We start from the raw sequence: 288,358 nt of genomic DNA, 5'->3' as shown, positions 1-288,358 counted from the left end.
ACAAATTTTCTAGATTTCTAACTATTTTAGCTCATTCAAACAAGTTTGCAATAGGCCGACCTGTTGTCCAGTGACAATTTTAGAGTACAATTTGATCAACATCACAAAAAAGTGCTTTTAAGGCTCGTAAGTAGTATCATACATGCCATGTTGGCAAAAATCTAATGTGTCACATCAATTATCAGGTGAGAGATGAGAGTAGTATTATAACACATAAACCTAGAAAACTTAGAAAACTTCATGACAAATACATCATGTACACACATTTGCATTGAGATTCTACAAAACTTTAAATATGACATAAGTATGAACCATATTATGATACTATGCATTGTGGAGGTAGTATCACAAACTAGTAGTGTATGATACTACGTACTACGTACTTCCCATTGTGACTAGTCTTAATCACTCTGACCTCGCCGTCTCGCCGTCTTACTATAGTACATACTACACCCCCACTCCGTCTCTCATACATCGCCCCACTCGTTTCCCACTCCGTCTCTCATACAGCGGCTGCGCCTGTAGATATCTTCGAGGATCTGGGCGATTTTGACCCTCTTTTCGGCGCTCGCCGTTTCAAGTTGAAGACCCCAATCTTAGCATGCATGTTGGACCAATTAGGAGTACAAAATTATGTTCTAAATGTTGCTCAAACTTTCCATACAACTAATATATAACTTATACTACGTAGGTTACACCATCGAAAAAGGTATGACCAGTTGAGAAATGGGAACAATAACTTGGAACCTTTCTTACTATCGAGTGGGACGTGTGATATTGGTGTGACCCTGCTTTTTTCTTCTTCTACATAATGGCTACATGATGGTTCTAGAAAGAAGTGTATGTTGTTGTGGTATCTCTTGACGCGAATCCCTCTAATCACAAGCGTTAGATTTTGGAAACCAACGGTTAGTACTGCTGTTACATGTCTAGTTCAAAACTGGTGCATTTTGTATGTTGTTGTAGTAGTCTAGTAGGTAGATTCAGATGCATGGTCAGGAGTGCAAACATTTCGCAACTAGTTGATCCCTCATCTTATTGTCGGATGTCACATTTCGAGTTTGTAAAAAAATGTAAATTCAAATCATAGTCACGGGTTATGTTGTATCTTGCGCACATCTAAACATTTGTTTCAAAAAGTGACCATATGTGAGCTGTGGAAAAAAGAAGAGACCAAAGTGAATAATATTCCTTAACTATTCACATATCATTTGTCTTTTTTGTGCAAGCTAGATTTTTTTTTTACATACTCATCTCGTGACTCTGTGGAGCAATACACAACATAATATGTGTCCCGCTTTGTTTTTCTTCATATTTTTTAAAAGTGCGAAGTGTGATATCCGATAATAGGATGCGAGTGCAACTAGTTGCAAATGAGATGCTAATGCATGCTGATATGATACTACCTCTGTCCATAATTAGATGTATGTCTTTTGTCGTGGCCCCATCCTACTTCTGCATTTTCTTTACGGCCATTTTTGAGTAGTTGGGACCTGGACGTGATCGGACTAGTCGATACTCGATAGTAGTCGTAGTACCGTACAACTTCTCGCATGTGGCGTCGGCCTCTAGAGTAGTAGTACTAGCTAACGGATAGATTATATCTGGAGAAACCGACATGTCCATTGATATGACAAGACTATACCCGGATTCGGACGCATTGTAGTGACTCCATCAATGTTCCGCTATGATGGTGTATTTTATCGCTACACCGCATTGTCGACGCAGAGGATTCCTTGGCTTCCGCGCAAGACCCTTCCCAAAGAAGGCATCCGCTCGGCCCGTTGATTCTATGTGGACGGTTCCAGATTGCTTTATGTGTTTTTGTACGTGTATCAGATACTAGGTTTTCCTTCCCTCCATATTAGGGGTTGTTTGGTTTAGGAGATAGGTTTATGGGGTGAGAGTATCCCCAACCACCTGGCTAGGGATAGCCAATTTTTGTTGTTTGGTTGTGTAGGAATTGAGTGTAGGATGAGAGGTGGGTAGTGGTATAGATTTTTTTTTTGCTCGAAATGTTAGGGGTGGCTATAAGATGGTGAGATTATCTCTACACACATCAAATATACCACACCTCCTATTTTTATAGCCCAAAAAAATACATAACCGGTGGTATGTGAATTGATCTGGGTAGAAATATTACACAACCGTACAAATATTCAAATCCTATAGTCAAATCCTACATAACTCCTATAGTCAAATCCTACATACAGTAACTCCTATACAAATTGTACGAATCAAAGGATATGATTTCCCCCCTATATAGCTTGTTTGATTTGAAGAATTGAATCCTCCAAAATTTCTATGTATTGTTTTCTTATACTAGTACAACCCTATGGGATTTCTAATAAGAGGTTAGACCTCTTGGAAAAATTCATATGCATCTGTGACAACTATGCTATGCACTCTCAATCTATATAGAAATTTCCTTTATCTTTCCTATGATACCATCACGCACCTAGCTCTACCAATTCCCATAGATTTCTTTCCCGTAGGATTCAAGGAGGCATATGTCATAGCGATTCTCCATTATTCTATCATATGAATCTAACATGCACTCTCAGTTTGAGTGATGCAAAGTGGCCACTATAAGATTTATTTAGTCAGATTAATTGGTCATGCATACACTAGTTGTTTTCTATCTTTCCTACACATGTCAATTAGCGAAATTTATAAGTAAAATCCTAAAATTCAAATAAATTGCTGAAAATTGGAAATAATATTACAGTTGTAGCAAATTACTAAATCGATCCAGAAAATATGTACATGGCTTCAAGAATCTTTTTGCCGAACTGAGTAGTCCGTAAATGATGTCCTTGGAGTAGTTTGTGAGTTAAAGAACGTCCATTTCGTCAAACTGACAAGGCCTTTGATTTGACAATAGAACACTAATATTTTGGACCTGAATCAGAGTGGTAAAGGCGTACAGCTCGATCAATGCAATGGTATGATGGCTATGCAGCTATACCTATATAGGAGTAGACTACTAGTAGACTTTGGGACACAGAGATTTGGCTTCCGCGGCCGACCCCGAACAAGATTCTTTTACTCCGCTTTGTGGCGGGACCAACTGTCAATGGCCCAAAGTCTTATGTGCTCCCGCCCTTTGATTTTGGATGGACGGACAAGATTGCCCAGTCCCATCCCTGTCCCGTTCGTTCCAGTTTTCATCCTCCTCCCCGGAACCCTCCCAGAGAGCTCTACACCGACCCCTTCGATCCCCACCTGCTGTACCCTTCCTTCTTCCTCCAGCGATTCATCCATCGTTCAACAAGTTGTCTAAGAAGAACATGAAGAAGTGTAAGAAGAGGAAGGAGGCGTTGTTGTCCGAGACTAAATCCGCGGTGAAATCCATCCCGCTGAAAGTCCTGCAAACTCCGACTTTGAAAGTGTACCAGCGGCGCCGGCGGACAGGCATGTTTGCGCTTCCATCGCAAGCTCAGTCTGCGCTTCCATCGCAAGCTCAGTCTGCGCTTCCATCGCATAGCTCGATGCACTTCGGGCTTGTTGGGTCGGGGCGAAGTAATCCAAGCAAGAGTCCTGGTAGGTTTTTATCGCCATGTGCTTTCTTTGCCCCCATGAACGCAGATTACAGCAAGGCAAACAGATCCAACTATTTTTTTTACCCGGGAGAACCAGCTATTTGACCGTCTTTCTTCCAGGGCCGCCCGTTCAAGTGTCGCCCTTCCTACCGATGCCGAGAAATCGACCGTGTTTCGCCAAGATGGTGGGTACGTAGCTCCCCGGTATGTTTCCATGCCGAAGTTTCTCTCGCCTTACGGCTGGCTAGCGGATCAAACAATTTAACCGTCTTTCTTCCATGGCGGCTGGTTTCAGCGCCATTCCTACCCAAGTTGAGAAATCGCTCGTTTCTCGCCAACCTGGTGGGTACGAAGCTCCTGGGTATGTTTCCATCGCCAGGCCGGATTTTCGTTGAGTCCTTGCTGGCAGGCGGTGCCAACTAAACCGGCTATCATCTTCCAGGGACGACGGTTCCAGGCTCGTGCTTTCTACCGCAGGATCCACTTCGTACTTAGCTATCGAGGACCCGTTGTTTGATGAGCACTTGTTAGCTCTCAAGAGCATTAATAATGTATGCACTATAATATACGAAGTATATCCATTGCTTTTTTCTTCCTCTTCATCTCCGTATCGCATGAGGGCTTCTTTAATTCGTAGGACTTCTATAAGAATTGTGTAGCATTTAGATCCTATGGGTTCTTCCCTACATTAGTTGTTTGATTTATAGAAATATATCCTATGTTTGTTCCTTTTTCGAAATGGGGGACATATCACAGCCTCTCGCATCAAAATGATGTATATGGCTGCTTTATTGCTTTCTTCGGTTCATACACAAATTATGACAACTTCTCACGGATCAGCTAGAGTCGACACAAAGATCCACCAACGAAACATAGAAAACAAAGAGGTGCCAAAAAGGCAAAAACACATCAAGAAGTAATTCTATGAGGAAACCGCCAGCCACCCTGGCTGTAAAAATCCCGTGCGGCTGTCTCTAGTCGGTTGCACCCAGACTCTGATATCCTGCTGATCCTCGGGCTGGAGATAAGAAACATACGGATCTAGTGAATAATCATAGGGATAACCTGCAAGAAGGGATGAGATTTGGGTTTATTAAACACGACTTCATTTTGTACATTCCAAAATAGCCCATAAAATAGCGCATACACCCTCTCTAATGTATACAAAATCCTATGCTTTTCCTAATCTTATGATTTTCATATCCTGTGAATGAAAAAGGATCCCCGATTCGTTATCGGTGAATTTTTCCATGCAGAAGGGATTATGAGATTAAAGGGCCACAACACCACCCTTGAGCAGAAACCTCAAACTCTTGCATAGGTTTGGTATCCTGAATGCGTAATCGAGACGAATGCTCGGTCTCCGGGAGAGGAGCAGCCGGTGCACGTGTGTGCATCTTCGGCCGTGTATGTTTCCATTGCCGTGCCGCAGCTTTCATCGCCTCCTTGCTGGCTGCCAGATCCAACTACTTAACTATCTTTCTTCCAGGGATGGCGGTTCCATAGTTGAAGAGGTTCCTATGGACAAGGACTTTGCAGCTCTCAGGCATATTGAAGAGGTTGGCACTCCATTTGTTTATTTCTCCCCCCTCATCTGCACTCTGCATACTTCATTGCTGCTGAATTTGCAATGCAGGATGTGATAACACGATTCTCCGCGAAACTGGACCAGATCAAGGGCCACAACACCATCCTTCATAAGAAAATCCGCCACCTCGTAAGGTGGGCATTTTAAATCGTGCCATATCGGCGGAGAATGCCCGTTCCGAGCAATCTTCTTTTGATAAACGGTACTCGGATGTTCTCGCGGAGTGTAAGAAGTTGAAGAAGGAAGTCGAGGAACTACGCGCCCAGCCACCGATGAGTGTGGTCAGCGACAAGGCTGGTCGGTGTGATTGCAACCGTGGACTGTGAAAGTTTTCAACAGGAAGTGGAGTTGCATGCTGAACATGCGCAATATTTCGAGACGAAGTACTTGAAAGTTCGCACAGAGTGCGATAAGTTGAAGAAGGAAGTCGAGTGTCTCCGCTCCCAGCAGCCAACTATTGCGACATCAGGAGACCAGGGTGTGCTAATTGCAGCCAGAATTTTGGAATCGATGAAAAGTTGAATTTGGCTTTGTTGTGCAATATAGCAAGACCTGTTCCTCCTCTGACTTCGTCTTTTGGCATAATTGCTTTGTCTTCGATATTGACTCCTGAATGATTCGTATATTTACGACGGTTTCTGAATTATGTACAACTTTTGTAATATTGGTCAAACTAGTTTTGACCAGGGTTTGTGTAGGGTGGTTGAATTTTTTTGGTTGGTCCAAATTGTGTTGTGTGGTCCAAATGTGATGTATCATCACACCACCATGTGCCCCGCCACCCCCAGGTTTTGGTAATGCCATTCTGATACATGCTTCATAGAGGGAACATACATTTTTTCCGTTAGGGCATGACAATTTTGAAAAATTCAAACAAAAATGGGAAGAGAGAATGGTAACATCATTTTCCATGTGATGCCCCTGTGCCAAATTTTGGTTCATTTTAAGAATGTAAGGTGACAAATTACTCGAGGAAGCTAGTTGGAGTAGACGGGCATGACCGGATTGGCATAGGGGATTTATTTTTTGAAGGGTGTTATTTTTCATGGACAATATCTGACACAAACAATAAAATGTTAAGGTCTCATATTATTTTGAATGATTGTGAATTACTTATGACGTTTGGAAGTATTGGTATACGTGAGAATCGAGTACATGCCCGACTTCACGCGTCCACAACTAATCGGCCTCATCGTCTGTCGCGTCCACAACTAATGCCATTCTGATACAGAGAGTCAGAGACTATAAAATAATCGGCCTCATCGTCTCTCGCGAGCTCGTCCTCTCCCCTCCCATCAACTCACCGCACCTCCGAGGCATCGACTTCCTCGTTTCCAACCGCAGCAGCATGAAGACAGGTCTTGCGTACGAGGCGGAGCAATCGGCGGCCGCTCGCGGCGAGGCTGCCTCTGCGGTAGTGGCCGTCGCGGCGGGTGAGGCTTCACCGGGCACCCAGGCCGCTCGTCTCCTCTCGCTTGTCCGATTCTTCGACCTCGGTCGAAACGGGCGTCCCGGCCGTCGAGGAGAAGGTGGATAGCAACGCCGTTGCTCCCGCCGAAGATCCGCAAGGCGTTGCGAGGCCACCACGGCGAGGTCTTCCTAGACCCGGTCTTTGGACGCGGACCTCGACCCCTTCGACGATTTCGGCCCAAACGTTCGGTTCCGTGGAGGATGTCGAGGGTGACGACGAGGAGGTACTGCTCTTTTACCGAAACTGTCCTGATCCTTTTTGTGTCATATTACTGTTCGCGTGGTTTGCACGAACCTGGTTCTTGATTGATTTGATCCCCTACCTTGTCTTGTAGATTTACTTGATTCTACGGTTCGTACGGTTAGATTCTAGTTTAATTTCGACTAATCTGCCATGTAGTTGGCTTGATTTGTCATATAATTAATTTATGTGTTCATACTTAGTGGACTTGCAATTGTTGTGGCTTATGTTCATTGCTGTTCATAGGGTTTTCTCGTGATTTAGTATGATTTCTTCTGCCATTTACTTGTTCTACACATTTAATTTTAGGGTTTCTAAGGTTTGCTTATAATAGTGCAGTATTTATTCGATCTTTCATTAAGCACCTGATTATTATGTACTTTATAATTCACAGGAATATTACGATGACATGGACGACAACAAGGAGCGCGAGGGGACGAGAAGAGCCGCTACGTTAAGCGGTGAAGGGTGGTGAAATTGCTTTCCGCATGCGCGGGAGCTATTTTGCCCATTACGTGGCAAAATCCTCCCGTAAGGACATCCGCAGCCTGATCCGACATGCGACGGGTGTAGGCCTAAGTACATCGGGGAAGCACCGCCCTGCAACCAAGGCCAAGCACGCAGCATATGGCCTCTTCCTCCAGAATTACGTCTTGCCTGGCTTGTTCCCAGTCAACGCCCCTACTGCTGGCCCTCATGCTCCTGGTCCTGTTTAAAGTTCATATGTGTAATCTTATTCCCTTTGGAAGTTCAGTATTAAACTCTACTAGTACAACCGTGGTGGTCTTGTGATGGTAGTACTCTTTTGATGCATTTGTGATGTAGTAGTACGAAGTACTAGTATTTTTTTTTTTGAAATGGTATAGTACTATCTAAGAAAAGTACTCCCTTCGATTCACATTCATTTTACACCAAGAAATATGGATCGGAGTGAGGGAGTAAATTAAACATGGCATCTCGTGCATGAAGCTTGACATATCGACCAGGTTGGCTAGAATGGCAATACAATGCTGCTCATTAGGCAAATGCATGCCATGTAAAGAAGTCTATACTGACATAAAAAAAAGACTACATTGGGGATTAGAGTCAATTGGGGCATCTACAATAGAGAAAATCTTGCTTGTAGCTGATTTTGGCTAAGAGGGTTTTACTCACATTACACGTGCCACTTTCCTTGTCTGCAAAACAAGTTCCAATAAAGGAAGAGGAAAGAAAAGGACATTGTGGGCGAGATTGAACACCTTTTTTATGTGTTAAGCTGAGGCCTCGTTTAGCTGAGGATTTCGACTTAGGCCTAACAGCTCAAAGACACCCACAAATAAATCTCCTTGCGCGCACCACTATCAAGAAAAATAACAAAATTAGCACGCAAGATTAAGAACGAAGTGAATTTAATTAACTTGGTTAGCTTTTCAAGCAATATATTCAGAGAAAGAGCACACATGATCGGCTCGAAATAATCGTAAGAGAAGAACAATAAATCTAAGGCACCCCACTTCATCGGAAGAAGGGGCGCGACAACGCATGGATTCATACCTTGAGTCGACGCTGGCTCGTAGAAGGGCGGCCGCGCCTCGAGGATGCCGGCGACGTCTCCACCTCGGTATCACATGTGACTGCTTCTCGACGGGCGGTGCGCCGCGCCATGTAGAAGATCTATCAAAAGAGGAGAGCCCGATGACGCTACTAACGCCTCAACCTTGATAGCACCGGCCTGTTGCTCCGCACTGAGATGCGCCACATGCAAGATTTAGCGGATGCGCCAATTTCAGAGATATGGCATGATCGTTGTAACAAATTTCACCGTGATGATGATTTGATCCTGCACTCGGCCTTGAACACAAGTACTAGTACAGTCTCACAATTTTTTTATCATTATACTTTGCGAGATTTAGCGGATGCGCCAATTTTAGATATATGTCATGATCGTTGTAACAAATTTCAACGTGATGATGATTTGATCCTGCACTCGGCCTTGAACATAAGTACTAGTACATTCTCACAATTTTTTTATCATTGTACTTTGCGAGATTTAGCGGATGCGCCAAATTCAGAGATAGATCATGATCATGGTAACACACTTTTCAATGTAATGATGATTTGATGTTGCACTCGACCTTGAACATAAGTCCTAGTACGGTCTCACAATTTTTTTATCATTATACTTTGCAAGTTTTAGCGGATGCGCCCATTTTCAGAGGTAGATCATGATCATGGTAACAAATTTTAAACGTGATGATGATTTGATGTTGCACTAGACCTTGAACGAGAAGTACTACTGTCTCACAATTTCTTTATCATTATACTTTGCCAGATTTAGCGGATTCGCCAAATTTAGAGATAGATCATGATCATGGTAACAAATTTTCAACGTGATGATGATTTGATGTTGCACTCGGGCTTGAACATAAGTACTAGTACGGTCACTCAAAATTTTAGCATTATACTTTGCAACGGATGCACCAATTTCAGGTGCATGTCACCAGATCTGTGTCCGATGATGATCATGGTAGTAACCGATGTTCAACTTGATGATGATTTCATTTTACAGTCGGCCTTGAACAGAGGTACTAGTACGGTCTCACAATTTTTTATCATTATACTTGGACCTTAGCGAAATTCAAAATCTCATAGCGGCAAAACTTCCCGCCCACAAAATACAAAAATTTCACACGCTTCCAAATTCCGATTCTACCCCTGTGGAGATGACAGCAAAGTCGGTTGGTGGGGGGTCTGGCCGTCATTTTTTGGATCACCACCTCCCTAGCCCCGGATACCCTCCCAAAAAAATTCATTTCCCCCAGTCTCTCATCTGAGACCACCCACCGGAACTTCTCAAGTCCCTCTCTCTACCACCTCCACGACCACCGCACCGGAACATCCCCGCCGGACTTCCCTGGCCTACCCGAGCCCTCGCGATCCTCGTCATCCGGCTGCCTGCCGGAGCCGCTTCATCGACGCCATCATCAACCGGACCGGATCATCCCCGCCGAACCTCGAAACCATATGCTCATCCAGCAGTCTACCGCAGTCGCTTCAGCTGCGGTATCGTCCACCCCACCGGAGCCGCTTCGCCGGATCCGTCGTCCACCGCATCGGATCTTGCTCACCGACACCGCTGTGCATGAACCGGATCTACTTCACCCGCGCCGTGCATGATCTAAACTCTTCTACTGTCGCTTTTCTATTGCTTGCCTGCAAGTTCTTGTTTAATCTTGGGGGAACGAGTTTGTGCTAACGATGCGCCGTTACGTTTTTGCAGATGAGATAGGTAATCATGAAGTGTAATGGCCGTCTCTCCAACCCCAAGTAGCACATGTAGCGTACTTCATCACCGGATCTATCAACCCCAGGAAGATCTGCTGTGACTCCCACAGAGTGCTTCTCCTAATGTAAGTCCCTTGTTTTAGCGCCATGTTCTGGGTTCAGATGCTTGTTTGTCTGAAGCTCTTTTAGTTCATTCCTAGCTATGACCTTAACACGTTGCTATTTTCTACTTCATTGCTAACTTTAAGCGATTGAACATTTTGGTTTGCATTCCCTGCTCTGTAGATGTAGCCATCATAACTTCTATCTTGCTCAGTCGTTGTTACAAAAATTATAGGTATTATAGTAACATCCTGCTATTATTTAGTTCACGGCCAATTTTAAGTAATTGCACATGTTGGTTCGCATTCCCTGCTCTATAGCTTTTGGCATCGTAACTTCTATATTTGGTTTACATTCCCTGCTCTGTAGATCTAGCCATCATAACTTTATCTTACTCAGTCGTTGTTACAAAAATTATGGCCTGCTACTATGTTGTTTGTGCCAATTTTTTACTCCATGAACATGTTGGCTTGCATTCCCTGTACTACAGGTGATGCCATTGTTTTGTATCTAGTTCATTGTAAGCTAACAAAGTAAGGACTTAGTTTGGCATGCTATCACTCTGCTATCTAGCCTGTAGTACAAATAAACTTGTCATACTACTAGATAATAATTTTGCGTGCCATCTTGTTCTTCAAAAGCTGCATTATTGACTTGTTTCTCTGACTTGGCATGACGCTCACATATGGAAAGCTGAACATATTGGTTTGCATTCCCTCTTATACAAGTTCACGAGTGATCCCACTATATTCGTATCTGGTCCATCCTAAGCTCCAAAGCATTAACTATCCTCTATGTGTTGCTCATTACAAGTTTATATCCCGAAACATCTTGATTTGCATCCCCTTCACTATAAGTTCAGGAGTATTATTTTGTTCACGGCCAAAATGAAGTAATTGCACTTGGCACATGTTGGTTCACATTCCCTCCTCTTTAGCTTTTGCCATCGTAACTTCTATTTTTGGTTTACATTCCCTGCTCTGTAGATGTAGCCATCATAACTTCATCTTGCTCAGTCGTTGTTACAAAATTTATAGCCTGCTACTATGTTGTTCATGCCAATTTTGTACTACATGAACATGATGGTTTTCATGGGACTCGGCGTTAGTAAGTCTGCTGTTTCATTCTAACATGCTCTGTTATATTGGCTGTTGGTATGCGGCATGCACTCTTTGTTTGCTTATTGTGCGCATTACAATGATCTTGTTATAATGATGAAATGATGAGTTCCAAATTCTTTGGCAAACAATATTGCAGTGTCTTTGCGTTTCCATTGTTGCTGTCTTAACTTGTAATGTCTTTGTTTCAGATATAGGTGCTGCATGGACAACTTAAAAGATTGCTGGATCGCTTCATTGTATTATAGGTTTAATTACCATTCAATTTCTCTGGGTTCTGTAATATTTTTTCAAAGCCTTGCAGCTGATGTAATATTTAGTTAGTTTTTATAGTTCTTTCGCGCATTTTTTCTTTGGTGCTTGTGGTAAGTGAGGCTATCCGACAGAAATCAATGCTGCGTAAATATTCTCAGTATCTAAATCACGAATTCCCATCCCTTAAACGGCCCAATTAAGCGAAATCACATATGTGCCGGCTCGCAAAATCCTAAAGCGCCTATTACGCCGGCATATAAACAGCAACTAAACGGGCTGGCCCACTTACTTATTGGGCCAGCCCACTTGATTTACTGTGGACCCCACACTCTAAGTGGGCCGGCCCACTTGCTTTAAGGTGGACCCCACCCACTGCTGGGCCGGCCCACTAACTAGTTGGGCCAGCCCAGTTGCTTTTGTGGTGGTCCCCACATACTAAACGGGCCGGCCCTTTAAGACGAAAGTGGGACCCACCTGTGTTTTTGGCCCGGCCCACTAGCGTGTTGGGCCGGCCCACTTGCTATATGGTGGACCCCACATACTAAATGGGCCGGCCCTTTAATAGGAAAGTGGGACCCACCTGTGTTTTTGGCCCGGCCCACTAGCGTGTTGGGCCGGCCCACTTGCTATACGGTGGACCCGACATATTAAATGGGCCGGCCCTTTAACAGGAAAGTGGGACCCGCCAGTGTTTTGGCCCGGCCCACTATCTTGTTGGGCCGGCCCACTTGCTATATGGTGGACCCCACATACTAAATGGGCCAGCCCTTTAAGTGGAAAGTGGGACCCACCTGTGTTTTTGGCCCAGCCCACTATCTTGTTGGGCCGGCCCACTTGCTATATGGTGGACCCCACATACTAAATGGGCTGGCCCTTTAACAGGAAAGTGGGACCCACCGGTGCTTTTGGCCCGGCCCACTGGCTTGTTGGGCCAGCCCATTTGATCAAATGTGGACCCCACGTACTAAATGGGCCGGCCCGATAGCAGGAAAGTGGGACCCACATGCTAATTGGGCCGGCCCAATAACTTCTTGGGCCGGTCCAGTTGCCTTAATGTGGACCCCACTTTGTAAATGGGCCGGCCCGATACCAGGAAAGTGGGTCCCACATGTCTTGTGGGCCGGCCCTTTTGCCTGTTGACCGGTCAAACGAGTGCATTCGGCCCGGCCCACATGCTTAGTGGGCCGGCCCATTAAAGTTTTGACCAGTCAACTTTAGAGGTTAGGCCCGGCCCACGTAACTAATGGACCAGCCCAGCTATATAGTTGACCGGTCAAACTAAGTCAGCTGGCCCGGCCCGTAAACTTAATGGGCCGGCCCGCTTAAGACGTGGCAGGCCTCGTGTGGGCCTACCATCTACCACGGGGTTTCAGCCGGTTAACGCCGTTAATCGCGATTAACGGCGTCTCGCCACGTGTCGGTTGCATGACGTCAGCAGTCAACGGGCTCCCGGAAACACTTGGGCAACGGTCCGATTTTCCGTGGCGGAAGGGCGCCCAAGCGCGACGGACCGAAAAAATCGTCGTAGGACTTTGCCTGACGCAGTTTCCACAACAGAACCCATATCGTCGGGTTAGGCCCATAGGCGACGAAAAATACCCCTTAGCGGACGATTTTGAGACGTTGTCTATCAGAACTTTTCTTGTAGTGTTGAGAGGGATATCTTTGACCTCTACCTCCCTGAGTTCGATAAACCTTGGGTGATTCACTTAAGGGAAACTTGCTGCTGTTCTACAAACCTCTGCTCTTGGAGGCCCAACACTGTCTACAGGAATAGAAGCGTGCGTAGACATCAAGCTGTCGGCCAAGGGCACGGCGATGATCCGCTACACCGGGGGAAGGCCAGTGCATCACACCAGCCTCCTCCGGTCGGAGGTATGTGTCACACCCCAACTTTTGCAACCATTTTTAATTGTCCTTAGTGCAAAAATCAGGGGGAATAAAAAAACTTTTTCTTAGATGAATAAGATGAATTGCCTTGATCTGTTTGTTGAAATGAATTGCTTTGATCTGTTGATAGATGAATTGTCTTGATTTGCTTGTTGAGTTTTGTCTTGAGCTACACCAAAGAACAACACCCCTAGAGGTGAAACAAGCAACTCACCTAATTCAACACATGTGTGGTTTAGGAAAAATTGTTTTCCTTCTTACTACATCCTTCTCTCATACCCTAGTCAAAAACCCTCAACCATCACAAATTTTGGCTAAGTCCTAAACCTATTTCCAGGTTCCATTTTGGAGCCCCTGGATTAAGCTGCCCCTTGCCATCTAAAGCAATGCACTTGGCCTTAGACCTACCTTATCAGGAGCACTTCCCCAACCGTGTATTTTCTTTGAAACAGATCAATCTTGTACCCACTTATCCTTGTTGGTTTTGAGGCCAAGTCAACAATCTGCTTTGGCAGGCTTAAAATGTTAAAACTTTGGCAGTTGATCTCTAAGCACCTGTTATCACCAGAATTTGACCGAGTCAGAGGTGGGCCGCGATCAAGATGGACTTGAAGAATATACATGGAAGAAATACGTGAATCGGCCTGTTATGCAAAGTTTGGGCTAGTTTGCCCGTGTATCTGTAATATAGGAGGATACGTGTCGGTTAGTTAGAGTTTGTCTCGTGCACGGTGGGGATTATTCCCACGTTAGAAAGTCTACGGACTATAAATATGTATCTAGGGTTTATGAAATAAACAACAATCACGTTCATCACAAATCAATCTAGGCGCATCGCCAACTCCCTTGTCTCGAGGGTTTCTTCCGGGTAAGCATCATGCTGCCTAGATCGCATCTTGCGATCTAGGCAGTACAAGTTTATTCGTCGTTCATGCGTTTCCCGTACTGAAGCCTTTTTGATGGCGAGCAACATAGTTATCTTAGATGTGTTAGGGTTAGCATTGTTCTTCGTATCATATGCTGTCGTAGTGCAACCCTTAGACATCTAGCCGCCCTTACACCTATCTTAGGTGTAGGGGCGGCACCCCGCTTGATCGTTATTTAGTAGATCCGATCCGTTATGGTTGCTCCTTGTTCTTCAAGGATTAGTTTAATATCTGCATAGTTAGGCCTTACAAAGGGTTGGAGGATCCAGCGACACGTAGGGTGTAGTTTGCTAGCCCTAGACAGGATGTTCCGGGGATCAACCTCGTGTTGGTTTTTAGGCCTTGTCTAGGATCGGCTTACGATCACCGTGCGTGACCGCGAGGCCCAATCACGAGTAGGATGATCCGATTATGCGGTGAAAACCCCAAATCGTCGTAGATCGTTTTAGCTTTATCTTGATCAAGCAGGACCACCATATATTCGTACACCTCGTGCGAATCATGGGTGGATCGGCTCCTTGAGCCGATTCACAGGACAACCTGAGAGCCGATCGAGGTCGTATTTAATGTTTACGTGTATGCCATGCAGGAAACTAAGCGAGGCATCTCCATCACCTTCCTGACCAGGTATAGGTCAGGTGGCACGCCCTTGCACCAGCATCGGACGTGCGTGCCGGAGTTCTTTGCGGGCCGTCGCTCGGAGGGACCAGGGCCAGCCGCAGCCCTAAGTTGCTCCCGGCTCTCCTGTGTTGCCCGTCGCTGCCCGCCGGTGGGTTTCTGACCGCAACACATTCTGGCACGCCCGGTGGGACAATCTTCTACATCAACCACATCGCCATCTACATCTGAGATGGCGGACGGCACCCCAGTCACGTACGAGGACCTGACCGAGGAGCTCAAGAAGAAGTATGACGAGGTCAAAGCGATCCTCGAAGCCGACCTCATCGGCTCCTTTCACAGAACCCGCTCACATGGCATCAGGTGGAAAGGGTTCTCGCCTGGAGGTGCGCTCGATGGAGTGGACCTGTCCGCCCCGTCAGAAGAACGCACCAGGTCCCTGCGTCAGGAGATAAACTTCATGGTAGCTCATTCGCTACACCGCCACTCTGAGAACCTGGTGAACACTTTGGAGCGAGTTGCTCTTCGAGTGATCCAGGAAATCATGAGTCGTCAATACTCTCCGTCAGGACCAGCTCTCGGGACTTTCCAAGGAGAGATGCCACTCCAGTCCCGTCCACCGTTGCCATTCGCGTTGGCAGCACCAGAAGTGCCGAATTCACCGGCATTCATCGTCTACAAGATCGGTGGTGACCCTAGCGACTACCAGTTCTTGTACGAGGCGCCTAAGGAGATCCCTCACGGATACACGTGCACATACGTGCCAGACTGCAGTAACTGGGCACTCACAAACCAGACTACAACAGCAGGGACTTCTGGAAAAGCAGGAGGAACGTCAGCGACAGATCTTGAGAAGCAGACGTGGCTAGCTAAATATGCCACTCCGACAAACCTCCAGAGCTCAGCTCCTGCAGTTGGCTCAGAGCTGGAAAAGCAAGCATGGCTGGCTAAGTATGCCACTCCGGCAAATCTTCAGAGTTCGACTCCTGCAGCCAGTACCGCGGATCAAATCGATGCGATCGAGAGACCAGTTCGGCATGGTGCCGAAAAGGAGGACAATCGGCTATTCCAAGCCGTACCCAAACGAGTACGAGTTGATCCCTCTACCACCCAAATATCGGCTCCCTGATTTCTCCAAGTTCAATGGATCAGATGGTTCCAGCTCCATCGAGCATGTGAGCCGATATTTGGCACAGCTGGGCACGATCTCGGCGGCGAGATGAGCTACGTGTGAGGTTCTTCGCACGGTCCCTCACGGGATCGGCTTTCGGGTGGTACACTTCGTTTGCCACCGGACTCGATCCGGACTTGGAAGCAGTTGGAAGAACAGTTCCACATGCGAGTATCACTCGAGGCTTCCGAGGCTGGCCTTGCCGATCTAGCACAAATACGTCGAAGCGTGGAGAAGCGTGGCGAGAATACGTCCGGCGCTTGAAATCTTAGGAACCGATGTTATTCGGCTCGTGTGACTGAAAAAGAAGCGATCGAGTTGGCGGTGGTGGGCCTTGCATCACAAATCAAGGATATGGCCTCCCAAAGCAGACTACCCTTCAACGGCGCACATGGTTCGAGAACTGTCGTTATATGAACAGGCGCCACCGGACTTGTACCAGGACAAATTCAAGCGTGCGGTAGTCCTGGTTGAGGCAGATGAAGACGAAGGCTCTGCGGGAGATCAAGAGGTAGCAGTGGCTGAATGGACTCGGGGGGCAACCCCCGTGTCCTGCAAATGGGTTAAGCCACCAGGTCCGCCCAGAGGGTTTGATTTTGACGTGACTAAAACCGAGCAAATCTTCGACCTCCTACTCAAGGAGAAGCAGTTGAAGTTACCCGAAGGCCTCAAAATCCCCACGGTACAGGAGCTGAATGGAAAGCCATACTGCAAATGGCATAACTCGTTCTCCCATGCCACCAACGACTGCAGGGTGTGGCGTCAGCAGATCCAAATGGCGATAGAACAAGGACGTCTGATTTTCAACCAGTACGCCATGAAGGTCGACACCCACCCCTTCCCCGCCGTTAACATGGTGGAGTGCACTTACCCTGAAGGTTGCCAGCCAGGATTCTCGTTCAACATCAACATGGTAGGACCTGGACACCACTCTGGCAAGGATGGAGACGAGGGCAGCTGCTCTCGTAGCAAGGACACAGAGGAGGCCGCTCCACGCGATCGGCTCCGGCACGATGGCAAGCGCTACATCACAGAGGGAGAAGTAAGGAACGTAAGATATCAGCGACCTCTCTCTGATCACCTCCTCAACAAGTACGTGAGTCAATATAGCCAACGCCGACGATCCAGCGACGATGATGATAGAGACCGTCTGGCTAGGGACGCCAGGAGACATCGTCGGCATGATCGCGACGAGGAGGAATACGAGCGCCGTGCCAAGGAAAAATCGAGGGAGCAAGACGACGAGGATAGGCACTGGGACTGCCCCTTCTTCAGACACTGCTGGGATTCAGGAATGAGCCGATTGCCTACAATCGGCAACTGCCCAGAATGTAAACAGAAGAGGAAGGATGCAGCTAACGTGTCTGTGTTCAAACGTCTAGGGCCTCTCCCACCTCGAAGCAAACACGCTGAGTCCCCTCGGATGGAAGATCTCGAGGATTTGGAAGACGAGGAAGAAGAAGAAGAAGAAGACAGGTACCACCGGCCAAGGTGGTGCCCTGATGGACTCAGCCATTCCCAAAAGCGTAGGGTTCAGCGATTGCGCGGCTTGGAGGAAGCCGAAAGGTTATACCTGCACACGCTAAGGAAGGCGCGGCCTGATCTGGCCGTGAAAATTCAGCGAACCCTGGATGAAGAGGGTCGACCACAAAAAATGGAGTGGCGCCCCAAGCAAAGGAAAGCCGATGATGAAACATCGGCTGGCACCAACATGGTGTTCATCCTTCCTACGGAGTTCAGTGCTCCAGGATTAGACGAGGCACCTGTGGCACAACTTGACTGCGGCCCACGGCCGGTTATCTTTGAGAAGCCACGAGAAAGAAGCTACAGACATCTGAAGGCCCTGTACTTGTGAGGTTATATCGATGGGAGGCCTGTCAACAAGATGCTGGTAGACACCGGAGCGGCAGTCAACATTATGCCATACTCTATGCTACGTCGGTTGGGACGCTCTAGCTCGGATCTGATCAAGACCAACGTGACATTGAGCGATTTCAACGGCCAAGCGTCTGATGCACAAGGTGTTCTGAACGTGGATCTGACCGTAGGAAGGAAAACCATCCCTACGACGTTCTTCATCGTTGATAGCAAGAGCACCTATGCTGTTCTGCTAGGAAGAGATTGGATCCACGCCAACTGTTGCATTCCCTCCACGATGCACCAATGCGTGATACAGTGGGATGGAGATGAGGTAGAAGTCGTCCAGGCCGATGACTCAGCCGAGATTTCAACGGCTGGCATGAACGCTTGGGAAACAGCAGGCCAAGAGCCACTCTCAGGTATCAATTTGGACGACTGCGAGCGCATCGACGTGACGAAGGGCAAGGTTAGGCTGGTCTTATCCACCGGCCTGACCGTGTAGCAAGGACAAACCGATGAGCAAACGTGGCGAGGCCGATCCTTGGGATCGGCCCCAAAGATCTATGAAGGAACATTACAAAACCTTCATTGAACGCTTCGATCAATATGGAGGCCGATTCCAGCAATCGGCCAAAATTTTCCTCACCACATGTTCTGCTTGTGTTCAACATCGATCTACTAGGCAGCGGTTTTACGTCGGCTGATGAATTAGGAAAAATCAACATTGGTCCTACCGGAGCCGACGTGCAAATACATGTGCCTTGGTTAACTACAGAGCCGATATCTGCAGTTTCTTGACAGATTCGGCTCGGGGGGCACCTAATCAGAGGAACATGTGCAGATGAACAGGTGTGCAGTGAAATATTGGGGGCCGATAGGAAAAATCGGCCAGTAAAAAAAAATGGTATACAGCCGATGCAAGGACATCGACTTTAGAACTAAGAAACGAAGCCGATGCACAGCCATCGACTCTAGTACAATTACACAGGATCTACAGTAAGAGCTTCCTCAGCTGCAATGAGCCGATTGCAGCAGGACTTTCAGAAGACAGTTTTGGCGTACAAGGCGGCCTTTTGCTCGTTAAGCCGTTGGTGTTTCGTCTGCAATATCGGTTTTCAACGGAGGAAGAGGCAATCGATGGGGTCAAGGGCGGCTAAATCGGCAGGGTGGCCGTCTCGGGATTACCTGAGTTCAAAGCCTTTTGTCTGATCTGTGCATCCTCACCAGTATTCTCGCCTTGGCTGAGGCTCGGGGGGCAGCTGGCCCGGTAGATGCTCTGCTTTAGAAGCCGATTGGGGCGTCATCGGCTGATCCTTCATTGCAACCTTCTTCAAAAATGGTGAGTTCTTGCAGAAGAAGATCATTGGGCCCGGTGGGAAGAATTTAAAGGCTCTCTTGAAGACTCCGCATTATCCACCAGATCTCAAGGTCATCAGTTGAAGAATTGAAGGATGGATTGTAAAGGACCGATGCGTTGCTATCGGCTCATTAAGCATTGGCTAAGTGGACGAATCGGTAAAATCAGTATGAGGGGAAATCGGCTAAATTGGCTCAAGGGAAATCGGCAAAATCAAATTGGGGGAATTCTTCATTGATAAGCAAGATTTCTTACATAAAGAGCTGATTGCTCCCAAAAGGAAGTACTAGGGGATACATTGCCCCGTCTACTACTACTGATTCTATGCTAATGGTCCTATCTATGGGCCGTCGCTGCCCTCGTCGTCGCCGTCGTCGCCGCTGTCGGTGCTACTCCCGGCGGGCTCGTCATCGCTGCTCCAGCGGCCGCCGGCCGGGCCCTCATTGTCCTCATCCTCCTCGTCAGCGTCGTCGTCGTCGCTGTCGAAGTCGCTGAGGTTCCCCGGCCAGGGACAGAAGCGTTTGGCCGGCGGCTCGTCGAAGGAGGTGTCGTCCTCCTCCTCCTCCTCCTCCTTCTCCTCCTCCTCCTCCTCGGGAGAGGTGAAGTCGTCGCAGGAGAAGCGATCGTCATCGCTCTCCTCCTCCGTTTCCCTGTTGGCAAGGAAGCGGAGGTCACTTTCTCCGTCGGTCAAGGACTTGTCGTCCTCAGACCAGACGGAGAAGTCATGGCTGGATTCCTCCCCGGCCTCGATGGCACGGCGGGTGTTGGCCGCATGGACCTCCTCCGGGTTCTGCTCCGGCGTCGGTTCGCGGGAAGAGGAGGACTGGGTGGAAAGATCCGATGAGGTAGAGGAGGAAGAAGACATGGAGGCGCAGGAGGGCTTTTGGAGTGCTAATGCGAAGGGGATGCGGAAGCAAACCGTTTGGAGCGGTTAAATAAAAGGGGATATAGTGGAAATTCAATGCCACAGCAGTTTCCGAGGAAGTGGTGCCTAAAAAAAAAACTGCCAGGTCACGCGGAGAAGTTGAGAAGGCAAGGCATCATGATGAAGGATACTGCGACGGTTCTGCCACGACATGACCCGACAAAGAAAAAGCAGAGTGATTTTGGAATTATCAATTCCAAAACCAGGGGGGCATGTGTTATCACCAGAATTTGACCGAGTCAGAGGTGGGCCGCGATCAAGATGGACTTGAAGAATATACATGGAAGAAATACGTGAATCGGCCTGTTATGCAAAGTTTGGGCTAGTTTGCCCGTGTATCTGTAATATAGGAGGATACGTGTCGGTTAGTTAGAGTTTGTCTCGTGCACGGTGGGGATTATTCCCACGTTAGAAAGTCTACGGACTATAAATATGTATCTAGGGTTTATGAAATAAACAACAATCACGTTCATCACAAATCAATCTAGGCGCATCGCCAACTCCCTTGTCTCGAGGGTTTCTTCCGGGTAAGCATCATGCTGCCTAGATCGCATCTTGCGATCTAGGCAGTACAAGTTTATTCGTCGTTCATGCGTTTCCCGTACTGAAGCCTTTTTGATGGCGAGCAACATAGTTATCTTAGATGTGTTAGGGTTAGCATTGTTCTTCGTATCATATGCTGTCGTAGTGCAACCCTTAGACATCTAGCCGCCCTTACACCTATCTTAGGTGTAGGGGCGGCACCCCGCTTGATCGTTATTTAGTAGATCCGATCCGTTATGGTTGCTCCTTGTTCTTCAAGGATTAGTTTAATATCTGCATAGTTAGGCCTTACAAAGGGTTGGAGGATCCAGCGACACGTAGGGTGTAGTTTGCTAGCCCTAGACAGGATGTTCCGGGGATCAACCTCGTGTTGGTTTTTAGGCCTTGTCTAGGATCGGCTTACGATCACCGTGCGTGACCGCGAGGCCCAATCACGAGTAGGATGATCCGATTATGCGGTGAAAACCCCAAATCGTCGTAGATCGTTTTAGCTTTATCTTGATCAAGAAGGACCACCATATATTCGTACACCTCGTGCGAATCATGGGTGGATCGGCTCCTTGAGCCGATTCACAGGACAACCTGAGAGCCGATTGAGGCTCGTATTTAATGTTTACGTGTATGCCATGCAGGAAACTAAGCGAGGCATCTCCATCACCTTCCTGACCAGGTATAGGTCAGGTGGCACGCCCTTGCACCAGCATCGGACGTGCGTGCCGGAGTTCTTTGCGGGCCGTCGCTCGGAGGGACCAGGGCCAGCCGCAGCCCTAAGTTGCTCCCGGCTCTCCTGTGTTGCCCGTCGCTGCCCGCCGGTGGGTTTCTGACCGCAACAGCACCCACAACTGTTATTGGTGACCTCAATGCATGGATATCATCTATGCAGCACCTTTTACAACTCCCACGTCTTGCATGTACCTTAACGCCTTTGCACCTTATATTTTTCACTTGATCTTACACCCTTCTCACTGTTTCAGCACTAGATCACTTCTCCTTCTTTTACCACTTGTCTTTATTTTAAATCCATGTTAAATCTCCTCAAAACCAAGAGTGAAGATGGTAGTTACATTATGTAGCCACCCTCTACCCTTGAGATCACTTCTCCCAAAATACTTTATTTGCCAAAAATCCTCTTTAGGATTCTTCCCTAATTTTCACCATAAAGCCACTTCTAGTTTTATTTTGCCTTTCAATTTATTTTCTCGAAGAAAATGGGAGATGTGTGTGGTATTCTATATCACCTTATTTCCACCCAAAAATAATCCCTATTTATTTAATCTCTTGTTTCTATTTAAGAAAATCTACCTTGTTTAATAAAGTGAGTAGAGCTTTTTGAAGACCTATTTTTCTATCTTGCTCCTCTTTATTTTTTTAAAAATTAAATTCCTTCCCAATTGTCCCTCGACAATTGAGGTGTTGAAATACCTTGCAAATAAATCTCTAATTCAAATGGCACCTTCTATGCATCCATCACACCCCTTTTATCTACCTCCTACCATTACTAGTTTTTGAGAGCACAACTTTGTGAATGAATTTTGTTCATCAACCGTTTTCATCTCTTTTTCAATATCTTCCTATAATTTTTTTTAACCATATCAAAGATTTATTTGGGACATGGCCATCAACTTCAACCCTACCTATCCACCCCCTTGACCCATTCTAGCAATATGCATGTCACCTAGGCAATGCAAAAAGTGGCCGGCCATGCCCATGCTTTATTTCTTTTGACCACCCTCTCTTGGCACCAACCCTTGCACCACCTCTTGGCCCAACCCTAAACTCTCCCCTGGACCATCTTACCTCTTCCCAACCGAAGCCCAACCCGAACCAGGCCACCAGCAGACCGCACCAAGAAGTGCTCTAAGCCAGCCCGAGTCCCACATGCCCAAACCCTCGTGCACACGCACAGACCCCTCCTCCCGCTCGATCCCTGCCCTCTCCCGCTCGTTTTTCTCTAGTCACGCACGTCTGCTGACGTCCTCCTGCGGACGTCACCGCCCCTACGTCACCCATGACCTCCGCCCTCGCCACCCATTGGGCAACGCCACCGCCGGCTCCCCCTCCCGTAGCCTCCCTCGCCTATAAAAGGGACTGCCCCAGCCCTCCTCTCCTAACACCACCTATCCTCTCCCTTCACAGAACTCTCGCAGAGAGGCGCCAGGGCGTTCCCTGCTCCCAACTCGCCGGAGAAGGGATCACCGACGTGATCACCGCGACGGTGGCGAGCAAGGACGAGCTCGCCCCCGACATCCTCGTCCCTCCCTCTCTGCTCCATCCTGCTCGCCATCCTCCTCTCCTTCTAATGCGCCGTTTTTTCTCTGGCCAGAACCACCTGTAGCAGCCGCCGCCGTCAGCACCTGCCCGGAAAGCTCGTCGGAGATGGCAGCGTGGCGGAACTGCTGTGGAAAGGGAGGACACGGCCGGACGCCCTCGACCCTCGCCGCCGCCCCGCACCGTCGGAGCTCCGTCGCCGTCGACCAGCGCACCACGCTGGTGAGTCCCCGGCCGCCGCTCTCTCTTTTCCGCCCGTATCCACGCCTGCATAGTCACGAGGAGAGCGACGACCTGATCGTCGCGAGTGTGTGCGCTGCGTGGCCTGCATGGCCACGTCAGCCCATGCAACGGCCTGGCCCGCCCGGGCCCCTCTCCTCTCCTTTTTTTTCGTTTTTCTTCCACCTCCACCTGGAATTGTTCCTGGGCCGGCCCAAGTTCAAACCTCGCATGGCCCAGCTTTTCCCGCCCTCTTCTATTCTTTTGAATATTGACAAAAATTGCTGTTAAAACTTGATAGAAACCAGAGAGATTAAAATGTGAATATCTCGAGATCTACCAACCCAAATACAGTGAAACCAATTGCATTAGATCAGAAATTTCAGTATCTTTCCATTGCCACTGACCTCATATTTTTAGGATTTTTGTACGATTTTTAGTACATTAAACATGATCACTGCATCCTGTTTAGTGTTTATAATTTTAAAAATTGTAGGATTAATATTTTTGGGTGAATCCAATTGGGTTAGTCTTGTTTTAGTACTGGCCATCTAGGAAAAATATTGTTTGTCTCTATTCATGCTTATTTGTTACTTTTAGTAATATGTGTGTGTCACATGAAATGTTGTACCAAAACTTTTGTTTATTTAAAATCTTTGACCAACTCTTTTTAGTGAAAATGGTCAACCTATGTTTTGGAAAACGAAACCTCTGCCTCTTAAACTCAGATTCTCTCAATTTTTCCAAAGGTGTGGTATATGGTCTACTTCCCATTTTTGGTGTAGTGTTTTGCTAACAAAATAAAAGAAGGAAATATTTTCTACTTATTCAAAATTGTTTGAAAATATAAGATGTTTGTTTTTAAGGCCAAAGCATTGCACTTGTCTTATTCATGGTGTTATCTACCAGGGGGTACTTCATCTATGCCATGGTGATACCCAAGGAAACAATTGCTAATTGGTGAGGCTCTCATGTTTTCATTAAGTGAAATAAATTGGTTTCTCTTTTAAAGTTGTTTTGTAGTTACTGTAAGACCTTAGTATGTTAGCCCTTAGTAGAGTGATTAGCTACTGATTGTTGATTTTTGAATGTTGTTTTGTTGGTGCAATGTGATTGATTGTGTTCCTTTTATATTTTCCGGCGATAGATGCGAATGTTCAGAGAGAAGAAGTGGAAATCGGACGAGGATTTTATTTATATTGTTGGAATTCTTATTTGAATGGAGTTGAAGAAGTCCAGGGACAAATAAGCCAACCAAGGCAAGCCATCTTTTGATCTCTTGCTATTTATCCTTCTTGTTGTGTTCATTGTTCCATTATATACTTGGTTCCTTGTATGTTGTGTTATGATTGGTCCTCTACACTATGCATACTTGCTCCCAAGTATGTTGAACACCTTGTTGCTGTTATGCATGCTTACCCCTAAACATGTATGCCCCCTTGACCACCTATAATTATCACCTTCCTAGTGGTACGATGATAACCCTTGTCGAATCATCTTACTTATGTTGTCCCTATGCATGCTTATCCTAAGTATGTATGACCCCTTGGCACCTCAATCATCATCCCCTTAGTGGTATGATGGTTAGCATCATGTCATTGTGACTCTTAGTTCCTACACAAAACTATAGGTTGGGAACCCCTTGGAAAAATACCTTGTTGAAAAGAATTTTGAAAACCTTGGGTGAGTTGGACTTACCTAAGTGTGTGTTTATGAAAGGAAAGGACTTTGGCAAAGGTGATTGGAAGGAGAAATCTTGTTTATGAAAACTTTGGCGCCTAAGTACTCACCCATGACAATTAACTAGCGCAACCACACTACTCCAACGTGGGCACGGGGCTTAGCTTGACGTTTGTTCTTCTTAGCATGAGGCACCGCACAACTATACAAGGGTACGGTTACCCCCGAGTCCGGGTTGTCATCGTTGGGACAATAGTATAACGGGAGGCCTTCGGGGCTGACCCGTCCGGAAGACACTATGGGTCTCCTGGCTTGGCGGTGGAGCCACGCTCAAAGTGAGGTGAGCTGCCACGGTGCCGGGGAGGTACATACTCCATAGGGTAGGACCTCTTGCTAAGTTGAATGGGCGAAAGGCTTCGACTGATTATCCGAGACTCGCATACTTTCGTATGACGAACCGGGGATGATCCCGGCGGATTTATCAGATCTTGTGGGGAAAGTGCGCACACTATGCAGAGTTAAATCTATTCGAATAGCCGCGTCCGCGGTCATGGACGGTTGGAATGGCTGTTGCTTAGCCTGATGTGTTTTGGTTTACGAAAGTGTTTTGAACAAAGAAAGAAAAGGACTTTGTTTTGGAGTACCAGGATGGTACTGGAAAATTGTGGTGACCATATGGAGATGGTCGGAAAGGAAACAAAAATGGGTTTACCCCTCCTAGTGTTTTATGTTGTAGTTTCCTCTTTTGAAGTATCTTCTTCTATAGAAATGTAGAGATGTCTCAGATGAATTCCTAAGTGTCCCCTCCGACCGTGGAGTCAGGATGCTTTCTCCACCAAAGAAAACTTCTTCTCTTCCCATTTTCTTACCCACAAGAGAAACTACTTCTCTTTCTCATGCTATATCCACAAGAGAAACTATTTCTCTTTCACATGCTATTTCCACTTGAGAAATTAGATCTTCCCTCTTGTCATCTTAGATTAGCACTTGTTATCTTGCACTCTTGCAAAGTGCCTTCGTGATGGTTTGCGAGTACAATTCCAAATGTACTCACGGCTTTGTCCCTGGCTATTTACTTGGCCAGACTTGAAGGAGTACGACAAGTGAAGAAAGATTTGGCGACGTCTATGCGAGCTAGGAACGTCTTCCCAGTCAGTTGCCTGTAGGGTTATGGCAGATGATTTGGGCTCCGCGTTGTGGAAGTGATGATGCTGCTCTGATGTTTAGATAGGCCCTTCGAGGCTATTATGTAAGTATTGGTCATGTGACCTGATTGTAATTTTCTTATTTTGCTTTGTAATGGATGGTGTAATTTGATATCAGTTCAGTTATGTGTTCACGATGCACTGATCATGGGATCGTGAACTGTATACATAACAGGGATTTTGGACAGCTAGTCCGGGGTCCCCACAGAGCTGGTATCAGAGCCATCCTGACTGTAGGAGACCTTAGTTAGCATGGACGTTAGTTAGGAAACAAGTACTTGAGAAAAACTATTTACAAAACAAATTCTTTTTTTTTAACCGGAAGCATAGCTTCTACTCCTCTTATTCCTTCAAAACTTCTACATTCTTATCTCTCCGCTTTATAAATGTTTGAAAATTCTTACTCTATTGTCTCATCCACTTCAAACTTACATATTGGACGATGTCGCCAACTGAGACCGGAGACTCGAACTCAAAGATATCTCAATCCCTCGGGAAGACTCGTGTATCTCCAACAACAGCTATTAAAGAGTGGAAGTCGACTTAGCCGTGCACACATAGGGATGATAACATCATATCTTTGGTTATCACCAAAGTCTGTCAAGGAGCTGACCTTGTTCCTCCATGGACTTGCACCTTTTGCAGTCGTCAGGGATCAAGTCCTCAATTCTTGACTAGTAATTTTTAGGCCAGCCACGAGAAGTTGTCGGCTTTGGGAGTACCTCAACAACTACCCCTTCAAAGACCTTACGTCCCCAGGAGGTTGAACAAGAAGACTACACAGTTTTAGCCTCTGCCTCAATATCGACGACTCAACACCAGGCCGCATCACCACCAACTGCTTCGAGAATCCTTGTTGAAGTTGATATCAACAAGAAGAAGACATCAGCATATGTGACCAACCCCCAAACCAATAGGATGGATAGGACAAACTCAATCGCTTCAATTGAGCTACCCCCACGTATTAGGTATCCCTAGATACTTAGAGTGCCTTGTTTGGTGTGCTGATTGCTTGTAGTTCCCTAGTGTGTTGCCTTGAGTGTTTTTATCTGTTTGTTGTTTGTATGATTGTCTTGGTCTCTGGGTATGAAAATCCCTCTTGGTGTGAAAACCTAGATTAGAAAGCCTCCCTAGGATATTTTCACCCTCATCTACCTCATTGTTAGAGTGTTAACTGCTAGTTAGTTGGATAGGTTAACAAAAGACTCTAACTATAAAACCGTTAACAATTGTTTTTGAACCCTCGGAAAACTAATCCAGACCCCTATCTACGTTGACTACTTTTAAGATATGCTGAAGCGACTCTACTACGCCAAGAAAGCAGAAGCCCCTACCTTCAAGAGTGAATGCACCTCGGCGAGAAGGCATACTAACTTGGTCTAACCTTGGAATATAATCGCGCTAACCTCGAGGATAACTTCTTGGAATCACCCTCTAACCCCACCGTCAAACCAGATGAGAAACAATAGCGTCAAAGCCAAGCTACATCACATGGTTCATCTGGTCCTCATCAAGTGAAGCTCATGAAGATACCTCATGGCTCAAGATTAGGTGTAGTTTACCTGCTCACTTCTTAGCTAGTATAAGTTAGCACCGACCCTCAAGCTGAAGATTGTCTTCGACGACCTTTGTTGCTACTTCATATGGATACCAACCAGGCGTTTTATCAACTTACTAACTTACCGCGCGTTCTATGGTTTAGTAAACACCGTGTTTATCTATTGAAGCTGTGGTCTACACACGCCTCCCCTGAAGATTCTTCAACTGAATGAGGCAGATCGATGCCTTCTTCGGACGCCCCAGACAGAACTACAAGGCAAAAGCTCTGAGTTTTTCCAAGAGCCCGACGAAAAATCTTAAGGGTGGAAGACTTCGTCTTCCACTAAAAATTGGAGCTAACCCAAAAATCTTCAACCTTTCTAAAACACCGCTGGAAACTTGGGATGCGTTAACTCTCCTTGAAGCGGTGGATTATACATCGCCCCCTGAAGATGTTTTCAACACAAGACAGGAGATCAATGACTTCTTCGAAAGCACCAACAAGACCTGTGGCCGAAGCTTGGAGTTTTCAAACCCCTCCCCCGATAATCAATTTTAAGGGTGGAAGACTTCGTCTTCCACTAAATTTAAGCTAACTCTAAAAAGTTTTCAACCCTACTCAAGCACCATTGGGGCGCACTAACTCTCCTAGAATCATGAACCCCGCTAGGATCGTTAAGAATCTTCAGATCTAACACTTGCATGGAGTAGTCAACCTCTTCACAACGCTTTTCCTCGATAGAAATCTACCGTGTCTCTCAGAAGCTGAAGCTATAACATTATCAGCGACTTCGCGTCTACGAGAACATGAGTCTAACATAAGTCAACCTATCCAGTCCTACGCTTTGTAATCTCGGGACGAGATTATTTTAAGGGTGGAAGATCTGTCACACCCCAACTTTTGCAACCATTTTTAATTGTCCTTAGTACAAAAATCAGGGGGAACAAAAAAACTTTTTCTTAGATGAATTAGATGAATTTCCTTGATCTGTTTGTTGAAATGAATTGCTTTGATCTGTTGATAGATGAATTGTCTTGATTTGCTTGTTGAGTTTTGTCTTGAGCTACACCAAAGAACAACACCCCTAGAGGTGAAACAAGCAACTCACCTAATTCAACACATGTGTGGTTTAGGAAAAATTGTTTTCCTTCTTACTACATCCTTCTCTCATACCCTAGTCAAAAACCCTCAACCATCACAAATTTTGGCTAAGTCCTAAACCTATTTCCAGGTTCCATTTTGGAGCCCCTGGATTAAGCTACCCCTTGCCATCTAAAGCAATGCACTTGGCCTTAGACCTACCTTATCAGGAGCACTTCCCCAACCGTGTATTTTCTTTGAAACAGATCAATCTTGTACCCACTTATCCTTGTTGGTTTTGACGCCAAGTCAACAATCTGCTTTGGCAGGCTTAAAATGTTCAAACTTTGGCAGTTGATCTCTAAGCACCCACAACTGTTATTGGTGACCTCAATGCATGGATCTCATCTATGCAGCACCTTTTACAACTCCCACGTCTTGCATGTACCTTAACGCCTTTGCACCCTATATTTTTCACTTGATCTTACACCCTTCTCACTGTTTCAGCACTAGATCACTTCTCCTTCTTTTACCGCTTGTCTTTATTTTAAATCCATGTTAAATCTCCTCAAAACCAAGAGTGAAGATGGTAGTTACATTATGTAGCCACCCTCTACCCTTGAGATCACTTCTCCCAAAATACTTTATTTGCCAAAAATCCTCTTTAGGATTCTTCCCTAATTTTCACCATAAAGCCACTTCTAGTTTTATTTTGCCTTTCAATTTATTTTCTCGAAGAAAATGGGAGATGTGTGTGGTATTCTATATCACCTTATTTCCACCCAAAAATAATCCCTATTTATTTAATCTCTTGTTTCTATTTAAGAAAATCTACCTTGTTTAATAAAGTGAGTAGAGCTTTTTGAAGACCTATTTTTCTATCTTGCTCCTCTTTATTTTTTTTAAAATTAAATTCCTTCCCAATTGTCCCTCGACAATTGAGGTGTTGAAATACCTTGCAAATAAATCTCTAATTCAAATGGCACCTTCTATGCATCCATCACACCCCTTTTATCTACCTCCTACCATTACTAGTTTTTGAGAGCACAACTTTGTGAATGAATTTTGTTCATCAACCGTTTTCATCTCTTTTTCAATCTCTTCCTATAATTTTTTTTAACCATATCAAAGATTTATTTGGGACATGGCCATCAACTTCAACCCTACCTATCCACCCCCTTGACCCATTCTAGCAATATGCATGTCACCTAGGCAATGCAAAAAGTGGCCGGCCATGCCCATGCTTTATTTCTTTTGACCACCCTCTCTTGGCACCAACCCTTGCACCACCTCTTGGCCCAACCCTAAACTCTCCCCTGGACCATCTTACCGCTTCCCAACCGAAGCCCAACCCGAACCAGGCCACCAGCAGACCGCACCAAGAACTGCTCTAAGCCAGCCCGAGTCCCACATGCCCAAACCCTCGTGCACACGCACATACCCCTCCTCCCGCTCGATCCCTGCCCTCTCCCGCTCGTTTTTCTCTTGTCACGCACGTCTGCTGATGTCCTCCTGCGGACGTCACCGCCCCTACGTCACCCCTGACCTCCGCCCTCGCCACCCATTGGGCAACGCCACCGCCGGCTCCCCCTCCCGTAGCCTCCCTCGCCTATAAAAGGGACTGCCCCAGCCCTCCTCTCCTAACACCACCTATCCTCTCCCTTCACAGAACTCTCGCAAAGAGGCGCCAGGGCGTTCCCTGCTCCCAACTCGCCGGAGAAGGGATCACCGACGTGATCACCGCGAGGGTGGCGAGCAAGGACGAGCTCGCCCCCGACATCCTCCTCCCTCCCTCTCTGCTCCATCCTGCTCGCCATCCTCCTCTCCTTCTAATGCGTCGTTTTTTCTCTGCCAGAACCACCTGTAGCAGCCGCCGCCGTCAGCACCTGCCCGGAAAGCTCGTCGGAGATGGCAGCGTGGCGGAACTGCTGTGGAAAGGGAGGACACGGCCGGACGCCCTCGACCCTCGCCGCTGCCCCGCACCGCCGAAACTCCGTCGCCGTCGACCAGCGCACCACGCGAGTCCCCGGCCGCCGCTCTCTCTTTTCCGCCCGTATCCGCGCCTGCATAGTCACGAGGAGAGCGACGACCTGATCATCGCGAGTGTGTGCGCTGTGTGGCCTGCATGGCCACGTCAGCCCATGCAACGGCCTGGCCCGCCCGGGCCCCTCTCCTCTCCTTTTTTTTTGTTTTTCTTCCACCTCCACCTGGAATTGTTCCTGGGCCGGCCCAAGTTCAAACCTCGCATGGCCCAGCTTTTCCCGCCCTCTTCTATTCTTTTGAATATTGACAAAAATTGCTGTTAAAACTTGATAGAAACCAGAGAGATTAAAATGTGAATATCTCGAGATCTACCAACCCAAATACAGTGAAACTAATTGCATTAGATCAGAAATTTCAATATCTTTCCATTGCCACTGACCTCATATTTTTAGGATTTTTGTACGATTTTTAGTACATTAAACATGATCACTGCATCCTATTTAGTGTTTATAATTGTAAAAATTGTAGGATTAATATTTTTGGATGAATCCAATTGGGTTAGTCTTGTTTTAGTACTGGCCATCTAGGAAAAATATTGTTTGTCTCTATTCATGCGTATTTGTTACTTTTAGTAATATGTGTGTGTCACATGAAATGTTGTACCAAAACTTTTGTTTATTTAAAATCTTTGACCAACTCTTTTTAGTAAAAATGGTCAACCTATGTTTTGGAAAACGAAATCTCTGCCTCTTAAACTCAGATTCTCTCAATTTTTCCAAAGGTGTGGTATATGGTCTACTTCCCATTTTTGGTGTAGTGTTTTGCTAACAAAATAAAAGAAGGAAATATTTTCTACTTATTCAAAATTGTTTGAAAATATAAGATGTTTGTTTTTAAGGCCAAAGCATTGCACTTGTCTTATTCATGGTGTTATCTACCAGGGGGTACTTCATCTATGCCATGGTGATACCCAAGGAAACAATTGCTAATTGGTGAGGCTCTCATATTTTCATTAAGTGAAATAAATTGGTTTCTCTTTTAAAGTTGTTTTGTAGTTACTGTCAGACCTTAGTATGTTAGCCCTTAGTAGAGTGATTAGCTACTGATTGTTGATTTTTGAATGTTGTTTTGTTGGTGCAATGTGATTGATTGTGTTCCTTTTATATTTTCCGGCGATAGATGCGAATGTTCAGAGAGAAGAAGTGGAAATCGGACGAGGATTTTATTTATATTGTTGGAATTCTTATTTGAATGGAGTTGAAGAAGTCCAGGGACAAATAAGCCAACCAAGGCAAGCCATCTTTTGATCTCTTGCTATTTATCCTTCTTGTTGTGTTCATTGTTCCATTATATACTTGGTTCCTTGTATGTTGTGTTATGATTGGTCCTCTACACTATGCATACTTGCTCCCAAGTATGTTGAACACCTTGTTGATGTTATGCATGCTTACCCCTAAACATGTATGCCCCCTTGACCACCTATAATTATCACCTTCCTAGTGGTACGATGATAACCCTTGTCGAATCATCTTACTTATGTTGTCCCTATGCATGCTTATCCTAAGTATGTATGACCCCTTGGCACCTCAATCATCATCCCCTTAGTGGTATGATGGTTAGCATCATGTCATTGTGACTCTTAGTTCCTACACAAAACTATAGGTTGGGAACCCCTTGGAAAAATACCTTGTTGAAAAGAATTTTGAAAACCTTGGGTGAGTTGGACTTACCTAAGTGTGTGTTTATGAAAGGAAAGGACTTTGGCAAAGGTGATTGGAAGGAGAAATCTTGTTTATGAAAACTTTGGCGCCTAAGTACTCACCCATGACAATTAACTAGCGCAACCACACTACTCCAACGTGGGCACGGGGCTTAGCTTGACGTTTGTTCTTCTTAGCATGAGGCACCGCACAACTATACAAGGGTACGGTTACCCCCGAGTCCGGGTTGTCATCGTTGGGACAATAGTATAACGGGAGGCCTTCGGGGCTGACCCGTCCGGAAGACACTATGGGTCTCCTGGCTTGGCGGTGGAGCCACGCTCAAAGTGAGGTGAGCTGCCACGGTGCCGGGGAGGTACATACTCCATAGGGTAGGACCTCTTGCTAAGTTGAATGGGCGAAAGGCTTCGACTGATTATCCGAGACTCGCATACTTTCGTATGACGAACCGGGGATGATCCCGGCGGATTTATCAGATCTTGTGGGGAAAGTGCGCACACTATGCAGAGTTAAATCTATTCGAATAGCCGCGTCCGCGGTCATGGACGGTTGGAATGGCTGTTGCTTAGCCTGATGTGTTTTGGTTTACGAAAGTGTTTTGAACAAAGAAAGAAAAGGACTTTGTTTTGGAGTACCAGGATGGTACTGGAAAATTGTGGTGACCATATGGAGATGGTCGGAAAGGAAACAAAAATGGGTTTACCCCTCCTAGTGTTTTATGTTGTAGTTTCCTCTTTTGAAGTATCTTCTTCTATAGAAATGTAGAGATGTCTCAGATGAATTCCTAAGTGTCCCCTCCGACCGTGGAGTCAGGATGCTTTCTCCACCAAAGAAAACTTCTTCTCTTCCCATTTTCTTACCCACAAGAGAAACTACTTCTCTTTCTCATGCTATATCCACAAGAGAAACTATTTCTCTTTCACATGCTATTTCCACTTGAGAAATTAGATCTTCCCTCTTGTCATCTTAGATTAGCACTTGTTATCTTGCACTCTTGCAAAGTGCCTTCGTGATGGTTTGCGAGTACAATTCCAAATGTACTCACGGCTTTGTCCCTGGCTATTTACTTGGCCAGACTTGAAGGAGTTCGACAAGTGAAGAAAGATTTGGCGACGTCTATGCGAGATAGGAACGTCTTCCCAGTCAGTTGCCTGTAGGGTTATGGCAGATGATTTGGGCTCCGCGCTGTGGAAGTGATGATGCTGCTCTGATGTTTAGATAGGCCCTTTGAGGCTATTATGTAAGTATTGGTCATGTGACCTGATTGTAATTTTCTTATTTCGCTTTGTAATGGATGGTGTAATTTGATATCAGTTCGGTTATGTGTTCACGACGCACTGATCATGGGATCGTGAACTGTATACATAACAGGGATTTTGGACAGCTAGTCCGGGGTCCCCACAGTATGCACTCCGGCCAGATCTCGTCTCTCCGTACGCTTTCCAGTACTGGACCTCTCTATTCTGATGTCGTTGCATCGGCCCCGCGTGTCGAATTGCCACAATTCGACGGAGCGAACTCCAAATTGTGGCAACGGCGATGCGGGGAGTATTTTCACAGATGGGGAACTCCAGAGACCATGTGGATTTCTTATTCGTCGTCGCTATTTACTGGAGCTGCTGCGACCTGGTTGGAGGCGTTTCTGAACAAATTTCCTGATGCGGGTTGGTCTGAGTTTGTCCAAGGAGTTCATGCTCGTTTCCAGCGGAATCAACACCAGCTCCTGCTTCACCGATTGTTCCATGTCTCTCAGACCGGCAGCGTTGAAGAGTATGTGCAGAAATTCTCTGACCTGGTGGATCAAATTTTGGCATATGAGGTACAGCCAAATACATTACACTACATCACTCGTTTCTGATAGCGTGTATACACACGTCCGTTGGGAACCCCAAGAGGAAGGTGTGATGCGTACAGCAGCAAGTTTTCCCTCAGTAAGAAACCAAGGTTTATCGAACCAGTAGGAGCCAAGAAGCACGTTGAAGGTTGATGGTGGTGAGATGTAGTGCGGCGCAACACCAGGGATTCCGGCGCCAACGTGGAACCTGCACAACACAACCAAAGTACTTTGCCCCAACGAAACAGTGAGGTTGTCAATCTCACCGGCTTGCTGTAACAAAGGATTAGATGTATAGTGTGGATGATGATTGTTTGCAGAGAACAGTAAAACAAGTATTGCAGTAGATTGTATTCGATGTAAAAGAATGGACCGGGGTCCACAGTTCACTAGAGGTGTCTCTCCCATAAGATAAATAGCATGTTGGGTGAACAAATTACAGTTGGGCAATTGACAAATAGAGAGGGCATGACAATGCACATACATGACATGATGAATATTGTGAGATTCAATTGGGCATTAAGACAAAGTACATAGACCGCTATCCAGCATGCATCTATGCCTAAAAAGTCCACTTTCAGGTTATCATCCGAACCCCTTCCGGTATTAAGTTGCAAGCAACAGACAATTGCATTAAATATGGTGCGTAATGTAATCAATAACTATATCCTCGAACATAGCATCAATGTTTTATCCCTAGTGGCAATAGCACATCCACAACCTTAGAACTTTCTGTCACTGTCCCAGATTTAATGGAGGCATGAACCCACTATCGAGCATAAATACTCCCTCTTGGAGTTACTAGCAAAAACTTGGCCAGAGCCTCTACTAACAACGGAGAGCATGCAAGATCATAAACAACACATAGGTAATAGATTGATAATCAACATAACATAGTATTCTCCCAACAAACACAACATATAGCATTACAGATAGATGATCTTGATCATGTTAGGCAGCTCACAAGATCCGACAATGAAGCACATGAGGAGAAGACAGCCATCTAGCTACTGCTATGGACCCATAGTCCAGGGGTGAACTACTCACTCATCAATCCGGAGGCGACCATGGCGGTGTAGAGTCCTCCGGGAGATGATTCCCCTCTCCGGCAGGGTGCCGAAGGCGATCTCCTGAATCCCCCGAGATGGGATTGGCGGCGGTGGCGTCTCAGTAAGGTTTTCCGTATCGTGGCTCTCGGTACTGGGGGTTTTGCGACGGAGACCTTAAGTAGGCGGAAGGGCAGCCTCGGAGGGGGCCTGGTGGGCCCACACACTAGGGGGGCGCCCCCCCTCTGGCCACGCCAGGGTGGCGTGTGGGGCCCCCAGGGCTCCTCTCCGGTACTTCTTCGATGCTCTGGAAGCTTCCGGGAAAAATAGGGATCTGGGCGTTGATTTCGTCCAATTCCGAGAATATTTCCTTACTAGGATTTCTGAAACCAAAAACAGCAGAAAACAGGAACTGGCCCTTCGGCATCTCGTCAATAGGTTAGTTCCGGAAAACGCATAATAATGACATAAAGTATGCATAAAACATGTAGATATCATCAATAATGTGGCATGGAACATAAGAAATTATCGATACGTCGGAGACGTATCAGCATCCCCAAGCTTAGTTTCTGCTCGTCCGGCAGTGCTAAACGATAACAAAGATAATTTCTGGAGTGACATGCCATCATAACCTTGATCATACTATTGTAAGCATATGTAATGAATGCAGCGATCAAAACAATGGTAATGACATGAGTAAACAAATGAATCATAAAGCAAAGACTTTTCATGAATAGTACTTTCAAGACAAGCATCAATAAGTCTTGCATAAGAGTTAACTCATAAAGCAATAATTCGAAGTAAAGGTATTGAAGCAACACAAAGGAAGATGAAGTTTCAGCGGTTGCTTTCAACTTGTAACATGTATATCTCATGGATATTGTCAACATAGAGTAATATAACAAATGCAATATGCAAGTATGTAGGAATCAATGCACAATTCACACAAGTGTTTGCTTCTTGAGGTGGAGAGAAATAGGTGAACTGACTCAACATAAAAGTAAAAGAAAGGCCCTTCGCAGAGGGAAGCAGGGATTAAATCATGTGCTAGAGCTTTTCAAGTTTTGAAATCATATAGAAAGCATAAAAGTAAAATTTTGAGAGGTGTTTGTTGTTGTCAACGAATGGTAATGGGTACTCTAACTACCTCGCCAACCAGACTTTCAAGAGCGGCTCCCATGAAGGACGTTATCTCTACCAGCAAGGTAGATCATCCCTCTTCTCTTTTGTTTACACATGTACTTTAGTTTTTATTTATTTATGGGTGACACTCCTCCCAACCTTTGCTTACACAAGCCATGGCTAACCGAATCCTCGGGTGCCTACCATCAATCTCATACCATGGAGGAGTGTCTATTTGCAAAATTAAGTTGCTTACTGATGAATCAGAGCAAAACATGTGAAGAGAATTATTAATGAAGTTTGATTAATCGGAGCTGGGAACCCCATTGCCAGCTCTTTTTGCAAAATTATTGGATAAGCGGATGTGCCACTAGTCCATTATGAAAGTCTGTCAAGAGTAAATGACAAGGTTGAAAGATAAACACCACATACTTCCTCATGAGCTATAAAACATTAACACAAATTGAGAAGCATTTTGAAGGTTTAAAGGTAGCACATGAAGCAATTTACTTGGAATGGCAGGAAATACCATGTAGTAGGTAGGTATGGTGGACACAAATGGCATAGTGGTTGGCTCAAGGATTTTGGATGCATGAGAAGTATTCCCTCTCGATACAAGGTTTAGGCTAGCAAGGTTATTTGAAACAAACACAAGGATGAACTGGTGCAGCAAAACTCACATAAAAGACATATTGTAAACATTATAAGACTCTACACCGTCTTCCTTGTTGTTCAAACTCAATACTAGAAATTATCTAGACCTTAGAGAGACCAATTATGCAAACCAAATTTTAGCATGCTCTGTGTATTTCTTCATTAATAGGTGCAAAGTATATGATGCAAGAGCTTAAACATGAGCACAACAATTGCCAAGTATCAAATTATTCAAGACATTCTACCAATTACTACATGTAGCATTTCCCGTTTCCAACCATATAACAATTAACGAAGCAGTTTCAACCTTCGCCATGAAAATTAAAAGCTAAGAACACATGTGTTCATACGAACCAGCGGAGCGTGTCTCTCTCCCACACAAGCATTTATTCAAACAAAAACAAAAACAAGAAACATACAGACGCTCCAAGTAAAGCACATAAGATGTGACCGAATAAAAATATAGTTTCAGGGGAGGAACCTGATAATTTGTCGATGAAGAAGGGGATGCCTTGGGAATCCCCAAGCTTAGATGCTTGAGTCTTCTTGAAATATGCAGGGATGAACCACCGGGGCATCCCCAAGCTTAGAGCTTTCACTCTTCTTGATCATAGTATATCATCCTCCTCTCTTGACCCTTGAAAACTTCCTTCACACCAAACTCGAAACAAACTCATTAGAGGGTTAGTGCATAATCAAAAACTCACATGTTTAGAGGTGACACAATCATTCTTAACACTTCTGGACATTGCTCAAAGCTACTGGAAGTCAATGGAACAAAGAAATCCATCCCACATAGCAAAAGAAGCAATGCGAAATAAAAGGCAGAATCTGTCAAAACAGAACAGTCCGTAAAGACGAATTTTATTGAGGCACCAGACTTGCTCAGATGAAAATGCTCAAATTGAATGAAAGTTGCGTACATATCTGAGGATCACTCACGTAAATCGGCATAATTTTCTGAGTTACCTACAGAGAATTTTGCCCAGATTCGTGACAGCAAAGAAAACTGTTTCTGTGCAGTAATCCAAATCTAGTATCAACCTTGCTATCAAAGACTTTACTTGGCACAACAAAACACAAAACTAAGATAAGGAGAGGTTGCTACAGTAGTAAACAACTTCCAAGACACAAATATAAAATAAAGTACTGTAGCAAAATAACACATGGGTTATCTCCCAAGAAGTTCTTTCTTTATAGCCATTTAAGATGGGCTCAGCAGTTTTAATGATGCACTCATAAGAAATAGTATTTGAAGCAAAAGAGAGCATCAAGAGGCAAATTCAAAACAAATTTAAGTCTAACATGCTTCCTATGCATAGGAATCTTGTAAATAAACAAGTTCATGAATAGCAAAGTAACAAGCATAGGAAGATAGAACAAGTGTAGCTTCAAAAACTTCAGCACATAGAGAGGTGTTTTAGTAACATGAAAATTTCTACAACCATATTTTCCTCTCTCATAATAATGTCCAGTGGCATCATGAGCAAACTCAACAATATAACTATCAAATGAAACATTCTTATCATGAGTCTCATGCATAAAATTATTACTCTCCACATAAGCATAGTCAATTTTATTAGTTGTAGTGGGAGCAAATTCAACAAAGTAGCTATCATCATTATTCTCATTATCAAATATAGGGGGCATATTGTATTCATAATCAAATTTATCCTCCATAACAGGTGGAACCAAAAGACTACTATCATTATAATCATCATAAATAGGAGGCAAAGTATCATCAAAGTAAATTTTCTCCTCAATGCTTGCGGGACTAAAAAGATCATGCTCATCAAAACCAGCTTCCCCAAGCTTAGAATTTTCCATATCATTAGCAACAATAGTGTTCAATGTGTTCATGCTAATATGTTCCATGGGTTTTTTAATTTTCGGATCAAACCATCCATGTTTTAAATCAGGAAATAGAATAAGAAGCTCATTGTTGTCCATTATGCCAAACTAGTGTAAACAAGAAACAAAAAGATGCAATTGCAGGATCTAAAGGAAATAGCTTCGAGCACGCACACAATGGCGCCAGAAAAGTACTGTTACCTGGAACCGGAGTATGAGTGCCTTTTACCTTTCCTCCTCGGCAACGGCGCCAGAAAAGTGCTTGGCGCGTAGTTGACGAGGGAGGAAATGGTGTAGCTTTCCTTCGTTCCCCGGCAACGGCGCCAGAAAATATGCTTGATAGCGTGTATACACACGTCCGTTGGGAACCCCAAGAGGAAGGTGTGATGCGTACAGCAGCAAGTTTTCCCTCAGTAAGAAACCAAGGTTTATCGAACCAGTAGGAGCCAAGAAGCACGTTGAAGGTTGATGGCGGCGAGATGTAGTGCGGCGCAACACCAGGGATTCCGGCGCCAACATGGAACCTGCACAACACAACCAAAGTACTTTGCCCCAACGAAACAGTGAGGTTGTCAATCTCACCGGCTTGCTGTAACAAAGGATTAGATGTATAGTGTGGATGATGATTGTTTGCAGAGAATAGTAAAACAAGTATTGCGATGGGATTGTATTCGATGTAAAAGAATGGACCGGGGTCCACAGTTCACTAGAGGTGTCTCTCCCATAAGATAAATAGCATGTTGGGTGAACAAATTACAGTTGGGCAATTGACAAATAGAGAGGGCATGACAATGCACATACATGACATGATGAATATTGTGAGATTCAATTGGGCATTACGACAAAGTATATAGACCGCTATCCAGCATGCATCTATGCCTAAAAAGTCCACTTTCAGGTTATCATCCGAACCCCTTCCGGTATTAAGTTGCAAGCAACAGACAATTGCATTAAGTATGGTGTGTAATGTAATCAATAACTATATCCTCGAACATAGCATCAATGTTTTATCCCTAGTGGCAACAGCACATCCACAACCTTAGAACTTTCTGTCACGTCCTGCATTTAATGGAGGCATGAACCCACTATCGAGCATAAATACTCCCTCTTGGAGTTACTAGCGAAAACTTGGCCAGAGCCTCTACTAACAACGGAGAGCATGCAAGATCATAAACAACACATAGGTAATAGATTGATAATCAACATAACATAGTATTCTCTATCCATCGGATCCCAACAAACACAACATATAGCATTACAGATAGATGATCTTGATCATGTTAGGTAGCTCACAAGATCCAACAATGAAGCACATGAGGAGAAGACAACCATCTAGCTACTGCTATGGACCCATAGTCCAGGGGTGAACTACTCACTCATCAATCCGGAGGCGACCATGGCGGTGTAGAGTCCTCCGGGAGATGATTCCCCTCTCCGGCAGGGTGCCGGAGGCGATCTCCTGAATCCCCCGAGATGGGATTGGCGGCGGCGGCGTCTCAGTAAGGTTTTCCGTATCGTGGGTCTCGGTACTGGGGGTTTCGCGACGGAGACCTTAAGTAGGCGGAAGGGCAGCCTCGGAGGGGGCCTGGTGGGCCCACACACTAGGGGGGCGCCCCCCCTCTGGCCGCGCCAGGGTGGCGCGTGGGGCCCCCAGGGCTCCTCTCCGGTACTTCTTCGATGCTCTGGAAGCTTCCGGAAAAAATAAGGATCTGCGCGTTGATTTCGTCCAATTCCGAGAATATTTCCTTACTAGGATTTCTGAAACCAAAAACAGCAGAAAACAGGAACTGGCCCTTCGGCATCTCGTCAATAGGTTAGTTCCGGAAAACGCATAATAATGACATAAAGTATGCATAACACATGTAGATATCATCAATAATGTGGCATGGAACATAAGAAATTATCGATACGTCGGAGAAATATCAGTTTCCTTGATGGATTGCAACCTGCTGTGAGAGTGTTGGTGGCAATACAACAACCTGTTGATCTGGATACTTCATATACACTAGCCTTGTTGTATGAGGAATTAGCTGATGGTGTTGCACCGGCCAGCAGCCATTTTGGTGCTCATGGGCATTCCACCAGGCGTCCACAAGCTCATCCGTTACCTCCTCCTCCACCTGTGCCGCCAGCTAAGTGGACTACTAAGCCCATTGAAGAAAAAACGTATGACAGAGAGCGGCCAAACGGGTGCTTAGGACAAGTGGGCTAGCTTGAAGGCTTATCGTCGCTCCAAGGGCCTCTGTTTTGTTTGTGGAGAGAAATGGGGAAGAGACCACCAGTGTAAAGCAGCTATCCAACTTCATGTTGTCCAAGAAATGATCGATTATATGAGGATAGCTGAGAACGACTCTCAATCAGAAAACTCTGAAGGGCAATCGTCTGAACAGCTGATGATGCTATCTGCTGCGTAGTGTCCTCCGATTCCGCAGCTAAGTCGATGAAAATCATGGTAGAAATTCAGGGTCACAACTTGTCTTTCTTAATTTATTCCGGCAGTTCTTCGTGTTTCGTTGATCAGCACGCTGCCTAGTTGCTCTCTGGAAAGAAATAGCTCAGTAGTACAGTCAAAGTCCAAGTGGCTGGTGGGAAGATTTTGCATTGTGACGAAGGGTTCTCTGAATTGCAGTGGTCGTCGCAAGGATATCAGTTTTGTGACTCCTTCCGTATCCTTAATTTGCAAAACTATGATGGTATATTGGGACTTGATTGGCTGGCAAAGCATAGCCCTATGTTATCTCACTGGGCTCAACACTGGATAGCGTTCCAAGCTGCTGACCAGTTAGTGGTGTTATATGGTGAAGATAACCCTGGACAGACTTATGCTATGTTGGAATTGCATATTGTGTGAGAAGCTCCTGATGATGCAGTACAGAAACTCCGACCAGATTTGCAGTCCTTGCTGAATCAGTTTGCTTTAGTGTTTGACGCTCCCACTGGCCTTCCTCCTAGAAGACAATACGATCACCAGATACCACTCATTCCAGGAGCTCGCCCTGTGTCTATGCGGCCCTACAGAGTAGCTCCTGAGTTGAAATCTGAGATTGAGCAATGATAGCGTGTATACACACGTCCGTTGGGAACCCCAAGAGGAAGGTGTGATGCGTATAGAAGCAAGTTTTCCCTCAGTAAGAAACCAAGGTTTATCGAACCAGTAGGAGCCAAGAAGCACGTTCAATGTTGATGGCGGCGAGATGTAGTGCGGCGCAACACCAGGGATTCCAGCGCCAACGTGGAACCTGCACAACACAACCAAAGTACTTTGCCCCAACAAAACAGTGAGGTTGTCAATCTCACCGGCTTGCTATTACAAAGGATTAGATGTATAGTGTGGATGATGATTGTTTGCAGAGAACAGTAAAACAAGTATTGCAGTAGATTGTATTCGATGTAAAAGAATGGACCGGGGTCCACAGTTCACTAGAGGTGTCTCTCCCATAAGATAAATAGCATGTTGGGTGAACAAATTACAGTTGGGCAATTGACAAATAGAGAGGGCATGACAATGCACATACATGACATGATGAATATTGTGAGATTCAATTGGGCATTACGACAAAGTACATAGACCGCTATCCAGCATGCATCTATGCCTAAAAAGTCCACTTTCAGGTTATCATCCGAACCCCTTCCGGTATTAAGTTGCAAGCAACAGACAATTGCATTAAGTATGGTGCGTAATGTAATCAATAACTATATCCTCGAACATAGCATCAATGTTTTATCCCTAGTGGCAATAGCACATCCAAACCTTAGAACTTTCTATCACTGTCCCAGATTTAATGGAGGCATGAACCCACTATCGAGCATAAATACTCCCTCTTGGAGTTACAAGTAATGACTTGGCCAGAGCCTCTACTAGCAACGGAGAGCATGCAAGATCATAAACAACACATAGGTAGTAGATTGATAATCAACATAACATAGTATTCTCTATCCATCGGATCCCAACAAACACAACATATAGCATTACAGATAGATGATCTTGATCATGTTAAGCAGCTCACAAGATCCGAGAATGAAGCACATGAGGAGAAGACAACCATCTAGCTACTGCTATGGACCCATAGTCCAGGGGTGAACTACTCACTCATCAATCCGGAGGCGACCATGGCGGTGTAGAGTCCTCCGGGAGATGAATCCCCTCTCCGGCAGGGTGCCGGAGGCGATCTCTTGAATCCCCCGAGATGGGATTGGCGGCGGCGGCGTCTCAGTAAGGTTTTCCGTATCGTGGCTCTCGGTACTGTGGGGTTTCGCGACGGAGGCTTTAAGTAGGCGGAAGGGCAGGTAAAGGGGCGTCACGAGGGGCCCACACCACAGGCCGGCGCGGCCAGGGCCTGGGCCGCGCCGCCCTGGTGTGTCGCCACCTCGTGGCCCCACTTCGTCTTCCCTTCGGTCTTCTGGAAGCTTCGTGCAAAAATAGGACCCTGGGCGTTGATTTCGTCCAATTCCGAGAATATTTCCTTACTAGGATTTGTGAAACCAAAAACAGCAGAAAACAGCAACTGGCTCTTCGGCATCTCGTTAATAGGTTAGTGCAGGAAAATGCATAATAATGACATATAATGTGTATAAAACATGTGAGTATCATCATAAAAGTAGCATGGAACATAAGAAATTATAGATACGTTTGAGACGTATCAAGCATCCCCAAGCTTAGTTCCTACTCGTCCCGAGTAGGTAAACGATAACAAAGATAATTTCTTAAGTGACAATGCTACCAACATAATCTTGATCAATACTATTGTAAGCACATGTAATGAATGCAGCGATCAAAGCAATGGTAAATGACATGAGTAAACAATTGAATCATAAAGCAAAGACTTTTCATGAATAGTACTTAAAGACAAGCATCAATAAGTCTTGCATAAGAGTTAACTCATAAAGCAATAATTCAAAGTAAAGGTATTGAAGCAACACAAAGGAAGATAAAGTTTCAGCGGTTGCTTTCAACTTGTAACATGTATATCTCATGGATATTGTCAATGTAAAGTAATATAACAAATGCAATATGCAAGTATGTAGGAATCAATGCACAGTTCACGCAAGTGTTTGCTTCTTGAGATAGAAGGAAATGGGTAAACTGACTCAACAATAAAAGTAGAAGAAAGGCCCTTCGTAGAGGGAAGCATGGATTTCTATCTACAGGGAAGGTGTAAGCGAACTAAAGCTCATGCACAACAGATTTGTACACAGCAATGGTTCGCTGAACCCTCCCTGTAAAAATTTGTGCCCAACCATTCATCATAGGCAAAGAAACAGATTCTAGATCTGAACTAGATCTGAACTTGAACACATTCGAGATTATTTGCAAAATTAAACGGTTGATATCTTTTGATTAGTGCATAAAATAACTGATTGAGATCCCATGATTACTTGCATAAATTAACTGATTGAGATCCAATATTACTTGCATAAATTAACCGAACAGCCGAACCCCAAATCTTAAAGGAAATCAAGAAGTGATCAAAACAAAATGGAATAAAATCGGCGCAAATATTAGCCCAATACTCATCCATCTACAGATCCATCTACACCAGCAAAAATAGGGTTCAAAAAGGAATGGGGAACAAAAAAGGAAGCAAACCGTAGTTACCTCGTTCCATGGGTCCTCCAGGGAGGTGTCGTAGGGGTTCGGGGGCGGGACGTACGGCACGGGGTCGTAGGGGTCCCATCCCGCCGGGATCTGACTGCCACCGGCGGCAGCAGCCTCCGATGCACCGGCGACGGCGGCGACGTCCGTAGATGGGACGGCGCCGAAGATGGAGGCGTCGCGCTTCGAGCCTACCTCGACGATGGGATTGGCATTCTCCTTGTCCATCTCTCCGGCGGAGGAAGAGGGAGAGGGTTTTTTGCTTTGGAGAAGATGATGGGACGTGAGAGAGTTGGCGATGCGTGAGCGAGTGAGAGCGACAGAGAGAGTGCGAGGAGGCGTCTATAAAGGCGAGGGGTGGTTAATGCGACCCGCGTCCTACGCGTGCACAGGTGCACGTCTGCACGTCTTGGACTTCTGCAACGCGACACGCGTCCACGATTGCACGTCTAGACTTCTCCACCGCGACCCGCGTCTACGCGTCAACAATTGCACATGTCCTCGAGTCTAACCCTGGAAATTTAGATATACTCAGGTATACCCTCGAGTCTTATACTAGCATTTTTTGTGTGCTCAATTTTCCCCTCGAGTGCTAATACTGGCTAGTGCAATATACTCAGTTTTACCCTCAAGTGGCTGGTCAATAGAGAGTCAACAAATGGGATTAACTAGTTAAATGAGTCATTTAATGTGCAAAAAAATCCGAAAAAGAGTGGCACTTACTCATGGAGTCTTTACCACAAATTGCCACTTCTCAAATCATAGATAAATCGTAGATAAATCAAGTTTTACCACAAATTGCCACTTCTCAAATCACCTAGTAGCTATGAAGGTGCATGGTTTTCCACAATAAGCCCTTCCCAAAACAGCTTCCCCCAAATCATACTTTGTCTAAATGAGGCCACAATTCTCACACTGATGTATATTGGTATTGCAAATAGTTTGAGGTAGGCCAAGATGGGTTTCATTGTACAAAACACGCATTTTCCATTTTTAAAATCTCATATTTGAATCCCTTAGTCTATTTACTACTCAGGTGCCCTTGGTTTCTTGATAGTACTCAGTTTTGCCCTCTCTCTTCACAAATTCTCGCAGACGTGCAACATCGCCCTGATTGGTCTATCCCATGTCACGCGGATCGTGCCCGCCGACCGTTGATCGTATGATATAGGGAACGGGCAGGATAACCCCTCTCTCTCTGTTGGCGGTTAATTAGCTTCCACCCTCTAAGTATGCTGAAGGGCGGTTTTCTGTATTATTTTTCACGCGCTAAAAATTATAAACTCTTTTAGGCGTTATTTTTCACGCAAAAAATGATAAACCATCACCGATTTGTTGTTGCCATTACTTTTCACGCAAAAAAATGATAAACCATCACCGATTTGTTGTAGCCATTACTTTTCACGCAAAAAATCATAAACCATCAACAATTTGTTGTAGCCATTACTTTTCACGCAAAAAAATGATAAACCATCACCGATTTGTTGTTGCCATTACTTTTCACGCAAAAAAATGATAAACCATCACCGATTTGTTGTTGCCATTACTTTTCACGCAAAAAATCATAAACCATCAATAATTTGTTGTAGCCATTACTTTTCACGCAAAAAAAAATGATAAACCATCACCGATTTGTTGTTGCCATTACTTTTCACGCAAAAAAATGATAAACCATCACCGATTTGTTGTTGCCATTACTTTTCACGCAAAAAATCATAAACCATCAACAATTTGTTGTAGCCATTACTTTTCACGCAAAAAAAAATAAACCATCACCGATTTGTTGTTGCCATTACTTTTCACGCAAAAAAATGATAAACCATCACCGATTTGTTGTTGCCGTTACTTTTCACGCAAAAAATGATAAACCATCACCGATTTGTTGTTGCCATTACTTTTCACGCAAAAAATGATAAACCATCAACAATTTGTTGTAACCATTACTTTTCACGCAAAAAATCATAAACCATCTATCTTTGTATAGAATGATAAACCTATCACGTACGATTTTTGAGGTCATTTAGAGAAGGCAGAAAAAACCTAATTTGTTACAAAAGTTTGGCATACATGATGGCATACCTATAACAACAAGGAATATCTAAAAGGGAAAGTTTCAGAAAATTTGAAATTTAGGGTGAAAATGATGCCATACATGATGCTGTTTTTCGAGGTTTTGACCTGAAAATCAATTGGGTATTATAAAGGGAAATAAAAAGTTCGAAAAATGTAAAAACGAAACAATCTATCTATCTATGTATAGAAGATCAGCTGTATGAAATTTGAGGTTATTTAGAGAAGGTAGAAATAATCACCTTGTTAGAAAAGCTGGTTTCAGCGAGACGAAACGGCATGCGCTTAAGCAAAGTGATTTTTTCGAACATCTCCAAATTACCCCAAATTTTCCATACATGATGCCATACGTGTAACAACAAGGAACCCTATCTAAAAAGTGTCAAAAAAGTTTGCCCAACCGTATAGCTCTATCAAAAAGAACCTCACCATGGCGCTAGTATAATTTTGGGATAGTTACAAACTTTCGTTACCTAACCTTCAACATGAAACTTGTTTCAAATTCATTTTGGCCTACAAGAAACAAATCCCAACTTGATTCGAGCACCACAGCCTCCAAACGATGCCGATGCCGATATCGGCATGGTCAGAATGGCTATGCTCGCCGCCACTGCTAGGTCAACGTCGGGATGCACCCTCAATCCCGTCCCCTCATTCGATCACTGACACACCAGAGATACCGCCGAGGCCAATGCCGAACGTACATGTTGATGCCAATGCCGAACATGCATGCACACCGCTGTGGGCACGGCCACGCCGACCCGCTATGCTGGACGCCACAGACCGCCGCGAGGTCTTTCCCTTCGCCACCACACTCTCCTAGCACCCACCTATACACGCCAGAAAGGAGAGACACTAGTTTTCTCTACATTGCTCGCGTTCGTGTCCGACACGGTCAGTCAAAGTTTTGAGGTGGTCGTCGATGTCGTCGACCATTTCTTCTCTTCTTTGCATGGTTAAACGTGTCTAGTTCATATCTATCTAATGCGTCTGGTCTCGCCTCATGCAGTTCTTTGTGGAGGTCGATCTCATCTCGGCACCCCGCATGCCACCTCCTCCGTGCCATCGCTGTAGAGCTCCGTTTAAAAATCTAATCCTACCCGTGTATTGCCCCTTGTATCAGCGTCATGGCCCCACTTGTCATTTGATATACCGAAGCCCCACTCGTTCGCGTTTTGGTCAGGGATACAGCGATGCTTACGGTCAAACAAAGATGGATGGTCTGACGTGTCTTTGCATGCTCTACGTGGCCCCACTAGTCAGAATATAACGGTCAACCGTCGGGCAACCGGCCGTTACATCACGTGTGATGGTTTCAGACAAACGCTTGGGTAAAACTGAGGAAAAACTAAGGAGCTGGGGAAAACTGAGCACAACTAAGGACCCGAGGGCACGAAAATAGAAATCCCTATTTGCAAATGGGAGAATTTGTGATTCGCACGTATCACAAGAGCTTTACTCATCTGGATGATCAGCGTCTCCACACTGGTTGGCAGCAAAAGGCTTTAACAAAACTGATGGGATTACAGTACAAGGTCGTGTACAAGAAAGGCAACCTGAATGGTGCAGCTGATGCCCTGTCTCGCAAGCCAGTGCATTCTTCTGAAGTGTATGCAGCTACGATAGTCCAGCCGACTTGGCTCAATAAGGTTGTTGGCAGTTGACGTGGGCATAACCTTTCGGGTACTCGACATTGCCATACCTGGTGCAAACTATGAAGCTGGACCAGCACAAGGACTCAACAAGCTGAACCTGCACGCGCCTCAACTTGGACTACAAGGAAAGAAGGCTCCAATACGAATCCTAGTAGGACTCTTGTAACCCCTAGCTTGGCTGATATATAAAGCCAGGTAGAGGCACCCCTTAGACACACAATCAGAAACATAGATCACGGAAGCGACACGCCTAGACACCGCAACCCGCGGATTAGAACTAGACTAGATCCAACAACTCCGTCTATGGCGGCCCCCTGTACTCATATTTACATATACTTGATTGCTAGCAGGACGTAGCGATCCTCCACCGCGGGGACGTGAACCTAGGTACATCGTGTACCGCCTCGCTCCCGAAACTTCCGTCGTCACCTTTCTCTAAAACCCAAGCCCCTCATGGTGGGCATTGTCGAGGAACCGCCTCGTTAATTGGCGCCGTCTGTGAGAAGAGCGACGACTGGATTTCGTTATCCGGGCGGGATCCATCATCATCATCATCGTCAGCGTTTAGATCGCATCTAAAAAAAAGGAACAGATCGCTGAGCCGGCAAAATCGTTATACTCTGCATCGCCGCCGGTCGTCGAAACTAGCGCTTTACGCGCGGTGAGTCTACGTGAATATATCGGCTCATCAATTGAAGCAACTGCCAAGGACAACCAGACTACCGCAACCATTGTACGCGTGGAGGACTAGCAGCAATCAAAAGGCCATGGAAAGCTAAAAGAAGTCACGCGACGACAACCGGACGCGAACGACTGCAGCCAAACGCACACACACGCAAGGATCGTCGAGTTCAGACAAAAGGGAAGAGCGAATGTTCGTGGATTATTCGTGGACCAGAATCTCCACTAATCTGATCGGATCAAGCTTTGACTACCTTCGGTCGGGCGTCGCGCGACTGCATCGGGAGCTTACCCGTTACGGATCAGCCACATCGGCTGCGCTTTCTTCAGCGATGTTCACCACCCTACATGGATCAAGCCAACCAAGTTCATCAGCGACGAACATCCGATACAAGACTACCAGATTGAAACAAAGCTTCGACCGCTCTGCCTGGTCGACTGCGCCCCGCCACTGCGCCAGCTGTTGTGCACTTGCGCGCTCGGGGGCTCGCCTGTTATGGACCCGATATTACGGACTCGATATATTCGGATGCTAACCCGCCGCGGGTCCGCTACATCGACTGCGTCCTCTTCATCGACCACGTTTGCCTGGCGCCCGCCGCATGGACTATCTCTGGCCGCGGAACTATTTCGACTGCGCCTTCCACATGGATTATCTTTGGTGGCATTTCAACTGCGCCCGCCACGTCAACTATTTTGGACGGATGATTACTTCGACTGCGCCCGCAGTGCGACCTGCTTCCATATTGGCCTCGTCGCAGCCGGACTACTGAATTTGTCTTCTTCAACTCTGGATATATCTTCTCCCGATGCACTCTCGGGTCAGTGGATTCATCATCTGGAATATTCAATGAATATCATATTATATTAACCCGATGTGCTCTTGTCGGGAGCGCTGGAATTACTCGGGAGCTCTTGGAGTATTTTCAAACTATTACGTTTACTCCCATCGGGAGCATTGGAACTCAAGAAGACATGAAGATCTCCGACTATTTCGCTGGTTCGCTGGAATTCAAGCAAGATTTGAAGACTCTTTATACCTGAAATTGCCATCTAAAAGCCTTTGAAAATACGAGTGCCTTGAAGATTCGACTGTGCTCACAGTCCCTTGAAGATTCGACTGTGCTCACGGTCCATTGAAGATTCGACTGTGCTCACGGTCCCTTGAAGATTTTGACTGGGCTCACGGTCCCTTGAAGATTCGACTGTGCTCACGGTCCATTGAAGATTCGACTGTGCTCACGGTCCCTTGAAGATTCGACTGTGCTCACGGTCCCTTGAAGATTCGACTGTGCTCATGATCCCTTGAAGATTCGACTGTGCTCACGGTCCCATGAAGATTTGACTGTGCTCACGGTCCCTTGAAGATTTGACTGTGTGACTGTGCTCACAGTCCCTTGAAGATTCGACTGTGCTCACGGTCCCTTAAAGATTCGACTGTGCTCACGGTCCCTTAAAGATTCGACTGTGCTCACGGTCCCTTAAAGATTCGACTGTGCTCACGGTCCCTTGAAGATTCGACTGTGCTCACGGTCCCTTAATGATTCGACTGTGCTCACGGTATCGACTGTGCTCACAGTCCCTTGAAGATTCGACTGTGCTCACAGTCCCTTGAAGATTTGACTGTGCTCACAGTCCCTTGAAGATTTGACTGGGCTCACGGTCCCTTGAAGATTTGACTGTGCTCACAGTCTCTTGAAGATTTGACTGTGCTCACGGTCCCCTGAAGATTATTTCGGGGACCTTGCTCTTTTCCTTTGCTATAGATGCCTCAAAGAGTGCCGCAGATAGCAAGGATCATGAAACAACGGGGACCTTGCTCTTTTCCTTCGCTATAGATGCCTCAAAGAGTGCCGCAGATAGCAAGGATCATGAAACAACGGGGACCTTGCTCTTTTCCTTCGCTATAGATGCCTCAAAGAGTGCCGCAGATAGCAAGGATCATGAAACACGTACGAAAACGACCCACGCTCGATACTTTACATTGCAGAAGTATCAAAGAGTGACGGAGTCATCGACAGATTTAGTGCCACCGATCTATTCGGGAGCTGCTGTCAAGACATGCATCGGTTGAAAGCAAAGTTGCACACACAACAAGTTTAGCAAAACCTGCAACACGAGCTGATCACTCAAATAATTTGCTGCCGATAAACTTACAAACAATGGCATCAACGATGCTCAAGGTGCATTAAGGATTGCCCCTTGAAATATACAACAATGTGTCAATGGCACCTGACGAAAACTATATACATCGAGTTGCTCAACTTGAGTCTACTCACGTTTGCAAGCATCAGTGCCCAGACTCGGGGGCTACTCCCATCGGGAGCACTGGACGCGCACCCGATAAAATCATCGGCTCCTCTGGGCCATCATCCAAATCATCGGCTCCTCTGGGCCATCATCCAAATCATCGGCTCCTCTGGGCCATCATCGGAATCATCGGCTCCTCCTGGATATCATCTGAATTATCGGCTCCTCCAGGATATCGCCCGAATTATCGGCTCCTCCAGGATATCACCCAAATCATCGGGTCCTCCTGGATATCATCCAAATCATCAGCTCCTCCTGGATATCATCTGAATTATCAACTCCTCTGGGATATCATCCGAATCATCGGTTCCTCTGTGACATCATCCAAATCGTCAACTCCTCTATCTATGACATCATCAGAGTCATCAACATCATGTTCTCGGAACTCGAAGACATGTACGGTATTCGACTCAACATTTTACACTCTATACATAACTATTTCATATTCATTTACAGGCTCGGGGGTTACTCCCATCGGGAGCGCTGGTCGCGCACCCGAGGAAAAGATGGCAACCTCGCCAACAAAGAAGAATAAACTTGAAGACGTCGGTATCAACAATCAAGATCTTCGAGTAGTACAGCTTGAGTCTATGCGTGGCTGCAAGCACCCGCCCATAGACTCGGGGGCTACTCCCATCGGGAGCGCTTCGCGCACCCGACAGAAAGCAACTTCGAATCTACATCAAGCACAAGATTCAATAGATGATCAAGACATTAGGCGAAGACAACTTTAGTCCCTGCCCGAAGCTTCACTTCGGCCAGACACTCGGGGGCTACTGACGTGGGCATAACCCTTCGGGTACTCGACATTGCCATACCTGGTGCAAACTATGAAGCTAGACCAGCACAAGGACTCAACAAGCTGATCCTGCACGCGCCTCAACTTGAACTACAAGGAAAGAAGGCTCCAATACGAATCCTACTAGGACTCTTGTAACCCCTAGCTTGGCTGATATATAAAGCCAGGCAGAGGCACCCCTTAGACACACAATCAGAAACATAGATCACGGAAGCGACGCCTAGACACCGCAACCCGCGGATTAGAACTAGACTAGATCCAACAACTCCGCCTATGGCGGCCCCCTGTACTCATATTTACATATACTGGATGTTGATTCAACAATTATAGTCAAGATTCGTTTGTCCAAGAAAAGCTTCAGCAATTGGATGTTGATCCATCTTTTGCCAGTGATTACTCCTTCTCGGATGGCTTACTTCGTTACCAGAAGCGAATTTGGGTGGGTGCAGGCGCATGATACGTCTCCAACGTATCCATAATTTCTGATGTTCCATGCTTGTTTTATGACAATACTTACATGTTTTGCTCGCACTTTATAATGTTTTTATGCATTTTCCGGAACTAACCTATTAACAAGATGCCACAGTGCCAGTTCCTGTTTTCTGTTGTTTTTGGTTCCAGAAAGGCTGTTCGGGCAATATTCTCGGAATCGGACGAAATCAACGCCCGGAACCTTCACTAGTAGGAAAAGCCTCATCAGTGGCGCACCAAAAATGGATTCTGTGGCGCATGGGAGGTGCGCCACAGAAACTTCGCCACAAAAATAAGGTTTCTGTGGCGCACCTGCCCATGCGCCACAGAATTAAGGTTTCTATGGCGCACGTGTTCTTAGGTGCGCCACAGAAAAGCGTGCGCCACAGAATTGGTTTTCAGTGCGCCACGGAATTTGCTTGTATTATACACGATTTTGTGCTGCCTGCTATACACATGCAGTTTATAGACAGCAATATACAGATATACAGGTTATATACAGCAACATTCAGATATAATATAAATATCATGTACATTGCACAGATATAACATAGACATCATCATCACATTACTTAGAGCCCGATCGAGATACATATATAGTGGCAAGTGTCAAATGTTTTGCATACAACTCTTAATTCATACAAAATTCACAATTTCGAGATACAAAGTAGTCTTCATCCGGTTCCTCCTTTGCTCCCTCATCTCTACCCACCAGGCTCGCTTGCATCGGGGTCCTTCATCCAGTTCCTACTATGATGAAAATGGAAGAAAGTGAGACCAACAAGTCCGATGCACAAGAGAAATGGAATAAATGCCTCATACATTGTTGGTCAACACAAATATTAACATTCAGGGACGGTGTAAGTGAGACCAAGTCCGATGCACAAGAGATTGATATTTGTGCTATCCTACCAGGCTCACTTACGCCGCCCCCGAGTGTACGGTGACCAAACATTTTAATCATTGGCATTTTGAAAATCTCAAAGCAAATGGAATGACAAAATGGAATAAGTGCCTCATACATTGTTGGTCAACACAAATACTATGGTCAGAAACCATAGTTGTAGTATACACCGCAGTATACTTTGCAGAAGGGCCCCTTTCCCCGGCCGCCGTTCCGTGAACGGGTGCTTGACGACACAACGACGCCGATCTGCCTCTCCGGTGCAGAACCACGGCAGTCCCTCGCCGTCCAGTGAACGAGTCCTTGATGCAAAGACCGTGCCGGCCTGCCCAGCATTATGCCGGGCCGTGTTGCCGTGCTTCAGGCCGTGTGTCCCGCGCCCTGCACTATTCGCCTTCTTGCCCGGTGAACCAATAGACTGATCGTTGGAATAAGGAAACCGATGACGACCGGTCGCAAGATTAAATTGCGATCGGCCGTCATCGGCTTCCTTATTCCAACGATTAGTCTATTCGTTCACCGGGCAAAAAGGCGAAGAGTGCAGGGTGCCTGAGACACGGCCTGAAGCATGGCAACAGGGGTCGGCATGATGCTAGGGAGGCTGACACCGTCTTTGCATTAAGGACTCGCTCACGTACTGGACGGCGAGAGAAGAAAAGTGGTGATGCACCGGAGAGGCAGGTCGGCGTTGTTGTCTCGTCAAAGACTCGTTCACGGAACGGCGGCCGGGGAAAGGGGGGCCCGTCTACAAAGTATATTGCGGCGTATAGGTGACCAAACATTCTAATCATCGGCACTAAAATAGAAGAAAGGCCAATGCAATTAAGAAGTAGCTAGTATGAACTAAATGGAATGCCTCATACTTTGTTGGTCGAAACAAATATTAACATCCAGGGATGGAGTAAGTGAGGCCAGGTAGGATGCACAAAATATTGATATTTGTGCCATCACACCAGGCTCACTTGCTCCACCCCCGAGTGTACGAGTGATCGACCAACCATCTAATCATCGGCAAGTACAAAAACACCAACAAACCAGCAACCATGGTGACATAAGTCAAGATGCTCAAACACACATAGCATGCATGGAGCAGATGCTCCAAAGGGATTATTCATCACTTGGTATATAGACCAAGTGATGCTGGCAAAAGAGAGGCCAATCAAGAACCAGTAAATCCAGTAAGTGATAGATATGCCTAAACAAGCAACAACACATAGCATATCCCAGCTAACCAGATGAGACAAGTCTTGGTAGCCAACTGAATCAGCTAGCACCACCTAGCCTTTTAAAACCATCAGAAACAGTCCTTTTTCTTCAAAGGATACCACAGTGGCATTCATTTACATGATCCCCTACTGTGGATATCTCTATTTTCATCAAAGCCAACAAGAAAAGGATACCACAGTGGCATTCATTTACATGATTCCCTAATGTGAATATCTCTATTTTAGTATACCATCATAAGCATTCCATTTAAATCACACATTTTAGTATCTGTTCTTATCCAAGTTTTTGCCTCAGCCTTTGCATCATTGGCTGAGCCAAGACATCAAGCATCTGGCCAGGGAGCATTCTTTCTTTTTAGGGAACTATATGAACTATATGCACATGATCCAGTAAGCATCCCCACTAATCAGAGCATTATAAGCATAGTAGCATACCATAAGCTCACAAGAATCCATCAAGTAAATCTTCACAAGGATACCACAGTAGCATAGTAGCATACCATAAGCTCACAAGAATCCATCATTTTCTTCACAAGGATACCACAGTTGCATACCATAGTAGCATTTCATGCATTTAAATGAACTAGTAGCATCAAAACCAACCAAATGTCCAACTAGCAAGCAATACCAAGTGAGCAAGTCTTCATTACCTTGTACAGGTTCAGACATGGATTTATTTCCTGGAAATCAAATTAACATCATTGAATTAAATTGAATCATTACCATCACATGGTTCATCAATAACAAGTGGCAGTAAACCTCCACAAACAACAGGTACATATGATCCAGTAAGCCACACAGGCATAGCAAGTGATATAAGTTGACAATAACCAACACCAATATGTAGTAGCAGCATAGAAGTGTCACTGATATAGAACACTCCAATAAGCATCACTAGCTCACCAGTTAATGGTAAGCAAGTACAGAGAGGCATAGACAATTTCTATTGCTTAAGACAAGCAACAACAAGGATTAGCAGCATAACAATATACTAACCACTAGCAATCCAGGCTCCAAATGGAACCTTTGGAGCAGATATATATAGAGCCAATATAGCATGTAACTCCAAATGAAACTATCCATATGCAGGCAACAAAGTAATTTATTCAGATACTGCACATGAGCAGCATCACTGAATCAAAGAAACTAGCAGCAATGCATCCAGAGCAACAACATCAATGCATCCAGAGCAACAGCAATGCATCCAGAGCAGCAGCAGCACAACCTAGAAGCACGAGCATTTCGTCGAGCACTTTGTGCTCGCGCGGGAGAGGAAGAGGGAGGGGAGGGGAGAGAGTTCACCGACGACAGGGGTGGAGGAGGAGGTTGACTACGACGGCAGCGGTGGAGGAGGAGGAGGACGCGGCGGCTCCTCCACCTTCACGCGACAGCGGCCCCTCCTCGCGGCGGCCCCTCCTCGCCGTAGCGGCAGCTTGTGCTACAGGTGTCGGGGATGGGAGGACCGTGGCGGCATGCGGCCCTCACGGAGGAAGGCGGCGGCGATGGCGATGGCGACGATCATGGCGGCGCGCGGCGGATCGGAGGAGAGGGGAGAGGGGAGGGGAGAGGGGAGAGGGGAGAGGTGAACAGGCGGGGGAGGGCACGGGCGAGATGATATAAGTTACCTTAATTCTGTGGCGCACCCGAGCAAGTGCGCCACAGAATCAACTACTTCTGTGGCACACCGAAGCACGTGCGCCACAGAAAGAGTTATTTCTGTGGCGCAGCACACCATGTGCGCCATAGAAATACCTACACTAATAATTGGTGGTGGCAGGATGTGGGCCCCATACAATTTCTGTGACGCAATGTTCAGCAGTGCGCCACAAAATTAAGCTATTTCTGTGGCGCACCTAGCATGGTGCGCCACAAAATAAAATTCTATGGCGCATTTTCACTGGTGCGCCACAGAACTAAGCTCTGCCTATAAGGGCTTTCCTACTAGTGCTTATTTTTTCCGGAAGACCCCAGAACACCGAAGGAGAGTCGGAGGCGGGCCAGGGGGCCACCACACGCTAGGGCTGCGCGGGCTCCACCCTGGTCGCGCCGGCCTAGTGTGGGGCCACCCTGTTGCCCCTCCTGCGCTGCCTCTTCGCCTATATAAGCCCTTTCGACCTAAAAACTCGATACCAATTGACGAAACTCCAGAAAGACTCCAGGGGCGCAGCCGCCATCGCTAAACTCCAATTCGGGGGATAGAAGTCTCTGTTCCGGCACCCTGCCGGGACGGGGAAGTGCCCCCGGAAGCCATCTCCATCAACGCCATCGCCTCCATCATGCTCCGTGAGTAGTTCCCCCATGGACTACGGGTTCTAGCTGTAGCTAGTTGGTATTCACTCCCCCATGTACTTCAATACAATGATCTCATGAGCTGCCTTACATGATTGAGATTCATCTGATGTAATCGGTGTTGTGTTTGTTGGGATCCGATGGATGATACATTATGATTAGTCTATCTATAAAGTTTGTGAAGTTATTGTTGCTGCAACCTTGTTGTGATTAATGCTTGTCACTAGGGCCCGAGTGGCATGATCTTAGATTTAAGCTCTATAATTATTGCTTAGATTGTATCTACAAGTTGTATGCACATGTCTATGTCCGGAACCAAAGGCCCCAAAGTGACAGAAATTGGGACAACTGGAGGGAAAGGCTTAGGTATGAGGATCACATGTTTTCACAGAGTGTTAATGCTTTGCTCCGGTGCTCTATTAAAAGGAGTACCTTAATTTCCAGTAGATTCCCTAGAGGCCCGGCTGCCATTTGGTAGGACAAAAGATGTTGTACAAGTTTCTCATTGCGAGCACGTATGACTATATATGGAAAACATGCCTACATGATTAATAATCTTGATGTTCTGTCTTAATGCTATTTCAATCCTATCAATTGCCCAACTGTAATTTATTCACCCAACACTTGTTATTGGAGAGTTACCACTAGTGTAGATAGCTGGGAACCCCGGTCGAATACTCGTCATCATATACTCGTTCTACATGTCACTGGAAGTAGTATCAACTATTTTCTGGTGCCATTGCCACTGTGTTACTATTACTGCTGCTGTGTTACTGTTACTATTGCTCTCATATCACTGCTACTTTCACATCACCCCTGTTACTAGTGCTTTTCCAGGTGCAGCTGAATTGACAACTTAGTTGTTAAGGCTTATAAGTATTCTTTACCTCCCCTTGTGTCAAATCAATAAATTTGGGTTTTACTTCCCTCGAAGACAGTTGCGATCCCCTATACTTGTGGGTTATCAGCGCACAGTTGACGTGGGAGTTAGAAATCTCTGTGGTGTAATTTTCCTTCACGTCCCCGGCAACGGCGCCAGAAAAAGAGCTTGATACGCGTACAGCACGCGTCCGTTGGGAACCCCAAGAGGAAGGTGTGATGCGTACAGCAGTAAGTTTTCCCTCAGTAAGAAACCAAGGTTATCGAACCAGTAGGAGCCAAGAAGCACGTTGAAGGTTGATGGCGGCGGAGTGTAGTGCGGCGCAACACCAGGGATTCCGGTGCCAACGTGGAACCTGTACAACACAACCAAATTACTTTGCCCCAACGTGACAGTGAGGTTGTCAATCTCACCGGCTTGCTGTAACAAAGGATTAGATGTATAGTGTGGAAGATGATTGTTTGCAGAGAACAATAAAGCGAGTATTGCAGTAGATTGTATTCGTTGTAAAAGAATGGATCGGGGTCCACAGTTCACTAGTGGTGTCTCTCCCATAAGATAAATAGCATGTTGGGTGAACAAATTACAGTTGGGCAATTGACAAATAAAGAGAGCATAACAATGCACATACATGTTATGATGAGTAGTGTGAGATTTAATTGGGCATTACGACAAAGTACATAGACCGCTATCCAGCATGCATCTATGCCTAAAAAGTCCACCTTCAGGTTATCATCCGAACCCCCTCCAGTATTAAGTTGCAAACAACAGAAAATTGCATTAAGTATGGTGCGTAATGTAATCAATAAATACATCCTTAGATATAGCATTGATTTTTTATCCCTAGTGGCAACAGCACATCCACAACCTTAGAGGTTGCGGTCACTCCCCCAGATTTAATGGAGGCATGAACCCACTATCGAGCATAAGTACTCCCTCTTGGAGTTACAAGCAATGACTTGGCCAGAGCCTCTACTAGCAACGGAGAGCATGCAAGATCATAAACAACACATAGATAATAGATTGATAATCAACATAGCATAGTATTCCATATTCATCAGATCCCAACAAACGCAACATGTAGCATTACAGATAGATGATCTTGATCATGTTAGGCAGCTCACAAGATCCAACAATGATAGCACAATGAGGAGAAGACGACCATCTAGCTACTGCTATGGACCCATAGTCCAGGGGTGAACTACTCACACATCAATCCGGAGGCGACCATGGCGGTGTAGAGTCCTCCGGGAGATGATTCCCCTCTCCGGCAGGGTGCCGGAGGCGATCTCCTGAATCCCCCGAGATGGGATTGGCGGCGGCGGCGTCTCTGGAAGGTTTTCCGTATCGTGGCTCTCGGTACTGGAACTATCATCGACGAAGGCTTAAGTAGGCGGAAGGGTAGGTCAGGGGGCCTCACGGGGGCCCCACACCAAGGCCGGCGCGGCCAGGGCCCAGGCCGCGCCGCCCTGGTGTCTGGCCACCTCGTGGCCCCACTTCGTCTCTCCCCCGGTCTTCTGGAAGCTTCGTGGAAAATAGGACCCTGGGCGTTGGTTTCGTCCAATTCCGAGAATATTTCCTTACTAGGATTTCTGAAACCAAAAACAGCAGAAAACAGCAACTGGCTCTTCGGCATCTCGTTAATAGGTTAGTGCCGGAAAATGCATAATAATGACATATAATGTGTATAAAACATGTGAGTATCATCATAAAAGTAGCATGGAACATAAGAAATTACAGATACGTTTGAGATGTATCAAGCATCCCCAAGCTTAGTTCCTACTCGTCCCGAGTAGGTAAACGATAACAAAGATAATTTCTTAAGTGACATGCTATCATAATCTTGATCAATACTATTGTAAGAACATGTAATGAATGCAGCGATTCGAAGCAATGGCAAATACAATGAGTAAACAATTGAACCATATAGCAAAGACTTTTCATGAATAGTACTTTCAAGACAAGCATCAATAAGTCTTGCATAAGAGTTAACTCATAAAGCAATAGATTCAAAGTAAAGGCATTGAAGCAACACAAAGGAAGATTAAGTTTCAGAGGTTGCTTTCAACTTATAACATGTATATCTCATGGATATTGTCAACATAAAGTAATATAATAAGTGCAATATGCAAGTATGTAAGAATCAATGCACAGTTAACACAAGTGTTTGCTTCTTGAGATAGAAGGAAATGGGTAAACTGACTCAACAATAAAAGTAGAAGAAAGGCCCTTCGCAGAGGGAAGCATGGATTGCTATCTTTGTGCTAGAGCTTTTTATTTTGAAAACAAGAAACAATTTTGTCAACGGTAGTAATAAAGCATATGTATCATGTAAATTATATCCTACAAGTTGCAAGCCTCATGCATAGTATAGCAATAGTGCCCGCACCTTGTCCTAATTAGCTCGGATTACCTGGATTATCATCACAATACATATGTTTTAACCAAGTGTCACAATGGGGTACCTCTATGCCGCCTGTACAAAGGTCTAAGAAGAAAGTTCGCATTGGATTTCTCGCTTTTGATTATTCTCAACTTAGACACCCATACCGGGACAACATAGACAGCAGATAATGGACTCCTCTTTAATGCATAAGCATTTAGCAACAAATAATATTCTCATATGAGGTTGAGGATATTTGTCCAAAACTGAAACTTCCACCATGAATCATGGCTTTAGTTAGCGGCCCATTGTTCTTCTCTAACAATATGCATACTCAAACCATTCAACTCATGGTAAATCGCCCTTACTTCAGACAAGACGAACATGCATAGCAACTCACATGATATTCAACAAAGTGATAGTTGATGGCGTCCCCAGGAACATGGTTATCGCTCAACAAGCAACTTAATAAGAAATAAGATGCATAAGTACATATTCAATACTGATACGTCTCCGACGTATCGATAATTTCTTATGTTCCATGCCACATTATTGATGATACCTACATGTTTTATGCATACTTTATGTCATATTTATGCATTTTCCGGCACTAACCTATTAACGAGATGCCGAAGAGCCAGTTGCTGTTTTCTGCTGTTTTTGGTTTCAGAAATCCTAGTAAGGAAATATTCTCGGAATTGGACGAAATCAACGCCCAGGGGCCTATTTTCACACGAAGCTTCGAGAAGACCGAAGAAGAGACGAAGTGGGGCCACGGGGCGCTGCCACACTAGGGCGGCGCGGCCCAGGGGGGGCCACGCCGGCCTAGCGTGTGGGGCCCCCGTCAGCCCTCCGACTCCGCCCTTCCGCCTACTTAAGGTCTTCGTCGCGAAACCCCCAGTACCAAGAACCACGATACGAAAAACCTTCCAGAGACGCCGCCGCCGCCAATCCCATCTCGGGGGATTCAGGAGATCGCCTCCGGCACCCTGCCGGAGAGGGGAATCATCTCCCGGAGGACTCTTCACCGCCATGGTCGCCTCCGGAGTGATGAGTGAGTAGTTCACCCCTGGACTATGGGTCCATAGAAGTAGCTAGATGGTTGTCTTCTCCTTATGTGCTTCATTGTCGGGTCTTGTGAGCTGCCTAACATGATCAAGATCATCTATCTGTAATGCTATATGTTGTGTTTGTTGGGATCCGATGGATAGAGAATACTATGTTATGTTGATTATCAATCTATTACCTATGCGTTGTTTATGATCTTGCATGCTCTCCTTTATTAGTAGAGGCTCTGGCCAAGTTTTTACTCTTAACTCCAAGAGGGAGTATTTATGCTCGATAGTGGGTTCATGCCTCCATTAAATGCAGGACGATGTGAGAAAGTTCTAAGGTTGTGGATGTCTTGTTGCCACTAGGGATAAAACATTGATGCTATGTCCGAGGATGTAGTTATTGATTACATTACGCACCATACTTAATGCAATTGTCTGTTGTTTGCAACTTAATACTGGAAGGGGTTCGGATGATAACCTGAAGGTGGACTTTTTAGGCATAGATGCATGCTGGATAGCGGTCTATGTACTTTGTCGTAATGCCCAATTAAATCTCACAATACTCATCATATCATGTATGTGCATTGTCATGCCCTCTCTATTTGTCAATTGCCCAACTGTAATTTGTTCACCCAACATGCTATTTATCTTATGGGGGAGACACCTCTAGTGAACTGTGGACCCCGGTCCATTCTTTTAATCGAATACAATCTACTGCAATACTTGTTCTACTGTTCTCTGCAAATAATCATCATCCACACTATACATCTAATCCTTTGTTACAGCAAGCCGGTGAGATTGACAACCTCACTGTTTCGTTGGGGCAAAGTACTTTGGTTGTGTTGTGCAGGTTCCACGTTGGCGCCGGAATCCCTGGTGTTGCGCCGCACTACATCTCGCCGCCATCAACCTTCAACGTCTTCTTGGCTCCTACTGGTTCGATAAACCTTGGTTTCTTACTGAGGGAAACTTGCTGCTATACGCATCACACCTTCCACTTGGGGTTCCCAACGGACGCGTGCTGTACGCGTATCAAGCTAAATTTCTGGCGCCGTTGCCGGGGAGATCAAGACACGCTGCAAGGGGAGTCTCCACATCGCAATCTCTTTACTTTGTTTTTGTCTTGCTTTATTTTATTTACTTTCTTTGTTTGCTGCACTAAATCAAAACACAAAAAAATTAGTTGCTAGTTTTACTTTATTTGCTGTCTTGTTTGCTATATTAAAAACACAAAAAAATTAGTTACTTGCATTTACTTTACTTGCTTCATCATGTTTCCTCCTAAGTTTATTCTTAAGGATGTACCAGTAGGCCGAGGGTCTATCCTCGGGAAAAATAATATAGAAGATTTTTTCACTCATATTAGTACGGTTGAAGATTTTGAAGATAGACACCTGGTAGAACTTGCTCCAACTTATGAAATTGCTGCTGCTTCTTTAGTACACATGTTAGAAGCTAGATTTGTTAACCTCAACCCCGTAATGCAGCATATGTTCCTTACACTAAGTGATATGGAAGAAGGAGAGAAGAAAGATTTTGTCCTAGAAACCCTTCTTAAAGAATTTGGTGATGTAGCAAGAGAAGCTAGAAAGGTCTTTACTAAATATAATATGCTTGGCTCTTATACAAACTTTGCTAGCACCCTTGAAAAGATGGAAAAAGATAGACAAAAGTACACTAATAAAGTTAATTATGAGGGGGATATTAAAACATCAATACCTTGCAAGCTCTTGGGAATGTGCGAGGCACTAGAAAAGAATTTTAATTGGATTGTTCCTGAAGATTTGTTTGATGAGACTAGCAAGCCTAAGGGTAATGAAAAGGGAGCCTCTGAAACTTACATAGATAAGATACAATGCATAGTTGAGAAAACTCCACACCCCGCTGTAGATGCTCCATCTTTCGATAATACTTGATACACACTTTCTGCGCCTAGCTGAAAGGCGTTAAAGAAAAGCGCTTATGGGAGACAACCCATGTTTTTACTACAGTACTTTTATTTTATATTTGAGTCTTGGAAGTTGTTACTACTGTAGCAACCTCTCCTTATCTTAGTTTTGTGCATTGTTGTGCCAAGTAAAGTCGTTGATAGTAAGGTTCATACTAGATTTGGATTACTGCGCAGAAACAGATTTCTTTGCTGTCACGAATCTGGGCCTAATTCTCTGTAGGTAACTCAGAAAATTATGCCAATTTACGTGAGTGATCCTCAGATATGTACGCAACTTTCATTAAATTTGAGCATTTTCATTTGAGCAAGTCTGGTGCCTCAATAAAATTCGTCTTTTTGAACTATTCTGTTTTGACAGATTCTGCCTTTTATTTCGCATTGCCTGTTTTGCCATGCTTGATGGATTTTTCGATTTCGTTGACTTTCAGTAGCTTTGTGTAATGTCCAGAAGTGTAAAGAATGATTGTGTCACCTCTGAATATGTAAATTTTGATTGTGCACTAACCCTCTAATGAGTTGTTCTGAGTTTGGTGTGGAGGAAGTTTTCAAGGATCAAGAGAGGGAGATGATACAATATGATCAAGGAGAGTGAAAGCTCTAAGCTTGGGGATGCCCCGGTGGTTCACCCCTGCATATATCAAGAAGACTCAAGCGTCTAAGCTTGGGGATGCCCAAGGCATCCCCTTCTTCATCGACAACATTATCAAGTTCCTCTAGTGAAACTATATTTTTATTCCATCACATCTTATGTACTTTGCTTGGAGCGTCGGTTTGTTTTTGTTTTTGTTTTGTTTGAATAAAATGGATCCTAGCATTCATTGTGTGGGAGAGAGACACGCTCCGCTGTTGCATATGGGCAAATATGTCCTTAGGCTTTACTCATAGTATTCATGGCGAAAGTTTCTTCTTCGTTAAATTGTTATATGGTTGGAATTGGAAAATGATACATGTAGTAATTGCTAAAATGTCTTGGATAATGTGATACTTGGCAATTGTTGTGCTCATGTTTAAGCTCTTGCATCATATACTTTGCACCTATTAATGAAGAAATACATAGAGCATGCTAAAATTTGGTTTGCATAGTTGGTCTCTCTAAGGTCTAGATAATTTCTAGTATTGAGTTTGAACAACAAGGAAGACGGTGTAGAGTCTTATAATGTTTACAATATGTCTTTTATGTGAGTTTTGTTGCACCGCTTCATCCTTGTGTTTGTTTCAAATAACCTTGCTAGCCTAAACCTTGTATCGAGAGGGAATACTTCTCATGCATCCAAAATCCTTGAGCCAGCCACTATGCCATTTTTGTCCACCATACCTACCTACTACATGGTATTTCTCCGCCATTCCAAAGTAAATTGCTTGAGTGCTACCTTTAAAATTTCCATTCTTCACCTTTACAATATATAGCTCATGGGACAAATAGCTTAAAAACTATTGTGGTATTGAATATGTACTTATGCACTTTATCTCTTATTAAGTTGCTTGTTGTGCGATAACCATGTTCCTGGGGACGCCATCAACTACTCTTTGTTGAATATCATGTGAGTTGCTATGCATGTTCGTCTTGTCTGAAGTAAGGGAGATTTACCGCTTGAATGGTTAGAGCATGCATAATGTTAGAGAAGAACATTCGGCAGCTAACTAAAGCCATGATCCATGGTGGAAGTTTCAGTTTTGGACAAATATCCTCAATCTCATATGAGAAAAATTAATTGTTGTTGAATTCTTATGCATAAAAGAGGAGTCCATTATCTGTTGTCTATGTTGTCCCGGTATGGATGTCTAAGTTGAGAATAATCAATAGCGAGAAATCCGATGCGGGCTTTCTCCTTAGACCTTTGTACAGGCGGCATAGAGGTACCCCTTTGTGACACTTGGTTAAAACATGTGCATTGCGATGATAATCCAGGTAATCCGAGCTAATTAGGACAAGGTGCGGGCACTATTAGTATACTATGCATGAGGCTTGCAACTTGTAGGATATAATTTACATAACACATATGCTTTATTACTACCGTTGACAAAATTGTTTCTTGTTTTCAAAACCAAAGCTCTAGCAAAAATATAGCAATCGATGCTTTCCTCTTTGAAGGACCTTTCTTTTACTTTTATGTTGAGTCAGTTCACCTATTTCTCTCCACCTCAAGAAGCAAACACTTGTGTGAACTGTGCATTGATTCCTACATACTTGCATATTGCACTTGTTATATTACTTTACATTGACAACTATCCATGAGATATACATGTTACAAGTTGAAAGCAACCGCTGAAACTTCATCTTCCTTTGTGTTGCTTCAATACCTTTACTTTGAATTATTGCTTTATGAGTTAACTCTTATGCAAGACTTACTGATGCTTGTCTTAAAGTACTATTCATGAAAAGTCTTTGCTATATGATTCAATTGTTTACTCATGTCATTTACATTGTTTTGATCGCTGCATTCATTACATATGCTTACAATAGTATGATCAAGGTTATGATGGCATGTCACTCCAGAAATTATCTTTGTTATCGTTTACCTGCTCGGGACGAGCAGGAACTAAGCTTGGGGATGCTGATACGTCTCCGACGTATCGATAATTTCTTATGTTCCATGCCACATTATTGATGATACCTACATGTTTTATGCATACTTTATTTCATATTTATGCATTTTCCGGCACTAACCTATTAACGAGATGCCGAAGAGCCAGTTGCTGTTTTCTGCTGTTTTTGGTTTCAGAAATCCTAGTAAGGAAATATTCTCGGAATTGGACGAAATCAACGCCCAGGGGCCTATTTTCACACGAAGCTTCCAGAAGACCGAAGAAGAGACGAAATGGGGCCACGGGGCGCCGCCACACTAGGGCGGCGCAGCCCAGGGGGGGCCGCGCCGGCCTAGCGTGTGGGGCCCCCGTCAGCCCTCCAACTCCGCCCTTCCGCCTACTTAAGGTCTTCGTCGCGAAACCCCCAGTACCGAGAACCACGATACGGAAAACCTTCCAGAGACGCCGCCGCCGCCAATCCCATCTCGGGGGATTCAGGAGATCGCCTCCGGCACCCTGCCGGAGAGGGGATTCATCTCCCGGAGGACTCTACACCGCCATGGTCGCCTCCGGAGTGATGAGTGAGTAGTTCACCCCTGGACTATGGGTCCATAGCAGTAGCTAGATGGTTGTATTCTCCTCATGTGCTTCATTGTCGGATCTTGTGAGCTGCCTAACATGATCAAGATCATCTATCTGTAATGCTATATGTTGTGTTTGTTGGGATCCGATGGATAGAGAATACTATGTTATGTTGATTATCAATCTATTACCTATGTGTTGTTTATGATCTTGCATGCTCTCCGTTGTTAGTAGAGGCTCTGGCCAAGTTTTTGCTAGTAACTCCAAGAGGGAGTATTTATGCTCGATAGTGGGTTCATGCCTCCATTAAATCTGGGACAGTGACAGAAAGTTCTAAGGTTGTGGATGTGCTGTTGCCACTAGGGATAAAACATTGATGCTATGTTCGAGGATATAGTTATTGATTACATTACGCACCATACTTAATGCAATTGTCTGTTGCTTGCAACTTAATACCGGAAGGGGTTCAGATGATAACCTGAACGTGGACTTTTTAGGCATAGATGCATGCTGGATAGCGGTCTATGTAATTTGTCGTAATGCCCAATTGAATCTCACAATACTCATCATGTCATGTATGTGCATTGTCATGCCCTCTCTATTTGTCAATTGCCCAACTGTAATTCGTTCACCCAACATGCTATTTATCTTATGGGAGAGACACCTCTAGTGAACTGTGGACCCCGGTCCATTCTTTTAATCGAATACAATCTACTGCAATACTTGTTTTACTGTTCTATGCAAACAATCATCATCCACACTATACATCTAATCCTTTGTAACAGCAAGCCGGTGAGATTGACAACATCACTGTTTCGTTGGGGCAAAGTACTTTGGTTGTGTTGTGCAGGTTCCACGTTGGCGTCGGAATCCCTGGTGTTGCGCCGCACTACATCTCGCCGCCATCAACCTTCAACGTGCTTCTTGGCTCCTACTGGTTCGATAAACCTTGGTTTCTTACTGAGGGAAAACTTGCTGCTGTACACATCATACCTTCCTCTTGGGGTTCCCAACAGACGAGTGCTTTACCGTCACAAGGAAGCTACTACGCCCACGTCAACTGTGCGCAAGCAGCAAGATCATAAACAACACATAGATAATAGATTGATAATCAACATAGCATAGTATTCCATATTCATCAGATCCCAACAAACGCAACATGTAGCATTACAGATAGATGATCTTGATCATGTTAGGCAGCTCACAAGATCCAACAATGATAGCACAATGAGGAGAAGACGACCATCTAGCTACTGCTATGGACCCATAGTCCAGGGGTGAACTACTCACACATCAATCCGGAGGCGACCATGGCGGTGTAGAGTCCTCCGGGAGATGATTCCCCTCTCCGGCAGGGTGCCGGAGGCGATCTCCTGAATCCCCCGAGATGGGATTGGCGGCGGCGGCGTCTCTGGAAGGTTTTCCGTATCGTGGCTCTCGGTACTGGAACTATCATCGACGAAGGCTTAAGTAGGCGGAAGGGTAGGTCAGGGGGCCTCACGGGAGCCCCACACCACAGGCCGGCGCGGCCAGGGCCCAGGCCGCACCGCCCTGGTGTCTGGCCACCTCGTGGCCCCACTTCGTCTCTCCCCGGTCTTCTGGAAGCTTCGTGGAAAAATAGGACCCTGGGCGTTGGTTTCATCCAATTCTGAGAATATTTCCTTACTAGGATTTCTGAAACCAAAAACAGCAGAAAACAGCAACTGGCTCTTCGGCATCTCGTTAATAGGTTAGTGCCGGAAAATGCATAATAATGACATATAATGTGTATAAAACATGTGAGTATCATCATAAAAGTAGCATGAAACATAAGAAATTATAGATACGTTTGAGACGTATCAGTGGGTAGTAATACATCATTGCGGCAGCAAATATTGTTGGCTTTCCACAGCAGCCCCTTGGGTGGACACTCAGGTTTCCAGTCACTTATCGCCGCTTGATTTCACTCTTCAAATGGCCAGGCATGAAAAAGGATGTCAAGACACTTGTCAGCAATTGTCATATCTGTCAGCAAGCTAAGCCTGAGCGCACTCTGCCTGCTGGGTTACTACAGCCTCTGCCTGTGCCTTCAGGTCCGTGGGCGATGGCAACGATGGATTTCATTGATGGATTGCCAGCTTCTCGCCAATTCAACTGAATCATGGTTGTTGTCGACAAATTCTCTAAGTATGCACACTTTATACCCTTGAAGCACCCATACACTACTACTACCGTGGCTGACCTCTTTGTTGATTGTGTCTACCATCTTCATGGCATGCCAAAAGTGTTAGTCTCTGACCGAGATCCAGTCTTTACTAGCAAATTCTGGCAGGGAGTTCTCAAGGCTACTAGCACAGAACTGAACATGAGCACTGCCTATCACCCCCAGACCGATGGTCAGACGGAGCGTGTCAATCAATCTATTGAATGCTATCTCAGATGCTTCATCAGTGCTCATCCCAACCAGTGGTCTAAATGGTTGAGCCTCTGTGAATTTTGGTACAACAACAATTGGCATTCTTCCTTGGGAAAAACTCCATTCGAGGTAATATATGGACGACAGCCTTGTTACTTTGCTGTGACAGCTTCCGACAGTACTGCAGAGGAAGATATCCAGACTTGGTTGACTGATAGGCAGTTGGTGATTGCTTCTGTCCGACAACATTTGCTTCGTATGCAACAACGTATGAAACACCAAGCTGACAAGCACAGGTATGAGCGTTCTTTCTCTGTTGGTGACGAAGTGTTCCTGAAACTTCAGCCATACATTCATTCGTCTGTCGCACGTCGAGCTAACCACAAACTCGCGTTCAAGTTCTTTGGTCCGTTCACAGTAATTCGGCGCATTGGTGAAGTTGCCTACAAGCTGAAGCTCCCTGATTCGAGTAGAATCCATCCTGTCTTCCATGTGTCGCAGCTGAAACCTTGTATTGGACCCAAACATCAGGTACTACCACAACTTTCTTTCTTTTAGGACAATAAAGGGTTCTTTCTTTTCCAAACTAACAAGATACAAAATAGTTTATGCACTTTCACCTATATGGCTACTTGGGCATTAAAAAACACAATGTGATATGTTTATGTTTTGAAAAGCTAAAGCTTAGCTTTCTAGAACGTATTATATTTCAAAACGGGGGTAATTGTTTTCAAACTCGTGATTTCGCAGGAGCAGGTGGCGCTCCGTATGCTAACACTAGGTATAGGCGCTACGTGGCTAGGTCCTGTAGTTTCTGTTATTCTGTTAATAATGCACGTAACTTTTACAACAACAAAAAAAAGTAAAAATAATGTACTCCCTCCGATTCATATTAACCGTCGCTAATGTGGATGTATATCTCCCTGCGATTCTTATTAACCGTCGCTAATGTGGATGTATCTGAGGAGTACGTAACTTTTACAACAACAAAAAATCAGTAAAAATACACAACCCAGCAGAGTCCTGTTGTTTCCAAAAAAGAAAAACATCAAAGGGAGAGCAATCACATCTCATTCTGCAGCTAGGTGTCCCCTGTAGACTGGTACGCGAGATGTCGGCACGATTCCATCCGTCCAAAGAGGGTCTGCTTGATGTCGGCACGGGAAGCTTCAGTATAACGAAACGACAACCTCTCCATCGAGAGGAGGTCATGGCTTTCGCAGACCACGCGATGTTAGGTACAGTCCTACCTATCTAAGCACCTCCGCCCGCCCGCCCGCCCATATATATCTTGTGCTTTCCTAACGAAGGTTGCAAGCCAAGAGCTACCAAGAATAGCACAGTACGTAGTACTCTCGCTGCAAGCTAGCAGCAGGACGCGCGCCATGGCCGCCAAGCACCAGTTCCGCATTGCAGTTGTGCACCTCCTGCTCCTGGCACTACTGATCTCCCTGCTCGCGCCGACCTCCGGCAGGTGCCCTCCGACTCCGCCCACCCCGCCCACCCCACCGACCCCGCCAACCCCTCCCGGGGCGCCCACCCCACCGACGCCTCCTACCCCGCCTACACCGCCCACCCCGCCGTGCCCACCGGCAAGTGTCAACGAGTTAACACGCTGAAGCGCGCTAGCTGGCATCGCCATGGAAGATGCCCGTCAACGTACGTGTACGTGCGAGTGCGCGCGCCGGCAGGCATATCCAGCTTCACTGCCCTCGACTCCGTCTATAATTTAGTTCGTACCACCTTCCATCTGCAACCTGCAGGCATGACCATGCATGCACGAGTCAATGCATGGATCAAAGTTATCAAACTAGTACATACGTACAAGAATCTACTCCCTCCGATCTATAATAAGCAGCATGGGTTTTAGTTTAAATAAATTAATATATACACACGTATATTGGTGTATATATGTGTGCGTGAGTTCTGATTAAAATTTGTGCTGTATACCCTGAGGTATATATAATCTGTTGTGGCACCATTCTAGCGTTCGCTGAGCTTTTTGATTTCACGTGATCGAGCCATTGAAATGCTAGCTTTGTTATTATGGTTAGAAATTACAGTTAGAACATATACAAAATGGGGTGACATCAGGCTTTCCTTACGGTTCCCACGTTAGATTTTTTTTAGTTGGAGGAGAATGAATGAAGAAAAGGAAGGTTATCTTCTTTTACCTAAGAAATGATCTCTATTTAAGAGATAAGTGAAGACTATTTTCTCGGACTCGCGCATTTTAGATTCAGGAGGAATAATCGACCAGAAAAAAATAGGGGCTGGAAGCAGATAGGTAAATCCTTGGTGGCCGCCATGGAGAAGCATCCCGGATCTACACTGGATCTGGCCGATGCGCTGTTGAGCAGAGGCAGAAGAGGCGAGGACGATGGATTCAAAATTGAACTGAAGATGCTCTGACGGGGTGGTAGGGGGGCGGTCCCTCCACGCCCGTATACGTACACTATCGCCGAGTATTGCTCGCGGGAGCTCTCGTACACTAGTAGAAACAAGGGTTTTGATTTTTTTTTTTTTGCTCCAAAGAGCTTTTGCACCGGATTTGGCACGAACCGGTGCTAAAGGGGGTCATTTGCACCGGTTCGTGCTGTCTGGACGTCCAGGGGACCCGCAGGAGCATTTGCACCGGTTCGTGCCGTATCTTTAGCACCGGTTCGTAACACGAACTGGTGCTAAAGGTTCATCGCCAGACACGTGGCAGCCGCCGAAGCTTTTGCACCGGTTCATGTTACGAAGCGGTGCTAAAGATAGCTCATTAGCACCAGTTCGTAACATGAACCGCTGCTAAAGCTCTTTTGGCCCTATATATTCATCTCACCCCCAACCAGCAGCCCACTCACTTCATTTTTCTTGGAGGAAGGTGTATGTGTTGAGTGCTTGTTTGCTTTTCTTTGTCATGCACATGAGGTGCTCGATGAAATGTCTGAGAGAATGATGCCGCTTGATTTTACACAAAACAAAAATGATATAAGGTGCCGAGCGACACTTAAGTTTTCTCCTCTTTCTTTCCTCCTCGATCAAGGTTAAGCAACTTTACCCTTTGATTTGTACGGTGCTAATTTCCACTATTTATATATATTATGATGTTTTGTAATAGTTTTTTGATAAACTTAATTATATGATGTAGATGAACCGGCGGCAATGGATGTACGTTGACCGACGCCTACCCAAGTTTACTTCGGGCTTGGATTATTTTATCCGTGTGGCTACGGAAAACCCACAGGCGGATGGTTTTATATGTTGTCCATGTATTAGTTGCCGGAACTTAACGCAATACCCTGACCGGCAAGTCATTCACTCCCACCTGCTTTGGAAAGGTTTCATGCCCAACTATAATTGTTGGATCAATCATACGTCTCCAACGTACCTATAATTTCTGATGTTCCATGCTTGTTTTATGACAATACTTACATGTTTTGCTTGCACTTTATAATGTTTTTATGCGTTTTCTGGAACTAACCTATTAACAAGATGTCGAAGTACCAGTTCCTGTTTTCTGTTGTTTTTGGTTCCAGAAAGACTGTTCGGGCAATATTCTCGGAATTCGACGAAACGAAGACCCAACATCTTATTTTTCCCGGAAGCATCCAGAACACCGAAGGAGAGTCGGAGAGGAGCCAGGGGGCCACCACACAACATGGCGGCGCGGCCCCAGGCCTGGCCGCGCCGGCCTAGTGTGAGGGGGGCCCAGGCACCCTCCTGCGCCGCCTCTTCGCCTATTTAAGCCCTTTCGACCTAAAAACGCGATACGGATGGACGAAACTCCAGAAAGACTCCAGGGGCGCCGCCGCCATCGCGAAACTCCAATTCGGGGGACAGAAGTCTCTGTTCCGGCACCCTGCCAGGACGGGGAAGTGCCCCCGGAAGCCATCTCCATCAACGCCACCGCCTCCATCATGCTCCGTGAGTAGTTCCCCCATGGACTACGGGTTCTAGCTGTAGCTAGTTGGTATTCTCTCCCCATGTACTTCAATACAATGATCTCATGAGCTGCATTACATGATTGAGATTCATCTGATGTAATCGGTGTTGTGTTTGTTGGGATCCGATGAATTGTTACAATATCATCAGTCTATCTATATAAGGTTGTGAAGTTATTGTTGCTGCAATCTTGTTATGCTTAATGCTTGTCACTAGGGCCCGAGTGGCATGATCTTAGATTTAAGCTCTATAATTATTGCTTAGATTGTATCTACAAGTTGTATGCACATGTCTATGTCCGGAACCAAAGGCCCCAGAGTGACAGCAACTGGGATAACTGGAGGGGAAGGCGTAGGTATGAGGATCACATGTTTTCGCGGAGTGTTAATGCTTTGCTCCGGTGCTCTATTAAAAGGAGTACCTTAATTTCCAGTAGATTCCCTAGAGGCCCGGCTGCCACCCACTGGTAGGACAAAAGATGTTGTACAAGTTTCTCATTGCGAGCACGTATGACTATATATGGAAAACATGCCCTACATAATTAATAATCTTGATGTTCTGTCTTAATGCTATTTCAATCCTATCAATTGCCCAACTGTAATTTGTTCACCCAACACTTGTTATTGGAGAGTTACCACTAGTGAAGATAGTTGGGAACCCCGGTCCATCTTTCATCATCATATACTCGTTCTACATGTCATTGGAAGTAGTATCAACTATTTTCTGGTACCATTGCTCCTGTGTTACTGTTACTGCTGATGTGTTACTGTTACTACTGCTCTTATATTACTGCTGGTTTCACATCACCCCTGTTACTAGTGCTTTTCCAGGTGCAGCTGAATTGACAACTCAGTTGTTAAGGCTTATAAGTATTCTTTACCTCCCCTTGTGTCGAATCAATAAATTTGGGTTTTACTTCCCTCGAAGACTGTTGCGATCCCCTATACTTGTGAGTCATCAAGACTATTTTCTGGCGCCGTTACCGGGGAGGCATAGCTCTACTCATAAGTTCACCTGGGGAGTACACTCTACCTCTCTCTCTCTGTTTTTATTTTATTTTATTTTGTTTTGCTTAGTTTACTTTTGTCTAGTTTATTTGTGCTTAGTTTATTTCTGTCTAGTATTATTTTGCTTAGTGTACTTTTACCTAGTTTATTTTTGTCTTGTTTTATTTTCCTCATATACCCGAAAATCCATAAAAATTTGAAAAACCTAAAAATTAAAAACTGTTGCTATGGGAGAACCCACAACCTATTTGGAGCTTATTGAATTATATAATAATTATAGAGAATCAAGAACGGGAAAAGTTATGAGTGCTATGATAGAAAAACTGAATACAATTGCTAAAATCTTGCTTAAACGCCATGATATAAACTGTTGCTCTCAACAGGATACTAAACATCTTAATATTCAATGTGGCTTTAGTGAGGAATTTTTAATTAAGAACTATAATTGTAATAGCTATATTCATTTTGGGTTCGAAGAAGTAGAACAATTTGTTTTGTTTATGGGAGCTTCTGAGATCGAATCCTTCATTGCTAAAAATTATGAAACTTGTGTTGTTTGTAAGGACCTTAAAGATTATGTCTCTTCTATTCTTAATTTTTGCATAGAAAGCTACAGTGATAATCCTTATATCATTGATTATAAAGAGAGACTCATTAATGCACAAGAATGCACTCACAATTTGCAGGAACCATTGGAAGAAGAAATTGAAGAACCTGAAAGCTCATTGGATGAAAAAGAGGAGGAAATTGATGAACCTGAAAGCTCATTGGATGAAAAAGAAGAGGAGAGTGATGAACAAAAGGAGGAAGAATGGATTAGCTACCCATGCCAACCTTCTAATGAGAGTAACTCTTTATCTCTTACACTATTTGATTGTCCTCCATGCTTACCAAAGGCGGATGAATGTTATGTTCCTGTGGATTCTATTGAAATATTTCCTATGTGTAAAACTTGTGAGAATAATTATGCTACTGTTATCTATGATAATCCATGCTACTTTGATAAATCTTATGATAATGCTTTGTTTGTGCCTGATGTCGAAATGCATGGTACTAAAGAGTTTTGCTTGGCAAATGTTTATGATAAATCTCTAGATGATGGTCCTATGTTATTTGATAATATTAATTTTACTACTAATGAAAATGGGATTAGAGAGATCATGACTTTATCTAGGAGTCCCATATCTTTTAAGATTGATCAATCATCTTGTTATATAATTGATAAAAGTGGGTTTGAAAGTTTTAATCTCACTATTTTTGAGCTTGATAAAAATTATGTGTTTGTGAATCATAAAAAGCATGCTGCATATGATATTTATATTGTTGAGTTTGTTCATGAAGCTACTGAAAATTATTATGAGAGAGGAAAATATGGTTGTAGAAATTTTCATGGTACTAAAACACCTCTCTACATGCTGAAAATTTTGAGGTTACTTGTGTTTTATCTTCTTATGCTTGTCACTATGATCTTCATGAATTTATTTGTGTACAAGATTCTTATGCATAGGAAGTGGATTAGACTTAAATGTGTTTTGAATTTGCTTTTTGATGCTCTCTTTTGCTTCAACTCTCATTTCTTACGAGTGCATCATTAAAATTGCTGAGCCCATCTTAATTGCTATAAAGAAAGCACTTATTGGGAGATAACCCATGTGTTTATTTTGCTACTGTTTTGTTGTGTCTTGGAAGTTGTTACTACTGTAGCAACCTCTCCTTATCTTTATTTTATTGCAATGTTGTGCTAAGTGAAGTCTCTAATAGAAGGTTGATGCTAGATTTGGATTACTGCGCAGAAACAGATTTCTTGCTGTCACGAATTTGGGTAACATTCTCTGTAGGTAACTCAGAAAATTCTGCCAATTTACGTGAATGATCCTCAGATATGTACGCAACTTTCATTAGTTTTGAGTTTTCTGATTTGAGCAAGTTAAGTGCCCCTGAAAAATTCGTCTTTACGGACTGTTCTGTTTTGACAGATTCTGCCTTTTATTTCGCATTGCCTCTTTTGCTGTGTTGCATGTATTTCTTTGTTCCATTAACTTTCAGTAGCCTTGGGCAATGTCCAGAAGTGTTAAGAATGATTGTGTCACCTCTGAACATGTGAATTTTTGATTATGCACTAACCCTCTAATGAAGTTTATGAGAAGTTTGGTGTGAAGGAAGTTTTCAAGGGTCAAGAGAGGAGGATGATATATGATCAAGAAGAGTGAAAAGTATAAGCTTGGGGATGCCCCCGTGGTTCATCCCTGCATATTTCAAGAAGACTCAAGCGTCTAAGCTTGGGGATGCCCAAGGCATCCCCTTCTTCATCAACAATTTATCAGGTTTCTTCTATTGAAACTATATTTTTATTCGGTCACATCTTATGTACTTTACTTGGAGCGTATGTGTGTCTTTATTTTTGTTTATGTTTGAATAAATTCGGATCCTAGCAATCCTTGTGTGGGAGAGATACACGCTCCGCTTTTTCATATGAACACTTGTGTTCTTCGTTTTACTTTTAATGTTCAATGACAAAAGTTGGAAGCTATTGCACTTATTGTTATTTGGTTGGAAACAAGAAAATGCCTCATATTGTCTTGGATAATTTGATACTTGGCAATTGTTTTGAGCTCTCAAGTAGATCATGATTAAGCTCTTGCATCATGTAGTTTAAACCTATTAGTGGAGAACTACCGTAGAGTTAGTTGAAATTGGTTTCATGATTGGTCTCTCTAAGGTCTAGATATTTTTTGGTAAAAGTGTTTGAGCAACAAGGAAGACAGTGTAGAGTCTTATAATGCTTGCAATATGTTCTTATATAAGTTTTGCTGTACCAGTTCATACTTGTGTTTGCTTCAAACAACCTTGCTAGCCAAAGCCTTGTACTGAGAGGAAATGCTTCTCGTGCATCCAAAACCTTGAGCCAGAACCTATGCCATGTGTGTCCACCATAACTACCTACTATGTGGTATTTTTCTGCCATTCCAAGTAAATACTTCATGTGCTACCTTTAAACAATTAAAAAGTTATTATCTCTTATTTGTGTCAATGTTTTATAGCTCATGAGGAAGTATGTGGTGTTTTATCTTTCAATCTTGTTGGGCAGCTTTCACCAATGGACTAGTGGCTTCATCCGCTTATCCAATAATTTTGCAAAAAGAGCTGGCGCGGGGTTCCCAGCCCCCAATTAATTAACTTCATTAATAATTCTCTTCACATGTTTTGCTCTGATTCATCAGTAAGCAACTTAATTTTGCAAATAGACACTCCTCCATGGTATGAGATTGTTGGAAGGCACCCGAGGATTCGGTTAGCCATGGCTTGTGTAAGCAAAGGTGGGGAGGAGTGTCACCCATAAATAAAAACTAAAGTACATGTGTAAACAAAAGAGAAGAGGGATGATCTACCTTGCTGGTAGAGATCACGTCCTTCATGGGAGCCGCTCTTTGAAAGTCTGTTTGGCAAGGGGGTTAGAGTGCCCACTACCATTCGTTGACAACAACAAACACCTCTCAAAATTTTACTTTTATGCTCTCTATATGATTTCAAAACTTGAAAAGCTCTAGCACATGATTTAATCCCTGCTTCCCTCTGCGAAGGGCCTTTCTTTTACTTTATGTTGAGTCAGTTTACCTACTTCCTTCCATCTTAGAAGCAAACACTTGTGTCAACTGTGCATTGATTCTTACATACTTGCTTATTGCACTTATTATTCTACTTTGTGTTGACAATTATCCATGAGATATGCATGTTGAAAGTTGAAAGCAATTGCTGAAACTTAAATCTTCCTCTGTGTTGCTTTAGTGCCTTTACTTTGAATTTATTGCTTTATGGGTTAACTCTTAGGCAAGACTTTTGATGCTTGTCTTGAAAATACTATTCATGAAAAGTTTTGCTATATGTTATCTATTTGTTAGCAACTATAGATCATTGCCTTGGGTCACTTCATTCATCTCATATGCTTTATAATACTATGATCAAGGTTATGTAAGTAGCATGTCACTACAGAAATTATTCTTTTTATCGTTTACCTACTCGAGGGCGAGCAGGAACTAAGCTTTTGGATGCTGATACGTCTCCAATGTACCTATAATTTCTGATGTTCCATGCTTGTTTTATGACAATACTTACATGTTTTGCTTGCACTTTATAATGTTTTTATGCGTTTTCCGGAACTAACCTATTAACAAGATGCCGAAGTGCCAGTTCCTGTTTTCTGCTGTTTTTGGTTCCAGAAAGGCTGTTCGGGCAATATTCTCGGAATTCGACGAAACGAAGACCCAACATCTTATTTTTCCCGGAAGCATCCAGAACACCGAAGGAGAGTCGGAGAGGGGCCAGGGGCCACCACACAACATGGCGTCCCGGCCCCAGGCCTGGCCGCGCCGGCCTAGTGTGAGGGGGGCCCAGGCACCCTCCTGCGCCGCCTCTTCGCCTATTTAAGCCCTTTCGACCTAAAAACGCGATACGGATGGACGAAACTCCAGAAAGACTCCAGGGGCGCCGCCGCCATCGCGAAACTCCAATTCGGGGGACAGAAGTCTCTGTTCCGGCACCCTGCAGGGACGGGGAAGTGCCCCCGGAAGCCATCTCCATCAACGTCACCACCTCCATCATGCTCCGTGAGTAGTTCCCCCATGGACTACGGCTTCTAGCTGTAGCTAGTTGGTATTCTCTCCCCCATGTACTTCAATACAATGATCTCATGAGCTGCCTTACATGATTGAGATTCATCTGATGTAATCGGTGTTGTGTTTGTTGGGATCCGATGAATTGTTACATTATGATCAGTCTATCTATATAAGTTTGTGAAGTTATTGTTGCTGCAATCTTGTTATGCTTAATGCTTGTCACTAGGGCCCGAGTGGCATGATCTTAGATTTAAGCTCTATAATTATTGCTTAGATTGTATCTACAAGTTGTATGCACATGTCTATGTCCGGAACCAAAGGCCCCAGAGTGACAGCAACTGGGATAACTAGAGGGGAAGGTGTAGGTATGAGGATCACATGTTTTCACAGAGTGTTAATGCTTTGCTCCGGTGCTCTATTAAAAGGAGTACCTTAATTTCCAGTAGATTCCCTAGAGGCCCGGCTGCCACCGGTTGGTAGGACAAAAGATGTTGTACAAGTTTCTCATTGCGAGCACGTATGACTATATATGGAAAACATGCCCTACATAATTAATAATCTTGATGTTCTGTCTTAATGCTATTTCAATCCTATCAATTGCCCAAATGTAATTTGTTCACCCAACACTTGTTATTGGAGAGTTACCACTAGTGAAGATAGTTGGGAACCCCGGTCCATCTTTCATCATCATATACTCGTTCTACATGTCATTGGAAGTAGTTTCAACTATTTTCTGGTACCATTGCTCCTGTGTTACTGTTACTGCTGTTGTGTTAATGTTACTACTGCTCTTATATATTACTGCTGCTTTCACATCACCCCTGTTACTAGTGCTTTTCCAGGTGCAGCTGAATTGACAACTCAGTTGTTAAGGCTTATAAGTATTCTTTACCCCCCCTTGTGTCGAATCAATAAATTTGGGTTTTACTTCCCTTGAAGACTGTTGCGATCCCCTATACTTGTGGGTCATCAATCAAGCATGGAGAAAGAGGAGTTATGATGGAAGACAAGGAAGAAGAAGAAGAAGAAGAAGAAGAAGAAGAAGAAGAAGAAGAAGAAGAAGAAGAAGAGGATGATGATATGTACCCTAACTACGGTGATACTACAACGGGGCATGATGAAGATGAAGAGGCAGGAGGAGGTGAAGATGAAGAGGCATCAGATGAGCCCGTTGATGATGATCTTCGTCGGGCCATCGCTGATGCACACATAGAAGCAGAAACTGAAAACGAGAAGCAAAAGTTAAAGGGCATGTTAGATGATCAAAAAAAATCGTACCCAAATTGCGAAGATGGCAACACAAAGCTCGGTGCCACACTGGAGTTGCTCCAATGGAAGGCAGAGGCTGGTATATGTGACAAGCCATTTGAGAAGTTACTGAAAATAATGAAGAGGAGGTTTCCAAAGGATAACGAATTGCCTGACAGTACGAACGAAGCAAAGAAGGTTCTCTGCCCTCTAGGATTAGAGGTGCTGAAGATACATGCATGCATTAACGACTGCATCCTCTACCGCGCTAAGTACGAAAATTTGGAAAAATGTCTAGTATGAACTGCACTGCGGTATAAGATCAGGTGAGATGACCCTGGTGATGTTGAGGGCGAGCCCCCCAGGAAGATGGTTCCTGCCAAGGTTATGTGGTATGCTCCTATAATACCACGGTTGAAACGTCTGTTCATAAATAAAGAGCATGCCAGGTTGTTGCGATGGCACAAAGAAGACCGTAAGAAAGACGAGATGCTGAGACACCCCGCTGATGGGTCGAAGTGGAGGACAATCGATAGAGAGTTCACGGACTTTGCAGATGACGCGAGGAACTTAAGGTTTGGTCTAAGTACAGATGGAATGAATCCTTTTTGGGAGCAGAGCTGCAGTCATAGCACCTGGCCTGTAACTCTATGTATCTATAACCTTCCACCTTGGTTGTGCATGAAGCGGAAGTTCATTATGATGCCAGTGCTCATCCAAGGCCCAAAGCAACCCGGCAATGACATTGATGTGTACCTACGGCCATTATTTGAAGAACTCTTACAGTTGTGGAGCAAACCAGGTGTACATGCATGGGATGAGTACAAACATGAGTCATTTAACCTACGAGCGTTGCTTTTCGTGACCATCAATGATTGGCCTGCTCTTAGTAACCTTTCAGGACAGACAAACAAAGGATACAATTTGACCCCAAACCGCACCGACCCGAATGACTTGCCTCGGTTTGAAACCAATTCATGGCTGAAGAAGAATCCACGGGTCCAGCCAAAGTAAAAAAAATATTCTGGACTAGCCTAGCACCAAGCCTATTTTTCCTTTCTTTTCTTCCAAAGACAAGTGGGCCATCCTCGTCAGTTTTGTCTTCAACCTTAAGCACCAGCGTGTTGAGCTCCTATCCATCTATCACCACGTCGCCACCGCCGACTCCGTGGAAGAGGAGACGTCCTGGAGAGCTATCGCGCCACCCATGTAAATCCTCTATCCTCTCCACTCTCTCTTGTGCTCTCCCTCCCTCAGATGCTCTGTCCACGCGCACTCGCCAATGAGCGTCGTCGCGTCGTTGCTTTGCTCGTCCCCACCTTCACCGTTGGGTCCCCTTTCCCTCCTAGCGTGAGTAATCGATGCGAACTGCCTGCAATAACTGCCTCTGACCTCGCCTTCATCGCTTACGACCGCCGTTACCACCGTCGACTTCAACCACCCTGGCATCCAGATTTTCAGCGCAACCTCTCCTTCCCATCCCTTCCCGACGAAGGAATCGCGTCGGTACCATGCATTGCAGAGATGGTGCCGGTAACTGGGCCAGAGCAGACGCACACGCGTGAGGTCATGGGGAATTTGGTTCAAACCTCGGTTTGACCCACGGATTTAGCCCATTTCAGTTTTTTCGGTACGAACCCAAACCACACCATTCGGCACCGCATTCTCTCTCAACCCGCACCAAATCACCCCGTCGCATATCCCAACCCATTTCTCTCCAATCCAAATAAGAACAAACCGAAGCCCGCACCAAAAAAACCCATCGGAAACCGCACCATTCACATGCAATGAAATTCAAGTTCATTCACATGTGCATATATTATGGAGGATTTTGCTCTATTTATTAAACTTGTTTTGTTTCTTCAATTCCTTATATAAACCCTCTCAAAGAGATTGTCATCAATTACCAAAATAGGGGAGATTGAAAGTGCATGGACCCCCCATGTATGGTTTTGGTAATTAATGACATCCCTATGGACTAATGTTTGCATTGAGTTATATTTGTAGGATTTATCCATAGGCAATGCTTTAACCATATGTTGGCCTCAAGGTAGCAAGAAGAACAAAATGAAGAAGATCAAATGACAAGTATGTCTTGAAGAAGAAGACTGAGTGAGCTCTCATGTGTATCTTCAAGACATCAACAAGATGAAGAAAGAATAAGTGGTGTGCACATTCAAGATGAGCCATCTCAAAGAGATCATGAGCTTGAAGCTTGCTATCCATATGGTGATCATGGATATGTGAAGATGCGTTGAACAAGAATCTCTTCCATAGTGGATTATGGGCGAGCAATCCGCAAGTCTTCATCAAGCAAACATAATCAAGAAATGTGTTCCATCTTGTTCCGGTCAAGATCGTCATCATCTAGCTAGGGTGTAATGCGCAAGGTTAAGGTTTTTTCTTGATAGAGTTTCTTTCTTACCGATCTCGTGGTGTAGTTGGGAGATCAGTTTATAGGATAGTTGGCCGTACTATCAAGAGGGCTCTCGAGTGAGTAACTTGATTGTATCATTCGGAGAGAGCTCAAACCTTTACATCCTTGCATCATCTTTCTTGGTTGTTATTTGTATCTTATCCATATGATTTTTTAGATCTTGTGCTTATTCTCATGATAAGCTCTAGTTCATCGAAAACGGATTCCGCATGAAATACTTATTGCGTTTTCGATATTGGAGTTTTCCCAGTTCTTCATATTGAGAGGTTTCACCTGTAAATTCATGAAAAATCTACCCCACTTGTTATTAACATTTTCACTGTTTGTGTGGTATCTCTTTTCATCCTCTTTCTAATAAAATTGATTTCACCTAAATCGGAAATTCCTAACTCAAGTTTTTGCATTTTCGATGTTGGAAGTTTACCGGTTTGTCTCTTATAGACAGGTTAAACCTTTTTTCATTTAGTTTTACCTTCTTTGTTGGACTATGATGGTTCTCTGCATGATCTTGTAGAGCTTGTTGCTAACTTCGAAATGAGCCCAAGATCATCAAAATCGAAGTCCGGATGCTCAAGTTATGATATTTTTGGGCATGCTCCTGTGCAGCCGCCGGAGTGGTCCGGCCAGCCCGGACCTAGGTCCGGGGTAACTCTAGTTTTCTCTGTGTTTTCGCTTGCTCGCCGCCAGTATTGGTCCAGCTGGCCAGACTCGTCCGGCCAGGCTAGCCATTCCGGGCTGCTGCGGGGAAAACTGTTGCGCGTTTTTCAATGGTTAGATTTCGTGGGGGGATATTTAAGGGGTCTTCTTCCCCAAACTTTCCCAAGTTCTTGAACACGTTTTTGACCTTCATTCTTGATCTTCTTGAGCTTCCTTTCTCCTCAATCCCTCCATGATTCTTGCACTTAATTTAGGAAAAAGAGAGATCTAGATCTACAATCCTACCAATAAAAATCCCCTCTTTGTGAGGGAACCCACTAGATGTAGATCTTGGAGAAATTTGGTGTTCTCCTCATTTGTTCTTCCTCTCTTATTTCCCCAATAGATTTTGTAGATTTGGTGAAATTTTAGAGTGAGGGACTTGCCATTGCATTTGGTGCATCGGTTTGAGTTCTCTGCGGTGATACGTAGAGGTGAAAGTTCGTGACATATTTCATTCAGGTGCTTGTACCCGAAGGTTGTTACTCTTGGATTTTTGGACCCTAGACGGCTTGGTGATCTTAGTGGTATTCTAGGAGCATCCAATTAAATTGTGGAGATTCCTCAAGCGTGAAACCTTCGTGACGATTTCTTGGAAGCCTCCAATTAAGTTGTGGAGATTGACCCAAGCTTGTACGAGTTTGTGACCGCCCTCAAGGGTTCCTTAGTGGATCGAGCACTTCCCTTTTGGTTGGAAAGCTTGAGGAGGATACGGTGAGTTCTTCGTGGTGTTTGGAGTACTTTGGCCTCCACACCGCTCCAACAGAGAGTAGCACTTGCAAAAGTGTGAACTTCGGGATACATCGTTGTCTCCGCGTGTCTCGGTTATTTCTATACCCGAGCTCTTTTTACTTATGCACTTTACTTTGTGACAGCCTTCGTGCTTGAATTTTTATATCTTGCTATCACATAGTTACTTGTCTTGCTTAGCATAAGTTGTTGGTGCATATAGGTGAATCCTAGTTATATAGGGCTCGCTAGCCTGTCGGGCTTCTTCTTGATTCTCGCGGGCCCTGCTACTGGTGGTGACACGGCTAGGGCCTGGAGAAAGGATAGGATGACATTTTTTTAGAAAATAGGCTAATCGCCCTGCTTATCATTAAGCAAAAAGAACAGACATAGTTCAAAAGTACAAACTGGGGTTACCAGCTCAACTAAAAGAAGCAACCGCGATGCAAGCAAGCAAAAACTCCCCAGCACACTGTTATTACCAGATTTTAGCCAAATCAGAGGTGGGCCGTGATTGAGATGGGCTTGGAGAATATGTATGGAAAATATACATGAATCGGCCTTGTACGAGAGTTTGGGCTAAATTGCCCGTGTATCTGTAAAATATAATAGGATACGTGTCGGTTAGGATTAAGATAGAGTTTAGCTCGTGCACAGTTGGGATTATTCCCAAATTAGAGAGTCTACGGACTATAAATATGTATCTAGGGTTATTGAGAAAGGAGGACGATCACGTTCACAACAAATCAATCTAGGCGCATCGCCACCCCTTGTTTCGAGGGTTTCTCCCGGGTAAGCAACATGCTGCCTAGATCGCATTGTGCGATCTAGGCAGTATCGGTTTATTCGTTCTTGGTGTTGCTCGTGCTGAAGCCTTTTTGATGGCGAGCAACACCCTTATCTCAGGTGTTTTGGGGTTGGCGTCGATGCTTTCACGATGTACTTGTTTAGCTACGCTATCCCTCAATATCTGGCTGCCCTTACACCTATCCTAGGTGTAAGGGCAGCATCTTGCTTGTTCTTTAGCTAGTAGATCTAATCCGTTATAGTTGTTCCTTGTTCTTCAAGGATTGGTTTGATATCCGTATGGTTAGGCCTTATAAACGGGTTGAACGATCCGGTAGTACGTAAGGTGTGGTTTATGAAGTCCTAAAGGGATTGTTCCGGGGATCAACTTCATGTTGGTTTTTAGGCCTCTTTAGGGCTAGTTTTCTATCATCTTACGTATCTGCTAGGCTCAACTACGCGTAGGATATTCCGGTTATGCGGTGAAAATCCTAGACTATCGTAGATTAGTTTGGCTTGATTTTGATTAAGCAGGATCCCCATGTTAATGTAAAATCCAACGTGTTCCATGGGGCAATCGGCTCTTAGAGCCGATCCACAGAGTAACCTAAGAGCCGATCGGGGCTCGTATTCAATGTTTACGTGTTTGCCATGCAGGAAACTAAGTCGAAGCAATCCATCACCTTCCTGACCAGGTATAGGTCAGGTGGCACGCCCTTGCATCAGCATTGGACGTGCGTACCAGGAGCATTGCGGGCCGTCGCCCGAGGGACCAGGGCCAACCGCAGTCCTGGGAGCCTCCCGGCTCTACGGTGTTACTCGTCGCTGCTCGCCGGTGGGTTTCGGACGGTAACACATTCTGGCACGCCCGGTGGGACCGTCAACAACAACGACATCGACATCTGCCTCTGAGATGGCGGACGAACCAGTCAAGTACGAAGAGCTGCCTGAGGATCACAAGAAAAAGTATGATGAGATCAAAGCCATCTTCGAAGCCGATCTCATCGGCTCTTTCACAAAGACCCGTTCACATGGCATCAGGTGGAAAGGGTTCTCACCCGAGGGTGCTCTCGATGGAGTAGATCTGTCTACCCCTTCAGAGGAGCGCACCAGAGCTCTGCGCCAAGAAGTTAATTACATGGCGGCTCATTCTCTTCACCGGCACTCTGAAAGCCTGGTGAACACTTTGGAGCGCATCGCGATCCGCGTGGTTCAGGAAATAATGAAGCACCAATATTCCCCGTTGATGGCGTGTAACTCACACGCTCGTTGGGAACCCCAAGAGGAAGGTATGATGCGCACAGCAGCAAGTTTTCCCTCAGAAAGAAACCAAGGTTTATCGAACCAGGAGGAGCCAAGAAGCACGTTGAAGGTTGATGGCGGCGGGATGTAGTGCGGCGCAACACCAGGGATTCCGGCGCCAACGTGGAACCTGCACAACACAACCAAAGTACTTTGCCCCAACGAAACAGTGAGGTTGTCAATCTCACCGGCTTGCTGTAACAAAGGATTAACCGTATTGTGTGGAAGATGATTGTTTGCAGAAAACAGTAGAACAAGTATTGCAGTAGATTGTATTTCAGTAAAGAGAATTGGACCGGGGTCCACAGTTCACTAGAGGTGTCTCTCCCATAAGACAAACAGCATGTTGGGTGAACAAATTACAGTTGGGCAATTGACAAATAAAGAGGGCATGACCATGCACATACATATCATGATGAGTATAGTGAGATTTAATTGGGCATTACAACAAAGTACATAGACCGCCATCCAACTGCATCTATGCCTAAAAAGTCCACCTTCAGGTTATCATCCGAACCCCCTCCAGTATTAAGTTGCAAAGCAACAGACAATTGCATTAAGTATGGTGCGTAATGTAATCAACAACTACATCCTTAGACATAGCATCAATGTTTTATCCCTAGTGGCAACAAAGACAACACAACCTTAGAACTTTACATCCTTTGTCCCGGTGTCAATGCAGGCATGAACCCACTATCGAGCATAAGTACTCCCTCTTGGAGTTACAAGCATCTACTTGGCCAGAGCATCTACTAGTAACGGAAAGCATGCAAGATCATAAACAACACGTAGATATAACTTTGATAATCAACATAACAAGTATTCTCTATTCATCGGATCCCAACAAACGCAACATATAGAATTACAGATAGATGATCTTGATCATGTTAGGCAGCTCACAAGATCCGACAATGATAGCACAATGGGGAGAAGACAACCATCTAGCTACAGCTATGGACCCATAGTCCAGGGGTAGACTACTCACACATCACTCCGGAGGCGACCATGGCGGTGTAGAGTCCTCCGGGAGATGAATCCCCTCTCCGGCAGGGTGCCGGAGGCGATCTCCTGGATCCCCCGAGATGGGATCGGCGGTGGCGGCGTCTCTGGAAGGTTTTCCGTATCGTGGCTCTCGGTACTGGGGGTTTCGTCACGGAGGCTTTAAGTAGGCGGAAGGGCAAGTCAAGAGGCGGCACGGGGGCCCAAACCACGTGCCGGCGCGGCCAGGGGTGGGGCCGCGCCGCCTAGGGTTTGGCCACCCCGTGGCCCCTCTTCGCTTCGTCTTCGGACTTACGGAAGCTTCGTGGAAAAATAGGCCCCTGGGCGTTGATTTCGTCCAATTCCGAGAATATTTCGTTACTAGGATTTCTGAAACCAAAAACAGCAAAACAAAGAATCGGCACTTCGGCATCTTGTTAATAGGTTAGTTCCAGAAAATGCACGAATATGACATAAAGTGTGCATAAAACATGTAGATAACATCAATAATGTGGCATGGAACATAAGAAATTATCGATACGTTGGAGACGTATCAGCATCCCCAAGCTTAGTTCTGCTCGTCCCGGCGGTAAAACGATAACACAGATAATTTCTGGAGTGACATGCCATCATAATCTTGATCATACTATTTGTAAAGCATATGTAGCGAATGCAGCGATCAAAACAATGTATATGACATGAGTAAACAAGTGAATCATATAGCAAAGACTTTTCATGAATAGCACTTCAAGACAAGCATCAATAAGTCTTGCATAAGAGTTAACTCATAAAGCAATAATTCAAAGTAAAGGCATTGAAGCAACACAAAAGAAGATTAAGTTTCAGCGGTTGCTTTCAACTTGTAACATATATATCTCATGGATATTGTCAACATAGAGTAATATAATAAGTGCAATAAGAAAATATGTAGGAATCAATGCACAGTTCACACAAGTGTTTGCTTCTTGAGGTGGAGAGAAATAGGTGAACTGACTCAACATTGAAAGTAAAAGAATGGTCCTCCATAGAGGAAAAGCATCGATTGCTATATTTGTGCTAGAGCTTTGATTTTGAAAACATGAAACAATTTTGTCAACGGTAGTAATAAAGCATATGCATCATGTAAATTATATCTTATAAGTTGCAAGCCTCATGCATAGTGTACTAATAGTGCCCGCACCTTGTCCTAATTAGCTTGGACTACCGGATCATCACAATGCACTGTTTTAACCAAGTGTCACAAAGGGGTACCTCTATGCCGCCTGTACAAAGGTCTAAGGAGAAAGCTCGCATTGGATTTTTCGCTATTGATTATTCTTCAACTTAGACATCCATACCGAGACAACATAGACAAAAGATAATGGACTCCTCTTTTATGCATAAGCATGTAACAACAATTAATAATTTTCTCATTTGAGATTTGAGGATATATGTCCAAAACTGAAACTTCCACCATGGATCATGGCTTTAGTTAGCGGCCCAATGTTCTTCTCTAACAATATGCATGCTTAACCATAAGGTGGTAGATCTCTCTTACTTCAGACAAGACGGACATGCATAGCAACTCACATGAAATTCAACAATGAATAGTTGATGACGTCCCCAGTAAACATGGTTATCGCACAACAAGCAACTTAATAAGAGATAAAGTGCATAATTACATATTCAATACCACAATAGTTTTTAAGCTATTTGTCCCATGAGCTATATATTGCAGAGGTGAATGATGGAATTTTAAAGGTAGCACTCAAGCAATTTACTTTGGAATGGCGGAAAATACCATGTAGTAGGTAGGTATGGTGGACACAAATGGCATAGTGGTTGGCTCAAGTATTTTGGATGCATGAGAAGTATTCCCTCTCGATACAAGGTTTAGGCTAGCAAGGTTATTTGAAACAAACACAAGGATGAACCGGTGCAGCAAAACTCACATAAAAGACATATTGAAAACATTATAAGACTCTACACCGTCTTCCTTGTTGTTCAAACTCAATACTAGAAATTATCTAGACCTTTGAGAAACCAAATATGCAAACCAAATTTTAGCATGCTCTATGTATTTCTTCATTAATGAGTGCAAAGCATATGATGCAAGAGCTTAATCATGAGCACAACAATTGCCAAGTATCACATTACCCAAGACATTTATAGCAATTACTACATGTATCATTTTCCAATTCCAACCATATAACAATTTAACGAAGGAGAAACTTCGCCATGAATACTATGAGTAGAAACCAAGGACATACTTGTCCATATGCTACAGCGGAGCGTGTCTCTCTCCCATAAAGTGAATGCTAGGATCCATTTTATTCAAACAAAACAAAAAACAAAAACAAACCGACGCTCCAAGAAAAAGCACATAAGATGTGATGGAATAAAAATATAGTTTCAGGGGAGGAACCTGATAATGTTGTCGATGAAGAAGGGGATGCCTTGGGCATCCCCAAGCTTAGACGCTTGAGTCTTCTTAATATATGCAGGGGTGAACCACCGGGGCATCCCCAAGCTTAGAGCTTTCACTCTCCTTGATCATGTTGCATCATACTCCTCTCTTGATCCTTGAAAACTTCCTCCACACCAAACTCGAAACAACTCATTAGAGGGTTAGTGCACAATATAAATTGACATATTCAGAGGTGACACAATCATTCTTAACACTTCTGGACATTGCATAATGCTACTGGACATTAGTGGATCAAAGAAATTCATCCAACATAGCAAAAGAGGCAATGCGAAATAAAAGGCAGAATCTGTCAAAACAGAACAGTTCGTATTGACGAACTTTAAAATGGCACCAGACTTGCTCAAATGAAAATGCTCAAATTGAATGAAAGTTGCGTACATATCTGAGGATCATGCACGTAAATTGGCTTAATTTTCTGAGCCACCTACAGGGAGGTAGACCCAGATTCGTGACAGCAATGAAATCTGGAACTGCGCAGTAATCCAAATCTAGTACTTACTTTTCTATCAACGGCTTAACTTGGCACAACAAAACACAAAACTAAGATAAGGAGAGGTTGCTACAGTAGTAAACAACTTCCAAGACACAAAATAAAAACAAAGTACTGTAGGTAAAAACATGGGTTGTCTCCCATAAGCGCTTTTCTTTAACGCCTTTCAGCTAGGCGCAGAAAGTGTGTATCAAGTATTATCTAGAGACGAAGTGTCAACATCATAATTTGTTCTCATAATAGAATCAAAAGGTAACTTCATTCTCTTTCTAGGGAAGTGTTACATACCTTTCTTGAGAGGAAATTGATATTTTATATTACCTTCCTTCATATCAATAATAGCACCAACAGTTCGAAGAAAAGGTCTTCCCAATATAATGGGACAAGATGCATTGCATTCAATATCCAAAACAACAAAATCAACGGGAACAAGGTTATTGTTAACGGTAATACGAACATTATCAACTTTACCCAAAGGTTTCTTTGTAGAATGATCAGCAAGATTAACATCCAAATAACAATTTTTCAGCGGTGGCAAGTCAAGCATATTATAAATTTTCTTAGGCATAACAGAAATACTTGCACCAAGATCACATAAAGCATTACAATCAAAATCTTTAACCTTCATCTTAATGATGGGCTCCCAACCATCCTCTAGCTTTTTAGGAATAGAGGCTTCGCGCTCTAGTTTCTCTTCTCTAGCTTTTATGAGAGCATTTGTAATATGATGCGTGAAAGCCAAATTTATAGCACTAGCATTAGGGCTTTTAGCAAGTTTTTGCAAGAACTTAATAACTTCAGAGATGTGGCAATCATCAAAATTCAAACCATTATAATCTAAAGCAATGGGATCATCATCCCCAATGTTGGAAAAAATTTCAGCAGCTTTATCACGAGCGATTTAATGAGCTTTAGCGATTTCAGGCAGTTTCTCGCGCTTTGCATTAGAAGTGGAAACATTGCTAACACCAATTCTTTTATTAGTATTAGTAGGAGGTGCAGCAACATGTGTAGCATTAGCATTACTAATGGTGGTAATAGTCCAAACTTTAGCTACATTCTTCTCTTTAGCTAGTTTTTCATTTTCTTCTCTATCCCACCTAGCACGCAGTTCAGCCATTAATCTTATATTCTCATTAATTCTAACTTGGATGGCATTTGATGTAGTAACAATTTTATTATGATGATTCTCATTAGGCAAAACTTTTGATTTCAAAAGATCAACATCAATGACAAGACTATCGACTTTAGAAGCAAGTATATCAATTTTCCCAAGCTTTTCTTCAACAGATTTGTTAAAAGCAGTTTGTGTACTAATAAATTCTTTAAGCATGGCTTCAAGTCCAGGGGGTGTGTTCCTATTATTGTTGTAAGAATTCCCATAAGAATTACCATAGCCGTTGCCATTATTATAAGGATATGGCCTATAGTTGTTACTAGAATTGTTCCGGTAAGCATTGTTGTTGAAATTATTATTTTTAATGAAGTTCACATCAACATGTTCTTCTTGTGCAACCAATGAAGCTAATGGAACATTATTAGGATCAATATTAGTCCTATCATTCACAAGCATAGACATAATAGCATCAATCTTATCACTCAAGGAAGAGGTTTCTTAAATAGAATTTACCTTCTTACCTTGTGGAGCTCTTTCCGTGTGCCATTCAGAGTAGTTGATCATCATATTATCAAGAAGCTTTGTTGCTTCACCAAGAGTGATGGACATAAAGGTACCTCCAGCAGCTGAATCCAATAAATTCCGTGAAGAAAAATTTAGTCCTGCATAGAAGGTTTGGATGATCATCCAAGTAGTCAGTCCATGGGTTGGGCAATTTTTAACCAGAGATTTCATTCTTTCCCAAGCTTGAGCAACATGTTCAGTATCTAATTGTTTAAAATTCATTATACTACTCCTCAAAGATATAATTTTAGCAGGGGGATAATATCTACCAATAAAAGCATCCTTGCATTTAGTCCATGAATCAATACTATTCTTAGGCGAGATAGCAACCAATCTTTAGCTCTTCCTCTTAATGAGAAAGGGAACAATTTTAGTTTAATAATATCACCATCTACATCTTTATATTTTTGCATTTCACATAGTTCAACAAAATTATTAAGATGGGCAGCAGATCATCAGTAACTAACACTGGAAAATTGCTCTCGCATAACAAGATTCAGTAAAGCAGGTTTAATTTCAAAGAATTCTTCTGTAGTAGCAGGTGGAGCAATAGGTGTGCATAAGAAATCATTATTATTTGTGGTTGTGAAGTCACACAACTTAGTATTTTCAGCGTTGGCCATTTTAGCAACAAAAATAAAGCAAACTAGATTAAGTAAATGCAAGTAAAATATTTTTATAAGATTTTTTGATATAGCAAACAAGATAGCAAATAAAGTAAAACTAGCAACTAATTTTTTTGTATTTTGATTTAGTGCAGCAAACAAAGTAGTAAATAAAACTAAGCAAGACAAAAACAAAGTAAAGAGATTGAGAAGTGGAGACTCCCCTTGCAGCGTGTCTTGATCTCCCCGGCAACGGCGCCAGAAAATATGCTTGATGGCGTGTAACTCACACGCTCGTTGGGAACCCCAAGAGGAAGGTATGATGCGCACAGCAGCAAGTTTTCCCTCAGAAAGAAACCAAGGTTTATCGAACCAGGAGGAGCCAAGAAGCACGTTGAAGGTTGATGGCGGCGGGATGTAGTGCGGCGCAACACCAGGGATTCCGGCGCCAACGTGGAACCTGCACAACACAACCAAAGTACTTTGCCCCAACGAAACAGTGAGGTTGTCAATCTCACCGGCTTGCTGTAACAAAGGATTAACCGTATTGTGTGGAAGATGATTGTTTGCAGAAAACAGTAGAACAAGTATTGCAGTAGATTGTATTTCAGTAAAGAGAATTGGACCGGGGTCCACGGTTCACTAGAGGTGTCTCTCCCATAAGACAAACAGCATGTTGGGTGAACAAATTACAGTTGGGCAATTGACAAATAAAGAGGGCATGACCATGCACATACATATCATGATGAGTATAGTGAGATTTAATTGGGCATTACGACAAAGTACATAGACCGCCATCCAACTGCATCTATGCCTAAAAAGTCCACCTTCAAAGTTATCATCCGAACCCCTCCGGTATTAAGTTGCAAAGCAACGAGACAATTGCATTAAGTATGGTGCGTAATGTAATCAACAACTACATCCTTAGACATAGCATCAATGTTTTATCCCTAGTGGCAACAGCACAACACAACCTTAGAACTTTCATCACTTGTCCCGGTGTCAATGCGGCATGAACCCACTATCGAGCATAAGTACTCCCTCTTGGAGTTACAAGCATCTACTTGGCCAGAGCATCTACTAGTAACGGAAAGCATGCAAGATCATAAACAACACGTAGATATAACTTTGATAATCAACATAACAAGTATTCTCTATTCATCGGATCCCAACAAACGCAACATATAGAATTACAGATAGATGATCTTGATCATGTTAGGCAGCTCACAAGATCCGACAATGATAGCACAATGGGGAGAAGACAACCATCTAGCTACAGCTATGGACCCATAGTCCAGGGGTAGACTACTCACACATCACTCCGGAGGCGACCATGGCGGTGTAGAGTCCTCCGGGAGATGAATCCCCTCTCCGGCAGGGTGCCGGAGGCGATCTCCTGGATCCCCCGAGATGGGATCGGCGGTGGCGGCGTCTCAGTAAGGTTTTCCGTATCGTGGCTCTCGGTACTGGGGGTTTCGTCACGGAGGCTTTAAGTAGGCGGAAGGGCAAGTCAAGAGGCGGCACGGGGGGCCCAAACCACAGGCCGGCGCGGCCAGGGGTGGGGCCGCGCCGCCCTAGGGTTTGGCCACCCCGTGGCCCCTCTTCGTTTCGTCTTCGGACTTCTGGAAGCTTCGTGGAAAAATAGGCCCCTGGGCGTTGATTTCGTCCAATTCCGAGAATATTTCGTTACTAGGATTTCTGAAACCAAAAACAGCAGAAACAAAGAATCGGCACTTCAGCATCTTGTTAATAGGTTAGTTCCAGAAAATGCACTAATATGACATAAAGTGTGCATAAAACATGTAGATAACATCAATAATGTGGCATGGAACATAAGAAATTATCGATACGTTGGAGACGTATCACCCGTCAGGCCCGGTCCTAGGGACTCACCAGGGAGAACTACCGTTCCAGACCAGGCCGCCGCTACCGTTCGCGCTTGCAGCTCCAGAGCCACGGGGTTCGCCGGCTTTCGTCGTCCACAAGATTGGAGGCGATCCTGCTGATTACCAGTTCATGCTGGAACCACCTAAGGAAATCCCGCACGGATACACGTGCATGTATGTGCCAGATTGCAATAATTTGGCGCGCACGAACCAGATTACAACAGCAGGAATTTCTGGAGCCACAGGAGCAATTTCTGGAGTCACAGGAGGAATTACTGGAGGAGACGCCGATAAACAGGCGTGGCTAGCTAAGTACGCCACCGCAGCAGATCAGCAAAGTTCAGCCCCTGCAGCTCCTACAGTGGACCAGATCAGTGCGATCTTGAGAGACTAGTTCGGCATGGTGCCAAAGAGAAGGGCAATCGGCTATTCCAAGCCGTATCCTAATGAGTATGATCTAATACCACTGCCACCCAAATATCGGCTCCCAGAGTTCTCAAAGTTCAGTGGGTCAGAAGGCTCTAGCTCAATTGAACACGTGAGCCGATATTTGGCACATTTGGGCATGATCTCAGCATCAGACCAGCTATGCGTGAGATTTTTCGCGCAGTCTCTCACAGGATCGGCTTTTGGGTGGTACACCTCGCTGCCCCCAGACTCAATCCGAACGTGGAAGCAGATGGAAGAACAGTTCCACATACAATATCACTCAGATGCTTCCGAAGCTGGCATTGCCGATTTGGCACAAGTGCGGCAGAGGAGTGGAGAGACAGTGTCAGAGTACATTCAGCGCTTCAGAACTGTGAGGAACCGATGCTATTCGGCTCGTTTGAGTGAGAAAGAAGCCGTTGATCTGGCAGTGGTAGGACTTGCATCGCCAATCAAGGACATAGCTTCTCAGGCAGAGTATACCTCCCTGGCGCATATGGTTCAGAAACTATCATTATATGAACAGCGCCATCCAGAATTGTACCAGGACAAGTTCAAATGCCCGAAGCTTTGATCGAGGTAGAAGAAGATGAAGATTCGGCAGGAGATCAGGAAGTGGCCGTGGCTGAATGGGCTCGGGGGGCAAACCCCGTGTCCTGCAAGTGGGTTAAACCACAAGGTCCTGCAAAAGGGTTCGACTTTGACGTGAGCAAAGCTGAGCAGATTTTCGATCTCTTGCTTAAAGAGAAGCAGCTGAAGTTACCCGAAGGCCATAGAGTCCCTACAGCCCAAGAGATGAACGGAAGGCCATACTGCAAGTGGCATCATTCATTCACACATACCACCAGCGACTGCAAAGTGTTGCGTCAGCAGATCCAAATGGTGATAGAACAAGGCCGTCTGATTTTTAGCCAGTATGCCATGAAAGTGGACACACAACCGTTCCCTGCTGTCAACATGGTGGAGTATAGTTACCCCACGAGGCATCAGCCAGATTTCTCATTCAGTATCAACATGGCAGGGCCTGTATACCACCCTGGCAAGGACAAAAAAGAGAGCAGTCGTTCTCGTGGCAAGGACAAGGAGGATGCCGGTTCACGCGATCGGCCCCGATACGATGACAAACGGTACGTGACCGAGGATCAAGTGAGAAGCGTGTGGTACCAGCGACCACTCTCAGAGCACCTTCTTAACAAATATGAGCATCAGCATAACCAACGCCGATGGTATGATACAGACGATGACGTAGCTCATCGGCCTAACGTAAATGACAGAAAGTATCGTCGGTATAATAGAGACGACGAAAGATATGAGCACCGTGCCAAGGGAAGGTCAAAGGAGCAAGAAGACATGGACCGTCACTGGGACTGCCCGTTCTTTAAACATAGCTGGGATTCAGGAATGAGCCGATTGCCGACAATCGAAAGCTGCCCAGAGTGTAGGTCAAAGAAGAAGGACGCGGCAGATGTGTCAGTGTTCAAACGTCTAGGACCTTTCCCGCATCGGAACAAACAAGCTGAGTCCTCTCGAGAGGAAGATCTCGAGGAGTTAGACGGCGATGAAGAAGAAGAAGATAGATACCACCGGCCAAGGTGGTGCCCTGACGGACTCAGTCACTCTCAGAAACGCAGGATACAGCGGCTACGTAGCTTGGAGGAAGCCGAGAGGTTATACCTGCACACGTTGAGGAAGGCACGGCCCGATCTGGCCGAGAAAATTCAGCAAACTCTGGACGAGGAGGGCCGCCCATAGAAGCAGGAATGGCGCCCTAAACCGAAAAAAGCCGATGATAAGACATCGGCTGGCACCAACATGGTGTTCATACTTCCGTCGGAGTTTTGCGCTCCAAGATCAGAAGAGGCATCTGTGGCACAACTTGACTGCGGCCCACAGCCAGTTGTCTTTGAAAAGCCGCGAGAAAGAAGCTACAGACATTTGAAGGCTTTGTACGTGAAAGGATATATCAACGGGCAGCCTGTCAACAAGATGCTGGTTGACACGGGAGCGGCAGTCAACATAATGCCGTACTCCATGCTACGTCGTCTGGGACGCTCTAGCGCGGATCTGATCAAAACCAACGTCACATTGAGCGACTTCAACGGCCAAGCATCAGAAGCGCAAGGTGTTCTAAGCGTGGATCTGACAGTAGGCTGAAAAACCATCCCTACGTTGTTCTTCATCGTCGATAGCAAGAGCACCTACGCCGTCCTACTAGGGAGAGATTGGATTCACGCCAATTGCTGCATTCCATCCACAATGCACCAATGCTTGATATAGTGGGATGGCGATGAAGTGGAGGTCGTCCATGCAGATGACACAGCCGAAATTTCAACGGCTGGCATGAACATTTGGGACGCGGTGGACCAAGAGCCACTCTCTGGAGTCAGTCTGGACGGTTGCGAGCGCATCGAGGTGACAAAAAACGGGGTGAGGCTGGTCTTATCCACCGGCCTGACAGTATAGTAAGAGCAACGTCTATGGGCTCACGTGACAAGGCCGATCCTTGTGATCGGCCCCAAAAGATAAGAAGAGATGATCTCGACTCAAGTATGTCACGTCGATATAGTAGAGCACGAACAAGTTGTAAACCTTCATTGAGTAATGCAATCAAAATGGGGGCCGATTCTAGCAATCGGCCCATATTATCCTCATCATACGTTTTGCCTGTTTTCAGTATTGATCTAGCAGGCGACGGAAAACTAGGACATGGGTTTACATCGGCTGATGAGCTAGAAGAGGTTGACATTGGTCCTGGGGCTAAGCCACGACCAACTTTTATCAGCAAAAAGTTGAGCATCGACTCCCTTTCAAGAAAGAATTTCGGCCATTCCAGTAACGTTCACGTCAGATGAAGGCCGATATTCTAGAATAAATCGAGGGATTGTTGGATGCCGGATTCAGCAAGCCGTACAAACGGGATGATTGGAGAGCCGATATCTTCAATCACTTGAAAGATTCGGCTCGGGGGGGCACATAAGCGGATAAGCGGATGATAGGCAGTGAAATATGGGGGGTCGATGCATAAAAAAATCGGCCAGAGTAAAACATACAAGTACAGCCGATGCACAGACATCGACTCCAGACCAAACCCAGTTGAGCAGTTATCATTACATGAAAAGGGTTTAATGAAGAAATGCCTCAAGCGCATGGAGGGCGTCAGCACGGACACGATCCACCTCGGCGATCTCGGCCTCGTCATCTTCGTCCTTGCCCGTCACCAGCTGTCCGTTCAGAGCACGTATTTCAGCCAGATCAGTCTTCAGTTCAACCTTGAGGTCTTCTGCTTCCCCTTGAGAGCGGGCAATGAGAGCTTCCTTGTCTTGGATAAGCTGTTTGGTTGCTCTGACCCTCTCTTCAAGATCCTCCAGTTCCTTGCGCAGGGTCTCAAGTTCGGTACTGCTAACAGAGGTGTCAGTTTTGGCGTCCAAGGCAGCCTTTTTCTCATTGAGCCGTTGGCACTTGTTTGCAATATCGGCTCTCAACGGAAGTTGGGCGTGGCGTAGGTCGATTCTCTGACGAGCCAACTTCACCCTCGATCTGAAGGCTGACAGAGTCACGACCGGCCAGAGTTTCACTTGCAATGTCACTGGGAGATGGGGCTGAATGTCCTCAAGGATGCCCTTCACTTCCTCGGGGTTTTCAACCAATGTTTCAATTGTGGAGGAGAGCAAAGCCTTGAGGCGCTGGAGTTGGCCATTGGTAGTGTTGGGTCCTAGCTCTTCGTTTACCTTGGAAGTAGCTGGCTCTATTGATTCAGGGTCGAACGTTAGCAAGCTTGAGAGGTCACAACCCTGACAAACAAACGAGAGCAGCGTCAGTATGCAGTGAAGAAGAAAGGTGAAGTTAAGGGGAAGAAGTGTACCTCTCCTAAGACCAGAGGGACAACCGACGGTGAGGTGATCAGCTCGGGCGTTTCCGCTGTGGGCTTGGCCAAGTTGACAGCCTTGTCAGCTGCACTTCGGGAGGTTGCTAGATCTAGGGTGGTGGTTGGCATCACTACCTCCTCGACTTCTCCGCTAGACGTATTCTCAGCCTCCAAAGAAAGTGGTTAGCCGATGCGAGTAGCAAAGGGTTGGTATGAAATAGGAACCAGGAGGAGTAATTACATTTGAAACCTCCTGACTCGGTGAAGAAGCTTGCGGTTCTTTGCGAGCTCTCTTGACGCATTGGCTCTTTGTGCGTAGCCCTGTTCTGATGGGAGCTTGGGAGGAAGCAGGTTCGGGGGCTGACCTTTTCTTGGAAGCCGACGGTGGCAAGTCTGGCTGGCTTTGTGTGGTGGTTCTCCCAGAGTTGCCCGAGCTCGAATGTTCTCGACTGGACCGTGTCTCCTCGCTAGAGTTTTCTTCAGTAGAGGCCTGTGAGAGAAATACAAGCATGTTGCAAAAAGCCTGGAAAGATAGATGAAGTTAACCAAGGCATGGATCAACTTACGTGTAAACTCTCTTGAGAAGGAGTAGGGCTTTGGCGCTTCAAGGTTTTCCTGGCAGATACTTTCCTTACTGCTTTTCTCGCCTTGATTGAGGCTCGGGGGGCAGCTGGCCCAGAAGATGCTGCGCTCTTAGGAGCCGATTCTGGCGGAATCGGCTGACTCTGCATCACAACCTTCTTCAGGGGTGGTGAGCCCTTGCAGAAGAGAACCACGGGAGCCGGAGGAAGGAACTGGAATGAGGAGCCATCCTCATGTACAGGTTCTGGACCATCTTGTTGCTACAAGGAAACAGAGTCAGGTGACAAGCAATCATTACGAACCACTGCAAGAAATTTGTGAGTAGTGATACCTGTTCTGCAGGGATATCATATTCAGCATCAAGTTGCTTCAGCAATGGTCCTAGAGCTCTCCTGAAGGCGTGGGTCTTCCACATTGACCACCAAGTCTCGAAGCCATCGGTTGACGAGATGAAATGGAGGTTGTGAGGGATTGGAATGGCTAGAGCATCAAAGAAGGAGTAACACCTTTGGCTGGTGATGACATCAGGCAACTCGGCTCTACTTTCTGTCAAGTGGTGAAGGAAGAAGTGTGGAGACACCTACCCGAGACCAAACTGCCGGGCTACTACGACCGGTTGGTAAGACTCATAACCAGGTTTGATGATCCTATTGGAGGTGCTCATACCAACTGGAAGGAAGCAGGGACGGATCATAATGGAATATAAATGCCGAGTGCTAGGGTCATCGGCAAAGTTGTCTAGCCTAAAGGAGATTGGATTTTCAAAATCTCCAGACGCGGTATAAGGAAAGAACAGGGGATTGTCCAGGCCCTGGAAGAAAATCCTGAACCACTCTGATGCCTCTTTAGGGATCAGTTTGCTGCCTGGAAGGCTATAGAGAGCTTGGCCGTAGCTAGTGCATTGGATATGCTTCCCATTAGCATCTGGGAAGGCGCAAGTGGTCAAAGGTGGAGAGTTTGGGATCTGGTTTTGGAAGTACAGCTGAGCCCATAGCTGAATAAACCACCAGGGGCCTCCTGTTTTAACTGTCTTTTGGGAGAACAGTTTGACAGACATCAGTTGGAGAGATCGATAGACTTCTCCAAGGAATAGTTTGCCGATGCCAAGCTGAGTGCCTTTGGCAAGCTCATAGGCTAGAGAAAGGTAATTCTTGGTTGGGGCGAGTGAAGGGCCACAGAATATGAAGTGTTCCAACCAGAAATTCAAGAAGGCTGTATGTTCTCTCTCTGTCACAGGGCCTTTGGTTTTCATGTAACATTTGAGGTAGGCACCCCAGCTTGTACACTCTGTTTTGGAGGAGAGGGTGAAAGGAACCTTTGGCAGCTTAAAAGCTGAAGGGCTTGGGGATGCAATGTCTAGGCCTGTGATCATGGCCACGTCTAGCAGGGTTGGTGTCATGGGGCCATGGCCAAACATGAAGCAATTCAGTGCATCAGACCAAAAGTAGCCGATGGTTTTCAAAAGGTTCTCGTTTTTCTCAAGGGGAGAAAGTGATAATGACAAAGCATCGGCTATCCCTATAGCTTCCCAGGTGGCATAGTGAGTTTTGGATACTCTACGGTACCATGCCACCCAACCCTCAGGAGGATTAGGCCAGGCTCGCAGGCAGTCGGCCCAAGAAGTCAGCTCTAAATTCTGGTTCACGAAAGGAATTCTATTGGCCTCGCATGAAATCAAATGAGCAGGACTCTCGGAAGAACGAGGACCAAGACAAAGAGAATCTGGGAGAGAAGGATGCGGCAGCAGAATGTCTGAAACCTAAAATTAATAGTGAAATAGGGCATTAATTCAGGTGTTTGCTGTTAATCCTAGTACTTATTCGGATGGCGAGGAACAGTTAAGGATTACCTTCAGACCAGCAACCGTAGCGTTGGCGTTGGATGCCTCCGCCATTGGATTCGCTGCGGAGATGATTTGGGCGCGGATGTGATTTGAGATTCGGACGGTCGTGAGTTGGATCTGTTCGGGCGGCGATTTGGGGATCTGAGTTTATTCTCTCGGACGAAGGGTGCAGGTTACTGTTTGAATAGGCAACTGATTTGGCCTTACTTGCGTTTTATGGTGAAGACCGATGCGATGCCATCGGCTCTTTGAGAGTTGACTGACTTTGACTATCGGCAGGATTAGTTGGAAACACTTCTTCATTAATAAAAGGGGTTTTTTACAACGAAGAGCCGATTGCTCAAGGAAGGAAGAACAAAAGAAGAGCCGATTGCTCAAGAACTACTACTAGTCCTACAGTAGTACTTCCTATTCTAAGGGCTGTCACTGGCCTCGTCGTCGCCGTCGTAGCTGCCGTCGGCGCTGCTTCCGGCGAGCTCCTCGTCGCTGCTGCCGTAGCCCTCGGCCGGGGCTTCTTCCTCCTCATCATCATCGTCGTCGTCGTCCTCCGACCAAGCGCGGAAGCGCTTTGCCGGCGGGTACTCGTCGGAGGAGGAATCATCCTCCTCCTCTTCTTCCTCCTCGTCGTAGGAGGAGAAGCTCGCCCAGGAGAAGAGGTCGTCCTCGCTCTCCGCCTCCAGTTCCCCGTCGGCAAGGAACCCGAGGTCCGCCTCCCCGTCGGTCAGGGACAAATCGTCGTCTGACCCAACAATGGCAAGGGGTGTGTTGTTCTTCTTGACGGTGAAGTCCCACTCCTCCTCGTCCCAATGCTCGGGAGCTTCCTTCTCGTACTGCGCCATTAGGTCGTGCTCTGGTATCGGCTCGCTGGAGGAGGAGGATTGGAAAGAGAGACCCGATGAGGCAGAGGAGGAGGAAGAGGAAGACATGGCTACGGAGGAAGGGGTTTTTTTGGGCCGATGGCTAGTACAGAGCAAGGGGATGAAGAGGCGAACTGTTTGGCGCGGTTAAATAAAGGGGATATAGTGGAGATTTAATGCCATAGCAATTTCCGAGGAAGTGGTGCCAAAAGACTGTCAAATCGTGCAGAGAAGTTGAGAAGGCAAGGCATTGATAACCCACAAGTATAGGGGATCGCAGCAGTCTTCGCGGGTAGTAAAACCCAATTTATTGATTCGACACAAGGGGAGACAAAGAATACTTGGAAGCCTTAACAGCGGAGTTGTCAATTCAGCTGCACCTGGAAACAGACTTGCTCGCAAGAGTTTATCAGTAGTAACCGTTTTATAACGATGAGTAGTAGAATAACGAGCGAGTAACAAAGACAGCAGTAGTAATTATAGTAAACAGCAGGATTAAAATACTGTAGGCACGGGGACGGATAACGGGCGTTGCATGGATGAGAGAAACTCATGTAACAATCATAGCAGGGCATTTGCAGATAATAATAAAACGGTGTCGAAGTACAAAGCAATCAATAGGCATGTGTTCCAATTATAGTCGTACGTGCTCGCAATGAGAAACTTGCACAACATCTTTTGTCCTACCAGCCGGTGGCAGCCGGGCCTCAAGGGAATCTACTGGATATTAAGGTACTCCTTTTAATAGAGTACCGGAGCAAAGCATTAACACTCCGTGAACACATGTGATCCTCACATCACTACCATCCCTCCGGTTGTCCCGATTTCTGTCACTTCGGGGCCATTGGTTCCGGACAGCGACATGTGTATACAACTTGCAGGTAAGATCATAAACAATAAATATCACGATGAAACAATAACATGTTCAGATCTGAGATCATGGCACTCGGGCCCTAGTGACAAGCATTAAGCATAACAAGTTGCAACAATATCATCAAAGTACCAATTACAGACACTAGGCACTATGCCCTAACAATCTAATGCTATTACATGACCAATCTCATCCAATCCCTACCATCCCCTTCAGCCTACAGCGGGGGAATTACTCACACATGGATGGGGGAAACATTGCTGGTTGATGGAGAGGCGTCGGTGGTGATGGCGGCGATGATCTCCTCCAATTCCCCGTCCCGGCGGAGTGCCAGAACGGAGACTTCTGGCTCCCGAGACGGAGTTTCGCGATGTGGCGGCATTCTGGAGGGTTTCTGGCGACTTCGACTTCCTCCCGTGCGTTTTTAGGTCGAGGGCGATAAGTAGTCCGAAGGAGGGCGTCGGAGGCCAGCCGAGGGGGCCACACCACATGGCCGCGCGAGCCCCCCTGGGCTGCGCCGCCCTATGGTGTGGGGCCCTCGGGCCTCCACCTGACTTGTCCTTCTGGCTCCGTCAGTGTTCTGGGAAAATAGGGCCTTCTGCATAAATTCCGAGGATTTTCCTGAAAGTTGGATTTCTGCACAAAAACGAGACACCAGAGCAGTTCTGCTGAAAACAGCGTTAGTCCGTGTTAGTTGCATCCAAAATACACAAATTAGAGGCAAAACAATAGCAAAAGTGTTCGGGAAAGTAGATACGTTTTGGACGTATCAACTCCCCCCAAGCTTAGCTTATTGCTTGTCCTCAAGCAATTCAGTTAACAACTGATGCAATAAAATAACTTTCACGAACACATTTGTTCATATGATGTATATATTCTCATGCTATGGCTAACACTTAGGCAGTTCATAATAAGATGCATGCAAATAAGATCATCTAACAGCTATGTCAATCATGGAGAGGTACCAACAATTAATAATAAGCATCATGAATCATGTCTATAAGCAGGATTGCAATGTTCATAAAAGATTATGATAAAGTGGTATCTCGCTTGCCCATATTTGATCAACAAAACATAAATGCTCAGGCACCTCTGAAGTTCATAGAAAGACTAGAAATAGTGATTGTCAAAGATAAAAGCATCAAAGTTATACTACAATCAATCATATTTTGAGACAAGCATATTGTACTAAGAATGACAGTTGTGCTCTCAAGAAAGTGCTCAAAGAAAGGATGGAGACACAACATAAAAGTAAAAGATTGACCCTTCGCAGAGGGAAGCAGGGATTAACATGCGCTAGAGCTTTTCATTTTTTAAACAAGAGTAAAATTATTTTGAGAGGTGTTTGTTGTTGTCAACGAATGGTAATGGGTACACCAACTACCTCGCCAACCAGACTTTCAAGAGCGGCTCCCATGAAGGACGTTATCTCTACCAGCAAGGTAGATCATCCCTCTTCTCTTTTGTTTACACACGTATTTTAGTTTTATTATAGGTGACACTCCCCCCAACCTTTGCTTACACAAGCCATGGCTAACCGAATCCTCGGGTGTCTTCCATCAATCACATACCATGGAGGAGTGTCTATTTGCAAAATTAAGTTGCTTACTGATGAATCAGAGCAAAACATGTGAAGAGAATTATTAATGAAATTTGATTAATCGGGGCTGGGAACCCCATTGCCAGCTCTTTTTGCAAAATTATTGGATAAGCGGATGTGCCACTAGTCCATAATGAAAGTCCGTCAAGAGTAAATGACAAGGTTGAAAGTTAAACACCACATACTTCCTCATGAGCTATGAAACATTAACACAAATTGAGAAGCATTTTGAAGGTTTTAAAGGTAGCGCATGAGAATTTACTTGGAATGGTTTGAAATGCCATGCATAGGTATTTATGGTGGACACTTTGGAACAACTTGGTTTTCAGGTGTTTGGAAGCACGAGCAGCGTTCCCGCTCAGTACAAATGAAGGCTAGCAATAGACTGGGGAGCGACAAATCAAGAGAGCAGTAACTGTCATAATCATGCTTGCGGCAAAATAAATTAACGGAGGAATAAAAGTGATACAAGAACTCTGAAGCAGTGTAAATCATCGAGGCTTAATTGACTTTTGTTCAGTCATATGCATGCGTGAGCATGTGCCAAGTTGATATAAATGAATTATTCAGAGGAGGATAACACAATGTCATACCTACTTATGAATAAAACAATGCAAGCAAACATCCATGACATGCTACTCATATTAATAAATTGGAGCTATACATGAGAGATCATGAACTACTAGACTTTCTCAAATGACATATACCTCACATGAACCAACTAAGCATGCTCACATGGATGAGTATATGTACAAAAATGAAAACAAATAGACTTCATACCAGCCTCTCACCACAATCCAATTGTCGTAGATCGTCATTATTGCCTTTCACTTGTGTAGCTTGGATAATATGAAATGAAAACCACGCTCCAGCCACCGAAGACCATTGAACTCAAAATGAACTTTACAAACCAAAGAAGAACAGCAAATATTTTTGGTGTTTTCGAATTGGAAACAAGAACAAGAGGAAACAAGCGAACAAAGCAAAATCTTTTTGGATTTTCTTATAGCAAACCAACGATAGCAAATAAAGCAAAGTAAAAGCAAGAAACCAAAATAAACAAATGGTGAAGAGAAACAACAGAAATATTTTTGGTCTTTTTGTGTTTTAGGAAAAAAACAAAGCGAAAACAAGAAATGGCAAACTAGAAGAGTCACATAAACACAAAGCAGCAGAAGTTCGTCAAACTTGACAGCAGTACAGTACTCGATTTTTAAGAAATTCTTCCACTGCTCAAATCGAAAAGTGTTCAACTAATGAAAGTTAGATAACAACCTGGGGAACATGCTCAAAAATTGGCTTCGCAAAATAACATTCTGGCTGTTTTTGAGAATTTTTATGGTGACAGCCCAGAATCTGTTTTCAATCAGCACTTCCCCAAATATCATCTCCATCTCATTAGAAAACCACTCAAACAAACTAAACAAGTATGTACAAGTATCCCGCAACCATAATATGCAAAGAATGAGTGATGCCGGTATACCTCCCCCCAAGCTTAGGCTTTTGACTCTTCTTGATCACATTATATCATCCTTCTCTCTTGACCTTTGAAAACTTCTGCCACACCAAACTTCTCATAAACTTCATTAGAGGGGTTAGTACTCAAAAACTTTAATCCACTTTAGTCCTATAGTGACACATTGCAAGAACTCAATAAAACATTAGCTACAGCTCTCCACGTCTAGAAAGCCTTACTTAAAGTCTACAAGAGACAATGCAAAAAACAGAGACAGGATCTGCCAAAACAGAACAGCCAGTAAAGACAAATTTTTAAGAGGTACTTCCGTTGCTCAAATAAGAAAACTCAAAACTAATGAAAGTTGCGTACATATCTGAGGATAACTCACGTAAATTGGCAGATTTTTCTAAATTACCTACAGAAAGACATACTCAAATACGTGACAGATAGAAATCTGTTTCTGCGCAGAAATCCAAATCTAGTATCAACCTTCTATTAGAGACTTCACTTGGCACAATAATGCAATAAAGTAAAGATACAAATGTATTGCTACAGCGAGTAAAACAAGTGGAGGAAGAAAGAGATGTTGTTTACCTCCTCTATGCATATAAAAAGTATTTGTTAACAAGGTTGATCAAGTCTTGCCACCAAATAAATTTTACATAGCATAGGAAGAAATAAACCTCAAATCAATCATGTTACCTTGAATTGTATTGATATGGATCCAATCATAAGAGTTTGATATTCTTCTTTAGGCTCATATATAGGACAATCAATTGTTCCAATTTTGATAGTTCTCACATTAGAAATAGTATTGACTCCACATACTTTATCAATCCTCTTGGGGAAATAAACGGTATGCTCCTTATCATCAACATTGAAAGTAACCTTCCCTTTGTTGCAATCAATAACATCCCCTGCGGTGTTAAGAAAAGGTCTCCCAAGAATAATAGACATATTATCATCTTCAGGCATTTCCAACACAACAAAATCAGTTAATATCAAGCAGTTAGTAGTAACTTAAACAGGAACATCCTCACATATACCAACAGGAATAGCAGTAGATTTATCAGCCATTTGCAAAGATATATCAGTAGGTATCAACTTATCTAAATAAAGTCTCTTATAAAGAGAAAAAGGCATAACACTAACACCGACTCCCAAGTCACATAGAGCAGTTTTAACATAATTATTCTTAATAGAACAAGGAATAGTAGGTATACCTGGGTCGCCCAACTTCTTTGGAACTTTGCCATTGAAAGAGTAATTAGCAAGCATGGTGGAAATTTCCTCATTGGGGATTTTCCTTTTGTTAGTAACAATATCTTTCATATACTTTGAATAAGGAGGCAATTTAATAGCATCAGTCAAAGGGATTTGCAAGAATAAAGGTTTCATCCAATCACAAAATTTATTATAGTGTTCTTCTTCCTTTGATTTTAGTTTCTTAGCAGGAAAAGGCATTTGCTTTTGCACCCAAGGTTCTCTTTCATTACCATGTTTCTTAGCAATAAAATCTTCTTTAGTATACTTTTTATTTTTAGCATGCTTTTCAGGTTCATCTTCAACTTCTTCTTTATCAGAAGCATCATTCTTATCATTATCATTACCATTATCATGTTCATTACCACTTTCAGTTTCAGCATCGGAAATAGAAATACTATTAGGATCATTAACAGGTTCAGAGGATTCTACAACCTTTTTATGTTTCTTCTTCTTTTCCTTAGAAGGAGCACTAGGTTCAATTCGTTGAGAATCTTGTTCAATTCTTTTGGGATGCCCTTCAGGATATAGAGGATCCTGGGTAGAGACACCACCTCTAGTTGTTACTTCATAAGCATGTTTCTCTTTAGAATTATTTTTTAGTAAATCATTTTGCACTTTAGTGAGTTGATCAATTTGAGTTTGAACCATTTGAAAATGTTTAACAAGCATCTTAACATCATTGGAGGTTCTCTCCACAATATCATGCAAATTGCTAATAGCTTGAGAATTTTCCATTAGATGATTCTCTACTCTCATATTAAAATTTTCTTGCTTAACAATATAATTATCAAACTCATCTAAGCATTGAGCAGGAGGTTTTGAATACGGAATATCTTCCCTAGTAAAGCGTTGAAGGGAGTTTACCTCGATCATGGATGGAGGGGGAATTATCTCACATATATCTTCTATGGGAGGTAGATTCTTCACATCTTCGGATTTAATACCTTTTTCCTTGAGAGACTTCTTAGCTTCCCTCATATCTTCATCATTCAATTCAATTAAACCCCTCTTCTTCAATATTGGCGTTGGAGTTGGTTCAGGTATATTCCAATCATCATGATTCCGGCTTATTCTAGCCAATAATTCTTGACTTAAATGCAGGAGTTCTTTTCTGTACACACAAACAGCACAACTATCCAAATATGCTCTAGATTCAATGGTTAGTCCACTATAAAATATATCAAGTAGATCATTCTTTTCTAAATCATGTCCAGGTCGAGCTCTGATAAGAGAACAAAATCTTGTCCAAGCCTCAGGCAATTTCTCTTAATCTCCCTGGTCAAACCTATAAATTTTCTGTAAAGCAATATGTTGAGCACTAGCAGGAAAGTATTTTCGAAAGAAAACATCACGCAGCTCAGTTGGACTTTTAATAGAATCAGGAGGCAAATTATTATACCAAGTTTTAGCATCATCCTTTAATGAGAAAGGAAAAAATTTAGCGACAAAGTAAGTACGCATCTTGACATCATCAGAAAACAAGCTACTCATAGAAGAAAGTTCAATCATGTGTTCTACAACACTTTCTTTTTCAGTACCACAAAAGGGTGTTTTCTCTACAATAGCTATATGAGATAGATCAAGAGAAAAATCATAATCTTTATCCTTAATGCATATAGGAGATGTGGCAAATTCAGGATCAGGAGATAACTTATGTCTAACAGTATATTGTGCGAGAAACTTTTTAATTTTTCTTGCATCAGTAGTAGCATTGCATCTATTAATAAAATCATCATTAAGCTCCACATAATCTTCATCAGGATCATCACTAGAATAATCAAGTTCAGGCGAATTAACAGGTGTAGTAACATCAGGAATTTCAGTATTTTCAATTTGTCTAGACCTAGCAATTGTAGCATCTAGAAAAGATCCCAATGAACCACTATCATCAAACACAGCAGAAACATTATCAATATTATGAGAGTTTTCAGATTCAGCAGAAGTACCAGCAAGTGAAGCTTGCGGCGGTGAAACAAGTTGACTTATCACAGATGGTGAATCAAGTGTAGCAGAGGTACTCAGAGTTGTACCTTTTCTTGTAGTGGATGGTAATATGGCGACTTTAGGATCGCGAGTTTTACCCATGATGGAGAATTTGCAGCGAACAATATCAATCCAAGTGAACTTCCAAATAAAGCTATGCTCCCCGGCAACGGCGCCAGAAAACAGTCTTGATAACCCACAAGTATAGGGGATCGCAGCAGTCTTCGCGGGTAGTAAAACCCAATTTATTGATTCGACACAAGGGGAGACAAAGAATACTTGGAAGCCTTAACAGCGGAGTTGTCAATTCAGCTGCACCTGGAAACAGACTTGCTCGCAAGAGTTTATCGATAAGTAACAGTTTTATAATAGTAGCGGTAGTAGAATAACAGCAGACGAGTAACAAAGACAAGCGGTAGTAATTATAGTAAACAACAGGATTAAAATACTGTAGGCACGGGGACGGATAACGGGCGTTGCATGGATGAGAGAAACTCATGTAACAATCATAGCAGGGCATTTGCAGATAATAATAAAACGGTGTCGAAGTACAAAGCAATCAATAGGCATGTGTTCCAATTATAGTCGTACGTGCTCGCAATGAGAAACTTGCACAACATCTTTTGTCCTACCAGCCGGTGGCAGCCGGGCCTCAAGGGAATCTACTGGATATTAAGGTACTCCTTTTAATAGAGTACCGGAGCAAAGCATTAACACTCCGTGAACACATGTGATCCTCACATCACTACCATCCCCTCCGGTTGTCCCGATTTCTGTCACTTCGAGGCCATTGGTTCCGGACAGCGACATGTGTATACAACTTGCAGGTAAGATCATAAACAATAAATATCACGATGAAACAATAACATGTTCAGATCTGAGATCATGGCACTCGGGCCCTAGTGACAAGCATTAAGCATAACAAGTTGCAACAATATCATCAAAGTACCAATTACGGACACTAGGCACTATGCACTAACAATCTAATGCTATTACATGACCAATCTCATCCAATCCCTACCATCCCCTTCAGCCTACAGCGGGGGAATTACTCACACATGGATGGGGGAAACATTGCTGGTTGATGGAGAGGCGTCGGTGGTGATGGCGGCGATGATCTCCTCCAATTCCCCGTCCCGGCGGAGTGCCAGAACGGAGACTTCTGGCTCCCGAGACGGAGTTTCGCGATGTGGCGGCGTTCTGGAGGGTTTCTGGCGACTTCGACTTCCTCCCGTGCGTTTTTAGGTCGAGGGCGATAAGTAGTCCGAAGGAGGGCGTCGGAGGCCAGCCGAGGGGGCCACACCACATGGCCGCGCGGGCCCCCCTGGGCCGCGCCGCCCTATGGTGTTGGGCCCTCGGGCCTCCACCTGACTTGTCCTTCTGGCTCCGTCAGTGTTCTGGGAAAATAGGGCCTTCTGCATAAATTTCGAGGATTTTCCTGAAAGTTGGATTTCTGCACAAAAACGAGACACCAGAGCAGTTCTGCTGAAAACAGCGTTAGTCCGTGTTAGTTGCATCTAAAATACACAAATTAGAGGCAAAACAATAGCAAAAGTGTTCGGGAAAGTAGATACGTTTTGGACGTATCAGGCATCATGATGAAGGATACTGCAACGGTTCTGCTCTGCCACGACATGACCCTACGAAGAAAAACATAGTGGTTTTGAAATTATCATTACCAAAACCAGGGGGGCATGTGTTATCACCAGATTTTAGCCAAATCAGAGGTGGGCCGTGATTGAGATGGGCTTGGAGAATATGTATGGAAAATATACATGAATCGGCCTTGTACGAGAGTTTGGGCTAAATTGCCCGTGTATCTGTAAAATATAATAGGATACGTGTCGGTTAGGATTAAGATAGAGTTTAGCTCGTGCACGGTTGGGATTATTCCCAAATTAGAGAGTCTACGGACTATAAATATGTATCTAGGGTCAACAAATCAATCTAGGCGCATCGCCACCCCTTGTTTCGAGGGTTTCTCCCGGGTAAGCAACATGCTGCCTAGATCGCATTGTGCGATCTAGGCAGTATCGGTTTATTCGTTCTTGGTGTTGCTCGTGCTGAAGCCTTTTTGATGGCGAGCAACACCCTTATCTCAGGTGTTTTGGGGTTGGCGTCGATGCTTTCACGATGTACTTGTTTAGCTACGCTATCCCTCAATATCTGGCTGCCCTTACACCTATCCTAGGTGTAAGGGCAGCATCTTGCTTGTTCTTTAGCTAGTAGATCTAATCCGTTATAGTTGTTCCTTTTTCTTCAAGGATTGGTTTGATATCCGCATGGTTAGGCCTTATAAACGGGTTGAACGATCCGGTAGTACGTAAGGTGTGGTTTATGAAGTCCTAAAGGGATTGTTCCGGGGATCAACTTCATGTTGGTTTTTAGGCCTCTTTAGGGCTAGTTTTCTATCATCTTACGTATCTGCTAGGCTCAACTACGCGTAGGATGTTCCGGTTATGCGGTGAAAATCCTAGACTATCGTAGATTAGTTTGGCTTGATTTTGATTAAGCAGGATCCCCATGTTAATGTAAAATCCAACGTGTTCCATGGGGCAATCGGCTCTTAGAGCCGATCCACAGAGTAACCTAAGAGCCGATCGGGGCTCGTATTCAATGTTTACGTGTTTGCCATGCAGGAAACTAAGTCGAAGCAATCCATCACCTTCCTGACCAGGTATAGGTCAGGTGGCACGCCCTTGCATCAACATCGGACGTGCGTACCAGGAGCATTGCGGGCCATCGCCCGAGGGACCAGGGCCAACCGCAGTCCTGGGAGCCTCCCGGCTCTACGGTGTTACTCGTCGCTGCTCGCCGGTGGGTTTCGGACGGTAACACACACCTACTAGAACCTACAACGCACTTTACCACACACAGGCACCAAGAAGACAAACGAAGGGAAAGCGCCGCCTGGACGAAAATGAAGCCCAAACCACCGCAGTCTGAAAACTCCCAGAACATGAATTACTCCCACAAGCTTCAAAGCATCCAAAACTCCCTGAAGTTCACATCTCATCTTTTTGTCAACAAACTTGTAACTATGGACCTCCATCACCCATGATCTACACGCCTCCGGAATCTCTTAATCTTCTTCCTGCATCTTGCAACGACCCAATCGATCACCTCCAACAGGCTGCCTGACCAGAGAGGTCTCCAGGACTGCAAATAAGAAAAAATCAGGAAAAATACATCAGTAGGTTGCTTTAGGATTTTTCCTTCAAAGATCAGTTTATTGCGAGTGTTCCACAGCGCCCACAACACAGCAGAAGCTCCCACCCAGACAAAATCAAATTTAGCTCCATCATTTTGTTTAGAAATAGCAAGAAGTTCCATCACACAGCTAGGACCCGCCGGCCACCCAACAACAGAGGCAAAAATGGACCAAACAAAATCAGCTTGCGGGCAACAAAACAAGAGGTGATTGATGCTCTCCAACCCATCACATATAGGACATTTCCCAGAAGTATTGCCATGACGAATAAGAATTTGCTCCCGAGTCGGCAATCTATCATGGATCACTTGCCAAAGGAAAAACTTAATTTTAGCAGGAATCTTCAGTTTCCATGTCCTTTGAAGAAAAGGGTCGGAAACCCCCTGAAGGCTAACCATCTGTACATGGACTTGGTCGAGTACTAGCCATCTTTTTCGAACGCCCATCTAACGGTATCTCTTTGGTCAGAGAGAAAAACCGGATCAAGCAACATCTCGAGTTGTTCCCAATGCAACACATCAGCAGCTCCAAAAGTTCGCTTGAATTTGACATCCCAAGAATGAGAAACCAAGCAGTAGTTGGCTGCAACTGACGACTCGTTTTCAGAAGCGGCCCAAAATAAAGAAGGAAAAGCCACACGAAGTGGAACTTTCCCAACCCAGACATCATGCCAAAACCGAGTATGCTTGCCATCCCCCACAACATGAACCGCTCCAAAGACGAACCATTGCTTGACACTTTGCAGGCCATTCCAAAACTGAGAACCCTTGGAAGTGTTCATTAGAATCGACTCCCCATGCTTCAAATACTTCTTGTTAATAATCTGAACCCAGGGAAGATCTTGAGGACCATTAAAAAGCTTCCAGATCCATTTCAATAGCAAAGCTATATTCATGTATCTAGTATTGATAATACCTAAGCCGCCAAAATCCTTAGGCCTACACACATTCTCCCATTTCATCATATGGTACTTGAAATCCTGAGAACAGCCCTCCCAAAAGAACCTGCCTCTGACCTTGTCAAGCTCCCCATGCACACCCTCCCCAAGCAAATAAAACACCATTTGGAACTTAGGCAGATTTGCAAGGCAGGCATTAGATAATGTCAACCTTGCTGCAGAGGACATCAGCTTGCCCTGCCAGGGATCCATCTTCTTAGTAGTTTTTGACACAAGAGGAAGGAACTGGTCATTATTCAGTTTGTACTCCCCAATGGGCATGCCAAGGTAAACCATTGGCAAACGATCAAGCTTACAGTTGAAAAGATTAGCAATTCTTTACTGCTCCGCCACATCACACCCAAGAACAAACACCTCACTTTTATGATAATTAATCTTCATGCCTGACATACTTTCAAAGCAATATAGCAAGAACTTAAGATGCAGAACATTGGAATCAGTTTTGCCAAGCAAGATGATTGTATCATCGGCATATTGCAAAAGGTTAACTCCACCATCAACCAGATCAGAAGCTAACCCAGACAAATGACCAGCCAACCTAGCTTTATCAATGATAGCAGCCAGGGCCTCCACCACGAAGTCAAACAGGAGAGGAGACAAGGGATCCCCTTGTCTAACTCCCCTAGAGGAACAGAAAAAGGGACCTTGCTCACCATTAATATTAATAGCCAAGTGCCCATTCCTCACAGTCTTCATGACCCAAGATACCCAGCTATGATGAAACCCTTTAAGCCTGAGAACCTCCTCCATAAACTCCCAATCTACCCTATCGTGGGCTTTCTCAAAGTCAAGCTTCAGAATAATCCCTGAGGCTTTTTTTACCCTCAGATCATGGAGGACCTCCTCAATAACAACTACCCCGTCATATATCTGACGCCCTTTGATGAATCCGATCTGACAAGGATTAATGACAGAAAGAGCAACTGGAGCCAACCTAGCAGCAAAGACTTTAGTAACAGCTCGAAAAATCACATTCAGGACCGCAATAGGTCTGTACTGCTTCAAGCTTGTGGCACCTTGTACTTTCGGGATCAGAGACAAAACTCCATAGTTGATACGACCAATACTCCCTCTACCATGAAACAAATCATCAAGAATACCTTTAACCAAGAATTTTAGAAGCCCCCAACATTTCTTGAAGAATAAAACGGGGAAACCATCCGGGCCGGGAGCAGTGTTTAGCTTCATTTCAGAAATAACCCCACATATTCCCTCCATGGAAAAAGGCCTGGTAAGAAGAAGATTATCCTCAGGGGAGACCACCTGATCCCCTGACCAGATAGATTCTTGTAGGCGCAAACCCCCTCCTTGGTCACGACTGAAAAGCTTCTTATAAAAACTATAAATATGGTCATGAAGCTGAGCTCCCTCAAACACTTCGCCATCATCTCCCATCAAAGAGAAGATAGCGCACTTACGCCTACGCCCATTAGCAAAGGAGTGGAAAAAGGCCGTGTTAGAATCACCCTCATTGAGCCATTGGATATGAGCACGCTGACTCCAATAAGCTTCCTCCCACACAAGAACTTCCTCAAGCTGGTGTTCCAGGTCATACCTAATTTTCCAATGATTAGCAGACAAACCCACAGTATCTGCAATGCTATCAATGTCTTTGATTTTACACAGCAAGTCTATTTTCTGCTTTTTAATATCTGCATTAACATTAGCTCCCCAACCCCGCAACGCTTTCCTGAGCAAAGTAGAACAATGGTGCCAACAATCAATTGCAGTACCATCGCCTGTATATGACAACAAAGCATTGATCCATTTACACGTCACAAACTCCCTAAAATCTGGCATAGTAAACCATTGTTTTTCCAGGTAGAAACGATTAGTCTTTATACTGGAGATACCAACATCAGAAACAAGCAAGGGCGAGTGATCTGATCCAATACGAGTATCCACCTTGACAGTAGCCAACGGGAACAGAAACTCCCACTCAGTAGAGACCAAAACACGATCCAAAACACACATATTCGGAGATATCTGCTTATTAGACTAGGTGTACTTACTGCCAGAACTCCTTAACTCCTTCAATTGGTGGTGAGCAATAAATCATTGAACAAGGACATGAGAGGCACATCAATGTTATCATTGTTCTTATCAGCAGGCGATCTAATCAAGTTGAAGTCACCAGCTAGCAGAATTGGCAAATCAGTTCTACACAGCTTAGTATCCAGGTCTCTGAGGAACATCTCGGAAGCATCATGATGAGCTGGGCCATACACCACAAGACACTCCCACTTCACATTCACATCCCTCTGAAGTAAAGATAAACTCACATAGAAGGATCCGCATTCTTTTGCCAAAACATCATATTTATCTGCGTCGACTCCCAGCAAAATACCCCCTGACGGATAGGATGACGTCGCTAAGTTGATGGTATATTTCTCTTGTATTAATTGTTTTAGTGCAAATTAAAATAACTACTATAACACAAATAAAAATACTCACTCCGTCTCATAAAACATGTTTCATAAGGAGGGAGTAAAATAAAATAAACTGCACGGCAACGCAGAACACGAAATGAAAAATACCACGTGCGTGCGTGCGTGCGTGCGTCAAAACGGGCAGAGGGCTCCCTGGAGGCCACCCTCCGCATAGCCCGTTCCCTCAAAAATCAAATCTCCCTCAAAATCAAATCCAATCTCCACGCTACAGGAGCTCACTTCCTCCTCCTCCGGGCGCCGCCGCCCTCGCGCCTTCCGCCGGCGGCGGCCTTCTCCCGCCTCCCGCTTCGTGCTTCCGTCACGTGCCTGTGAGTCGGAGCCCGCGACAGCGGTCCCGTGAACTCTTCTAACTTGGTAAATTCCAGCCTCCCTCTTCGAATTCCCACGCTCCAGGCCTGCTAATCCCCACTACCACGGCTTTCGATTGCTAGGGCGATTGTTCTCACACGCTATCCCCGAGCTGGCCGTACCGGCAGCCAGTAATTCTTCCATTTCACTACTCCAGGGCAGGGCCCCGTCTGGACTGGGTGTAAATTTTGCGTGCTCAGGCCCTAGGACTAGGAGGCAACCTTTTACCTTTTCTGTTTTGCTTCATCAGTTAGGAGGCAACCTTTTACCTTTTCTGTTTTGCTTCATCAGTTAGGAGGCAACCTTTTACCTTTCCTGTTTTGCTTTCATTTGGAAACATGGCCACCGCCAGCTACAGTTTTCGCGAAAACGCAAAGCTTGCGTCTCCATGCATCCATGGAAAGACTAGATAGATGGTAACACTTTCTTCCCTAATCCGGCCATGCTTGTTACAAGTAAAATTAATCTACCGCTGGCGGCTGGTGCACATGTATTCCTTGGTTGCAGGGAACCAAATGCGAATGGCCATACTTAATTGCACAGATCACACTTTCCCCATATATATGAACTCACTGAGCCTCAAGGGCTTACCCATTATACTGCACTAGTACTGCTCCTTCACAGAGCAGTCAGACCTACCTGCAGGGATCCGATCCAGTTCATCGATACTTTGTTCGAATCTTATATGCCATTTTACTGATATGTGCATAGGTTGCTTTGTGCAGACGCTTGTTGATGTGCTTGCGCGTGCTGATTTCAGCGGTTCCCCGGGATCCCAAGGGAATCCAAGTGCTTCACAGCGAGGATGCCTGGTCTAGCTTTACCTAACCATCACGCAGTGTAATCCGCTACCCGCTTTGCTAGTTGTACTGTTATTTTTGCCTTATATGCTTTGAGAATCTCTCTATAGCTTTTCGCAAACTGCAAGGGTATGTCAATGTCAGGTAAATAGGATCTGTATCCAAATCACATGATCTTTTGCGAATAATAAAGGTACACTATTATTAATAAACCATTGGATGATTTTAGACAAGGTCTGAATAATTGTGTACCCCACTGTGAACTATGTTGGGTCTGATGTCTTTAGGTTTATATATCGTTCCATGTGAGTTTTGATGGTAAATGGCTATATTTGGCAGTTAACGATTACTCACCGGAAATCTGTGTGGTACCTTGGCTAGTAATGGGAAGTACTCAAGCTGTTTTGCATGTATAGTGGGTGGGTCCCTTGTTCTTGATGTGAGATGGCACCCTATTTTTCTTTGATGCATCTGCTTTTCGTGCAGGAACAATGGATGCGCATTCAGTTACCCCAGGTCTGCAGACCAGATGTGCGGTCAGCAGTCAAGAGCTCAGTTATCTCCAGATGAGGAACTCACCCTTGAGGAATGTTTGGCATTATACCGCAAACCAGTTGAGCTGTACAATATTATTCAACTAAGAGCCATTAAAAATGTAAAGTTTTATCCCATATTCTAACATGGTCTGTGTTAACTTTATTTTTAGACACCAGTGACTCAGTTGAATTTTGCAGCCCCCTTCGCTTCAAAGATGTCTTTCTTATAAGATAGACGCAAAACGGAAAAGGAGGTAATTTATTAAACAATTCAAATTTGAAGTATTTCTCACTGCGTGGATACATTATTTCATGTCTAGAATGGAATTTGGCGCTCTTAGTAATTTTCATGAACTAATTTCGTACTAGACCTGAATGTCAGCTCGGTTGAACAAAGCCTACCAAGTTACTTAAGAATTTTTGAAAGAGTAAACTCCGTGATATACAAATGACATGATTGAAAGTTGAAACTTGTTTTTCGGGCACATACTGACCTATGTTTGTGTTAATAACTGTAGGATACAGATATCGGTATCAATTTCTGGAAGCACGAATACTGAGTTGCCAGCACATGGTATTTTTCCTCTCTATGTTCTGTTTGCTAGAGCTACCAGTAATGATCCGCTTGATGGGGTAAGCACTTATTGTAGTTCATACAAGATAGTTCTATGTGTCTACCAGATGGTCTCCTTTCTCAATTGTAGCTTCATATTGCAGAATTCTCCAGTGTATCGATTCAGCCGGGCTTGTCTCCTGACTTCCTTTAGTGAATCTGGAGACAGTGACCACAGTAAAGCCACATTCAGCATCCCCGATTTGAAGAGTTTAGCAACCTCGCAAGTTTCAAACCATAACATTATCCTTATTAGTTGTGGTATAGTATGCATCCTATGTGATTATTTCTGGATAACACTTCTTTGCTATCAGCAATTTTGATTCCACTTTTATCTTTATTTCAAAAGGCCAACTTGGACAACATCTTAGTGAAAACTTCTCAGAGAACCACATGGAGTATTCTTCTCGCCAAAGTAAGTCATGGTTGACATTGTGTGGCAGACATTCAACAGTTGATACGGTATACCTGTTAGTTACAACTTTATAGCTCTTATTCTGGACTTGGAAATCAGTAAACATGCTGTCCGTCCATTTGTAACTGAAAAAATGTATTGTGTTAATTGCACAATAATTGGCTATGTTTGCTTTTCTTTTAGAGTAGTTAAGATCATCAAAGCAATAAACTATCCTAAAAGGTAAAAGTTTCCATTGTGGGCAATATAAATTCACCTTTCACTACGTTCAGGGGATTCTCTTTGTTATAACTTCCACACTAGGCAAATATAGTCTCAAACTTGTGCCTTTGAAGATCATTAAACATAAACACCAGTTTTACATCTCCGGAACGAACAATACGTTTGTGGTCATATTGATGATCTAATTCCTATACATCTGGTACATTTTATCAGAGCTTGGAGGCCAATGTACCTGGGGTAAAATACCAATTGATTTACTTTGCTCAGATCTGGATAATTGCGTAACTTTAAGTTTGGGGCGTACTGTGCAATTGACTCCACAAATAAGTATGAGCCCAGGCTTCATAGAGGTTCGTTGCAAAGTTATTAAAGTATGAGTTGCATATTCTGATGTTCTATTGCATTTTTTCCTGAGTATTAATTGTCTGCTTGATTCATAATCATTGGACATATGAGCTGCCATTGTTATATGACACTTGCTTCAGGAAAAGAAATCACCTTACAACATTCACTTCGCTTTGCCACCTGTTTGAGTTTCGACGATTTGTTATGCTTGCTACCTGTATGTTTAACAATTGGTAGTATTTGACTGCCTTCACTTTTATATTTAACAAAAAAACTGTCCAAGCTTCAGCATCTGGTGCAAATTCCAATTGTACGTTTATAGATGGTGCAAATTAACACGTATTCAACATTGAATGTTTTGAGTGCTTGCTGAAGTGGAGGGATAGGCTTGTAGAACAGTACAAGACCTAACCACTTGTGGTAAATTGGCACCCAATGATAGTGGAAAATTGCCCACAATGAAAGGTATATTTTGAATCAACTTATAGGTGCACGTGATAAACTCTCAAAATTGACAGACCCGGGGATTCCTTTGTGGACTGCTGGCTTTGCACCATTCTCTCTGTCCCCAAGTCCGCTGGGAAGGGCACCTCGTTGTTGATCTTGCTCATGGCATGGTAGATCTGGAAGCAGTGCAACGCAGTCATCTTTGATGGCACTCAACCCGATGTCCACCATTGTTTTCATCCGGGTGGAGGCCCTAGATTGGGCAATGGCGGGTCCCGAAGGGGCTGGCAACCCTTCTTCCTGTAGTACCTAGTTCTTTGGCGCTCCGTGTTGTAAACTTGGGTGTAGTCCTCTCTTGGGCTTGTTCATAACTCTCTTTTCTATCAAATTATTGATGCATCGAGACACAAAGTTTTTGCGTTTTCTCGAGAAAAAAATCTGCAAGTTATGAAGTATATATGTCTCTTGAACATTTCTCCTTGTTCTCATTACCAGGTCCCTTAGATTTCTCCATCATCTTTGCTTTCTATATAAATTGTTTGTTGACTCTGCTTTTCTTCTTTTGGTACACACACAGCCAACATTTCTCGTGGATGGCAGTTGCTTGACATTTTTCTCTCAAAAGGCATATGCTACAGTAAGCTCTTCTCTGTTTCTTTGTGTAATCTAATTATTATCGCTTCCAAATTTATCGGGTAAATATTGTTTTGAGGATAGCAACACCTTAGTTTGCTGAAAATTTCGAGTTATTTCCAGTAACTTTGCTTAGATCCTCGACCTTTTTGTGTTACAGGGTTCATATGAGCTACGAGCAAGCATAGATGCACAAGAGGCTGGTGCAAAAGACATGCATTTATCTCCTTATAGTTGTTACTCATATGATGATATCCCACTTTCGTCATTACCACATATCATAAGGTAACAGTAACCCATCATACATAGCTCATTTCTGAAATTTAATGAAGCTTTGTTCCCTAATTCTGTTTATTACCTGTCATTAAAGGAAATGCATGTTTTATTCATTAATGCTTATGTGCTTTATCCCTCGAATGCGATATTTCATTTGCTCTTGGAGTGTCATGAGAAGGAGCGGCAAATCATTACATGCTTTCCTTAGATGGTTTAGCATAAAAGCATCCGTATCAACTAGGTTGAGTAGATTGCAAGTGCTTGCTCTCAAGAACCACGCGGAGGCACAGCTTTATAAGATGTTTTTTCTAGCTTGTGCTGGATTATCAGTAACTAGTAAAATATACAGTTTAAATGATATGAATCAATATGTTAATGGCTATTCAGCACCGCCACTCACATCCGCCGCACCATGGCGACATCCCCTATTCCCTGTTGTACTCGAATACTTCTAAATTTGGTCTTTCAACTAAGATTCACAAAAACTATTGATTCAGGGATTTCCAACTGAGATTTAAACAAACTATGAACTGATTAACTTCTAACTGGGAGTGAAATGAACACCCAGTTTCTTGGACCTTTCAACTGAGAACGTGGGAAGCTCATTTTGGGCACCTTTCCATTGAGATTCCGGAAAACATCAAGTAGTTTGTGTGTTCAACTTTCAACTGGGTAGAAATCTTCAGTCACACACCTACTTTTTGTGTTGCACATCCAGGATGCCACCGCTGCCTTACAGCACATGGAGGATGTTGCAGCCGCAACTTCGTCCTGCTTTGCTGGCTTCCGACACCTCATGCCTTAGGGGGTGCCGGTCAGGCGAATGGCTTCTAGCGCCACCTTGGCTCTCTTGTAGCGACTATGGAAGTGGGTGTGGGGAAGATAGGATTTGATGCTTAAAGTGAAAGGGGTGACAAGTGAGAAGGGCCATACAATGCAAGAGGAAAATGAGAGGAGACAAGGTGGGGACAGAAACCAATGGACACTCCTGGACGTGTTCATGTGTTGATCAGATCATTGCGTGCTTTTTGCGTGGTGATTTGACGGCTTGGAAGGGTGTCAAATCGATACTTAGGTACCGGAAGTTGGTCTATCCTCTACCCGGCCATTGGTTACAAGAGGCTTACTTATAGCATGTTTGCAGCTTTCTTGAGTAGTCGAGTTCCATTTTTTGTCAAATACATTTCATATATTATGTAACCAGTTTTACTGCGAATATTGATTCTACAGGTTAAGAACAGGGAATGTACTCTTCAACTACAAGCACTGCAAAAAGTTCCTAAAAAGTGAAGGTTCTCTCTCTCTCTCTCCCCCCAACCTTGGTCTCTTCCCGATTGCGTTACTTGTTTGCATCATGCACTGCCATTTGTCCTATGCCCAATGTTCTCCCATTCCATGTATCTTGTTTTGGAACAGAACCCAGAACCTAATGACTTTTCGTTTGTATCCATGTTATGTACGTGAGTAAGGAAATTTAGTTGTGAACTTGTTTTGGTTACGAAATAAGTTTGACTGAGAGTGGATGAACAACAGGCGCTACAGAGGGCGAATAGGAGAAACTATGAAGATATAAATAACAGCAGGGAGAACAAAACAATTGTAAAGGGATGGGTAGAAAGAATATATATTTATATTTCCTTACAAGCTTAAAAAGAGCCTCACTTCAACCAAATGCTAAGAGATTAGGAGTTTAGGACTGTATCCTAAGTCCTAACTTAACAAATCTGACTTCAGTATCATGAATTTATTTAATACCACTAATTGCATAGGATATTAGAAACGGCCTTTGTTAGCGCAAACTCCACATTAACGCAAGAACTTGAAGGAGCACCAGCATCGTGGCAAGTTTTTCTTTTATGCTAGTAATTTTTTTATTGTGTCAAACATTTGTGATCCTTGAAGAACTGCAAGACAAGATATTTTACTTTAATATTCATTATGTAAATATTTATGTGTATTGATACACAAGAAAGCAAACTACCAGGTAACTTTATGTTGTTACTTTTTATTTCGCACATGGTCCCGGAGTTAAAGTTGCCATTTCATTACCATCTATAGTGATTTTGCTGCGCATGTGTGCCTGCATGATTTTTGAAACAAAAGAGAAATATTTTTTCATGAGTTATCTCTAGAGTATTGTTCATCTTTCTGACATCAAGCTAGATCTGCACTGTCATATGTTGCTACTTTCTTTGACTGCTGTTCATGGTGAAGATCCACTGTTAGTTTCCTTTTTTGACTTCTTTCTTTTGCGAGAAGGAACCTGTTTTACTTCAGTTATGCATCACTATTTGGAATTTCTGATATATGTTAGCCTTGATGTTTTTTTATTCTTTGTTATCATGATTCCTATTTCTTATTTATATGCTTACCTTCTTACCAGTTACGGAAGATTTTTCTTGCTCATTTTGCTTGGTACAGTGTGGAAGCTTCAAGGTAAAATTTGAAGCAAAATGTCCTGTATTTTATCTACCGTCATATGTTTCTGGTTGCTGTTAAGCGATGGCTCTGAAGATCATTTCACCAGCCTAATTTTATGATTAAGGCATTTTTTTTTGTTTTCTTGCACTGAAACATTGATGTTTCTATTTTCTATTGAGGAAACTCACTTTCTATTTTCTTTCTCCACAATTCTACTATACTCTTTTCTAAACCATTAGGCTTCTGTTTTTGTTTACTTAATCCATGTCTCACATTGTCATTCTTTTTTGTGGTACTAGGGTCTGGAATATCATTTAACCTCATCACATGAGCTGTTCCACTTTGAATTCTGGGTTTGTTACCCTCTGAAATCTCCATTGCAAAATCTTATTCAATCACACATGTTTGCTAATTAGTTCTATTTTCTTGTGGACGCAGGTATCTGAAGACTACCAAGCTGTTAATGTAAGTCTGAAGATTGATACCAGGCGAGCGGAGGTAAATTTTGATAAAGGATTTCGAATGTACTTTACCATTCATTAACCCAGGGACGGACCCAAAGAGACCCGAATGGGGGCTAGGCCTAGGTCTCCACTCAAATGTGACAAATTCTATTAGAAATAGAATTCATGAGAAGTGCCTAATTTTTTTGAATTTACTAAGCCTGCCCCCTCACTCAAAGCTCCTGCCCTCACTATGAATTTACCTGGATCCGCCCTTGCCGAGAAATAAGATGATGTTGGTATATTTGGAGACCTTGTCACTGAATCCAGTACTTCACTAGTGTTTCAAGTATAACATGTCTATGTATATTACACTAATGTGGATATAACATGTCTATGGATACTAGTGTTTCAAGTATAACATGTCTATGGATATTACACGAATTTCGGCTATTTTGTGTGTGTGGATATTACACCAATGCAATCAAATTGTTGGTCCTTGCTTTGTTTTGCTTCCTCTGAATTCAAAAGGCAAGGGTGCACCTAGATCGGATGAAATCCTTCCCCACATGATCTGGACTGCATTTTCGTCAAAGTACTGCTTAAGTTGGGAAAACTAATTCTCTGTTCAATTTCCAGCTTCTAACTACTGCAGGAGATGACCGAAGCAAGAGAGTATTTTTCTACCGGTGCGTTCATACTCCATTACTTTTAACAACGCTGAATTCTCTACTCAAGTTGTCTAACTGTGTTCCATCAGATCAAGGTTTAAGAAGAGGTGTAGAAGATTAGGAACAACAATCGAGAAGACCAAGCATGTACATCCCCATATCATGGAACCAGGATCACCTCGAAAGACTGTTCCTGTGGACAAAGGTATTGGGGAATCAAGGTCACCAGAAAACATGGGTCATGTACAAGGGTCTGAGGTGGATTATGCCCCAAACGAAAATACATTTCAAATGAAAACACACTACAAGGATCTTATGGGATCTTGGCATATTAAACAAATTACATTCAAATGAAAACACCATTGCATCTCTGACCTTTTATCCAGAATTAGTAGGTTGAAATGTTTCATATTTCTTATCAGGTTTGATGTGTTTTTCCCAGAGAAAAGAAATGATATGCCATCAAATGTTGACAGGATTCTCAGTTTGTCACCAATAAAATCTGTATTTTAGTGTCAGCCATTTCTAAACCCTTAACCTTATGTGCCACTGTGGTCAGCCCCATTGTCACCAACTCCCCCCCATTTTTTTTCTGAAATGCGCCCTCGACAATCCTGTCAGATTGCAGACCCAAATGTGAGTTCTCCCCTCGCCCCTTTTGAATCCCAGATCAACCTCCGAACAACTTTAGTTCATAGCATCATCTGCATCCGCCATCAAGGAAGCGTGAGCACAGCAGCACTCAGTAGCAAGGTCCAGGCTTGTGACGATGAATTCATGATGGCTCACCTGAGCTAGAGCTTGGCGTGTTATCGCTTGTGCTAATGGTGTGCAGGTGATGAGGCTATCGCCTTTCTCTTCCTTATGCTACTGAGTTTTCCACAGAAGGGCAATATGTTCGCTTCACAATCCACTTAGCATCAATAGGACAGGGGATGGATGGTGGTGGGGAATTTGTTCAAGGTTTTGAAAATGGCTAGCACTGAAGGAAGATAAATTTCTTCTCTGGCAGATTAGGATTACATTCAACAGTTGGTGGCATATAAGATTTTTTCTATTTTTTATTGCGTGCTACCTTCATGATTCATGAACTCATACCAGCTTGTTAAACTGATGGAACAGCTACCATCCTTCAATTGGACATGTTCTCTCCTTTGAGTTTCCAACATTAGTTGATAGTTTTTGCTTGGACTATGTTTTTTTTATTGCTTGGACTATGCTGTGCATAACTATCTTTATTAGCACTTTATGCACTACATGCTAGGAACCCTTGAAAGGTCAGGACTTCAACCTTTACCTCAGTGTTGATATGGTCTCCTTGCTAGATACTGTCTGGTGAACTGGTTATTTGTTCTGCCACTCTGTGTTGATATGGTCTCCTGACTATGATGCTAGGATATCTGTTTTCTTATGCTCTGCCACTCTCAGTATTGAGGTGTCCTGTCCCTGTTTTCCCCTTCTTTTCCTGACTATTAATTTGCCTGAAATCGGTTGCATATTTTCTTCCTATGTTACCTGAAATTTTCAGGGATTTTCCTGATGTTGCCTATATTTTCAGGGACTTCTGTGGTGCAAACATCAATTGATTCTCATCCAGCATTGCGTTGTAACAATCATTTAACACCAGCAGTTCCACTGTTTGGGAAGACAACGAAGCTATCCATTGATCGAGCTGACCCCAGAAAGTACTCCATTCTGTTTATGCCCTTGATATCCTTTTACTTCCCATTTAATTGTTCTTGAGGCTCTTCTGATAGAAGTTATTCAACTAACTTGTTTGTTTGTGCTTATAATCATCTGGCAGTGGTCTACTGCTGGAACACCAGTTCTTCCATTCTCAGAAGGCACAGGTGATTGCAATCATGCAACACTTAGCTATCTTTATGTATGTGATTGAGCACACATGTGTATGCTTGTTGCAAATTAGGCTTTCACTTCTGTGGTCACATGTATCTACTGAAACACACATGTATATCTACAACATAACGCCTGCACATATGGAGGAACATTATATCTACACTTTGTTTTACTTATGGGGAAAGTTAACCTTTGTTTCTATTATTTCATCACTAATTTTTAGTATAGGTCTAAAGTATAGAGGTCTGTCAATTGCAGAGGTTGGTGAAAGCAGTAGTCCTTGTTACCTTTACTGCTAATTTGGTGAAATAAGTAAAAGACAAAAGAATCATTTGAAAAAAAATCCTCTAGAAAAGTTTATCTCCGGGGAATAGTTTAATCATTTTCTTTCACTTGTCAATATTAATTTTTATGGTATTGTTAGTGGCAGTCTGTTATTTGACATTGTTCTTTGCTAGACATTCCAATTGTCTTGCTACATCTCTCTCATATGTTTGTTATTTGTGATTCGACCATCTCTACTGATGTTTAATTTTGTAAGATCATAATAATGTAGTCATTCGTACTGTAATTTTACGCCCTGCAACTGAAATTTAGCTTGGCCGTGGTTTTACATTTTCTAGAGAATGGAACTAGAAGAAGTTTTGGCAGATCATGACAGTGAAGATGAAATTGATAATGACATCACTGACTTTGAAGATATGACGGTAAGATGTGATAATCTTTTTTCTCCGCTCTAACTTGGAATATTTGCAGGCTTCTACATTCACCTGCACAAATTGTTGATTCTTGTTATCTTAACTTTGCTGAGTAAATGCAGAGGCTTGATGGTTTCTCTAATGTTACAAAAGACGAGAAGCATATTATGCATATGTGGAATTCATTTGTTCGAAGACAAAGGTCAGGCTTATCCCAACATTTCCTTCTTTGTTTCTGGCTATCACGGTAAATAGGAGAGATTTGACCTGCTGCAACTATTTCTTATTTTATTATTATTTTTGGGGGTACACAGCTTGGGCATTGGTGAACCCACTCTAGCTGTTTGTACTAATAAGTCATGTTTTAGCCATTTTTATTCGCACAAAGCAACTCCTGCACAAATGAATAAAAAGTTAATGACTAGGCAATTTCCTGGAAAGGTATCGACAGGGTGACCAAACTTTGGCTTAGTTTCACCAGGTCAATTTGGATTACTGAATGCTGATATATAGCCACAATAGTATTACTCCTATGATTGGATAGAAATCATATAACATTAATGGTAAATTTAGTTATATGCCATTAAAATGTTGTTGCTTATGGATCTGCCACTGGAATATCTTTTTTCCATTGTACTAATGAGGATTTATAGCATCGTTATCGGAATTATACTAAATAAGATGGAACAGAAGGCCCCAAGATGTCGAAATGACAAATAATTCACTTGTAGAATTTGATTTCTGAAAGTCGTTGCGTTCTTTCCATCGCAAACAGCCGCTGGAACTTATAAAGGCGCTCCATTCTGCTTGATTTGGCACCATATATGTAGCTCTGTATTCAATCTTTGTCCTGGATGGTAATGGTACATTAAAGCATGCTACCAGATTTTGTTTCGTCAGGGGAAGAGCCATTGGAACAAAAAGTTGTCTTGTATCCTGGAGATACATATTCTGGTTTTCATACTGTAAACATTAACTGCAGGGTACTAGCTGATGGCCATATACGTTGGGCTTGTGACGCATTCTCCCGGCAGCATGGACAAGAGCTCGTGCACAACCCTGCTCTACGATGGTAAACGACCACTTCAGAAATCTGCTACGATCACCTCACCATACATGCCCGTGGGTTGATTTATATATTTTTTTTACGCCGGATGAATAGGTGTTGGCGACTCGTTATGATCAAGCTCTGGAAGCACGGTCTGCTAGACGCCCACACCATGAACGTCTGCAACAAGTTTCTCGACGACTTGCAAAGCGAAAGCTCCTGCCCCAAGCAAACATGATTTGGAGAAAACATCAGCCAACTTGAGCAGGGCTGCCCCATGGATGGTCATGCTTGTGGTGGTGCGACGTGGCATTTTTTTGGTTGACGGTCACAGAATTACAGTTCGGCGACAGTGATTTGAGATAAGTTGGCTTGGCAGAGTTGTGGCGTTATGCGCTTTTGACTGATGTTCTGTTTTCTGTTTCAACTTTTCTTTTGTCGCATTCTCTCTGCTACTAACTTGTTTCATGCATTGGCTGAAACAGTTACGAACAGTGCAACCTGGCCGCCTATTTGCGTGTGCAGAAACAAAGAGATTGAATCTGTTGTAGACTTGTAGTATAGAAGGATCAAACAATATAGAAGGTCGTGCACATATGTGATAGTTCTCCGAATCAAAGGGCAATTCATAAATTTATAATGAGTTGGGGTGGTTTTTTTGCGAGTTAATAACGTTTGGAATATTGCTAGGAAAAAAGATCATCCAGTGTCTGTTACGAGCTGTTTTTTTTTTTTTTTTGGCTGGTCCATCTTCTGGCTTCATTGTGAAGACACATAATCTTTCTCATACGTAGAGATTTCATTGTGCTGAATATACCTTGAGGACATCTTTTATTTTAAGTTGTGGTGATTTCAAACATCATTTATTGAACATCATTTGTTGAATACCTTTATCTAACATCAGCACTACGCTACGCACACGTCACCAGCCAGCACTCGATCGTTTCAGTCATTCCTTCCTCTCAACCCACTTTCGAGTGTGCCGGTGGTGCCCTCCTTGTTCCGAAGCCGGAGGTGAAGGAGGAGCAGGATGGCGAGGATGCCATGAAGGCTGTGCAGATAGTGGAGTACGAGCAGCGGCAGCTCCTCATCACCAACAACGATGATCCTGAGGATTGGCTAGGGTTGCACGCGGTGTTCATGGCATCCATGAATGACAAGGACGTCTGGAGGGGTGATGTCGACGTGGCGATAGCCATGTCCATCCGCGACGCGGGGATGCCAATCGTCGACCTCAACAACGATGATTAAGTTGGGCCCAGCGGCGCGGTGAAAGACGAGCCCGACGAGCGCGGCAAGCAGGACGTCGTCGACGACGACGTGTACAACCTCCACCAGTACTACGATCCCTCTAGGCGCCGCAAGTACTACTAGATTAGGGTTTAGGTTTAAATTTCATTGAATTATATTCAAAGCCATATAATATATAACAAGTTTGAATGAATTTGGCTGTTTTGATCAAATTTAAAAAATCTATATTTCTGTTTGGGGGACGCGACTGTGAATCGACGTCCCTCAAACACGGCATGAAGAAAAAGTGCATACAAACCCTCGATCGGTGCGATTTGGGGATACGACTGGAGATGCTCTCGGTTTGTTTCATGCATTGCTTGAAACAGTTACGAATAGTGAAACCTGTCCTTGTGGTTTGCGCGTATGAAGAATAAAAAGATTAGACCTGCTGTAGTAGGATCAAACAATATTGAAGGTTGTCCACATGTGATGGTTCTCCTAATCAAAGGGTAATTCATAATTTTTATAATGAATTGGGCTGATTCTTTGTGAGTTAATAGTATTCACAATATTGCTCAAAAGGGATTATTCAATGTCAGTGTTACGAGCTGTTTTCTTTTTTCTTCTTTTGGCAGTTTAGCTTTTGGCTTCACTGTGAAGCCACATAAACTTGTTCATACATAGAGATTTCAATGTGTTGAGTATACCCTGAGTCATGTTTAATTTAGCTGCAGTGATTTCAAACATCATGTGTGGAATACCTCTAAATTGTTTCACTACGAGGCAGTTGGATTAGATTGCATGTCAGTACAGGCCACTATAGTGGAGAACAGTTTGCAGTTTGGGATGCGATAGTAAATTGTGTCACAAGCAAAAAGATAACCAAATGGGCCGTTGGTGACACGGGTAGTGAAAACTTTCGACAAAAGCATGTCTGGCCAAGCTCTAAAAAAACAAACAGAAATAAGCAAACGCAACAACAATTTTCTTGTTCATAGCGGCAGGTAAAAGTTATATTAACGTGAATAGATATAACAACAGTTTGGCTTCTTAGTGATGTAGTAGTTCTTTCAAGGAATTGCCATGTTAATTCAATGTCCTTCAGATTCGCACAACAAACAATATTGTCCCCCAGAGGTGACTTGGCTACATTTTTTCAGAAACATTGGCTTGGCCAGATTTTTTACATATGCATGTTAGTTCAATGTCCTTCAGATTCGCACATCAAACTATCTCTTCAAGAATTGAATTAACTGTCATTTCTGTAGACATTGCCTCATTTTCTGTGATGACTGAGACATGTCGGGGCAAAGAAACACAGCCACCACCTGCAAAACAACTCTGGAGCAGTGCGTTCGCTGCAAAATAACCTACAGGATTTCATATCACAAAAATTAGCATGTTCTATAAGCAAAACAGAGGACAACACATCTGCGCTGGCAATACCGAAGCACTCAGTAGACTAACATCTCTGCTAGAGTCGAGGTCTCTGGTATAATGTATGCTGCACCAGAATTTACATTCCAGAAATAAAATGATCCATAAGATCAGGATCCTCAAGTTATGAATTATTACTGTAAATTAGGGCTGCAACTAAAATGCGAGCTATGAGTAAATTTTGCCATGATAAAAGTACTACCTCTGTCCATAAATAGATGCCAAAAGTTTGTCTAAATTTGAATGTACCTAGCCACAATTTAGTGTATAGATACATCCGAATATAGACAACTCTTTGGCATCCTAAAAAAAATTCTTCCAAACTGATGAAACACTGTTGCAAACAAAATAACAGAGGAGAGCTTTAACTGTCTTTCCAAACAGTAAGAATGCAAGGCAAATCACCAAATTCTGAATGCAAGGCAAATGAGCAGCCAGTTCTCTAACACCAGTTTTGCACCATTCAGATTGTAGAAGATAAACAAGGACGAAGCCTGCTACAGTTCACTGCCTGACAGTTAGCAATATTTATCACTGCGGCACAGAATAGTCCTGTACAAAGGATCACAAGTTGTATGAATAGATAGTATAGCTAGAGTACCCTTGCCCAGCTCATTATTCTCTAGTCAGACTATCCAAGTTGAACTAATGGGTTATTACTACAACAAAGTACCAAACATGAACTTATTTTAGTCCGTATCTTGTCTATTTTTAGTGGCTGCTCCGGAATTTACATTACCAGAAATAAAATGTTCCATAAGATCATGATCCTCAAGTTGTGAGTTATTAATTAGCACTGCAACTAAACATCGAGCTATGAGTACATTTTCCCCTGATAAGAAGTACATGTACTGATAAATATATTTGCCTCTGACCAACACAATTCCCAATGACCATTTTACTGCAATTCAAAAGCAAGAGGAGCACATAATTTTTTGAGGACCTTCTCTACCTTGAACATAAATAGAACACCCTAAATGATATACTACTCATGCATTAAAAAGTGTACAATTTAATTGAATGATCCAAATAGCCAAAACGGGGATGTAGAATATCTAATTCACTGAATGCAAAATGAAACCCTGTTGCACAAAAATAACACAGAAGAGCTTTAAGTGTCTGAATGCAGAATGTTGTTTCCAAACAGTAAAGTACTACTACTATTACATTGAACCAACAAAACGACACTGAACCAAACTACCAAGGTAAAAGGTAGTAGTAAAAGACTAGGTTCTGCATTTAAGGCAAAATAAACAGCCAGCTTCCAACACGAGTGTAACACAATTCAGATTCCAAAAAAGACTAACAAGAATGAAGCCTGACACAATTCAATCCCTTAGAAGAGGCAAGACTTTAATCCTTCTTGTGGACAAACAGGTGACCCACTTCTCAATTTTGATGCTCATGCGATCCCCAAACCTCTGATTTCCTGGATCTACGAAGATCTTCTCAAGAACCTTGCCACGCTTGATGAAGTACTTGACCAGGTAGACTGCGAAACGGTTCTTCTCCGCATACAGGAACTGTAAGCTCACTGTTCTCAGACTGCTCTCCAGGCATTCAAACGTGTGATCACTTAGCCCAGCCAAATCAGGAACCGTGTCATCAAAGTAAACGTCATCCTCATTGTCAGTGGCTGTCACTGCCTGCAGCGTTCTACGAGCGCTTAAAGCGGCTGGTTGACTCTTTGAAATCCTCTTCCTTGTCCCTCGCTGCCACCGCCTGCTGCGTTCTATGGCGCTCCAAGCGGCTGATCGACTCTTTGAACTCATCTTCATACTTTCTTTTGAGGAAAGCAAGGGCGTCCGATTCGGACACGGTCTGCATCTCTTGATGTGTTCTAAGGTTTAGCCTGAGATGCACGAGCGCAGGGCAGCAGCGTAGCAAGTTCCCGATTGTCGTTGCCGCTTCCGTGCGAGTGGGCCAGAAGACTCCATCGAGTTTGAGCCGCTTGAGATTAGGGAGCACTGGGAGCAGAGTGGCCTGGTCTGCCTTGGTTGCGACAGCAAACTCCTCAATGTGGAAGATATGCAAAGTGAGTTGCCTGGCATGGCACAACCCTCGGACAATGGACCAAAAGTTGTGGCGAGCGGCAACAGGGTCCCTTTCTAGCTTGCGACGGTAATCGACAAGGGTGACTTCTGCCTGGACCAGATCAAGGGGTGGAGGGCTGAGCAGGAGATTGCGAATAACCCCAGTGTACTCGAATCGCCACAGGAGCGGGGCATAGATGCGGAAGGTTCCCTCCTCCTTGATGCAGCACCTGTCAATGACAAGAACCCTGGCAGACGGGCAGGAGAGCAGGCGCAGGACCGCATCTTGTGGCGGGTCATCATCTTCTTGGAAGCTTTGCTGCTCCTCCAGGAGCACGTACTCAAGATAGATGGAGGACAGCTTTGGCGCGGCGCGGATCAGCCCCTGGAGAACTTCAAGTGGGACGTTGCAGTGTCGAAGACGCAGAGACACAAGCAGCGGGAATGGCAACTCGGACGACGCCGGAGCGAGCTCGCCGCAGTTGGTGAGATCCAGAACCCGGATGGTGCGTGACGGGAGTGAGCCGATGCTGAGCGTGTAGAGGCGAACCCGAAAGGAGTTGGGATCTGCCTCGCGGTCGATCTGCTCGAAGAGCATCGGCTCCCCGTCAATGTTGTCGACGGCGGCGATCCGGATCTCCTCGAGCTTGCGCGCCGCCGGGTGGGAGAGGAGTTTGGCTAAGACTTGGGGACGGCCGCGCCAGTCCGCGTCGCGGTTGAGGTAGTCCCGGATTATGTTACCGGCTTGGCCCTCTACGCGCAGAGTGAGAGTCTTGACCGGATCAAGGATGGCGGCCTTGTGGAATGCGTCGAGAGCCTTGAAGGTGCCAGCGACGAATCTGTCGCGCCTGGCGTAGAACGCGGTACTCTCCATCACGTGCTGCTCGTCGTTCTCCAGGATGCGCGCGACGATGTTGACGGCGCCGGAGGACGTCCAGAGCGGGCGCCACCTCCTGGAAAGCATGGTGGTGAACGCGCCCTCCTTCGCGGGGACGAGACGGAGAATAAGGCGCAGCAGATCGTCCGTGAGACGCGAGATGTGGTCTTCGCCGGCGGCCATGGTCGCGGTCTCGATGCGGCTCTCCGTGATTTGGTGGAAATGAGATATTTCAGGTATCTCGCGTAAATGGCGGCGCGATGGGGAAGAAGAGACAGATCTGAATCTGACTTCTTCTCTCGCCGTGGTCGACCCCTTTCCCACGCAGCGATTCCCCTCCAGCGCCTTGTTGGGCCGGCCCAGTAAACGGAATCTCTGTTTTTTCTTTTATTTTTCTACTACTTTCGGAAAATATCCAGATTTTTTTTAAAAAATATACTCCCTCCATTGCAAAAAACAAAAACTTTGTCTAGATTTGGTTGTTTATAGATATATTTTAGATATAGATACATCTGTATCTACAAAAAAGTTGAGAAGCTTCTTTTAGGACGGAGGGAGTACCGTCTTTTGGTACGATGTGGACACTAGGGTATGTTACGACATCTTAAAAGTGGTCGCGTCCGTTAATTGGTGTCGTGGAAATTGTCGTCAACTCACGGTTAACCGTTTGCGTCGGCAATTCCTCCATATTTAGGCCATTCAAACCGCGACATCACTGGCATTAATTACGTCTAAATGTACCCCCGCCGTCCCACAAAAATGTCTCATATTTATCAAAATTGGGATGTATATCTGAGACAACTTCCGTGGGACAGAGGGAGTATTCCATTGCACAGTGGGCATATTGTTCATTACGAATTTAAGTTACAAAAGGGACACAAGAGGGCGATGAGTAGCTAAGGGTAGAAGGAGGTCATAATGCTCACGATGTAGATACGGGTGATCATGCGCCCCCGTTGGCGGATCTTGGCTCGCTTCTTCTTGTACCATGAGCGATGGTCGTCACACATGTTGCTCAAGTCGGTGAGCACGATCTTGGTGTCCTCCGCCTGACACTTGGCCTCGACGTCAAGACTTTGCACCTTTATAGCCTCTTTGGTGAGGTTGATGTAGATGGCAACCGTGACCTCCTTCTCCATATGCTTCTTCTCGTTCCGCTTGGCCATGATATCTTCTGAGTCGGCAAGCATCTCCTTCGTGGTCTCGCTCAACGCAAGGGCTGAAGCTTCGCATGCGAGAACGGCCTTGGTTGATTTTTTTGTAGGGATTCGTTGCATAGAAAACAAAAAATTCCTACCGCGAGAACGCAATCCAAGCCAAGATGCAATCTAGAAGACGGGAGCAACGGGGAGATGATCGAGACTCACCCTTGAAGATTTCCAAAGCCTACAAGATGAGGCTCTTGTTGCTGCGGTAGACAATCACTTGCAGCTTGCATAAGCGCGTAGAAGATCTTGACGGTGCCACAATCGGGCAGCACCTCCGTACTCGGTCACACGTTCGGTGTTGATGAAGACGATGTGCACCTCCCCGTTTGATGCGTGTAGTTGACACGTCCGTTGGGAACCCCAAGAGGAAGGTGTGATGCGCACAGCGACAAGTTTCCCTCAGTAAGAAACCAAGGTTTAATCGAACCAGTAGGAGTCAAGAAGCACGTTGAAGGTTGATGGCGGCGGGATGTAGTGCGGCGCAACACCAGAGATTCCGGCGCCAACGTGGAACCTGCACAACACAACCAAAGTACTTTGCCCCAACGAAACAGTGAGGTTGTCAATCTCACCGGCTTGCTGTAACAAAGGATTAGATGTATAGTGTGGATGATGATTGTTTGCAGAAAAGAGAACAAAGATTGCAAGAGATTGTATTTCAGTAAAGAGAATTGGACCGGGGTCCACAGTTCACTAGAGGTGTCTCTCCCATAAAATAAACAGCATGTTGGGTGAACAAATTACAGTTGGCAATTGACAAATAAAGAGGGCATGACCATGCACATACATATTATGATGAGTATAGTGAGATTTAATTGGGCATTACGACAAAGTACATAGACCGCCATCCAACTGCATCTATGCCTAAAAAGTCCACCTTCAGGTTATCATCCGAACCCCCTCCAGTATTAAGTTGCTAACAACAGACAATTGCATTAAGTATTGCGCGTAATGTAACTAGTAACTACATCCTTGAACATAGCACTAATGTTTTATCCCTAGTGGCAACAACACATCCACAACCTTAGAACTTTTACATCCGTCCCGAGATATCAATGGAGGCATGAACCCACTATCGAGCATAAATACTCCCTCTTGGAGTTACAAGCATCTACTTGGCCAGAGCATCTACTAGTAACGGAGAGCATGCAAGATCATAAACAACACATAGACATAACTTTGATAATCAACATAACAAGTATTCTCTATTCATCGGATCCCAACAAACGCAACATATAGAATTACAGATAGATGATCTTGATCATGTTAGGCAGCTCACAAGATCCGACAATGATAGCACAATGGGGAGAAGACAACCATCTAGCTACTGCTATGGACCCATAGTCCAGGGGTAGACTACTCACACATCACTCCGGAGGCGACCATGGCGGCGTAGAGTCCTCCGGGAGATGATTCCCCTCTCCGGCCGGGTGCCGGAGGCGATCTCCTGAATCCCCCGAGAGGGGATTGGCGGCGGCGGCGTCTCTGGCTGGTTTTCCGTATCGTGGCTCTCGGTACAGGGGGTTTCGCGACGGAGGCTTTAAGTAGGCGGAAGGGCAGGTCAGGAGGCGGCGCGAGGGCCCCACACCACAGGGCCGCGCTGCCAAGGGGGGGCCGCGCCGCCCTAGGGTGTGGCCCCCTCGTGGCCCCTCTTCGTCTCCTCTTCGGACTTCTGGAAGCTTCATGGCAAAATAGGACCCTGGGCGTTGATTTCGTCCAATTCCGAGAATATTTCGTTACTAGGATTTCTGAAACCAAAAACAGCAGAAACAAAGAATCGGCACTTTGGCATCTTGTTAATAGGTTAGTTCCAGAAAATGCACGAATATGACATAAAGTGTGCATAAAACATGTAGATAACATCAATAATGTGGCATGGAACATAAGAAATTATCGATACGTCGGAGACGTATCAGCATCCCCAAGCTTAGTTCTGCTCGTCCCGAGCGAGTAAAACGATAACACGAGATAATTTCTGGAGTGACATGCCATCATAACCTTGATCATACTATTTGTAAAGCATATGTAGTGAATGCAGCGATCAAAACAATGTATATGACATGAGTAAACAAGTGAATCATAAAGCAAAGACTTTTCATGAATAGCACTTCAAGACAAGCATCAATAAGTCTTGCATAAGAGTTAACTCATAAAGCAATAATTTAAAGTAAAGGCATTGAAGCAACACAAAGGAAGATTAAGTTTCAGCGGTTGCTTTCAACTTGTAACATGTATATCTCATGGATATTGTCAACATAGAGTAATATAATAAGTGCAATAAGCAAATATGTAGGAATCAATGCACAGTTCACACAAGTGTTTGCTTCTTGAGGTGGAGAGAAATAGGTGAACTGACTCAACATTGAAAGTAAAAGAATGGTCCTCCATAGAGGAAAAGCATCGATTGCTATATTTGTGCTAGAGCTTTGATTTTGAAAACATGAAACAATTTTGTCAACGGTAGTAATAAAGCATATATATCATGTAAATTATATCTTACAAGTTGCAAGCCTCATGCATAGTATACTAATAGTGCCCGCACCTTGTCCTAATTAGCTTGGACTACCGGATCATCGCAATGCACATGTTTTAACCAAGTGTCACAAAGGGGTACCTCTATGCCGCTTTGTACAAAGGTCTAAGGAGAAAGCTCGCATTGGATTTCTCGCTATTGATTATTCTCAACTTAGACATCCATACCGGGACAACATAGACAACAGATAATGGACTCCTCTTTTATGCATAAGCATGTAACAACAATTAATAATTTTCTCATATGAGATTGAGGATATTTGTCCAAAACTGAAACTTCCACCATGGATCATGGCTTTAGTTAGCGGCCCAATGTTCTTCTCTAACAATATGCATGCTTAACCATAAGGTGGTAGATCTCTCTTACTTCAGACAAGACGAACATGCATAGCAACTCACATGAAATTCAACAAAGAGTAGTTGATGGCGTCCCCAGTGAACATGGTTATCGCACCACAAGCAACTTAATAAGAGATAAAGTGCATAATTACATATTCAATACCACAATAGTTTTTAAGCTATTTGTCCCATGAGCTATATATTGCAAAGGTGAATGATGGAATTTTAAAGGTAGCACTCAAGCAATTTACTTTGGAATGGCGGAAAATACCATGTAGTAGGTAGGTATGGTGGACACAAATGGCATAGTGGTTGGCTCAAGTATTTTGGATGCATGAGAAGTATTCCCTCTCGATACAAGGTTTAGGCTAGCAAGGCTTATTTGAAACAAACACAAGGATGAACCGGTGCAGCAAAACTCACATAAAAGACATATTGAAAACATTATAATACTCTACACCGTCTTCCTTGTTGTTCAAACTCAATACTAGAAATTATCTAGACCTTAGAGAAACCAAATATGCAAACCAAATTTTAGCATGCTCTATGTATTTCTTCATTAATGGGTGCAAAGCATATGATGCAAGAGCTTAAACATGAGCACAACAATTGCCAAGTATCACATTACCCAAGATATTAATAGCAATTACTACATGTATCATTTTCCAATTCCAACCATATAACAATTTAACGAAGGAGAAACTTCGCCATGAATACCATGAGTAGAAACTAAGGACATACTTGTCCATATGCTACAGCGGAGCGTGTCTCTCTCCCATAAAGTGAATGCTAGGATCCATTTTATTCAAACAAAACAAAAAAACAAAAACAAACCGACGCTCCAAGCAAAGCACATAAGATGTGATGGAATAAAAATATAGTTTCAGGGGAGGAACCTGATAATGTTGTCGATGAAGAAGGGGATGCCTTGGGCATCCCCAAGCTTAGACGCTTGAGTATTCTTGATATATGCAGGGGTGAACCACCGGGGCATCCCCAAGCTTAGAGCTTTCACTCTCCTTGATCATGTTGCATCATACTCCTCTCTTGATCCTTGAAAACTTCCTCCACACCAAACTTAGAACAACTCATTAGAGGGTTAGCGACAATAAAAATTAACATATTCAGAGGTGACACAATCATTCTTAACACTTCTGGACATTGCATAAAGCTACTGGACATTAATGGATCAAAGAAATTCATCCAACATAGCAAAAGAGGCAATGCGAAATAAAAGGCAGAATCTGTCAAAACAGAACAGTTCGTATTGACGAATTTTATCGAGGCACCAGACTTGCTCAAATGAAAATGCTCAAATTGAATGAAAGTTGCGTACATATCTGAGGATCACTCACGTAAATTGGCATATTTTTCTGAGCTACCTACAGAGAGGCAGGTCGGAATTCGTGACAGCAAAGAAATCTGAAACTGGGCAGTAATCCAAATCTAGTATGAACTTTTCTATCAAAGACTTTACTTGGCACAACAAAACACAAAACTAAGATAAGGAGAGGTTGCTACTGGTAAACAACTTCCAAGACACAAAATAAAAACAAAGTACTGTAGGTAAAAACATGGGTTGTCTCCCATAAGCGCTTTTCTTTAACGCCTTTCAGCTAGGCGCAGAAAGTGTGTATCAAGTATTATCAAGAGATGGTGCATTGTTATCATAAGCTCCTCCATCTGTAGTGGTACTAAGGGCTTTGTCAATTTTAGGCCTATAATAATATTTCTTTGGTTTGGGCACTTTAGAGGCATACATAAACTTTTGCTCCTTACCCACATAAGCTTTCTCCTTATATTTAGGAGAAGAAAATGTTGAACTCAAGGTTCCCATAGCTTTTTCAAGTTCGCCAATCCTATTGGTTTGATCATCATGGACAACACAAGTTCCTAGGACACTAATTCTTTCATCAATTCCTCCTAAGGATTTATCAAGTTCATCAGTTTTATCAAGTAACATTTCCAATTTAGTTTCAATACTTGGAAATTTTTTCTCTAAGGTTTCCAATTTTTTCATAACATCTTCAAGAGAGATTTCAATTTTAACTTCATCAACAGGTGGTATTCCAAATAGACTCTCAATAATGCAGCTAGCTTCTAATGCAGGAGTACTTAAGAAGTTACCTCCCGCGAGACAATCAAGAACATACCTATTCCAGCTAGAGATACCAACATAAAAATTCCTGAGTAAAATAGTGGTGGAGTGTTTCTTAGTGCACCTATTATGGGCAGTACTAATTCTATTCCAAGCATCTCTTAAACATTCTCCCCCTTGTTGCTTAAACGTACGAACTTCAACTTCAGGATTACTCATTTTAGCAGTAGTAAATAAAGCAAACTAGATAAAGTAAATGCAAGTAACTATTTTTTTTTGTGTTTTTGATATAGCAAACAAGATAGCAAATAAAGTAAAACTAGCAACTAATTTTTTTGTATTTTGATTTAGTGCAGCAAACAAAGTAGTAAATAAAACTAAGCAAGACAAAAACAAAGTAAAGAGATTGAGAAGTGGAGACTCCCCTTGCAACATGTCTTGATCTCCCCGGCAACGGCGCCAGAAATTTGCTTGATGCGTGTAGTTGACACGTCCGTTGGGAACCCCAAGAGGAAGGTGTGATGCGCACAGCGGCAAGTTTCCTCGATAAGAAACCAAGGTTTAATCGAACCAGTAGGAGTCAAGAAGCACGTTGAAGGTTGATGGCGGCGGGATGTAGTGCGGCGCAACACCAGAGATTCCGGCGCCAACGTGGAACCTGCACAACACAACCAAAGTACTTTGCCCCAACGAAACAGTGAGGTTGTCAATCTCACCGGCTTGCTGTAACAAAGGGTTAGATGTATAGTGTGGATGATGATTGTTTGCAGAAAACGGTAGAAACGATTGCGTAGATTGCATTTCGAAGAGAATTGGACCGGGGTCCACAGTTCACTAGAGGTGTCTCTCCCATAAAATAAACAGCATGTTGGGTGAACAAATTACAGTTGGGCAATTGACAAATAAAGAGGGCATGACCATGCACATACATATTATGATGAGTATAGTGAGATTTAATTGGGCATTACGACAAAGTACATAGACCGCCATCCAACTGCATCTATGCCTAAAAAGTCCACCTTCGAGTTATCATCCGAACCCCTCCGGTATTAAGTTGCTAACAACGAGACAATTGCATTAAGTATTGCGCGTAATGTAACTAGTAACTACATCCTTGAACATAGCACTAATGTTTTATCCCTAGTGGCAACAAGACATCCACAACCTTAGAACTTTGTCATCCGTCCCAGAGATATCAATGGAGGCATGAACCCACTATCGAGCATAAATACTCCCTCTTGGAGTTACAAGCATCTACTTGGCCAGAGCATCTACTAGTAACGGAGAGCATGCAAGATCATAAACAACACATAGACATAACTTTGATAATCAACATAACAAGTATTCTCTATTCATCGGATCCCAACAAACGCAACATATAGAATTACAGATAGATGATCTTGATCATGTTAGGCAGCTCACAAGATCCGACAATGATAGCACAATGGGGAGAAGACAACCATCTAGCTCCTGCTATGGACCCATAGTCCAGGGGTAGACTACTCACACATCACTCCGGAGGCGACCATGGCGGCGTAGAGTCCTCCGGGAGATGATTCCCCTCTCCGGCAGGTGCCGGAGGCGATCTCTGAATCCCCGAGATGGGATTGGCGGCGGCGGCGTCTCAGTAAGGTTTTCCGTATCGTGGCTCTCGGTACAGGGGGTTTCGCGACGGAGGCTTTAAGTAGGCGGAAGGGCAGGTCAGGAGGCGGCGCGAGGGCCCCACACCACAGGGCCGCGCTGCCAAGGGGGGGCCGCGCCGCCCTAGGGTGTGGCCCCCTCGTGGCCCCTCTTCGTCTCCTCTTCGGACTTCTGGAAGCTTCATGGCAAAATAGGACCCTGGGCGTTGATTTCGTCCAATTCCGAGAATATTTCGTTACTAGGATTTCTGAAACCAAAAACAGCAGAAAACAGCAACTGGCACTTTGGCATCTTGTTAATAGGTTAGTTCCAGAAAATGCACGAATATGACATAAAGTGTGCATAAAACATGTAGATAACATCAATAATGTGGCATGGAACATAAGAAATTATCGATACGTCGGAGACGTATCAGCATCCCCAAGCTTAGTTCTGCTCGTCCCGAGCAGGTAAAACGATAACACAGATAATTTCTGGAGTGACATGCCATCATAACCTTGATCATACTATTTGTAAAGCATATGTAGTGAATGCAGCGATCAAAACAATGTATATGACATGAGTAAACAAGTGAATCATAAAGCAAAGACTTTTCATGAATAGCACTTCAAGACAAGCATCAATAAGTCTTGCATAAGAGTTAACTCATAAAGCAATAATTTAAAGTAAAGGCATTGAAGCAACACAAAGGAAGATTAAGTTTCAGCGGTTGCTTTCAACTTGTAACATGTATATCTCATGGATATTGTCAACATAGAGTAATATAATAAGTGCAATAAGCAAATATGTAGGAATCAATGCACAGTTCACACAAGTGTTTGCTTCTTGAGGTGGAGAGAAATAGGTGAACTGACTCAACATTGAAAGTAAAAGAATGGTCCTCCATAGAGGAAAAGCATCGATTGCTATATTTGTGCTAGAGCTTTGATTTTGAAAACATGAAACAATTTTGTCAACGGTAGTAATAAAGCATATATATCATGTAAATTATATCTTACAAGTTGCAAGCCTCATGCATAGTATACTAATAGTGCCCGCACCTTGTCCTAATTAGCTTGGACTACCGGATCATCGCAATGCACATGTTTTAACCAAGTGTCACAAAGGGGTACCTCTATGCCGCTTGTACAAAGGTCTAAGGAGAAAGATCGCATTGGATTTCTCGCTATTGATTATTCTCAACTTAGACATCCATACCGGGACAACATAGACAACGAGATAATGGACTCCTCTTTTATGCATAAGCATGTAACAACAATTAATAATTTTCTCATATGAGATTGAGGATATTTGTCCAAAACTGAAACTTCCACCATGGATCATGGCTTTAGTTAGCGGCCCAATGTTCTTCTCTAACAATATGCATGCTTAACCATAAGGTGGTAGATCTCTCTTACTTCAGACAAGACGAACATGCATAGCAACTCACATGAAATTCAACAAAGAGTAGTTGATGGCGTCCCCAGTGAACATGGTTATCGCACAACAAGCAACTTAATAAGAGATAAAGTGCATAATTACATATTCAATACCACAATAGTTTTTAAGCTATTTGTCCCATGAGCTATATATTGCAAAGGTGAATGATGGAATTTTAAAGGTAGCACTCAAGCAATTTACTTTGGAATGGCGGAAAATACCATGTAGTAGGTAGGTATGGTGGACACAAATGGCATAGTGGTTGGCTCAAGTATTTTGGATGCATGAGAAGTATTCCCTCTCGATACAAGGTTTAGGCTAGCAAGGCTTATTTGAAACAAACACAAGGATGAACCGGTGCAGCAAAACTCACATAAAAGACATATTGAAAACATTATAATACTCTACACCATCTTCCTTGTTGTTCAAACTCAATACTAGAAATTATCTAGACCTTAGAGAAACCAAATATGCAAACCAAATTTTAGCATGCTCTATGTATTTCTTCATTAATGGGTGCAAAGCATATGATGCAAGAGCTTAAACATGAGCACAACAATTGCCAAGTATCACATTACCCAAGATATTAATAGCAATTACTACATGTATCATTTTCCAATTCCAACCATATAACAATTTAACGAAGGAGAAACTTCGCCATGAATACCATGAGTAGAAACTAAGGACATACTTGTCCATATGCTACAGCGGAGCGTGTCTCTCTCCCATAAAGTGAATGCTAGGATCCATTTTATTCAAACAAAACAAAAAACAAAAACAAACCGACGCTCCAAGCAAAGCACATAAGATGTGATGGAATAAAAATATAGTTTCAGGGGAGGAACCTGATAATGTTGTCGATGAAGAAGGGGATGCCTTGGGCATCCCCAAGCTTAGACGCTTGAGTATTCTTGATATATGCAGGGGTGAACCACCGGGGCATCCCCAAGCTTAGAGCTTTCACTCTCCTTGATCATGTTGCATCATACTCCTCTCTTGATCCTTGAAAACTTCCTCCACACCAAACTTAGAACAACTCATTAGAGGGTTAGCGACAATAAAAATTAACATATTCAGAGGTGACACAATCATTCTTAACACTTCTGGACATTGCATAAAGCTACTGGACATTAATGGATCAAAGAAATTCATCCAACATAGCAAAAGAGGCAATGCGAAATAAAAGGCAGAATCTGTCAAAACAGAACAGTTCGTATTGACGAATTTTATCGAGGCACCAGACTTGCTCAAATGAAAATGCTCAAATTGAATGAAAGTTGCGTACATATCTGAGGATCACTCACGTAAATTGGCATATTTTTCTGAGCTACCTACAGAGAGGCAGGTCGGAATTCGTGACATCAAAGAAATCTGAAACTGGGCAGTAATCCAAATCTAGTATGAACTTTTCTATCAAAGACTTTACTTGGCACAACAAAACACAAAACTAAGATAAGGAGAGGTTGCTACTGGTAAACAACTTCCAAGACACAAAATAAAAACAAAGTACTGTAGGTAAAAACATGGGTTGTCTCCCATAAGCGCTTTTCTTTAACGCCTTTCAGCTAGGCGCAGAAAGTGTGTATCAAGTATTATCAAGAGATGGTGCATTGTTATCATAAGCTCCTCCATCTGTAGTGGTACTAAGGGCTTTGTCAATTTTAGGCCTATAATAATATTTCTTTGGTTTGGGCACTTTAGAGGCATACATAAACTTTTGCTCCTTACCCACATAAGCTTTCTCCTTATATTTAGGAGAAGAAAATGTTGAACTCAAGGTTCCCATAGCTTTTTCAAGTTCGCCAATCCTATTGGTTTGATCATCATGGACAACACAAGTTCCTAGGACACTAATTCTTTCATCAATTCCTCCTAAGGATTTATCAAGTTCATCAGTTTTATCAAGTAACATTTCCAATTTAGTTTCAATACTTGGAAATTTTTTCTCTAAGGTTTCCAATTTTTTCATAACATCTTCAAGAGAGATTTCAATTTTAACTTCATCAACAGGTGGTATTCCAAATAGACTCTCAATAATGCAGCTAGCTTCTAATGCAGGAGTACTTAAGAAGTTACCTCCCGCGAGACAATCAAGAACATACCTATTCCAGCTAGAGATACCAACATAAAAATTCCTGAGTAAAATAGTGGTGGAGTGTTTCTTAGTGCACCTATTATGGGCAGTACTAATTCTATTCCAAGCATCTCTTAAACATTCTCCCCCTTGTTGCTTAAACGTACGAACTTCAACTTCAGGATTACTCATTTTAGCAGTAGTAAATAAAGCAAACTAGATAAAGTAAATGCAAGTAACTATTTTTTTTTGTGTTTTTGATATAGCAAACAAGATAGCAAATAAAGTAAAACTAGCAACTAATTTTTTTTGTATTTTGATTTAGTGCAGCAAACAAAGTAGTAAATAAAACTAAGCAAGACAAAAACAAAGTAAAGAGATTGAGAAGTGGAGACTCCCCTTGCAACATGTCTTGATCTCCCCGGCAACGGCGCCAGAAATTTGCTTGATGCGTGTAGTTGACACGTCCGTTGGGAACCCCAAGAGGAAGGTGTGATGCGCACAGCGGCAAGTTTCCCTCAGTAAGAAACCAAGGTTTAATCGAACCAGTAGGAGTCAAGAAGCACGTTGAAGGTTGATGGCGGCGGGATGTAGTGCGGCGCAACACCAGAGATTCCGGCGCCAACGTGGAACCTGCACAACACAACCAAAGTACTTTGCCCCAACGAAACAGTGAGGTTGTCAATCTCACCGGCTTGCTGTAACAAAGGGTTAGATGTATAGTGTGGATGATGATTGTTTGCAGAAAACAGTAGAACAGTATTGCAGTAGATTGCATTTCAGTAAAGAGAATTGGACCGGGGTCCACAGTTCACTAGAGGTGTCTCTCCCATAAAATAAACAGCATGTTGGGTGAACAAATTACAGTTGGGCAATTGACAAATAAAGAGGGCATGACCATGCACATACATATTATGATGAGTATAGTGAGATTTAATTGGGCATTATGACAAAGTACATAGACCGCCATCCAACTGCATCTATGCCTAAAAAGTCCACCTTCAGGTTATCATCCGAACCCCCTCCAGTATTAAGTTGCTAACAACAGACAATTGCATTAAGTATTGCGCGTAATGTAACTAGTAACTACATCCTTGAACATAGCACTAATGTTTTATCCCTAGTGGCAACAGCACATCCACAACCTTAGAACTTTCTGTCACTGTCCCAGATATCAATGGAGGCATGAACCCACTATCGAGCATAAATACTCCCTCTTGGAGTTACAAGCATCTACTTGGCCAGAGCATCTACTAGTAACGGAGAGCATGCAAGATCATAAACAACACATAGACATAACTTTGATAATCAACATAACAAGTATTCTCTATTCATCGGATCCCAACAAACGCAACATATAGAATTACAGATAGATGATCTTGATCATGTTAGGCAGCTCACAAGATCCGACAATGATAGCACAATGGGGAGAAGATAACCATCTAGCTACTGCTATGGACCCATAGTCCAGGGGTAGACTACTCACACATCACTCCGGAGGCGACCATGGCGGCGTAGAGTCCTCCGGGAGATGATTCCCCTCTCCGGCAGGGTGCCGGAGGCGATCTCCTGAATCCCCCGAGATGGGATTGGCGGCGGCGGCGTCTCAGTAAGGTTTTCCGTATCGTGGCTCTCGGTACAGGGGGTTTCGCGACGGAGGCTTTAAGTAGGCGGAAGGGCAGGTCAGGAGGCGGCGTGAGGGCCCCACACCACAGGGCCGCGCGGCCAAGGGGGGGGGGGGCGCCGCCCTAGGGTGTGGCCCCCTCGTGGCCCCTCTTCGTCTCCTCTTCGGACTTCTGGAAGCTTCGTGGCAAAATAGGACCCTGGGCGTTGATTTCGTCCAATTCCGAGAATATTTCGTTACTAGGATTTCTGAAACCAAAAACAGCAGAAAACAGCAACTGGCACTTTGGCATCTTGTTAATAGGTTAGTTCCAGAAAATGTACGAATATGACATAAAGTGTGCATAAAATATGTAGATAACATCAATAATGTGGCATGGAACATAAGAAATTATCGATACGTCGGAGATGTATCACCGTTCCAGCGGGCAGCGGAAGTAGTAGCTCCTCCTTGAATCCGGCAGCACGACGGCGTGGTGGCGGTGGCGATGGAGATCTCCTGCGGAGCTTCGCTAAGCGTTGCGGGAGAGGGGGAGGAGTGGGGCGGCTAGGGTTTGGGGAGAGGGGGTGGCCGGCCTCTATGGGGTGCGGCCAGCTTGTGGCTTTGTGGTGGCCGGCCCCCTCCCCTTGGCCCCTCATTATATAGGTGGAACCCCAAGTGTTGGACTACAAGTCTTCGAATAAGACCCCAACCCAAAACCTTCCATTTTGTAGGGAAACCTACCCAAGGTGGGACTCCCACCTCAAGTGGGATTCCCACCCTTCCATGTAGGGGGGTGGCCGGCCCCCTTGGTGGAGTCCACCTTGGACTCCCCCCTCTATGGTTGGCCGGCCATGGGTGGTGGAGTCCCACCGGGACTCCGCCTTCCAAAGTGAATTCTTCCGGACTTTTCTAGAACCTTCTAGAACCTTCCAAAATTTCACCGGATCATTTTAAATCTTATAAAATGACTTCCTATATATGAATCTTATTCTCCGGACCATTCCGGAACTCCTCGTGATGTCCGGGATCTCATCCGGGACTCTGAACAAATATTCGAACTCCATTCCATATTCAAGTTCTACCATTTCAACATCCAACTTTAAGTGTGTCACCCTACGGTTCGCGAACTATGCGGACATGGTTGAGTACTCTCTCCGACCAATAACCAATAGCGGGATCTGGAGATCCATAATGGCTCCCACATATTCAACGATGACTTCAGTGATCGAATGAACCATTCACATACAATACCAATTCCCTTTGTCACGCGATATTTTACTTGTCCGAGGTTTGATCATCGGTATCACTCTATACCTTGTTCAACCTCGTCTCCTGACAAGTACTCTTTACTCGTACCGTGGTATGTGGTCTCTTATGAACTTATTCATATGCTTTCAAGACATTAGACGACATTCCACCGAGAGGGCCCAGAGTATATCTATCCGTCATCGGGATGGACAAATCCCACTGTTGATCCATATGCCTCAACTCATACTTTCCGGATACTTAATCCCACCTTTATAACCACCCATTTACGCAGTGGCGTTTGATGTAATCAAAGTACCTTTCCGGTATAAGTGATTTACATGATCTCATGGTCATAAGGACTAGGTAACTATGTATCGAAAGCTTATAGCAAATAACTTAATGACGTGATCTTATGCTACGCTTAATTGGGTGTGTCCATTACATCATTCATACAATGATATAACCTTGTTATTAATAACATCCAATGTTCATGATTATGAAACTAATCATCTATTAATCAACAAGCTAGTTAAGAGGCATACTAGGGACTCTTTGTTGTTTACATATCACACATGTATCAATGTTTCGGTTAATACAATTATAGCATGGTATATAAACATTTATCATAAACATAAAGATATATAATAACCACTTTATTATTGCCTCTTGGGCATATCTCCTTCAGTCTCCCACTTGCACTAGAGTCAATAATCTAGATTACATTGTAATATACCTAACACCCATGGCATTCTGGTGTTGGTCATGCTTTGCCCTAGGGAGAGCTTTAGTCAACGGATCTGCTACATTCAGATCAGTGTGTACTTTGCAAATCTTTACTTCTCCATCTTCGATCTACTCGCGAATCGAGTGGTAACGCAGCTTGATATGCTTCAGCCTCTTGTGTGACCTTGGTTCTTGTGCATTGGCGATGGCACCCATGTTATCACAGTAAATGATTAATGGGTCCAATGCACTAGGAACCACACCGAGCTCTACAATGAACCTCTTCATCCATACCGCTTCTGGTGAAGCCTCTGAAGCCGCTATGTACTCTGATTCTGTTGAAGACTTCGCCACCGTGCACTGCTTCGAGCTTGCCCACCATCGCAGCACCATTCAATATAAACACGTACCCAGACTGTGACTTAGAGTCATCAGGATCAGTGTTCCAACTTGCATCGGTGTAACCACTTACAACGAGCTCTTGGTCACCTCCATAACAAAGAAACATATCCTTAGTTCTTTTTAAGTACTTTAGGATATTCTTGACCGCTGTCCAGTGTTCCATTCCTGGATCACTTTGATATCTGCTAGTCAAACTAACAGCATGTGCTATATCCGGTCTAGTACATAGCATGGCATACATGATAGATCCTACTGCCGAGGCATAGGGGATATTACTCATCCTTTCTCTTTCTTCTACCGTAGTCGGTCCTTGAGTCTTACTCAAGACCTTGCCTGGTAACATAGGTAAGAACCCTTTCTTACTTTCTTCCATTCTAAACTTCTTTAGAATCTTGTCCAGGTATGTACTCTGTGATAGCCCTATTAGGCGTCTTGATCTATCTCTATAAATCTTGATGCCTAATATATACGATGCTTCACCAAGGTCTTTCATTGAAAAACTATTATTCAAATAACCTTTTACACTGCTTAATAGTTCTATATCATTCCCGATCAATAATATGTCATCTACATATAATATCAGGAATGCTACAGAGCTCCCACTCACTTTCTTGTAAATACAGGCCTCTCCATGACACTGTATAAACCCGAAGTCTTTGATCACCTTATCAAAGCGTCGGTTCCAACTTCTTGATGCTTGCTTCAGTCCATAGATTGAACGCTGAAGTTTGCATACTTTGTCAGCATTTTTAGGATCGACAAAACCTTTGGGTTGTACCATATACAACTCTTCCTCAATGTCTCCATTAAGGAACGCCGTTTTGACATCCATCTGCCAAATCTCATAATCGAAAAATGCAGCTATTGCTAACAAAATCCTCACAGATTTTAGCTTCGCTACAGGTGAGAAAGTCTCATCGTAGTCAACTCCTTGAATTTGTCGGAAACCCTTTGCGACAAGTCGAGCTTTATAGACAGTAATATTACCATCAGCATCTGTTTTTCTCTTGAAGATCCATTTATTCTCGACAGCCTTGCGGCTATCAGGTAAGTCTACCAAAGTCCATACTTTGTTATCATACATGGATCCCATTTCGGATTTCATGGCTTCTTGCCATTTGTTGGAATCTGGGCTCATCATCGCTTCTTCATACGTCGCAGGGTCCTCATCATTGTTATCCACAATCATGACATTTAGACAAGGATCATACCAATCAGGAGTGGCACGTTCCCTTGTCGATATGCAAGGTTCAGTAGTTTCCTCGTTCGAAGTTTCATGATCATTATCATTAGCTTCCTCTGTTGCCGGCGTAGGCGGTACAGGTACAACTTCCGGTACTGCGCTACTCTGATCAACGAGTATAGATTCATCAATCTCATCGAGTTCTACTTTTCTTCCAGTCACTTCTTTAGTGAGAAATTCTTTCTCAAGAAAGGTTCCGTTCTTAGCAACAAAGATTTTGCCTTCGGATTTGTGATAGAAAGTGTACCCTATAGTTTCCTTAGGGTATCCTATGAAGACGCATTTCTCCGCTTTGGGTTCTAGCTTGTCCGGTTGTAACTTCTTTACATAGGCTTCGCAACCCCAAACTTTAAGGAACGACAGCTTAGGTTTCCTATTAAACCATAATTCATACGGTGTTGTTTCTACGGATTTTGATGGTGCTCTATTTAAAGTGAATGTGGCTGTCTCTAATGCATAACTCCAAAATTATAACGGCAAATCAGTAAGAGACATCATAGAACGAACCATATCTAAGAGAGTTCGATTACGACGTTCGGACACACCGTTTCGTTGTGGTGTTCCTGGCGGTGTCAATTGTGAAAGTATTCCGCATTTCTTTAAATGCATGCCAAACTCATAACTCAGATATTCACCTCCACGACCAGATCGTAGAAATTTAATCTTCTTGTTACGTTGATTTTCTACTTCACTTTGGAATTCCTTAAACTTCTCGAAAGTTTCGGATTTATGTTTCATGAAATAGATATACCCATATCTACTCAGATCATCTGTGAAGGTTAGAACATAATGATAACCACCGCGCGATGCTACGCTCATTGGTCCGCACACATCGGTATGTATGATTTCCAATAAGTCAGTAGCTCGCTCCATCATACCAGAAAATGGAGTCTTAGTCATTTTTCCCATTAGACATGCTTCGCATCTATCAAGTGACTCAAAGTCAAGTGATTCAAGTAATCCATCGGTATGGAGTTTCTTCATGCGTTTCACTCCAATATGACCAAGATGACAGTGCCACATATAAGTAGAATTATCATTCAATTTAATTCGCTTAGCATCAATGTTATGTATATGCGTATCACTACTATCGAGATCTAACAGAAATAAGCCATTCTTTTCAGGTGCTCGACCATAAAAGATATTATTCATAAAAATAGAACAACCATTATTCTCAAACTTGAATGAATAACCGTCTTGCATTAAACAAGATCCAGATATAATGTTCATGCTCAACGCGGGTACAAAATAACAATTATTTAGGCTTAAAACTAATCCCGAAGGTAGATGTAGAGGAAGTGTGCCGACAATGATCACATCGACTTTGGATCCGTTTCCAACGCGCATTGTCACTTCATCTGTCGGTAGTCTTCGTTTAGTCTTTAGTTCCTGTTTTGAGTTACAAATATGAGAAACCGAACCAGTATCAAATACCCAGTACTAGAACGAGAACCGAGTGAGATAAACATCTATAACATGTATATCGATATACCTTCTTTCTTCTTCTTGACAAGGCCGCTCTTCGGATCAGCCGGATACTTGGAGCAATTACGCTTCCGGTGTCCCTTCTCCTTGCGATAATAGCACTCAAGATCGGGCTTAGGGCCGTTCTTAGGTTTCATAGGAGGTGTGGCAGCTTTCTTGCCACCCTTCTTGAATTTCCCTTAGACTTGCCCCTGTTTCTTGAAACCGGTGGTCTTGTTGACCATCAACACTTGGTGCTCTTTCTTGATCTCAATCTCAGCAGCTTTTAGCATGCCAAAGAGTTCAGGTAACTCCTTGTTCATGTTCTGCATATTGTAGTTCATCACAAAGTTCTTGTAACTTGGTGGCAGTGATTGAAGGACACGATTAATCCCGATCTGTTAGGAATCACTATTCCCAAGTCACGAGTTTGTTCGCATGCCCGGTCATGGCGAGCATGTGCTCACTAACGGAGCTGCCTTCTTCCATCATACAGTGAAGAAATGTTTCGATGCTTCATAGCATTCCACGGCCGCATGAGTCTCGAATATAGCTTTCATCTCATTCATCAACTCATGAGGATCGTGGATCTCCAAACGTTTTTGCAGATCGGATTCCAGACTGCACAGGATGGCACACTGAACTTGAGAGTACCGAGTTTTCCGAGTCGCGTAAACAGCTTTTACTTCATCGGTTTCAGTTTCTGCAGGAGGGTCACCTAGCGGTGCATCAAGCACATATTGCAGATTTCCGCCAGAGAGGAAGATCCTCACATGACGGAACCAGTCGGTGAAGTTGCTACCGTTGCTCTTAAGTTTTTCTTTCTCTAGGAACTGGTTAAAATTGATTGGGGACGCCATCTCTACAACATATATTTGCAAAAGTTTAGACTAAGTTTATGACAAATTGAGTTCAAATTTTAATTCAACATAATTAAAAATCTAGGTGAACTCCCACTCAAAACAATATCCCTCGCATTGTCTTAGTGATCACACGAACCAAATCCACCGCACCTAAGTCCGATCATCACGAGACAAGGTGTGATTTCAATGGCGAACACTCAAAGTGTTCATCATATCAACCATATGATTCATGCTCTACCTTTTGGTATCACGTGTTCCGAGACCATGTCTGTACATGCTAGGCTCGTCAAGGCCACCTTAGTATCCGCATGTGCAAAACTGTCTTGCACCCGTTGTATGCACTTGTTGATTCTATCACACCCGATCATCACGAGATGCTTCGAAACGACAAGTCTTGGCAACGGTGCTACTAAGGATGAACACTTTATTATCTTGAGATTTTAGTGAGGGATCATCTTATAATGCTACCGTCGCGATCTAAGCAAAATAAGATGCATAAAAGGATTAACATCACATGCAGTTCATATGTGATATGATATGGCCCTTTTGTCTTTGCGCCTTTGATCTTCATCTCCAAAGCACGGACATGATCTTCATCATCTTTGGGCATGATCTCCATCATCGTCGGCGTAGCGTCAAGGTCAATGGCGCCGTCTTCATGATTGTCCTCCATGTAGCAACTATTACAACTATTTTGAAATACTACTCAACATGAAATTTAAAGACAACCATAAGGCTCCTGCCGGTTGCCACAATACAATAATGATCATCTCATACATATTCATCATCACATTATGGCCATATCACATCACTAAACCCTGCAAAAACAAGTTAGACGTCTCTAATTTGGTTTGCATATTTTACGTGGCTTAGGGTTTTCGAGAGAGATCTAATCTACCTACGAACATGAACCACAACGGTGATACTAATGTTGTCAATTGAAGAGTAAATTGAATCTTCACTATAGTAGGAGAGACAGACACCCGCAAAGCCTCTTATGCAATACAAGTTGCATGTCGAACGAGGAACAAGTCTCATGAACGCGGTCATGTAAAGTTAGTCCGAGCCGCTTCATCCCACTATGCCACAAAGATGCAAAGTACTCAAACTAAAGATAACAAGAGCATCAACGCCCACAAAACCATTGTGTTCTACTCGTGCAACCATCTATGCATAGACACGGCTCTGATACCACTGTAGGGATTCGTTGCATAGAAAACAAAAATTTTCCTACCGCGAACACGCAATCCAAGCCAAGATGCAATCTAGAAGACGGTAGCAACGAGGGGATTATCGAGTCTCACCCTTGAAGAGATTCCAAAGCCTACAAGATGAGGCTCTTGTTGCTGCGGTAGACGTTCACTTGCCGCTTGCAAAAGCGCGTAGAAGATCTTGATCACGGCGCCACGAACGGGCAGCACCTCCGTACTACTCGGTCACACGTTCGGTTGTTGATGAAGACGACGTCCACCTCCCCGTTCCAGCGGGCAGCGGAAGTAGTAGCTCCTCTTGAATCCGGCAGCACGACGGCGTGGTGTCGGTGGTGGTGGAGAATCCCGGCGGAGCTTCGCTAAGCGTGCGGGGAAGAAGGAGGAGTGGGGTGGCTAGGGTTTGGGGAGAGGGGGGCTGTAAGGGTATTTTACCCTTATCCATTATTTTGGTAACGATGACACCGTGCTAAAGTATTTGGCCTAATATGTTTATAAGGATAATCTCAGGTATTAGGCAATGAGGCGTAAATGGTGTATCAAAGGAACAAGAAGGCTAAAGGAGACCCCCCATTTCAACAACAATCAAAAAGGGGTTACAGGAGAAATCCGGTCTACAGCCCGGTCCAACTGGGCCAGCAACCGGCCAGTCCGGCGTGCTGGCCGGTCAACCGGGCGGTAACCGGGCTCCAAACAAGGAGCCAGCAGATCCGGTTGCCGCCCGGTCAACCGGGCTACCGACCGGCGGGTCCGGTGCTCCGTCCGGTCGACCGGGCGCAAACCGGGCGCCAACCGGCCACCAACCGGAGGAGCGCCAGGACGACGCAAAGGAGGTCCGGTCACTGATCCGATCTGACCGGCCTCACGACCGGGCTCTCCGGTCTGTGGTCCGGTCAACCGGGTTTGTCGAGGAAAATGCTGAGGTGGCAAGTCACAACGGCCAGATTTTGAAGAACACTATAAATACCCCTTCTCCTACCTTAGAAGGGTTAGGCAACATACTACAAGCTGTTCTTGAGCTCTCTCTCTCTTACTCCATTATTAGAAACACCAAAAGCCTCCGATCTCCCTCCTCCTCCACCCCAACTCAAATCCCTCCGGGGAATCACTAGAGGAGGACCCGATCTACTGTTCTACCAAGCCAAATCTCATTCCCCCTTGTATTCATCGAGAAGCTTGCTTCCTAGGGTTCCTTGGAAACACTAGGTGGGCAAGAGGGGTCCGGAAGCATCCGGGCTGTGGATTTGCTCCGGGCAAGATTGTGAAGGTTTGGAGGCTACCTCAAAGTCTACCACAAGTGAGTGAGCTATTCTTTCGTGGGATAGGCTCCGGAGAATAGGGCGAGCCTTCGTGGCGTGGGAAATCCTTCGTGGGACCTCCACCCCTCCAAACGAGACGTACCTTGTTGCAAAGCAAGGGAACACGGGAATACATCCTCGTCTCCGCGTGCTATCGGTTATCTCTAACCGAACTCCTTACTTGTGATTTAAACTGCCTGAGAGAGCCTTCGTGCTCGAGATAGTTGCATCTTCATATAGGTTGCTTCACCTAGTTTGCATTAGGCTCATCTTTATATTCCGCAAAGCCTAATATTGCAAAGAAAGAATTAAAATTTGTAGAAACCTATTCACCCCCCTCTAGGTTTACCATCTCTATACTTTCAATTGGTATCAGAGCCTGGACTCTTATTAAGGGCTTCACCGCCTTAAGAGTGAGATGGAAAAACTATTCGAGGGTCTAGATGAAAACTCTAACCTTTCGGTTAAAGAGATGAAATCTAGATTCTTGGCATATGATGCCGAGAAGAAGAAAAAGGAGGATGAGCTACAAAGCCAAATGGCAGAAATGTCTACCATGCTTAAGAACTTGACTAGTGGGCCTCCTAGTACGGCTTCGGCCTCACTAGGGAGTTATCGCGAAGTCAACCATGACTATCCCAAAAACACTTCACCCATGCCTCATATAAACCATAGTGGGAATGTTCCCCATTTTGATGGAACTCACTTTCCTTTTTGGAAATCTTCTATGGAATCTCATATTCGCAGCTGCAGCGTGGAGTTGTGGGAGATCATTGTTCATGGGTACCGGGAGCCACAAGATCCCATTCGGTTGACCTCCACCGAATTCTACAACCGTCAACTCAACGCCTCCGCCCGTGACAAGATTAGGAGTGGCATCAACCGCAAGCTCCTTGATCAAGTCAATGACATAGAGTCCGCTAAAGAGTTGTGGGATCGAATCGTAGTACTCCAAGAGGGAACCGTTTTGATCCAATCCGCTCTTTATGAGACCGCAAAGCAAGAGGCTCATCAATTCATGATTCGAGAAGGAGAGTCCGTGGCCGATGCTTATGCAAGACTCGGTGCTCTTAGAGTAAGGGTCAAGGGACTCGGTGTTGAGAAGTACAATGACGGCTTCGAGATGAATGAAGCATTCATAAAGTCCAAGGTCATTTCTATGATTGCCGTCAAACAAGAAGACACCAACCTTGCACTCAACTTGCAAATCATGACCAAGAGTGCCGACCTCAACTCCGATGATCTAGTCTCCTATGTGGCCGCCAATGAAAACATGGCCAAAGCGGGAAAGAGGCTCATGGCAATGAACCGTGTTGATGAAGCCTCACACAACCATGAAGCGCCACGCAATCTTGCTCTCAAGGCTAGGGCCGATCATGGAGAAGAAGAAGAATATGAATTTGAAGAAGAGGAAGAGATGACCTCAACTAGTGACATTGTTACCGACTTTGCCTTCTTTGCCAAGAAGTACAAGGGAAAGCTTCCAATGCTCTTCAACGACAAGAAGAAGAAGAGAACTTGCTACAATTGTGATGAAGATAGCCACTTTGCAAATGAGTGCCCTTATGAGAAAAGGGTAGACAAGCCAAAGTTCATCAAAGGGGTCAAGCCAAGGTTGAAGCCAAACCCAATCAATGATCGATACAAGAAGAACAAGGGAAGGGCCTTTGTTGGGGCCGAGTACTTGTCCGATGATGAAGAGGAAGATGAGGAGAAGGAGGCCGGGGTGGCCGGTTTGGCTTTCTCTAAGCCCGGGTCACTCTTCACATATGACTACTCCAAGGACTACCCCATGGAGAATGATGTTGGATCCTCTTTCATGGCGAGGATAACTCAAGATGATGACTCCGATGACTCTACCTCATCTACAATCATTGGCTCTTGTCTTATGGCAAGGGAAACCAAGGTAATGGAACCTCCACCTTCCCTATCTAGTGTTCTAGATGATGAGAATGAAAATCAAGATGAATTAATTGTGCTTAAGGAACTCTATGATGTTAGATGCACCCTTCGTGGTGAAGCTCTTGTCAAGTTTGATTTCTTGATGGACTCACTCAAAGAAAAGGATGAGTCCATTGAGGAATTAGAATATCAATTGAATGAGAAGGAACGGAGATTCAATCTCCTAAGACAAGAGCTAAAAACCGAAAGGTGCATATCTCAAGGCCTTAAGCAACAAATTGAAACTTATGAACTTGATAAAGTTAAGGACCTAGAAACTATTGATAGGGCTCAATTATTGACCCAAGAGCTCAATGCCTCAAAGGAGGAGCTTGAAGTTGCTCATGCTTCTCTCACTAGGGATCTTGACCACCTTGAAAGAGCTAACAAGCTTGTCAAGGATGAGCTCAAGAAACTTGGAGAGAACCACGATCTACTTCAAGAATCCTACAAAAAGGCTCTTGGATCAATGAAGGATCCCATTGATGTTGAAAAGCTTGCTTGTTCCTCCATTTCCTTTACTAGTGAGCATGCTAAACTTGTTGAGGAACATGTTCGTTTACAAGAGGAACTTTCTTTGCATGTTGAGACCAATGTATATCTCGAGTCCTTGGTGACTGATACGTCTCCGACGTATCGATAATTTCTTATGTTCCATGCCACATTATTGATGTTATCTACATGTTTTATGCACACTTTATGTCATATTCGTGCATTTTCTGGAACTAACCTATTAACAAGATGCCGAAGTGCCAGTTGCTGTTTTCTGCTGTTTTTGGTTTCAGAAATCCTAGTAACGAAATATTATCGGAATTGGACGAAATCAAAGCCCAGGGGCCTATTTTTCCACGAAGCTTCCAGAAGTCCAAAGGAGAGACGAAGAGGGGCCACGAGGGAGCCAAACCCTAGGGCGGCGCGGCCCCCCCCTTGGCCGCGCGGCCCTGTGGTGTGGGGCCCCCGTGCCGCCTCTTGACCTACCCTTCCGCCTACTTAAAGCCTCCGTGACGAAACCCCCAGTACCGAGAGCCACGATACGGAAAACCTTCCAGAGACGCCGCCGCCGCCGATCCCATCTCGGGGATCCAGAGATCGCCTCCGGCACCCTGCCGGAGAGGGGAATCATCTCCCGGAGGACTCTACGCCGCCATGGTCGCCTCCGGTGTGATGAGTGAGTAGTCTACCCCTGGACTATGGGTCCATAGCAGTAGCTAGATGGTTGTCTTCTCCCCATTGTGCTATCATTGTCGGATCTTGTGAGCTGCCTAACATGATCAAGATCATCTATCTGTAATTCTATATGTTGCGTTTGTTGGGATCCGATGAATAGAGAATACTTGTTATGTTGATTATCAAAGTTATATCTACGTGTTATTTATGATCTTGCATGCTTTCCGTTACTAGTAGATGCTCTGGCCAAGTAGATGCTTGTAACTCCAAGAGGGAGTACTTATGCTCGATAGTGGGTTCATGCCTGCATTGACACCGGGACGAGTGATGAGAAAGTTCTAAGGTTGTGTTGTGCTGTTGCCACTAGGGATAAAACATTAGTGCTATGTTCAAGGATGTAGTCACTAGTTACATTACGCGCCATACTTAATGCAATTGTCTGTTGTTAGCAACTTAATACCGGAGGGGTTCGGATGATAACTCGAAGGTGGACTTTTTAGGCATAGATGCGCTTGGATGACGGTCTATGTACTTTGTCGTAATGCCCAATTAAATCTCACTATACTCATCATGATATGTATGTGCATGGTCATGCCCTCTTTATTTGTCAATTGCCCAACTGTAAGTTGTTCACCCATCATGCTGTTTGTCTTATGGGAGAGACAGCTCTAGTGTACGGTGGACCGCGGTCCAGTTCTCTTTACTGAAATACAATCTACTGCAATACTTGTTCTACTGTTTTCTGCAAACAATCATCTTCCACACAATACGGTTAATCCTTTGTTACAGCAAGCCGGTGAGATTGACAACCTCACTGTTTCGTTGGGGCAAAGTACTTTGGTTGTGTTGTGCAGGTTCCACGTTGGCGCCGGAATCCCTGGTGTTGCGCCGCACTACATCCCGCCGCCATCAACCTTCAACGTGCTTCTTGGCCCCTCCTGGTTCGATAAACCTTGGTTTCTTTCTGAGGGAAAACTTGCTGCTGTGCGCATCATACCTTCCTCTTGGGGTTCCCAACGAACGTGTGAGTTACACGCCATCAAGCATATTTTCCCGGCGCCGTTGCGGGGATATCAAGACACGCTGCAAGGGGAGTCTCCACTTCTCAATCTCTTTACTTTGTTTTTGTCTTGCTTAGTTTTATTTACTACTTTGTTTGCTGCACTAAATCAAAATACAAAAAAATTAGTTGCTAGTTTTACTTTATTTGCTATCATGTTTGCTATATCAAAAACACAAAAAAATTAGTTTACTTGCATTTACTTTATCTAGTTTGCTTTATTTACTGTTGCTAAAATGGCCAACGCTGAAAACACTAAGTTGTGTGACTTCACAACCACAAATAATAATGATTTCTTATGCACACCTATTGCTCCACCTGCTACTACAGCAGAATTCTTTGAAATTAAACACCTGCTTTATCAATCTTGTTATGCGAGAGCAATTTTCTGGTGTTAGTTCTGATGATGCTGCTGCCCATCTTAATAATTTTGTTGAACTATGTGAAATGCAAAAATATAAAGATGTAGATGGTGATATTATTAAACTAAAATTGTTCCCTTTCTCATTAAGAGGAAGAGCTAAAGATTGGTTGCTATCTCTGCCTAAAAATAGTATTGATTCATGGACTAAATGCAAGGATGCTTTTATTGGTAGATATTATCCCCCTGCTAAAATTATATCTTTGAGGAGTAGCATAATGAATTTTAAACAATTAGATACTGAACATGTTGCTCAAGCTTGGGAAAGAATGAAATCTCTTGTTAAAAATTGCCCAACTCATGGATCGACTACTTGGATGATCATCCAAACCTTCTATGCAGGACTAAATTTTTCTTCACGGAATTTATTGGATTCAGCTGCTGGAGGTACTTTTATGTCCATCACTCTTGGTGAAGCAACAAAGCTTCTTGATAATATGATGATCAACTACTCTGAATGGCACACGGAAAGAGCTCCACAAGGTAAGAAGGTAAATTCTGTCGAAGAAACCTCTTCCTTGAGTGATAAGATCGATGCTATTATGTATATGCTTGTGAATGATAGGACTAATATTGATCCTAATAATGTTCCATTAGCTTCATTGGTTGCACAAGAAGAACATGTTGATGTAAACTTCATTAAAAATAATAATTTCAACAACAATGCTTACCTAACAATTCTAGTAACAACTATAGGCCATATCCTTATAATAATGGCAACGGCTATGGTAATTCTTATGGGAATTCTTACAACAATAATAGGAATTCACCCCTGGACTTGAAGCCATGCTTAAGGAATTTATTAGTACACAAACTGCTTTTAACAAATCTGTTGAAGAAAAGCTTGGGAAAATTGATATACTTGCTTCTAAAGTCGCTAGTCTTCTTTTGATGTTGATCTTTTGAAATCAAAAGTTTTGCCTAATGAGAATCATCATAATAAAATTGTTACTACAGCAAATGCCATTCAAGTTAGAATTAATGAGAGTATAAGATTAATGGCTGAACTGCGTGCTAGGTGGGATAGAGAAGAAAATGAAAAACTAGCTAAAGAGAAGAATATAGCTAAAGTTTGGACTATTACCACCACTAGTAATGCTAATGCTACACATGTTGCTGCACCTCCTACTCATACTAATAAAATAATTGGTGTTAGCAATGTTTCCACTTCTAATGCAAAGCGCGAAAAACTCGCTAAATCTGCTAAAATCATTAAACTGCACATGATAAAGCTGCTGAAATTTTTTCCAACATTGGGGATGATGATCCCATTGCTTTAGATTATAATGGTTTGAATTTTGATGATTGCCACATCTCTGAAGTTATAAAGTTCTTGCAAAAACTTGCTAAAAGTCCTAATGCTAGTGCTATAAATTTGGCTTTCACGCATCATATTACAAATGCTCTCATAAAAGCTAGAGAAGAGAAACTAGAGCGTGAAGCCTCTATTCCTAAAAAGCTAGAAGATGGTTGGGAGCCCATAATTAAGATGAAGGTTAAAGATTTTGATTGTAATGCTTTATGTGATCTTGGTGCAAGTATTTCTGTTATGCCTAAGAAAATTTATAATATGCTTGACTTGCCACCACTGAAAAATTGTTATTTGGATGTTAATCTTGCTGATCATTCTACAAAGAAACCTTTGGGTAAAGTTGATAATGTTCATATTACCGTTAACAATAACCTTGTTCCCGTTGATTTTGTTGTTTTGGATATTGAATGCAATGCATCTTGTCCCATTATATTGGGAAGACCTTTTCTTCGAACTGTTGGTGCTATTATTGATATGAAGGAAGGTAATATAAAATATCAATTTCCTCTCAAGAAAGGTATGGAACACTTCCCTAGAAAGATAATGAAGGTACCTTTTGATTCTATTATGAGAACAAATTATGATGTTGACACTTCGTCTCTTGATAATACTTGATACACACTTTCTGCGCCTAGCTGAAAGGCGTTAAAGAAAAGCGCTTATGGGAGACAACCCATGTTTTTACCTACAGTACTTTGTTTTTATTTTGTGTCTTGGAAGTTGTTTACTACTGTAGCAACCTCTCCTTATCTTAGTTTTGTGTTTTGTTGTGCCAAGTTAAGCCGTTGATAGAAAAGTAAGTACTAGATTTGGATTACTGCACAGTTCCAGATTTCTTTGCTGTCACGAATCTGGGTCCACCTCCCTGTAGGTAGCTCAGAAAATTAAGCCAATTTACGTGCATGATCCTCAGATATGTACGCAACTTTCATTCAATTTGAGCATTTTCATTTGAGCAAGTCTGGTGCCATTTTAAAATTCGTCAATACGAACTGTTCTGTTTTGACAGATTCTGCCTTTTATTTCGCATTGCCTCTTTCGCTATGTTGGATGAATTTCTTTGATCCACTAATGTCCAGTAGCATTATGCAATGTCCAGAAGTGTTAAGAATGATTGTGTCACCTCTGAATATGTCAATTTATATTGTGCACTAACCCTCTAATGAGTTGTTTCGAGTTTGGTGTGGAGGAAGTTTTCAAGGATCAAGAGAGGAGTATGATGCAACATGATCAAGGAGAGTGAAAGCTCTAAGCTTGGGGATGCCCCGGTGGTTCACCCCTGCATATTCTAATAAGACTCAAGCGTCTAAGCTTGGGGATGCCCAAGGCATCCCCTTCTTCATCGACAACATTATCAGGTTCCTCCCCTGAAACTATATTTTTATTCCATCACATCTTATGTGCTTTGCTTGGAGCGTCGGTTTGTTTTTGTTTTTGTTTTGTTTGAATAAAATGGATCCTAGCATTCACTTTATGGGAGAGAGACACACTCCGCTGTAGCATATGGACAAGTATGTCCTTGGTTTCTACTCATAGTATTCATGGCGAAGTTTCTCCTTCGTTAAATTGTTATATGGTTGGAATTGGAGAATGATACATGTAGTAATTGCTATAAATGTCTTGGGTAATGTGATACTTGGCAATTGTTGTGCTCATGTTTAAGCTCTTGCATCATATGCTTTGCACCCATTAATGAAGAAATACATAGAGCATGCTAAAATTTGGTTTGCATATTTGGTTTCTCTAAGGTCTAGATAATTTCTAGTATTGAGTTTGAACAACAAGGAAGACGGTGTAGAGTATTATAATGTTTTCAATATGTCTTTTATGTGAGTTTTGCTGCACCGGTTCATCCTTGTGTTTGTTTCAAATAAGCCTTGCTAGCCTAAACCTTGTATCGAGAGGGAATACTTCTCATGCATCCAAAATACTTGAGCCAACCACTATGCCATTTGTGTCCACCATACCTACCTATACTACATGGTATTTTCCCGCCATTCCAAAGTAAATTTCTTGAGTGCTACCTTTAAAATTCCATCATTCACCTTTGCAATATATAGCTCATGGGACAAATAGCTTAAAAACTATTGTGGTATTGAATATGTAATTATGCACTTTATCTCTTATTAAGTTGCTTGTTGCGCGATAACCATGTTTACTGGGGACGCCATCAATTATTCATTGTTGAATTTCATGTGAGTTGCTATGCATGTCCGTCTTGTCTGAAGTAAGAGAGATCTACCACCTTATGGTTAAGCATGCATATGTTAGAGAAGAACATTGGGCCGCTAACTAAAGCCATGATCCATGGTGGAAGTTTCAGTTTTGGACAACAATCCTCAAATCTCAAATGAGAAAATTATTAATTGTTGTTATATGCTTATGCATAAAAGAGGAGTCCATTATCTGTTGTCTATGTTGTCCCGGTATGGATGTCTAAGTTGAAGAATAATCAATAGCGAGAAATCCAATGCGAGCTTTCTCCTTAGACCTTTGTACAGGCGGCATAGAGGTACCCCTTTGTGACACTTGGTAAAAACAATGCATTGTGATGATCCGGTAGTCCAAGCTAATTAGGACAAGGTGCGGGCACTATTAGTATACTATGCATGAGGCTTGCAACTTATAAGATGTAATTTACATGATGCATATGCTTTACTACTACCGTTGATAAAATTGTTTCATGTTTTCAAAATCAAAGCTCTAGCACAAATATAGCAATCGATGCTTTTCCTCTATGGAGGACCATTCTTTTACTTTCAATGTTGAGTCAGTTCACCTATTTCTTTCCACCTCAAGAAGCAAACACTTGTGTGAACTGTGCATTGATTCCTACATACTTGCTTATTGCACTTATTATATTACTCTATGTTGACAATATCCATGAGATATACATGTTACAAGTTGAAAGCAACCGCTGAAACTTAATCTTCTTTTGTGTTGCTTCAATGCTTTTACTTTGAATTATTGCTTTATGAGTTAACTCTTATGCAAGACTTAATTGATGCTTGTCTTGAAGTGCTATTCATGAAAAGTCTTTGCTTTATGATTCACTTGTTTACTCATGTCATATACATTGTTTTGATCGCTGCATTCACTACATATGCTTTACAAATAGTATGATCAAGATTATGATGGCATGTCACTCCAGAAATTATCTGTGTTATCGTTTTACCTGCTCGGGACGAGCAGAACTAAGCTTGGGGATGCTGATACGTCTCCGACGTATCGATAATTTCTTATGTTCCATGCCACATTATTGATGTTATCTACATGTTTTATGCACACTTTATGTCATATTCGTGCATTTTCTGGAACTAACCTATTAACAAGATGCCGAAGTGCCGATTCTTTGTTTTCTGCTGTTTTTGGTTTCAGAAATCCTAGTAACGAAATATTCTCGGAATTGGACGAAATCAAAGCCCAGGGGCCTATTTTTCCACGAAGCTTCCAGAAGTCCGAAGGAGAGACGAAGAGGGGCCACGAGGGAGCCAAACCCTAGGGCGGCGCGGCCCCCCTTGGCCGCGCGGCCCTGTGGTGTGGGCCCCGTGCCGCCTCTTGACCTACCCTTCCGCCTACTTAAAGCCTCCGTGACGAAACCCCCGCATGCGAGAGCCACGATACGGAAAACCTTCCGGAGACGCCGCCGCCGCCGATCCCATCTCGGGGGATCCAGAGATCGCCTCGGCACCTGCCGGAGAGGGGAATCATCTCCGGAGGACTCTACGCCGCCATGGTCGCCTCCGGTGTGATGAGTGAGTAGTCTACCCCTAGACTATGGGTCCATAGCAGTAGCTAGATGGTTGTCTTCTCCCCATTGTGCTATCATTGTCGGATCTTGTGAGCTGCCTAACATGATCAAGATCATCTATCTGTAATTCTATATGTTGTGTTTGTTGGGATCCGATGAATAGAGAATACTTGTTATGTTGATTATCAAAGTTATATCTACGTGTTATTTATGATCTTGCATGCTTTCCGTTACTAGTAGATGCTCTGGCCAAGTAGATGCTTGTAACTCCAAGAGGGAGTACTTATGCTCGATAGTGGGTTCATGCCTGCATTGACACTGGGACAAAGGATGAGAAAGTTCTAAGGTTGTGTTGTGCGTTGCCACTAGGGATAAAACATTAGTGCTATGTTCAAGGATGTAGTCACTAGTTACATTACGCGCCATACTTAATGCAATTGTCTGTTGTTAGCAACTTAATACTGGAGGGGGTTCGGATGATAACCTGAAGGTGGACTTTTTAGGCATAGATGCAGTTGGATGACGGTCTATGTACTTTGTCGTAATGCCCAATTAAATCTCACTATACTCATCATGATATGTATGTGCATGGTCATGCCCTCTTTATTTGTCAATTGCCCAACTGTAATTTGTTCACCCAACATGCTGTTTGTCTTATGGGAGAGACACCTCTAGTGAACTGTGGACCCCGGTCCAATTCTCTTTACTGAAATACAATCTACTGCAATACTTGTTCTACTGTTTTCTGCAAACAATCATCTTCCACACAATACGGTTAATCCTTTGTTACAGCAAGCCGGTGAGATTGACAACCTCACTGTTTCGTTGGGGCAAAGTACTTTGGTTGTGTTGTGCAGGTTCCACGTTGGCGCCGGAATCCCTGGTGTTGCGCCGCACTACATCCCGCCGCCATCAACCTTCAACGTGCTTCTTGGCTCCTCCTGGTTCGATAAACCTTGGTTTCTTTCTGAGGGAAAACTTGCTGCTGTGCGCATCATACCTTCCTCTTGGGGTTCCCAATGAACGTGTGAGTTACACGCCATCAGTGACCAAACATGGTCTTGACTATCATCCTAATGAATCTTCTTGTGAGCAAGCATCTATTCTTGAGGAAAATGTTAGGCTAACAAAGGAACTTGCAAAGTTCACCACCGCCAAGAACAAGATGTGATTGGATGACCTCTTGAGTAAGCAAAGGTCAAACAATCAAAAGTATGGACTTGGATATGCTCCCAAGTCCCACAAGAAGAACAACTACAAGAAGGAGAAACCCGCTCAAGATAAGAACAAGAAGGTCACTAACAATGGCAAAGCCTCAAAGGGCAAAGCCACTAGTGGTGACCGCACGGGGCCAAACGATCACTATGCATTATTTGTTGATTATTATGGTGATGTCTATGCTAACTATGTTGGCCCTCCTAATGGCTATGCTTATAGAGAGTACTCAATTTGGGTACCAAAAGATATTGTTGCCATTGCAAAGGAACCCATTAATCAAGGGTTCCTAAATCCTCTACTTGATTTTGTAGGGGTATTCCTCCGGTGGTCCAAAATGGGTGTTTGATAGTGGATGCACCAATCATATGACCGGAGGAAAAGGTGTGCTTGATCAATTCATTGAAGATATCAACAAGAAGTCAAGCATCACCTTTGGTGACAACTCAAAGGGAAAGGTACTTGGGTATGGCAAGGTAGCAATCTCTAAGGACTTGTGCCTTGAGACGGTTATGCTTGTTGAACACCTTGGCTATAACTTACTTTCTATATATCATCTTGCCGATGCCGGTTACAATTCATATTTCACTAAATATTATGTGCAAGTCTTTAGGAGTGACAATCTCAAATTGGTCCTTGTTGGATATGTGGAGAACAACCTTTACGTGGTTGACCTCTCGAAAGAGAGCCCCTCCTTCTCCACATGTCTAATGGCGGCCAAGCATGACGAAGGTTGGTTGTGGCATCGCCGCCTTGGTCATGTTAACATGAGGAATCTTAAACAACTCCTAAAGGGTGAGCATATTGTGGGACTAACCGGTATTTCTTTTGAGAAAGATCGTGTTTGTAGTGCATGTGTAGCCGGAAAGCAACTCAAGAAGAAGCATCCCATCAAGAGTATCGTTACCACATCTAGGCCTTTGGAGCTCCTTCATTTGGATCTCTTTGGGCCATCACATTATGATACTCTTGGTGGGAGCAAGTATGGACTTGTCATTGTTGATGATTACTCAAGATACTCTTGGGTCTTTCTCCTTAAGTCTAAGGACGAGACCCATAGAGAGTTCATCACCTTCGCCAAGAAAGCTCAACGTACGTATGAATCCGAGATCAAGGCAATTAGGACCGACAATGGCACCGAGTTCAAGAACTACACTATGCAAGAGTTTGTTGATGATGAGGGCATCAAGCATGAGTTTTCGGCGCCATACACCCCTCAACAAAACGGTGTTGTTGAAAGGAAGAACCGGACTATCATTGAGATGGCAAGAACCATGTTGAGTGAATTCAACTCACCCCACAACTTTTGGGGAGAAGCCATCTCTACGGCCGTCCACTACTCCAACCGGCTCTTCCTCCGTCCCCTCCACAACAAAACCCCATACGAGCTCCTTACCGGTAACAAGCCTAACATCATGTACATTCGTGTTTTTGGATGCAAATGTCTTGTTAAAAACAACAAAGGAAAGCTCGGTAAATTTGAAACTAGAACCATAGAGGGTATATTTGTTGGATATGCGGAGAACTCTCACGCCTATAGATACTACAACCGGTCCACCGGGACTATTGAAGTATCTTGTGACGTGGTGTTCTTGGAGGATAATGGCTCCCAAGTGGAGCAAGTTGTTCCATGTGTTGCAGGTAATGATGATGATCCATCTAGTGCCATCAAGCATATGGGCATTGGACACATCCGGCCCATGGAGGTTCATAATGATGATCAAGATGATGGAGTAGATGTTTCAAGCACGCCACAAGTGGAGCCTAGCTCAACTCAAGTCGAACCATCAGGTGCAACTCAAGAACCATCCTCTACTCAAGATGAGTCACAATCCGAAGAACAAGAAGAAGATCCTCATTCCACAGAGCAAGACCATGATGATGATCAAGAAACATCCTCAACTCATGATCAAGATCAAGTGGTTCCACTACAAGAAAAGTTGCCATGGCCGACGAAGTTGAAGTCGCGCCGTGGTTGCTGGTGTACCATGGCCGACGATTTTGGTCCCTCCGTGGTGCATGTCAAAACTTTTTTTTTTCTCGTTTTTGAGGCCACCTAGCCCGACGAAAGCGGCCAAAACGTCGCGTATGGTGGCCCGGGACGTGGTGCGTCGCGAATTCTCGGGTTCGCCGGCCGAGTCAACGCAAATCCGCACCGCCGAGGGATGTAGGGCCCAGATGGCAGCCTCTCTGGCATTGTTTTTTTTCTCGATCGCGCCATCTCGTTCAACGTTCTCCGATCGAGCCGTTTACGATGCAGGATCATGGGTCCCGCATGTCATCCTCTATGAACCAAAATTCTTTCTATTCTTGGATTTTTTGACCCCCGATTTACGGCTACTTCCTTTTTCTTTTGATCCCTTGCCGCCTTGGAAACGTTGAGACCGCTGCTGCTAAATGGGACCCGCATGTCATCCTCTATGTGCAATCAACTTTCTTTTCTTGGAGTTTTTTTTGGCACCTCAAATTTGGTCACTTGCCTTTTTCTTTCGATCCCCTGCCGCCTCTCAAACGGTGATACCGCTGCTGCTAAATGGGACCCGCATGTCATCCTCTATGTACTACAAAACTTTCTTTTCTTGGAGTTTTTTTTGGCACCTCAAATTTGGTCACTTGCCTTTTTCTTTCGATCCCTGCCGCCTCTCAAACGGTGATACCGCTGCTGCTAACTGGGACCCGCATGTCATCCTCTATGTACTATAAAACTTTCTTTTCTTGAATTATTTTTGGCACCTCATATTTGGTCACTTACCTTTTTCTTTCGATCCCCTGCCGCCTCTCAAACGGTGATACCGCTGCTGCTAAATGGGACCCGCATGTCATCCTCTATGTACTATAAAACTTTCTTTTCTTGGATTTTTTTTGGCACCTCATATTTGGTCACTTGCCTTTTTCTTTCGATCCCCTGCCGCCTCTCAAACGGTGATACCGCTGCTGCTAACTGGGACCCGCATGTCATCCTCTATGTACTATAAAACTTTCTTTTCTTGAATTATTTTTGGCACCTCATATTTGGTCACTTACCTTTTTCTTTCGATCTCATGCCACGTTTGAAATGTTGAGGAACCTGCAGGCTCATGGGACCCGCATGTCATCCTCTATGTACTATAAAAGTTTATTTTCTTGGTTTTTTCACCCTCGATTTTTGGCAATTTCTTTTTTCTTTTGATCCCCTGCCGCCTCTCAAACGGTGATACCTGTCGCTAAATGGGACCCGCATGTCATCCTCTATGTACTATAAAACTTTCTTTTCTTGAATTATTTTTGGCTGCTCATATTTTTTCACTTGCCTTTTTCTTTCGATCCCCTGCCGCCTCTCAAACGGTGATACCGCTGCTGCTAAATGGGACCCGCATGTCATCCTCTATGTACTATAAAACTTTCTTTTCTTGAATTATTTTTGGCTCCTCATATTTGGTCACTTGCCTTTTTCTTTCGATCTCATGCCACGTTTGAAACGTTGAGGAACCTGCTGGCTCATGGGACCCGCATGTCATCCTCTATGTGCTATAAAAGTTTATTTTCTTTAATTTATTTCACCCTCTCGATTTTTGGCTATTTCCTTTTTCTTTTGATCCCTGCCGCCTTGGAAACGTTGGGTAAGCTGCTGACTCATGGGACCCGCATGTCATCCTCTATGTACAATCAACTTTCTTTTTCTTTTGATCTCAAGCCGCATTTGAAACGTTGAGACCGCTGCTGCTAAATGGGACCCGCATGTCATCCTCTACGTACAATAAAGTTTCTTTTCTTGGATTATCTTTGGCTCCTGATATTTTGTCACTTGCCTTTTTCTTTCGATCTCATGCCGCCTTTGAAACGTTGAGTAAGGCTGGCTCATGGGTCCCGCATGTCATCCTCTACGAACAATAAAAGTTTCCTTTCTTGGAGTTATTTTTTACCCCTAATTTCTGGCTATTTGCCTTTTTCTTTTGATCTCCTGCCCCCTCTGAAACGATGAGGACGCTGTTGGCAGGTCGGTCCCACATGTCATCCTCTATGAACAATAAAAGTTTCCTTTGATGGATTTATTTTGAACCCCTAATTAATTTCTGGATATTTCCCCTACCGCCTTGGAATCGTTGAGGATGTCATTGCCTCATGGGTCCCGCATGTCATCCTCTCGTAACGGTAAATGTTTATTTTCTTGGATTTTGTTGACCAAACGATTTTTGGCTTATTTTTTCTTTCGATCACCTGCAGCCTTTAAAACGTTGAGGACGCCTGGCTCACGGGTCCCACATGTCAACCTCTATGAACAATAAACGCCGAGGCCTGCCGCCGCCTCATGGGTCCCGCATGTCATCCTCTCAGAACGAAAATGTTTCTTTTCTTGGATTTTTTACCAACAGATTTTTGGTTTATTTTTTCTTTCCATCCCCTGCCGCCTTTTAAACGTTGACGACGCTGTTGGCTCATGGGTCCCCGATGTCAGCCTCCCCGTACAAGAAACATATGATATCTTGATTATTTTACAGACAATAAACAATGTATTGCGCTCTGAGCTATTTCAAACGGATAATTAATCTTTATTTTTACATAAACAAACTTATATGTTGAATCTCCTTGTTTTTTTGTCTTTGCGAAGCATAGGACTTTCCTGCTTTTTTAGAAAATTCGGAACTTTCCTGTTTTGGAGTGGGCTGAAATTGTACGAGTCAAAAGGCCTAGCGGGATAGTTCGAAGGCCCGGATGTCCGTGATGCAGCCCAATTGAAATCTTTCTTCTTGGATTTTTTCACCCCCGATTTACGGCTACTTCATTTTTCTTTTGGTTCTGTGCCGCCTTGGAAACGTTGAGACCGCTGCTTTGCAACATGGGACCCGCATGTCATCCTCTACGTACAATAAAATTTCTTTTCTTGGATTATTTTTGGCTCCTGATATTTGGTCACTTGCCTTTTTCTTTCGATTCCATGCCACGTTTGAAACGTTGAGGAACCTGCTGGCTCATGGGACCCGCATGTCATCCTCTATGTACTATAAAAGTTCATTTTCTTTGTTTTTTTTCACCCTCTGATTTTTGGCTATTTCCTTTTTCTTTTGATCCCCTGCCGCCTTGGAAACGTTGAGTAAGCTGCTAGCTCATGGGACCCGCATGTCATCCTCTAAGTCCAACAAATTTATTTTCTTGGATTTTTTTTGACCCCCTAATTTCTGGCTACTTTCTTTTTCTTTTGATCTCAAGCCGCATTTGAAACGTTGGGACCGCTGCTGCAAAATGGGACCCGCATGTCATCCTCTATGTAAATAAAGTTTCTTTTCTTGGATTATCTTGGGCTCCTGATATTTTGTCACTTGCCTTTTTCTTTCGATCTCATGCCGCCTTTGAAACGTTAAGTAAGCTGCTGGCTCATGGGCCCCGCATGTCATCCTCTACGAACAATAAAAGTTTCCTTTCTTGGAGTTATTTTTTACCCCTAATTTCTGGCTATTTGCCTTTTTTTTTTGATCTCCTGCCCCCTTTGAAACGATGAGGACGCTGTTGGCAGGTCGGTCCCACATGTCATCCTCTATGAACAATAAAACTTTCCTTTGATGGATTTATTTTGAACCCCTAATTAATTTCTGGCTATTTCCTTTTTTCTTTGATCCCCTGCCGCACTTTGGGAAACGTTGAGGATGCTTTCTTGCCTCATCGGTCCCGCATGTCATCCTCTCAGAACGATAAATGTTTTCTTTTCTTGGATTTTTTTACCAACTGATATTTGTTTTTTATTTATTTTCGATCCCCTGCCGCCTTTGAAACGTTGACGACGCTGCTGGCTCGTGGGTCCCTGATGTCAGCCTCCCCGTACAAGAAACATGTGATATCTTGATTATTTTGCAAACAATAAACAGTGTATTTCGCTCTGAGCTATTGCAAACGGATAAATTAAATCTTTATTTTTACAACTTATATCTTGAATCTCCTTGTTTTTTTTTTGGCGAAACATAGGACTTTCCTGTTTTTTTTTTTGAGAAAAATCCGAACTTTCATGTTCTAGAGTGGGCTGAAATTGTACGAGTCAAAAGGCCCAGAAGGATAGTTCGAAGGCCCAGATGTCCAGATGCAGCCCAATTGAAATCTTTCTTTTCTTGGATTTTTTTCACCCCCGATTTACGGCTACTTCATTTTTCTTTTGGTCCCGTGCCGCCTTGGAAACGTTGAGACCGCTGGCAAAATGGGACCCGCATGTCATCCTCTATGTACAATAAAGTTTCTTTTCTTGGATTATTTTTGGCTCCTGATATTTGGTCACTTGCCTTTTTCTTTCGATCTCATGCCACGTTTGAAACTTTGAGGAATCTGCTGACTCATGGGACCCGCATGTCATCCTCTATGTACAATAAAAGTTTGATTTCTTGGATTTTTTTCACCCTCTGATTTTTGGCTATTTCCTTTTTCTTTTGATCCCCTGCCGCCTTTGAAACGTTTAGTAAGCTGCTACCTCATAGGTCCCACATGTCAGCCTGTATGAACGATAAAGCTTTCCTTTCTTGGAGTTTTTTTTTTGACCCCCTAATTTCTGGCTACTTTCATTTTCTTTTGATCTCAAGCCGCATTTGAAACGTTGGGACCACTGCCGCACAATGGGACCCGCATGTCATCCTCTATGTACAATCAAGTTTCTTTTCTTGGATTATTTTTGGCTCCTGATATTTGGTCACTTGCCTTTTTCTTTCGATCTCATGCCGCCCTTGAAAACGTTGAGGAACCTGCTGGCCCATGGGACCCGCATGTCATCCTCTATGTACTACAAAAGTTTCTTTTCTTGGATTTTTTCACCCTCTGATCTTTGGCTATTTCATTTTTCTTTTCATCCCCTGCCGCCTTGGAAACGTTAGTAAGGCTGCATTTGGTGGGACCCGCATGTCATCCTCAATGTACAATCAAGTCTCTTTTCTTGGATTTTTTTACCCCCTTATTTTTGGTCACTTGCCTTTTTCTTTCGATCTCATGCAGCCTCTGAAACGTTGAGGAAGCTGCTGGCTCATGGGACCCACATGTCATCCTCGATACTATAAAAGTTTCTTTTTTTGGATTTTTTTCACCCTCTTATTTTTGGCTGTTTCCTTTTTCTTTTGATCCCCTGCCGCCTTGGAAACGTTGATTAAGCTGCTGACACAAGGGGCCCGCATGTCATCCTCTATGTACAATCAACTTGCAAGATCTTCGGGCGGAAGAGCTTGTATAAGTGGGACCCATATGTTATCCTCTATGTACAATAAAAGTTTCTTTTTCTTGGATTATTTTTTGCTCCTGGTATTTGGTCTCTTTCCTTTTTCTTTCGATCTCATGCCGCCTACGAAACGTTGAGTAAGGTCTTTGGGTCATGGGACCCGCATGTCATCCTCTATGTACAATCAACTTTCTTTTCTCGGGAGTTTTTACCCCTAATTTCTGGCTACTCTTTTTCTTTTGATCTCAAGCCGCATTTGAAACGTTGACACCGCTGCTGCAAAATGGGACCCGCATGTCATCTTTTATGTACAATAAAGTTTCTTTTCTTGGATTATTTTAGGCTCCTGATATTTGGTCACTTGTCTTTTTCTTTCGATCTCATGCCCCCTTTGAAACGTTGAGGAAGCTGCTAGCGCATGGGTCCCGCATGTCATACTCTATGAACAATAAAAGTTTCCTTCCTTGGAGTTATTTTGACCGCTAATTTCTGGCTACTTCCTTTTTCTTTTGATCCCCTGCCGCCTTGGAAACGTTGAGTAAGCTGCTGACACAAGGGGCCCGCATGTCATCCTCTATGTACAATCAACTTGCAAGATCTTGGAGCGAAAGAGCTTGTATAAGTGGGACCCATATGTCATCCTCTATGTACAATAAAAGTTTCTTTTCTTGGATTATTTTTTGCTCCTGATATTTGGTCACTTTCCTTTTTCTTTCTATCTCATGCCGCCACTGAAACGTTGAGTAAGGTGCTGGCTCATGGGACTGTACAATAAAGTTTCATTTCTTAGATTTTTTTTACCCACTGATTTTTGCTAACTTGCCTTTTTCTTTTCGATCATATGCCGCCTTTGAAATTGAGGTCGCCGCTGGCTCATGGGTCCCACATGTCAGCCTCTATGAACAATAAACCTTTCCTTTGTTGGATTTATTTTTTACCCCTATTTTCGGGCTACTTGCCTTTTCTTTTGATCCCTGCGGCCTTTGAAACGATGAGGACGCTGCTGGCAGGTCGGTCCCACATGTCATCCTCTATTAAGAAGAAAAGTTTCCTTTTTGGATTTATTTTTGACCCCTAATTTATGGCTATTTGCCTTTTTCTTCTGATCCCTGCCGACTTCGAAATGATGAGGATGCTGCTTGCTCATCGGTCCCACATGTCAGCCTCTATGAACTATAAATGTTTCCTTTGTAGGATTTATTTTTTACCCCTATTTTCGGGCTACTTGCCTTTTTCTTTGAAACGTTGAGGACGCTCTTGTCTCATGGGTCCCACATGGCATCCTCTACGAACGATAAACCTTCATTTCTTGTTAACGACAGGTTTATCGGTATTATTTTCGAGACTAATACAAGCTCTTTGGCTCCAAGATCTTGCAAGTTGATAGATCAAATCAAGGAATTATTAGGATATGTTTTAAATTTCAAATCCACTTTATGAATTTTTAAAAATACCGTTATCCATGTGGGTATGGAGCGATCAAGGATTTTCATATTGGGCATGAGCAGTTTCAAAAATTGGAACCCTATAATTCAAAATAAATAAAAACAACTTTTATGTACAATCTCCGTGTATTTTTATTTGCCAATCATAGGATCTGTGTTTCATTAGAAAAGGGCCGAAATTGCATGAGCAGAAAGGCCCATTTGTAGTTATTGGGCTTCGACAATGGGATCAAGTAGACCGATAACAATTACCATGTAGATGTTCCTTGGCAACCCAAAAGTGAAATATTGGGCCCAACAGGAAGGTTGAACAGTACTTTTCTATTGGGAAGGTGGTACATGGGGTTATCCGACAAAAAAATGGAACATGGAGTTACTGAAGGTTGCCCATTTGTGCCTAATATGTTTGTCGGCGGGAGCTTTACCTTCCGCCGCCGCCGCTCCGCTTCGCCGCCGCCGCCATGCCTCGTCGCGGGTCGAGCTACCGGTGCGGCGGCGTCTCGAGCTCGGGGTACCGCGGCGTCCGCGCGCGCCCCAAATTAAGGTACTTCCTCCTCGGGACGGCACCTACGATAGGCTCGGCTGGCCTTGGGGCATTTACCCCTAGCCTGTTCCATGCTCAAGTTTTTGAAATGTTTACGCTCTGTTCAACACTTGGATCAAATTTGTCAACATGACCATTCTTATGGAGTAGCAACGAGTTGAATCTCTCAAAACTCTTTAAGTTCTGCAATATAACGACTAATTGGTACTACCTTATACAAAATGATTACATATCCTTATTTTGGAAGCAAGCAATCACACACTTATAGTTTGCTAGTCAGCTGCACGTAACGTTAAAAATCGGCAATTATAATGAATAAACCTATAATTTTCACTTAAAATGCATTAAGGAGCATCAAATTTGACAAATCAAACCATGTCGTACTGAAAATTGACATGTCTTTCTCATTCATAAATGTAAAATTATCCATGCATTTGCGTTTATACAGGTTAAGTTTTGCACGTATTAATTTTTGTAACTTTTCTGACTACCTTCAAAGCTCCAATCCTTCTTCATCATCTTTGTTGTACCGCACTGATGCAAGTGAATGCGAGCTGCTCGCCAGACGCGACTTCGTGTCCGATATGTGTACTATGCCTTCTCCATCTAGTGCTAGTTACGCCTCTGTGCTAATTAATTCAGCACAAACCTCTGTCATTGCATTGTGACTCACCTCGACCATTGGAGCCCAATCACAAGAGCGAGCTCAGTCTCAACCAGAGAGGCATGTGTCTCATGGTTAGCTATCTACAACTTGCTGTCTTACTAAAACCGTGCCTATCATAGAGATCACCTCGCTGGTGTAGCAATGGCTGCAAGTAGCTGCTAGCATGAGCGAAGGGGATAAGGAAGAAAAGATTAAAAAAATGGGTTGGGGCCAACAAGCAGGAAAGCTATCTACTAGCTTTATGGATGTTTACGGAATTGGGTAGAAAATAGTAGATGACAACATAGCAGCGAATCCCGAGACCAAGGCCGTTGGATGATGTCTAATGAACGGCAGAACAAAATCGGCGAAATTAGCTTGAATTTTGATAATAAATCTTGGGCATTTTCCCTCGAACATGATTTATCAACTTTGGGTAGTCTCTGGACTAGTCTCCCTCGTCCACCAATTACTATTATCATACTACTGCGGAAAGTTGAGGGCAGTCCCTAGTCCCGAGCACTTCGCCCACTTCCCCTGGCCTCATCCCAGAGATCTCACACCAACCACCTCACCGTCGACTAGCCGCCAGTCTACAGCCCTCCGAAGAATCCCCAATGGCGGCGACGCCCCTACTAGAGCGCTCCTCACGCGAGCGCATCATCGAGTCTGGCCCACATGTCTTCCGTGCCTGCCGTGTGTCGGCAAGCACGACCGACTTCTCCGTCGGCGAGCCGCCGGCCGTGGGCGAGGGCGAGGCGTCCCCGTACACTATGAAAGTGCACATCTTCTTCTCGAGGACGTACGAGCTCAGGAGGATGGCCGGCCCCCTCCCTGCCCCACTGGATGAGGACGATATCACCACTACACCCTGCGAAGAGGTGGTGCTGGATCTTGGCTTGCCTCCGAGGGAGCTGCGTAGTGGGGGCAATGTCGTGCGAACTATGCGCGAGATTCTTGCCCGTGTATGGCTGCTCAAGAACCTGAACCTCACGGAGGAGGAGTGGGACATCATCATGCCTTACGATGTTATGCACCTGATGTGGCAGCAGGGGTGTCGTCGGCTCGGTGGCCTCCACTTCGACCTCACCCTTAGGGTGGACCACCGGCTCATCGTCAACTTGCCGGCGCTGCAGGACAGTTGGGTCCTAGTTGCGCCGGAGGACGGCCACTGCAGCATATGCATGCTGGGGCTGTCGCGGCGCACAACGGTGCGTCTCCGGGGATGCAAACACCCGTTCCATAGGAAGTGCATCTTCTCCTGGTTTGTAACGAACGCCAGCTGCCCTATCTGCCGCGATAAAGTGCTGACCCATCATATTTTCGATTTGTAGCATAGTATGAATAAAACCCCTGTATGATAGGGATGCCATGCCAACTTGAATCCTATGTCAAGAGAAATTCTATTTGATTGTGGTTATAAGATATTCTGCATTAGTTTGATCAAGTATTATCATTCTATTTTCCTATGGGATATGACCCTATGAATCAAACAGCATGGGATTACTTCCACACAATTAAGTTTGACCAACTTTTAGTAGGACAACAAACATAAATAATTAGTCATCATGGGATTACAATCCAACAGATAATTGTCTTCAGGACTCATACATTTTCCAAATAGAAAAATTAAAACAAATCATGGTTCTTCATCTCACAGCATGATACAGAGACAAGAGTCTAATCATCATCATCATCATCATCACCTCCGTCTTCATTCTGATATTCGTGCATGGTCTCATCCTGCTCGTCGTGTCCATTCTCCTCCTGAGATTCACCAGGTAGCTTCAGTTTATCCATCTCTTTGTCGACTATGCTAACCTCAACAGTGAAATCTACTTCTCCATCATGTGCAGGGATACCTGTATCCAACGAGGTTTCATCAATGTCAGCAACTTTAGTTTGCATACAACCAGCGAAATCATCTTGCTGGGCACCAATTATTGGATCTGCATTCTCATCCAAATCATATATGTTCCTTGCCACAAACTTTTGCACATACTGCCATCCTTTTCTAGATCTGTCTTCCAAGAAAAGTACCTTGGCCGCTTGAGGTACCAAAATATAAGGATCATCCTTGTACCACCGAGCGTAGTATTAAGCGATATGAAATACCCATCATTTACGGCACCTTTGCCCTTGTTTGGATCTTGGTTGTACCAATAACACTTAAATAGAACCACAGATCGGACAAGAACCTTATCACTATAGAACAATTGAATAACCTCTTCTATGTGACCATAATGGTCAAATGACTCGATCTCTTCTTTACGGTTGTCAAGTGATCTCCACTGGTTGTGATGCCACTATTTCGTGTCTTCAAATGTTGTTCACGCTCATAGGAGCTGTAATGGACACCATTGGCATTGCAAGCTGCAGCTACCAACACCCTCTTATCTGGACCACGTGATAGGACAAGGAGATCAGCACTAACAGCGCCTGGATTCTCCGCATGGAGTTTGGAGATCTACGATTACAAAATAGACAAGAGGTCATCTCATGTGAAAACACATAGACAAGTCGAGTGCAATTGAACATCTTACATATTTCTCAAACCAGTCCGAAACCCACTCCCACGTGCCGATAGCTTTCCATTCGTTTCCATGTACAACTTTGCAAAACATAGCCAAGTCAGCTGAATATATTTCATTTTGATACAAGTTCATAGTATATGCGAGGAACCGAGTATTTCGTGTGCATAGTACTCACTTAACATATTCATCGGCCTCTCGTAGCATTATTCAGCACATACCAAGACAATTGTTCAAATTCAGACTGCTCTAATGTTTTTTCGGTCCTCTTTCCTATTAGCTCAACACCATGATTAAAAACAGATCCTCCAACTTCCAAAATTCTGCGACCCGGTTGAATCTGGTCTCAATATCAGGAATATATCTTGAGGCAAATGTATATGCTTCAGCAGCAATATACGCCACTGCAATGCAAGCCTCCGGTCTAGCTTTGTTCCTAATCGTATTCTTGAAAGTGCACGATCGACGTTCTATAGGGTACATCCATCCATACTGCATCGACCTCTTAAAAGTGCCTCATCGGGTAGATGAACAGCCAAATGCACCATCACATCAAAGAAGGCTGGAGGATATATCAGCTCTAGCTTGCACGGGATTACTGCTATGTCCACCTTAAGACGTTCTACAACAGCTACGCTTAGAGTTTTACTACATATTTCCCTAAAGAACCTTCCCAACTCGCAATCACGTTGTACATATTTGGCTTCACTAAATCTTTAATGCCAATAGCTAAAAGCCTTTGCAGCAGGATATGACAATCGTGAGTTTTCAACCCTTGGAGCTTGTTTCCTTCAGCATTGAGACAATTTGCAATGTTGGAAGCAAATCCGAACGGGAACATGACACCTCGGAGGTACTCACAAAATAATCTCCTTTTAGGCATCGGCAATGTGAATTCCGCGCCTCGAAATTTATAATGTTTTTCCTTGCCTTTGTTCACTTTGTCATTACGATCCAGCTTGCAAGTGCTGTTAACATTCAATGTTGCACAATCAATCCTAGCATTTGAGCTATCTTTTGTCTTGGATGGAATGTTGAGTAATGTGCCGACAATGCTGTCACATATATTCTTCTCCATGTGCATGATATCAATATTATGCCGAAGCTTCTTACCAGCCCAATACGGCAAGTCCCAAAGAGTGGTCCTGCGCTTATAAAATATTCTCGGTCTATCATTTTCCATTTCCTTCCTCTTGGTACATGCTGCTATTTCACCTCCCATCTTCCTTTTGGTAGCTGCTAGACTCAGTTCATCTCCTCTCTTCTTCCTTTTTCTATCTCAAGCTACTAACTGTTGCATCTTCTGTATCCTTCTCTCGCTGTACCTGTGTGGCGGCTGGTGGTTTTCCTGGTTTAACATTTCTGACCGCTTCTAGGTGCGCCTCCAACTCGTGACTCTTAAAGTGCTGCGGTTTAGTCTTTTTACAGACACGACCACCAATAAATTGCAATTTTTTTCTATTTTTCCGGAACCGTGATCTAATGGAAGGAAACGGCGATGGCCCATATAGCATATCTTGTTTATTATCCTCACTTGCCCAGTGATCGGTATCCACGGTGAACACATGCATTATAACTTCTGATGTTACTCGCACGACATAGTGCCCAAAGCTGGATAATCATGGGTGCAATACATCACAAAGAAGACGTAATAGAAAATTTTGTTCTTTAGGTTGACACACATCCCGTGTAGGGACACCCTCCCATAATGTTTGCAAGTCTCTAATAAGAGGCTACATGAACACATCAAAATCCTTCCCAGGAGATTTGGGACCTGGGATGAGTAAGGCCATCATACGATTCACTGATCGGTGCATGTCCGGGGAGCCTGGTTGTAAGGTGTAACTAGTAATCGGCCACATGCTATACGAGTTGCTCATGTTGCCAAATGGGTTGAATCCATCTGTAGCAAGGCCAAGTCTCGGGTTCCTTGGATCTGCAGCAAAATGCTGGATGATCCAGGTCGAATTGCTTCCATTCATAGCCATCAGCAGGATGCCTCAGTAAATCAGGGTCGGGCGTGAGAATCTCTTTGTGCCATCTTGTTTCCCGAGATGTTTGTTCTGAAGCAAACAACCTCTGCAATCTTTGTACAAGTGGAAAGTATCTTAGAACCTTCCAAGGAATCTTTTTCTTACCACCAGCTCCATCATGTTTCCATCTTGATTCCTTACATACTGGACATTCATCGAGGTCATTATACTCCATCCAAAACAGTGCACAGTTATTTTTGCAAAAATCAATCTTCTCATATCCAAGTCCCAGTACCTTGATGTACTGCTTCACCTCATAAAAGGATTTTGGCAGTCCAGCCCCAGGGAGTGCATCGCTGTATGTCTTCGCAACTGCATTGAACGCTTTATTGGTAATCCCCTGGTATGACTTGCCATGAAGTAATTTCACAATTAATTCGAATCTTGACATAACAGAACCAGGGGCCACTAAGCGCTTAGCATCTTCTATCAGGTCATGGAAAAGAGGCTTTTTGTGATAACCATGGGGCTGTTGGCTTGCATATGGATACAGATCCTGTAACAAATTAGCAGTAGCCTCATCCTGGACGAGATCTTTAGGCTGATAACCATCAGAATAAAGAGGATCAATAATGTCAGGCTGATCATAGTGTTCACCATGGTTAATCCACCTGATATATGTCTGGTCCATCCCATAAACGAATGAATGATCTGAGACTACATGTTGAGGCTTGGACCCAATATTCAAACATACGCGGCATGGACAAATCACTTCCTTTGTCTTGTCGCCGTCAGTAAAATCACTAACGTGCTTCATGAAGTCTTCAATACCACTCAAATATGTTGGTGTGTTTAATGAGTGAAATAATATCCAAGTTCTGTCCATCTGTTGAGGAGATAGATGGTCAGAGAAGCGATAAGCTATTTCAACTATAAATGCTACATTATTTGAGCCGATTTCAGCAAACGAACTGAGTGCAAAACTACGGCTACCTAGCGAACAGATTTTTTTTAGGCTGACCACTGGGTTTCCCCACTTTGTATTTTTTTTTAATAAAAAGAGGGAAATATGTACAAAAGTTGCTGGAGAGCAGCAACTAAAAGGATCATAGATCCCAAACAGCAAAATATATATAAAATGTTCTACCCATGATATGATTTCCTCTTTGCCTTATGAACAAGGAGAGCAATTTCATCCTTGAATCTCTTGTGCCATCTGTAAATGCTTGGGGGGGGAGGGGCGAACAGATCTATCGAAAGAAATACAATACCAACACATTCTTTCTTCTTTTTTGCCGTAATTCCGCCGATCTATTAGCAGTGCAAAGAAGCCAAAAGTAATAAGATTACATACAGGTTCATAGACCACCAGGGCCGTACCTGAGAATACGGAGGGCCTGAGCAAAACAAGAAATAGAGGCCCTCAACATGATCATTGGCAACTAAAATGATTTTATATATACTACTCACTCCATTTCAATAAACAATGCACCCTTGTTTTTCGTATTTTATCTTCGAAAAAATATTAATCTATATCTCTCTATTTAAAAATGATGTTTCAATTTTATGTAGATATACATGTATTTAGATGAGTTTAGTTTGCAGATACATGCAAGTTTTGATGAAGTTGAAACATATTTTTCAGGATGAAGTATATATAAAAAATTGATATAAAACTGGTATCATTAGAAAGTATTTTCCAACACGATTCTAACAATGCTGCTTATGTATTATATGATCGTGATATTGTTGTCCTATTTATTTGGTCAAGGTTGACATTGAAATGTGGTAAAATAAATTAAAAGAAGTGCATCGTGTGAAAAAGCAATCTAAGAATTCAAAAGTGCTAATTGTTAGTCGAAACATGACATCATTGAGACAAAATATTAATATTCATTGGAAGACTAACTGAATTAGCTGCACTCGCGATGAAAGAGAAAGAGAAGATATGGGTAAGAGCAAGTACAATAAGGTACAGTCTTTTTTTGTTTGTTTGGGTTGCTCATCAAGCTTATCGCTCGATACAATAAGGTACAGTCAGCGGGAGTGGTGTTTGGAACATGGGTGCATAGTGGGTGGTATCATAGAGTACTATCATAGATATGCTATATTTATTATAGTGGAGTATTGAAAATGGCATATATAGAAGGGGATATTGAGAATTGAGAGTGGCATAAACACAAATTCAGTTTTTGTAATGGCATAAACACAACTTGTGAATTGAGGAGTGGCATAGAACCAATTAACACTTGTTTCAATAACAGCCATCAAAAGCCAATCGAACGCACGAGAATGGATCCAAAATTTACCATTTTAAGTTTCACGAGAAAATTTTAAACTTAAAATTAAATCTTGCCTAGAAGTTTTTGAAACAAAAATCCAGTAAATCTTATATGTCGGGTTAAGCATTCTGGGGAGTTTCATCAGATTCAGCCATATTGTTTATCAATAAACCTCATTTTATGTTTTACAACCAACTTTAAAATTAAAATTCAAACTGTCCAGTAAAAAGAACAACATTCCAGTAAATCTTATATATTTCTTTTGCATTCCGGGAAAGATTGGTCGGATTAAAAAAAAATAGTTTGGGAATAAACATTGTTTTAGTCTGGAAAAGACTTATTGTAGAGTGATTTTTGGTTGGATACATTCATGTGTGTTCGATTGGCTTTGGATGGCTGATATTGAACCAAAGTCAACGCTGGGCTTTTGACCTGAACGTCACTGGAGCTGCGTCAAAAGTCCAGCCATGACTTTGTCTCAATAACAGCCATCAAAAGCCGATCGAACGCACAGGAATGTATCCAACCAAAAATCACTCAACCGCTGGAATTTTGACACGAAAGTCATCGAAGCTGTGTCCATACTTGCCCAACAAGGTTGCGTATGAATGTAAACCAACATATCTGAGCAAACAGTCGAATATAAAACTATATAACTAAATGCCACGTTATTTGAGCCGATTTCAGCAAACCAAGCGAGGTCTATTTTTTAGGCTGGATGGTGGTTTCCTCATTGTGTATTTTTGACTGTAATAAAAAAGAGGGAAAATGTTCTTGGAGAGCAGCAACTAAAAGGATCATAGATCCCAAACAGCAAAATCTAGCTAAAAAGGTTATACCCATGATGATAAGCCATGATATGATTTCCTCTTTGCCTTACAAACAAACGATTATGCATTTCTGAGCGAATTCGAGCAAATAGTTAAAGCGGAAAACAATGTCAAACAAACACATCGAGAGGAAAACAATATCAACCGATCGATTCGAACGAACTAACGAACTTATAAGGGCTGGCGACGGCCCGACTTCGATTGAGCTATAATGAATCGTACTTGCCCAGGCCTGAAGATAGCATGCATACCGTGAGGATCTACCGGTGACCGCGCTGCCGGTGCGGCTGGAGAAGAACAGCGCCACCAGCGATCGCCGGGCGCGGCTGATAGACAGCGTGGGGAAGTTTTGGTGCGCGGCCTGGTTCACCGAGGGTGTGTCTAGAGAAGAACAGCGCGCGCCGAAGGAGGTGTCTAGAGAAGAACAAGGTGGGCTGGGTGCTGAGTTAAAGGCGAGCGTTCGAAATATTGGGCGCGCGTTCGAAAGTTTAGGTGCGCGAGGAGGTGTCTGCTGAGTTAAAGGCGAGCGTTCGAAATTTCCCCGTCCTCTTCTTTTTTGGGCTAATCTATCTATACCTCTATTCTATCTACATGTTATTTTTTTTTCTATTCTATACATGAGTTTTTGAATTTGAATTTTTTCACTCTGTCAGCCTTCCGGCCAATGCTCATTTGAAGTAATTGAAGCTGTTGATTTGCAGCTTAGAGGTGCTATCTACCGCTCATCATACAAGGACTCTTCAGATCTAACGGCTGTGAATGCACGGATTCGTCACCCATCCTTCCCTTGACCGACGATGCTGAAAGCACAGGCTCTTTGGAACCCTCTAGATACTTCGGGATACCTCATCGCCCCACATTATTAAACAGGCCTTTTCCGACACGGGAAGTCAAAAGTTGGGGGCTCCATGCAGTACATATGAATACTCGCTAGCTGCATGGTCTAGAAGCAGACTAGAGTAAATCATCAATTCGTCAAATCAATTGGTGTATAATTTTTTTTGAGGAGCTAAGACGCCGGCATGAACCATTTTATCAACTTGAATGCTTACTACATGACATAAGAAGACTATGTACTTTGGTTTTTCATTTTTCTGATTTTTTAAATTTTGTGCCCATTTGAATCTTGGTCAAATCCTAGGTTTGACCAAGATTAAACAAGTTTAAAACATGAAAATGAAAAGGTAATCATGGATCCTTCTTAGTCACTCTAAAATGAAGCTTTTGGGATGTTCTTGAAATTTCCATGTTTGAAACCCAAAACGACTTCTCTTCATGCTTGACTTCATAAGACAGAGTTTAGGGGTTAGGGGGTAGATACATGATTTGTCTAGTTTGCATATGTCTATACCTTGTTTATCAACTTTAATGCTTACTATATGACATAAGAAGACTATGTGCTTTGGTTTTTCATTTTTCTATTTTTTGAATTTTATGCCCATATATTTGAATCTTTGTCAAATCCTAGGTTTGACCAGGATTTAAACAAGTTTAAAACATGAAAATGAAAAGGTAAGCCTGGATCCTTCTTAGTCACTCTAAAATGAAGCTTTTGGGAGGTTCTTGAAATTTCCATGTTTGAAACCCAAAACCACTTCTCTTCATGATTGACTTCATAAGACAGAGTTGAGGGTTAGGGGTAGATATATACATGATTTTCTGGTTTGAATATGTCTAGACCTTGTTTATCAACTTGAATGCTTACTATATGACATAAGAAAACTATGTGCTTTGGTTTTCATTTTTCTAGTTTTTTTATGCCCGTTTGAATCTTTTGGTCAAATCTTAGGTTTGACCAAGAATTGAACAAGTTTAAGACATGAGAATGAAAAGGGGAGCATGCATCCTTCTTAATTAGTCACTCTAAAATGAATTTTGTAAGAGGTTTTTGAAATTTCCGTGTTTGAAACCCAAAACCACTTCTCTTCATGCTGGACTTCATAAGACATAGTTTAGGGTTTAGGGGGTAGATACATGATTTGTCTAGGTTGAATATGTCTAGACCTTGTTTATCAACTTTAATGCTTGCTATATGACATAAGAAGACTATGTGCTTTGGTTTTTCATTTTTCTATTTTTTGAATTTTATACCCATATATTTGAATCTTTGTGAAATCCTAGTTTTGACCAGGATTTAAACAAGTTTAGAACATGAAAATGAAAAGGTAAGCCTGGATCATCCTTCTTAGTCACACTCTAAAATGAAGCTTTTGGGAGGTTCTTGGAATTCCTATGTTTGAAACCCAAAACCACTTCTCTTCATGATTAACTTCATAAGACAGAGTTTAGGGTTAGGGGTAGATATATACATGATTTTTCTGGTTTGAATATGTCTAGACCTTGTTTATCAACTTGAATGCTTACTATGTGACATAAGTAGACTATGTGCTTTGGTTTTCATTTTTCTATTTTTTATATTTTATACACATATATTTGAATCTTTGTGAAATCCTGGGTTTGACCAGGATTTAAACAAATTTAGTACATGAAAATGAAAAAGGTAAGCTTGGATCCTTCTTAGTCACACTCTAAAATGAAGCTTTTGGGAGGTTCTTGAAACATCCATGTTTGAAACCCAAAACCACTTCTCTTCATGATTGACTTCATAAGACAGAGTTTAGGGTTATGTGTAGATATATACATGATTTTCTGGTTTGAATATGTCTAGACCTTGTTTATCAACTTGAATGCTTACTATATGACACAAGAAGACTATATGCTTTTATTTTTCATTTTTCTGATTTTTTTTTTGAATTTTATGCCCGTTTGAATCTTTTGGTCAAATCTTAGAGGTTTGACCAAGATTTAAACAAGTTTAAGACATGAAAATGAAAAGGGAAGCTTGCATCCTTCTTAGTCACTCTAAAATGAATTTTTAAGAGGTTTTTGAAATTTCCATGTTTGAAACCCAAAACCACTTCTCTTCATGCTTGACTTCATAATACAGAGTTTAGGGGCTAGGGGGGAGATACACGATTTGTCTAGTTTGAATATGTCTAGACCTTGTTTATCAACTTTAATGCTTACTATATGACATAAGAAGACTATGTGCTTTCGTTTTTCATTTTTCTATTTTTTTGTATTTTATACCCATATATTTGAATCTTTGTGAAATCCTAGGTTTGACTAGGATTTAAACAAGTTTAGAACATGAAAGTGAAAAGGTAAGCCTGGATCCTTCTTAGTCACACTCTAAAATGAAGCTTTTGGGAGGTTCTTGAAATTTCCATGTTTGAAACCCAAAACCACTTCTCTTCATAAGACAGAGTTTAGGGTTAGGGGTAGATATATACATGATTTTTACGGTTTGAATATGTCTAGACCTTGTTTATCAACTTGAATGCTTACTATATGACATAAGAAGACTATATGCTTTTGTTTTTCATTTTTCTGATTTTTTTGAATTTTATGCCCGTTTGAATCTTTTGGTCAAATCTTAGGTTTGACCAAGATTTAAACAAGTTTAAGACAAGAAAATGAAAAGGGAAGCCTGCATCATATCCTTCTTAGTCACTCTAAAATGAATTTTTAAGAGGTTTTTGAAATTTCCATGTTTGAAACCCAAAACCACTTCTCTTCATGCTTGACTTCATAAGACAGAGTTTAGGGTTAGGGGTAGATACATGATTTGTATGGTTTGAATATGTCTAGACCTTGTTTATTAACTTGAATGCTTACTATATGACATAAGAAGACTATGTACTTTGGTTTTTCATTTTTATGATTTTTTAATTTTTCGTCACATTTGAATCTTTGTCAAATCCTAGGTTTGACCAAGATTTAAAAAAGTTTAAAACATGAAAATGAAAAGGTAAGCCTGGATCCTTCTTACTCACTCTAAAATGAAGCTTTTAGGGATGTTCTTGAAATTTCCATGTTTGAAACCCAAAACGACTTCTCTGAACTACAGTTTGTACATACTCTCAGATAATCTGGACCGTACTTTGCACCTATGTTTAATGGATCATATGTGCCCAGAAATGGCTCATATTAGAATAGTAGACTCATATTAGTGTTCTTGACATTCTGTAAAATTATCAGATTTTTCGAAGTTTGTTTTTTTGGACAAAATTTTACCAATTTCTAGACAGAATTTAAAATGTCGGTCTTTTTATGCAAATCTGCACATAAATGGCTCAAATTAAAACAGTATACTCGTTTCGGTGTTTTTGATTTCCTATAAAAAAATAGATTTTCTGAGAAGTTCTAATTTTTGCGAATTTGAAAAATTTGGATTTCTTGTGTGCCCGAAACACCCAAAAGTCGCTCCAAATCTGAACACAGGATTATTTTGGTCAATACGAAAGTATAAACTGAAATACGACTATTTATTGAACCGTTTTCATGTTGTATTGTTGAAAATGACATGGAAGGGGGTATTGAGAATTGAGAGTGGCATAAACACAACTTCAGTTTTTGGAATGGCATAAACACAACTTGTGAACTGAGGAGTGGCATAGAACCAATTAATCCTAGAACCAATTAACCCCACCAAAAATGGGTGATGCATGTCTCCTTCACCAAAACAGCAATACCTGTCTGAAACAAGTACATGAACACAAGTACACCACCATAATAATAATACTAGGTGACTCAACGACTCAACATTGACTCGACTCAGACACAACTACTACATTGACACAAGTACTAATATAACTAGTTGATACCCCGCGCTTTGCTGCGGGAACATGCTTAAAAATGCATAACTATTAGGTACAAAATGAACTTGATAATGCAAATGAAATGTAAGAGTTATGGATTTACATTTTAAAATAGAAGAATTAAATGTCAAGAACTTCTCGATGGTATCTTTGTTCAGTGTTGCTAAGGTAGAAGTTGACACTGTACACCCAAGCAACATTACCAAGACAATATGCAAGAAAAATCATGGTCCTGATACTTGATCAAGTTTCCTTTAACCTGTTCTATTGTATTATATATCTGGTCAGCCATCGTCCTCGAACTGTTCTTAAAAAAAGGAAGAGACACCCACGTAAGTGTTAGTAGCAATGGGAGCCTGTGTAAGAATGAATTATCAATTGTACTTTTAAAAAATTGTAGTGAACAAAAGTATTGATACCAAATGTCAGCAAAATAGTGGACTGAAAAAGTACTTACAGCCAATAAATCCAACATGAATTGGGGTGACGTTTGCCGGATCGTATGCCTGCATAAAGATTTTCTTTCTTTACAACAGATACATCAACATGATATTTAACGAACCTCTGCTGCCTATCTGCATCCATAAGTTGTGTGCGTTTGAGCACACGATCGAAGCGGACATATGGCTATGTTTCAATAGTTAGATTAAGAACTGACTGGGTCATGAATTGAATTTGAGGATTGAGGAACATACATGCAGAATACTGAGATACTAAATCTTGCATGGTGATTCCTTCCCAATTCTCGCGGAAGAAATCAGCTGGTATTGTAATGAAATACCAAATGATTGCCGGGACACGATTTACCTGAAAGATATACTTTAAAAAACAATGGTTTGGGGCTTGACAATCATGCATCTCCCTTGCAATCGGCCCAACGAAATCTGAGAAAGTCGTCTGAAAAACTGGCAGAATGTTGAGAAGAGGCAAGGGTTACTCGTCGGTATATATTTGTGATAATCGCCTAGAAGCTAATCTAAATTGCCGTCTGGATGTCAGGAATGGATTGGCTCATGATAAGACCAATCAATTTAAAGGGAGACGATGACTGCTTGGATGCCTCCATCAGTTCCTTCCTCACGATCTGCTGCCTTTCCATCAGTTTCTTATGTGTTATTATGGTGGAGGATCAGGAAGTGGAGCAGATAGAGAAGACAACGCAGTGGCATGCATACTGTTGGAGAGGTGACCTGCAGGATACAACTAATTAACGGAGAAGACCAAGGATCGTGCAGCAAGCAGATGACATGCTCGGGTTTTTTTATTGAACTGTAGATAATGTGGGCTTTTAATCTGATTGATGACGTGGAGATTGCATGCTTAGACAAATAGGCAAATGATGTGGCATAGCTGCATGTTGAGAGAAGCCCTTGTAGTGGGGTGCTCCTATTTAGAAATAGAAGATAAAGTAAGAGTACTAGTTTGTTTACATTTCCACAGGCCAATTTTACGAACAAAATTTCGAAAATTAATCTTCAGAAACTCGGAAGCCAGGTGACACAGCAGTCATCAAGGATTGCAGCTAGTGGTACACAGTGACCTGGTCAAGATCTACCTTGAGCCTGCTTGACGCTTCAGCTCGGAGTTGAGAGCCTTCTCCTGTGACAGCTCGGCCTCTAGTTTGTCCGTCCTAACCGTGAGGTTCAGGATCAGTCCGGCGAGTTTGTCCATGGTCTCCGCCTGGCCGAGGCTCCGCCGCTGGATCTCATTACTCGCAGTGAACGATTTCATGGCGATATCGTCGAGAATGCGAATCCGGATCTTCTCAGTGGCGAGCTCAGAATAAAGTCTCATGCACTCATCGGCGAGGGCGCTTCTGTCCGCCGTCTCGACGCAGAAATCGCCCATAACCATTTCTAAAATGGGCCCGATCTCGTAGCGGGACTTCTATCAGATGGGGATGGAGCACAAAATCAGAAGTGTACCCAGAGAAGTACCAAGAAAGAGAAAATGGGAATCCCAATTTGCACGAATGTCTATACCTCGCTGCTTTGAGAACTTGGCTCCGTGGAAGATGTTTCCGCAGGCAGGAGGGCTGCGGGAAAACTAAGGCCGCCCGACCTGAATATACGATTGAGAGAAGGTAAGAAAAGGAGGGGATGATAAGTTGTGAAAGACATAGAAAGATGCGCAATAACGGAGGATCGCTTTGAAGGTGGCGATCGCGGGCTGCGACGCCCTTGAAGACTCTTGCGCGAAGGCACCTCGACAAAGGCACAGGGACGGCATTGCTGGGTTTCCCTCAGCTTCGCCGCAGCCGCACGAGCCCTTCTGTGGCGAGACTTGCTCCCGGTCATGGTGGCGAAGTAGTATTCCAAGAGGTAAACAAAGTGGTGAACTGAGGAAGACGGCAAGAGCAAAGGTTAGTCCTTAAATTTGGCCTCCCCGTCTCCTCGGCACCTCGCGAGTAGTAATACTTATCTGGTCAAAGAGCAAACTTCGAGGCAGAGACTTGGTGGGCCATTCATCTCCAACTATACTTCCTCCGATCTTATTATACTACTACATTTATACAAAGTTTCCTATGGATTCAAGGGTACGAAAGCCAAGTTAAATCTTTTACATGACATTATTTTTTCCATGAAGCCAAGTTAACTCATTTATCAATTGGTACATTTTGGAGTGACTAAGAAGGATCCAGGCTTACTTTTTCATTTTCATGTTTTAAACATGTTTAAATCTTGGTCAAACCTATGACTTGACCAAGATTCAAATGGGCATAAAAATTCAAAAAAAATCAAAAAAAAAGCACGCCGTCTTCCTATGTCATATAGTAAGCATTGGTCTGGCATATTCAAACCACAAAAATCATGTATCTGCCCCCTAACCCTAAACAAGGATCCAGGCTTACCCTTTTCATTTTCATGTTTTAAACTTGTTCAAATCTTGGTCAAACTTAGGATTTGACGAAGATTCAAATGGGCGTAAAAATACTTAGAAAAATCATGTACGTATCTACCCCAAACCCTAAACTCTATCTTACGAAGCCAAGCATGAAGAGAAGTGGTTTTGGGTTTCAAACATGGAAATTTCAAAAACCACCCAAAAGCTTCATTTTAGAGTGACTAAGAAGGATCCATGCTTACCTTTTATTTTCATGTTTTAAACATGTTCAAATGTTGGTCAAACCGTACGTACCTAGGATTTGACCAAGATTCAAATGGGCATAAAAATTCAAAAAAAAAATGAAAAACCAAAGCACATAGCCTAGCTTCTTATATATGCCATATAGTAAGCACTCAAGTTGATAAACAAAGTCTAGACATATTCAAACCAGAAAAATCATGTATCTACCCCTAACCCTAAACTTCGTCTTAATTATGAAGTCAAGCACGAAGAGAAGTCGTTTTGGGTTTCAAACATGGACATTTAAAAAAACCTCCCAAAAGCTTCATTGTGGTGTGACGTACTAAGAAGGATACATGCTTACATTTTCAACAACCCCCCTAAAAGCTTCATTATAGAGTGACTAAGAAGGATCCAGTCTGGCGGGCTTACCTTTTATTTTCTTGTTTTAAACTTGTTCAAATCTCGGTCAAACCTAGGATTTGACCAAGATTCAAAATGTGCATCAAAATTCAAAATAAATTATAAAAATTAAAAACCAAATTAAAGCACATAGTGTTCTTATGTCATATAGTAAGCATTAAAGTTGATAAACAAGGTCTAGACACATATTCAAACAAGACAAATCATGTATCTATACCCCTAACCCCTAAACTCTATCTTATGAAGTCAACAACATGAAGAGAAGTGGTTTTGGGTTTCAAACATGGAAAATTCAAAAACCTCCCAAAAGCTTCATTTTAGAGTGACTAATATATATAAGAAGGATCCATGCCTGCTTACCACCTTTTCATTTTCATATTTTAAACTTGTTTAAATCCGTGTCAAATTAAACCAAGGATTTGACCAAAAGATTCAAATGGGCATAAAATTTAAAAAAAATCAGAAAAATGAAAAACAAAAGCATATAGTCTTCTTATGTCATATACTAAGCATTCAAGTTGATAAACAAGGTTTGGACATGCATATTCAAACCTAGGCAAATCATGTATCTATCCCCTAGCTAGCCCCTAAACTATATCTTATGAAGTCAAGCATGAAGAGAAGTGGTTTTGGGTTTCAAACATGAAAATTTCAAGAACATCCCAAAAACTTCATTTTAGAGTGACTAAGAAGGATACAGGCTTCCCCTTTTCATTTTCATGTTTTATACTTGTTTAAATCTTGGTCAAACCTAGGATTTGGCAAAGATTCAAATGTGCATCAAAATAAAAAATCAGAAAAATTAAAAACCAAAGCACATAGTTTTCTTATGTCATATAGTTAGCATTAAAATTGATATAAACAAGGTCTAGATATATTCAAACAAGAAAAATCATGTATCTACCCCTAACCCTAAACTCTGTATGTCTTATGTAGTCAAGCATGAAGAGAAGTGGTTTTGGGTTTCAAACTTGGAAATTTCAAGAACCCCCCAAATTAAAGCTTCATTTTAGAGTGACTAAAGGATCCAGGCCGGGCTTACCTTTTATTTTCATGTTTTAAAATTGTTCAAATCTTGGTCAAACCATGTCTAGGATTTGATCAAGATTCAAAAATGGGCATAAAATTTCCAAAAAAAAATGAAAAACCCAAGCATATAGCCTTCTTATGTCATATAGTAAGCACTCAAGTTGATAAACAAGGTCTAGACATATTCAAACCAGAAAAATCATGTTTCTACCCCTAGCCCTAAACTTTGTCTTATGAAGTCAAGCACGAAGAGAAGTCGTTTTGGATTTCAAACATGGAAATTTCAAAAACCCTTCCCAAAAGCTTCATTTTGGAGTGACTAATTAAGAAGGATACAGGCTTACCTTTTCATTTTCATGTTTTAAACTTGTTTAAATATTGGTTAAGCCTAGGATTTGACCAAGATCAAATGGGCATAAAAATTCAGAAAAAATCAAAAAAAAAATGAAAACCAAAGCACATAGTATAATTATGTCATATAGTAAGCATTCAAGTTGATAAACAAGGTCTAGACAACAAACTAGACAAATCATGTATCTACCCCCTAACCCTAAATTAACTCTGTCTTATGAAGTCAAGCATGAAGAGAAGTGGTTTTGGGTTTCAAACATGGAAATTTCAAAAAACTCCCAAAAGCTTCTCATTTTAGAGTGACTAAGAAGGATTCAGGCTTACCTTTTCATTTTCATGTTTTAAACTTGTTCAAATCTTGGTCAAACTTAGGATTTGACCAAGATTCAAATGGGCATAAAAATTGGGAGGAAGGGTATGAATTACAATTCAAAAAAACAAGGTAACTTAAATACTTGGATGCCCCAAAGATGTGTGGAAGCCCAAAACAATGGCAAAACATGTGCGCACGCTGCATCCAATTCAAGTAGAACACATAGTAGGCATCGATAGTTTGACCTAAATTTGAAATCAAAGAGAAGGTGGTTAGAAAAAATCGAAATTGGCAAAGCAAAGCATGAAATCATAAATTTGTGATGCACTATAGCTATGAAAAGTATCAAACAATGCATACCAAAATGATTTTTTAGAGGAATACTAGTTCAACTTATTTTAATTTTATATTAGTAGCCCAAAATCGAACTAGTAGTTGGATATTTTTGAACATGATCTGTAGTAGTGGGCAAAACCCTAGTTTAACCTATTTAATCATAGATTCGTAGGTCGATTTTTCTACTTTTTTATTATTACTATGCAGCACATGTGTGTTTGCCCGTCGAGTGAAACTCGGAGGAAGAGGGATCACTCGGAAGGAGAGAAGAAGGGAGAGAATTATGGTGTCTCCCCTTTTTCGTGTGATGATGTTGACTTTTGTGCAGGGTTTGTCAGTGCGCAGGAGCGAGCGAGCGCGCGAGCGAGCGAGTCGAGCGAGGCTTCGAGAATGAGAGAGAGATTTGTTTTTTTTGTGAGAGGGACAACCGAAGGATCCAGAAGGACCCACATACTTCGATACGCATCCCGATGCGTCTTCTCTTGACATAGAAAATGGCTGGGAGTTTGCGTACCTATTGCACGTGACTTGTGCTCATCGAAGTGTGGGACCTCACGCATGGGCACCACACGTAAGTGACAGACCTGTTGATGTAAAAACTCGGTTGATTATTATACTACTACATTTATACAAAGTTTCCTATGGATTCAAGGGTACGAAAGCCAAGTTAAATCATTTACATGACATTATTTTTTCCATGAAGCCAAGTTAACTCATTTATCAATTGGTACATTTTGGAGTGACTAAGAAGGATCCAGGCTTACTTTTTCATTTTCATGTTTTAAACATGTTTAAATCTTGGTCAAACCTATGACTTGACCAAGATTCAAATGGGCATAAAAATTCAAAAAAATCAAAAAAAGCACGCCGTCTTCCTATGTCATATAGTAAGCATTCAAGGTGATAAACAAGGTCTGTCATATTCAAACCACAAAAATCATGTATCTACCCCTAACCCTAAACAAGGATCCAGGCTTACCCTTTTCATTTTCATGTTTTAAACTTGTTCAAATCTTGGTCAAACTTAGGATTTGACGAAGATTCAAATGGGCGTAAAAATACTTAGAAAAATCATGTACGTATCTACCCCAAACCCTAAACTCTATCTTACGAAGCCAAGCATGAAGAGAAGTGGTTTTGGGTTTCAAACATGGAAATTTCAAAAACCTCCCAAAAGCTTCATTTTAGAGTGACTAAGAAGGATCCATGCTTACCTTTTATTTTCATGTTTTAAACATGTTCAAATCTTGGTCAAACCGTACGTACCTAGGATTTGACCAAGATTCAAATGGGCATAAAAATTCAAAAAAATGAAAAACCAAAGCACATAGCCTAGCTTCTTATATATGCCATATAGTAAGCACTCAAGTTGATAAACAAAGTCTAGACATATTCAAACCAGAAAAATCATGTATCTACCCCTAACCCTAAACTTTGTCTTAATTATGAAGTCAAGCACGAAGAGAAGTCGTTTTGGGTTTCAAACATGGACATTTAAAAAACCCTCCCAAAAGCTTCATTGTGGTGTGACGTACTAAGAAGGATACATGCTTACATTTTCAACAACCCCCCTAAAAGCTTCATTATAGAGTGACTAAGAAGGATCCAGTCTGGCGGGCTTACCTTTTATTTTCTTGTTTTAAACTTGTTCAAATCTCGGTCAAACCTAGGATTTGACCAAGATTCAAAATGTGCATCAAAATTCAAAATAAATTATAAAAATTAAAAACCAAATTAAAGCACATAGTGTTCTTATGTCATATAGTAAGCATTAAAGTTGATAAACAAGGTCTAGACACATATTCAAACAAGACAAATCATGTATCTATACCCCTAACCCCTAAACTCTATCTTATGAAGTCAACAACATGAAGAGAAGTGGTTTTGGGTTTCAAACATGGAAAATTCAAAAACCTCCCAAAAGCTTCATTTTAGAGTGACTAATATATATAAGAAGGATCCATGCCTGCTTACCACCTTTTTATTTTCATATTTTAAACTTGTTTAAATCCGTGTCAAATTAAACCAAGGATTTGACCAAAAGATTCAAATGGGCATAAAATTTTAAAAAAATCAGAAAAATGAAAAACAAAAGCATACAGTCTTCTTATGTCATATACTAAGCATTCAAGTTGATAAACAAGGTTTGGACATGCATATTCAAACCTAGGCAAATCATGTATCTATCCCCTAGCCCCTAAACTATATCTTATGAAGTCAAGCATGAAGAGAAGTGGTTTTGGGTTTCAAACATGAAAATTTCAAGAACATCCCAAAAACTTCATTTTAGAGTGACTAAGAAGGATACAGGCTTCCCCTTTTCATTTTCATGTTTTATACTTGTTTAAATCTTGGTCAAACCTAGGATTTGGCAAAGATTCAAATGTGCATCAAAATAAAAAATCAGAAAAATTAAAAACCAAAGCACATAGTTTTCTTATGTCATATAGTTAGCATTAAAGTTGATATAAACAAGGTCTAGATATATTCAAACAAGAAAAATCATGTATCTACCCCTAACCCTAAACTCTGTATGTCTTATGTAGTCAAGCATGAAGAGAAGTGGTTTTGGGTTTCAAACTTGGAAATTTCAAGAACCCCCCAAAAGCTTCATTTTAGAGTGACTAAAGGATCCAGGCCGGGCTTACCTTTTATTTTCATGTTTTAAAATTGTTCAAATCTTGGTCAAACCGTGCCTAGGATTTGATCAAGATTCAAAAATGGGCATAAAATTTCCAAAAAAATGAAAAACCCAAGCATATAGCCTTCTTATGTCATATAGTAAGCACTCAAGTTGATAAACAAGGTCTAGACATATTCAAACCAGAAAAATCATGTTTCTACCCCTAGCCCTAAACTTTGTCTTATGAAGTCAAGCACGAAGAGAAGTCGTTTTGGATTTCAAACATGGAAATTTCAAAAACCCTTCCCAAAAGCTTCATTTTGGAGTGACTAATTAAGAAGGATACAGGCTTACCTTTTCATTTTCATGTTTTAAACTTGTTTAAATATTGGTTAAGCCTAGGATTTGACCAAGATCAAATGGGCATAAAAATTCAGAAAAATCAAAAAAATGAAAACCAAAGCACATAGTATTATTATGTCATATAGTAAGCATTCAAGTTGATAAACAAGGTCTAAACAACAAACTAGACAAATCATGTATCTACCCCCTAACCCTAAATTAACTCTGTCTTATGAAGTCAAGCATGAAGAGAAGTGGTTTTGGGTTTCAAACATGGAAATTTCAAAAAACTCCCAAAAGCTTCTCATTTTAGAGTGACTAAGAAGGATTCAGCTTACCTTTTCATTTTCATGTTTTAAACTTGTTCAAATCTTGGTCAAACTTAGGATTTGACCAAGATTCAAATGGGCATAAAAATTGGGAGGAAGGGTATGAATTACAATTCAAAAAAACAAGGTAACTTAAATACTTGGATGCCCCAAAGATGTGTGGAAGCCCAAAACAATGGCAAAACATGTGCGCACGCTGCATCCAATTCAAGTAGAACACATAGTAGGCATCGATAGTTTGACCTAAATTTGAAATCAAAGAGAAGGTGGTTAGAAAAAATCGAAATTGGCAAAGCAAAGCATGAAATCATAAATTTGTGATGCACTATAGCTATGAAAAGTATCAAACAATGCATACCAAAATGATTTTTTAGAGGAATACTAGTTCAACTTATTTTAATTTTATATTAGTAGCCCAAAATCGAACTAGTAGTTGGATATTTTTGAACATGATCTGTAGTAGTGGGCAAAACCCTAGTTTAACCTATTTAATCATAGATTCGTAGGTCGATTTTTCTACTTTTTTATTATTACTATGCAGCACATGTGTGTTTGCCCGTCGAGTGAAACTCGGAGGAAGAGGGATCACTCGGAAGGAGAGAAGAAGGGAGAGAATTATGGTGTCTCCCATTTTTCGTGTGATTATGTTGACTTTTGTGCAGGGTTTGTCAGTGGGCAAGAGCGAGCGAGCGAGCGAGCGAGCGAGTCGAGCGAGGCCGAGAATGAGAGAGATTTGTTTTTTTTTTTGTGAGAGGGACAACCGAAGGATCCAGAAGGACCCACATACTTCCGATACGCATCCTGATGCGTCTTCTCTTGACAAAGAAAATGGCTGGGAGTTTGCGTACCTATTGCACGTGACTTGTGCTCACTGAAGTGTGGGACCTCACGCATGGGCACCACACGTAAGTGACAGACTGTTGATGTAAAAACTCGGTTGATTATTATACTACTACATTTATACAAAGTTTCCTATGGATTCAAGGGTACGAAAGCCAAGTTAAATCATTTACATGACATTATTTTTTCCATGAAGCCAAGTTAACTCATTTATCAATTGGTACATTTTGGAGTGACTAAGAAGGATCCAGGCTTACTTTTTCATTTTCATGTTTTAAACATGTTTAAATCTTGGTCAAACCTATGACTTGACCAAGATTCAAATGGGCATAAAAATTCAAAAAAAATCAAAAAAAAAGCACGCCGTCTTCCTATGTCATATAGTAAGCATTCAAGGTGATAAACAAGGTCTGGCATATTCAAACCACAAAAATCATGTATCTACCCCCTAACCCTAAACAAGGATCCAGGCTTACCCTTTTCATTTTCATGTTTTAAACTTGTTCAAATCTTGGTCAAACTTAGGATTTGACGAAGATTCAAATGGGCGTAAAAATCATGTACGTATCTACCCCAAACCCTAAACTCTATCTTACGAAGCCAAGCATGAAGAGAAGTGGTTTTGGGTTTCAAACATGGAAATTTCAAAAACCTCCCAAAAGCTTCATTTTAGAGTGACTAAGAAGGATCCATGCTTACCTTTTATTTTCATGTTTTAAACATGTTCAAATCTTGGTCAAACCGTACGTACCTAGGATTTGACCAAGATTCAAATGGGCATAAAAATTCAAAAAAAAAAAACCAAAGCACATAGCCTAGCTTCTTATATATGCCATATAGTAAGCACTCAAGTTGATAAACAAAGTCTAGACATATTCAAACCAGAAAAATCATGTATCTACCCCTAACCCTAAACTTTGTCTTAATTATGAAGTCAAGCACGAAGAGAAGTCGTTTTGGGTTTCAAACATGGACATTTAAAAAACCCTCCCAAAAGCTTCATTGTGGTGTGACGTACTAAGAAGGATACATGCTTACATTTTCAACAACCCCCCTAAAAGCTTCATTATAGAGTGACTAAGAAGGATCCAGTCTGGCGGGCTTACCTTTTATTTTCTTGTTTTAAACTTGTTCAAATCTCGGTCAAACCTAGGATTTGACCAAGATTCAAAATGTGCATCAAAATTCAAAATAAATTATAAAAATTAAAAACCAAATTAAAGCACATAGTGTTCTTATGTCATATAGTAAGCATTAAAGTTGATAAACAAGGTCTAGACACATATTCAAACAAGACAAATCATGTATCTATACCCCTAACCCCTAAACTCTATCTTATGAAGTCAACAACATGAAGAGAAGTGGTTTTGGGTTTCAAACATGGAGAATTCAAAAACCTCCCAAAAGCTTCATTTTAGAGTGACTAATATATATAAGAAGGATCCATGCCTGCTTACCACCTTTTCATTTTCATATTTTAAACTTGTTTAAATCCGTGTCAAATTAAACCAAGGATTTGACCAAAAGATTCAAATGGGCATAAAATTTAAAAAAAATCAGAAAAATGAAAAACAAAAGCATATAGTCTTCTTATGTCATATACTAAGCATTCAAGTTGATAAACAAGGTTTGGACATGTTTTAAAATTGTTCAAATCTTGGTCAAACCGTACCTAGGATTTGATCAACATTCAAAAATGGGCATAAAATTTCCAAAAAAATGAAAAACCCAAGCATATAGCCTTCTTATGTCATATAGTAAGCACTCAAGTTGATAAACAAGGTCTAGACATATTCAAACCAGAAAAATCATGTTTCTACCCCTAGCCCTAAACTTTGTCTTATGAAGTCAAGCACGAAGAGAAGTCGTTTTGGATTTCAAACATGGAAATTTCAAAAACCTTCCCAAAAGCTTCATTTTGGAGTGACTAATTAAGAAGGATACAGGCTTACCTTTTCATTTTCATGTTTTAAACTTGTTTAAATATTGGTTAAGCCTAGGATTTGACCAAGATCAAATGGGCATAAAAATTCAGAAAAAATCAAAAAAAATGAAAACCAAAGCACATAGTTGTTATCACCAGATTCCGGACAAATCCAGAGGTGGGCCGTAAGAGAGATGGGCTTAGAAGACTACACGTGGAAGATCTCTGAAGCGGCCTTGCGCGGAGAATTTGGGCTAGATTGCCCGTGTATCTTTAGTTTTAGTAGATTATATCTTAGATCAAAAGTTAGAGTTTGTATCGTGCACGGTGGGATATTCCCACGTTAGAAAGTCCCTTGGACTATAAATATGTATCTAGGGTTTATGGAATAAACAACAACACAACGTTCACCCCAAAACAAACCAATCTCGGCGCATCGCCAACTCCTTCGTCTCGAGGGTTTCTACCAGGTAAGCGACATGCTGCCTAGATCGCATCTTGCGATCTAGGCAGCACAAGCCCCACGTTGTTCATGCGTTGCGCGTACTGAAGCGTCTTTGATGGCGCGCAGCGTAGTTATCATAGATGTGTTAGGGTTAGCATAGCTCTTCGTATAACATGCTTACGTAGTGCAACCCTTGCATATCTAGCCGCCCTCACGCCTATCTCAGGCGTGGGGGCGGCACCCTGCTTGTTCATCATCTAGTAGATCTGATCCGTTACGATTGCTCCTTGTTATGCAAGGATTAGTTTAATATCTGCAATAGTTAGGCCTTACAAAGGGGGGGAGGATCCAGTGGCACGTAGGGTGGCGTTCGCAAGTCCTAAACAGGATGTTCCGAGGATCAACTTCATTGTTGGTTTGTAGGCCTTGTTTAGGATCGGCTTACGAGCACCGTGCGTGGCCGCGAGGCCCAACCTGGAGTAGGATGATCCGATTATGCGGTGAAAACCCTAAATCGTCGTAGATCTCATTAGCTATATCTTGATCAAGCAGGATCACCAAGTATTCGTGCACCCCGCACGAATCATGGGTGGATCGGCTCTTTGAGCCGATTCACAGGATAACCTGAGAGCCGATCGAGGCTCGTATTTAATGTTTACGTGTATGCCATGCAGGAAACTAAGCGAGGCATCCCCCATCACCTTCCTGACCAGGTATAGGTCAGGTGGCACGCCCTTGCACTTCGCATCGCCGCATGTGACCAGAAGAGCATTGCGGGCCGTCGCTCGGAGGGGTCTCAGCCAGCCGCAGCTCTAGGCTCTTCCCGGCTCTACAGTGTTGACAGGCCGCTGCCCGCCGGTGGGTTTTGGCAGTCAACACATTCTGGCACGCCCGGTGGGACAATCGTCTACATCAACCACATCGCCATCTACATCTGAGATGGCGGCGGACGGCACGCCAGTCACCTACGAGGAGCTGCCTGCTGAGCTCAAGAAGAAATATGACGAGATCAAGGTCACCCTCGAAGCCGACCTCATCGGCTCTTTTCAGAGAACCCGTACCCATGGCATCAGATGGAAGGGATTCTCGCCACAAGGTGCACTCGATGGGATAGATCTCTCTGCCCCGTCGGAGGAACGCACCAGGGGCCTACGGCAGGAGATCAACTACTTGGTGGCTCACTCGCTACACCGCCACTCTGAAAACTTGGTCAACGTGTTGGAGCGTCTCGCTCTGCGCGTGATCCAGGAGATCATGAGCCACCAGTACTCGCCGTCAGGACCAGCTCTCGGGACGCATCAAGGAGAGTTGCCACTCCAGTCCCGTCCACCGCTGCCGTATGCGTTGGCAGCACCACCTGAAGTGCCGGCTACACCGGCATTCGTCGTCTACAAGATTGGTGGTGATCCTAGTGACTACCAGTTCTTGACTGAGGCGCCTAAGGAGATCCCTCAAGGATACGCGTGCACGTATGTGCCAGATTGTGGCAACTGGGCACTCTCAAACCAGGCCACAACATCAGGGACTCCGGCGCAAACAGGAGGAACGTCAGCAACAGAGCTTGAGAAGCAGACGTGGCTAACTAAGTACGCCACCCCGACGAAACTCCAGGGCCCAGCTCCTGCAGTTGGCTCAGAGCTGGAAAAGCAAACATGGCTGGCTAAGTATGCCACCCCGGCGAATCTTCAGAGTGCATCTCCTGCAGCCAGCACAGCGGATCAGATCAGTACCATACTGAGAGACCAGTTCGGCATGGTGCCGAAAAGAAGGGCAATCGGCTATTCCAAGCCGTACCCCGACGAGTACGAGATGATCCCACTGCCACCTAAATATCGGCTCCCTGACTTCTCCAAATTCAGTGGATCGGATGGCTCCAGCTCCATCGAGCACATCGGCCGATATTTGGCGCAACTAGGACCGGCTTCAGTGTCGGATCAGCTACGCGTGAGGTTCTTTTCACAGTCCCTCACGGGATCGGCTTTTGGATGGTACACCTCTTTGCCAGCAAACTCCATCCAGTCTTGGAAGCAATTGGAAGAACAATTCCATATGCAATATCATTCAGAAGCTTCCGAGTCTAGCATTGCCGATCTAGCACAACTACGTCAGAAGCGCGGAGAAACGGTGACAGAGTATATTCAGCGCTTCAGGAATCTTAGGAACCGATGTTATTCGGTTCGTATAACTGAAAAGGAAGCAGTCGAGTTGGCAGTAGCTGGCCTTGCAACACAGCTCAAGGACATGGCCTCCCAAGCAGATTATCCCTCGCTGGCGCACATGGTTCAGAAACTATCAGCATATGAACAGCGCCACCCAGACCTGTACCAAGACAAGTTCAAGCGTGCAGTAGTCATGGTCGATACAGAGGAAGGTGAAGTGCTCGCGGGAGACCAAGAAGTAGCAAGGCTGAGTGGACTCGGGAGGAACCCCCGTGTCCTGCAAATGGGTAAAGCCACCAGGGCCGCCCAGGGGATTTGATTTTGACGTGACCAAGACTGAACAAATCTTCGACCTCCTGCTCAAGGAGAAACAGTTGACGATTCCTGAAGGTCTCAAGTTCCCCACGGCGCAAGAGCTAAATGGAAAGCCGTACTGCAAATTCCACAACTCGCTCTCCCATGCCACCAACGACTGCAGGGTGTGGCATCAGCACATCCAAGCGGCGATAGAGAAGGGGCGTTTAATTTTTAACCAGTACGCCATGAAGGTAGACACCCAGCCCTTCCCCGCCGTTAACATGGTAGAAGTCATCTACCCCGAGGGCTGCCAGTCAGGTCCCACATTCAGCATCAACATGGTAGGACCTGGGAACCACTCTGGCAAAGATGGAGATGAGGGCAGCTGCTCTCATAGCAAGGATACAGAGGAGGCCGCTCCACGCGATCGGCTCCATCATGATGGCAAGCGCCACGTTACAGAGGGAGAAGTGAAGAACATAAGATATCAACGACCTCTCTCTAATCACCTCCTCAACAAATATGTGAGTCAGTATGACCAACGCCGACGGTCCAACTATGATGATGAAGGAGATCGTCTGGCTAGAGAAGCCAGAAGACATCGTCGGCAGGATCGCGATGAGGAGGAGCACGAGCGCCGTGCCACGGACACATCAAGGGAGCAAGATGACAACGCCGCACACCGGACTGCCCTTTCTTCGTACATCGCTGGGATTCAGGAATGAGCCGATTGCCCACAATCGGCAATTGCCCAGAATGCAACAAGAAGAAGAAGGAGGCAGCCAACGTGTCTGTGTTTGAGCGCTTAGGGCCTCTCCCGCCACAGAGCAAACGTGCTGAGTCACCTCGTTGGGCAGATATTGAGGATTCCGAAGACGAGGGACTAGAAGAAGAAGAAGACAGGTACCACCGTCCAAGGTGGTGCCCTGACGGACTCAGCCGTTCACAAAAACGCAGGGTTCAGCGGTTGCGCGGCCTGGAGGAAGCCGAAAGGTTATACCTGCATACGCTAAGGAAGGCACGGCCTGATCTGGCTGCAAAGGTTCAGCGAGCCCTGGATGAGGAGGGTCGTCCACGGAGAATGGAGTGGCGTCCCAAGCAAAAGAAAGCCGATGATGAAACATCGGCTGGCACAAACATGGTGCTTGTCTGGCCAACAGAGCCTAGTGCTCCACGATTATACGATGCACTCAAGGTGGATGACAGCAGGCGCATCAAGTCAAAGGTTGGGTTAGTTTTATCCAGCCTAACCGAGTAGCAAGATTAAAACAATGAGCAAACCGGGTGAGGCTGATCCTTGTGATCGGCCCCAAAAATTTTATGGAGGAACATTACAAAATCTTCATCGAACAAGCAATGTGGAGGCCGATTCCAGCAATCGGCCAAAATTATCTTCTGCACGTATTCTGTTTGTGGTCAGCAGCGATCTACTGGGCAGCGGCCACGTCGGCAGATGAAAGTCAGCATGAATCTTTGCGAAGCCGACGTACAAGTGCAGTGTCCTGACTAACCATGAAAGCCGATATCTGCAGTCATTTGGCAGATTCGGCTCGGGGGGCATATAGTCAGATGAACATATGCAGATAAACATGTGCAGACATGCGTGCAGTGGAATATTGGGGGCCGATTCGGAAAAATCGGCTAAATAAAAAAAAACACAAAAGTTTAGCCGATGCAGATACGTGGCCATCGACTCAAGAGGTACAGCTGTTATGAGTGGAAAGGGTCAATGCGAGCAGGAAGGGAGTCACGAAGAGAGATTCTAATGGAAGAGCTCCTCAGTCGAGTGGCTTGATGACTTCGATTTTCTCTTTAAGAACCTCTGGTTTCCTTTTGCGAGTAATGTGCAGATCAGGTTAAGGATGGGTTGCATCAGATCCACCACAGGGAAGGAGCTGATCTGACCTGCAAGGCGCGAAAAGTGGACTGAAGAAGCTCGGGGGGCAGCTCACCCTGAAGGTTCTCTGCTCTGGAGAGCCGATTTTGCTAAAATCGGCTGGTTCCGCATCATGACTTGGGAACCGACGGCGACACATTTGGTTAGTCCACTGATATGCTCGCCTTGATAGAGGCTCGGGGGGGGCAACTGCTGGCGTAGAATTTTCCGTTCTTAAGAAGCCGATTGAGATTTCATCGGGCTGAAAACCCAGTGGTATCGACTTCAGGAGCAAGTCGTGTCGGCAGTGGTTCTGGGGCTCTCGTGAGAACGTCGATCTGCCTAGTTGTCCGCCAAAGCTCAAAGGGATGGGGCATTAAGATACTGGTGCGATGTCATCGGCTCGTTGGGCATTGGCTAAGTGACGATCGGCGGGGTCAGCAGAAGAGGGAATCGGCTCAATTAAATTCTGAAGAAATCGGCAAAATCAAATTGGGGAAAAGTTCTTCATTGATAAACCAGATTTCTTACATAGAAGAGCTGATTGCTCTCAAAAGGGAGTACTAAGGGGATACATTGCCCCGTCTACTGTTGCTGATCCTATTCTAGAGGTCCTATTCTACGGGCCGTCACTGCCCTCGTCGTCACCGTCGTCAGCGCTGTCGGCGCTGCTCCCGGCGGGCTCGTCGTCGCTGCTGTAGCGGCCGCCGGCAGGACCTTCGTTGTCCTCGTCCCCCACGTCATCGTCGTCATCGTCGCTATCATAATCACTGAGATTCCCTGGCCAGGGGCAATGGCGCTTGGCCGGCGGCTCGTCGGAGGGGCTGTCGTCGTCGTCCTCCTCTTCCTCTTCCTCCTCCTTCACCTCGGAGAAGGTAAAGTCATCCCAGGAGAAGCGATCGTCATCGCTCTTCTCTTCCGATTTCCCGTGGGCGAGGAAGCTGAGGTCGCTCTCCCCGTCTGTCGAGGATTGGTCGTCCTCGGACCAGATGGAGAAGTCATGGTCTGACTCCTCCCCGGCCTCAATGGCGCGGCGGATGTTGGCCGCATGGACTTCTTGTGGGCTCGGTACTGGCATCGGCTCGGGAGAAGAGGACTCGAAGGAAAGTCCCGACGAGGCAGAGGAAGAAGAGGACATGGTGCGCAGAAGGGTTTTTTGGAGTGCCGATGGCTGGAACAGAGGAAGGGGATAAAGATGACTGATCAGTCGGCACGGGTAAATAATGAGAAACCTGGTGGGAATTACTGCCATCACAGTTTCCGAAGGGGTAATGTCAGAGCTGTCAAATTTTGCAGAGAAGCTGAGAGGACAGGGCATAATGATAACGGATACTGCAACAGCTCTGCTCTGCCACGACATGACCCGACGAAGGAAAGCTTAATGATTTTGGAAAAAATTATTTCCAAAACCAGGGGGGCATGTGTTATCACCAGATTCCAGACAAATCCAGAGGTGGGCCGTAAGAGAGATGGGCTTAGAAGACTACACGTGGAAGATCTCTGAAGCGGCCTTGCGCGGAGAATTTGGGCTAGATTGCCCGTGTATCTTTAGTTTTAGTAGATTATATCTTAGATCAAAAGTTAGAGTTTGTATCATGCACGGTGGGATATTCCCACGTTAGAAAGTCCCTTGGACTATAAATATGTATCTAGGGTTTATGGAATAAACAACAACACAACGTTCACCCCAAAACAAACCAATCTCGGCGCATCGCCAACTCCTTCGTCTCGAGGGTTTCTACCAGGTAAGCGACATGCTGCCTAGATCGCATCTTGCGATCTAGGCAGCACAAGCCCCACGTTGTTCATGCGTTGCGCGTACTGAAGCGTCTTTGATGGCGCGCAGCGTAGTTATCATAGATGTGTTAGGGTTAGCATAGCTCTTCGTATAACATGCTTACGTAGTGCAACCCTTGCATATCTAGCCGCCCTCACGCCTATCTCAGGCGTGGGGGCGGCACCCTGCTTGTTCATCATCTAGTAGATCTGATCCGTTACGATTGCTCCTTGTTATGCAAGGATTAGTTTAATATCTGCAATAGTTAGGCCTTACAAAGGGGGGGAGGATCCAGTGGCACGTAGGGTGGCGTTCGCAAGTCCTAAACAGGATGTTCCGAGGATCAACTTCATTGTTGGTTTGTAGGCCTTGTTTAGGATCGTCTTACGAGCACCGTGCGTGGCCGCGAGGCCCAACCTGGAGTAGGATGATCCGATTATGCGGTGAAAACCCTAAATCGTCGTAGATCTCATTAGCTATATCTTGATCAAGCAGGATCACCAAGTATTCGTGCACCCCGCACGAATCATGGGTGGATCGGCTCTTTGAGCCGATTCACAGGATAACCTGAGAGCCGATCGAGGCTCGTATTTAATGTTTACGTGTATGCCATGCAGGAAACTAAGCGAGGCATCCCCCATCACCTTCCTGACCAGGTATAGGTCAGGTGGCACGCCCTTGCACTTCGCATCGCCGCGTGTGACCAGAAGAGCATTGCGGGCCGTCGCTCGGAGGGGTCTCAGCCAGCCGCAGCTCTAGGCTCTTCCCGGCTCTACAGTGTTGACAGGCCGCTGCCCGCCGGTGGGTTTTGGCAGTCAACAATAGTATTATTATGTCATATAGTAAGCATTCAAGTTGATAAACAAGGTCTAAACAACAAACTAGACAAATCATGTATCTACCCCCTAACCCTAAATTAACTTTGTCTTATGAAGTCAAGCATGAAGAGAAGTGGTTTTGGGTTTCAAACATGGAAATTTCAAAAAACTCCCAAAAGCTTCTCATTTTAGAGTGACTAAGAAGGATTCAGGCTTACCTTCAAGTTGATAAACAAGGTTTGGACATGCATATTCAAACCTAGGCAAATCATGTATCTATCCCCTAGCCCCTAAACTATATCTTATGAAATCAAGCATGAAGAGAAGTGGTTTTGGGTTTCAAACATGAAAATTTCAAGAACATCCCAAAAACTTCATTTTAGAGTGACTAAGAAGGATACAGGCTTCCCCTTTTCATTTTCATGTTTTATACTTGTTTAAATCTTGGTCAAACCTAGGATTTGGCAAAGATTGAAATGTGCATCAAAATAAAAAATCAGAAAAATTAAAAACCAAAGCACATAGTTTTCTTATGTCATATAGTTAGCATTAAAGTTGATATAAACAAGGTCTAGATATATTCAAACAAGAAAAATCATGTATCTACCCCTAACCCTAAACTCTGTATGTCTTATGTAGTCAAGCATGAAGAGAAGTGGTTTTGGGTTTCAAACTTGGAAATTTCAAGAACCCCCCAAAAGCTTCATTTTAGAGTGACTAAAGGATCCAGGCCGGGCTTACCTTTTATTTTCATGTTTTAAAATTGTTCAAATCTTGGTCAAACCGTGCCTAGGATTTGATCAAGATTCAAAAATGGGCATAAAATTTCCAAAAAAAATGAAAAACCCAAGCATATAGCCTTCTTATGTCATATAGTAAGCACTCAAGTTGATAAACAAGGTCTAGACATATTCAAACCAGAAAAATCATGTTTCTACCCCTAGCCCTAAACTTTGTCTTATGAAGTCAAGCACGAAGAGAAGTCGTTTTGGATTTCAAACATGGAAATTTCAAAAACCCTTCCCAAAAGCTTCATTTAGGAGTGACTAATTAAGAAGGATACAGGCTTACCTTTTCATTTTCATGTTTTAAACTTGTTTAAATATTGGTTAAGCCTAGGATTTGACCAAGATCAAATGGGCATAAAAATTCAGAAAAAATCAAAAAAAAAAATGAAAACCAAAGCACATAGTATTATTATGTCATATAGTAAGCATTCAAGTTGATAAACAAGGTCTAAACAACAAACTAGACAAATCATGTATCTACCCCCTAACCCTAAATTAACTCTGTCTTATGAAGTCAAGCATGAAGAGAAGTGGTTTTGGGTTTCAAACATGGAAATTTCAAAAAACTCCCAAAAGCTTCTCATTTTAGAGTGACTAAGAAGGATTCAGTCTTACCTTTTCATTTTCATGTTTTAAACTTGTTCAAATCTTGGTCAAACTTAGGATTTGACCAAGATTCAAATGGGCATAAAAATTGGGAGGAAGGGTATGAATTACAATTCAAAAAACAAGGTAACTTAAATACTTGGATGCCCCAAAGATGTGTGGAAGCCCAAAACAATGGCAAAACATGTGCGCACGCTGCATCCAATTCAAGTAGAACACATAGTAGGCATCGATAGTTTGACCTAAATTTGAAATCAAAGAGAAGGTGGTTAGAAAAAATCGAAATTGGCAAAGCAAAGCATGAAATCATAAATTTGTGATGCACTATAGCTATGAAAAGTATCAAACAATGCATACCAAAATGATTTTTTAGAGGAATACTAGTTCAACTTATTTTAATTTTATATTAGTAGCCCAAAATCGAACTAGTAGTTGGATATTTTTGAACATGATCTGTAGTAGTGGGCAAAACCCTAGTTTAACCTATTTAATCATAGATTCGTAGGTCGATTTTTCTACTTTTTTATTATTACTATGCAGCACATGTGTGTTTGCCCGTCGAGTGAAACTCGGAGGAAGAGGGATCACTCGGAAGGAGAGAAGAAGGGAGAGAATTATGGTGTCTCCCCTTTTTCGTGTGATGATGTTGACTTTTGTGCAGGTTTGTCGGTGAGCGGAGCGAGCGAGCGAGCGAGCGAGTCGAGCGAGGCCGAGAATGTGTGAGATTTGTTTTTTTTTTGTGAGAGGGACAACCGAAGGATCCAGAAGGACCCACATACTTCGATACGCATCCCGATGCGTCTTCTCTTGACAAAGAAAATGGCTGGGAGTTTGCGTACCTATTGCACGTGACTTGTGCTCATCGAAGTGTGGGACCTCACGCATGGGCACCACACGTAAGTGACAGACCTGTTGATGTAAAAACTCGGTTGATTATTATACTACTACATTTATACAAAGTTTCCTATGGATTCAAGGGTACGAAAGCCAAGTTAAATCATTTACATGACATTATTTTTTCCATGAAGCCAAGTTAACTCATTTATCAATTGGTACATTTTGGAGTGACTAAGAAGGATCCAGGCTTACTTTTTCATTTTCATGTTTTAAACATGTTTAAATCTTGGTCAAACCTATGACTTGACCAAGATTCAAATGGGCATAAAAATTCAAAAAAATCAAAAAAAAGCACGCCGTCTTCCTATGTCATATAGTAAGCATTCAAGGTGATAAACAAGGACCGGCATATTCAAACCACAAAAATCATGTATCTACCCCCTAACCCTAAACAAGGATCCAGGCTTACCCTTTTCATTTTCATGTTTTAAACTTGTTCAAATCTTGGTCAAACTTAGGATTTGACGAAGATTCAAATGGGCGTAAAAATCATGTACGTATCTACCCCAAACCCTAAACTCTATCTTACGAAGCCAAGCATGAAGAGAAGTGGTTTTGGGTTTCAAACATGGAAATTTCAAAAACCTCCCAAAAGCTTCATTTTAGAGTGACTAAGAAGGATCCATGCTTACCTTTTATTTTCATGTTTTAAACATGTTCAAATCTTGGTCAAACCGTACGTACCTAGGATTTGACCAAGATTCAAATGGGCATAAAAATTCAAAAAAAAAAAAAACCAAAGCACATAGCCTAGCTTCTTATATATGCCATATAGTAAGCACTCAAGTTGATAAACAAAGTCTAGACATATTCAAACCAGAAAAATCATGTATCTACCCCTAACCCTAAACTTTGTCTTAATTATGAAGTCAAGCACGAAGAGAAGTCGTTTTGGGTTTCAAACATGGACATTTAAAAAACCCTCCCAAAAGCTTCATTGTGGTGTGACGTACTAAGAAGGATACATGCTTACATTTTCAACAACCCCCCTAAAAGCTTCATTATAGAGTGACTAAGAAGGATCCAGTCTGGCGGGCTTACCTTTTATTTTCTTGTTTTAAACTTGTTCAAATCTCGGTCAAACCTAGGATTTGACCAAGATTCAAAATGTGCATCAAAATTCAAAATAAATTATAAAAATTAAAAACCAAATTAAAGCACATAGTGTTCTTATGTCATATAGTAAGCATTAAAGTTGATAAACAAGGTCTAGACACATATTCAAACAAGACAAATCATGTATCTATACCCCTAACCCCTAAACTCTATCTTATGAAGTCAACAACATGAAGAGAAGTGGTTTTGGGTTTCAAACATGGAGAATTCAAAAACCTCCCAAAAGCTTCATTTTAGAGTGACTAATATATATAAGAAGGATCCATGCCTGCTTACCACCTTTTCATTTTCATATTTTAAACTTGTTTAAATCCGTGTCAAATTAAACCAAGGATTTGACCAAAAGATTCAAATGGGCATAAAATTTAAAAAAAATCAGAAAAATGAAAAACAAAAGCATATAGTCTTCTTATGTCATATACTAAGCATTCAAGTTGATAAACAAGGTTTGGACATGCATATTCAAACCTAGGCAAATCATGTATCTATCCCCTAGCCCCTAAACTATATCTTATGAAGTCAAGCATGAAGAGAAGTGGTTTTGGGTTTCAAACATGAAAATTTCAAGAACATCCCAAAAACTTCATTTTAGAGTGACTAAGAAGGATACAGGCTTCCCCTTTTCATTTTCATGTTTTATACTTGTTTAAATCTTGGTCAAACCTAGGATTTGACAAAGATTCAAATGTGCATCAAAATAAAAAATCAGAAAAATTAAAAACCAAAGCACATAGTTTTCTTATGTCATATAGTTAGCATTAAAATTGATATAAACAAGGTCTAGATATATTCAAACAAGAAAAATCATGTATCTACCCCTAACCCTAAACTCTGTATGTCTTATGTAGTCAAGCATGAAGAGAAGTGGTTTTGGGTTTCAAACTTGGAAATTTCAAGAACCCCCCAAAAGCTTCATTTTAGAGTGACTGAAGGATCCAGGTCGGGCTTACCTTTTATTTTCATGTTTTAAAATTGTTCAAATCTTGGTCAAACCGTCCCTAGGATTTGATCAACATTCAAAAATGGGCATAAAATTTCCAAAAAAATGAAAAACCCAAGCATATAGCCTTCTTATGTCATATAGTAAGCACTCAAGTTGATAAACAAGGTCTAGACATATTCAAACCAGAAAAATCATGTTTCTACCCCTAGCCCTAAACTTTGTCTTATGAAGTCAAGCACGAAGAGAAGTCGTTTTGGATTTCAAACATGGAAATTTCAAAAACCTTCCCAAAAGCTTCATTTTGGAGTGACTAATTAAGAAGGATACAGGCTTACCTTTTCATTTTCATGTTTTAAACTTGTTTAAATATTGGTTAAGCCTAGGATTTGACCAAGATCAAATGGGCATAAAAATTCAGGAAAAATCAAAAAAAATGAAAACCAAAGCACATAGTATTATTATGTCATATAGTAAGCATTCAAGTTGATAAACAAGGTCTAAACAACAAACTAGACAAATCATGTATCTACCCCCTAACCCTAAATTAACTTTGTCTTATGAAGTCAAGCATGAAGAGAAGTGGTTTTGGGTTTCAAACATGGAAATTTCAAAAAACTCCCAAAAGCTTCTCATTTTAGAGTGACTAAGAAGGATTCAGGCTTACCTTCAAGTTGATAAACAAGGTTTGGACATGCATATTCAAACCTAGGCAAATCATGTATCTATCCCCTAGCCCCTAAACTATATCTTATGAAGTCAAGCATGAAGAGAAGTGGTTTTGGGTTTCAAACATGAAAATTTCAAGAACATCCCAAAAACTTCATTTTAGAGTGACTAAGAAGGATACAGGCTTCCCCTTTTCATTTTCATGTTTTATACTTGTTTAAATCTTGGTCAAACCTAGGATTTGGCAAAGATTGAAATGTGCATCAAAATAAAAAATCAGAAAAATTAAAAACCAAAGCACATAGTTTTCTTATGTCATATAGTTAGCATTAAAGTTGATATAAACAAGGTCTAGATATATTCAAACAAGAAAAATCATGTATCTACCCCTAACCCTAAACTCTGTATGTCTTATGTAGTCAAGCATGAAGAGAAGTGGTTTTGGGTTTCAAACTTGGAAATTTCAAGAACCCCCCAAAAGCTTCATTTTAGAGTGACTAAAGGATCCAGGCCGGGCTTACCTTTTATTTTCATGTTTTAAAATTGTTCAAATCTTGGTCAAACCGTGCCTAGGATTTGATCAAGATTCAAAAATGGGCATAAAATTTCCAAAAAAAATGAAAAACCCAAGCATATAGCCTTCTTATGTCATATAGTAAGCACTCAAGTTGATAAACAAGGTCTAGACATATTCAAACCAGAAAAATCATGTTTCTACCCCTAGCCCTAAACTTTGTCTTATGAAGTCAAGCACGAAGAGAAGTCGTTTTGGATTTCAAACATGGAAATTTCAAAAACCCTTCCCAAAAGCTTCATTTAGGAGTGACTAATTAAGAAGGATACAGGCTTACCTTTTCATTTTCATGTTTTAAACTTGTTTAAATATTGGTTAAGCCTAGGATTTGACCAAGATCAAATGGGCATAAAAATTCAGAAAAAATCAAAAAAAAAATGAAAACCAAAGCACATAGTATTATTATGTCATATAGTAAGCATTCAAGTTGATAAACAAGGTCTAAACAACAAACTAGACAAATCATGTATCTACCCCCTAACCCTAAATTAACTCTGTCTTATGAAGTCAAGCATGAAGAGAAGTGGTTTTGGGTTTCAAACATGGAAATTTCAAAAACTCCCAAAAGCTTCTCATTTTAGAGTGACTAAGAAGGATTCAGTCTTACCTTTTCATTTTCATGTTTTAAACTTGTTCAAATCTTGGTCAAACTTAGGATTTGACCAAGATTCAAATGGGCATAAAAATTGGGAGGAAGGGTATGAATTACAATTCAAAAAAACAAGGTAACTTAAATACTTGGATGCCCCAAAGATGTGTGGAAGCCCAAAACAATGGCAAAACATGTGCGCACGCTGCATCCAATTCAAGTAGAACACATAGTAGGCATCGATAGTTTGACCTAAATTTGAAATCAAAGAGAAGGTGGTTAGAAAAAATCGAAATTGGCAAAGCAAAGCATGAAATCATAAATTTGTGATGCACTATAGCTATGAAAAGTATCAAACAATGCATACCAAAATGATTTTTTAGAGGAATACTAGTTCAACTTATTTTAATTTTATATTAGTAGCCCAAAATCGAACTAGTAGTTGGATATTTTTGAACATGATCTGTAGTAGTGGGCAAAACCCTAGTTTAACCTATTTAATCATAGATTCGTAGGTCGATTTTTCTACTTTTTTATTATTACTATGCAGCACATGTGTGTTTGCCCGTCGAGTGAAACTCGGAGGAAGAGGGATCACTCGGAAGGAGAGAAGAAGGGAGAGAATTATGCTGTCTCAGCTTTTTCGTGTGATGATGTTGACTTTTGTGCAGGGTTTGTCAGTGAGCAGAGCGAGCGAGCGAGCGAGCGAGCGAGTCGAGCGAGGCCGAGAATGAGAGAGATTTGTTTTTTTTTGTGAGAGGGACAACCGAAGGATCCGTAAGGACCCACATACTTCCGATACGCATCCTGATGCGTCTTCTCTTGACAAAGAAAATGGCTGGGAGTTTGCGTACCTATTGCACGTGACTTGTGCTCACTGAAGTGTGGGACCTCACGCATGGGCACCACACGTAAGTGACAGACCTGTTGATGTAAAAACTCGGTTGATTATTATACTACTACATTTATACAAAGTTTCCTATGGATTCAAGGGTACGAAAGCCAAGTTAAATCATTTACATGACATTATTTTTTCCATGAAGCCAAGTTAACTCATTTATCAATTGGTACATTTTGGAGTGACTAAGAAGGATCCAGGCTTACTTTTTCATTTTCATGTTTTAAACATGTTTAAATCTTGGTCAAACCTATGACTTGACCAAGATTCAAATGGGCATAAAAATTCAAAAAAAATCAAAAAAAAAAGCACGCCGTCTTCCTATGTCATATAGTAAGCATTCAAGGTGATAAACAAGGTCTGGCATATTCAAACCACAAAAATCATGTATCTACCCCCTAACCCTAAACAAGGATCCAGGCTTACCCTTTTCATTTTCATGTTTTAAACTTGTTCAAATCTTGGTCAAACTTAGGATTTGACGAAGATTCAAATGGGCGTAAAAATCATGTACGTATCTACCCCAAACCCTAAACTCTATCTTACGAAGCCAAGCATGAAGAGAAGTGGTTTTGGGTTTCAAACATGGAAATTTCAAAAACCTCCCAAAAGCTTCATTTTAGAGTGACTAAGAAGGATCCATGCTTACCTTTTATTTTCATGTTTTAAACATGTTCAAATCTTGGTCAAACCGTACGTACCTAGGATTTGACCAAGATTCAAATGGGCATAAAAATTCAAAAAAAAAAAAAAAACCAAAGCACATAGCCTAGCTTCTTATATATGCCATATAGTAAGCACTCAAGTTGATAAACAAAGTCTAGACATATTCAAACCAGAAAAATCATGTATCTACCCCTAACCCTAAACTTTGTCTTAATTATGAAGTCAAGCACGAAGAGAAGTCGTTTTGGGTTTCAAACATGGACATTTAAAAAACCCTCCCAAAAGCTTCATTGTGGTGTGACGTACTAAGAAGGATACATGCTTACATTTTCAACAACCCCCCTAAAAGCTTCATTATAGAGTGACTAAGAAGGATCCAGTCTGGCGGGCTTACCTTTTATTTTCTTGTTTTAAACTTGTTCAAATCTCGGTCAAACCTAGGATTTGACCAAGATTCAAAATGTACATCAAAATTCAAAATAAATTATAAAAATTAAAAACCAAATTAAAGCACATAGTGTTCTTATGTCATATAGTAAGCATTAAAGTTGATAAACAAGGTCTAGACACATATTCAAACAAGACAAATCATGTATCTATACCCCTAACCCCTAAACTCTATCTTATGAAGTCAACAACATGAAGAGAAGTGGTTTTGGGTTTCAAACATGGAGAATTCAAAAACCTCCCAAAAGCTTCATTTTAGAGTGACTAATATATATAAGAAGGATCCATGCCTGCTTACCACCTTTTCATTTTCATATTTTAAACTTGTTTAAATCCGTGTCAAATTAAACCAAGGATTTGACCAAAAGATTCAAATGGGCATAAAATTTAAAAAAATCAGAAAAATGAAAAACAAAAGCATATAGTCTTCTTATGTCATATACTAAGCATTCAAGTTGATAAACAAGGTTTGGACATGCATATTCAAACCTAGGCAAATCATGTATCTATCCCCTAGCCCCTAAACTATATCTTATGAAGTCAAGCATGAAGAGAAGTGGTTTTGGGTTTCAAACATGAAAATTTCAAGAACATCCCAAAAACTTCATTTTAGAGTGACTAAGAAGGATACAGGCTTCCCCTTTTCATTTTCATGTTTTATACTTGTTTAAATCTTGGTCAAACCTAGGATTTGACAAAGATTCAAATGTGCATCAAAATAAAAAATCAGAAAAATTAAAAACCAAAGCACATAGTTTTCTTATGTCATATAGTTAGCATTAAAATTGATATAAACAAGGTCTAGATATATTCAAACAAGAAAAATCATGTATCTACCCCTAACCCTAAACTCTGTATGTCTTATGTAGTCAAGCATGAAGAGAAGTGGTTTTGGGTTTCAAACTTGGAAATTTCAAGAACCCCCCAAAAGCTTCATTTTAGAGTGACTGAAGGATCCAGGCCGGGCTTACCTTTTATTTTCATGTTTTAAAATTGTTCAAATCTTGGTCAAACCGTACCTAGGATTTGATCAACATTCAAAAATGGGCATAAAATTTCCAAAAAAATGAAAAACCCAAGCATATAGCCTTCTTATGTCATATAGTAAGCACTCAAGTTGATAAACAAGGTCTAGACATATTCAAACCAGAAAAATCATGTTTCTACCCCTAGCCCTAAACTTTGTCTTATGAAGTCAAGCACGAAGAGAAGTCATTTTGGATTTCAAACATGGAAATTTCAAAAACCTTCCCAAAAGCTTCATTTTGGAGTGACTAATTAAGAAGGATACAGGCTTACCTTTTCATTTTCATGTTTTAAACTTGTTTAAATATTGGTTAAGCCTAGGATTTGACCAAGATCAAATGGGCATAAAAATTCAGAAAAAATAAAAAAAATGAAAACCAAAGCACATAGTATTATTATGTCATATAGTAAGCATTCAAGTTGATAAACAAGGTCTAAACAACAAACTAGACAAATCATGCATCTACCCCCTAACCCTAAATTAACTTTGTCTTATGAAGTCAAGCATGAAGAGAAGTGGTTTTGGGTTTCAAACATGGAAATTTCAAAAAACTCCCAAAAGCTTCTCATTTTAGAGTGACTAAGAAGGATTCAGGCTTACCTTCAAGTTGATAAACAAGGTTTGGACATGCATATTCAAACCTAGGGAAATCATGTATCTATCCCCTAGCCCCTAAACTATATCTTATGAAGTCAAGCATGAAGAGAAGTGGTTTTGGGTTTCAAACATGAAAATTTCAAGAACATCCCAAAAACTTCATTTTAGAGTGACTAAGAAGGATACAGGCTTCCCCTTTTCATTTTCATGTTTTATACTTATTTAAATCTTGGTCAAACCTAGGATTTGACAAAGATTCAAATGTGCATCAAAATAAAAAAATTAGAAAAATTAAAAACCAAAGCACATAGTTTTCTTATGTCACATAGTTAGCATTAAAGTTGATATAAACAAGGTCTAGATATATTCAAACAAGAAAAATCATGTATCTACCCCTAACCCTAAACTCTGTCTTATGTAGTGAAGCATGAAGAGAAGTGGTTTTGGGTTTCAAACTTGGAAATTTCAAGAACCCGCCAAAAGCTTCATTTTAGAGTGACTAAGAAGGATCCATGCTTACCTTTTCATTTTCATGTACTAAACTTGTTTACATCTTGGTCATAGCTAGTGTATTTGACCAAGATTCAAATGGGCATAAAATTAAAAAATTAAAAAAAATGAAAAACCAAAGTACATAGTCTTCTTATGTCATATAGTAAGCATTCAAGCTGATAAACAAGGTCTAGACATATTCAAACCAAACAAATCATGTATCTACCCCCTAACCCCTAAACTTTATCTTATGAAGCCAAGCATGAAGAGAAGTGGTTCTTGGTTTCAAACATGGAAATATCAAAAACCTCCCAAAAGCTTCATTTTAGAGTGACTAAGAAGTATCCATGATTACCTTTTCATTTTCATATTTTAAACTTGTTTAAATCATTGTCAAACCTAGGATTTGACCAAGATACAAGTATGGGCACAAAACCCTCTTAGCCAAAATCAACTACGAGCAAGATTTTCTGTATTGCAGATGCCCCAATTGACTCTCATCCCCAATGTAGTCTTTTTTTATGTCAGTATAGACTTCTTTACTGGATGTATACTATCGTACATGGCATGCATTTGCCTAATGAGCAGCATTGTTTAGCCGTTCTAGCCAACCCGATCAATCTGTCAAGCTTCATGCACGAGATGCCAATTTACTCCCTCGCTCCGATCCATATTTCTTGGTGCTAAAAAGAATGTGAATCGGAGGGAGTACTTTTCTTAGATAGTACTATATCAGTTCAAAAAAAAGTATAGTACTACTACATCACAAATGCATCAAAAGAGTACTACTGTACATCATAAGACCACGACAGTTGTATAGTAGAGTTTAATGCTGAACTTTAAACAGGACCAGGAGCATCAGGGCCAGCAGGGGCGTTGACCGGCAACAAACCAGTCAAAAGACGTAAGGAAGAGGCCATATGCTGCGTGCTTGGCCTTGATTGCAGGGCGGTGATTCTTCGCCGCTCGCCATGTATTCACGCCGTACCAGTTCCGCGTCGCCCGCGAGCGGATCAAAGCGATCCCGCGCGCCGGACACGCTCGAGGAGGCGTGGCGGCTCCAGTGCAAGCAGTCCACCGCCGGGAGTCGGCGCGCGGCGTGCGTGTGCAGGCTCCCCTGTACATGCCGTCGTCGCTCCGCGAGTTCGCCCCGGCGGGCTGCAGTACAAGGCGGATCCGCCACTCAAACCGATGAGCGGCCCCGTCTTCAACAAATGGCGCGCCGACCGGGAGAGGAACCGCCGGTCGAAGGCGGCGTGGGAGGCGAGCACCAGCGGCGGATTCGCGCCGCCAGCCAGCGAGGAGGCGGAGGAGGCGGAGGAAGGGGAAGACCCCCTCTTCTTGAAGGCGCTGGCCGCGTCCCTCAAGGACGATGCCGACAAGAAGAGGGCGGAGGAAGAAGACAAGGCGGCGGCCATCGCCGCCGTGAAGGAGAAGGAGGCGCGGGATGCGGAGGAGAACGCGACCATCATCTTCCTCGACAACTAGATAGGTTAGAAGTCGCGATAAGGATCGCGCAATTCTGTATGTATCATCCGTATGTATGATCAACTATGAATTATGAACAATGAACTATCAAACCAAACCACATAGTTTTTTTATGTCATATAGTAAGAATTCAAGTTGATAAAACAAGGTCTAGACATATTCAAACTAGACAAATCACGTATATCTACCCCTAACCCTAAACTCTGTCTTATGAAGTAAAGCATGAAGAGAAGTGGTTTTGGGTTTCAAACATGGAAATTTCAAAAACCTTCCCAAAAGCTTCATTTTGGAGTGACTAAGAAGGATGCAGGCTTACCTTTTCATTTTCATGTCTTAAACTTGTTTAAATCTTGGTTAAACCTAGGATTTGACCAAGATCAAATGGGCAAAAAAAATCAGAAAAAATCAAAAAATTGAAAACTAAAGCACATAGTATTCTTATGTCATATAGTAAGCATTCAATTTGATAAACAAGGTCTAAACATATTCAAACCAGACAAATCATGTATCTACCCACTAACCCTAAATTCTGTCTTATGAAGTCGATCAAGCATGAAGAGAAGTGGTTTTGGGTTTCAAACATGGAAATTTCAAAAACCTCCCAAAAGCTTCATTTTAGAGTTACTAAGAAGGATCCATGCTTACCTTTTATTTTCATGTTTTAAACATGTTCAAATCTTGTACAAACCGTACCTAGGATTTGACCAAGATTCAAATGGGTATAAAAATTCAAAAAAACTGAAAAACCAAAGCACATAGCCTTCTTATGTCATATATAGTAAGCACTCAAGTTGGTAAACAAGGTCTAGAGATATTCAAACCAGAAAAATCTTGTATCTACCCCTAACCCTAAACTTTGTCTTATGAAGTCAAGCACGAAGAGAAGTCGTTTTGGGTTTCAAACATGGAAATTACAAAAACCTTCCCAAAAGCCTCATTTTGGAGTGACTAAGAAGGATGCAGGCTTACCTTTTCATTTTCATGTTTTAAACTTGTTTAAACCTTGGTTAAACCTAGGATTTGACCAAGATCAAATGGGCATAAAAATTCAGAAAAAATCAAAAAATGAAAACCAAAGCACATAGTATTCTTATGTCATATATTAAGCATTCAAGTTGATAAACAAGGTCAAGACATATTCAAACCAGACAAATCATGTATCTACCCTAACCCTAAACTCCGTCTTATGAAGTCAAGCATGAAGAGACGTGGTTTTGGGTTTCAAACATGGAAATTTCAAGAACCCCCCAAAAGCTTCATTTTAGAGTGACTAAGAAGGATCCACTTCACAAATACATCCTTTTAATTTTGCCCCCTTAATTCGGCCAATAAAAATGAAAAGACTTTATGTGGAAAACCAAAAAACTGTATTTGGCAAAGTATAGTCGAAAATAAGAAGTTTTTCATTGATCTCTTAAAAAAGGGGTCATGATTCGAAAGTTCGCCATGCATGGTTCTTGCGATAACCAAGCTAGCTCACCCATGTGGCAAGAAGAGAATCAATGTCCAACATGCATGGTTCAAAAAAATATTTACAGAATGATTCTGCTTCTCAAGAATATTTGCATGCCATCATGTTTGTTATTTTTCCTAGATAAAAGTAGTAATTGGTGACTTCGTGATTGCCTTGCTTGCTGATTTCAATAAGTTTGAACCTCATTTTTGGCATTTTTTTCAAATTTAGGCAAAAACTTCTTGGCAATCGACTTTGTGAGCAACAATACTTGGATGCAACCCACATTTTCGTTGGCTAATTAATGTTTTCTGATTCCACAACAATAGGGCACATCCCTATATCATCCCAAATTTTGAATTCTTATTAGTTTGGTTGATGACCACCATTCATATCCAAACTTAATTAATTGGAGTACAAATGATGGTTTCATGGTAAGCTAGTTTGACAAATTAGCCTTCGAAATGGCGATTCGCCTACCATGCATGCATGTTTGGCCTACCCGTAAATTTTGATTTGTGGTATTTTGCACACACTGCACATGATAGCGAATAAACAAAACACATATTTGGACCCCTTTGGCCAGCAAGGGCATGTTTGGTTCCTAGCCACAATTTGTCAAGAAGCCAAAATTTGGCAGCCATGCATATAGTTTATTTGGCATGTGTTTGGTTTTTTGCCACAATTTGGCTTATCACACTTCATTGCATGTATATATGGTCCATTTGTCATAGACTCAACTTTTTTTTACAAAGTTTGGCTTTAATATTTTAAGCCACAATTTGGTGGCTAGCCATATATACTAGCTTTTTTTTTGTTGCTAACCACACTTTGGCTTTGGAAAAAATGTGGCTACCAAACATGGGTCCTAATAAAAAGAAAACAACACACTTATGTGTGGTAAACCAAAAATCCCTACTTTGCAAAGTTGCATATGTGCAAAAGGGGGGCAATGCATGCATTATTCAGAAGTTGACTGTGGTTTTTGTAGTGTAACCAATTAATTAAGCTTACATATGGGAAGAGGCTAGCGAGGCGAACTCAAGCAGCTATGGTTCCAATGTTGTCAAGTTTGAAGTGGACACTGCATGAAGCTTGCTCAAATTAATGGGTAGAAAGCCGAAAGTAGTCCATATTTATTCTATATGTGTGTGAATAATAACTCTTCACCCCAAACCTCTATGTATGATAGGGTTTTATATTTTTTACTTGTTAGTAGTAAGTACATGTCATGTGATGGCTCCATGCACATGTTTCACAACATTTTTTTTGATTTGTTTCTACCTCATTTGGTTGGTTTCAAATTTGGTCAAACTTCCTATATATGCGCGCAATGTTGTACTATTGGGACCCATGTTTGGGCTTTGTTTGTGGTACCACACTTGCAGGGTACCTCCAAGTATTTTATTCCCAAAAATTATGAATTCTAATTAAATGGTGAACTATAAACTGATCATCTAAAGCTGGAAAATAAAATCCATATATAGCTACACATCGAGATATGTGTATAAGGTAGACAAACTGCATTGCCACACATGCCTTATATAAGTTTGTTTTTTCTAGCGGAGTGGATTCCCTAATCACCCCACGGTTGTGACATTGTCAATGTTGTCATGATAAATAACATTGCGAGACTTTCCATCTTATTCTTTTTTGTAGAAATGATTGTCCCATTATGGCAAACGTCCCCATTCGTTTTTCAAATTAAGTAAACATTATAGGATGAAAATTCATTGAAGTGACAAATTTTCTAGATTTCTAACTATTTTAGCTCATTCAAACAAGTTTGCAATAGGCCGACCTGTTGTCCAGTGACAATTTTAGAGTACAATTTGATCAACATCACAAAAAGTGCTTTTAAGGCTCGTAAGTAGTATCATACATGCCATGTTGGCAAAAATCTAATGTGTCACATCAATTATGAGGTGAGAGTAGTATTATAACACATAAACCTAGAAAACTTAGAAAACTTCATGACAAATACATCATGTACACACATTTGCATTAAGATTCTACAAAACTTTAAATATGACATAAGTATGAACCATATTATGATACTATGCATTGTGGAGGTAGTATCACAAACTAGTAGTGTATGATACTACGTACTACGTACTTCCCATTGTGACTAGTCTTAATCACTCTGACCTCACCGTCTCGCCGTCTTACTATACTCCACAATGCATAGTACATACTACACCCCCACTCTGTCTCTCATACATCGCCCCACTCGTTTCCCACTCCGTCTCTCATACATCGGCTGCGGCTGTAGATATCTTCGAGGATCTGGGCGATTTTGACCCGCTTTTCGGCGCTCGCCGTTTCAAGGTGAAGACCCCAATCTTAGCATGCATGTTGGACCAATTAGGAGTACAAAATTATGTTCTAAATGTTGCTCAAACTTTCCATACAACTAATATATAACTTATACTACGTAGGTTACACCATCGAAAAAGGTATGACCAGTTGAGAAATGGGAACAATAACTTGGAACCTTTCTTACTATCGAGTGGGACGTGTGATATTGGTGTGACCCTGCTTTTTTCTTCTTCTACATAATGGCTACATGATGGTTCTAGAAAGAAGTGTATGCTGTTGTGGTATCTCTTGACGCGAATCCCTCTAATCACAAGCGTTAGATTTTGGAAACCAACGGTTAGTACTGCTGTTACATGTCTAGTTCAAAACTGGTGCATTTTGTATGTTGTTGTAGTAGTCTAGTAGATAGATTCAGATGCATGGTCAGGAGTGCAAACATTTCGCAACTAGTTGATCCCTCATCTTATTGTTGGATGTCACATTTCGAGTTTGTAAAAAAATGTAAATTCAAATCATAGTCACGGGTTATGTTGTATCTTGCGCACATCTAAACATTTGTTTCAAAAAGTGACCATATGTGAGCTGTGGAAAAAAGAAAAGACCAAAGTGAATAATATTCCTTAACTATTCACATATCATTTGTCTTTTTTGTGCAAGCTAGATTTTTTTTTTACATCTGTGACCTGTGGAGCAATACACAACATAATATGTGTCCCAGTTTTGTTTTTCTTCATATTTTTTAAAAGTGCAGAAGTGTGATATCCGATAATAGGATGCGAGTGCAACTAGTTGCAAATGAGATGCTAATGCATGCTGATATGATACTACCTCTGTCCATAAATAGATGTACTATGTCTTTTGTCGTGGCCCCATCCTACTTCTGCATTTTCTTTACGGCCATTTTTGAGTAGTTGGGACCTGGACGTGATCGGACTAGTCGATACTCGATAGTAGTCGTAGTCGTACAACTTCTGCATGTGGCGTCAGCCTCTAGAGTAGTAGTACTAGCTAACGGATAGATTATATCTGGAGAAACTGACATGGCCATTGATATGACAAGACTATACCCGGATTCGGACGCATTGTAGTGACTCCATCAATGTTCCCCTATGATGGTGTATTTTACTGCTACACCAGATTGTCGACGCAGAGGATTCCTTGGCTTCCGCGCAAGACCCTTCCCAAAGAAGGCATCTGCTCTGGCCCGTTGATTCTATGTGGACGGTTCCAGATTGCTTTATGTGTTTTTGTACAGATCGTATACTAGGTTTTCCTTCCCTCCATATTAGGGGTTGTTTGGTTTAGGAGATAGGTTTATGGGGTGAGAGTATCCCCAACCACCTGGCTAGGGATAGCCAATTTTTGTTGTTTGGTTGTGTAGGAATTGAGTGTAGGACGAGAGGTGGGTAGTGGTATAGATTTTTTTTTTGTTTGCTCGAAATGTTAGGGGTGGCTATAAGATGGTGAGATTATCTCTACACACATCAAATATACCACACCTCCTATTTTTATAGCCCAAAAAAATACATAACCGGTGGTATGTGAATTGATCTGGGTAAAAATATTACACAACCGTACAAATATTCAAATCCTATAGTCAAATCCTACATAACTCCTATAGTCAAATCCTACATAACTCCTATACAAATTGTACGAATCAAAGGATATGATTTTCGCCTATATAGCTTGTTTGATTTGAAGAATTGAATCCTCCAAAATTTCTATGTATTGTTTTCTTATACTAGTACAACCCTATGGGATTTCTAGTAAGAGGTTAGACCTCTTGGAAAAATTCATATGCATCTGTGACAACTATGCTATGCACTCTCAATCTATATAGAAATTTCCTTTGTCTTTCCTATGATACCATCACACACCTAGCTCTACCAATTCCCGTAGATTTCTTTCCCGTAGGATTCAAGGAGGCATATGTCATAGCGATTCTCCATTATTCTATCATATGAATCTAACATGCACTCTCAGTTTGAGTGATGCAAAGTGGCCACTATAAGATTTATTTAGTCAGATTAATTGGTCATGCATACACTAGTTGTTTTCTATCTTTCCTACACATGTCAATTAGCGAAATTTATAAGTAAAATCCTAAAATTCAAATAAATTGCTGAAAATTGGAAATAATATTACAGTTGTAGCAAATTACTAAATCGATCCGGAAAATATGTACATGGCTTCAAGAATCTTTTTGCCGAACCGAGTAGTCCGTAAATGATGTCCTTGGAGTAGTTTGTGAGTTAAAGAACGTCCATTTCGTCAAACCGACATGGCCTTTGATTTGACAAGAGAACACTAATATTTTGGACCTGAATCGTAGTGGTAAAGGCGTACAGCTCGATCAATGCAATGGTATGATGGCTATGCAGCTATACCTATATAGGAGTAGACTACTAGTAGACTTTGGGACACAGAGATTTGGCTTCCGCGGCCGACCCCGAACAAGATTCTTTTCACTGACATTGAATCGCTGAAACTTGGGGTCCGCCTGTGGCAGGACCAGCCTGTCAATGGCCCAAAGTCTTATGTGCTCCCGCCCTTTGATTTTGGATGGACGGACAAGATTGCCCAGTCCCATCCCCCTGTCCCCGTTCGCTCCAGTTTTCATCCTCCTCCCCGGGAACCCTCCCCGAGAGCTCTACACCGACCCCTTCTATCCCCACCTGCTTGTCCCTTCCTTCTTCCTCCAGCGATTCATCCATCGTTCAACAAGTTGTCTAAGAAGAACATGAAGAAGTGTAAGAAGAGGAAGGAGGCGTTGTTGTCTGAGACTAAATCCGCGGTGAAATCCATCCCGCTGAAAGTCCTGCAAACTCCGACTTTGAATGTGTACCAGCGGCGCCGGCGGACAGGCATGTCTGCGCTTCCATCGCAAGCTCAGTCTGCGCTTCCATCGCAAGCTCGCCCGCGCTTCCATCGCAAGCTCAGTCTGCTTCGGGCTTGTTGGGTCAGGGCAGAGTAATCCAGCAAGAGTCCTGGTAGGTTTTTATCGCCATGTGCTTTCTTTGCCCCCATGAACGCAGATTACAGCAAGGCAAACAGATCCAACTATTTTTTTTACCCGGGAGAACCAGCTATTTGACCGTCTTTCTTCCAGGGCCGCCTGCTCAAGTGTCGCCCTTCCTACCGATGCCGAGAAATCGACCGTGTTTCGCCAAGATGGTGGGTACGTAGCTCCCCGGTATGTTTCCATCGCCATGCCGAAGTTTCTCTGCCTTCTGGCTGGCTAGCGGATCAAACAATTTAACCGTCTTTCTTCCATGGCGGCTGGTTTCAGCGCCATTCCTACCCAAGTTGAGAAATCGCTCGTTTCTCGCCAACCTGGTGGGTACGAAGCTCCCTGGTATGTTTCCATCGCCATGCCGGATTTTCGTTGAGTCCTTGTCGCAAGCGGTGCCAACTAAACCGGCTATCATCTTCCAGGGCCGACGGTTCCAGGCTCGTGCTTTCTACCGCAGGATCCACTTCGTACTTAGCTATCGAGGACCCGTTGTTTGATGAGCACTTGTTAGCTCTCAAGAGCATTAATAATGTATGCACTATAATATACGAAGTATATCCATTGCTTTTTTTTTCTTCCTCTTCATCTCCGTACTGCATGAGGGCTTCTTTAATTCGTAGGACTTCTATAAGAATTGTGTAGCATTTAGATCCTATGGGTTCTTCCCTACATTAGTTGTTTGATTTATAGAAATATATCCTTTGTTTGTTCCTTTTTTCGAAATGGGGGACATATCACAGCCTCTGCATCAAAATGATGTATATGGCTGCTTTATTGCTTTCTTCAGTTCATACACAAATTATGACAACTTCTCACGGATCAGCTAGAGTCGACACAAAGATCCACCAACGAAACATAGAAAACAGCGGGTGCCAAAAAGGCAAAAACACATCGTTAGTAATTCTATGAGGAAACCGCCAGCCACCCCATCGTAAAATCCCGTGCGGCTGTCTCTAGTCGCTGCACCTGCACTCCATGATATCCAGCTGATCCTCGGGCTGGAGATAAGAAACATACGGATCTAGTGAATAATCATAGGGATAACCTGCAAGAAGGGATGAGATTTGGGTTTATTAAACACGACTTCATTTTGTACATTCCAAAATAGCCCATAAAATAGCGCATACACCCTCTCTAATGTATACAAAATCCTATGCTTTTCCTAATCTTATGATTTTCATATCCTTTGAATGAAAAAGGATCCCTGATTCGTTACTGGTGAATTTTTCCATGCAGGAAGGGATTATGAGATTAAATGGCCACAACACCACCCTTCAGAACAGAAACCTCAAACTCTTGCATAGGTTTGGTATCCTGAATGCGTAATCGAGACGAATGCTCGCCTCCGGGAGAGGAGCAGCCAAGTGCGCGTGTGTGCATCTTCGGCCGTGTATGTTTCCATTGCCGTGCCGCCTCCTTGCTGGCTGCCGATCCAACTACTTAACCTGTCTTTCTTCCAGGGATGGCGGTTCCATAGTTGAAGAGGTTCCTATGGACAAGGACTTTGCAGCTCTCGTGCATATTGAAGAGGTTGGCACTCCATTTGTTTATTTCTCCCCCTCAATCGCACTCTGCATACTTCATTGCTGTTGAATTTGCAATGCAGATGTGATAACACGATTCTCCGCGAAACTGGACCAGATCAAGGGCCACAACACCTTCCTTCATAAGAAAATCCGCCACCTCGTGGGCAGGTGCATTTTAGATCGTGCCATATCGGAGGAGAATGCCCGTTCCGAGCAATCTTCTTTTGATAAACGGTACTCAGACGTTCTCGCGGAGTGTAAGAAGTTGAGGAAGGAAGTCGAGGAACTACGCGCCCAGCCACCGATGAGTGTGGTCACTGACAAGGCTGGTCAGTGTGATTGCAACCGTGGATCGTGAAAGTTTTCAACAGAAGTGGAGTTGCATGCTGAACATGCGCAATATTTCGAGACGAAGTACTTGAAAGTTCGCACGCAGTGCGATAAGTTGAAGAAGGAAGTCGAGTGTCTCCGCTCCCAAAGCAGCCAACTATTGCGACATCAGAGACCAGGGTGTGCTAATTGCAGCCAGAATTTTGGAATCGATGAAAAGTTGAATTTGGCTTTGTTGTGCAATATAGCAAGACCTCGTTCCTCCTCTCGCCTTCGTCTTTTGGCATAATTGCTTTGTCTTCGTATTGACTCTGAATGATTCGTATATTTCGACGGTTTCTGAATTATGTACAACTTTTGTAATATTGGTCAAACTAGTTTTGACCAGGGTTTGTGTAGGGTGGTTGAATTTTTTTGGTTGGTCCAAATTGTGTTGTGTGGTCCAAATGTGATGTATCATCACACCACCATGTGCCCCGCCACCCCAGTGTTTTGGTAATGCCATTCTGATACATGCTTCATAGAAGGAACATACATTTTTTCCGTTAGGGCATGACAATTTTGAAAAATTCAAACAAAAATGGGAAGAGAGAATGGTAACATCATTTTCCATGTGATGCCCCTGTGCCAAATTTTGGTTCATTTTAAGAATGTAAGGTGACAAATTACTCGAGGAAGCTAGTTGGAGTAGACGGGCATGACCGGATTGGCATAGGGGATTTATTTTTTGAAGGATGTTATTTTTCATGGACAATATCTGACACAAACAATAAAATGTTAAGGTCTCATATTATTCTGAATGATTGTGAATTACTTATGACGTTTGGAAGTATTGGTATACGTGAGAATCGAGTACATGCACGACTTCACGCGTCCACAACTAATCGGCCTCATCGTCTATCGCGTCCACAACTAATGCCCCTCTGATACAGAGAGTCAGAGGCTATAAAATAATCGACCTCATCGTCTCTCTCGCGAGCTCGTCCTCTCCCTCCCATCAACTCACCGCACCTCCGAGGCATCGACTTCCTCGTTTCCAACCGCAGCAGCATGAAGACAGGTCTTGCGTACGAGGCGAGCAATCGGCGGCCGCTCGCGCAGAGGATGCCTCTGCGGTAGTGGCCGTCGCGCGTGGTGAGGCTTCACCGGCACCCAGGCCACTCGTCTCCTCTCGCTTGTCCGATTCTTCGACCTCGGTCGAAACGGGCGTCCTGGCTGTCGAGGAGAAGGTGGATAGCAACGCCGTTGCTCCCGCCGAAGATCCGCAAGGCGTTGCAGGCCACCACGGCGAGGTCTTCCTAGACCCGGTGCTGGACGCGGACCTCGACCCCTTCGACGATTTCGGCCCAAACGTTCAGTTCCAGGAGGATGTCGAGGGTGACGACGAGGAGGTACTGCTCTTTTACCGAAACTGTCCCGATCCTTTTTGTGTCATATTACTGTTCGCGTGGTTTGCACGAACCTGGTTCTTGATTGATTTGATCCCCTACCTTGTTCTTGTAGACGTACTTGATTCTACGGTTCGTACGGTCAGATTCTAGTTTCATTTCGACTAATCTGCCATGTAGTTGGCTTGATTTGTCATATAATTAATTTATCTGTTCATACTTAGTGGACTTGCAATTGTTGTGGCTTATGTTCATTGCTGTTCATAGGGTTTTCTCGTGATTTAGTATGATTTCTTCTACCATTTACTTGTTCTACACATTTAATTTTAGGGTTTCTAAGGTTTGCTTATGATAGTGCAAGATTTATTCGATCTTTCATTAAGCACCTGATTATTATGTACTTTATAATTCACAGGAATATTCTCGATGACATGGACGACAACAAGGAGCGCAGGGGATGTAAGAGCCGCTACGTTACGAAGCGGTCGAAGGGTGGTGAAATTGCTTTCCGCATGCGCTGGGAGCTATTTTGCCCATTCTGTGGCAAAATCCTCCGAAGGACATCCGCAGCCTGATCCAAAGATGCGACGGGTGTAGGCCTAAGTACATCGTGGAAGCACCGCCCGCAACCAAGGCCAAGCACGCAGCATATGGCCTCTTCCTCCGTAATTACGTCTTGCCCGGCTTGTTCCCGCCAACGCCCCGCCGCTGGCCCTCATGCTCCTGGTCCTGTTTAAAGTTCATATGTGTAATCTTATTCCCTTTGGAAGTTCAGTATTAAACTCTACTAGTACAACCGTGGTGGTCTTGTGATGGTAGTACTCTTTTGATGCATTTGTGATGTAGTATTACGAAGTACTAGTATTTTTTTTTTTGAAATGGTATAGTACTATCTAAGAAAAGTACTCCCTTCGATTCACATTCATTTTACACCAAGAAATATGGATCGGAGTGAGGGAGTAAATTAAACATGGCATCTCGTGCATGAAGCTTGACATATCGATCAGGTTGGCTAGAATGGCAATACAATGCTGCTCATTAGGCAAATGCATGCCATGTAAAGAAGTCTATACTGACATAAAAAAAAGACTACATTGGGGATTAGAGTCAATTGGGGCATCTACAATACAGAAAATCTTGCTTGTAGCTGATTTTGGCTAAGAGGGTTTTACTCACATTACACGTGCCACTTTCCTTGTCTGCAAAACAAGTTCCAATAAAGGAAGAGGAAAGAAAAGGACATTGTGGGCGAGATTGAACACCTTTTTTATGTGTTAAGCTGATGCCTCGTTTAGCTGAGGATTTCGACTTAGGCCTAACAGCTCAGCACACCCACAAATAAATCTCCTTGCGCGCACCACTGTCACAAAAAAATAACAAAATTAGCACGCAAGATTAAGAACGAAGTGAATTTAATTAACTTGGTTAGCTTTTCAAGCAATATATTCAGAGAAAGAGCACACATGTTCGGCTCGAAATAATCGTAAGAGAAGAACAATAAATCTAAGGCACCCCACTTCATCGGAAGAAGGGGCGCGATAACGCATGGATTCATACCTTGAGTCGACGCTGGCTCGTAGAAGGGCGGCCGCGCCTCGAGGAGGCCGGCGACGTCTCCACCTCGGTATCACATGTGACTGCTTCTCGATGGGCGGTGCGCCACGCCATGTAGAAGATCTATCAAAAGAGGAGAGCCCGATGACGCTACTGACGCCTCAACCTTGATAGCACCGGCCTGTTGCTCCGCACTGACATGCGCCACATGCAAGATTTAGCGGATGCGCCAATTTCAGAGATATGTCATGATCGTTGTAACAAATTTCACCGTGATGATGATTTGATCCTGCACTCGGCCTTGAACACAAGTACTAGTACAGTCTCACAATTTTTTTTATCATTATACTTTGCGAGATTTAGCGGATGCGCCAATTTTAGAGATATGTCATGATCGTTGTAACGAATTTCAACGTGATGATGATTTGATCCTGCACTCGGCCTTGAACATAAGTACTAGTACATTCTCACAATTTTTTTATCATTATATTTGCGAGATTTAGCGGATGCGCCAAATTCAGAGATAGATCATGATCATGGTAACACACTTTTCAATGTAATGATGATTTGATGTTGCACTCGACCTTGAACATAAGTCCTAGTACGGTCTCACAATTTTTTTATCATTATACTTTGCAAGTTTTAGCGGATGCGCCCATTTTCAGAGGTAGATCATGCTCATGGTAACATATTTTAAACGTGATGATGATTTGATGTTGCACTCGACCTTGAACAGAAGTACTACTACTGTCTCACGATTTCTTTATCATTATACTTTGCCAGATTTAGCGGATGCGCCAAATTTAGAGATAGATCATGATCATGGTAACAAATTTTCAACGTGATGATGATTTGATGTTGCACTCGGGCTTGAACATAAGTACTAGTACGGTCACTCAAAATTTTAGCATTATACTTTGCAACGGATGCACCAATTTCAGGTGCATGTCACCAGATCTGTGTCCGATGATGATCATGGTAGTAACCGATGTTCAACTTGATGATGATTTGATTTTACAAATGGCCTTGAACAGAGGTACTAGTACGGTCTCACAATTTTTTATCATTATACTTGGACCTTAGCGAAATTCAAAATCTCATAGCGGCAAAACTTCCCGCCCACAAAATACAAAAATTTCACACGCTTCCAAATTCGATTCTACCCCCGTGGAGATGACAAAGCAAAGTCGGTTTGTGGGGGTCCGCCGTCATTTTTTGGATCACCACCTCCCTAGCCCCGGATACCCTCCCAAAAAAATTCATTTCCCTCACTCTCTCATCTGAGACCCACCCACCGGAACTTCCCAAGTCCCTCTCTCTACCACCTCCACGACCACCGCACCGGAACATCCCCGCCGGACTTTCCTGGCCTACCCGAGCCCTCGCGATCCTCGTCATCCGGCTGCCTGCCGGAGCCGCTTCATCGACGCCGTCATCAACCGGACCGGATCATCCCCGCCGAACCTCGAAACCATATGCTCATCCAGCAGTCTACCGCAGTCGCTTCAGCTGCGGTATCGTCCACCCCACCGGAGCCGCTTCGCCGGATCCGTCGTCCACCGCATCGGATCTAGCTCCCCGACAGCGCCGTGCATGAACCGGATCTGCTTCACCCGCGCTGTGCAGGATCTAAACTCTTCTACTGTCGCTTTTCTATTGCTTGCCTGCAAGTTCTTGTTTAATCTTGGGGGAACCTGTTTGTGCTAACGACGCGCCGTTACGTTTTTGCATATGAGATGAGTAATCATGAAGTGTAATGGCCGTCTCTCCAACCCCAAGTAGCACATGTAGCGTACTTCATCACCGGATCTATCAACCCTGTGAAGATCTGTCGTGACTCCCACGTAGTGCTTCTCCTAATGTAAGTCCCTTGTTTTAGCGCCATGTTCGGGGTTCAGTATGCTTGTTTGTCCGAAGCTCTTTTAGTTCATTCCTAGCTATGACCGTAACACGTTGCTATTTTCTACTTCATTGCTAACTTTAAGCGATTGAACATTTTGGTTTGCATTCCCCGCTCTCGTAGATGTAGCCATCATAACTTCTATCTTGCTCGCCAAGTTGTTACAAAAATTATAGGAATTATAGTAACATCCTGCTATTATTTAGTTCACGGCCAATTTCAAGTAATTGCACATGTTGGTTCGCATTCCCTGCTCTATAGCTTTTGGCATCGTAACTTCTATATTTGGTTTACATTCCCTGCTCTGTAGATCTAGCCATCATAACTTTATCTTACTCAGTCGTTGTTACAAAAATTATGGCCTGCTACTATGTTGTTTGTGCCAATTTTTTACTCCATGACCATGTTGGCTTGCATTCCCCGTACTACAGTGATGCCATTGTTTTGTATCTAGTTCATTGTAAGCTAACAAAGTAAGGACTTAGTTTGGCATGCTATCACTCGCTATCTAGCCTCGTAGTACAAATAAACTTGTCATACTACTAGATAATAATTTTGCGTGCCATCTTGTTCTTCAAAAGCTGCATTATTGACTTGTTTCTCTCGACTTGGCATGACGCTCACATATGGAAAGCTGAACATATTGGTTTGCATTCCCTCTTATACAAGTTCACAGTGATCCCACTATATTCTCGTATCCGGTCCATCCTAAGCTCCAAGATTAACTATCCTCTATGTGTTGCTCATTACAAGTTTATATCTCGAAACATCTTGATTTGCATCCCCTTCACTATAAGTTCAGGAGTATTATTTAGTTCACGGCCAAAATGAAGTAATTGCACTTGGCACATGTTGGTTCACATTCCCTCCTCTTTAGCTTTTGCCATCGTAACTTCTATTTTTGGTTTACATTCCCTGCTCTGTAGATGTAGCCATCATAACTTCATCTTGCTCAACGTTGTTACAAAATTTATAGCCTCGCTACTATGTTGTTCATGCCAATTTTGTACTCCCTGAACATGTTGGTTTGCATGGGACTCGACAGTAGTAAGCCTGCTGTTTCATTCTAACATGCTCTGTTATATTGGCTGTTGGTATGCGGCATGCACTCTTTGTTTGCTTATTGTGCGCATTACAATGATCTTGTTATAACGACGAAATGATGAGTTCCAAATTCTTTGGCAAACAATATTGCAGTGTCTTTGCGTTTCCATTGTTGCTGTCTTAACTTGTAATGTCTTTGTTTCAGATATAGGTGCTGCATGGACAACTTAAAAGATTGCCGGATCGCTTCATTGTATTGCTAGGTTTAATTACCATTCAATTTCTCTGGGTTCTGTAATATTTTTTCAAAGCCTTGCAGCTGATGTAATATTTAGTTAGTTTTTATAGTTCTTTCGCGCATTTTTTCTTTGGTGCTTGTGGTAAGTGAGGCTATCCGACGTAAATCAATGCTTTGCGTAAATATTCTCGATATCTAAATCACGAATTCCCATCCCTTAAACGGCCCAATTAAGCGAAATCACATATGTGCCGCCGCAAAATCCTAAAGCGCCTATTACGCCGGCATATAAACAGCAACTAAACGGGCTGGCCCACTTACTTATTGGCCAGCCCATTTGTTTTACTGTGGACCCCACACCCTAATTGGGCCGGCCCACTTGCTTTAAGGTGGACCCCACCCACTACTGGGCCGGCCCACTAACTAGTTGGGCCAGCCCAATTGCTTTTGTGGTGGACCCCACAAACTAAATGGGCCGGCCCTTTAAGACGAAAGTGGGCCCCACCTTCGCTTTTGGCCCGGCCCACTCTCCGGATGGGCCGCCCACTTGCGCTATGGTGGACCCCACGTACTAAATGGGCCGGCCCTTTACAGAAAGTGGGACCCACTATTGTTTTTGGCCCGCCCACTAGCGTGTTGGGCCGCCCACTTGCTATATGGTGGACCCCACCTACTCAATGCGCCGGCCCTTTAAGCCGTCAGTGGGACCTACGAGAGTTTTTGGCCCGGCCCACCACCTTCTTGGGCCGTCCCACTTGCTATATGGTGGAACCCACATACTAAATGGGCCGGCCCTTTATCAGTTAAGTGGGACCCACCAGTGTTATTGGCCCTGCCAACAATCTTGTTGGGCCGGCCAACTTGCTTTGTGGTGGACCCCACATACTAAATGGGCCGGCCCTTTATTTCGACAGTGGGAACCACCTGATATTTTGGGCCGGCCCACTATCTTGTTGGGCCGGCCCACTTGCTATATGGTGGACCCCACGTACTAAACGGCCACCCCTTTAATCGGAAAGTGGGACCCACCTGCTTTTGGCCCGCCCATCGGCTTGTTGGGCCACCATTTGATCTAATGTGGACCCCACGTACTAAATGGGCCGGCCTGAGACAGGAAAGTGGGACCCACATGCTAATTGGGCCGGCCCACTAACTTCTTGGGCCGGCCCAGCTTGCTTTAATATGGACCCCACTTTGTAAATGGGCCGCCCGATACCAAGAAAGTGGGTCCCACATGTCTTGTGGGCCGCCCTTTTGCTCGTTGACCAGGTCAAACGAGTGCATTCGGCCCGCCCACATGCTTAGTGGGCCGGCCCATTAAAGTTTTGACCACCAACCTTAGAGGTTAGGCCCGGCCCACGTAACTAATGGACCAGCCCGGCTATATAGTTGACCTGTCAAACTAAGTCACTGCCCGGCCCGCAAACTTAATGGGCCGCCCGCTTAAGACGTGGCAGCCTCGTGTGGGCCTACCATCTACCACGGGGTTTCAGCTGTTAACGCCGTTAATCGCGCTAATCTGCGTCGCCACGTGTCGCTTGCATGACGTCAGCAGTCAACGGGCTCCCGGAAACACTTGGGCAACGGTCCGATTTTCCGTGGCGGAAGGGCGCCCAAGCGCGACGGACCGAAAAAATCGTCGTAGGACTTTGCCTGACGCAGTTTCCACAACAGAACCCATATCGTCGGGTTAGGCCCATGGGCGACGAAAAATACCCCTTAGCGGACGATTTTGAGACGTTGTCTATCAGAACTTTTCTTGTAGTGTTCCTCATGATCAAGTACTAGCAAGAGATGAATTCATTGATCATGAAGGGACCGTTCGGAAGATCAAGGCCGCTACAAGGGCGAGTGACATGAAAGTGGATCAAGTCCTTGGTAGCATCTCAAGAGGAGTGGTAACTCGTAGACACCATGCATTACTTATCACTTATTGTCAACATCATGCTTTTGTGTCTAGTTTTGAACCACTTAAGGTACATGAAGCCTTGGTCGATCCGGATTGGGTAATTGCCATGCAAGAAGAATTGGAGTGTTTCACTCGTAATGAAGTATGGTCTCTAGTTGAGAGACCCAAGGATCATCGCATCAATGTCATTGGGACCAAATGGGTATTCAAGAACAAGCAAGATGAGAATGGCATTGTCATACGAAACAAAGCAAGGTTAGTGGCGCAAGAGTTTGCCCAAATAGAAGGTATGGATTTTGAGGATACCTTTGCGCCGGTAGCCCGTCTTGAAGCTATTCGTCTTTTGCTTGCATTTGCATCTTTCCACAATTTCAAATTATACCAAATGGATGTGAAAAGTGCATTTTTGAATGGTCCCCTAAAAGAAACCGCATATATGGCTCAACCCCCGGGTTTCGAAGACCCATGCCGACCCAACCACGTGTATTTACTCCATAAGGCACTCTACGGTCTCAAGCAAGATCCACGTGCTTGGTATGAGTTCCTTAGGGATTTCTTACTACATGATGGGTTTTGCATGGGTACGGTCGATTCCACCCTTTTCACCAAGCGGGTTAAAGGGGGTGGCCTCTTTATATGTCAAATATATGTTGATGATATTATCTTTGGTGGAACTAACCCCAATCATAACAAAGCTTTTGAGCTATTGATGACTAGGAAATTTGAGATGTCCATGATGGGAGAGTTGAAGTTCTTTCTAGGCTTCCAAGTGAGGCAACTTGCAAAAGGCACCTTCATCTCTCAAGAAAAGTATGTGAGGGACATGCTCAAGAAATTCAACATGACCAATGCGAGTCCAATGAAGACACCCATGCCCGTAAAGGGGCAACTTGGTTCATGTGACGGTGAGAAGGATGTGGACATAAAGGTATACCGCTCCATGATAGGATCCTTGCTCTACCTTTGTGCCTCTAGGCCGGATATCACGCTAAGTGTAGGGATGTGTGCTCGTTTTCAATCCGCTCCCAAGGAGAGCCATTTAGTGGCGGTCAAACGGATACTAAGATACCTTGTTCTCACTCCTACTCTCGGCTATGGTATCCAAAGGGGTCAACCTTTGAACTCATTGGCTATTCGGATTCCGATTGGGCCGGTGATAAGGTTGATCGGAAGTCTACCTCCGGGGCTTGCCAATTTATTGGCCGGTCATTGGTGAGTTGGTCATCCAAGAAACAAAACTCCACCGCCCTATCCACCGCCGAAGCCGAATACATATCCGCGGCATCTTGTTGCACTCAATTGTTATGGATGAAGCAAACCTTGAAAGACTATGGTGTGTCTCTTGGTACGGTGCCTCTTCTTTGTGACAATGAAAGTGCAATAAAGATCGCCAATAACCCGGTTCAACATTGTCGCACCAAACATATTGACATTCGCCATCACTTCCTACGTGATCATGTTGCCAATAAGGATATTGATCTCACTCATGTGGGAACAACCTATCAATTGGCGGATATTTTCACTAAGCCTTTGGATGAAGCCCGCTTTGTTAACTTGAGAGGAGAACTTGGTATTCTTGATCCTAAAAACTTGGATTGATTAACTTCTTGCACTATATTCTTGCATTTATCTTGCTATCTAGCTTAGAGGCATAGCACATATGGGGATAGTCATCTTACCATGTCTTGGTATGATGCATACCTATGTGTGCAACATAAATAGACCCAATGTCATTATATGGACCCAAGCATGTCTCTTCGCAGTCACATGACATTTGCGCTTTCACATAGGGGGAGTAATCCACCGCCCCTCATTGAGCCTTCATTACAACTTGATTTGACTATATAAGGCCCAATGATCTTATTGCGAGCATCATTTCCAAAATGACTTATGATTCTTGATATACACTTCGAATCATGCCCATTGTTGCTATTCACATCTTGTTTGGATTTTCTCTCCAATGGGTATGCCTAGAGAACTTTGTGTTTCCAACCCCATGTCTATGCTCATCTCATCATCATCTATCTAGTTATATGTACATGTCATCATTTGAGCACTCACACACATTTACACAAAGCATAGGGGCAAAAACGAGGCAAAATTAGACAAATCTGGGCTGGCCGGTCCCTGACCCGGTTGGACCGGGTCCCTGACCGGATGGTCCGGTTGACCGGGCGGCAACCGGGGTCTGGGCCGGGTCAGCCGGTCACCAGCCCGGTCGACCGGACTCCTGACCGGTCGCGCTGCCTACTATATATTGGGGAAGGGATACCCCTTGGGGTCATCTTCCCCATTGTTCCCCAACCTCCACACTCCATGGCCGGCGCCCTGACCATCTCCACCACAGCCTAGGTCCTTCCCACCGCTAGTTTCTCCCCAAACTTCACCCAACCGTAGATCGGGGTCTCTCAAGCTTCTTCACCGAAGGATTTGGTCCTTCTCAAGCTCGTTTGGGAGATCTTGGGGATTTGGCCCTCAAGTCCTCTTCACGTGTTCTTCTTGCTCACTTGGGCAACAAGGACAATGTCATCGGGTAAATCTCCCTTCTATTCCCTCTCCTTCTTGCTTTCCCTCTCCCATTGCCACATGTTGAGGAAAGTTGAGAAAACTTAGGGTTAGGGTTAGGGTTTGTAAGTCCTCATGCCTTTAGAGTGTCTCACACCACAATGCACTTCTCCACTATATTGCTATAGTCTATATTCAAGTTTATGAGCTTTTGCATGGTTTTGTGGTAGAAAATCTGGGCAAAATATCACAACTCGACAGACCCGGTCACCAGCCCGGTCGACCGGCCGCTCAACCGGCCGGCTCGATGCCCGGTCAACCGGGCGCCAACCGGCCTGTCCGGTCTGCTGCCCGGTTGGAACGGCCTGTGCGCCGGCTTGCCCAGTTTTCGCACAATTTCATCACTACACTTGGATATATGCTATGCTATTTTGGCTTCCCTCTTACTGATGACATGTACACTTACCCCACTGCTATCCATGCTCTATTTTTCTCATTCACAGGTAGTTGGAGTGGTGAGCCCAACCGTGGCAATGTTGCCAAGAGAGGAAGGACTGCTGATCCTCCCCGCCGTTCTAGCAGTCGTGCACCCCCTCAAGCTCATCAAGGTACTGACATTGGCAGCTCAGCTCAGGGTAGAACCAAGTCCGTTGGTAGCAAGAAAAAGGATAAGCATGTCGCCCAAGAGGATGATGAGATGGTGCCAACTATCAATGTTGGGAATGCAAACCGTCTTGAGTGGCAGGAATGGAGGACAGTGAATCCGTATCGCTTTGAGAAGCCGACTTACACTGGTGGGGATAAGTCCTTCTGGACCAAGACACAAGCAGCCCTCTGGGATGGTTACTATGATTCTCATGAGTTTATGAAGCATGGTAATGTTGTATCACCCAAGGCCATCAATCCTGACGAGCTTGCCTTACATGACACCACAAAGTACCGCTTTGTGGTTCAAACCCTGAAGGGTATGGGATTGTATGACCTTGTGTGCCTCAAGCCTGATGATACCCAAGATGATCCTACCTTTTGTCCCATCCTTGTCCGTCAGTTTCACTGCACCGTCTTCTTCCATGATGATGTGGACCGCACCCTCACCTGGATGACCGGCAGGGAGAAGTACTCATGCTCCTACTCTCAGTTCCGTGCAGCCATGGGTTGTGGTGATGACAGTAATCCAGGGTACAGGATTCATTCACGGTCCAGGCTTACTAAGGGTGACATCTCCTTCTGCTATCCTGCGAACCCTACGCCTGGACCTCCCACTATCTCTGGGATGTACTACTCCTATCTGGTACTTGCCAAGATGTTCCGTGAGAGCCTCATCAGCAAGTCTGGCGACTCCAGTGAAGTCCGGAACTATCACCTCAACTTGATGTACTATTGTCATCCTGACAGGGTAAGGAAGATTGATGGCTGTGATCTTATCTACTGTGAACTGAAGAGAGCCATTATGGACCGCATGACTCCCAACTACGCTTAGTATGTTCAGCGGCTAATCAACTACATTGTTCCCGCTCCTCAGAACGTTCTTGGTGAACGAGTCATCATGGACTCATTCAGGTTCCCCATTCAGGAGGCCACTCGTCCAGACGTTCCCTCCATGATGTCCACCTCTGAGCGCCGTTCCAAGGCACACCATGATCATGATGCTAGCTCCAGTCACTCTCGGCGCTCCCAGCATGGGGCCGCTCGATTCTTCACCAGCATGTGGCAAATGTGCAAGAACAGCAATGATGTTGCACATCAGACCCTTACTATGACCCAGGAGACACGGAGGCGCCAGAATGACTTCATGGCCTCAAGGAACCACCCTGTTCCTCCTCCTGGACCTGAGATGGAGCCTGTGGTAGCACCTCAGTGGGAGATGCCTCCTCTTACCGATGAGATGCTCCAGAACTTCGACTTCTCAGTGTACGCTCATGGTGCTCTTCCTACTAGGACTGCTCGTGCTCCCACTCCTACTGATGATGATGCTGATGATGATGCGGGTGATGATGATGCACGCGATGGTGATGGCGAGAGCTCCTCCTCGATCGGGCTTGGTCACTACTGATGGGTGCGATAGCATCTCTCCTCTTTTCTTCGCCTTTTTGGTGTTCCGATGCCAAAGGGGGGGAAGAGAGTAGAGTCTAGGACCACGGGTTTCGTTGATTGCCACAAGCCATGGGAGTTGCTTTATTTGGATTTTATATGGCTTGTGCTTGTTTACTTTGAGTTTTTCAAGAACCATTTGCTATTTCCAATAATTCATGTATGGATGTGTATGGACGACTATTATGTGTGCTACTCTATGTTAGGATGATTATGTGTGCTATGCTTATATATCTTGATATGCACATCTCCATACCATGCTTGTTTCCTAAAGATATTGGGGAAGCTTCTCATGTTTCACAAATGGTGCACTTTGCATTCAAACGCAAATTCTCCAAGTGCACACATTATGGGGGAGGTGTCGTAATATCTTATATGGAATCAAGGTTTAGAGCTTATCATAATATCTATTTGTGACTCTAGCTCGGTTTGTCATCGTATACCAAAAAGGGGGAGATTGTAAGGGTATTTTACCCTTATCCATAATTTTGGTAATGATGACACCGTGCTAAAGTATTTGGCCTAATATGTTTATAAGGATAATCTCAGGTATTAGGCAATGAGGCGTAAATGGTGTATCAAAGGAACAAGAAGGCTAAAGGAGACCCCCCATTTCAACAACAATCAAAAAGGGGTTACATGAGAAATCCGGTCTACAGCCCGGTCCAACCGGGCCAGCAACCGGCCAGTCCGGCTTGCTGGCCGGTCAACCGGGCGGTAACCGGGCTCCAAACGAGGAGCCAGCAGATCCGGTTGCCGCCCGGTCAACCGGGCTACCGACCGGCGGGTCCGGTGCTCCGTCCGGTCGACCGGGCGCAAACCGGGCGCCAACCGGCCACCAACCGGAGGAGCGCCAGGACGACACAAAGGAGGTCCGGTCACTGATCCGGTCTGACCGGCCTCACGACCGGGCTCTCCGGTCTGTGGTCCGGTCAACCGGGTTTGTCGAGGAAAATGCTGAGGTGGCAAGTCACAACGGCCAGATTTTGAAGAACACTATAAATACCCCTTCTCCTACCTTGGAAGGGTTAGGCAACATACTACAAGCTGTTCTTGAGCTCTCTCTCTCTTACTCCATTATTAGAAACACCAAAAGCCTCCGATCTCCCTCCTCCTCCACCCAAACTCAAATCCCTCCGGGGAATCACTAGAGGAGGACCCGATCTACTGTTCTACCAAGCCAAATCTCATTCCCCCTTGTATTCATCGAGAAGCTTGCTTCCTAGGGTTCCTTGGAAACCCTAGGTGGGCAAGAGGGGTCCGGAAGCATCCGGGCTGTGGATTTGCTCCGGGCAAGATTGTGAAGGTTTGGAGGCTACCTCAAAGTCTACCACAAGTGAGTGAGCTATTCCTTCGTGGGATAGGCTCCGGAGAATAGGGTGAGCCTTCGTGGCGTGGGGAATCCTTCGTGGGACCTCCACCCCTCCAAACGTGACGTACCTTGTTGCAAAGCAAGGGAACACGGAAATACATCCTCGTCTCCGCGTGCTATCGGTTATCTCTAACCGAACTCCTTACTTGTGATTTAAACTGCCTGAGAGAGCCTTCGTGCTCGAGATAGTTGCATCTTCATATAGGTTGCTTCACCTAGTTTGCATTAGGCTCATCTTTATATTCCGCAAAGCCTAATATTGCAAAGAAAGAATTAAAATTTGTAGAAACCTATTCACCCCCCCCCCCTCTAGGTTTACCATCTCTATACTTTCAGGGGCGCCGGCCATCTAGGTGGTGCGGCCACCTTGTGTTGTTGGGGTGGCCGGCCCCCTCCCCTTGGCCCTCATTATATAGGTGGAACACCCAAGAGTTGGTCTACAAGTCTTCGAATAAGACCCCAAACCAAAACCTTCCATATCACATGAAACCTACCCAAGCTAGGACTCCCACTAGAGGTGGGATTCCCACCCTTCCTTGTGAGGGGTTGGCCGGCCCCCTTAGGGGAGTCCACTTGGGACTCCTCCCCCTTAGGGTTGGCCGGCCATGGGAGGTGGAGTCCCTCCGGGACTCCGCCTTCCTTACTGGTTTCTTCCGGACTTTTCTAGAACCTTCTAGAACCTTCCATAGAACCTTCCGGATCATTTTAAATCTTATAAAATGACTTCCTATATATGAATCTTATTCTACGGACCATTCCGGAACTCCTCGTGATGTCCGGGATCTCATCCGGGACTCCGAACAAATATTCAAACTCCATTCCATATTCAAGTTCTACCATTTCAACATCCAACTTTAAGTGTGTCACCCTACGGTTCGCGAACTATGCGGACATGGTTGAGTACTCTCTCCGACCAATAACCAATAGCGGGATCTGGAGATCCATAATGGCTCCCACATATTCAACGATGACTTCAGTGATCGAATGAACCATTCACATACGATACCAATTCCCTTTGTCACGCGATATTTTACTTGTCCGAGGTTTGATCATCGGTATCACTCTATACCTTGTTCAACCTCGTCTCCTGACAAGTACTCTTTACTCGTACCGTGGTATGTGGTATCTTATGAACTTATTCATATGCTTGCAAGACATTAGACGACATTCAACAGTTTATACGGTATACCTGTTCGTTAAAACTTTATAGCTCTTATTCTGGACTTGGAAGTCAGTAAACATGCTGTCCGTCCATTTGTAACTGAAAAAATGTATTGTGTTAATTGCACAATAATTGGCTACGTTTGCCTTTCTTTTAGAGTAGTTAAGATCATCAAAGCAATAAACTATCCTAAAAGGTAGTGGTTAGTTTTCAACAAGGATAGGCCAATAGGCCCCCTCTCCATTGTGGGCAATATTCACCTTTCACTATGTTCAGGGGATTCTCTTTGTTATAACTTCCACCTAGGCAAATATAGTCTCAAACTTGTGCCTTTGAAGATCATTAAATATAAACACCAGTTTTACATCTCAAGAACGAACAATACGTTTGTGGTCATATTGATGGGCTAATTCTTATACATCTGGTACATTTTATCAGAGCTTGGAGGCCAATGTACCTGGGGTAAAATACCAATTGATTTACTTTGCTCAGCTCTGGATAATTGCGTAACTTTAAGTTTGGGGCGTACTGTGGAATTGACTCCACAAATAAGTATGAGCCCAGGCTTCATAGAGGTTAGTTGCAAAGTTTAAGTATGAGTTGCATATTCTGATGTTCTGTTGCATTTTTTCCTGAGTATTAATTGTCTGCTTGATTCATAATCATTGGGCATATGAGCTGCCATTGTTATATGACACTTGCTTCAGGAAAAGAAATCACCTTACCACATTCACTTCACTTTGCCACTTTTTGAGTTTCGACGATTTGTTATGCTTGCTACCTGTATGTTTAACAATTGATAGTATTTGACTGCCTTCACTTTTATATTTAACACAAAAACTGTCCAAGCTTCAGCATCTGGGGCAAATTCCAATTGTACGTTTATAGATGGTGCAAATTAACACGTATTCAACATTGAATGTTTTGGGTGCTTGCTGAAGTGGAGGGATAGGCTTGTAGAACAGTACAAGACCTAACCACTTGTGGTAAATTGGCACCCAATGAAAGTGGAAAATTGCCCACAATGAAAGGTATATTTTGAATCAACTTATAGGTGCACGTGATAAACTCTCAAAATTGACAGACCCGGGGATTGCTTTGTGGACTTGTGGCTTCGCACCATTCGCTTTGTCCCCAAGTCCGCTGGGAAGGGCACCTTGTTTTTGATCTTGCTCATGGCATGGTAGATCCTGGAAGCAGTGCAACGCAGTCATCTTTGATGGCACTCAACCCAATGTCCACCCTTGTTTTCATCCGGGTGGAGGCCCTAGATTGGGCAATGGCGGGCCTGAAGGGGCTGGCAACCCTACTTCCCGTAGTACCTAGTTCTTTGGCGCTCCGTGTTGTAAACTCGGGTGTAGTCCTCTCTTGGGCTTGTTCATAACTCTCTTTTCTATCAAATTATCGATGCATCAAGACACAAAGTTTTTGCGTTTTCTCGAGAAAAAAATCTGCAAGTTATGAAGTATATATGTCTCTTGAACATTTCTCCTTGTTCTCATTACCAGGTCCCTTAGATTTCTCCATCGTCTTAGCTTTCTATATAAATTGTTTGTTGACTCTGCTTTTCTTCTTTTGGTACACACACAGCCAACATTTCTCTTGGATGGCAGTTGCTTGACATTTTGCTCTCAAAAGGCATATGCTACAGTAAGCTCTTCTCTGTATCTTTGTGTAATCTAATTATTATCGCTTCCAAATTTATCGGGTAAATATTGTTTTAAGGATAGCAACACCTTAGTTTGCTGAAAATTTCGAGTCATTTCCAGTAACTTTGCTTAGATCCTCGACCTTTTTGTGTTACAGGGTTCATATGAGCTACGAGCAAGCATAGATGCACAAGATGCTGGTGCAAAAGACATGATGATATCCCACTTTCGTCATGATGATAAATGAGAGGAGACAAGGTGGGGACAGAAACCAATGGACACTCCTGGACGTGTTCATGTGTTGATCAGATCATTGCGTGTTTTTTGCGTGGTGATTTGACGGCTTGGAAGAGTGTCAAATCGATACTTAGGTACCAGAAGTTGGTCTATCCTGTACCCGGCCATTGGTTACAAGAGGCTTACTTATAGCATGTTTGCAGCTTTCTTGAGTAGTCGAGTTCCATTTTTTGTCAAATACATTTCATATATTATGTAACCAATTTTACTGCGAATATTGATTCTACAGGTTAAGAACAGGGAATGTACTCTTTAACTACAAGCACTGCAAAAAGTTCCTAAAAAGTGAAGGTTCTCTCTCTCTCCCCAACCTTGGTCTCTTCCCGATTGCGTTACTTGTTTGCATCATGCAGTGCCATTTGTCCTAGGCCCAATGTTCTCCCATTCCATGTATCTTGTTTTGGAACAGAACCCAGAACCTAATGACTTTTCTTTTGTATCCATGTTATGTACGTGAGTAAGGAAATTTAGTTGTGAACTTGTTTTGGTTACGAAATAAGTTTGACTGAGAGTGGATGAACAACAGGCGCTACAGAGGGCGAATAGGAGAAACTATGAAGATATACCAGCAGGGAGAACAAAACAATTGTAAAGGGATGGGTAGAAAGAATATATATTTATATTTCCTTACAAGCTTAAAAAGAGCCTCACTTCAACCAAATTCTAAGAGATTAGGAGTTTAGGACTGTATCCTAGGTCCTAACTTAAAAAATCTGACTTCAGTATCATGAATTTATTTAATACCACTAATTGCATAGGATATTAGAAATGGCCTTTGTTAGCACAAACTCCACATTAACACAAGAACTTGAAGGAGCACCAGCATCGTGGCAAGTTTTTCTTTTTATGCTAGTAATTTTTTTTTATTGTGTCAAACATTTGTGATCCTTGAAGAACTGCAAGACAAGATATTTTACTTTAATATTCATCATGTAAATATTTATGTGTATTGATACACAAGAAAGTAAACTACTAGGTAACTTTATGTTGTTACTTTTTATTTTGCACATGGTCCTGGAGTTAAAGTTGCCATTTCATTACCATCTATAGTGATTTTGCTGCGCATGTGTGCCTGTATGATTTTTGAAACAAAAGAGAAATATTTTTTCACAGTTATTTCTAGGGTATTGTTCATCTTTCTGACATCAAGCTAGATCTGCGCTATCATATGTTGCTACTTTCTTTGACTGCTGTTCATGGTGAAGATCCACTGTTAGTTTCCTTTTTTGACTTCTTTCTTTTGCGAGAAGGTACCTGTTTTACTTCAGTTATGCATCACTATTTGGAATTTCCGATATATGTTAGCCTTGATGTTTTTTTATTCTTTGTGATCATGATTCCTATTTCTTCTTTATATGCTTACCTTCTTACCAGTTACGGAAGATTTTTCTTGCTCATTTTGCTTGGTACAGTGTGGAAGCTTCAAGGTAAAATTTGAAGCAAAATGTCCTGTATTTTATCTACCATCATATGTTTCTGGTTGCTGTTAAGCGATGGCTCTGAAGATCATCTCACCAGCCTAATTTTTTGATTAAGGCATTTATTTTGTTTTCTTACACTGAAACATTGATGTTTCTATTTTCTATTGAGGAAACTCACTTTCTATTTTCTTTCTCCACAGTTCTACTATACTCTTTTCTAAACCATTAGGCTTCTGTTTTTGTTTACTTAATCCATGTATCACATTGTCATTCTTTTTTGTGGTACTAGGGTCTGGAATATCATTTAACCTCATCACACGAGCTGTTCCACTTTGAATTCTGGGTTTGTTATCCTCTGAAATCTCCATTGCAAAATCTTATTCAAACACACATGTTTGCTAATTAGTTCTATTTTCTTGTGGACGCAGGTATCTGAAGACTACCAAGCTGTTAATGTAAGTCTGAAGATTGATACCAGGCGAGCGGAGGTAAATTTTGATAAAGGATTTCGAATGTACTTTACCATTCATTAACCCAGGGACGGACCCAAAGAGACCCGAATGGGGGCTAGGCCTAGGTCTCAAATGTGACAAATTCTATTAGAAATAGAATTCATGAGAAGTGTCTAATTTTTTTGAATTTACTAAGCCAACCCCCTCACTCAAAACTCCTGCCCCCACTATGAATTTATCTGGGTCCGCCCTTGCACTAACCGAGAAATAAGATGATGTTGGTATATTTGGAGACCTTGTCACTGAATCCAATACTTCACTAGTGTTTCAAGTATAACATGTCTATATATATTACACTAATATGGATATAACATGTCTATGGATAGTAGTGTTTCAAGTATAACATGTCTATGGATATTACACTAATTTCGGCTATTTTTTGTGTGTGGAGATTACACCAATGCAATCAAATTGTTGGTCCTTGCTTTGTTTTGCTTCCTCTGAATTCAAAAGGCAAGGGTGCACCTAGATCGGATGAAATCCTTCCCCACATGATCTGGACTGCATTTTCGTCAAAGTACTGCTTAAGTTGGGAAAACTAATTCTCTGTTCAATTTCCAGCTTCTAACTACTGCAGGAGATGACCGAAGCAAGAGAGTATTTCTCTACCGGTGCGTTCATACTCCATTACTTTTAACAACGCTGAATTCTCTACTCAAGTTGTCTAACTGTGTTCCATCAGATCAAGGTTTAAGAAGAGGTGTAGAAGATTAGGAACAACAATCGAGAAGACCAAGCATGTACATCCCCATATCATGGAACCAGGATCACCTCGAAAGACTGTTCCTGTGGACAAAGGTATTGGGGAATCAAGGTCACCAGAAAACATGGGTCATGTACAAGGGTCTGAGGTGGATTATGCCCCAAACGAAAATGCATTTCAAATGAAAACACACTACAAGGATCTTATGGGATCTTGGCATATTAAACAAATTACATTCAAATGAAAACACCATTGCATTTCTGATCTTTTATCCAGAATTAGCAGGTTGAAATGTTTCATATTTCTTATCATGTTTGATGTGTTTTTCTCAGAGAAAAGAAATGATATGCCATCAAATGTTGACAGGATTCTCAGTTTGTCACCAATAAAATCTGTATTTTAGTGTCAGCCATTTCTAAACCCTTAACCTCATTTGCTACTGTGGTCAGCCCCATTGTCACCAACTCCCCCCATTTTTTTTGCTGAAATGCGCCCTCGAGAATCCTGTCAGATTACAGACCCAAATGTGAGTTCTCCCCTCGCCCCTTTTGAATCCCAGATCAACCTCCGAACAACTTTAGTTCATAGCATCATCTGCATCCACCATCAAGGAAGCGTGAGCACAGCAGCACTCAGTAGCAAGGTCCAGGCTTGTGACGATGAATTCATGATGGCTCACCTGAGCTAGAGCTTGACGTGTTATCGCTTGTGCTAATGGTGTGAAGGTGATGAGGCTATCACCTTTCTTTTCCTTATGCTACTGAGTTTTCCACAGAAGGGCAATATGTTCGCTTCACAATCCACTTAACATCAATAGGACAGGGGATGGATGGTGGTGGGGAATTTATTCATGGTTTTGAAAATGGCTAGCACTGAAGCAAGATAAATTTCTTCTCTGGCAGATTAGGATTACATTCAACAGTTGGTGGCATATAAGATTTTTTCTACTTTTTATTGCGTGCTACCTTCATGAACTCATACCAGCTTGTTAAACTGATGGAACAGCTACCATCCTTCAATTGGACATGTTCTCTCCTTTGAGTTTCCAACATTAGTTGATAGTTTTTGCTTGGACTATGTTTCATAACTAACTTTATTAGCACTTTATGCACTACATGCTAGGAACCCTAGAAAGGTCAGTACTTCAACCTTTACCTCAGTGTTGATATGGTCTCCTGGCTAGATACTGGTGAACTGGTTATTTGTTCTGCCACTCTGTGTTGATATGGTCTCCTGACTATGATGCTAGGATATCTGTTTTCTTATGCTCTGCCACTCTCAGTATTGAGGTGTCCTGTCCCTGTTTTCCCCTTCTTTTCCTGACTAGCAATTTGCCTGAAATTGGTTGCATATTTTCTTCCTATGTTACCTGAAATTTTTAGGGATTTTCCTGATGTTGCCTATATTTTCAGGGATTTCTGTGGTGCAAACATCAATTGATTCTCATCCAGCATTGCATTGTAACAATCAGTTAACACCAGCAGTTCCACTGTTTGGGAAGACAACGAAGCTATCCATTGATCGAGCTGACCCCAGAAAGTACTCCATTCTGTTTATGCCCTTGATATCCTTCTACTTCCCATTTAATTGTTCTTGAGGCTCTTATGATAGAAGTTATCCAACTAACTTGTTTGTTTGTGTTTATAATCATCTGGCAGTCGTCTACTGCTGGAACACCAGTTCTTCCATTCTCTGAAGGCACAGGTGATTGCAATTATGCAACACTTAGCTATCTTTCTGTATGTGATTGAGCACACTATGTGTATGCTTGTTGTAAATTAGGCTCTCACTTCTGTGGTCACATGTATCTACTGAAACAGACATGTATATCTACAACATAACGCCTGCACATATGGAGGAACATTATATTTACACTTTATTTTACTTATGGGGAAAGTTAACCTTTGTTTCTATTATTTCATCACTAATTTTTAGTATAGGTCTAAAGTATAGAGGTCTGTCAATTGCAGAGCTTGGTGGAAAGCAGTAGTCCTCGTTACCTTTACTGCTAAATTTGGTGAAATAAGTAAAAAACAAAAGAATCATTTGAAAAAAAAATCCTCCAAGAAAGTTTATCTCTGGGGAAAAGTTTAATCATTTTCTTTCACTTGGCAATACTCCCTCCGTTCCTTTCTATAGTGCCTATTGTATTTTGGCACGGAAATTAGCGCAAGCCATTTTTTTGACACAAAACCCCCTAGCGATCTTAGAGACAAAATGGGAAACTGAAATCAGATCTCAGAGAATAATCCTGTTTCCATAAGCGATCGCGTCATGTACTCCCTCTCTCCCGCTATTCTTTCCATAATCAGATTGGTTTCCACATTTTCTGGACGGGAATATATTGGTTTCCACATTTTCTGGACGGGAATAGATTGGTTTCCAGATTTTCTGGATGGGAACAGATTCGTTCCCAGATTTTCAGGACGGAACAGATCGGTGGAAGGGGTTCTTTGCAAAAAAACATAACTCCTGCACAAATGAATAAAAAGCTAATGACTAGGTAATTTCCTGGAAAGGTATAGACAGGGTGACCAAACTTTGGCTTAGTTTCACCAGGTCAATTTGGATTACTGAATGCTGATATATAGCCACAATAGTATTACTCCTATGATTGGATAGAAATCATATAACATTAATGGTAAATTTAGTTATATGCCATTAAAATGTTGTTGCTTATGGATCGCCCACTGGATTTTTTTCCCATTGTACTAATGAGGATCTATAGCATCGTTATCGGAATTCTACTAAATAGATGGCACATAAGGCCCCAAGATGTCCAAATGATCACTAATTCACCTGTAGAATTTATTTTCTGAAATTTGTTGCGCTATTTCCATCACAAACAGCCACTGGAACTTATAATGGCACTCCATTCTGCTTGATTCGGCACCATATATGTAGCTATGTATTCAATCTTTGTCCAGGATGGTATGGTACATTAAAGCATGCTACTCGGAATTTTGTTTCGTCAGGGAAGAGCCATTGGAACAAAAAGTTGTCTTGTATCCCGGAGATACATATTCTGGTTTTCATACTGTAAACATTAACTGCAGGGTACTAGCCGATGGTCATATACGTTGGGCTTGTGACGCATTCTCCCGGCAGCATGGACAAGAGCTCGTGCAAAACCCTGCTCTGCGATGGTAAACGACCACTTCAGAAATCTGCTATGATCACCTCACCATACATGCCCGTGAGTTGATTTATATATTTTTTTACGCCGGATGAATAGGTGTTGGCGACTCGTTATGATCAAGCTCTGGAAGCACGGTCTGCTAGATGCCCGCACCATGAACGCCTGCAACAAGTTTCTCGACGATTTGGAAAGCGAAAGCTCCTGCCCCAAGCAAACGTGATTCGTAGAAAACATCAGCCAACTTGAGCAGGGCTGGGCTGGGTCCATGGATGGTCATGCTTGTGGTGGTGCGACGTGGCATTTTTTGGGTTGACGGTCACAGAATTACAGTTCGGCGACAGTGATTTGAGATAAGTTGGCTTGGCAGAGTTGTGGCGTTATGCGCTTTTGACTGATGTTCTGTTTTCTGTTTCAAATTTTTTTTTGTCGCATTCTCTCTGCTACTAACTTGTTTCATGCATTGGCTGAAACAGTTACGAACAGTGCAACCTGGCTGCCTATTTGCGCGTGTGCAGAAACAAAGAGATTGAATCTGTTGTAGACTTGTACAGTAGTATAGAAGGATCAAACAATATAGAAGGTCGTGCACATATGTGATAGTTCTCCGAATCAAAGGGCAATTCATAAATTTATAATGAGTTGGGGTGGTTTTTTTGCGAGTTAATAACATTTGGAATATTGCTAGGAAAAAAGATCATCCAGTGTCTGTTACGAGCTGTTTTTCTCTTTTTTATTGGCTGGTCCATCTTCTGGCTTCATTGTGAAGACACATAATCTTTCTCATACGTAGAGATTTCATTGTGCTGAATATACCTTGAGGACATCTTTTATTTTAAGTTGTGGTGATTTCAAACATCATTTATTGAACATCATTTGTTGAATACCTTTATCTAACATCAGCACTACGCTACACACACCTCACCAGCCAGCACTCGATCGTTTCAGTCATTCCTTCCTCTCAACCCACTTTCGAGTGTGCCGGTGATGCTCTCTTTGTTCCGAAGCCGGAGGTCAGATAGTGGAGTACGAGCGGCGGCAGCTCCTCATCACCAACAGCGATGATCCTGAGGGCTGGCCAGGGTTGCACGCGGTGTTCATGGCATCCATGAATGACAAGGACGCCTGGAGGGGTGACGTCGACGTGGTGATCGCCATGTCCATCCGTGACGCGGGGATGCCAATCGTCGACCTCAACAACGATGATGAAGTTGGGCCCAGCGGCGCGGTGAAAGACAAGCCCGACAAGCGCGACAAGCGTCAAAGACAACGTGTACAACTTCCACCAGTACTACGATCCCTCTAGGCGCCGCAAGTACTACTAGATTAGGGTTTAGGTTTAAATTTCATTGAATTTTATTCAAATCCATATAATATATAACAAGTTTGAATGAATTTGGCTGTTTTGATCAAATTTAAAAAATCTATATATCTGTTTGGGGGACGCGACTGTGAATCGACGTCCCTCAAACACATAATATATTTGCCACTGACCTACACAATTCCCAATGACCATTTTACTGCAATTCAAAAGCAAGAGGAGCACATAATTTTTTGAGGACCTTCTCTACCTTGAACATAAATAGAACACCCTAAATGATATACTCCCTCCGTCTCATGAAACTTGTCTGAGATTTATCAAAATTTAGATGTATCTAGTTGCTATTTAGTGTCTAGATACATCCGAATTCAGATAAAACTCAGACAACTTTCATGAGATGGAGGGAGTAGTATATTGCTGATAGGTCCACTCATGCATTAAAAAGTTGGACAATTTAATTGGATGATCCAAATAGCCAAAACGGGGATGTAGAATATCTCATTCACAGAATGCAAAATGAAACACTGTTGCAAACAAAATAACAGAGGAGAGCTTTAACTGTCTTTCCAAACAGTAAGAATGCAAGGCAAATCACCAAATTCTGAATGCAAGGCAAATGAGCAGCCAGTTCTCTATCACCAGTTTTGCACCATTCAGATTGTAGAAGATAAACAAGGACGAAGCCTGCTACAGTTCACTACCTGACAGTTAGCAATATTTATCACTGCGGCACAGAATAGTCCTGTACAAAGGATCACAAGTTGTAGCTAGAGTACCCTTGCCCAGCTCATTATTCTCTAGTCAGACTATCCAAGTTGAACTAATGGGTTATTACTACAACAAAGTACCAAACATGAACTTATTTTAGTCCGTATCTTGTCTATTTTTAGTGGCTGCTCCGGAATTTACATTACCAGAAATAAAATGTTCCATAAGATCATGATCCTCAAGTTGTGAGTTATTAATTAGCACTGCAACTAAACATCGAGCTATGAGTACATTTTCCCCTGATAAGAAGTACATGTACTGATAAATATATTTGCCTCTGACCAACACAATTCCCAATGACCATTTTACTGCAATTCAAAAGCAAGAGGAGCACATAATTTTTTGAGGACCTTCTCTACCTTGAACATAAATAGAACACCCTAAATGATATACTACTCATGCATTAAAAAGTGTACAATTTAATTGAATGATCCAAATAGCCAAAACGGGGATGTAGAATATCTAATTCACTGAATGCAAAATGAAACCCTGTTGCACAAAAATAACACAGAAGAGCTTTAAGTGTCTGAATGCAGAATGTTGTTTCCAAACAGTAAAGTACTACTACTATTACATTGAACCAACAAAACGACACTGAACCAAACTACCAAGGTAAAAGGTAGTAGTAAAAGACTAGGTTCTGCATTTAAGGCAAAATAAACAGCCAGCTTCCAACACGAGTGTAACACAATTCAGATTCCAAAAAAGACTAACAAGAATGAAGCCTGACACAATTCAATCCCTTAGAAGAGGCAAGACTTTAATCCTTCTTGTGGACAAACAGGTGACCCACTTCTCAATTTTGATGCTCATGCGATCCCCAAACCTCTGATTTCCTGGATCTACGAAGATCTTCTCAAGAACCTTGCCACGCTTGATGAAGTACTTGACCAGGTAGACTGCGAAACGGTTCTTCTCCGCATACAGGAACTGTAAGCTCACTGTTCTCAGACTGCTCTCCAGGCATTCAAACGTGTGATCACTTAGCCCAGCCAAATCAGGAACCGTGTCATCAAAGTAAACGTCATCCTCATTGTCAGTGGCTGTCACTGCCTGCAGCGTTCTACGGCGCTTAAAGCGGCTGGTTGACTCTTTGAAATCCTCTTCCTTGTCCCTCGCTGCCACCGCCTGCTGCGTTCTATGGCGCTCCAAGCGGCTGATCGACTCTTTGAACTCATCTTCATACTTTCTTTTGAGGAAAGCAAGGGCGTCCGATTCGGACACGGTCTGCATCTCTTGATGTGTTCTAAGGTTTAGCCTGAGATGCACGAGCGCAGGGCAGCAGCGTAGCAAGTTCCCGATTGTCGTTGCCGCTTCCGTGCGAGTGGGCCAGAAGACTCCATCGAGTTTGAGCCGCTTGAGATTAGGGAGCACTGGGAGCAGAGTGGCCTGGTCTGCCTTGGTTGCGACAGCAAACTCCTCAATGTGGAAGATATGCAAAGTGAGTTGCCTGGCATGGCACAACCCTCGGACAATGGACCAAAAGTTGTGGCGAGCGGCAACAGGGTCCCTTTCTAGCTTGCGACGGTAATCGACAAGGGTGACTTCTGCCTGGACCAGATCAAGGGGTGGAGGGCTGAGCAGGAGATTGCGAATAACCCCAGTGTACTCGAATCGCCACAGGAGCGGGGCATAGATGCGGAAGGTTCCCTCCTCCTTGATGCAGCACCTGTCAATGACAAGAACCCTGGCAGACGGGCAGGAGAGCAGGCGCAGGACCGCATCTTGTGGCGGGTCATCATCTTCTTGGAAGCTTTGCTGCTCCTCCAGGAGCACGTACTCAAGATAGATGGAGGACAGCTTTGGCGCGGCGCGGATCAGCCCCTGGAGAACTTCAAGTGGGACGTTGCAGTGTCGAAGACGCAGAGACACAAGCAGCGGGAATGGCAACTCGGACGACGCCGGAGCGAGCTCGCCGCAGTTGGTGAGATCCAGAACCCGGATGGTGCGTGACGGGAGTGAGCCGATGCTGAGCGTGTAGAGGCGAACCCGAAAGGAGTTGGGATCTGCCTCGCGGTCGATCTGCTCGAAGAGCATCGGCTCCCCGTCAATGTTGTCGACGGCGGCGATCCGGATCTCCTCGAGCTTGCGCGCCGCCGGGTGGGAGAGGAGTTTGGCTAAGACTTGGGGACGGCCGCGCCAGTCCGCGTCGCGGTTGAGGTAGTCCCGGATTATGTTACCGGCTTGGCCCTCTACGCGCAGAGTGAGAGTCTTGACCGGATCAAGGATGGCGGCCTTGTGGAATGCGTCGAGAGCCTTGAAGGTGCCAGCGACGAATCTGTCGCGCCTGGCGTAGAACGCGGTACTCTCCATCACGTGCTGCTCGTCGTTCTCCAGGATGCGCGCGACGATGTTGACGGCGCCGGAGGACGTCCAGAGCGGGCGCCACCTCCTGGAAAGCATGGTGGTGAACGCGCCCTCCTTCGCGGGGACGAGACGGAGAATAAGGCGCAGCAGATCGTCCGTGAGACGCGAGATGTGGTCTTCGCCGGCGGCCATGGTCGCGGTCTCGATGCGGCTCTCCGTGATTTGGTGGAAATGAGATATTTCAGGTATCTCGCGTAAATGGCGGCGCGATGGGGAAGAAGAGACAGATCTGAATCTGACTTCTTCTCTCGCCGTGGTCGACCCCTTTCCCACGCAGCGATTCCCCTCCAGCGCCTTGTTGGGCCGGCCCAGTAAACGGAATCTCTGTTTTTTCTTTTATTTTTCTACTACTACTTTCGGAAAATATCCAGATTTCAAAAAAAAAATATACTCCCTCCATTGCAAAAAACAAAAACTTTGTCTAGATTTGGTTGTTTATAGACATATTTTAGATATAGATACATCTGTATCTACAAAAAAGTTGAGAAGCTTCTTTTAGGACGGAGGGAGTACAGTCTTTTGGTACGATGTGGACACTAGGGTATGTTACGACATCTTAAAAGTGGTCGCGTCCGTTAATTGGTGTCGTGGAAATTGTCGTCAACTCACGGTTAACCGTTTGCGTCGGCAATTCCTCCATATTTAGGCCATTCAAACCGCGACATCACTGGCATTAATTACGTCTAAATGTACTCCCTCCGTCCCACAAAAATGTCTCATATTTATCAAAATTGGGATGTATATCTGAGACAACTTCCGTGGGACAGAGGGAGTATTCCCATTGCACAGTGGGCATATTGTTCATTACGAATTTAAGTTACAAAAGGGACACAAGAGGGCGATGAGTAGCTAAGGGTAGAAGGAGGGCATAATGCTCACGATGTAGATACGGGTGATCATGCGCCCCGTTGGCGGATCTTGGCTCGCTTCTTCTTGTACCATGAGCGATGGTCGTCACACATGTTGCTCAAGTCGGTGAGCACGATCTTGGTGTCCTCCGCCTGACACTTGGCCTCGACATCAAGACTTTGCACCTCTATAGCCTCTTTGGTGAGGTTGATGTAGATGGCAACCGTGACCTCCTTCTCCAGATGCTTCTTCTCATTCCGCTTGGCCATGATATCTTCAGAGTCGGCAAGCATCGCCTTCGTGGTCTCGCTCAACGCAAGGGTCCGGTCTGGGGGCCGATCAACCGGGTTTCTCAACCGGATTTCGCGGTTTCTCTCTCCTGTTCTTCTCCAAACCAAAACCAAAAGAGCAAATCGACGGGAAACGATGGAATTGGAGGCTAAAAGTTGGGGAAATAGTAGATCAAGCACAACAACACCGAATCCACGGACCAAAACCACTCAAAACGCAACCAAATCACAGATCGGTCAAAAGGCAATTTAGGGCTATTTGTGGGGATTTTGGGAAAATTTTCTAGGAACGAAATCGGGTGGGTGGAGGGTCAAAATCGCGGTAACCAAGAGCTGCTGATACCATGTGATGTGATCTGAGATCTAGGGTTTGGCCCGATCTCGCAATTTGACCCAAAATCGAGGGGGAAAAGGTGGGAGAGCGCGAGGAACACGAAGAACACGAAGAACGCCGGTACTCACGCACGCACACCAACCCGATACACCCGATACTTACCCCCGTGGCTCGATGGACCACGCCAATAGAATCACCCGGAAGAGGCACGCGGCAGAATTCCCGGTGAGAGATTGGTGTTGGAGAAAGGAGATTGGTGAGGGAGAGAGAGGGATTGCACTAGAATCTCACTCAACAATAGCCAAATCAACAACAAGGATGCCTTGATTACAAAGGGATGCTAACCCTAGGGAGACAAAGCTCAAAGTAGTGTTTAAGCTCAATTCAAGTCTAACGGGTAAAGGAGGGGTCCAGACTACTTATATAGGCCTACATGGCCAACAAGGCGAAAAGGTACACAAGTAGATAACTTAGGTAGTTTGGTGAGTCATTCCCGTCGGATCCGGTCTGGGGCCGGTCAGACCGGGCCTGTGACCGGGTGGTCCGGTCATGGGGCCGGTCGACCGGGCGCCAACCGGAAACCTCGCAAGTTTCCGTCCGGTTGCTTTCCGGTACGATGCTGGTCAGGACCGAGGGAAATCCGGTTGGGCGCCCGGTTGACCGGGCCTGGGACCGGATGGTCTGGTGTGGGGCCGGTCCGACTGGGTCCTGGGCCGGCCATCTTCCTCTTCTTCCTTCGTGCGCTTCGAGTGTCGTCGGGTCCAGCTTCGTGCTCATCTCCAAGTCCCGCTGCTCCTCTCCTTCCCTTGACCATGGCGTATCCTCCTCTCCGGGGTCTTGATGCGCCTTGTACCTATTGACACAAAGCACATCGGCATGAGGTAGCATTCCATCCAAAGGGGTACCGAGATCAAGGGTGGTGAGGAGCGAGTTCACCTCATCGTGTAGCGCTTTAACCCGAGCTCGCGTCATCGGTCCACTTGGGGGACTTGTTGGTCTTGGTGTAGCATCGTTGGTGAGCGGGGCTACATCATCTCCCCCCCCCCCTTCGGAAAGAGTCGTCCTCGAATCGTGCTCCTCCTCATCTCCATGATAGGGTGACAAGTCCGAGACGTTGAACGTGTTGCTCACCAAGTACTTGGAGGTCGGGATGTCGATGGCGTAGGCGTTGTTGTTGATGCGTTTGAGGACCTTGAAGGGGCCATCTCCTCTTGGCCTGAGCTTTGAGTTGCGCTCATGAGGAAATCTTTCCTTCCGGAGGTGGATCCAAACGAGGTCTCCTTGAAATATTCTTTCCTTCTTCTTGGCGTTGAGGCGGTTGGCGTGACGAAGCACATGTTCTTGTATGGTCGCTCTTGTTTCTTCATGTAGTTTCTTCATGGCGGCGGTGCGCTTGTCGAAGTCCATGTTCGTCCTCTCATGAAGGGGAAGTGGTAGTATGTCGAGTGCCGTGGGAGGTTCGAAGCCGTAGACGATCATGAAGGGGCTCCGTGATGTTGTCTTGTGCTGGGCTCGATTGTAGGCGAACTCCGCGTGTGGAAGGCACTCCTCCCATGACTTCAAGTTTTTCTTCACTACGATGCGTAGGAGAGTGGAGAGGCTTCGATTGACCACTTCCGTTTGTCCGTCCGTTTGCGGGTGCGAAGATGATGAGAACAATAGCTTCACTCCAAACTTTGCCATGAGCGACTTCCATAGATAGCTCATGAACTTGACGTCTCGATCCGACACAATGCTTGCCGGTATTCCGTGTAGGCGAACAATTTCCCTGAAAAACAATGAAGCAATGTGTGAAGCATCATCGCTCTTATGGCAAGGTATGAAATGAGCCATCTTAGAGAATCTATCCACTACTACAAATATGGAATCATGACCATGCTTAGTGCGAGGCAATCCTAGGATGAAATCCATGGTAATATCGGTCCATGGTGCATATGGAATAGGCAATGGTGTGTAAAGACCATAAGGGTTGGTGGTGGACTTAGCTTGAAGGCATGTAGTGCAACGGTTGCATAGGCGCTCCACATCCCGCTTCATCTTTGGCAAATAGTAATGAGTGGATAACATTGATGGCGTGTAACTCACACGTTCGTTGGGAACCCCAAGAGGAAGGTATGATGCGCACAGCAGCAAGTTTTCCCTCAGAAAGAAACCAAGGTTTATCGAACCAGGAGGAGCCAAGAAGCACGTTGAAGGTTGATGGCGGCGGGATGTAGTGCGGCGCAACACCAGAGATTCCGGCGCCAACGTGGAACCTGCACAACACAACTAAAGTACTTTACCCCAATGAAACAGTGAGGTTGTCAATCTCACCGGCTTGCTGTAACAAAGGATTAACCGTATTGTGTGGAAGATGATTGTTTGCAGAGAAAACAGTAAAGAACAAGTATTGCAGCAGATTTGTATTTCAGTATAAAAGAATGGACCGGGGTCCACAGTTCACTAGAGGTGTCTCTCCCATAAGATAAAAGCATGTTGGGTGAACAAATTACAGTCGGGCAATTGACAAATAGAGAGGGCATAACAATGCACATACATGTCATGATAAGTACAGTGAGATTTAATTGGGCATTACGACAAAGTACATAGACCGCCATCCAACAGCATCTATGCCTAAAAAGTCCACCTTCAGGTTATCGTCCGAACCCCCTCCAGTATTAAGTTGTTAACAACAGACAATTGCATTAAGTATGGTGCGTAATGTAATCAATAACTACATCCTCGGACATAGCATCAATGTTTTATCCCTAGTGGCAACAGCACAACACAACCTTAGAACTTTCTGTCACTGTCCCAGGTGTCAATGCAGGCATGAACCCACTATCGAGCATAAATACTCCATCTTGGAGTTACTAGCATCAACTTGGCCAGAGCCTCTACTAATAACGAAGAGCATGCAAGATCATAAACAACACATAGGTAATAACTTGATAATTAACATAACATGGTATTCTCTATCCATCGGATCCCGACAAACACAACATATAGCATTACAGATAGATGATCTTGATCATGTTAGGCAGCTCACAAGATCCAACAATGAAGCACAATGAGGAGAAGACAACCATCTAGCTACTGCTATGGACCCATAGTCCAGGGGTGAACTACTCACTCATGTGACAAACCGAACACTTTTGGTAGTTCCATGACACGACTGCCTCAATTGTGGTAGTTTTTTGTCATTTACTCGATATTTCAGGTATCTCGCGTAAATGGCGGCGCGATGGGGAAGAAGAGACAGATCTGAATCTGACTTCTTCTCTCGCCGCACGGGTCGCCCTACACGCACGCAGCGATTCCCCTCCAGCGCCTTGTTGGGCCGGCCCAGTAAACGGAATCTCTGTTTTTTCTTTTATTTTTCTACTACTACTTTCGGAAAATATCCAGATTTAAAAAAATATATATACTCCCTCCATTGCAAAAAACAAAAACTTTGTCTAGATTTGGTTGTTTATAGACATATTTTAGATATAGATACATCTGTATCTACAAAAAAGTTGAGAAGCTTCTTTTAGGACGGAGGGAGTACAGTCTTTTGGTACGATGTGGACACTAGGGTATGTTACGACATCTTAAAAGTGGTCGCGTCCGTTAGTTGGTGTCGTGGAAATTGTCATCAACTCACGGTTAACCGTTTGCGTCGGCAATTCCTCCATATTTAGGCCATTCAAACCGCGACATCACTGGCATTAATTACGTCTAAATGTACTCCCTCCGTCCCACAAAAATGTCTCATATTTATCAAAATTGGGATGTATATCTGAGACAACTTCCGTGGGACAGAGGGAGTATTCCCATTGCACAGTGGGCATATTGTTCATTACGAATTTAAGTTACAAAAGGGACACAAGAGGGCGATGAGTAGCTAAGGGTAGAAGGAGGTCATAATGCTCACGATGTAGATACGGGTGATCATGCGCCCCGTTGGCGGATCTTGGCTCGCTTCTTCTTGTACCATGAGCGATGGTCGTCACACATGTTGCTCAAGTCGGTGAGCACGATCTTGGTGTCCTCCGCCTGACACTTGGCCTCGACGTCAAGACTTTGCACCTCTATAGCCTCTTTGGTGAGGTTGATGTAGATGGCAACCGTGACCTCCTTCTCCAGATGCTTCTTCTCGTTCCGCTTGTCCATGATATCTTCTGAGTCGGCAAGCATCTCCTTCGTGGTCTCGCTCAACGCAAGGGCTGAAGCTTCGCATGCGAGAACGGCCTTGGTTGATTTTTTGCCACTAGGATGAGATGGAAGCGCATTCTAGCCAGGGACATCCTATTCTACATCGACGTGGTCCGTTCGAAGCCTCCTTCAAGTTGTTCCAACAATGGACCATGTGGAAGTCATGTTCCACTTTTCCTTGAAATACTCCATGGCCCGCAGCACCTACAAATGCAAATTATGAGGATATGCCAAGACATGTCCATAGATAAAATGACGATGCACGTGAACTTACAACTGCAATAACGCATGTTCCACTCTTCGGGTGGGTAACGACATGGTCGATCACGTCATGGAATTTGTGCGTCTCTGAAAGGACACGGATGTCGCCTAGAGGGGGGGTGAATAGGCGATTTAAAACTTTTACGAGATGGGCTTAACAAATGCGGAATAAAACTAGCGTTAATTTGTCAAGCCCAATACCTATATACTATTGTTCACCTATGTGCACCAACAACTTATTCTAAGCAATGGTTCACCTATGTGCACCAACAACTTATGCTAAGCAATACAAGCAAGTATGTGATAGCAAGATATATATAACTTCAAGCACGATGGCTATCACAAGGTAAAGTGCATAAGTAAAGAGCTCGGGTATAGAGATAATCGAGGCACGCGGGAGACGATGATTTATCCCGGAGTTCACACTCTTGCGAGTGCTAATCTCCGGTGGAGAGGTGCGGTTGCTTAGTGCTCCCGAACGCCACAAGAGGCTCACCTTGAGGTGTGGTTGCTCGATGCACACCAACGCCACAAAGGCCTCACCCCAAGATGCGGTACTCACACCACACACCGAACGCCACGAAGGCGCCTCACCTAAATCTCCGGTGACCCTCGCCACAAAGGCCTAGGTCACGGTTCCACTAAGGGATTTCCTTCGAGGAGGAAACCGGGCCTTACACAAAGATTGGGGCACACATCCACAACTTAATTGGAGGCTCCCAACAAATCGCCACAAAGGCCTAGAATCCGTCTAGGGTTCCAAGAACCCAAGAGTAACAACCTTCTTGCTTTCACCACCACGAATCACCGTGGAGAACTCAAACCGATGCACCAAATGCAATGGCAAGAACACCACAAAAATGCTCAAGTCCTTATCTCTCAAATTCCAACAAAGCTACAAAAGCTATTGGGGGAATAAGAGAGGAAGAACAAATAAGAGGAGGAACACCAAATTTCTCCAAGATCTAGATCTAGTGGATTCCCCTCACAAAGAGAGGGACTTGATTGGTAGAAATGTAGATCTAGATCTCCTCTTCCTTTTCCTCCAAAATGATTCAAGAAGTATAGGAGGAGTAGAGGGATATGGCAAGCTCTCTAGGTCAACAATGGTGGAGAGCACAAAGGGGAAGAGGTAACATCCCAAGGAGGAAGAAGGGGGGCTTAAATACCCCCTCCCATCGAAATATGACCGTTTGGTTATGCTTAGGCTGGATTTTCCGGGCCGGATATTTGCAAAATATCCGGGGCCCGAAAAACGGCTAAGGACCATGAGAAAACATGCCCCTGGATGGGGGCTGATGTCTACGGGAGCTTCTATTCTTGTAGACAGTGTTGGGCCTCCAAGAGCAGAGGTTTGTAGAACAGCAGCAAGTTTCCCTTAAGTGGATCACCCAAGGTTTATCGAACTCAGGGAGGAAGAGGTCAAAGATATCCCTCTCATGCAACCCTGCAACCACAAAGCAAGAAGTCTCTTGTGTCCCCAACACACCTAATACACTTGTCAGATGTATAGGTGCACTAGTTCGGCGAAGAGATAGTGAAATACAGGTGGTATGAATAAATATAAGCAGTAGTAACGGCGCCAGAAAAGTGCTTGCTGGCGTGTGGTTGATGGTGGTAATATTGCAGGAAGTACAGATGCAGTAAAACAGTAAACAAGCAGCGATAGCAGTATTTAGGAACAAGGCCTAGGGATCATACTTTCACTAGTGGACACTCTCAACTTTGATCACATAACAGAATAAATAAATAGATGCTAGACTCTACACTCTCTTGTTGGATGATGAACACCACTAACTGTGTAGGATTACACGAACCCTCAATGCCGGAGTTAACAAGCTCCACAATATTCGATGTTCATATTTAAATAACCTTAGAGTGCACGACAGATCAACATAACCAAACCAAGTACTAACATAGCATGCACACTGTCACCTTCACACTACGAAAGGAGGAATAGATCACATCAATACTATCATAGCAATAGTTAACTTCATAATCTACAAGAGATCACAATCATAGCCTACGCCAAGTACTACACGATGCACACACTGTCACCATTACACCGTGCAGGAGGAATAAACTACTTTAATAACATCACTAGAGTAGCACACATATATATTGTGATAAAAAACACATTGCAATCATAAAGAGATATAAATAAGCACTTCACTATGCCATTCATAACAGTGAATAAGTATTCTGTGAAATATAGCCTAAGAGACCCACACGGTGCACACACTGTCACCTTTACACACGTGGGACAAGGAGTCTCCGGAGATCACATAAGTAAAATCCACTTGACTAGCATAATGACATCTAGATTACAAGCATCATCATATGAATCTCAATCATGTAAGGCAGCTCATGAGATTATTGTATTGAAGCACATAGGAGAGAGATTAACCACATAGCTACCGGTACAGCCCCGAGCCTCGATGGAGAACTACTCCCTCCTCATGGGAGACAGCAGCGTTGATGGAGATGGCGGTGGTGTCGATGGAGGAGCCTTCCGGGGGCACTTCCCCGTCCCGGCGGCGTGCCGGAACAGAGACTCCTGTCCCCCAGATCTTGGCTTCGCGATGGCGGCGGCTCTGGAAGGTTTTCTCTGGTTTCGTCGAACGTGTCGAGGTTTTTAGATCAGGGACCTTTATATAGGCGAAGAGGCGGAGTCGGAGGGTCGACGAGGCGACGACACACTAGGGGGGCGCGGCCAAGGCCTGGGCCGCGCCACCCTGTCGTCTGGGGCCCACAGGGCCCTCCTCTAGCGGCTCTCGGGTGTTCTGGAAGCTTCGTGGAAAAATAGGATGCTCGGCGTTGATTTCGTCCGATTCCGAGAATATTTCCTTACTAGGATTTCTGAAACCAAAAACAGCAGAAAACAACAACTGGCTCTTCGGCATCTCGTTAATAGGTTAGTGCCGGAAAATGCATAAATATGACATAAAGTATGCATAAAACATGTAGATATCATCAATAATGTGGCATGGAACATAAGAAATTATCGATACGTGAGAGACGTATCAGCATCCCCAAGCTAAGTTTCTGCTCGTCCCGAGCAGGTAAACGATAACAAAGATAATTTCTGGAGTGACATGCCATCATAACCTTGATCATACTATTGTAAACACATGTAATGAATGCAGCGATCAAAACAATGGTAATGACATGAGTAAACAACTGAATCATAAAGCAAAGACTTTTCATGAATAGTACTTTCAAGACAAACATCAATAAGTCTTGCATAAGAGTTAACTCATAAAGCAATAAATCAAAGTAAAGGTATTGAAGCAACACAAAGGAAGATTAAGTTTCAGCGGTTGCTTTCAACTTATAACATGTATATCTCATGAATATTGTCAATGTAAAGTAATATAACAAGTACAATATGCAAGTATGTAGGAATCAATGAACAGTTCACACAAGTGTTTGCTTCTTGAGGTGGAGAGAGATAGGTGAACTGACTCAACATAAAAGTAAAAGAAAGGCCCTTCGCAGAGGGAAGCATTGATTGCTATATTTGTGCTAGAGCTTTGGTTTTGAAAACAAGAAACAATTTTGTCAACGGTAGTAATAAAGCATATGTATCATGTAAATTATATCTTACAAGTTGCAAGTCTCATGCATAGTATACTAATAGTGCCCGCACCTTGTCCTAATTAGCTTGGATTAACACGGATTATCATTGCATAGCATATGTTTCAACCAAGTGTCACAAAGGGGTACCTCTATGCCGCCTGTACAAAGGTCTAAGGAGAAAGCTCGCATTGGATTTCTCGCTTTTGGTTATTCTCAACTTAGACATCCATACCGGGACAACATAGACAACAAATAATGGACTCCTCTTTAATGCATAAGCAATTAGCAACAATTAATGTTCTCATATGAGATTGAGGATATTTGTCCAAAATCGAAACTTCCACCATGATTCATGGCTTTAGTTAGCGGCCCAATGTTCTTCTCTAACAGTATGCATGCTCTAACCATTCAACTAGTGGTAAATCTCCCTTACTTCAGACAAGACGGACATGCATAGCAACTCACATGATATTCAACAAAGTGTTGATGGCGTCCCAGAAACATGGTTATCGCACAACAAGCAACTTAATAAGAGATAAAGTGCATAAGTACATATTCAATACCACAATAGTTTTTAGGCTATTTGTCCCATGAGCTATATATTGCAAAGGCGAATGATGGAAATTTTAAAGGTAGCACTCAAGCAATTTACTTTGGAATGGCGGAGAAATACCATGTAGTAGGTAGGTATGGTGGACACAAATGGCATAGTTATTGGCTCAAGGATTTTGGATGCATGAGAAGCATTCCCTCTCGATACAAGGTTTAGGATAGCAAAGTTATTTGAAACAAACACAAGGATGAACCGGTGCAGCAAAACTCACATAAAAGACATATTGTAAACATTATAAGACTCTACACCGTCTTCCTTGTTGTTCAAACTCTTTACTAGAAATTATCTAGACCTTAGAGAGACCAATTATGCAAACCAAATTTTAGCAAGCTCTATGTATTTCTTCATTAATAGGTGCAAAGTATATGATGCAAGAGCTTAAACATGAGCACAACAATTGCCAAGTATCACATTATTGAAGACATTTTACCAATTACTACATGTAGCATTTTCCGTTTCCAACCATATAACAATTAACGAAGCAGTTTCAACCTTCACCATGAAAATTAAAAGCTAAGAACACATGTGTTCATACGAACCAGCGAAGCGTGTCTCTCTCCCACACAAGCATTTATTCAAACAAAAATACAAACAAAAGCATACAGACGCTCCAAGTAAAGTACATAAGATGTGACCGAATAAAAATATAGTTTCAAGAGAAGTAACCTGATAATTTGTCGATGAAGAAGGGGATGCCTTGGGCATCCCCAAGCTTAGATGCTCGAGTCTTCTTGAAATATGCAGGGATGAACCACCGGGGCATCCCCAAGCTTAGAGCTTTCACTCTCCTTGATCGTAGTATATCATCCTCCTCTCTTGACCCTTGAAAACTTCCTCCACACCAAACTCAAAACAACTCATTAGAGGGTTAGTGCATAATCAAAAATTCACATGTTCAGAGGTGACACAATCATTCTTAACACTTCTGGACATTGCTCAAAGCTACTGGAAGGTAATGGAACAAAGAAATCCACCCAACACAGCGAAAGAGGCAATGCAAAATAAAAGGCAGAATCTGTCAAAATAGAACAGTCCGTAAATACGAATTTTATTGAGGCACCAGACTTGCTCAAATGAAAATGCTCAAATTGAATGAAAGTTGCGTACATATCTGAGGATCACTCACGTAAATTGGCATAATTTTCTGAGTTACCTACAGAGAATTAGGCCCAGATTCGTGACAGCAAGAAATCTGTTTCTGCGCAGTAATCCAAATCTAGTATGAACCTTACTATCAAAGACTTTACTTGGCACAACAATGCAACAAAACTAAGATAAGGAGAGGTTTCTACAGTAGTAACAACTTCAAGACACAAATAAAAAATAAAAGTACTGTAACACATGGGTTATCTCCCAAGAAGTTCTTTCTTTATAGCCATTAAGATGGGCTCAGCAGTTTTAAAGATGCACTCGCAAGAAATAGTAGTTGAAGCAAAAGAGAGCATCAAGAGGCAAATTCAAAACAAATTTAAGTCTAACATGCTTCCTATGCATAGGAGTCTTGTAAATAAACAAGTTCATGAAGAGCAAAGTAACAAGCATAGGAAGATAGAACAAGTGTAGCTTCAAAAATTTCAGCACATAGAGAGGTGTTTTAGTAACATGAAAATTTCTACAACCATATTTTCCTCTCTCATAATAACTTTCAGTAGCAACATGAGCAAACTCAACAATATAACTATCACATAAAGCATTCTTATCATGAGTCTCATGCATAAAATTATTACTCTCCACATAGGCATAATCAATTTTATTAGTTGTAGTGGGAGCAAATTCAACAAAGTAGCTATCATTATTATTCTCATCATCAAATATAGGAGGCATATTGTAATCATAATAAAATTTATCCTCCATAACAGTAGTACTAAAAGACTACTATCATTATAATCATCATAAATAGGAGGCAAAGCATCATCAAAGTAAATTTTCTCCTGAAAGCTTGGGGGACTAAAAAGATCATGCTCATCAAAACCAGCTTCCCCAAGCTTAGAATTTTCCATATCATTAGCAACAATGGTGTTCAAAGCATTCATACTAATATGTTCCATAGGTTTTTTAATTTTCGCATCAAACCATCCATGTCTTAAATCAGGAAATAGAATAAGAAGCTCATTGTTGTCCATTATGCCTAACTAGTGTAAACAAAAAAAAAAAGATGCAATTGCAGGATCTAAAGGAAATAGCTTCGAGCACACACACAACGGCAACAGAAAAGTACTTTACCTGGGACCGGAGTATGAGTGCCTTTTACCTTTCCTCCCCGGCAACGGCGCCAGAAAAGTGCTTGATGTCTACGGGAGCTTCTATTCTTGTAGACAGTGTTGGGCCTCCAAGAGCAGAGGTTTGTAGAACAGTAGCAAGTTTCCCTTAAGTGGATCACCCAAGGTTTATCGAACTCAGGGAGGAAGAGGTCAAAGATATCCCTCTCATGCAACCCTGCAACCACAAAGCAAGAAGTCTCTTGTGTCCCCAACACACCTAATACACTTGTCAGATGTATAGGTGCACTAGTTCGGCAAAGAGATAGTGAAATACAGGTGGTATGAATAAATATAAGCAGTAGTAACGACGCCAGAAAAGTGCTTGCTGGCGTGTGGTTGATGGTGGTAATATTGCAGGAAGTACAGATGCGGTAAAACGATAAACAAGCAGCGATAGCGATATTTAGGAACAAGGCCTAGGGATCATACTTTCACTAGTGGACACTCTCAACTTTGATCACATAATGAATAAATAAATAGATGCTAGACTCTACACTCTCTTGTTGGATGATGAACACCACTAAGGGGGTAGGATTACACGAACCCTCAATGCCGGAGTTAACAAGCTCCACAATATTCGATGTTCATATTTAAATAACCTTAGAGTGCACGACAGATCAACATAACCAAACCAAGTACTAACATAGCATGCACACTGTCACCTTCACACTACGAAAGGAGGAATAGATCACATCAATACTATCATAGCAATAGTTAACTTCATAATCTACAAGAGATCACAATCATAGCCTACGCCAAGTACTACACGATGCACACACTGTCACCATTACACCGTGCAGGAGGAATAAACTACTTTAATAACATCACTAGAGTAGCACACATATATATTGTGATACAAAACACATTGCAATCATAAAGAGATATAAATAAGCACTTCACTATGCCATTCATAACAGTGAATAAGTATTCTGTGAAATATAGCCTAAGAGACCCACACGGTTCACACACTGTCACCTTTACACACGTGGGACAAGGAGTCTCCGGAGATCACATAAGTAAAATCCACTTGACTAGCATAATGACATCTAGATTACAAGCATCATCATATGAATCTCAATCATGTAAGGCAGCTCATGAGATTATTGTATTGAAGCACATAGGAGAGAGATTAACCACATAGCTACCGGTACAGCCCCGAGCCTCGATGGAGAACTACTCCCTCCTCATGGGAGACAGCAGCGTTGATGGAGATGGCGGTGGTGTCGATGGAGGAGCCTTCCGGGGGCACTTCCCCGTCCCGGCGGCGTGCCGGAACAGAGACTCCTGTCCCCCAGATCTTGGCTTCGCGATGGCGGCGGCTCTGGAAGGTTTTCTCTGGTTTCGTCGAACGTGTCGAGGTTTTTAGATCAGGGACCTTTATATAGGCGAAGAGGCGGAGTCGGAGGGTCGACGAGGCGACGACACACTAGGGGGGCGCGGCCAAGGCCTGGGCCGCGCCACCCTGTCGTCTGGGGCCCACAGGGCCCTCCTCTAGCGGCTCTCGGGTGTTCTGGAAGCTTCGTGGAAAAATAGGATGCTGGGCGTTGATTTCGTCCGATTCCGAGAATATTTCCTTACTAGGATTTCTGAAACCAAAAACAGCAGAAAACAACAACTGGCTCTTCGGCATCTCGTTAATAGGTTAGTGCCGGAAAATGCATAAATATGACATAAAGTATGCATAAAACATGTAGATATCATCAATAATGTGGCATGGAACATAAGAAATTATCGATACGTGAGAGACGTATCAGCATCCCCAAGCTAAGTTTCTGCTCGTCCCGAGCAGGTAAACGATAACAAAGATAATTTCTGGAGTGACATGCCATCATAACCTTGATCATACTATTGTAAACACATGTAATGAATGCAGCGATCAAAACAATGGTAATGACATGAGTAAACAACTGAATCATAAAGCAAAGACTTTTCATGAATAGTACTTTCAAGACAAACATCAATAAGTCTTGCATAAGAGTTAACTCATAAAGCAATAAATCAAAGTAAAGGTATTGAAGCAACACAAAGGAAGATTAAGTTTCAGCGGTTGCTTTCAACTTATAACATGTATATCTCATGAATATTGTCAATGTAAAGTAATATAACAAGTACAATATGCAAGTATGTAGGAATCAATGAACAGTTCACACAAGTGTTTGCTTCTTGAGGTGGAGAGAGATAGGTGAACTGACTCAACATAAAAGTAAAAGAAAGGCCCTTCGCAGAGGGAAGCATTGATTGCTATATTTGTGCTAGAGCTTTGGTTTTGAAAACAAGAAACAATTTTGTCAACGGTAGTAATAAAGCATATGTATCATGTAAATTATATCTTACAAGTTGCAAGTCTCATGCATAGTATACTAATAGTGCCCGCACCTTGTCCTAATTAGCTTGGATTAACACGGATTATCATTGCATAGCATATGTTTCAACCAAGTGTCACAAAGGGGTACCTCTATGCCGCCTGTACAAAGGTCTAAGGAGAAAGCTCGCATTGGATTTCTCGCTTTTGGTTATTCTCAACTTAGACATCCATACCGGGACAACATAGACAACAAATAATGGACTCCTCTTTAATGCATAAGCAATTAGCAACAATTAATGTTCTCATATGAGATTGAGGATATTTGTCCAAAACTGAAACTTCCACCATGATTCATGGCTTTAGTTAGCGGCCCAATGTTCTTCTCTAACAGTATGCATGCTCTAACCATTCAACTAGTGGTAAATCTCCCTTACTTCAGACAAGACGGACATGCATAGCAACTCACATGATATTCAACAAAGTGTTGATGGCGTCCCCAGAAACATGGTTATCGCACAACAAGCAACTTAATAAGAGATAAAGTGCATAAGTACATATTCAATACCACAATAGTTTTTAGGCTATTTGTCCCATGAGCTATATATTGCAAAGGCGAATGATGGAAATTTTAAAGGTAGCACTCAAGCAATTTACTTTGGAATGGCGGAGAAATACCATGTAGTAGGTAGGTATGGTGGACACAAATGGCATAGTTATTGGCTCAAGGATTTTGGATGCATGAGAAGCATTCCCTCTCGATACAAGGTTTAGGATAGCAAAGTTATTTGAAACAAACACAAGGATGAACCGGTGCAGCAAAACTCACATAAAAGACATATTGTAAACATTATAAGACTCTACACCGTCTTCCTTGTTGTTCAAACTCTTTACTAGAAATTATCTAGACCTTAGAGAGACCAATTATGCAAACCAAATTTTAGCAAGCTCTATGTATTTCTTCATTAATAGGTGCAAAGTATATGATGCAAGAGCTTAAACATGAGCACAACAATTGCCAAGTATCACATTATTGAAGACATTTTACCAATTACTACATGTAGCATTTTCCGTTTCCAACCATATAACAATTAACGAAGCAGTTTCAACCTTCACCATGAAAATTAAAAGCTAAGAACACATGTGTTCATACGAACCAGCGAAGCGTGTCTCTCTCCCACACAAGCATTTATTCAAACAAAAATACAAACAAAAGCATACAGACGCTCCAAGTAAAGTACATAAGATGTGACCGAATAAAAATATAGTTTCAAGAGAAGTAACCTGATAATTTGTCGATGAAGAAGGGGATGCCTTGGGCATCCCCAAGCTTAGATGCTCGAGTCTTCTTGAAATATGCAGGGATGAACCACCGGGGCATCCCCAAGCTTAGAGCTTTCACTCTCCTTGATCGTAGTATATCATCCTCCTCTCTTGACCCTTGAAAACTTCCTCCACACCAAACTCAAAACAACTCATTAGAGGGTTAGTGCATAATCAAAAATTCACATGTTCAGAGGTGACACAATCATTCTTAACACTTCTGGACATTGCTCAAAGCTACTGGAAGGTAATGGAACAAAGAAATCCACCCAACACAGCGAAAGAGGCAATGCAAAATAAAAGGCAGAATCTGTCAAAACAGAACAGTCCGTAAATACGAATTTTATTGAGGCACCAGACTTGCTCAAATGAAAATGCTCAAATTGAATGAAAGTTGCGTACATATCTGAGGATCACTCACGTAAATTGGCATAATTTTCTGAGTTACCTACAGAGAATTAGGCCCAGATTCGTGACAGCAAGAAATCTGTTTCTGCGCAGTAATCCAAATCTAGTATGAACCTTACTATCAAAGACTTTACTTGGCACAACAATGCAACAAAACTAAGATAAGGAGAGGTTTCTACAGTAGTAACAACTTCAAGACACAAATAAAAAATAAAAGTACTGTAACACATGGGTTATCTCCCAAGAAGTTCTTTCTTTATAGCCATTAAGATGGGCTCAGCAGTTTTAAAGATGCACTCGCAAGAAATAGTAGTTGAAGCAAAAGAGAGCATCAAGAGGCAAATTCAAAACAAATTTAAGTCTAACATGCTTCCTATGCATAGGAGTCTTGTAAATAAACAAGTTCATGAAGAGCAAAGTAACAAGCATAGGAAGATAGAACAAGTGTAGCTTCAAAAATTTCAGCACATAGAGAGGTGTTTTAGTAACATGAAAATTTCTACAACCATATTTTCCTCTCTCATAATAACTTTCAGTAGCAACATGAGCAAACTCAACAATATAACTATCACATAAAGCATTCTTATCATGAGTCTCATGCATAAAATTATTACTCTCCACATAGGCATAATCAATTTTATTAGTTGTAGTGGGAGCAAATTCAACAAAGTAGCTATCATTATTATTCTCATCATCAAATATAGGAGGCATATTGTAATCATAATAAAATTTATCCTCCATAACAGGCGGTACTAAAAGACTACTATCATTATAATCATCATAAATAGGAGGCAAAGCATCATCAAAGTAAATTTTCTCCTGAAAGCTTGGGGGACTAAAAAGATCATGCTCATCAAAACCAGCTTCCCCAAGCTTAGAATTTTCCATATCACTAGCAACAATGGTGTTCAAAGCGTTCATACTAATATGTTCCATAGGTTTTTTAATTTTCGCATCAAACCATCCATGTCTTAAATCAGGAAATAGAATAAGAAGCTCATTGTTGTCCATTATGCCTAACTAGTGTAAACAAAAAACAAAAAGATGCAATTGCAGGATCTAAAGGAAATAGCTTCGAGCACACACACAACGGCAACAGAAAAGTACTTTACCTGGGACCGGAGTATGAGTGCCTTTTACCTTTCCTCCCCGGCAACGGCGCCAGAAAAGTGCTTGATGTCTACGGGAGCTTCTATTCTTGTAGACAGTGTTGGGCCTCCAAGAGCAGAGGTTTGTAGAACAGTAGCAAGTTTCCCTTAAGTGGATCACCCAAGGTTTATCGACCTCAGGGAGGAAGAGGTCAAAGATATCCCTCTCATGCAACCCTGCAACCACAAAGCAAGAAGTCTCTTGTGTCCCCAACACACCTAATACACTTGTCAGATGTATAGGTGCACTAGTTCGGCAAAGAGATAGTGAAATACAGGTGGTATGAATAAATATAAGCAGTAGTAACGACGCCAGAAAAGTGCTTGCTGGCGTGTGGTTGATGGTGGTAATATTGCAGGAAGTACAGATGCAGTAAAACAGTAAACAAGCAGCGATAGCAGTATTTAGGAACAAGGCCTAGGGATCATACTTTCACTAGTGGACACTCTCAACTTTGATCACATAACAGAATAAATAAATAGATGCTAGACTCTACACTCTCTTGTTGGATGATGAACACCACTAACTGTGTAGGATTACACGAACCCTCAATGCCGGAGTTAACAAGCTCCACAATATTCGATGTTCATATTTAAATAACCTTAGAGTGCACGACAGATCAACATAACCAAACCAAGTACTAACATAGCATGCACACTATCACCTTCACACTACGAAAGGAGGAATAGATCACATCAATACTATCATAGCAATAGTTAACTTCATAATCTACAAGAGATCACAATCATAGCCTACGCCAAGTACTACACGATGCACACTGTCACCATTACACCGTGCAGGAGGAATAAACTACTTTAATAACATCACTAGAGTAGCACACATATATATTGTGATACAAAACACATTGCAATCATAAAGAGATATAAATAAGCACTTCACTATGCCATTCATAACAGTGAATAAGTATTCTGTGAAATATAGCCTAAGAGACCCACACGGTTCACACACTGTCACCTTTACACACGTGGGACAAGGAGTCTCCGGAGATCACATAAGTAAAATCCACTTGACTAGCATAATGACATCTAGATTACAAGCATCATCATATGAATCTCAATCATGTAAGGCAGCTCATGAGATTATTGTATTGAAGCACATAGGAGAGAGATTAACCACATAGCTACCGGTACAGCCCCGAGCCTCGATGGAGAACTACTCCCTCCTCATGGGAGACAGCAGCGTTGATGGAGATGGCGGTGGTGTCGATGGAGGAGCCTTCCGGGGGCACTTCCCCGTCCCGGCGGCGTGCCGGAACAGAGACTCCTGTCCCCCAGATCTTGGCTTCGCGATGGCGGCGGCTCTGGAAGGTTTTCTCTGGTTTCGTCGAACGTGTCGAGGTTTTTAGGTCAGGGACCTTTATATAGGCGAAGAGGCGGAGTCGGAGGGTCGACGAGGCGACGACACACTAGGGGGGCGCGGCCAAGGCCTGGGCCGCGCCACCCTGTCGTCTGGGGCCCACAGGGCCCTCCTCTGGCGGCTCTCGGGTGTTCTGGAAGCTTCGTGGAAAAATAGGATGCTGGGCGTTGATTTCGTCCGATTCCGAGAATATTTCCTTACTAGGATTTCTGAAACCAAAAACAGCAGAAAACAGCAACTGGCTCTTCGGCATCTCGTTAATAGGTTAGTGCCGGAAAATGCATAAATATGACATAAAGTATGCATAAAACATGTAGATATCATCAATAATGTGGCATGGAACATAAGAAATTATCGATACATCGGAGACGTATCAGGGGCCGGACATTTGGCCGGATATTTGGCCGGATTTTCCCAAAAACCGGATTTTTCGGGGGGGCCGGATTATCCGCCCCAAACTTGGGCCGGAATATCCGCCCCCTGAAAACTGGCAGAAACATCAAACTGAAACGAGCATAACTTTAGCATCCGGACTCCGATTTTGATGATATTGGGCTTGTTTTAAAGCTAGGAACAAGCTCTACAATATCATGCAGGGAACCATCATGATCCAACAATGTAGGATAGAAACAAATGATGAAAGGTTTGACCTATCTAAAAATAGACATACCGGTAAAAACCTCCAACCTTGAAAATGCAACAAGTTGCCCATGCAAAAAACCATTCTCGATGAAGTAGAGCTTGTCATGAGAATAAGCACAAGCTCTAAAACATCACATGGATAAGATCCAAATAAAACCAAGAAAGATGATGAACCAAACTCGAAAACGCAACAAGTGATCTATGCGAAATCCGTTTTCGATGAACTAGAGCTTGTCATGAGAATAAGCACAAGCTCTAAAATATCACATGGATAAGGTCCAAATAACAACCAAGAAAGATGATGCAAGGATGCAAAGGTTTGAGCTCTCTCCGAACGATACGATCGAGTTACTCACTCGAGAGCCCTCTTGATAGTACGGCAACTAAACTATAAACCGGTCTCCAACTACACTATGAGACCGGTGAGAAAGAAACCCTATCAAGAGCAAACCTTAAACTTGTGCATTTCACTTGAGCTCGATGACGACGATCTTGACCTCAACAAGATGGAACGCCTTTCTTGCTTGTGCTTGCTTGACGAAGTCTTGTGGATTGCTCCCCCATAATCCACCATGGGAGAGCTTCTTCTTCGGCGCATCTTCACATAACCATGACCACCATGTGGATTGCTCCCCTATAATCCACCATGGGAGAGCTTCTTCTTCGGTGCATATTCACATATCCATGATCACCATATGGATGGCAAGACTCAAGCAAAGGATCTCTTCGAGATGGCTCATCTTGAACTTGCACTTCATTTCTCCATGGCAAGCTTCAAGCTTATGAACTCTTCGAGTTGGCTCATCTTGAACTTGCACTTCATTTCTTCATTCTTAATCATGTTGATGTCTTGAAGTAACTTGAGGGCTCACTTCATCTTCATCTTCAAGACATACTTGACACTTGATATCCTTCATCAAATTCTTCTTATTGCAACCTTGAAGCCAACATATGGTTCAAGAATTGCCTATGGACAACTCCTACAAATATAACTCAATGCAAACATTAGTCCATAGGGATTGTCATTAATTACCAAAACCACACATGGGGGCTCCATGCACTTTCAATCTCCCCCATTTTGGTAATTGATGACAATCTCTTTGAGAGGGTTTATATAAGAAATTGAAGTAGCAAGCAAGTTGAATATATAGAGCAAACTCCCCCATAATATATGCGTGTGTGAATGATCTTGACTTTCATTGCATATATTGGCATTCAAAGCCTAGTGGAGTTTCCTCTAACTATTCAACTATGCAAAGCAACAAGATGGAATGCAATAAAGGCACATGCTTAAGCACAAAGCAAAGACATAACCAAATTCCCTTAAACCCTCCAAACTTCTCCCCCATTGGCACCAATTGCCGAAATGGGTGAAAAATTTAGAAGGTCAATATAGTGAGAGTTCCTCCATAGCGTGTGCATTTCTCATAATTTGAGTGGAATCAAATGCACGTATCCAATGACGAATATTCGGAAGGAATCACACTATAGATAGGATCAAAGATTGCAAAAAGATAACAAAGTCTATAAGCTTCAACAAATGATGCAAGCAACCAAATGAACCACAAAGAAGATACCAAAAGAAAGATAGATATTATGATAAGATCAAGAAGATTACTATAAATAATATGAGGAAGCTCCCCAAGGTTTGTGCACAAAACTAGACAACTTGCATTGGAGTATAAAGTGCACAAACATGGAATCATCACTCCCATAATATCATTAAAAAAACAAAAGATACCAAGTGAATCAAACTCTAATGATCACCAAAAGATAGTGCTCTAAATCAAATGAGGAAGCTCCCCAAGGTACATGCATAAATTAAAATGTTGTATTTGAATACAATATGCATAACATGGAATCCTCACTCCCACATTACCATTTAAAACACAAACATTTGCAATAGATCATAGATAGAAAAAATAAGCTTAACACTTGCAACAAACAAATAGTTGAGCAACAAGAAAGAGGCACCATAATAAAAAGGCTCAACCAAGAGGATATGTGAAAGGCATGATAAAGCATATTATAAGACTATTACATAGTCTTCAATGAATTATATGCTTAGCATGACCAGTCAACACACAATAAATAAATAAGATATCAAAAGAAGATGTATCATCTCTTATGTGTATAAGTTTCTCTAAGTGGGCAATATCACAAAGCTATTTATCCACAAAGAAACATGCACACACAAAATAGATACGCAAGAGATATAGCATGATATCCAAGACAAAGTCATGCAATATACCAATAAGAATTTTTGCTTAATAGCATGGCCAAAGGCTCAATTTTATCTTATGGTACATTCATGAACTTCCACCTATAAACACATAAAATTCATCACAAATATCCACAAGGGGTAGAAGATAGTTGGGATGCTTTGAGAAAGGCAACAAGTATCACAAACGAGGATACTAAAAGAAATAACTCAATTTGCACTTTCATCGATATTGCACATGTGAGAGGCTTGAGGAATTGATATGCAATAAAATTGCTAGATAGGCATAGATGGGATGGGTGAATCATGATCATGATTTTATATACTTCCCAACATATGTATTCATCTCAAATTACTCACATTCGTAATAAAGAGGTTTTGTTAAGACTTTAGCAAGAAGCACAACATTTGCAAATCAAGAGATTCATGCCAAGATGCAACCACATGGTTGGATGCTAGAAAAATATGCATGAGAAGATACTTGTTACCGAGATAGCATTGGTGAGGATGTAGTACATATGTGTTCGTTGACCATCCTAGCTTGCCTCAAGTTACCGTTGAGTCACCACTTCTCCCCAAGAGTGAGACAAGCATCCAATGCATATCCATTGTACCTAACACAAAGGTAAGTACAAAAAGGTCCCCAAACTAATTGGGTCCAAAGTAGTTAGACACACTACAACATATAGGACAAACTCCACAATACTATGTGCATATAGATATGAAATTGAATTTCATGCACATTTTAGCTAAATTAGGATGTGATGGAGTTTACCCTATATATTGGATTAAAGAAAGTAACACATGCCATAAGATAGACATATATTGACGATGCATGCACAATACTTTCAAGAACCAAAGAAAGATACAATTTGGACAAGACACCAAATAAATCAAGAGACAATGGTTGTCCAAATTATATCAAAGAATCAAATCAACACAAGATTGACTCCAAAGAATTATCTCATTATAAAAAGCTAATTAAACCTAAACACAAAGGAATGAGATAACCAACTCCCAAGAGAGCAAGGTTCTAACAAACAAACCAAACCCTCAACACTTTTTATGATGGCACAAAGTACCAAAAAGAAAGTTTATGTCTCCCAAAACCAAATTTTTGATAATGATCAAGAGATGTTAAGCATTCTAACAAATATAGGAGAGCTCCCCCAAGATTTGTGCATTATCTAGGATTTTGCATATGAATACTAAATGCACAAAACTAGGATCATCACGCTGCCTATATCTACTAAAATGCTAAGAAAGTTTGAATAGACAAATTGGATCCATAAGATGCAAGGAAGACACATGGGAGTCAAAGCACAACACATTCATGGCAATAAATAAGACAATTTAAACACAAGAGCCAATGTAAATATGATCAATAAATTTCTACCCAATAATAGATTGCCAATTGTCCTAGGACAAGAGGTATTAGGAAATATTTTCCGGTGGTAGTTTGTAAGTATATGTAAGATCATTTTTACACCAAATAAAGCATATGGTAAAAGATAAGAGTTAACCATCATGCAAAGAGAGTTTCTTGATAGCTTCAATTAGTCATACCAACATGCAAAGCAATTAATAGTATTCATACCAACATGCAAAACAATTAATAGTATTCATACCAACATGCAAAGCAATTAATAGCATTCATACCAACATGCAAAGTAATTAATAGTATGACTTGAAGCACATGGTTTTCCAAAAATGTATTGAGGGACACATTGTGAAAAACCATGCCAAGAAAAACTTTCACAAATAAGATCCACAAAGATATTAGCAATGAAGCCATTTAAGCAAATTGGAACTTGTTTGAGCAAACTTGCCACATATGAGAGAGATAATTTACAATATCAATTCTATGTGTCACAACCTCAAATGTTCACATTTTATAGGCTTGTAATATACACAAAGCTTATTACTCCCCCATAATGTGATAAGGAATTTATTTTCACAAGAGGCAAATAAGATCCAACTAGAGATATTAATGGACATTAGAATTTGAATTTCTCATGAAGATGCCATACCACATAGAGACTAGATAATCTTGCAATATCAATTCTAAGTGATATTCCTCATGTACACACATTGTTAGGATTGTGAAATTCCTAAAGGCATATCACTCCCCCAAAATGTTATAGTCCATTAATCTCTCATAAGAGCCATATAAGATACAACAAGATGCAAAGAGGCTCCAACACAAGCACAAATACATGGTGTGCAACCTACCATTCATAGACTTGATTTCTCAAGAAAAACAAGTAGGATGCACAACATATACAAACACATGTTAGGAACAAAACTAACACATGCAAAGGGGCGAGTAACTTTCAATATAAATGAGTTGAGCACATGTTACCGCAAGGAGGAACATTGGGTATACGATAGAAGTAAGATAACCAAAAGACTTGGCTTGAGATAATATAAATGATGAAGATCCCTTAATTCTTCATGATGTAGCCAAGTCTCCAATGCCCTCCAACAAGCACCTATTGATCAAGTTTTGCATTGTTGGTCCCCAACTAAGTTGGGTCCTAAGAGGTTAGTCACAATAGGCTTGGCAACCCAAATGGTTCTTTTCTTGACACCACTTTGAGCACCAACAAATTTGGCAAACACATTGCCACCCTCATCCTTACGAAGAGAATAAACATCATCAACGGTGATAGAGTTGGATGAGGTACCAATAGTGCAAAAGGAGGAGATGTGGCCCTTCTCGCGGCATATGTAGCAAGTTCTTTTCTTCTCCTTCTTCTCACTAGATTTCTCCACAATGGGAGCATTGGCTTGATTCTTCTTGGGAAGTGGCATTTCTTCAACTTGAGGTTGAATATGAGTTTGAGCTTGAGGCCGCTTCCCTTTTTGCTTCTTCTTCAAAGGGCAAGATCTAACATGGTGCCCTTCAATTTTGCACTTGAAGCAAACAATCTTGGCCGGGTCTTTGACTTGTACTTGGCCCTGTGGATTGCTCTTCTTCTTCGGCGCATCTTCACATAACCATGACCACCATGTGGATTGCTCCCCTATAATCCACCATGGGAGAGCTTCTTCTTCGGTGCATCTTCACATATCCATGATCACCATATGGATGGCAAGACTCAAGCAAAGGATCTCTTCGAGATGGCTCATCTTGAACTTGCACTTCATTTCTCCATGGCAAGCTTCAAGCTTATGAACTCTTCGAGTTGGCTCATCTTGAACTTGCACTTCATTTCTTCATTCTTCATCATGTTGATGTCTTGAAGTAACTTGAGGGCTCACTTCATCTTCATATTCAAGACATACTTGACACTTGATATCCTTCATCAAATTCTTCTTATTGCAACCTTGAAGCCAACATATGGTTCAAGAATTGCCTATGGACAACTCCTACAAATATAACTCAATGCAAACATTAGTCCATAGGATTTGTCATTAATTACCAAAACCACACATGGGGGCTCCATGCACTTTCAGTCTCTTCTTGATGTAGGTTAATCTTTTGTTTTGGGAAGGCTAAAGTGGTAGAGAACAAGTACAATATTCTTTTTTTACGATATCATTCCATTAAAACAGAGTGCTGGACATATTGTTAGCACATAAGTCAAATACAAATTGTGGAATATCAGCAAACGAGATCTCCTGGTTGCCATCTTCAAATAGAGCGCCTCACACAGCTAGTTCATGTGCAATTACATTACAAGATCTTTTACAAACAGACAGATTTATGTCATCATAAAAATTACAAAGTAAAACCTTTATTTCTTTTTTAAAGGGATCCTATTGGTGCTAGATCATACTCCTTTGATGTGATAGCTTTCTTCAGGACATAGGAGTCCATCTCTAATTGTACTCTATTGCATCCCATCTGGGATGTGATTTTGATGGCTTGAAGTGTAGCTATGGCTTCAAATTGCAAAGCAGATCCAATCCCTTGGATATGACCACATCTAGCCGCCACGGGGACACCCTGATCATTCTTCAAAATGAAACCCCAGCCTCTTGATCTAGATGATTCTCGAAAAGCACCATTTGTGTTGATCTTGACAAAGCTATTCATAGGAAGAGTCCATTTATATTGTAAATGTCTCTTTTGTTTTAGTTCATTTTTGCCCAGGGCCTTGTGCTCCATAGTGCGAGATATAACCGATGAAACTATTTGTTGAGGTTTTCTAATAGTTGTACCTTAGTTGGCCTTGTTCCTCTCTGCCCACCATATCCAAAGCGTGCAAATGTCATTAGTTTTTCTTCCTCTTATAGATTAAGGATCGTTTCCAATAGGAGCATAGCATTTGAAGCTCCACATAGCTTCTCTCTTGGCTCCTCCATTTGTAGTTGCCTCCACATTTGTTTGACCAGCTTGCACCTAAGAAATACATGGCCTCCATCTATATTTAATCTGAAGCATAATGGGCATCTAGTATCAACATCCATACCTCTCCTCTTCTGATTTATGCGTAAGGGAAGGCTATTTGTTGTTAACCTCCATAAGAAATGAATTATTTTGCTAGGAAGAGGTAAAGACCACATCCATTTCCATTGGTTGCTTCTCATTTCCTGGTTGTTTTCAGAGTTTGATGGCTTCCCATGTATGGATGTATGAGCCTCCCAGTCCCTTGCAACCTTGTATGCAGATTTGACGGAAAATCCCCTTTACCATAATGCCAGGCTAGAAAATCCTCGAATTGGTTAAACACTGCTATTTGAAGTACATCTTGGACATCTTCTTTCTCCAGTGTTTGGTTCAGCATATGAACATCCCAGGTATTTGTGGTAGGGACGATCAGGCCTCGAAGAAGATTAATTATGTTTTTTTTCTTTCTGGATATCACTCTTCTTGTTATGCCCCTTGGTATCCATGGATCATTCCATATGTTTATTTTGTTCCATTGCCCACTCTCCAAATAATTCATTTGTTCAGTAAGTCTATTCTTTTGAGTATGCTTCTCCACGTGTACGACATACCTCTTTTTGGCTTTGCATTTCGGATCTGTCCATCTGGGAAATATTTTCCTGAGAGTACCCTTGTGAACAAGGCTTCAGGGTTATTTAGCAATCTCCATGCCTCTCTTGCTAGCATAGCAATGTTGAAATGGTGTATGTTTCTGAATCCCTAGCCACCATCATTCTTGGGCATGGTCAATTTGTCCCAACTTACCCAATGCATACCATTTTCCATCTCCATCTGGCTGCACTAGTATCTGCATATTATCGTGCATATATGATCATAGAAGCCTTTTCTGAGGTCAAAACGAGCCATAACATAGACTAAGACTACTTGTGCTACCGCCTTTATAAGAATTTTTTTCCTTGCCTTGGACAACAATTTCTCCTTCGAGCCTTGAATGCATTTCCAAATCATCTCCTTTAGGTAAGAAAAAAATTGCTTTTTTATTTTCTAATTTTAGAAGAGCTCTAAGCTTCCAGGATTCTGCTGGCCTGTGGTTGCTCGTGACGTGTCGCAGCGTGGTACGTGCATGCGAGGCGGTTGCTTGTTTGGCTGGAGTGGTGCAAGACGGAGGTCGGTTTATTCTTGAGCTTTGACTGCGAGGTCCCCAACCGCAAACAACCAACCCGTTCTTCTTTCCCCAAATTTCGCTGCTATCCACTCCGATCAACCCCCGCAAGGTTAGGGACGCGGTGTCCCATCTGCCAACTGCTTGTTGAAAGTGCATGGAGCCCCCATGTGTGATTTTGGTAATTAATGACAATCCCTATGGACTAATGTTTGCATTAAGTTATATTTGTAGGAGTTGTCCATAGGCAATTCTTGAACCATATGTTGGCTTCAAGGTTGCAATAAGAAGAATTTGATGAAGGATATCAAGTGTCAAGTATGTCTTGAAGATTAAGATGAAGTGAGCCCTCAAGTTACTTCAAGACATCAACATGTTTGTATTAGGTTGCAATAAGAAGAAATCGATGAAGGATATCAAGTGTCAAGTATGTCTTGAAGATGAAGATGAAGTGAGCCCTCAAGTTACTTCAAGACATCAACATGATGAAGAATGAAGAAATGAAGTGCAAGTTCAAGATGAGCCAACTCGAAGAGTTCATAAGCTTGAAGCTTGCCATGGAGAAATGAAGTGCAAGTTCAAAATGAGCCATCTCGAAGAGATCTTTTGCTTGAGTCTTGCCATCCATATGATGATCATGGACATGTGAAGATGCGCCGAAGAAGAAGCTCTCCCATGGTGTATTATGGGGGAGCAATCCACATGGTGGTCATGGTTAAGTGAAGATGCGCCGAAGAAGAAGCTCTCTTATGGTGGATTATGGGGGAGCAATCTACAAGACTTCGTCAAGCAAGCACAAGCAAGAAAGGCGTTCCATCTTGTTGAGGTCAAGATCATCGTCATCAAGCTCAAGTGGAATGCGCAAGTATAAGGTTTGCTCTTGATAGGGTTTCTTTCTCACCGGTCTCATAGTGTAGTTGGAGACCGGTTTATAGTTTAGTTGCCGTACTATCAAGAGGGCTCTCAAGTGAGTAACTCGATCGTATCATTCGGAGAGAGCTCAAACCTTTGCATCCTTGCATCATCTTTCTTGGTTGTTATTTGGACCTTATCCATGTGATGTTTTAGAGCTTGTGCTTATTCTCATGACAAGCTCTAGTTCATCGAAAACGGATTTTGCATAGATCACTTGTTGCGTTTTCGAGTTTGGTTCATCATGTTTCTTGGTTATTATTTGGATCTTATCCATGTGATGATTTAGATCTTGTGCTTATTCTCATGACAAGCTCTAGTTCATCAAGAATGGTTTTTGCACGGGCAACTTGTTGCATTTTCGAGATTGGAGGTTTTACCGGTATGTCTTTTTTAGATAGGTCAAACCTTTCATCATTTGTTTCTATCCTCCCTTGTTAGACTATGATGGTTTCCTGCATGATCTTGTAGAGCTTGTTCCTAGCTTCAAAACAAGCCCAAGATCATCAAAATCGGAATCCGGATGCTAAAGTTATGCCCGTTTTAGTTTTGGTGTTTCTGCAGTTTGCTAGGCCGGATTTTCCGGGCCGGATATTTCCAAAATATCCGGGGCCCTCGAAATCGGCTAAGGACCAGAAGAAAAGCAGCTCTGGATAGGGGCCGGACATTTGGCCGGATTTTTACCAGGTTTTGTCCCTGAGGCCGGATTATCCGGGGGGGGGGGGCGGATTATCCGGCCCCAACTTGGGCCGGAATATCCGGCCCTGGTTTTGCCCAACGGCTCGATTTTCTTGGGGGGTATAAATACCCCCTTCTTCCTCCTTGGGCTGGTGCTTCTCTCACTCTCTCTGCTCCATTGTTGAACTAGAGAAGCTTGCACTATCTCTCAATCCCTCCATGATTCTTGCCCCCATTTGAGGGAAAAGAGAGAGGAGATCTAGATCTACTTTTCTACTAATCAAATCCATCTCTTTGTGAGTGGAACTCTCTAGATCTTGATCTTGGTGTTCTTTGTGAATTCCTTTGTTCTTCCTCTCTTATTCCCCCAATAGCTTTTGTAGCTTTGTTGGAATTTGAGAGAGAAGGACTTGAGCATCTTTGTGGTGTTCTTGCCATTGCATTTGGTGCATCGGTTTGAGTTCTCCACGGTGATTCGTGGAGGTGAAAGCAAGAAAGTTGTTACTCTTGGGTTCTTGGAACCCTAGACGGATTCTAGGCCTTTGTGGCGATTTGTTGGGAGCCTCCAATTAAGTTGTGGATGTGTGCCCCAATCTTTGTGTAAGGCCCGGTTTCCGCCTCGAAGGAAATCCCTTAGTGGAACCGTGACCTAGGCCTTTGTGGCGAGGGTCACCGGAGATTTAGGTGAGGCGCCTTCGTGGCGTTCGGTGTGTGGTGTGAGTACCGCATCTTGGGGTGAGGCCTTTGTGGCGTTGGTGTGCGTCGAGCAACCACACCTCAAGGTGAGCCTCTTGTGGCGTTCGGGAGCACTAAGCAACCACACCTCTCCACCGGAGATTAGCACTCGCAAGAGTGTGAACTCCGGGATAAATCATCGTCTCCCACGTGCCTCGGTTATCTCTATACCCGAGCTCTTTACTTATGCACTTTACCTTGTGATATCCATCGTGCTTGAAGTTATATATATCTTGCTATCACATACTTGCTTGTATTGCTTAGCTTAAGTTGTTGGTGCACATAGGTGAACCTTTGCTTAGAATAAGTTGTTGGTGCACATAGGTGAACCATAGTATATAGGCTTTGGGCTTGACAAAGTAAACGCTAGTTTTATTCCGTATTTGTTAAGCCCATCTCGTAAAAGTTTTAAACCGCCTATTCACCCCCCCCTCTAGGCGACATCCGTGTCCTTTCACTTGTGACGGTAAAGCACACGTCCGTTGGGAACCCCAAGAGGAAGGTATGATGAGTTTTCCCTCAGTAAGAAACCAAGGTTATCGAACCAGTAGGAGATGAAGATCACGTGAAGGTTGTTGGTGAAGGAGTGTAGTGCGGTGCAACACCAAGGATTCTGGTGCCAATGTGGAACCTGCACAACACAATCAAACTACTTTGCCCCAACTTAACAGTGAGGTTGTCAATCTCACCGGCTTGCTGAAAACAAAGGATTAAACGTATGGTGTGGAAAATGATGTTTGCTTGCAGAAAACAAAAGAGAATAATGATTGCAGTAGGTTGTATTTTAGATGTAAAAGAATGAACCGGGGTCCACAGTTCACTTGTGGTGTCTCTCCAATAAGATAAATAACATGTTGGGTAAACAAATTACAGTTGGGCAATTGACAAATAGAGAGGGCATAACAATGCACATACATATCATGATGACTACTATGAGATTTACTTAGGGTATTACGACAAAGAACATAGACTGCCATCCAGCGTGCATCTATGCCTAAAAAGTTCACCTTCGGGTTAGCATCCGCACCCCTTCCAGTATTAAGTTGCAAGCAACAGACAATTGCATTAAGTACTGTGCGTAATGTAAACAATACAAATATCCTTAGACAAAGCATTGATGTTTTATCCCTAGTGGCAACATCACATCCACAATCTTAGAATTTTCTGTCACTGTCCCAGATTCAATGGAGGCATGAACCCACTATCTAGCATAAATACCCCCTCTTGGAGTCACAAGTATCAACTTGGCCAGAGCCTCTACTAGCAACGGAGAGCATGCAAGATCATAAACAACACATATAAGATAGATCTATAATCAACTTGACATAGTATTCCATATTCATCGGATCCCAACAAACACAACATGTAGCATTACAAATAGATGATCTTGATCATGATAGGCAACTCACAAGATCTAAACATGATGGCACAATAGGAGAACACAACCATCTAGCTACTGCTATGGACCCGTAGTCCAAGGATGAATTACTCACGCATCAGTCCGGAGGCGGGCATGGTGATGTAGAGCCCTCCGATGATGATTCCCCTCTCCGGCAGGGTGCCGGAGGAGATCTTATGAACCCTCCGAGTTAGGGTTGACGGCGACGGCGTCTCTGTAACTGTTTTGGTATTTTGGCTCTCGGTACTAGGGTTTTCGGGGACGAAGGAATAGATAGGCGAAGGGGCAGCGTCGGGGAAGCCAGGGGCTCCCTCCCCACGTCTCGGCGCGGCAGTGGGGCCCCCCGCGCCGCCATATGGGGAGGGCCCCCCTGCTGGCCTTCCTCGACTCCTCTTCGGTCTTCTGGAACACTCCGTGGAAAATAGGGCCGTGGGCTTTTGTTTCGTCCAATTCCGAGAATATTTGTAAAACAACTTTTCTGAAATCAAAAATAGCAGAAAACAGGGACTGGCACTGTGGCATCTTGTTAATAGGTTAGTCCCAGAAAATGCATAAAAACATTATAAAGTGTGAATAAAACATGTAGGTATTGTCATAAAACTAGCATGGAACATAAGAAATTATAGATACGTTGGAGACGTATCAAGCATCCCCAAGCTTAGTTTCTACTCGCCCTCGAGTAGGTAAACGATAAAAAGAATAATTTCTGAAGTGACATGCTACCAACATAATCTTGATCAATACTATTGTAAAGCATATGAGATGAATGAAGTGTCTCAAAGCAATGGTCTATAGTTTGCTAACAAAAAGATAATGACTAAACAACTGAATCATATAGCAAAAACTTTTCATGAATAGTACTTTCAAGGCAAGAATCAAAAAGTTTTGCATAAGAGTTAACTCATAAAGCAATAGGTTCTTAATAAAAGGTTTTGAAGCAACACAAAGGAAGATTTAAGTTTCAGCAATTTCCTTCAACTTCAACATGCATATCTCATAGATAATTGCCAACACAAAGTAATATAATAAGTGCAATAAGCAAGCATGTAAGAATCAATGCACACAGTTGACACAAGTGTTTGCTTCTAAGATATAAAGAAGTAGGTAAACTTTCTCAACATAAAGTAAAAGAAAGACCCTTCGCAGAGGGAAGCAAGGATTAAATCATGTGCTAGAGCTTTTCAAGTTTTGAAATCATATAGAGAGCATAAAAATAAAGTTTTGAGAGGTGTTTGTTGTTGTCAACGAATGGTAGTGGACACTCTAACCCCCTTGTCAAACAGACTTTCAAAGAGCGGCTCCCATGAAGGACGTTATCTCTACCAGCAAGGTAGATCATCCCTCTTCTCTTTTGTTTACACATGTATTTTAGTTTTATTTATAGATGACACTTCTCCCAACCTTTTGCTTTCACAAGCCATGGCTAACCGAATCCTCGGGTGTCTTCCAAAATTTCACATACCATGGAGGAGTGTCTATTGCAAAATTAAGTTGCTTACTGATAAATCGGGGCAAAACATGTGAAGAGAATTATTAATGAAAGTTAATTAATTGGGGCTGGGTACCCTGTTGCCAGCTCTTTTTGCAAAATTATTGGATAAGCGGATGTATATGCCACTAGTCCATTGGTGAAAGTCTGCCCAACAAGATTGAAAGATAAAACACCACATACTTCCTCATGAGCTATAAAAATTTGACACAAATAAGGAGTAATAAAGTTTTGAATCGTTTAAAGGTAGCACATGAAGTATTTACTTGGAATGGCAGAAAAATACCACATAGTAGGTAGTTATGGTGGATACAAATGGCATAGGTTTTGGTTCAAGGTTTTGGATGCACGAGAAGCATTCCCTCTCAGTACAAGACTTTGGCTAGCAAGGTTGTTTGAAGCAAACACAAGTATAAACCGGTACAACAAAACTTATGTAAGAACATATTGCAAGCATTATAAGACTCTACACTGTCTTCCTTGTTGCTCAAACACTTTTACCAGAAAATATCTAGACCTTAGAGAGACCAATCATGCAAACCAAATTTCAAGAAGCTCTACGGTAGTTCTCCACTAATAGGTTTAAACTACATGATGCAAGAGCTTAAACATGATCTACTTGAGATCTCAAAACAATTGCCAAGTATCAAATTATTCAAGACAATATACCAACTACCACATGAAGCATTTTCTGTTTCCAACCAAATAACAATAAGTGTTGCGGCTTTCAGCTTTCGCCATGAACATGAAAAATAAAACGAAGAACACAAGTGTTCAAATGAAAAAGCGGAGCATGTCTCTCTCCCACACAAGCATGTTAGGATCCGATTTATTAGGAAAACTAAAATAACAAACGAGAATAAAAGCACACGGACGCTCTAAGTAAAACATATAAGATGTGACGGAATTAAAATATAGTTTCACTAGAGGTGACCTGATAAGTTTGATGAACAAGGGGATGCCTTGGGCATCCCCAAGCTTAGATGCTTGAGTCTTCTTGAAATATGCAGGGATGAACCACAGGGGCATTCCCCAAGCTTAGACTTTTCAATCGTCTTGATCAAATTATATCATCCTCCTCTCTTGATCCTTGAAAACTTCCTTCACACCAAACTCAAAGCAATCTCATTAGAGGGTTAGTGCATAATCAAAACTTCACATGTTCAGCATGGACACAATCATTCCCAACACTTCTGGACATTATCCCAGGCTACTGAAATTTAATGGAGCAAAGAAATCCACTCAAACACAGTAAAAGAGGCAACGCGAAATAAAAGGCAGCTGTCAAAAACAGAACAATCCGTAAGAATGAATTTTTTCGAGGCACTTAACATGCTCAGATGGAAAAGCTCCTGTTGAATGAAAGTTGCGTACATATCTGAGGATTACTCATGAATTTTGTCAGAATTTTTAGATTTTTCTACAGAGATAAAAGCTCAAATTTCTGACAGCTAAAAATCTGTTTCTGCGCAGAAATCCAAATCTACTATCAACTTTCTATCAAAGACTTTACTTGGCTCAACAATGCAAGAAAATAAAGATACAAAGGTATTGCTACAGTAGTAACAAGCACCTTGACTCAAATATAAAACAAAAATTGCAGAAATAAAATAATGGGTTGTCTCCCATAAGCGCTTTTCTTTAACGCCTTTCAGCTAGGCGCAGAAAGTGAAAATCAAGTAACATCAAGAGAAGAAGCATTAACATTATTACCAAGGGCTTTACGCCTACCCCTTTTACTCTTATTCTTACTCTTTGGTCTAGGGAATACATGACCGCATCCGGGTGTAGAGGTAAAATCGGAAGAAGCCTGGTGACCGGGTGTATACGTGAGCACGCGCCAGATACCACAGGATATGCATTGAGATTCGGTTCTGCGGAGTGGTCGTTGTCCACTTGATTGTGTTTTATCACTGGTTTATCCTGGGCTGCAGTCCCCGCCTCTCAATCATTGGAGGCCCCAATTGTTACCGAAAACTTTGGCGCGTTTTGTTTCGCGCGCGCACAGTTGCCGTCAAGTCGGAAAATAGCGCGGGTAGGCAGTGTAGCTTTTCCCGCCAAGTTCTGAAAATACCATCGTAAATAGTGGCGCTCTGATCCACCCGCTTCTACTTGTTGGTAAGCATATATAGAGAGCAGCTGGCAGCACATGTAGTGTAGGAAGTAAGGTATCTGTAATCAGGGCAATGGCATTTCCAGGAGCTGTTGTGCCCGGCCGTGCCCGGCGTGACCTTGTTGTTGCTTTAGCGCCGCGCACAGCGGTCGTGGCTTCCGCTGATCGGAGGCTAAGCCTGCATGCGGTTGTCGCCGTCATTGGTGGGGTGAGGCAGAACATGGCTATTGCTCATGTTGCTGAGCTGTTTGCCGCAAGGTTTCGGATGGTACCCTGTCTCGTGGAGGTTACCGT

At 43.0% G+C, this 288,358-nt stretch overlaps 2 protein-coding genes and 2 long non-coding RNA genes across 7 annotated transcripts; all 4 read left to right on the top strand.

Moving 5' to 3' along the window:
- The first annotated feature begins 70,157 nt into the window (after positions 1-70,157).
- Positions 70,158-72,964, top strand: LOC127325763 (uncharacterized). Its single transcript, XR_007867366.2, has 2 exons — positions 70,158-70,320; positions 71,983-72,964. It is a non-coding gene; the product is annotated as an uncharacterized lncRNA (long non-coding RNA).
- Positions 72,965-115,196: 42,232 nt separating this feature from the next.
- On the top strand, positions 115,197-249,669 carry LOC127325770 (polycomb group protein EMF2B). 4 transcript variants are annotated; one of them, XM_071826564.1, is made up of 22 exons: positions 115,197-115,429; positions 116,135-116,263; positions 116,710-116,878; positions 116,958-117,013; positions 117,278-117,392; positions 117,477-117,633; positions 117,722-117,787; positions 118,223-118,359; positions 119,379-119,438; positions 119,595-119,719; positions 120,941-121,002; positions 122,094-122,146; positions 122,431-122,484; positions 122,570-122,629; positions 123,214-123,263; positions 123,335-123,450; positions 124,804-124,930; positions 125,050-125,095; positions 125,726-125,809; positions 125,923-126,002; positions 248,920-249,009; positions 249,099-249,669. In XM_071826564.1, the coding sequence occupies exons 2-22, from the start codon at positions 116,229-116,231 to the stop codon at positions 249,220-249,222; spliced, it is 1,866 nt and encodes a 621-aa protein (XP_071682665.1). In that variant the 5' UTR covers positions 115,197-115,429; positions 116,135-116,228; the 3' UTR covers positions 249,223-249,669. The 4 variants fall into 4 exon arrangements, with proteins under 4 accessions (XP_071682665.1, XP_071682664.1, XP_051208552.1 ...); XM_071826563.1 differs by lacking the exon at positions 248,920-249,009 and adding an exon at positions 126,783-126,872 and having other exon boundaries at positions 115,198-115,429; XM_051352592.2 differs by lacking the exons at positions 248,920-249,009; positions 249,099-249,669 and adding exons at positions 126,783-126,872; positions 126,963-127,491 and having other exon boundaries at positions 115,199-115,429; positions 116,149-116,263.
- LOC139836138 (uncharacterized) lies at positions 241,677-243,144 on the top strand. The gene is made up of 3 exons (XR_011752489.1): positions 241,677-241,856; positions 242,872-242,931; positions 243,088-243,144. It is a non-coding gene; the product is annotated as an uncharacterized lncRNA (long non-coding RNA).
- LOC127325762 (polycomb group protein EMF2B-like) lies at positions 243,174-247,959 on the top strand. The gene is made up of 9 exons (XM_051352584.2): positions 243,174-243,301; positions 243,457-243,518; positions 244,602-244,654; positions 244,938-244,991; positions 245,077-245,136; positions 245,722-245,771; positions 245,843-245,958; positions 247,276-247,402; positions 247,522-247,959. Exons 1-9 carry the CDS (start codon positions 243,174-243,176, stop codon positions 247,643-247,645), a joined length of 774 nt encoding a protein of 257 aa, XP_051208544.2. The 3' UTR covers positions 247,646-247,959.
- Positions 249,670-288,358: the final 38,689 nt, after the last annotated feature.

This window comes from Lolium perenne, chromosome 1 (assembly GCF_019359855.2).
Source record: "Lolium perenne isolate Kyuss_39 chromosome 1, Kyuss_2.0, whole genome shotgun sequence".
In the NCBI taxonomy this organism is placed as follows: domain Eukaryota; kingdom Viridiplantae; phylum Streptophyta; class Magnoliopsida; order Poales; family Poaceae; genus Lolium; species Lolium perenne.
This window is presented reverse-complemented; position numbering and strand designations above follow the sequence as displayed.

What these genes read in the sequence shown, in the direction of transcription:
- LOC127325770 (XM_071826564.1), top strand. Translation starts at nt 116,229, where the DNA reads ATGCCTGGTCTAGCTTTACCTAACCATCACGCAGT. An exon ending in TTACCTAACCATCACGCAGT is followed by an intron (nt 116,264 to 116,709) that starts GTAATCCGCTAC and finishes CTTTTCGTGCAG; the next exon opens with GAACAATGGATGCGCATTCA. An exon ending in GTAATGATCCGCTTGATGGG is followed by an intron (nt 117,393 to 117,476) that starts GTAAGCACTTAT and finishes TTCATATTGCAG; the next exon opens with AATTCTCCAGTGTATCGATT.
- LOC127325762 (XM_051352584.2), top strand. Translation starts at nt 243,174, where the DNA reads ATGAGAGGAGACAAGGTGGGGACAGAAACCAATGGACACTCCTGGACG. An exon ending in AGTGTCAAATCGATACTTAG is followed by an intron (nt 243,302 to 243,456) that starts GTACCAGAAGTT and finishes TTGATTCTACAG; the next exon opens with GTTAAGAACAGGGAATGTAC. An exon ending in GATCGAGCTGACCCCAGAAA is followed by an intron (nt 247,403 to 247,521) that starts GTACTCCATTCT and finishes ATCATCTGGCAG; the next exon opens with TCGTCTACTGCTGGAACACC.